Source organism: Cherax quadricarinatus, chromosome 24 (assembly GCF_038502225.1).
Source record: "Cherax quadricarinatus isolate ZL_2023a chromosome 24, ASM3850222v1, whole genome shotgun sequence".
Taxonomy (NCBI): Eukaryota; Metazoa; Arthropoda; class Malacostraca; order Decapoda; family Parastacidae; genus Cherax; species Cherax quadricarinatus.
This window is the reverse complement of record NC_091315.1, coordinates 10,417,295-10,705,652: the sequence shown is the minus strand read 5'-3', so window position 1 is coordinate 10,705,652 and position 288,358 is coordinate 10,417,295. Positions and strand designations below refer to the sequence as shown.

At 40.4% G+C, this 288,358-nt stretch overlaps 2 protein-coding genes across 5 annotated transcripts in view; both read left to right on the top strand.

Annotated features, from left to right (window-relative positions):
* LOC128690826 (ubiquitin thioesterase otubain-like) overlaps positions 1-64,978 on the top strand; it is a 78,522-nt gene extending 13,544 nt beyond the window's left edge. The window contains exons 2-8 of one of the 4 annotated variants that reach the window (XM_053779560.2): positions 16,671-16,723; positions 18,961-19,050; positions 28,064-28,117; positions 28,277-28,401; positions 36,564-36,648; positions 60,838-61,032; positions 61,867-64,978. In XM_053779560.2, coding sequence (XP_053635535.1) covers positions 16,671-16,723; positions 18,961-19,050; positions 28,064-28,117; positions 28,277-28,401; positions 36,564-36,648; positions 60,838-61,032; positions 61,867-62,067 — 803 coding nt within the window. In that variant the 3' untranslated portion in view covers positions 62,068-64,978. The remainder of the gene's footprint in view (positions 1-16,670; positions 16,724-18,960; positions 19,051-28,063; positions 28,118-28,276; positions 28,402-36,563; positions 36,649-60,837; positions 61,033-61,866) is intronic. The other 3 variants (XM_053779562.2, XM_053779561.2, XM_053779563.2) reach the window with 3 other exon arrangements.
* A 74,250-nt stretch (positions 64,979-139,228) lies between these two features.
* LOC128690825 (inhibitor of Bruton tyrosine kinase) lies at positions 139,229-267,790 on the top strand. Its single transcript, XM_070088170.1, has 17 exons — positions 139,229-139,419; positions 156,247-157,283; positions 166,583-166,666; positions 174,333-174,455; positions 178,470-178,619; positions 179,715-179,990; positions 193,472-195,003; positions 212,105-212,273; positions 212,980-213,296; positions 219,793-219,995; positions 237,774-238,073; positions 238,233-238,407; positions 241,740-241,829; positions 244,330-244,472; positions 256,882-257,044; positions 265,620-265,893; positions 266,098-267,790. The coding sequence occupies exons 2-17, from the start codon at positions 157,167-157,169 to the stop codon at positions 266,215-266,217; spliced, it is 4,236 nt and encodes a 1,411-aa protein (XP_069944271.1). The 5' UTR covers positions 139,229-139,419; positions 156,247-157,166; the 3' UTR covers positions 266,218-267,790.
* Positions 267,791-288,358: the final 20,568 nt, after the last annotated feature.

Below are 288,358 nucleotides of genomic sequence, written 5' to 3'. Positions count from 1 at the left end.
ATTTGAATGGTTGATTTACTGCAATTCTACTAGCAACCTCTTGAATATTCTATTAATAACCTCCTTAAATGAAGCTCTAGCTATTTGTATTTCTGTTTCTAACTGTTTTTGTATATTGGACAGCTTACCGTCACGTTCCTGATTTATATTAATGTTTGTGTTTATAAGGGCGCCTACAACCCCATCCGTTTACAGTCTGCTTTATTGTCCAATGAAACCGTTTGAAACCAGTCAAGGGTTCGGACCAGTCAAGGGACCCAAAAACTGAAAAAAACCAAGAATATTGCCCTAACTAAACCTAATGAAACACCACTGCATCCCACTGACACAGCTAACAAGATAAACGACTTCTTCTCAACCATAGGTTCTAATCTCGCCAATAAAATCCCACGCACCAATGCCCATGCCGAGGACTACCTAGATGGGAATTTCCCAAATTCCTTCTATCTTGCTCCAACTGAGCCCATGGGAGTCACCGAGATTATAAAGTCACTAAAAATAACTCGGGGAATCTGTCTCATGTCCCACCATTATTGTACAAGAGAGCGGCCCATGTCCTCTCGCATGCTATCTCATTACTTTTTAACAAGTCACTAGAAACTAGCACCTTCCCGAAACTACTCAAGACGGCAAGGGTTACACCAATACATGAAGGTGGTGACCCTACAGATTTAAACAACTATAGGCCAATATCAAACTTACCATTGCTATCCAAAATCTTTGAGAAACTCGTGCACAGGAGACTATATTCATTTATAACGGCACAAGACATACTCAACCCCTGCCAATTTGGATTCAGGAAAAATAAAAGCACTAACGATGCAATCATAAAAATGCTAGATCTGCTTTACACAGCATTGGAAAATAAGGAATATCCACTAGGAATTTTTATTGACCTAAGAAAAGCTTTTGACACAGTAGACCACGGCATCCTACTCCACAAACTTGACCATTATGGTATAAGAGGCCATGCGCTTGCATATATCAAATCTTACCTTACTAATAGGTATCAGTATGTCACCATTAAAGACACAGCATCAACAACACAGCCACTTGATACTGGAGTTCCGCAGGGAAGTGTCCTTGGTCCCCTGCTCTTCCTCATATACATCAATGATCTTCCAAACGTATCTCAACACCTGAACCCCATTCTCTTTGCTGACGACACGACTTATGTCATCTCTCACCCTAATCTTGCCACCCTCAACACCATTGTTAACGAGGAGCTGATCAAAATATCGACTTGGATGACAGCCAATAAACTTACGCTTAACACTGACAAAACCTACTACATTATGTTTGGTAGCAGAGCAAGAGATGCGCAAATTAACATTAAGATCGACAACACTCTAATTGCCAGGCATAATGAGGGTAAATTCCTAGGCCTATACCTTGACAACAACCTGAACTTCAGCACCCATATCCAACACATAACCAAAAAAGTATCCAAAACGGTTGGGATCCTCTCCAAGATACGATACTACGTGCCGCAAACTGCCCTTCTCACACTATACCATTCACTTATATATCCATACCTCACCTATGCTATATGTGCTTGGGGTTCAACTGCAGCAACACACCTAAAGCCAATAATAACCCAACAAAAAGCCGCAGTAAGAATAATCACTAAATCCCATCCCTGGCAACACACCTCCCACTCTTCATAGATCTAAACTTACTCCCTGTTCAGTACATCCACACTTACTACTGTGCAATCTACATCTACAGGACCTTAAATTCCAATATTAACCTTGACCTAAAACGCTTTCTTGATAGTTGCGACAGAACCCACAGGCACAATACCAGACACAAACATCTCTGACATTCCCCGTGTTCGACTAAACCTTTACAAAAATTCAATGTATGTCAAAGGCCCTAAAATCTGGAACACCCTACCTGAAAATTCTAAAACTGCAGACACATTCATCACCTTCAAAACTACCATTAGAAAACATCTTATCTCCCTGATACACCCTGTCAACTAATTACACGAATACCACCTGGTGGTTAACACTTACACTCACTCACCCATTTGACCATAAACAGAAATATGAATCTCAATCTCAAAATTATGAACCTTAACTAGTCATAAGTTGGCCTGTGATACTCCAATACTGAAACTATGTATAGTGCCAAAACAAAAGCATTCACATTGCTAAACTCACAAACTAGTATTTAGTCACTTAGCCATAATACCAACTTACCTCATAATTTTGTAATATTTTAAACATAAGATTTAATTTAAGTCTGCCCGAAATGCCTAGCCGTGCTAGGTGTTCTAGTGGTACACTCTGTAATTATTATTTTACTACATGTAAACAATACAATAACCAAATTCTGTAAACTCAGCATTGTAATCCTTATAGAGAATAAACTTTGAATTTGAATAAATGTATCTCAGCAACTTAGACCTATTCTTTTTGCCGATGACACAACTTTTGTCACCCACTCAAATCTAGCATCACTCGACAACATTGTTAATGAAGATCTCCTAAAAATATCAACCTGGATGACTACCAATAAACTCTCACTCAACTTTGATAAAACCTTCTATATTATGTTTGGGAGCAGAGCAAGTAATGTCCAAATAAACGTTATGATTAACAATATTCTTATTCCTAAACATAATGAGGGAAAACTTCTGGGTTTGCACCTTGACAGCAGAAGTTTGCCCGAAATGCTCTGCATACTAATGGGCTTTCTGCATGCACACCTAAATGTTGCCCATCTCTGTATGAACATTGTACCATGCTTAAATAAAGAATCTTAGATTGGAATGTTTGGGTAATTTTATTTTACTGTAATTTCAAATACAAGTTTTTGCAGAAGTATAATATCTTATTATGGAAATAAATTTTTCTTAGTGCTTTCCTTTAAAGCAAACTGCTTCTGATTAAATTATTTGATGATAGTCCCATGGTGGCCATGTAAAAAGCAGATAGCACTTGTTACACTACAGATGAAATTACATTGCTTGAACCTAAAGTGTTTTTATGAATGGGTGCTCATAGCTTGATTGAGAGCATCCTCAGCTCACTCACTAAGGGGTCCGGGGATCGACCTCTGCACAGGTAAAATGTTGGGCATGTTTCTTTACACCTACTGCCCCTGTTCACCTAGCAGTAAGTAGGTACCAGGGTGTTAGATGACTGTTGTGGGTCACATCTTGGGATAAGACCCACAACAGGATTAACCTAAATTGTCCGAAATGTTCTGCTTAACCCTTTCATTGTTGAGACCCCTGCTCTCAGTGTCGAGGAATTTAAGAAAAAAAAATGTATATTTTTTATTATGAAATGATAAAGAGAATCTTTTTCCGATGGTAATGACACCAAAAGTATGAAATTTGATGGAAAACTTATGGAATTATGCTCTTGCGAAGTTAACGGTCTGGGCGATATTTACACATCACCAATTTTGTCTACTTTGAGCCCTATTTTCTGCCAATTCCATTATTCCAGTTGACCAAATGCATAGTTGTTTCACTAGAACTCCTTTTGTTCTATCAAATGAGTACAAGAAACTGCCCATTCACCAATTTCAACTACCCAATAAAGTGACCAGAAATTGGTAATTTGGCCAATTTCATACACAATTCAAGGAAGGCCAATTTCAAAATAGGGTCCAGAATTAACAATCCAAACATTCCTAGTGCTAAAATATCATTTTCTCTGTTCATTAGCCATGTCTCCAGGCCCCCTCTTATATTATGCTTACTTTCCATTTTGAATTTTTGTTCACATGATCAAGCAGGCACTGGACAAGCACCTAAAGTCGGTGCCTGACCAGCTGGGCTGTGGTTCGTACGTTGGATTGTGTACAGCCAGCAGTAACAGCCTGGTTGATCAGGCCATGATCCACCATGAGGCCTGGTCACAGACTGGGTCACGGGGGGCATTGACCCCCAGAACTCTCTCCAGGTAAACACGACAAGTAGAAGATTTACTGTTATGCAGACCATTTCATTATTGTAAAAATGGTATTAATAATATCAGCGCATTTGTGAAAGCATATTAGACCTACCAGTTGACGTGTATTTGATGCGTGATGTGATTTATTTACTCTGGAACATTGGCAAAAATCAAACATTTCCACTAATTTGAGCTCAATTTCAAGGTACTTTTCGTCCATAAACCATTCAAAATCATCTCTAGTTCTATAATATGTCTTCCATTCTCTCAAACGAGACAACAAAACTTGGATACAACCATAAATACCATACAAAAATACACTGCAATGTTGCTGTTTTCAACGAAAAACACGGTTGGAGTGTTTTTTCTGCGTGCTGCAAGATTTTTTTTTTTATACTGCACACATTGACCACTCAGACCCACTCTCTCATATGTAGGCATACCAGCTTTCTCCTGCAAGATTGGAAGTCGCTAGAATTTTGGCATACTCTTATGGTACCAACACTGTCTTGCAAGCCGTAATATTATGGGACTGACAGTGAAAGAGTTAATCAGGAGCTTATCTATATAATATGCAAGTCATGTCAGTTAGGTCTGTAATATCATGTACCTGTAGGAAAAAATAATTATTATTATTATTATTTATTATTATTATTATAGCACAAAATTGCCTACTAGTAAGTGCATCTATAGCTTCTGCCCCAATTGAATTCAGTGTTATGATGCCAGTGCATGTGTATTGAGATCATAAATCTCCTACCATTGCTTCCATAGTACTGTAATATGTTACTCCACATTAAATCTTAGTATATTTTGTATTCTGTTAAATATTATTCCTGTGAACCTCTTCAATGGGGGCTCCTTGGTGCGGTGAAGATGCTCTTTGTCCGAGGAATTAGACCTTTTGGTTTCCTTCCTTAGACCGAACCTAATTACCCCCCAATCCCCCCTTCCCTATCCCATCCTCCCTATCCCCCCCTTTTCCCTTTTCTCCACCTCCTACCCATCCCTCCCCTATTCCTATTCCCTTTCTATTTTCAGCCTTTGGGATTCTTCACACAGGCACTCGAGTTCCTAGGTAGGGGGAAGGGTACCGGGGTCCATCCCATTCCACTGAGGTCCTTGGCGGTGGTGTAGTTTGTCGTGGAATCTGGATCACCTGGAGGTGTCCTGATCCCTCTCCAGTCTCCCGGGGTGTCTTTCGGGTGACGGGTGTATCTCTGGAGGCTGCCTGTCAGATTCTGGGGGGTGGTGGTTGAAGGAGGAATGCTTTGTGGCGGGTGTCTGGCCACCCTTTCTTTTGTCCACTGAGCTGGCTTGGCAGATGTGAGGTTACTATATTAGATTGCTGGTTTACTGGCATGAAGGGCAGGGTATGGCACGGGTTCCATGCCGCATCTGCACTACTTGCGGTGCTGGGGTCCTCTTGGGCACGGAGGGGGATTTGTAGCCCTTTTTTGCCTCCTAGGAGCTATTCCTCCACGTTCCCTCCTTTTTCATTTTTTCTTTTTTTTTCTACAAAACAAAAAGAAAAGTGACATAACCATGGAATCCCAAATCCATGAACCTGCTCCCCATAGGCCTCTTACTGATACCGCACCCTGTTCCGACCCTGCCTCGTTATTTGACTGCTCGCTGGACATTTCTAATGCCCCTGTACCTCTTACTGGTGCCATTTCATCACCCGCTTCAGGTACCGGGGTTCTGACTGACTCCTTTGATGCGTCTGACCTCTGCTCCTTTTTTACTATGCTTCCGGCTTCTCCCTCTATGGTGCGGCAATTTACAGATCGCCTGTCCGTCCCATATCGGACCAACTCAGGTCCCACACCTAAATGCCCAAGACCATTACCTGATGATGATTCTTCGCTTCCTTCTCATTCTACTCGGAAAAGACCGGCACGTCACACACTCCCTTTACATGCTATGTTTCAAAAAACATAGTGGATTAAATTTTTTACTCTACGACCGACTTCTTCTACTGCCTATCTTTCCAACCATAGTATACGCCCTGTTGGTAGAGATATATCCTTTCATGCTCTCAAGAGCGGTAAACGCATCATCTCTGTCTAGAATGCTAACCAAGCTCACGATCTTTCTCTCCATACAACTATTGATACTATTCCTGTAACTATTGGAAAAACATTCTCTCAATTCATGTAGTGGTACTGTCATTCTACCCCATACCATTGTCCAACAGAATTTCCAGACATGTGGTGATGGCATTCTGGAACAGCTTGAACTCCAAGACCTCCCAGTCCTCAAAGTACACACTTATGTCCTCCCTACCTGCAGGCGGAGACGATACCCTTGCAATGTAACTCGCTTAACTTTTGACTGCAGTGAGCTTTCGTCCTCTGTACATATATTGTGGGACACCATTTAGAAGTTCGAAAGGTGATCCCTACACTGCAACAGTGTAGAAATTGCTGGTGTTTTGCCGTTGTCAGGTTTACTTAAATGAGCGTGAAATATGTTGTCTCAAAGAGGCAGAAGGCCTCCCATATGATATGGCAGTCTCTCATCTATGCCTCCAAGGGAGACTTCCCTGTATTTCTTGTTCTCATGTTACTAAATGTCCCCCTTCCTCTGGGGTCCCAACTTCTACAGCCTCCTCTGTTGTCACCACTTCCACAGTCACCCCTATCTCTAATTCTTTTGCTGTACCTACCTCAGCACCTCATTCTGTTCTCATCTCTTCCTCTTCTTACTTGTAAGTTTCTGTCTACAAGACCTCATACAACACCTACTCCCCATCACCCCTCTCCTTCTCCGAAGTCCAAAACATCCCCATTGTTAAAATCTCCTTTAACCCCCCCCCCCATACTGCAATCTGCAGTCTCTGTACCCAGTTCTTCACCTCTAACTGGCTCTGTTACGAGTGTGGAGGTTCATCCTTCTCCTCATACAGTACCTTCTTTCCCTGTCCCCTCCCAAGTTTCTTCCTCTTCTGCCCCATCTTGGGTCATTTCCTCTCCTGTCCCCTCCCATGCTTCTTCTTTACATAGTTCCCTCTACCCTTTCGTCCCCCTCTACTTTTGTACAGTCCATCGTTAACCTGGTCTTTACCCACCCTCCTTCTTCCATCTCCACTACTGTACCGCATACAATGTCCTTGTCCTTCTGAAACACTTGAAGCTGTCTCAGAATATATTGAGGAGACTAGACCAATGCTGGACACCAATCCACCTCCTGTTCCTCCTCTTCACTTTGCTCTGTCTGCACAACTCCTTTCTTAACAGCGTCCCAATCCTTCACTGCTTAAAAGTTTTCCACTGCCTCCACATGTGGACTTTTCTAACCCTACTAGTCTGTAGATGCCTCTACCTTCAGATTTCTTGCATCTTTCTCTTCGCAAATAATAGCTTATTTACAGTGGAATATCTGAGGCCTCAGATGTAACCGGGGTGAGCTTCAGGTGTTGCTCTCCCAGTTTTCCTGTTTGTGTTTGTTTGTTTACAAGAACCCAAATTACGCTCCGCTGTTATCTGTCCCATCTCAGGCTATGATTTATTATATTTATTGGATCCTTTTTCAGATGGAACCTTTAATGAAAATGCACTTCTTATATGCACTGGTATTCCATACCATCAGCTCTTCGTTCATACTTCACTGCATTACACTGCAGCCCTTATCCACTTGAGTAAGTGGTATACAATCTGTTCTTTGTATTTCTCTCCTTCTCTGCCATTAACTATCCCAGATGTTGCACTTCTGGTTTCTTCCTTACTGCCACCACTTCTGTTACTTGGCGATTTTAATGCCCACAATTCCCTCGGGGACGGGGGGGGGGGCTATCACTGTTGACTCCCACATCATTCAGTTGGAGGCTTTCCTCACTTCTCTCCCCCTCCATGTTTTAAGTACAGGGACTTTCACCCATTTTGATCCTCATACTCTCTCTCTCTTGCATCGATCTCTCGGTTTGTTCTTCCTCAACTGTACTAGACTTCACCTGGTCTGTCCTCCTGGACTTGCATGACAGTGATCATTTTCCAATCATTCTTACTTCTCCTTCGTATTTACCACCTTCTTGTAACCCACGCTGGCAATTTAACCAATTGGGACCTTTACTCGCATCCAACTGCTTTTAGTGACATTCCTTCTTTGTCCTCCATTGATGAACTTTTACACCTCTTCTCGACCTCGGTTTTAACTACAGCTTCACATTCTATACCCCAAGCCTCGGGCAGGCAGTCTCAGTAGTGCATGCCTTGGTGGTCTCCTGCTTGTGCTCGGGCAGTACGTTTGAAATGCTCTGCGTGGGGCAGGTACCGATACAGTAGAACCAGAGAGACACATCTTGATTTTAAGCAGAAGAGAGTGGTCGCTCACCATGTCATCCGTGGCGCTAAATGCATTTGCTGGTGGGATTGTTTGTACTGTCACTTCTGCTTCCTCTATGAGTGCAGTCTGGAAAAAAGTACAGAAACTGAGTGGCAAATACTCTTCCGACCTGGCTCCTCTTCTTCGGGTTGCCAGTGTTGAAATCGCAAACCCTCTTGACCCATTCAGGGTCGAGAGGCCCTCTCCTAAACTTGTTCTCAGGGTTGAAAATTTTTCGGGAAAAAAAAAAATATTTTTTCTTATGAAAAGATAGAGAATCTTTTCCCACTCATAATGACACCAAAAGTATGAAATTTGATGGAAAACTCGCGGAATTATGCTCTCGTGAAGTTAGCAGTCTTGACGTACTAGTACATACGTCGGAAACCCTGAAAAGGTTAATGCTGCCACCAAAATTGGTAATCATCTTGTCTGCATCTCTCAGGGGCTTCATCTATGCCCCTTGTTTTGTTCCTCAAAGTCTGCCAGAGAAGAATCTTATAATGTGCCTTTTACACTTCTGGAACTGGAGGCAACACACTCAGTTTGCTGATCATCGGCAGCTGGGCCTGATGGCATTCATATTTGTATGCTACAGCTTTTACATCAGTCAGTCCTTGCAGTCCTCTTACGACTCTTTAATCTTATTTGGACAGTCCTCTTACGACTCTTTAATCTTATTTGGTCACAAGGAGTTCTTCCCCAGCTGTGGAAATCTGCCATTGTTCTCCCGCAAACCGGGTACTATGGGACATAATGCCTCCCACTATTGTCCCATTCCTCTTACCAGTGCAGTTTGCAAGGTGATGTAACATCTGGTAAATAGACATTTGATGTGGTATTTAGACTGTTTTGTCTCCACAAGTCAATATGGCTTTCGTAAGGGCCGTTCTACCATTGACCCCTTTTATGCTTAGATATGTATGTTCATAATGCCTTTGCCAATAACTACTCAGTTATTGCTATCTTTTTTGACCTTGAGAAGGCACATGACAAACTTGGAGGTATAATATCTTGGCCACCTAGGCCCGCTCCTTAGGCCTCCGAGGCAGTTTACCATTTTTCCTTAAGAACTTCTTAACTGAAAGACATTTTCGTATTCAGGTTAATAATATCCTTTCCCTGGACTTTGTGCAAGCTAAAGGTGTCCCCCAGGGATGTGTTCTGAGCACAACACTTTTTCTCCTTGCTATAAATGATCTGGCCTCTGTTCTTCCATCCAATTTTTGGTAATCGCTCTATGTTAATGACTTCGCTATAGCTTGTGCAGGCGCTGACTGTCACCTCTTTGCAGTTTCTCTCCAGCATGTGGTCAGCCGTGTTTCCAATTGGGCCACCACTCGTGGGTTTAAATTTTCTAGTACAGGAGGGCCCCGCTTTACGGCGTTCCGCTTTACGGCGTTCCGCTAATACGGACATTTCAAATTATGACCAAAACTCACTATACGGCTCCCCCCACCTGACTTTCTAATACGGTCACCGTGCCCCACCCTGTTTGTTTACATTCTCCATGAGCTCAGTAAGCACTAAGTCTCTCCATTTTGTCTGGAAACTCCAAAATTTCAAATGTTTTTAAAAGTTATTTCATATTTTATATATACTCTGATAATTATACTTATGTATACCTGTACCTAAATAAACTTACATACATCGAGTCATTTAAATGTCGTATATTACGTTAATATACACATTTTCATTAATCCATCCATGATATTTTTTTCAAAATTATATAATAAACACGATGCATAACATATAAATAAGATAAATACACCCCACAGTAGAATAAATAAACAAATGTGAGATGTGAGCAGACGACTTGCACAAGTGGTGATAATAACAATACTGAGTCTCATTAAATGTCGTATATTATGGTAATATACACATTTTCATTAATCCATCCATGATATTTTTTTCAAAATTATATAATAAACACGATGCATAACATATAAATAAGATAAATACACCCCACAGTAGAATAAATAAACAAATGTGAGATGTAGTAGCAGACGACTTGCACAAGTGGTGATAATAACAATACTGAGTCTCATTAAATGTCGTATATTACGGTAATATACACATTTTCATTAATCCATCCATGATATTTTTTTCAAAATTATATAATAAACACGATGCATAACACATAAATAAGATAAATACACCCCACAGTAGAATAAATAAACAAATGTGAGATGTCGTAGCAGACGACTTGCACAAGTGGTGATAATAACAATACCGAGTCTCATTAAATGTCGTATATTACGGTAATATACACATTTTCATTAATCCATCCATGATATTTTTTTCAAAATTATATAATAAACACGATACATAACATAAAAAGATGATAAATACACCCCACAATAGAATAAATAAACATAAATATAAGATGTGGGAGCCACATAACTTGTACAAGTGACGGCAAGAATAACATTTTCTCTAATCTAACATAAGAGTAAATGTGTTACTGGGGGTAACTGTAGAAAATTATTCCTTTCGTATGTATGTAAGTAAGTTTATTCAGGTATACACAAATACAGTTACATAGATTATCATACATAACAACATACGTGTAGAGAACCTAGGATAACCCAAAAAAGTCAGTGTGACTTATTTCCATTGCCTTCACTCAGAGCTTCATTTCTTCTCAAAATGATGTTACATGAGAATGGGAGTGTTCTTCTTTATGTACTATAACTCTCCAAATTACGTACTTTCACTAGATGTTCTGTCATCAATTATCATCCATTGTACCTACATGGCTCGCATATCCCAGAACGTGATAGGGTCAGGTTTCTCAGCCTTCTGTTTGATGGTAGGTTATCGTGGAAACCTCGCTTTACCTCTCTGTAGGCAACTTGTCATAGCCGGCTGAACCTCTTTAAAACCCTCGCTCATCTTTCCTGGGGGGCTGATCATAGAAATCTCCTTTGACTACATTCAGCCCTAATTTTATCAAAACTCTATTATGGCAACCAGATATACAGTGGACCCCCGGTATTCGATGGCATCGGTATTCGGTAAATCCGGTATTCGATACATTATATCGCAAAAAATTTTCCTCGGTATTCGATTGAAAACCCGTTATTCGATATGATTCGTACGAGACGTGTCCACGTGTGGCCTGAACTGCCCCTTGTGTGCCAATGTTTACAAGCCAGCCAGTGTGCGCGCATCTAAGGATACATTCGGTACATTCCATATTATCCATATTATCACTGTGTTTGGTGCTTGTTTCTGCAAAATAAGTCGCCATGGGCCCCAAGAAAGCTTCTAGTGCCAACCCTTCAAGAAAAAAGTCGCTAATGACTTAAGAAATGAAGAAAGAGATAATTGCAAAGTACGAAAGTGGAGTGCGTGTGTCGGAGCTGGTTAGGTTGTATAATAAACCCCAATCAACCATCTCTACTATAGTGACCAGGAAAACGGCAATCAAGGAAGCTGTTCTTGCAAAAGGTGCAACTGTGATTACGAAACAGCGACTAATTGCAAAGTACGAAAGTGGAGTGCGTGTGTCAGAGCTGGTTAGGTTGTATAATAAACCCCAATCAACCATCTCTACTATAGTGACCAGGAAAACGGCAATCAAGGAAGCTGTTCTTGCAAAAGGTGTAACTGTGATTACGAAACAGCGACCGCAAGTGTTAGAAAATGCTGAAAGATTGTTATTGGTGTGGATAAATGAAAAACAGATATCAGGAGATAGCATCTCTCAAGCGATCATTTGTGAAAAGGCTAGGCAGTTGCATGATGTTTTGGTAAAGAAATTGCCTGCAAATAGTGGTGATGTGAGTGAATTTAAGGCCAGCAAAGGTTGGTTTGAAAGATTTAAGAATCGTAGTGGCATACATAGTGTGATTAGGCATGGTGAGGCTGCTAGTTCGGACAAAAAAGCAGCTGAAAAATATTTGAAGGAATTCAAGGATTACATAGACAGTGAAGGACTGAAACCTGAACAAGTGTTTAATTGCGACGAAACAGGCCTGTTTTGGAAGAAAATGCCAAGCAGGACCTACATTACTCAGGAGGAAAAGGCACTCCCAGGACATAAGCCTATGAAAGACAGGCTTACTCTGTTGATGTGTGCCAGTGCTAGTGGTGATTGCAAAGTGAAGCCTTTATTGGTGTATCACTCTGAAACTCCCAGAGTGTTCAGGAAAAACAATGTCCTCAAGGCTAATTTGTGTGTGCTGTGGAGGGCAAACAGTAAGGCATGGGTCACTAGGGACTTTTTCTATGACTGGTTACACCATGCATTTGCCCCCACTGTGAAAAATTACCTAACTGAAAAGAAATTAGACCTTAAGTGCCTCCTGGTATTAGACAATGCCCCTGGTCATCCTACAGACTTGTCAGAGCGACTTTCTGGGGACATGAGCTGCATTAAGGTCAAGTTTTTGCCTCCTAATACCACTCCTCTCCTGCAGCCCATGGACCAGCAGGTCATTTCCAACTTCAAGAAACTGTACACATAAGCTATGTTTCAAAAGTGCTTTATAGTGACCACAGAAACTCAACTGACTCTAAAGAGTTTTGGAAGGATCACTTTAATATCCTCAATTGTATAAACCTGATAGATTTGAGGCTAACCCTGAGAATCCTATGCCAGTTGAGGAATCCATTGTGGCATTGGGGAAGTCCTTGGGGTTGGAGGTTAGTGGGGAGGATGTGGAAGAGTTGGTGGAGGAGGACAGTGAAGAACTAACCACTGATGAGCTGATAGATCATCTTGAACAGCAAGAGGGCAGACTTGAGGAAACTGCTTCGGAGGAGGGGATAGAGAAATTGAAGAAGTTGCCTACTTCAAAGATTAAGGAAATGTGTGCAATGTGGCTTAAAGTGCAAACCTTTTTTGATGACAATCACCTTAACACAGCTATTGCAAGCCGTGCCGGTGACTATTACACTAACAATGTTGTGAAACACTTTAGGGATGTCATAAAGGAACGGGAGGTACAGGCCACTATGGACAGATATGTTGTGCGACAGAAATCCAGTGACTCTGAAGCTGGTCCTAGTGGCATTATAAGAAGAAGGGAAGTAACCCCGGAAAAGGACTTGCTACCTCAAGTCCTAATGGAAGGGGATTCCCCTTCTAAACACTAACACCTCTCCCCTCCTCGCATCCCATCAATCATCACCAGATCTTCATTAAAGGTAAGTGTCAATTATTTTATTGTTATTATTCTATTGCATTAAACTTAATATTCCATGTAGTAAATTTTTTTTTTTTCATACTTTTGGGTGTCTTGCACGTATTAATTTGATTTCCATTATTTCTTATGAGGAAAATTGATTCGGTTTTCGATATTATCGGTATTCGATGAGCTCTCAGGAACGGATTAATATCGAATACCGGGGGTCCACTGTATTCAGCGGCCTCTCCTGCAACTCTCTCTAGTCTTAATCCCATCCATCACCAGGGATTACGTTTATGCCTCGGTGCTTTTTGCTCTTCACCGGTTGAGAGCCTCTATGCAGAGGCAAATATTCCATCCTTGTCCGATCGCTGTGATCCTCATTGTCTTTGCTATTATGTTCATTTTCCTAACCTCTGCAATCCTTCCATATATAGGATAGTCACTGATGTTAGTAGACGTGCTTTACTTGTTCATCGCCCCTGTTTATTCTGCCCCTCGTCTCTTCGCTTACATTAACTCTTGTCTTCTCTCCAGTTACCACCTTTCTATGTTCATGTAGCATCTCACTTTTCCGTACCCCTTTGGGAAGTTCTAATAGTTCATGTCCATTCTTTCCCACTGCCATGCACAAAAGCCCAACTGCCTACAGTGGCTTCTCGTTTTTTTTTTTTAGCCACTTTCCATCTATTTCTCATGCCATCGCAATGTACATTGATGGTTCCAAGTCTTCTGATGGCATCGGATTCGCAGCAGTGTTTCTGGACAGCTTCGTGTGAGGGTATTTATTATTCCTGGCTAGCATTTTTATGGCTGAATTGTATGCCATTCTCGTAGCACTTATCCTTATTGCATCTTTGCCTGTGTCACCATTTGTAGTCATTTCAGACTCCCTTAGTGGTTTACAGGCTATACAAAAATTTGATACACCTCATCCCCTGATTTTCCGTATCCAACTTTGGTTACGCCATATCTCTAACAAGCACAAAGATATTTTATGTTGGGTCCCCGGTCATGTTGATGTACAGGGCAATGAACAGGCAGACACTGCTGTGCGGTCAGCAGTACATGACCTCCCAGTTTCATATAGAGGTTCCTTTCACATACTATTTTGCTGTAATTGCTACCTACCTTCACACCCATTGGCAATAAAGTTGGTCGGATCTGCTCTATAATAAACTGCATTCTATTAAACTGAGTACAGCCTCTCCTCGCTTAATGATGGAGTTCTGTTCCTCAGACCACGTTGTTAAACAAATTTGTTGCTAAGTGAGAAGCATACTATAATGGTAGTGAGTTTGTGTCAGCCATCTTTGATATTGTTTTAATGTCACCTTTGCAAAATTTGTAACATTTCTGGTATATTTTTAAATGTTTATACAACAGTGTACTATATATTGAAATAAACAGAATAGAGGAAACCAGCTCTAATATACATTATTTAGGTATGAATACTGGTCAGAGAGCCCGTCGTAAGTCCGAGGCATCGGTAAACGAGCATGTTGCTAAGTGAGGAGAGGCTATATAGGTTTCTGGCCGTCTTATCATCAGTGTCAAGGTTGGGAGATTACTCTCTCCTGTCTTCGCATCGGCCACTCTTGTCTTACTCACGGGTATCTCATGGAGAGGCGCCCTGTTCCACTCTGTGAAAATTGTCAGGTTCCAGTTTCTGTTAGCCACATTCAGTTGGAATGCCCACTCTATCAACGAGCACGCAGAATTTACCTCCAACATTGTCACCACTCTACTGTAATTACTCTACCTTCCCTTCTTGCTGATGGACCCTCCTTTAACCCACTCTCTCTCATTGACTTTTTGACAGCAACTGATTTACTGCACAAACTCTGATAATGATGCCTCTAGTACTCCTCATGACCCTTTCTACCTCAGTCTCTTGCTATCCTCTACCCCTGCACTATCCACTGCACTGCTGCACTCCATGACCTAATAATCATCCCTCTCCCTTTTGCTACCCATTACCCCTGCATCCTTCCCTGCCCAGCAGCACTGTATGACTCTTGTAGGTTTAGAGCTTCTTTTTGATTATAATATTCCTGTGAAATGGATGCAGTATAATGTATTAACCCTTAACTGTTTCGGTCGTATATATACATCCTACGAGCCACCATGTTTGACGCATATATACTCATAAATTCTAGCAGCTTCAAATCAAGCAGGAGAAAGCTGGTAGGCCTACATGTGAGAGAATGGGTGTGTGGTCATTGTGCACCATATAAAAAAAATCCTGCAGTACGCAGTGCATAATGAGAAAAAAAAACTCCGACCGTTTTTTTGGATTAAAATGCCCAATTTGTGGTGTATTTTTGCATAGTATTTATGGTTGTATTCTCGTTTTCTTGGTCTTGTTTGATAGAATCGAAAATATATTATAGAAATAGAGGTGATTTTGATTGGTTTTACTATGAAAAGAACCTTGAAATGGAGCTCAAATACGGGAAATGTTTGAATTTTGCCGATGTTCAAAAGTAAACAAATGGTATTTTTTTCCAATAAATGTCCAAGTAGCCATTCTAATATGCAGTCATGAATGGGTTGACATTATTTATACAATTATTACAATATTGCAGTAGTCTGCATAACAGTAAATCTTCTATTTTTTGTTTGAATAAAAATTTAAAATAGAAAGCAAGAGTAATATCAGAGGGGCCTGGAGACGTGACTGATGAACAAAGAAAATGTTATTTTGGAGCCAGGAATGTCTGCATTGTTCATTCTAGACCCTATTTTGAAGTAGTCATATTTTTTAATTTTCATGAAATTGGCCAAATTGCAAATTTCTGATCACATTATTGGGTAGTTGAAATCGGTAAATGGGCAGTTTCTTGTACTCAATCGATAGAAAAAATGGCATTCTAAAGAAATAGCTATGAGTTTGGTCGACTGTAATAATGGAATTAGCCAAAAATATTGCGCAAAGTGGGCGAAATCACCAATTCGTAAATGTTGCCGAGGTCGTTAACTTCATGAGAGTGTAATTCCATAAGCTTTCCATCAAATTTTGTTCTTTTGGTGTCATTACCATAGGGAAAAAATTCTCTATCATTTCATGAGATTTTTTTTTTCAAAAATTTTTTGACACCAGGAGACACCTCAGGATTTGGGGTTTTGACAGTCAAGGGGTAAAGAACATTAATTGAGGGCTATTTTCTCTGTATAAATTTTTTGACTCTTGGTTATTTGTTCACCAAATTCATGTAAACTTTTGAGGGAAAAAAGATAATTGTGTATACTGTAACTGTATGTTTTTGTATGAGTGAGTGCATAATTACTTTTGCAGATGTCAATCAAGATGAGCTCATCATGGCACAGGAAAAACAAATTGCTGAAGAGGTAAAATATTTTAATGTTTACATAACATGGTTAGTTGGTCACTCAGTCAAGAAGTGAACTTAAATCATGCTGATAAAATTGCTCACAAGAAGTGCCCAGAATATCTTGCAACAAAGTTTGTCAAGATTAGGAACCAAAACCAGTATGGTACTAGGGCAAGTGAACACAGTTTTGTAGTACCTATAGTAAGTTGTCAGGCCTCAAACACCTCTTATTATACAGTAGTAAAGGAGTGGAACAGATTGCTTGAATATGTCAAAACCTGTCCCAGCATGAGCCAGTTCAAGAAGAGAGCTAAAAGGTACCTAATGAGTAAAGCTACAGAGTGATTTCTTGTATGGTTAATATTCGTGTACCCATTATTGTAAACTGATCCTCACTGTTAATGTTCCTGTAAATAACTCTGGCATCAGAGTTGAGTTACTTGGCTGTTTTATTTTTTAAGGTTATAATCATGACTGATTTCTACTGTATCTTACAGCTAGACTTTAAATAATATATTCCAAGGACCCCAGTGGAAATAAGTCACTTCATCTGACTTTTTTCGGGGTTATCCTAGGTAATTTACACATATGTTACTGTGTATGATAACTGTATTCATCTAAATTTAAATAAACTTAATAAAGAGCTGGAATTCAATCCCCAGTTGATAGAGTAAAACTGCACAGTAATTTAGCCAGAATCATCATTTTTGGATTTAGGGGGATGGGAGAAGAAGAAAGTTGTAAGATTTACAAAGTGCTTTGACCATAAAGTCATTAAGGATGACAACTCGAGCATAATGATCATAACAACAAAATGATGGCAGTGATGATAAGTGTATCATATTGAAGAGAATATGAAGTATGTACTGTGTGATATATAGTATGAAGACACGTTAGTGAGAGACAGGGGTGGGGGGCGGAGATAGTACTTCTCATCAAGGAATTAAAAAGATTTGAAAAATTAAAAGCATCATATTGTCTTATATTTACAAACTATTTTAAACTATCTCAAAGTAAGACAAAGACATCATGGTGGTTCAGACAACAAGAGATCAAGACAGGATTTGACAGTGAGGCTATAAAGGTAGCAGATCAGATCTGGTCACTGATATGAGGGTGTAAAGCTAATAATGGGATTCCTTGCACAGATACACAAAAAATCACCTGTGTGTTTATTCTAGTCAAAAAAAAAAAAAAAAATGCAGGAAGATAGTTACTGGTTTAACAGCCATTATGAGGATACACAAACCAAGTTTATGAAGGCATTGAAATGCAGTACAAGGAGAGCTAAGAAGGCAGACCAGAATGAGTACACAAGCTACGACTTCTTTTCAAAATTCATTGGTTGACCTTTAAACGAGACTGACCTATTCTCTGCAATATGTGATATAAAAAATCAAGGAGGCAATGTGTACAAAAATTGAGGATGGGAGAAAGAAGCTGAAGAGGGAAGCAACTGAGAGGGTCAGAGAAGGAGGAAAGACCCAGGGGTGGACATAATATCCAACCTGTTTATGGAGGCTTTAATAAACAAGATAATGCCAGCTGCATATCCAGCTACAGTAAATATAACGGCAGCTTTCAAGACTCAAAACTTAACTTGTTCAGGATCATATAAACCTCATGTAGTATGCAAGACCAGGACTGTATTGGAGTAGTGTGTAGTGACAGCAGGGAACCCACAGCTCCTCCAGCACACTAGAAAACTTGAGATTCCAAGATTGGTATCCGGGTTATACATATGTAGATAGATAATGGTCTTTGGGTAAGAGGATAGACTGAAATAAATTTCACAGCACAAGCTGAAGAAGGCTTGGGAGATGGTCACAATACAATACTTGAGTGAATTAACCAAGATGAACCCAAACAGTGTAAATAGAGCTTCTGATATTAAGCAGTTAGAATGAATTGAATAGTAGAAGAGGTAGTGAAGGCAAATATGATACTGTATACTAATTCACAAGTAAATATCGTACAGTGAAACTCATGGGGTTGGGGACACATTAAGCTCATCATATAATTAAGAGGCATGGTCCAGGAACTGGAGCTTAGTCTCCACAAACTCTGGTAAGTGTATGTACAATATATGTGTATGTCACTGATACTGTTCCAATGAGATACATTTGATATACTTATGTAGTGGAATATACAAAAAATGATTAAATGCAGTGTGCCTTTAGCCTTATTTCCTCTATAATAATACAGTTCTGTAGTTGTGTATATAGTATATTGTATTTTGTATAATATCTACAGATCAAAGCCAACACTTCAATGATAGGGTCACTTCAAGGCCTCGGTTCCTTGGCAAAAGAATATTCAAATGACCCAGTATATTCTAGCAAGGTAAGTTTTTTCTTCTTATTGATTATACTATGCTACATCAGATGTTATGTTTCAAGCATAACACTTTTGTGCATAATGTTTCAAAAGCTTTAATGTAGGTAAGGTTTTTTAAACATAATACATGTAGTTACCCATAAGAATTTAGTGTTCTGTATTTATATCTCCATTCAGTTGCACAGTTTCATGCTTAATTAATGAGCTATCTTGTACAGAAGTTTTTAACAAATACCATGCCTTTTTCTTGCTTTGTAATCTCCATCAGGTACATTACTCTACTATTTATTATGTCTTTTATCTAATTACTAAATATAAAATAATTAAAAAACATGTAATAATGCAAATAGCTGTAGCAGTATCTGATTGTTCCTTGTCTACCAGGAAAACAAATTTAGAGGGCAAGTAAAGATTTTATTTTTTTCCTGGTGGTAACATTTGCAGTAGTAGGTTGTAGGTAGTAGGTTGGTAGACAGCAACCACCCAGGGAAGTACTACCGTCCTGCCAGATGACTGTGAAACAGAAACCTGTAACTGTTTTGCATGATGGTAGGATTGCTGGTTTCTTTTTCTGTCTCATAAACACGCTAGATAACAGGGATATCTTGCTACTCCTACTTACACTTTGGTCACACTTCACAGACACGCACATGCATATATATATACATACATCTAGGTTTTTCTCCTTTTTCTAAATAGCTCTTGTTCCTCTTTATTTCTTCTATTGTCCATGGGGAAGTGGAAAAGAATCTTTCCTCCGTAAGCCATGCGTGTCATATGAGGCGACTAAAATGCCGGGAGCAATGGGCTAGTAACCCCTTCTCCTGTAGACATTTACTAAAAAAGAGAAGAAGAAAAACTTTATAAAACTGGGATGCTTAAATGTGCGTGGATGTAGTGCGGATGACAAGAAACAGATGATTGCTGATGTTATGAATGAAAAGAAGTTGGATGTCCTGGCCCTAAGCGAAACAAAGCTGAAGGGGGTAGGGGAGTTTCGGTGGGGGGAAATAAATGGGATTAAATCTGGAGTATCTGAGAGAGTTAGAGCAAAGGAAGGGGTAGCAGTAATGTTGAATGATCAGTTATGGAAGGAGAAAAGAGAATATGACTGTGTAAATTCAAGAATTATGTGGATTAAAGTAAAGGTTGGATGCGAGAAGTGGGTCATAATAAGCGTGTATGCACCTGGAGAAGAGAGGAATGCAGAGGAGAGAGAGATTTTGGGAGATGTTAAGTGAATGTATAGGAGCCTTTGAACCAAGTGAGAGAGTAATTGTGGTAGGGGACCTGAATGCTAAAGTAGGAGAAACTTTTAGAGAGGGTGTGGTAGGTAAGTTTGGGGTGCCAGGTGTAAATGATTGAACTTTGTATAGAAAGGGGTTTAGTTATAGGTAATACATATTTTAAGAAAAAGAGGATAAATAAGTATACAAGATATGATGTAGGGCGAAATGACAGTAGTTTGTTGGATTATGTATTGGTAGATAAAAGACTGTTGAGTAGACTTCAGGATGTACATGTTTATAGAGGGGCCACAGATATATCAGATCACTTTCTAGTTGTAGCTACACTGAGAGTAAAAGGTAGATGGGATACAAGGAGAATAGAAGCATCAGGGAAGAGAGAGGTGAAGGTTTATAAACTAAAAGAGGAGGCAGTTAGGGTAAGATATAAACAGCTATTGGAGGATAGATGGGCTAATGAGAGCATAGGCAATGGGGTCGAAGAGGTATGGGGTAGGTTTAAAAATGTAGTGTTAGAGTGTTCAGCAGAAGTTTGTGGTTACAGGAAAGTGGGTGCGGGAGGGAAGAGGAACGATTGGTGGAATGATGATGTGAAGAGAGTAGTAAGGGAGAAAAAGTTAGCATATGAGAAGTTTTTACAAAGTAGAAGTGATGCAAGGAGGGAAGAGTATATGGAGAAAAAGAGAGAGGTTAAGAGAGTGGTGAAGCAATGTAAAAAGAGAGCAAATGAGAGAGTGGGTGAGATGTTATCAACAAATTTTGTTGAAAATAAGAAAAAGTTTTGGAGTGAGATTAACAAGTTAAGAAAGCCTAGAGAACAAATGGATTTGTCAGTTAAAAATAGGAGAGGAGAGTTATTAAATGGAGAGTTAGAGGTATTGGGAAGATGGAGGGAATATTTTGAGGAATTGTTAAATGTTGATGAAGATAGGGAAGCTGTGATTTCGTGTATAGGGCAAGGAGGAACAACATCTTGTAGGAGTGAGGAAGAGCCAGTTGTGAGTGTGGGGGAAGTTCGTGAGGCAGTAGGTAAAATGAAAGGGGGTAAGGCAGCCGGGATTGATGGGATAAAGATAGAAATGTTAAAAGCAGGTGGGGATATAGTTTTGGAGTGGTTGGTGCAATTATTTAATAAATGTATGGAAGAGGGTAAGGTACCTAGGGATTGGCAGAGAGCATGCATAGTTCCTTTGTATAAAGGCAAAGGGGATAAAAGAGAGTGCAAAAATTATAGGGGGATAAGTCTGTTGAGTATACCTGGCAAAGTGTATGGTAGAGTTATTATTGAAAGAATTAAGAGTAAGACGGAGAATAGGATAGCAGATGAACAAGGAGGCTTTAGGAAAGGTAGGGGGTGTGTGGACCAGGTGTTTACAGTGAAACATATAAGTGAACAGTATTTAGATAAGGCTAAAGAGGTCTTTGTGGCATTTATGGATTTGGAAAAGGCGTATGACAGGGTGGATAGGGGGGCAATGTTGCAGGTGTATGGTGTAGGAGGTAGGTTACTGAAAGCAGTGAAGAGTTTTTACGAGGATAGTGAGGCTCAAGTTAGAGTATGTAGGAAAGAGGGAAATTATTTCCCAGTAAAAGTAGGCCTTAGACAAGGATGTGTGATGTCACCGTGGTTGTTTAATATATTTATAGATGGGGTTGTAAGAGAAGTAAATGCGAGGGTCTTGGCAAGAGGCGTGGAGTTAAAAGATAAAGAATCACACATAAAGTGGGAGTTGTCACAGTTGCTCTTTGCTGATGACACTGTGCTCTTGGGAGATTCTGAAGAGAAGTTGCAGAGATTGGTGGATGAATTTGGTAGGGTGTGCAAAAGAAGAAAATTGAAAGTGAATACAGGAAAGAGTAAGGTTATGAGGATAACAAAAAGATTAGGTGATGAAAGATTGGATATCAGATTGGAGGGAGAGAGTATGGAGGAGGTGAATGTATTCAGATATTTGGGAGTGGACGTGTCAGCGGATGGGTCTATGAAAGATGAGGTGAATCATAGAATTGATGAGGGGAAAAGGGTGAGTGGTGCACTTAGGAGTCTGTGGAGACAAAGAACTTTGTCCTTGGAGGCAAAGAGGGGAATGTATGAAAGTATAGTTTTACCAACGCTCTTATATGGGTGTGAAGCATGGGTGATGAATGTTGCAGCGAGGAGAAGGCTGGAGGCAGTGGAGATGTCATGTCTGAGAGCAATGTGTGGTGTGAATATAATGCAGAGAATTCGTAGTTTGGAAGTTAGGAGGAGGTGCGGGATTACCAAAACTGTTGTCCAGAGGGCTGAGGAAGGGTTGTTGAGGTGGTTTGGACATGTGGAGAGAATGGAGCGAAACAGAATAACTTCAAGAGTGTATCAGTCTGTAGTGGAAGGAAGGCGGGGTAGGGGTTGGCCTAGGAAAGGTTGAAGGGAGGGGGTAAAGGAGGTTTTGTGTGCGAGGGGCTTGGACTTCCAGCAGGCATGCGTGAGCGTGTTTGATAGGAGTGAATGGAGACAAATGGTTTTTAATACTTGACGTGCTGTTGGAGTGTGAGCAAAGTAACATTTATGAAGGGGTTCAGGGAAACCGGCAGGCCGGACTTGAGTCCTGGAGATGGGAAGTACAGTGCCTGCACTCTGAAGGAGGGGTGTTAATGTTGCAGTTTAAAAACTGTAGTGTAAAGCACCCTTCTGGCAAGACAGTGATGGAGTGAATGATGGTGAAAGTTTTTCTTTTTCGGGCCACCCTGCCTTGGTGGGAATCGGCCAGTGTGATAATAAAAAAAAAAAAAAAACATTTGCAGTGTGTATAATGTTTTTCCACACATTTTTCAATATTTATTTAATTTTTAGTTAATGTTTCTTTCCCGTTTACCCGTTTTTTTGTTGCCTTTGTCTTTTCTGGATTTTTTATGTACATATATGCATACTAGGGCAGTCCTCAGTTACTGTATATGTTATAATCTTTTTCAATGCATAAAAATGGTAACTTTCATTTACATTACAGTGGAACCCCGGATTTTGTGTGCACTGAATATCGTACATTTCGTATTTAGAACACTTTTGGGGACAAAATTTTGCTCTGGATTTTGTACCTCCACCCGGATATCGTACATATCGGACGCGTCCGTTCGTATGTTTGTGACTCGGTCTCCCTTTGTTACTTGTTGAGTAAACTTTACTCTGTGCATTCATCCGAAACATTTCATAATACACTGTAATCCATTGTTTTTTGTGCTTGCAACTGCTAAATAACCCACCATGGGGCCAGAGAAAGTTCACAGTGCCAGCCCTTTGATAAAGAAGGCAAGAAACACGATAGAATTCTTCAGTGATTCTGCGATATGTACGGTACCAAAGCAGCAGTAGTTGATAAAGGCTATAGTGCTAGCCAGCAATAAAGTGTAGCATTAAGAGTGTAGCAAGTAAGTTAAGCGAATGAGTGATAGAAAAAGGACTGCATGAAACTAATTCCTCCAATGTTGTTGGAAGTTTATAGGGCTACTGACAACATATGCCGCCCTGCACTATCTTCCACCACCCTAAACCTCTGCCAGCATCTCCTCCAAGGTAAGTGTATACTATAGTATACATACAATAACCACTTTATTTCTTTACACACTCTGTTATGTTTTTATACAATATTTCTTATTTATAAATTATGTACATTGTTTCAATGTTTTCCTTATGAACTGTGATGTAGTGCAGTTAGCCTCACAAACACTCCATTTTCTCTTGTGTAATGGGAAGATATGTAGTCACAGCAGGAGGGAGAATGGCAGCTGCTGCAGCCACCACTAATCACATGTGTAATGACATATTTTATTCATTCTAGAGTATATACGTATCATGTTTATATATTAATATTGTTTATTATGTCATATTAGATGAATTGTGATAGATTAATAAGCCATAGAGTTGATATTAGCATCATCTAGAAATATAAATAATAGAAGTCCTCAGGTTGTTCTTCAACTCTATATATCCTTGGTTAGGCCTCATTTAGACTATGCTGCTCAGTTCTGGTCACCGTATTACAGAATGGATATAAATGCTCTGGAAAACGTACAGAGGAGGATGACAAAGATGATCCCATGTATCAGAAATCTTCCCTATGAGGATAGACTGAGGGGCCTGAATCTGCACTCTCTCGAAAGGCGTAGAATTAAGGGGGATATGATCGAGGTGTATAAATGGAAAACAGGAATAAATAAAGGGGATGTAAATAGCGTGCTGAAAATTTCCAGCCAAGACAGGACTCGCAACAATGGTTTCAAGTTGGAAAAATTCAGATTCAGGAAGGATATAGGAAAGCACTGGTTTGGTAATAGAGTTGTGGATGAGTGGAACAAATTCATGAGTACAGTTATTCAGGCTAAAACCTTGTGTAGTTTTAAAAATAGGTTAGATAAATACATGAGTGGGTGTGGGTGGGTGTGAGTTAGACCTGCCTAGCTTGTGCTGCTGGGTCTGGTGCTGTGCTCCTTCCTTGAGTGGAGGTGACCAGACTGGGTGGGTCATTGGGCTAATCTGGGGGGGTGGGTCATTGGGTTAATGTGGGGGGGGGGGGACATGGACCTGCTCTGCATGGGTCAGTGGGCCTGTTGCAGTGGTCCCTCTTTCTTGTGTTCTTATGTTCTTGTATTCAAGTATTTTGTCCTGTCTCCAAACAATAAACTCCTCTCTCCCCTCCTGTCTTTCATACGCCAACAAGACTCTTCAATAAACTTGAAAGTGATTTAAATGTTCATTTATCCATTTCATTACTGCTTTATATTTATTTCTCATTGTTTTCTTTATGTAAAACTACATATATAGTTATTCTCTAAAAAGTTTGTATTGTTAATACTTTTGGGTGTCAGAAACAGATTAATTAGATTTACATTATTTCTTATGGGAAATATTACTTCGGTTTTTGTACGTTTCAGATTTAGACCAACCTTTTGGAACGGATTAAGTACGAAATTTGGGGTTCCACTGTATTTCTGTACCAGCATAAGGAGTTCTTTGTCAAATATTATAAGGTTTTCATAAACAATCTAACACAATGATTGAAATGTGTATAAGGGAGCTTCTTCTTAAGGTCACCTTCAAGGAAAGAAAGTGGCCAGAGATAACAAATAATGTAGCTGATGCATAAAACAATTGGGCAATGAATTCATGATAAAATTTCTGCAGCTGGAGCTCTGGGGGAGCTGTCTCATTTACACCAATACTCATTTTTGACCTCAGCAGAGTTCCTCTAGAGTCTTAGTCTCAGTATAGATCCCTCTTTCCTAAGTTAGTTCGTGTTATGTCTAAAATTATTTGGGAGCCCTTCAAGTTCCAAACTCCAGTCATCATTCGTTCATGCTAGTGTCAAGAATTCGTCTTAATGTTTTTGCCATAGATGAATTCCTGCAAGTTCGTGGTCTTCCAGCACCAAGACAACTTTGAATATATTGTCAAGATCTGCTAACAGTCCACCTGCCCCTTTGATTCTTGAGGACAGTACCTGCACCATTTGTGGGGTTCATCAGTTGTGTGACTGTCCACCCAATGACTGGCTTTCCGGAGGGGTGGTTCCTTCATGCCTCTTCATGGGTTTTTTTGGAGATATCATCTAGCACTGCACTATCACTCATGGTCTTTCTCTACCTTTTTCCTGGATGATGCATTAGACATTTTTACATTCATTAAGGACCCTTTAGCTCTTCAGGGTTAACTGGTTCCTGCTCTTCCCAGGCCACTGTTCTCCTGGGACCCATGCCTGGCCACCCTTCATTTGACCCCAAATTGGAAGTTTGGAAGACAGACTGTTGCCTCTACCATACCAGCCTCCTCAGTGCTTTTCAGGTTTTGCTGTTTGCATCCACTTTCTTGGAATATTCATTTTATGTGGAGGATGAGGACTACCTCTTGGCTCCTTGCACTTCTCCACTTTGGGTCCTTTGTGTTTCATGCCTAGTGCTCCCTTCTTTCAGAATTTGTCTTTCCTTGTGCTAGCCACAGGCTCTCTCCTTTTCAGAGCCAATGAAGCATTTATGCTGCTGGGAATGCCTCAAAGTACTTGGAATGTATCAGAAATGTTTCTAGAACAAATATAGAAGTTTAAAGAAAAATCTGGACTATGACCTCCACAAGTGCTTTGCCAGTCAGGCTGTGATGACTATTCAAGTCAGTGGGCTACCAGTAGCAACATCCTAGTTGAACAGGCAATCAACAAGGTAGCCTGACCTCAGACCAGGCTGTGAGGGGTAGAAAAACCCTTCAAACTGGTTACTGGTATCACTGGTACCTGTGACTTGGTCACATAGACCTTTTCTTGTGTTCATATTTATCATTCCTACTAGCACCATCATCTTCATACGATTTAATTTTAGATAGTCTAAAATCAGTGTGAAAATGGAATCCAGGGTCATGAGTCTAGGCAGCACAGGTATAACAAACTGGGTCAACATAGACCTACCTGGGCATGACTGTTACTAGGCAACAGGCACGGGCTGATGGCTGGACTGAGTTATAAGCCATAGGTGGAATATCAGACCACTTCAAAACTGGAAGGCCCTATCATTTTCCAAGTTTCAAGAAATGTGGCAAAGCACTGACAGTTTGGTAATTAAGACACTGATTGTGTAACGGTAAAATACAAATTGCTTTTATCCTCTGCCATTGGTGTTTCATCATTTTTTAAGTGCCAAACCAATTCTCCTGAGCCTGTGAAGTAAGAAATTTTGAATATGTGGGACTCTGCTGAAAATCTGTATCTTAATTACAGTACAGGAGGCCCTCCACATTCGCGAGGGTTATGGGATCAAGAACCATGCAAATCTTGAAAATTCGCGAATGTTTGGTGCTGTAGCATTCGTGAATGTTTTGATGCACAAATATATTGTAGGGAAATAGAATAATAGCATTTGCTTAGTCTAACAATACTGCTTCCTTAACCTATTGAACCACAAACAATCACAAAACACATGAAAACATCGTAAAATATTGTATATACGTACGTACATGTTATGGTTTAATAACAAATAATGAACAAACAAAGCACTCGCCACTCTTTAGATTAGGCAGACGAACTCTGATGACTTGTGATGATGATGACAAATGCAATGAGGCTGGTGATGATAGCCATGCAGTTACTGATGACAGTTGAATATGATTGAATATGTTTGGGTGGCTGGGCATTCGTGAATGTTCGAAGCTCGCGAAAGTGGAACTAGCAAAAGTGGAGGGTTAGCTGTATTGCATATATGCTGAGGCTTGACTTGAAGAAAGTGTTTAGTTGAAAGAATAAATTTTCCTGGTAAAGTATTGCCATTGGTTAGCCATGCTCAGTGGGATGTATTACATTATTAGGATTGCTGATGTCTTTTCTTTGTCACATAAACATGCAAGATAACAAGTACATTTTACTACATTTACTTACACTTAGGTCATGCTATACAGGCATGTACATATGTGTGTATACACCCATGTTTGTACATGTCTATTTTCTATGAGTTGTTCTTATTTTTTCCTTTCATCTTCATGGGGAAGTGGAGGAGAATCCTTTCTCTGTATGCCGTGTGTGTTGTAAGAGGTGACTAAAATGCTGCGGGCAAGGGGCTAGTGACCCTTTCTCTTGTATAAATTACTAAGCGTAAAAGAAGAAAAACTTTGTGATAGCTTTCCTTCTTTTTCGGGTTACCCTGCTTCAGTGGGAGACAGCCGGTGCGTTAAAAAAAAAAATGTTAAAATTAAGAATATGAAATATTAAATTAATCCAAATTTACACCCAGTGCTTAGTTTTCATTTCTTTCTTATGTAGACACTGGTGACATACAATAAGTGTGCTGGAAGCACACCATTTAGTGATTCTGAGGTGAGTGGAAAAACGATTCACGATTATACTTCTATTTTTTTTATTAATACTTGCCCATAAATTCTATCTTTTGGGCTAGTAAGCTGCAGTACGTAAAGACAACATAATTAGAAAAGAGAAATAGAGCTACTCAGATTGTTTCTTTGCCTCTCCCAACAGGTTAGAACTCTTCTACCCAAATTCTCAAATGTCCGCCGCACCAGACCAGATGGCAATTGCTTCCTCAGAGGTTTTATATTTGCTTACCTAGAATACTGTATTCATCATAGAGATGAGCTAACTAGGTGAGTATCTTGTGTCATCGCATCATTACTTAATTTCTTTGTGCACTGTGTAGGTTGGTTCTATGCCTTACTTAACCCTTAGCCATAATTTCTAAATATGAAGTAATCATCCTGAAAATATGCAGAAACAACTGCTTAATACTAGTTATGAAATAGCACTGGATGTAGTAGTAGTAGTAAAAATAATAATAAAATTGTAGTCCTTTGTGACCCAGGGGTCAAGAACCCCCACTGTATTATGGCATTATTTGTAAGCTTACCTCTCTGATTAAGACTTGTACACTGTTGCATCTTGTTTACCTTTTTTATTAGGTTTCCAGTTTCACTACAGTACTGTTCATCTGATTGCAAATGACAAAAAATGCCACTGTATTTCTAGCATAAGGGTCATGGGGTGTGGAAGAAATCTCTCATTTTCCCATTGACAGCTCCATATCAGCATGTTCACCTTGCACAACCTTCTTACACCAAGAATCCCTTACAGATGCTGATGCTGATAGATTACAATATGATATCTGAACTGGATTTGCAAGGATTGAATGGCACTGCAGTATTTAAGTGTCACTCTTGAATTGCTTTCAGTTTCATTTTCATACGAAAATAAATCAGAAACAACAGTTTTTGGTGTGAGAAAATGGAGTGGGACCATTTTTGAAAAATTCCCATTAGTGGTTTCGAAAAAAAAAATTGGTTTCCAAATATGGTTATACAGTAGGGCCCGCTTTTCGGCATTTCGCTTTACGGCGTTCCATTAATACGGTGATCTCAAATTATGACCAAAACTTTCTATACAACAAGCGATCTTTAAAATACGGCGCGGGGCCACCTGGTTTGTTTACATTCTCCATGAGCACATATCTCTGTTATGTAATAATAATCACTTTTGGGCACATTAAATGTCTAATTTTACATCAATATAGACATTTTCATTAATCCATCTATGATATTTTCTTCAAAATTTTATAAGAAACACGTTACATAGCATATAAACATGTTGGTTTATGTGCTATGGAGGTGTGGTTGCCGGGTGAAGGGAAAACATTACGTAATACTAATAATAATCACTCTTGGGGACATTAAATGTCTTATTTTATGTTAATACAGTGGACCCCCACATACCGTTGGCATCACATAACGTTAAATCCGCATACTGATACATTTTATCGCTAAGATTTTGCCTCGCATACCGCTAAAAAACCCGCTCAACACTATTCGTCCGAGACGCGTCTAATGTGCGGCCTGAGCCAGCCTCACATGTTCTGCCGGTGGCATTGTTTACAAGCCAGCCTCCGCGGTAACATCCAAGCATACAATCGTAACATTTCGTATTATTACAGTGTTTTTGGTGATTTTATCTGCAAAATAAGTGACCATGGGCCCCAAGAAAGCTTCTAGTGCCAACCCTGTGGTAAAAAGGGTGAGAAATATTATCGAAATACTGTGGTACCATGGTCAACTGCTGATGCTGCTGCTGCTTTAGCACTGTCAGCTGCTGCTGCTGCTGCTTTAGCACTGTCAGCTGCTGCTGCTGCTGCTGTAGCACTGTCAGCTGCTGCTGCTGCTGCTGTACCACCATCAGCTGCTGCTGCTGCACTGTCAGCTGCTGCTGCTGCTGCTGTAGCACTGTCAGCTGCTGCTGCTGCTGTAGCACTGTCAGCTGCTGCTGTACCACCGTCAGCTGCTGCTGCTGCTGTAGTACCGTCTGCTGCTGCTGTAGTACCGTCTGCTGCTGCTGTAGCATCATCTGCTGCTGCTGTAGCATCGTCTGCTGCTGCTGTAGCACTGTCAGCTGCTGCTGCTGTAGCACTGTCAGCTGCTGCTGCTGTAGCACTGTCAGCTGCTGCTGCTGCTGCTGTAGCACCATCAGCTGCTGCTGCTGCTGTAGCACCATCAGCTACTGCTGCTGCTGTACCACCACCATCAGCTGCTGCTGCTGCTGCTGCTGTTGTTGTAGTACCGTCTGCTGCTGCTGTAGCATTGTCTGCTGCTGCTGTAGCACTGTCTGCTGCTGCTGCTGCAGCACTGTCAGCTGCTGCTGCAGCACTGTCAGCTGCTGCTGCTGCACTGTCAGCTGCTGCTGCTGCACTGTCAGCTGCTGCTGCTGCACTGTCAGCTGCTGCTGCTGCTGTAGCACTGTCAGCTGCTGCTGCTGCTGCTGCTGCTGTAGCACCGTTGTTGGTGTGGCTTATTGAGAATACCAAGAAACAATTAACCCCAGAGGGTTAGCCACCCAGGATAACCCAAAAAAGTCAGTGTCATCGAAGACTGTCTAACTTATTTCCATTGGGGTCCTTAATCTTGTCTCCCAGGATGCAACCCACACCAGTTGACTAACACCCAGGTGAACAGGGAAAAATGCCTGGAACTAGTGCTCATATTGGTGAATTTAAAGCCAGCAAAGGTTGGTTTGAGAGATTTAAGAATCGTAGTGGCATACACAGTGTGATAAGGCCTGTTCTGGAAGAAAATGCCAAACAGGACCTACAGTACTCAGGAGGAAAAGGCACTCCCAGGACACAGTGTCTCATCAGTCATTGCTGCATCTTCAATAAAGGTAAGTGTCATTTATTCTTCATTTAGTAGAGTAGTACATGCACAATATATACTGTGCATGTACTACTCTGCTATTGTGCATGTATCCTTATCTTTGTGTGTAGGAAAATGTATATTTCATGTGGTAAAAATTTTGTTTTTCATACTTTTGGGTGTCTTGCACGGATTAATTTGATTTCCATTATTTCTTATGGGGAAAATTCATTTGCATAACGATAATTTTGCATAACAATGAGCTCTCATGAACGGATTAATATCGTTATGTGGGGGTCCACTGTGTAGACATTTTCATTAATCCATCTATTATATTTTCTTCAAAATTATATAAGAAACACGTTACATATAAACATTTTGTTTATATACTATGGAGGTGTGGTAGCCAGGTGGAGGGAAAACATTACATCACTCCCCTTAATACATAATGCTTTTGTTTACAATTCTCGGCTTGAATTATTCATTACTTCTCCCTTGGTTTATGATGGCATCTAAAGGTAGTTGTTAGAAACAATTAAACTCAGTGAACCTGGTATGTTGATGGTAATAATATGGTTCTGGGCCACATTAAATAGTGTGTAGCTATGTAGGTAGGTGTAGGTATGTAGCCCAGGCAGACTACATACCTACATTATTATTATAACTGATAATTATACGTATGTGTACCTGTACTTAAGTAAACTTACACACTGTGCTGGCATGCAGGTACATATTAAAATCACTAAGAGTGTCTTATTAGTCTTGAAGATGCCATATTAATAATGACAATAACAATGGGATAGTAACCCCTTTTCCTGTAAAGATTACTAAAAAGAATAAGAAGAAGAAAATTGTCAAAGTGGGAAGTCTGAATGTGCATGGATGTTGTGCAAATGATAAGAAAGAGATGATTGTGGATGTTATGAATGAGAAGAAGCTGGATGTCCTGGCTTTAAGTGAAACGAAGCTGAAGGGGGTGGGAGAGTTTCAATGGAGAGGAATAAATGGGATTAGGTCAGGGGTTTCAAATCGAGTTAGAGCTAAAGAAGGAGTAGCAATAATGATGAAGGATAAGCTATGGCAGGAAAAGAGGGACTATAAATGTATTAATTCAAGGATTATGTGGAGTAAAATAAAGATTGGATGTGAAAAGTGGGTTATAGTAAGCGTGTATGCACCTGGAGAAGAAAGAAGTGTAGAGGAGAGAGAGAGATTTTGGGAAGTGTTGAGTGAATGCGTGGGGAGCTTTGAATCAAGTGTGAGAGTAATGGTGGTTGGGGATTTCAATGCTAAAGTGGGTAAAAATGTTATGGAGGGAGTAGTAGGTAAATTTGGAGTGCCAGGGGTAAATGTAAATGGGGAGCCTTTAATTGAGCTATGTGTAGAAAGAGATTTGGTAATAAGTAATACGTATTTTATGAAAAAGAGGATAAATAAATATACAAGGTATGATGTAGCATGTAATGAAAGTAGTTTGTTAGATTATGTATTGGTGGATAAAAGGTTGATGGATAGGCTCCAGGATGTACATGTTTATAGAGGGGCAACTGATATATCGGATCATTATTTAGTTGTAGCTACAGTTAGAGTAAGAGGTAGATGGGAAAAGAGGAAGGTGGCAACAACAAGTAAGAGGGAGGTGAAAGTGTATAAACTAAGGGAGGAGGAAGTTCAGGGGAGATATAAGCGACTGTTGGCAGAACGGTGGGCTAGTGCAAACATGAGTAGTGGGGGAGTTGAAGAGGGTTGGAATAGTTTTAAAAATGCAGTATTAGAATGTGGGGCAGAAGTTTGTGGTTATAGGAGGGTGGGGGCAGGTGGAAAGAGGAGTGATTGGTGGAATGATGAAGTAAAGGGTGTGATAAAAGAGAAAAAGTTAGCTTATGAGAGGTTTTTACAAAGCAGAAGTGTTATAAGAAAAGCAGAGTATATGGAGAGTAAAAGAAAGGTGAAGAGAGTGGTGAGAGAGTGCAAAAGGAGAGCAGATGATAGAGTGGGAGAGGCACTGTCAAGAAATTTTAATGAAAATAAGAAAAAAATTTGGAGTGAGTTAAACAAGTTAAGAAAGCCTAGGGAAAGTATGGATTTGTCAGTTAAAAACAGAGTAGGGGAGTTAGTAGATGGGGAGAGGGAGGTATTAGGTAGATGGCGAGAATATTTTGAGGAACTTTTAAATGTTGAGGAAGAAAGGGAGGCGGTAATTTCATGCACTGGTCAGGGAGGTATACCATCTTTTAGGAGTGAAGAAGAGCAGAATGTAAGTGTGGGGGAGGTACACGAGGCATTACGTAGAATGAAAGGGGGTAAAGCAGCTGGAACTGATGGGATCATGACAGAAATGTTAAAAGCAGGGGGGGGATATAGTGTTGGAGTGGTTGGTACTTTTGTTTAATAAATGTATGAAAGAGGGAAAGGTACGTACGGATTGGCGGAGAGCATGTATAGTCCTTTTATATAAAGGGAAAGGGGACAAAAGAGATTGTAAAAATTATAGAGGAATAAGTTTATTGAGTATACCAGGAAAAGTGTACGGTAGGGTTATAATTGAAAGAATTAGAGGTAAGACAGAATGTAGGATTGTGGATGAGCAAGGAGGTTTCAGAGTGGGTAGGGGATGTGTAGATCAAGTGTTTACATTGAAGCATATATGTGAACAGTATTTAGATAAAGGTAGGGAAGTTTTTATTGCATTTCTGGATTTAGAAAAGGCATATGATAGAGTGGATAGGGGAGCAATGTGGCAGATGTTGCAAGTATATGGAATAGGTAAGTTACTAAATGCTGTAAAGAGTTTTTATGAGGATAGTGAGGCTCAGGTTAGGGTGTGAGAGGGAGACTACTTCCCGGTAAAAGTAGGTCTTAGACAGGGATGTGTAATGTCACCATGGTTGTTTAATATATTTATAGATGGGGTTGTAAAAGAAGTAAATGCTAGGGTGTTCGGGAGAGGGGTGGGACTAAATTATGGGGAATCAAATTTAAAATGGGAATTAACACAGTTACTTTTTGCTGATGATACTGTGCTTATGGGAGATTCTAAAGAAAAATTGCAAAGGTTAGTGGATGAGTTTGGGAATGTGTGTAAAGGTAGAAAGTTGAAAGTGAACATAGAAAAGAGTAAGGTGATGAGGGTATCAAATTATTTAGATAAAGAAAAATTGGATATCAAATTGGGGAGGAGGAGTATGGAAGAAGTGAATGTTTTCAGATACTTGGGAGTTGATGTGTCGGCGGATGGATTTATGAAGGATGAGGTTAATCATAGAATTGATGAGGGAAAAAAGGTGAGTGGTGCATTGAGGTATATGTGGAGTCAAAAAACGTTATCTATGGAGGCAAAGAAGGGAATGTATGAAAGTATAGTAGTACCAACACTCTTATATGGGTGTGAAGCTTGGGTGGTAAATGCAGCAGCGAGGAGACGGTTGGAGGCAGTGGAGATGTCCTCTCTAAGGGCAATGTGTGGTGTAAATATTATGCAGAAAATTCGGAGTGTGGAAATTAGGAAAAGGTGTGGAGTTAATAAAAGTATTAGTCAGAGGGCAGAAGAGGGGTTGTTGAGGTGGTTTGGTCATTTAGAGAATGGATCAAAGTAGAATGACATGGAAAGCATATAAATCCATAGGGGAAGGAAGGCGAGGTAGGGGTCATCCTCGAAAGGGTTGGAGAGAGGGGGTAAAGGAGGTTTTGTGGGCAAGGGGCTTGGACTTCCAGCAAGCATGCATGAGCGTGTTAGATAGGAGTGAATGGAGATGAATGGTACTTGGGACCTGACAATCTGTTGGAGTGTGAGCAGGGTAATGTTTAGTGAAGGGATTCAGGGAAACCGGTTATTTTCATATAGTCGGACTTGAGTCCTGGAAATGGGAAGTACAATGCCTACACTTTAAAGGAGGAGTTTGGGATATTGGCAGTTTGGAGGGATATGTTGTGTATCTTTATACTTATATGCTTCTAAACTGTTGTATTCTGAGCACCTCTGCAAAAACAGTGATTATGTGTGAGTGTGGTGAAAGTGTTGAATGATGATGAAAGCATTTTCTTTTTGGGGATTTTCTTTCTTTTTTGGGTCACCCTGCCTCGGTGGGAGACAGCCGACTTGTTAAAAAAAAAAACAATAATCTCTAATAAAAAAAATATTAAATATTGTATAAAATGTTAATATATACATTTTGCTTAATCCATCTAAATACACCCCACAGTAGAATAAATTAACATAAATATGAGATGTGGTAGCCAGGCAACTTGTAGGACTTGTGGTAGCCAGGCAACTTGTAGTCTAACATCAGAGAAAATGTGTACACTATAATATTACTGGGGGTAACTAGAAAATTATTCCTTTCGTATGCCTTCACTCAGGGTGTCATTTCTTCTAAAAATGGTATTACATGAGAATGGGAGTGTTTCTTTATTTATTCTATTGTATCAACGTGGAGACAGACAACTTGTACACTATGTAAAGTGACGAAAACCAGATGCGTTTGTCTTGTTTGATTACATTATGTGTGGGTGGGGTGGGGAGGGGAGGGGAGGGCTGCCCTTCCTGGCTACCCATACTTCCCAGCCTGACTTCATATAAATAAAAGTCACCCCCCACCCTACATTAAGACTAAAAATATTTTAAGGTAAGTAATGCATGTACTGTATATGCATTTTATTGCTCTAGGGAGCTTTAAGCATCGTAGTATAGTATGTGTGGGTGGGGTGGCCAGGAGGGCTACCACACCTGACTTCTTAGAGTAAATACTACTCACCTTTTGCCCTACATTAAGACTACAAATATTTTGAGGTAAATAATGAGTGTACTGTGTGTGTATTTTAGTTTTTAATGCCGAGTTCTATTGCTAACTTAATATATGTTAGTGTAAACTTGTTTTCTGGCATTTATATGCATTTATATATGGAAAAAAATGGAGTTCTGCTTTCTGGCAAAGTCTGCTTTCCAGCCGTAGCCTGGAACCTAACCTGCTGAATAAGTGGGGCCCTGCTGTACTTAGTTGTGTGCCGGATAATCTGATTTGAGGAAACTTATGTAAATCTGTCTTGTGATTTACTAACCAGATGTCTTTTGCGATGTCCTTATTAATGGACTATGAAGTCATGAATCTCTATGCAGATTTGCATGTGATTAAAGATATTGCATTAAACTATGCCAAAAGGGTAGTCTTTCAGTATAAAAGTTCCAGTCTGACCTCTGTATAAATAATTCTAATTGACTTCACATTGTTCTCTTGACAAAGAATGAATTCACACACTTTCAGTATTTTGTTGCTTTGATACTATATTTCAATTCTAGTATCACATCCCCATTGCAACTTTTCAGTGATAATTTTTGTAAATACTGTACTTAATAGATTCATTTTAGATAAAAGTTTTCAGTAGTTATGTTATCCCATTTTTGTTAAATGAGTGCAAGATCAGTTATAACATATTGTCCTTCAGGCTGTGAATGGAATTGGTGACATGTTGCAAAACGCATTTTTTTATATGCACTTTTCCAGAAATGCATCAGATGCAAGTTATGGGTCTACTGTATGAACTAGTCTTTGAAATTTGAAATGGTACATCAGAATTTCAGTATTTTGCACATCTTGTATATTACCTTGTATATTTTAGGGTTTAAATATTTATTTCAGATTCAAGAAATACCTTGAAGGAAGCAAAGAAGAACTTTTTGAAATGGGATTTCCAAAATTTACTACAGAAGATTTTCATGACATGGTAAGTTTTGCAGTAAATGTAAGGAATCATTTTTAATATCTAATTGAAGCAGTATTTAAAGGACACTGCCATCTATTCTTTTCTTGAAGATGAATGGTATGCCACCCCCAGCACCTTAAAAAAAAGTTTATGAAATCATATGTGAGTGAGTAATGCATCATTGCATTACTCCATGAGAATATTTTACCAATTTTCATTGTTTTGTGTTTTCCTTTCAGATGGCAAATCCCTCCCCTCATCCATGATAATAGTTTCTTATGCCTTCTCAGTTTTTCAGTTTCCCATTTCAAGGAGCTCTTTTGAAAGCCTTTTTAAAATATAAATACAGTGGACCCCCGCCGTTCGGCAGCCGCAACTTTCGTGAAATTCAACTTTCTGCAAGTTTTTTCGGCAAAATTTAGCTTCATGGTTTGTGATTGGACTCGTGATTAGACAACCTTCTGGTACGTGTCTGCCCATCAGCGTGCACACAAAACGAGTCTCCTGCACTATTCACACTCGGTGTGCCATTGTTTACCAGCATGTGACCATCACCCCACGGGTTCATACAACACATTTCATAACAATTCATTGTTTTTTGTGTTTGCAACTGCTAAATAAGCCACCATGGGCCCAAAGAAAGTTCCTAGTGCCAGCCCTTTGGTAAAGAAGGTGAGAAACATGATAGAATTCAAGAAAAAACTCATAGCAAAGTACTAAAGTAGGGAGGAAGAGAGAGGGGAGAATGTGCCTTCTGCAGTGATTCAGTGATTCTACAATATGTATGATACTAAAGCAGCAGGTATCGATAAAGGCTATAGCTCCAACCAGCGATAAAGTGTAGAATTAACAGTGTAGCAAGTAAGTTAAGCAAGTAATCGATAGAAAAACAACATGAGAGTAACTCTCCAATGTTGTTGGATGTGTATAGGACTGCTGAACATACACCGTCCTGCTATCTTCCACCACCCTAAACCTCTGCCAACATCTCCTTCATAAAACTAACTAATTAAACTAACTTCTCCTCCAAGGTAAGTGTAAAAATAAAAGTGTAAGTATAAAAGTAAATATGTGTAAATATAAAAGGACACAAATGGAAATACGTCACTCTTGAATTTTTTGGGTTATCCTGGGTACTTTACACATATGCTGCTATGTATGATAATCTATGTATGTAACTGTATTTGTGTATACCTGAATAAACTTACTTATAAATTAAAATGTAAATATTTCTTATTTATAAATTACATACATTGTTTAAGTGTGATGGTGGTGGTGGCCAAAGCCTCCACCGCCACCAACACGGCTTGTCTCAGTGGCGGCCCTTAACCCTTTGAGGGTTTTGGTTGTACTAGTACGTCTTACGCGTAGGGGTTTTTGACGTACTAGTACGCATAAATTCTAGCGACCTCAAATCTAGTGGGAGAAAGCTGGTAGGCCTTCATATGAAAGAATGGGTCTATGTGGTCAGTGTGCACAGTCTAAAAAAAATCCTGCAGCACACGGTGCATAATGAGAAAAAAAAAACTTTTTCCATTTTTTTTTAATAAATCAGCGACTTTGCAGTGTATTTTCGTATAGTATTTATTGTTGTATTCTAGTTTTCTTGGTCTCATTTTATAGAATGGAAGACATATTACTGAAATTGAGATGATTTTGACTGGTTTTACAATGAAAGGTGCCTTGAAATTGAGCTCAAAGTAGCAGAAATGTTCGATTTTTACCAAACTTCAAAAGTAAACAAATTAAACCCAACAACAACATTTACACCATTTACTCCTCTCATACATTATGACATTTTATTCATTCTAGAGTATATATCATGTTTCTATGTTATTAATATTGTTTATAATGTCATATTAGATGAATTGTGATAGATAAATAAGCCGTAGAGATGATTTATTTTTTATTATCACACCGGCCGATTCCCACCAAGGCAGGGTGGCCCGAAAAAGAAAAACTTTCACCATCATTCACTCCATCACTGTCTTGCCAGAAGGGTGCTTTACACTACAGTTTTTAAACTGCAACATTAACACCCCTCCTTCAGAGTGCAGGCACTGTACTTCCCATCTCCAGGACTCAAGTCCGGCCTGCCGGTTTCCCTGAATCCCTTCATAAATGTTACTTTGCTCACACTCCAACAGCACGTCAAGTATTAAAAACCATTTGTCTCCATTCACTCCTATCAAACACGCTCACGCATGCCTGCTGGAAGTCCAAGCCCCTCGCACACAAAACCTCCTTTACCCCCTCCCTCCAACCCTTCCTAGGCCGACCCCTACCCCGCCTTCCTTCCACTACAGACTGATACACTCTTGAAGTCATTCTGTTTCGCTCCATTCTCTCTACATGTCCGAACCACCTCAACAACCCTTCCTCAGCCCTCTGGACAACAGTTTTGGTAATCCCGCACCTCCTCCTAACTTCCAAACTACGAATTCTCTGCATTATATTCACACCACACATTGCCCTCAGACATGACATCTCCACTGCCTCCAGCCTTCTCCTCGCTGCAACATTCATCACCCACGCTTCACACCCATATAAGAGCGTTGGTAAAACTATACTCTCATACATTCCCCTCTTTGCCTCCAAGGACAAAGTTCTTTGTCTCCACAGACTCCTAAGTGCACCACTCACTCTTTTTCCCTCATCAATTCTATGATTCACCTCATCTTTCATAGACCCATCCGCTGACACGTCCACTCCCAAATATCTGAATACGTTCACCTCCTCCATACTCTCTCCCTCCAATCTGATATTCAATCTTTCATCACCTAATCTTTTTGTTATCCTCATAACCTTACTCTTTCCTGTATTCACCTTTAATTTTCTTCTTTTGCACACCCTACCAAATTCATCCACCAATCTCTGCAACTTCTCTTCAGAATCTCCCAAGAGCACAGTGTCATCAGCAAAGAGCAGCTGTGACAACTCCCACTTTGTGTGTGATTCTTTATCTTTTAACTCCACGCCTCTTGCCAAGACCCTCGCGTCAAATTGAAGCATAATAAATTCGCTTTCCTCTTGCTTCCTACCTACCTCCTACACTAACAAGAATCAATAAAGGTTAAGTGTGATGTTAAATGTTCATGTATTCATTTTATTAGTGGTTTATATTTATTTGTCATTTTTTTCTGTATGTAAATCTATATTTAATCTTTAAAAAAATTATTTTTTGTTAATACTTTTGGCTGTCTGAAACGGATTAATTGGGTTTCCATTATTTCTTATGGGGAAAATAGATTCGCCAGTCGTGAATTTCGCCAGTTGGCAGACTCTCTGGAACGGATTAATCACGAAACTCGGGAGTCCATAATATACAGGCAGGCCACGCTAATACAGCAGGTTAGGTTCTGGGCTACTTATGTAAAGTGAAATAGCATTTTTTTTTTTACTGTCAACTGCATATAAAAGCCTAATAACATGTTTACACTTATCATTATATTAAGTGACCAATAGAACTAGGCCAAAAAATGCATATACAGTACACGCATTACTTTTTTTTATTATTATTATTATTAACACCAGCCGTTTCCCACAAAGTCAGGGTGGTGGCGTGAAAAAGAAAAACTTCCATCATCATTTACTCCATCCCTGTCTTGCCAGAGGCATGCTTGCACTACAGTTATAAAACTACTACATTAACACCCCTCCTTCAGAGTGCTGGCACTGTATTTCCCACCTCCAGGAATCAAGTCTGGCCTGCCGTTTCCTTGAATCCTTTCATAAATGTTACCTTGCTTACATTCCAACAGCACGTCAAGTCCTAAAAACCATTTGTCTCCACTTGCTCCTATCTAACATGCTCATGCACGCTTGCTGGAAGTCCAAGCCCCTTGCACACAAAACCTTTACCCCCTCCCTCGAACCTTTCCTAGGCTGACCTCTACCCCGCCTTCCCTCCACTACAGATTTACACACTCTCGAAGTCATTCTATTTTGTTCTATCCTCTCTATATGTCCAGACCATCTCAATAACCCCTCCTCAGCCCTCTGGATGATAGTTTTGGTAATCCCATACCTCCTCCTAACCTCAAACCTGCGGATTCTCTGCATTGTATTTACACCACACATTGCACTCAGACATGGCATCTCCACTGCCTCCAGCCTTCTCCTTGTTACAGCATTCACCACACGTTACTTACCTTAACATATTTTCGTCCTTATAGTGAGTTATGAATATATTTATTAACAACTCGCTGAACAAATGAAGAATGGGTATAATTGAAAACAGCTGTAAAGGAAAGCACTGTAAAGCGGGGCCTGCCTGTATGTAATCTGCCCATCCTTATCATTCTTATATGAGTTCGGTAGTTGTCATAATAGCTTAATAATTAAGATGTGAGGAAGTGTGAGGGAGGAAGAGTGAATGAATGAATATAAATTTAGTTAAGAAAGGTAAACTAATCATAATACAATATCTTGTTCATTAATTTTGGCAAAAAATGGTACAGGTCAGCCATCACTAATCCGGCATCATTGGGACCTGTAGGGTGCCGGATTAATGATTTTGCTGGATTACAGAGTGGTTAGGTTAGAATACACGGTGATATTTATGCATTGGCGATTTCACCCAATTTATGGCCTATTTTTGGCCCATCTCATTGTTCCAGTTTACCAAACTCATAGCTATTTCGCTAGTATTCCTTTTGTAGTTCTGTTTAAATTCAGCAGGGTTTATACAAGCGTTGCACTGAACCTTCGCTTCAGTGCAACTCTTGCAAGAACAGATTTTGCAGGGGTTCTTGCAAGATCTGTTTGTGTTTCTGGTTTGTTATACAAAATAGCTAACTGGTTTATTATGCATTAAAACCCATCGACTACACGATAGTCTTTAATAACCCCAGTGGAAATAAGTCACTTTGACTTTTTTTTGGGTTATTCTAGGTTCTCTACACATATAGTAGGGCCCACTTATAATGACAGGTTAGGTTCCAGGCTATCACTGGAAAGCAGACATTGCTGGAAAGCAGAACGCCATTTTTTCCATTTATAAATGCATATAAATGCCAGACAAGTTTACACTAACTTAAGTTAGTAATAGAATTAGATATTAAAAAACACAGTAAAAAGTAAAATACATACACATTCATTATTTACCTTAAAATATTTGTAGTCTTGATGTAGGACGAGAGGTTAGTAGTACTTATTTGTAGGAAGTGAGGTATAGGTATCCCTGGCTCCCTGTCTCATACTTAACATACAATATTTAAAGCAGCCCAGAGAAATAAAATACACATACAGTACACTTATTATTTACCTTAAAATATGTGTAGTCTTAAAGTAGGATGAGAGGCGAGTAGTATGTATTTGTAGGAAGTCAGTGTAGGTAGCCAGTAGGTAACCAGGGCTACATAGCTATATGATATTTAATGTGGCCCAGAGCTGTATTATTACCATTGACATACGTACCTTGTTCACTGAATTTAATTGTTTCTAACAACTACCTTTAGATGCCATCATAAACGAAGGAGAAGTAATGAATAATTCATGCCGAGAATTATAAACAAAAGCGGAGTGGGGGAGTGACTAGGCCAAACGTAGATTCATGCACGTTTTCTTTGGTGGACCAGAGAAAACGTAATGTTTTCCCTCACCCCGACATATAAACATGGCACATTTATGTGCTATATAATGTATTTCTTATATAATTTTGAAGAAAATATCATAGATAAATGAAAATGTCTATATTAACCCCTTCAGGGTCCAAGGCCAAAATCTGAAGTGGTGCTCCAGTGTCCAAGAAATTTTGAAAAAAAAAAAAAAAAAAAAAATTTCTTACAGAATTAGAGTATATTTTTGTGAAGGTAATAAGACAAGAAAAAATTTTTCTGATCAGTACTTACCAAGATACAGTGCCGAGAAGTTGACCCCAAATGACGTGGTGGCGGCAACATCGACGATTTCCACATACACGCATTATTTAACGTTTTTGTAGTTTTTTTCTTTTCCTACTAACATTTGGGGCCTGAGAGACCAATGCTGTATATAATGTATACATATAAACTCATTGTATTGAACACAATAACCGCACTAAAGTTATTATCATAATATTGTTTACCACTGTTGTTTATTACAATAAACATGCACAAATCTTGTATAATACTAATGTTCTTCATATATTTACATATATACAATCACTGGACATAGTTTTAGAACTGCTGGAGCTTGTGGAACTCCTTGAAACAAGGCACCATGCACAGAGGTACCTTACATTCCTCACACATAAACCGAGTGTCTTTGCGTCTTTGTTGCCGTTGTTTTGTTTGTGCACAGACGATGCATCTCTTCTGAGCAAATTTCTTCTGAGTTGAAGGAAGCTATATTATGAAATGATCACCTTCCCTCCTCAAACACTTGGGTATATCCTGAGGAGTTCGAGGACCTTGTTGTATAGCAGGTGTTGTTACCTGGTACTTCATTATGAGTTGTCTGACAACAGACAAGCAAAATTCACCAAACAGTGGTCTGTTGCCAGTCTTCATTTGGTATATATTATATGCATTGAGCATTGAAATGTCCATGAGATGGAAGAAAAGTTTCATGTACCACTTGTAACTTTTACGAACACAATCAACAAAGCCAATCTGCATGTCACATTTGTCAACCAAGCGCATGTTTTGTGTATAATCAATCACTGTCACTGGTTTTCGAATATGTTCATTAGTCACCCGATCAACTTTGCCACTGTCTTGCATTTCATTACGGTGAATGGTTGTCAACAATGTAACATCTCGTTTGTCATGCCACCGTAGTGCCATGATGTCATTGGCAGTAAACACCTGCACCTCATCACCATGAGCACCTGCGTTGAGCCTGGGCATATGTTTACGATTAGAACGCACTGTGCCACACACATCTGTCTTGTTCACTCGCAAGAAATCACTGAGTAATGGGCTTGTGTACCAGTTATCGGTATATAATGTATGCCTCTTACCAAGATAAGGTGCCATCATGCTTTTCATTATGTCACCTGAGATACCCAATAACATCTTGGTATCTTTCAATGTTTTACTTCCCATGTATACAACAATATCCAATACCAGGCCACTGTCACAGTCACAAAGTACAAACAGTTTTATACCAAAGCGTTTCGTCTTGCTCGATATATACTGTTTAAATGACAGTCTACCTTTGAACAAAACCAAAGACTCGTCAATTGCAAGATTCTTGAATGGATAAAAGTACATGCTGAACTTTTGTTTGAGATACATAAAAACATTTCTAATCTTGTATAACCTGTCACTTCTGTCAGGCCTGGTTTTGTCAGAGAAGTGAAACATACGTAACAGTAAGATAAATCTGTTCACTGGGATGATTTCACTGAAGACCGGGGTAGAAATTAGCTGATCTGTGAACCAGTATGCTTTTATACATGTATTATGCTTATAGACATGAGGCCTAAGCATTATTGTTGCAAAAAGCAAATACAGTACATTTCTGCAACAGTCGTCTCTTTCCACCGGTGTAGTCTTGACTGTGGTGATATGATCGTATTTGCCATGGTGTACTCAAAATACTTATTACTTTCCCTGACAATAATTTCCATCAGTGGCTGGTCAAAGAATAGTTCAAAAAATTCCAGTTCATTTGCATTGTTTCCAAGGGGACAAGTTGGTAGAATTCCACTTTGAGAGTCATCAAACTGGTGGGGCTTGGGAACAAAATTGAGATTTTGCTGCCAATCCCAGATATGGTTTGCTGGTGGATACTGGACATCATAGGCTGGTTGTGCAAGTAGTTGTGGTGGGCTGGTGGCTGATGCTCTGCTTTGTAATTGAACTGCGGAGTCAGTAGCGTGGGTCCCAGCCTGGGCTGGTGAGTCACGCATGGCCGTGGCACTACCATCACCACTACCACCATCTACTGATGACTGTGGTTTATCCATGCCAAGAGTAGCCACATCATCCTCACTATCACTGTCTATTCCTGGAGTAGGGCCACGGGATGTACTCCGGAATGTACTCTATCCCCTGGGCTCGGCATAGGGTACACTACCTGAGTGCATGCGGTGGCGTACATACCGACGCTTCACTGGTTAATATGTTTCCTCACTATCACTACTCGAATGATCGTCAAGAGCAATAAAATCACAATCCACGTCACTATCATCATCATTATTGAAGTCAGAGGCCTGACCACGCGGAAATAATAGTTTTCTCCTGCGTTGAGGTACAATTGACTGTGACTGACGAGTGCCCACACCAGAGGTAGAAGGTTGAGGATCGTCAGGGTTTTCTGCACTATTATCGATATCCTGGTCATTCCTTTCGGTCACTAACTGATCAAAGCCAAAGAATTCATCTTCATTTCCACTTCCATCACTGTCAGAACTATCAGATAGGAAGAGGAGAGTCCCAATTTTCCTTGGAGTGAGTGCTGCCTTGCAATGAGGCATGGTGAACAAGAGTAACTGAGCCGGCGTTCCCACAATGCTATGCGGGCGCCTAGATTTTTTGTTTATGGCGCACACCCACCACGCAGACCCGTTCTCTCACATGTAGGCCTATGAGCGTTTTCGTGCTAAATTTGACAGCGCTAGAATTTTGGCGTAGATCTACGGTTTGGACACTCAACATGAAGCCGTAGATCTATGGGACGGACCCTGAAAGGGTTAATGTAAAATAAGACATTTAATGTGTGCAAGAGTGATTATTATTAGTACAATGGACCCTCGGTTTTCGTAGTTAATCTGTTCCAGAGTCATCGGCCAAAACCAAAACCATTTTCCCCATAAGAAATAATGTAAATAGAATTAATTCGTTCCAGACACCCAGAAGTATCAACAAAAACATTTTTTTACCTTAAAGATAGATTTACATGCACAATGAACATTACACATGACACTTACCTTTATTGAAGGCTGTTGTTGCTGGAAGGAAGACAGGAAGGAGAAAAGAAGTGAAGAGAGGTTATTCTTTGGAAGCGGAATCCCCCTCATAAGGACTCTAGGTACCAAGTCCTTATCTGGGGTCACTTCCCTCCTTTGTTTTTTAATGCCACTAGGACCAGCGTGAGTCACTTGACCCCTGTTGCACAAAATATTTGTCCAGAGTGCTCTGTTTCTGGCATCTCTTTAAGATTTGCCTAAAATGGGACATGGCATTGTCATTGTAAAAGTCACCAGTACAGATTGCAACAGCTTTCTCAGGGTGATGTTGCTCCACAAATGAATGCACTTTAGTCCATACTGTACAAATCTCCTTAATCTTTGAAGAAGGCACCTTCTTCCATCTCTCTTCCTCCTCCTCTGAAGCAATTTCCTCAGCTGTGGTCTGTTGCTGTTGCAGATGAAGCTCTTGCAGCTCATCAGTGGTTAGCTCTTCATTGTGGTCCTCCACCAACTTTTCCACATCGTCGCCGCTCACATCCAACCCCTTGGAATTCCCCAATGCCACAATTGATTGCACGACAGGTGTAGGGTCGACAGGGACAGCCTCAAACACTTCAAAATCCTTCTTTTGGACACAATCTGGCCACAATTTTCTCCAAGCAGAGTTCATCGTTCTGGAAGTCACTTCCGGCCAAGCCTTATCTATAAGGCCTATGCAGTGGAAGATATTGAAGTGAGTCTTCCAAAACTCTCTTAGGGTCAATTCAGAGTCCAAGGTTATGTCAAAGCACCTTTGAAATGTGCTTTGGTGTACAGTTTTTTTGAAGTGTGCAATGATCTGCTGGTCCATGGGCTGGATGAGAAGAGTGGTGCTAGGAGGCAAGAACTTCACTGTTACAAAACTGAATTCCTTAGACAGTTGGTCTTCCAAGTCTGGAGGATGAGCAGGAGCATTGTCCATTAACAGGAGGCACTGGAGTGGCAATTTATTATCCAGGAGGTATTTCTTCACTCGGGCCAAACACTTCATTGAACTATTCCAGGAAAATTTCCCTAGTGACCCATGTCTTACTGATAGCTTTCCACATCACACACAATTTACTTTTGACAACACTGTTTTTCTTGAACACCCTGGGATTTTCAGAGTGATACACGAATAAAGGCTTCACTTTGAAATCCTCACTAGCATTACCACACAACAAGAGAGTTAGCCTGTCTTTAATTGTCTTGTGTCCTGGGAGTGCCTTTTTCTCCTGTGTGATGTAGGTTCTCTTTGGCATTTTCTTCTGTTTTGTCACAATTGAACACTTGTTGGGGTTGGAATTTTTCAGCCTCTACATAACATTTGAATTCCCGCACAAATTTTTCAGCCACTTGTTTGTCTGAACTGGCACCCTCACTATGCCTAACAACACTGTGTGTACCACTTCGCTTCTTGAATTTTTCGAACCAGCCTTTGCTGGCCTTAAATTCACCAACATCAGCACTCGTTCCAGGCAGTTTCTTTATGAGATCGTCATGCAACTGCCTTGCTTTTTCACAAATTATCGACTGCACTACACTATCTCCCGCTAACTGTTTCTGTTTGATCCACACCAACAACAATTTCTCCACATCTTCAGTTGTTTGGGATCTCTGTTTCTTTATTGCATTCACCCCTTTCACATCAGCTTCCACGATTTCTTTTCTCTTTGCCAAAATGGAACTGATGGTTGATGGCGCCTTCCTGTACATCCTGCCGAGGTCAGCAATACATATGCCGTATTTTCTTAGGATTTCTTTTTTTCATTTCTACCATGTTCCTAACTTTCTTTACCAAAGCACTGGCACTAGGAGCTTTCTTTGGGGCCATGGTCACTTATTTAGCAGTCACACACATTAAACAAGTGGCAAAAACAATGGATTATTACAAAATGTTTCATATGACCAGGCAGGATATGTTCACTCAAACAATGCTACACTGGCTGAGAATGGCGTGGGAGGCGGCTTTGTCTGTGCTGGGCACTGACAGGTTCCATATGATCGACAAAAACGGAGGTAATCGACGAAAACAGAACCAAAAAATAGACAAAAAAGTCGGCCAAAACCGAAATCAGTGATAATGGAGATCAATGAAAATGGAGGGTCCTCTCCACCTGGCAACCACACCTCCATAGTGTATAAACAGCATATTTATATGCTCTGTAACGTGTTTCTTGTATAATTTTGAAGAAAATATAGATGGATTAATGAAAATGTATATATTGACGTAAAATAAGACATTTAATGTGCCAAGAGTGATTGTTATGTAGTATTACTTTGGTGTTAAGACTAGAGAGACACTCTTAGTGATTTTAATGTGTACCTACACACCAACACAGTGTGTAAGTATATTTAGGTACAGGTACACAAGTATTATTATCAGAACACACACAAAATATGCAATAACTTTAAAACGCTTGAAATTTTGGAAAATTTCCGGAAATAATTGAGAGAGGTGCTCATGGAGAATGTTAACAAATGGGTTGCACGCGCCGTATTTCAAAGACAGCTTGCCGTATAGAAGGTTTTGGTCATAATTTGAAATCGCAGTATTAGCGGAATGCCATAAGGCGAAACGCCATAAAGTGGGGCCCTACTGTATGCTGCTGTGTATGATAATCTGTGTAATTGTATTTGTGTATACCTGAATAAACTTACTTCTACAGTGAACCCTCGGGTAATAACGTCGTCGGATAATGGAAAAAATCAGATAGCAACACGTTTTTGCATCAAAATATTGGCTCGGTTACTGAAAAAGAACTCGGTTAACCCTTCATTGAGCAATTTGAGGCATTAGAATTTCAAACTTAACACCCTAGAGTGGATAGAGTATCTCAGTAGAAGTTGAATGAGGCTATATACGTAAATGGAATTCTGATGGTTAGTTTTCAAGCAATTGCTAATCTCCGAAAGTCGAATATTTTTGCCCGTGCCCGAAATAGGGACTATAAATTTGAATGTTGCAAACTTGCAATTGTTAATAAAACACCCAATAACTATTTTTTTAATTTATTACACAAACAGACAATATCAAAAACATAAATGGAACTTGTATCAAAACATTTTGTAAGTAGCACTAGAAAAATATAAATATGAAATGAATAGCAACAAGGACACATTGCAAAGGGATAAAACTTTCAAGTCCGATATTCTTGAGTTTCCTGAGGAAGAGCAATCATTCTATATTACTAATTGCTAGAATAAAAGTTTATCAAGCTATTTTTATCCTTTATGCATAGATTTACTTTGCATACAGAACAGTAGAATGAGGATGTAACAAACTTTTCTTTCTGCTGCAATACTTGCAACTAAGCAGCTTGCCTAGCACTGGCTAGTAATTTCTGCTTTTTGGCTGGCCTTTCTAACTCCTATCACTTGACACCTCGGCATCCAGTGGCAAGTATTCATCGCCACTATCAAGCAATTCTGGGTCATCTACCTCTGGTTCTGAGTCACTGTCATTCAAAATACAGACATATTTTGACCTGGTGTTGGAGGGCTCCCCATAAAACAATTTCTCATTGATTTGGAAGGACAATAAAAATGTTCTGTATAGATCCAGACCACTACAGAATTCATATATGCAATAGAAATTTTTTTATTAATATTTATTTTACTGAAAGTGAACTATGTCACTAAAAGGGCAGAGACGAAAATTTTCGCCCTTCATTTGTTGTTGCACTTTTTTCAACTGCATGCTACACTCACATTATGCTTCACACGGACTTTATGTATATATCAAAATACAGTATGCCTAAACTATTCATGTACGCACTAAACACAACAACCAGTACTTACCGACATTGTAGAGGGTAAAATCCAGGAGTATATTAGTGACACTGGATGGAAAAAACCCACTCTGGGCGATGCCAAGCCACAAGTGTTTACATTTTGTTCTCTCAGCCAATGGGAAGCCGACAAACGCCATCACCACTTAGCTGAAGCGACTCAGGGAAGGCTTGTGATTGGTTAGAATTAAGGAATGGGAATCCAGATGCGCGGCGCGAGTAGGATGACACGTGTAAAGGTGCACGTGTTTAAGCGCGAAAATTGTCGCTGCTGCGCGACAAAGGGGTTAAGGACATTCGTCTCGAACGTGTCAGCATGGCGTGAGTGGCCTGGAGACTCCATGTACAGCTAGAGTGCCACTGCTGGCGACATCAACAATGTCAGTGTTGTGTCCCATTTTAGGGAAATCTTAAAGACGCCAGAAACGGAGCTCTCTGGACAGATTTTTGGTGCGACTGGGGTCCAATGACTCTCAAGCTGGTCCTAGTGGCATTAAGAAACAAAGAAGGAAGGTAACCCAAGAAAAGGACTTCTTACCTGAAGTCTTTACGGAAGGAGATTCCCCTTCTAAACAATTGTAAACTCCTCCATCCTCTGCCCTCCTCCCATCTCATCACTCATCAATACATCTTTAATAAAGGTAAGTGTCATTTCAGTATTGCTTATTCTGCAGGACACACGATCACAACACAAGACACATCTCTTTTTGATATACCTTGTGTCCATATCACACTGTGTAAAAACTCTATGCACATAAAGGGCCCCAAAATATGGAATTCATTACCAGAAGATAGTAAAGTAACCTAGTCTGTAAATCAATTTAAGACTCTTCTCAAAAGCCACTTAATCACCCTAGACTAAATGCTCAGTACACATTTACTCACCTATGTACTCCCACATCATAACTGAAACAATCACATTGAACCTTTTATCCATTGTTGACAGGAATATAATTGAATCATTGTTTTTCACAAAAGCATTTTAGAATATAAATACATATATCTTTGTATTATACAAATTTTGATTCATTTATAATTAATATTCTACTGTACAACTATGAAATAATTACTGTCCTACTGTGCAACTATGATATACTACTCCTTAGTATTAAGTAGAATGTAAGCCAATAATGTTAAGTTGGCCCATAATGCCAAGGCATAATAGAGGCTCTCTTTGCATTGCAACCCACTATTGTATATACACAATCTCAATGTACTGTTTGCAAAGACATAAAATAAAAAATAAAAATTATGCCTAGGCATTATGGGCCAACTCATTGTGTTTGTGAATTCGGTTACTTGTGGGTCCTGGTCGTGTAGTATGTTTGTTGAAATCTCCTGTTAGTAGTAGGTGGTCTTTATTCATGTGTGCATCAGTAATCATGTTTCCTAGTTTTTCACTAAAGTGAAAAAAATATTTGACTGTGGTACTCTGTAGATGTTTATAACTCTGAGGGTTTTTGCAGGTCTTTTGATCTAAATTTGGCTATGATATATTCTCCATGTTCATCCCTTGTGCAAAATTTATTGATGCATTCGAGTTGATTTGAGTATAGTATACAGCTGTTCCTCCCCCTTGCTGGCCTGTTCTACAGTTGTGTATGGCCATGTAGCCAGGAATGGTACAGAAATCTGTAATATCAGGCTTAAGCCAGGTTTCTGTGAGTGCGATGATTGATATATCATCACACATACGTCAACAAGTCTTCAGTAAAGGTAAAAGTGATGTTAAATGTTCATTTATCCATTTCATTAGTCATTTATATTTATTTCTCATTGGTTTCTGTATGCAAAACTACAGTTATTCTCTATAAAATGTATTTTTTAATATTTTTGGGTGTCTGGAATGCATTAATTGGATTTACATTATTTCTTATGGGAAATATTGCTTCAGTTTTTGTACAATTTGGTTTTTGTCAGACTTTCTGGAACGAATTAATCACGAAAACTGAGGTTCCGCTGTAAATGAATAACTTCCAAGATAATCAACAAAAACGAGTGTATATCATAGTTAGCCCTGTACTACAATACGTTTTCTCTTTTGACTCACGAAATCGTAATGACACGATCGCGGGTTCTATCCCCGCCCGTGGTAAGGTTTGTTTTCTCTTTGAGGGTCCGTCCCATAGATCTACGGCTTTACATTCAGGGTCCAAACCGTAGATCTACGTCATGAGCTCAGCTCACTCTGATAAACTGTGAGTGGTACATTTGGGCTTAGATATGAGAGAATACATCTATGTGGTATGTGTGCACCCCATAAAACAGATCCTGCAGCACGCTGTGTATAATGAGAGAAAAAAACTGAAATCATGATTTTTCTATTAAAACAGCGACTTTGCAGTGTTTTTTCGTATGTTTTTTATAGTTCTATTTGCGATTTCTTGGTCTCATTTGATAGAATGGAAGACATATTACAGAAATAGAGATGATTTTGATTGATTTTAGCACTGGAAATGGCTTGAAACTGAGCTCAAAGTAGCAGAAATGTTAAATTTTTGCCGATATTCAAGAGTAAACAAACGACCTCACACTTCTAATACACACCAGCTGGTGGGTCTAATATGCATTCACAAATATGGTGATGATATATATACAATTATTACAGTATTGCATAACAGTAAATCTTCTATTTTTTGGTGTGAATAAAAATTCATTATGTGAATAAAAAATCAAAACGGAATTTATTTGTAAAGCCTCAAAACATAACTAATGAACAGAGGAAATGTTAGTTTAGTTCCAGGAATACCTACATTGTTTATTCTGGACCCTATTTTGAAATTGGAATATTTTGAACTTTGTGTTAAATTGGCCAAATTAACAATTTCCGATCACTTTAATTTGTAGTTGAAACAGTTGACTTGGCGATTTCTTGTGCTCAATCGATAGAATAGAAGTAATACTAGTGAAATAGCTAAGAATTTTGTTGACTGGAATAATGTAATTGGCCTAAAATGGGAGTCAAAGTCGGCAAAATTGCCGATTCGTAAATATCGCTGACACATCAAAATTCGCGAGAGCATAATTTCGTCAATTTCCCATCAAATTTCGTACTTTTTGTTTTATTACCTTCGCAAAAAGATTCTCTACCATTTCATAAGAAAAAATAAAAAAATTTTTTTTTTAAATTCTTGGACACTGGGGCACCACTTCAGATTTGGGCCTTGGACCCTGAAGGGGTTAATTTAAGCCCCCCAAGACGGGGATGGGAGGATGTTACTTTTATCCTATATCATCTATTATTATTATTCATTCTGGAGTAAATACCTTGATTTTATATTATTTATGTTGTCTATTATGTCATATTAGATCAGTTGTGATAGGTAAATAAGCCATAGCAAAGAGGTGAACTCCTTCCTTGGATTCGACAAACTGGAGCTGCAAATTCCAGAGATGGCTAAATACATCAACGTACAAGAACAACAAGTCACCACATTAATTCAAGAAGTGCAGGAATTAAGAACAGCAAACGGCTTACTCACCCAGGAAGTACAACAACTCAAAGCTGCCAACGACAATTCCTTGACGAATTCACTACCCTAGAAGGTAAAAATAACAGCCACACTGAAACTGAGCACACCATCAATAGCCTTCGAGAGCAAGTCACTAAACCAAACTCCACCCTCATAGAAGAAAGATCACGAGTTGAGCTCCAACTCGCCGATATCATCAACAACTTCCAAGACCATAATGACCAACAACAGCTCTCTGATGCTGTTGTAGTTAATAGCAACCATCTCCCACCTACAGTAACCCAAGAGACATGCACACAGACCACTCTACAACTTATTAAGGACCACCTTCACCTAAACATATGTAGTGATGAAGTAAAAGATGATGGGCTACCAAGCAGGGGAAAAAAAGTGCTATTAAAATTCAACACTAGCTTGTCAAGGAATAACCTGTTAAAAACATCCATATATATGAAATTCGAGGTATATGTCAATGAGAGCCTTGCCAAAACAAGGCAAAACTTTTATCGGTTAAGAAAATCATGCCACAACCAAAAAATCCATCAGTGCTTTGTGAGGGACAGTAAAATTGCAGTTGGGAAAGTACCCACTGGGAAGAGGTACTTCATCTCTATGGCATATGAACTAAAAAAGTTTCTTAATGAGGCTGGTTTAACAGACTCAGAGTAAGGTGCAGTTTATACCTACCGTCCATTAATAGTGTTGTGAAACACTCTGTAACTGTTGTATTCTGCCATAAAATTTGTTGCTTAAATTCTAATACCCTCATACTACTTTTGTTTTGTATTTCACTTTTGTATTCAATTATCACTCTACCTGTCTTAATTGTTTTTAATCTCCGCATAATCTCCAATATTGCCCTTTCTTATCACTTTCACTAGTTTATACATTTGTAATTTACCATATCATTGCCCTTTCACCATTTATAATACTGTTAGTATCTTTTATTACAACTTATTTTTATTTTACTTTTTAAAAATATGTTGTTGCCAAATACTCCAATTTACAGTTTATTAATACCTTTTATTAATATCTGTCATTACCATCTTATTGTTATATCACTGCTAAAACCCATATAGTCTTTAATCTAAAAATGTGCATTTTTTTTTTCTAGTAACTGTTGTAAACAACTTAAGTTAGCTTTAGTGCAATAACAAGTCATAGTCTGGTGCTACATTATCTTACAATTTTTGTGTTAATAGCTTTATACGTAGTAAATACTATAGTTCATTAATAGCTTAATACATTGTCAACACTTAAGTTCATTATGTCTATTATTTTCTACACTCTACACCCAACCAACATCCATTAACTACACACTTGTCCAAACATCCCCTTATTACAGATATCATTATTGGAGCTCAACATACTATAAATAATACAAATAATTACCATTTTACCGTCCTGCCAAGTGAGTGTAAAACGGAAGCCTGTAATTGTTTTACATGATGGTAGGATTGCTGGTGTCCTTTTTTTCTGTCTCATGAACATGCAAGATTTCAGTTATGTCTTGCTACTTCTACTTACACTTGGGTCACACTACACATACATGTACAAGCACATATATACACACCCCTCTGGGTTTTCTTCTATTTTCTTTCATATCTTATTCTTGTTTATTTCCTCTTATCTCCATGGGGAAGTGGAACAGAATTCTTCCTCCGTAAGCCATGCGTGTTGTAAGAGGCGACTAAAATGCCGGGAGCAAGGGGCTAGTAACCCTTTCTCCTGTATATATTACTAAATGTAAAAGGAGAAACTTTAATTTTTCCTCTTGGGCCACCCCACCTCGGTGGGATATGGCCAGTGTATTGAAAGAAAGAAAAAGAATTACCATTTTACCGTCCTGCCAAGTGAGTGTAAAATGAAAGCCTTTAATTGTTTTACATGATGGTAGGATTGCTGGTGTCCATTTTTCTGTCTCATGAACATGCAAGGTTTCAGGTACGTCTTGCTACTTCTACTTACACTTAGGTCACACTACACATACATGTACAAGCATATATATATATACACACCCCTCTGGGTTTTCTTCTATTTTCTTACTACGTAGTTCTTATTCTTGTTTATTTCCTCTTATCTCCATGGGGAAGTGGAACAGAATTCTTCCTCCGTAAGCCATGTGTGTTGTAAGAGGTGACTAAAATGCCGGGAGCAAGGGGCTAGTAACCCTTTCTCCTGTATATATCACTAAATGTAAAAGGAGAAACTTTCGTTTTTCCTTTTGGGCTACCCCGCCTCGGTGGGATACAGCCGGTGTGTTGAAGGAAAGAAGAAGAATTACCATTTAACCTAAATGCTGAATGATCAAATAAACCCAGATTTAAATCTATATAATCTATCTCCCAATCAAAATTTAATGGAAAGTAACTGCCTCTGTTACACAGCATCACAAGCCAGCACTGTTCTAAGTAATGCCAGAAATATTATAGTTCTCAGTTACAATATTAGATCCCTAAGTAAACATTGGGATGACCTCCTTGCACTCCTTGAGTCCCTAAAGGCAACCTTCTCCTGTATTATTCTCACTGAAACCTGGCTTAAGCAGGACACAGTAGATATATACCAACTACCAGGATACACAGCAATCCACCACTGCAGACCATACCAAGTTGGGGGTGGTATTGCCATCTACAACTCCAATTAACTATCATGTTGCACCACCACTTGCTATAGTGATGAATATGGAGAATACATTTTTGCAAATTTTACTATAAAAAACCTTAAGACTCCTATGACAATCGGTGCCATTTACCAGATGCCTCATACAAATATCCCAAATTTTAGCAATAAATTATAGATGCTAATCATAAACAACCAAATGAACAAACACCACCTTCTCCTAGCCGGAGACTTTAACATTAACCTTGGCCTAACAGACGACCAGCTAGTAACAGATTTCATCAACAATATGAATACACTACTCATACCAACTATAACAAAACTAAGCATTCTAACCAAGACAAGTGCAACCATAATTGACCATATATGGACTAATATATTAGCCCCCCCTTAAATAAGGAATAATCACGGACAGCACTACTGGCCACTACCTCACCTTCCTCTTAACAAACATTGGTAAACAACCACTGGAATACAACAAAGTCTCTTTTAACTTCACAGCAGAGCTAGGTACGATTGACTGGCCTACAGAATTCTCCGAAGCTAATGGTATCGATGATTGGATAGACATACATGTACAGTGGACCCCCGGTTTACGATATTATTTCATTCCAGAAGTATGTTCAGGTGCCAGTACTGAACGAATTTGTTCCCATAAGGAATACTGTGAATTAGATAGTCCATTTCAGACCCCCAAACATACACGTACAAATGCACTTACATAAATACACTTACATAATTGGTCGCATTGGGAGGTGATCGTAAAGCGGGGGTCCACTGTATTTCTAAACAAACTACTTAGACTGTATAACAAACATTGTCCCATAAAAATGAAACAGATTATGAATAAACAGCTAGGTTGCCCATGACTAACCAACAGCATGCTAAGATCCATTGATAAAAAAATCTGTATGAAAAACAATATAGACAGGACTTAATAAACAAAATTATTATTAAACAATACACATCAGTTCTAACCAACCTAATGAGAAAAGCCAAGCAATTGTACTACTCCAGTAGATTCACCGAAACAAAAGGAGATGTAAAAAAGACCTGGAAGACACTCGTATTCTAGGCACCCATATATAAAAAAAAACTAGGGATATTGTCCTAGCCAAACTAAATGAAGTCCAACAACATCCTATTAATACAATTAACAAGATAAATGACTTTTTCAACCCTAGGATCAAATCTCGCCAGTAAAATCCCAGGTACTAACGCCCAAGCAAGCGATTACTTAGATGGGAATTTCCCAACCTCCTCCTATCTTAAACCAACCAAGCCCACAGAAGTCACAACAATTATTAAATCACTTAAAAATATATCAGGAAATCTGGCTAAAGTTCCTACATTATTGTACAAACAAGCAGCTCGTGTTCTCTCACCTGCTATTTCATTACTCTTTAACAAATCACTAGAAACCAGTACTTTCCTGGCACTACTCAAGATAGCCAGGGTCACACCAATACACAAAGGCGATAACCCCACAGACATAAACACCTACAGGCCAATTTCAAACTTACCATTGCTATCCAAATCCAAAATCTTTGAGAAGCTTATGCACAAGAGATTATATTCTTTTATAACAGAGCAAAGCATCCTCAACCCCTGCCAATTTGCCTTAAAAAAAAAAAAAAAGCACAAATGACACAATTGTAAAACTGCTAGACCTGCTTTGCACTGCACTTGAAAAAATGAATTTCCATTAGGACTCTCTATCAACCTAAGGAAAGCATTTGATACAGTAGACCATAGCATCCTACTCCACAAACTTGAACATTGGCATAAGCCACACACTTACATATTTCAAATCCTACCTAACTATCAGGCAGCAATATGTCTATTAAGGACACAACCTCATCAACAAGACCACTGGATATCGAAGTTACCAAAGGGAAGTGTCATAAGAACATAAGAAAGGAGGAACACTGCAGGAGGCCTGTTGGCCCATACTAGGCAGGTCCTTTACAATTCATCCCACTAACAAAACATTTGCCCAACCCAGTTTTCAATGCCACCCAAGAAATAAGCTCTGATGTGAAAGTCCCACTCAAATCCAACCCCTCCCACTCATGTACTTATCCAACCTAAATTTGAAACTACCCAAAGTCCCAGCCTCAATAACCCAACTAGGTAGACTGTTCCACTCATCAACTACCCTATTTCCAAACCAATACTTTCCTATGTCCTTTCTAAATCTAAACTTATCTAATTTAAATCCATTACTGCGGGTTCTCTCTTGGAGAGACATCCTCAAGACCTTATTAATATCCCCTTTATTAATACCTATCTTCCTTGAGCCCCTGCTCTTCCTCTTATACATCAATGATCTACCTAATGTTTCACAACACTTTATACTTCATCTCCCACCCTAATTTTGCCCCAACACTATTGTTAACAAAGAACTAGTAAAAATATCGACTTGGATGACTGCTAATAAACTTGCACTTAATACTGACAAAACCTTCTACATTCTGTTTGGGAACAGGCAGGTGCTGCCAAGCTGAACGTAACGATTGACACCACTCCTATTGCTAGACATAATGAAGGAAATTCCTGGGCCTGCACCTTGACAACAACCCGAAATTCGACACCCATATCCAACAAATAACAAAAAAAAAAAAGTATCCAAAACAGTTGGGATCCTCTCTCAGAGACGTTACTTCGTACCACAATCAGCCCTACTCAAACTATACTATTCACTCATCTATCCCTACCTCACCTATGCTATTTGTGTATGGGGATCAGCAGCAGCAACTTGCCTAAAGCCAATAATAACCCAACAGAAGCTGCAGTGAGAATTACCACACACTGCAATGCAACACAGCACACACTCACTGTTCAAAGACCTAAACCTACTCACCATACAGAACATTCACACCTACTGTTGTGCAATCTACATTTACAGAACTATAAACTCTAATTTTATCCCTGAACTAAAACAATTTCTTGATAGTTGCAACAGGACCCATAGACATGACACTAGACACAAAAATCTCTGACATTCTCCATGTCCAACTAAACCTACACAAAAATTTGTTGTACATAAAAGGGCCTAGAATCTGGAACTCCTTGTCTGAAAACTCTAGAACTGCGGACTCGACCACCATTTTCAAAACTACCATTAAAAAACATCTTGTCTCCCTAACACACCCCATCATCAGCTACCCAAATGAAAACCACCCAATTCTCTTTTTTGTATCATGAACACATCCAAAACAATATAGACTCACTCTCGTTATCTGTAATTCCCCCATAATTTACACATACACCCACCCAAATTACTGTAAACATAGAATTCCTAATATAGCTATTGCATATTAAATCTTAAGTTAAGCTTATTAAATCTTAAGTTAATCCTAAGTTTGTCTGAGATACTCTTCCAGTATGGCTTTAATAGAAACAATGTATCATGCCAAGACATTACTAAATCTACCATTTGTAATACAGTGGTACCCTGAGTTTCCAACTTTCTTCATTCCAGAAGGCTGTTCGAGTGCCGTTACCAAATGAATTTATTCCCATAAGGAATATTGTTATAGGTAGTAGGTTGGTAGACAGCAACCGCCCAGGGAGGTACTACCGTCCTGCCAAGTGAGTGTAAAACGAAAGCCTGTAATTGTTTTACATGATGGTAGGATTGCTGGTGTCTTTTTTTCTGGCTCATAAACATGCAAGATTTCAGGTACGCCTTGCTACTTCTTACACTTAGGTCACACTACACATACATGTACAAGCATATATATACACACCCCTCTGGGTTTTTTTCCATTTTCTTTCTAGTTCTTGTTCTTGTTTATTTCCTCTTATCTCCATGGGGAAGTGGAACAGAATTCTTCCTCCGTAAGCCATGCGTGTTGTAAGAGGCGACTAAAATGCCGGGAGCAAGGGGCTAGTAACCCCTTCTCCCATATAAATTACTAAATTTAAAAAGAGAAACTTTTGTTTTTCTTTTTGGGCCACCCTGCCTTGGTGGGATACGGCCGGTTTGTTGGAAAAAAAAAAAAGGAATATTGTAAATTAGATTAGTCCATTTCAGTCCCCCAAAAATACACTTACAAAAGCACTTACAATAATATGCTTACATAACTGGTGGAGTTGGGAGCAGTTCGAAATTCGGGGGTACCACTGTATTGTTATATGATTTGTACTACCTAACTACTTTAAACCTAATTATGTATGTACCTAACTGGGAATGTATCTAATTGCGTATCTAGTATGTTCAAATGTACTGCTCAAATATAACTTTTATCAATATAGCATAAGAATTAGTATTAGTCTGCCCGAAGTGCCAAGGCATGCTAGTGGCCATCTTTGTAATTAAAATCTTATAACATGTAAACCACACATTGTAAGCTTTATAAGGAAATTAATCTTTGAATTTGAATTGAATAGTGTTGATATTAGTGTAATAATAAAGCATATTCCCCCACATCACTAGACTCAGGAGCTCATAGCAACTGACAGTGGCTTCAAAGCCACCTTATCTTTTATGGACAATGTACTGTGTATGTGCTTTACACAAAGAGAAGCATTTCTTTTATTCGTTGGAACCATGGCTTGGGCTAAAAGTGAGCACGTTATAACAATAAATGGAGAAAAAGAAATTGAAATGACTTATGTAGCAAGTAGTGCAACCAGACAGTAGCAGCAGGTTGATGTGGCGACTCCAGAAATTTGAAATTATGCTAGTCGAAATTAGTGCCGGATTTCTGATGGAACCAGATAGCTGATTGCTGGATTAGTGATGGCCGACCTGTATTCTGCTTGGAAGGAATGGCAGAGTGGCCTTTAGTAGCACAAACACGTATCACAAAGTTCTATGCACAGTGCAAAGAATGATGAACCAAAAATTTGTCAGCAGACATTGAACTGCCTGTCAAATGTGCTCTTAGATTTGCTAATAACTTTCAAATATTTAATTTAGTGTTATGGTATGGGAAAGGGAAGCAGTAACGGTGTTCTCTAAGGTTATTGTAAATACAAACGTTGGCTGTGTTGGTGGCATTTACCACCAACACGTGTAATGAAGAGTTATCTAGTTATGAGTTCCTTGTCTGGTGGACAAGAAGGCCTTCAACTGTTGAAGGGTGTCTGCTTGTATCTTCTTTGGTATGTCTGACCTGTTCTCTGCAGGGGCCTTGTGTATGACCTGAAGCCATGGTAGGTAATTCTGTAAAAAATCATGATGTTTAGGCAGTGTAGTGATCAAGTTGCGAACATGTCCTTTGTCTGACCCTACACAGGTGATATAAGAGACTTCTCTATATGTTTACAGTTGAAATCCCTATAGTAAGATGGGATATATGTTTTATTATGGAAGAGATGCTTGTTTTTTTTCTGTAGACATAAAGCTTATTCTATTAAATGTAGATAATTATCATATGCTTATTACTGTTATATAACATAGATTGGCACTTTAATTATATTCATTCATTGTCTTAAATCCTTTAATATTTTATTGCAGTTTATGGAGGTTGTGAATGATTTGGAAGGCAGTGGCAGTGTAGGGCGTGTAGAAGCTGTTTGCAATGATGCTGGAACCTCTGACTACCTAGTAGTGTATCTGCGACTTCTTATCTCGGCACATCTCCAAAAGAATGCCGAATTTTTTAGCTTTTTCATCGAGGGTGGCAGAACAGTTGAGGAGTTCTGTAAACAGGTTAGTTTGAATGAAAGATGTTATAGGGTAGTCCTTTTCAGTCTTAAACTTAAAAATTATTTAGATCTGGCATTTGTAATGGCATGCCTAGTGATTAAAAGAACAGACAGTAGGTTTTATGTGATAGAATGTTTAGTGAATATGAAAACAAACAATAGCCTTTTATACCATTGTCTTTCTAGCTAGGCCAAAGTTATTAAAATGTGATGGAATAAGGAAGCTAACTACTGTACTGCAATATAATTTTCATTAATATTTCATGTGAACAATACTCACACACCTTTTTTTTTTTTCACTGCACTGGCCATATCCTACCGAGGCAGGATGACTTTAAAAGAAAAACGAAAATTTCTCTCTTTAAATTTAGTCATTTATCCAGAAGGGGTTACTAGCTCCTTGCTTCCAGCATTTTAGTCTCCTCTTATGACAGGCATGGCTTACGAAGAAAGAATTGTGTTCCACTCCTCATGGAGTACTCACACATCTCTTAGTTATTAAATTATTCTCTATTGATCGGCCTGTCAAATGTGTTCATAAGATATCTTGTGAAGTACAGTGGACCCCCGCATAACGATCACCTCCGAATGCGACCAATTATGTAAGTGTATTTATGTAAGTGCGTTTGTACGTGTATGTTTGGGGGTCTGAAATGGACTAATCTACTTCACAATATTCCTTATGGGAACAAATTCGGTCAGTACTGGCACCTGAACATACTTCTGGATTGAAAAAATATCGTTAACCGGGGGTCCACTGTACTAAAACATTGTCACATTTGCTTATAAAGACATATAATGATGATCAAAATTAATAATTAAAGAATGTTGCTTTCAGGAAGTAGAGCCAATGTATCGAGAATGTGACCATCTTCACATTGTAGCACTGACAGCTGCTATAGGTGTTGGTGTGAGAGTAATGTATTTAGATCGAGGAGAGGGAGCTGCTGTTGTATCTCATGATTTTCCAGAAGACAAGGAACCAATTATTCATCTGCTCTACCGCCCAGGACACTATGATATACTTTACAAGGCATAATATTAACTTAATTTAGCTCTGTTGAAATACAGTAATAGGATTTCATATACAGTATTGTATATTTTCTTCTCTTGGACAAGGGCAAAATTTTCCTTTGCTGCCTTCTTCAATGACATTTAAGTTATATAAAGTTGTATTCTTTTCAGTAGTATGTATCATTAATATACATAAAAGGTTTTAATTGCAGTCCATTATATATACCATTAAAATACCATTCAGTACTGTATTTCTAACAGTATTTCTGTGGTCAGGTTCCAGGGACCCCTACTGGAATAACCTGTCATTAACTCTCCCAATACACCAGGAGTAGACTAAGTACTGTAAGCACTTTTTGCCTGGTTAGTCATCTGTTTTTTTTCTCGTTAACACTTGTGCTTTCTTATTGTGCAGTCAATAAGCACTAATTCAATTCTTTAACCAGAGGTTTGGTAAGTTGCAGAAGGAAGATGGATGGGTAAGGATGGAATGAGGAGGAGGGGTAGGTAAGGGATGAGGAGAGGAGGAAATAAAGGTAAGTGGCCCAACCAGGGGGGTATAACATCTTTTAGGAGAGAAGAAGAGCAGGATGCGAGTGTGGGGGAGGTGCATGAGGCATTACATAGAATGAAAGGAGGTAAAGCAGCTGGAACTGACAGAATCAAGACCCAGTGGCCTGGTGGCTAAAGCTCCCGCTTCACACACGGAGGGCCCGGGTTCGATTCCCGGCGGGTAGAAACATTTCGACACGTTTCCTTACACCTGTTGTCCTGTTCACCTAGCAGCAAATAGGTACCTGGGTGTTAGTCGACTGGTGTGGGTTGCATCCTGGGGGACAAGATTAAGGACCCCAATGGAAATAAGTTAGACAGTCCTCGATGACGCACTGACTTTCTTGGGTTATCCTGGGTGGCTAACCCCCCGGGGTTAAAAATCTGAACGAAATCTTATCTTATCTTATCTTATCTTAAAGCAGGGGGGGATATAGTTTTGGAGTGGTTGGTATTTATGGTGTTCTGCTAATACGGATATTTCAAATTATGACCAAAACTCGCTGTGCGGCTCCCCCACCAGTTTGTTTACATTATCTGTGAGCTCCGTAAGCACCACATCTATCCATTATGTCTGGAAACTCCAAAATTTAAGTGCTTTTAAAAGTTATTTCATATATTATATATATATATATTTTTTTTATTAACACACTGGCCAATTCCCACCAAGGCAAGGTGGCCCGAAAAAGAAAAACTTTCACCATCATTCACTCCATCACTGTCTTGCCAGAAGGGTGTTTTACACTACAGTTTTTAAACTGCAACATTAATACCCCTCCTTCAGAGTGCAGGCACTGTACTTCCCATCTCCAGGACTCAAGTCCGGCCTGCCGGTTTCCCTGAATCCCTTCATAAATGTTACTTTGCTCACACTCCAACAGCACGTCAAGTATTAAAAACCATTTGTCTCCATTCACTCCTGTCAAACATGCTCACGCATGCCTGCTGGAAGTCCAAGCCCCTCGCTCACAAAACCACCTTTACCCCCTCCCTCCAACCTTTTCTAGGCCAACCCCTACCCCGCCTTCCTTCCACTACAGACTGATACACTCTTGAAGTCATTCTGTTTCGCTCCATTCTCTCTACATGTCCGAACCACCTCAACAACCCTTCCTCAGCCCTCTGGACAACAGTTTTGGTAATCCCGCACCTCCTCCTAACTTCCAAACTACGAATTCTCTGCATTATATTCACACCACACATTGCCCTCAGACATGACATCTCCACTGCCTCCAACCTTCTCCTCGCTGCAACATTCATCACCCATGCTTCACACCTATATAAGAGCGTTGGTAAAACTATACTCTCATACATTCCCCTCTTTGCCTCCAAGGACAAAGTTCTTTGTCTCCACAGACTTCTAAGTGCACCGCTCACCCTTTTCCCCTCATCAATTCTATGATTCACTTCATCTTTCATAGACCCATCCGCTGACATGTCCACTCCCAAATATCTGAATACATTCACCTCCTCCATACTCCCTCCCTCCAATCTGATATCCAATCTTTCATCACCTAATCTTTTTGTTATCCTCATAACCTTACTCTTTCCTGTATTCACTTTTAATTTTCTTCTTTTGCATACCCTACCAAATTCATCCACCAACCTCTGCAACTGCTCTTCAGAATCTCCCAAGAGCACAGTGTCATCAGCAAAGAGCAACTGTGACAACTGCCACTTTGTGTGATTCTTTATCTTTTAACTCCACGCCTCTTGCCAAGACCCTCGCATTCACTTCTCTTACAACCCCATCTATAAATATGTTAAACATCCACTGTGACATCACACATCCTTGTCTAAGGTCTACTTTTACTGGGAAATAATCTCCCTCTTTCCTACATACTCTAGCTTGAGCCTCACTATCCTTGTAAAAACTCTTCACTGCTCTCAGTAACCTACCCCCTACACCATACACCTGCAACATCTGCCACTTTGCCCCCCCTATCCACCCTGTCATATGCCTTTTCCAAATCCATAAATGCCACAAAGACCTCTTTAGCCTTATCTAAATACTGTTCACTTATATGTTTCACTGTAAACACCTGGTCCACACACCCCCTACCTTTCCTAAAGCCTCCTTGTTCATCTGCTGTCCTATTCTCCGTCTTACTCTTAATTCTTTCAATAATAACTCTACCATACACTTTACCAGGTATACTCAACAGACTTATCCCCCTATAATTTTTGCATTCTTTTGTCCCCTTTGCCTTTATACAAAGGAACTATGCATGCTCTCTGCCAATTCCTAGGTACCTTACCCTCTTCCATACATTTATTAAATAATTGCACCAACCACTCCAAAACTCTATCCTCACCTGCTTTTAACATTTCTATCTTTATCCCATCAATCCCATCTGCCTTACCCCCTTTCATTCTACCCACTCCCTCACGAACTCCCCACACTTGCAACTGGATCTTCCTCACTCCTGCAAGATGTTATTCCTCCTTGCCCTATACACGAAATCACAGCTTCCCTATCTTCATCAACATTTAACCCTTAAACGGTCCAAAGAGATTGACGTTCAAATTCATAGTGCTACAAAAGTAGATCTACTTTTTTTTACATATTTTCAAATATAAAAAAAAAATGTAGATAATTTTTTTTTACACGTTTTTAAATGTAAAACAAAAAAGATCTGCATTTTTTTACATACTTTCAGATGTTGAAAAAACGTATATATACGTTTGGACCATTTAAGGGTTAACAGAGTACTATATTATATATAGTACTCTGATAATTATACTACTTGCATATACCTGTACCTAAATATACTTACACACTGTGCTGGCATGCAGGTACACATTAAAATCAGTAAGAGTGTCTTACGTCTCGAGACGCCATATTAGTAATGATAGTAATAATACAGTGGAACCTTGGCTAACGATATTAATCCGTTCCAGAGAGCTCATCGTTAGACAAAATTGTCGTTAGCCGAATTAATTTTCCCCATAAGAAATAATGGAAATCCAATTAATCTGTTCCAGACAGCCAAAAGTATTAAAAAAAATATTTTTTTTTTCACGAAATATACATTTCCCTACAAAGAAAACAATGAGACATGCACAATAACTATATAAATAAATGTTAAAATGACACTTGCCTTTATTGAAGAGTACAGTGGACCCCCGGTTAACGATTTTAATCCGTGCAAGAGGGCTCATCGTTATGCGAAATAATCGTTATGCGAATCAATTTTCCCCATAAGAAATAATGGAAATAAAATTAATCCGTGCAAGACGCCCAAAAGTATGAAAAAAAATTTTTTTTACCACATGAAATGTTAATTTTAATACACACAAACTGAAAAAGGCATGCACAATTAAATGACACTTACTTTTATTGAAGATCTGGTGATGATTGATGGGATGGGAGGAGGGGAGAGAGTGTGTTAGTGTTTAGAAGGGGAATCCCCTTCCATTAGGACTTGAGGTAGTAAGTCCTTTTCTGGGGTTACTTCCCTTCTTCTTTTAATGCCACTAGGGCCAGCTTCAGAGTCACTGGACTTCTTTCGCACAAGATATCTGTCCATAGTGGCCTGTACCTCTCGTTCCTTTATGACTTGCCTAAAGTGTTTCACAACATTGTCAGTGTAATAATCACCAGCACGGCTTGCAATAGCTGTGTGAGGGTGATTTTCATCCATGAAGGTTTGCACTTCAAGCCACTTTGCACAGATTTCCTTAATCTTTGAAGTAGGCAACTTCTTCAATTTCTCTCTCCCCTCCTCCGAAGCAATTTCCTCAGGTGTGGCCTCTTGCTGTTGAAGTTGATCTAGCAGCTCATCAGTGGTTAGTTCTTCATTGTCCTCCTCCACCAACTCTTCCACATCCTCCCCACTAACCTCCAACCCCAAGGACTTTCCCAATGCCACAATGGATTCCTCAACTGGCACAGGATTCTCAGGGTTAGCCTCAAACCCTTCAAAATCCCTTTTGTCTACACATTCTGGCCACAGTTTCTTCCAAGCAGAGTTCAAGGTCCTCTTTGTCACTTCCTCCCAAGCCTTACCTATAAGGTTTACACAATTGAGGATATTAAAGTGATCTCTCCAAAACTCTCTTAGAGTCAGTTGAGTTTCTGAGGTCATTACAAAGCACCTTTCAAACAGAGCTTTTGTGTACAGTTTCTTGAAGTTGGAAATAACCTGCTGGTCCATGGGCTGCAGGAGAGGAGTGGTATTAGGAGGCAAAAACTTCACCTTAATGAAGCTCATGTCCCCATAAAGTCGCTCTGACACGTCTGTAGGATGACCAGGGGCATTGTCTAACACCAGGAGGCACTTAAGTTCTAATTTCTTTTCAGTTAGGTAATTTTTCACATTGGGGGCAAATGCATGGTGTAACCAGTTATAGAAAAATTCCCTAGTGACCCATGCCTTACTGTTTGCCCTCCACAGCACACACAAATTATCCTTGAGGACATTCTTTTGCCTGAACGCTCTGGGAGTTTCAGAGTGATACACTAATAAAGGCTTCACTTTGCAATCACCAGTAGCATTGGCACACATGAGAAGAGTAAGCCTGTCTTTCATAGGCTTATGTCCTGGGAGTGCCTTTTCCTCCTGAGTAATGTAGGTCCTGCTTGGCATTTTCTTCCAGAACAGGCCTGTTTCATCACAATTAAACACTTGTTCAGGTTTCAGTCCTTCAGTTTCTATGTACTCCTTGAATTCCTGCACATATTTTTCAGCCGCTTTGTGGTCCGAACTGGCAGCCTCACCATGCCTTATCACACTATGGATGCCACTACGCTTCTTAAATCTCTCAAACCAACCTTTGCTGGCCTTAAATTCACTCACATCATCACTAGTTGCAGGCATTTTTTTAATTAAATCGTCATGCAACTTCCTAGCCTTTTCACATATGATCGCTTGAGAGACGCTATCTCCTGCTATCTGTTTTTCATTTATCCACACCAATAAGAGTCTCTCAACATCTTCCATCAATTGCGATCTTTGTTTCGAAAACACAGTTGAACCTTTGGCAAGAACAGCTTCCTTGATTGTCTTTCTGGTGCCCACAATAGTAGCGATGGTTGATTGGGGTTTCTTGTACAGCTTGACTAGGTCGGCTATACGCACTCCACTTTCATACTTATCAATTATCTCTTTCTTCATCTCTATAGTAATTCTTACCCTTTGAGGTGTAGGGTTGGCACTAGAAGCTTTCTTGGGGCCCATGGTCACTTATTTTCCAGAAACAGCACCGAAAATACTGTAATAATACGAAATATTCCGAGTGTATGCTTGGATGTTACCGCGGAGGCTGGCTGGTAAACAATGGGACGGAGCGGCACATGTGAGGCTGGCTGAGGGCACATTGGACGCGTCTCGGACGAAAATCGGTATGCGGGTTTTTAATCGGTATGCGGGGCAAAAATTTTGCGATAAAAGTAATCGTTATGCGGAAAAATCGCTATGCGATGCCATCGTTATGCGGGGGTCCACTGTATTGATGTTTTTCTTGAAAACACTGGGATTTTCAGAGTGATATATACATGAGTAAAGGATTCACTTTGCAATCCCCACTAGCATTACAACAAAACAAGAAAGTTAGCCTGTCTTTCATAGGCTTGTGTCCTGGGAGTGCCTTTTCCTCCTGAGTAGTGTAGGTCCTGTTCGGCATTTTCTTCCAGAACAGGCCTGTTTCGTCACAATTGAACACTTGTTGGGGTTGGAATTTTTCAGCTTCGCCATGCCTTATCACACTGTGTATGCCACTACGATTCTTAAATCTCTCAAACCAACCTTTGCTGGCCTTAAATTCACCAATATGAGCACTAGTTCCAGGCATTTTTTCCTGTTCCCCTGGGTGTTAGTCAACTGGTGTGGATCGCATCCTGAAGGACAAGATTAAGGACCTCAATGGAAATAAGTTAGACAGCCCTCAATGACACACTGACTTTCTTGGGTTATCCTGGGTGGCTAACCCTCTGGGGTTAATTGTTTCTCGGTAATTGTTTCTCGTTAAGCCACACCAACAACAGTCTCCACATCTTCAAGTAGTACAGCTGATGGTGGTGCAGCACAGCTGACCATGGTACAATAGTATTTCGATAGTATTTTTCACCCTTTTTATCACAGGGTTGGCACTAGAAACTTTCTTTGGGCCCATGGTGGCTTATTTAGCAGTTACAAGCACTAAAAACAATGGAATAATACAAAATGTATCGAATGTGTGCATGGAACCGGCCACCCTGGCTTGTAAACAATGACAGCAGGGCAGCTGAGGTGCTCAGGCTGGACAGACAGGTTCAGGATGAGTCACATTGGTCGAGTTTTTCATTGTTGGCCGGGCCAAAATTTTACGCTTAAACGCTTCATTGAGCGAATTTATCATTAGACAATGCCTTCGTTGCTTGAGGGTCCACTGTACTCAATAATAATCACTGAGTCTCATTAAATGTCATACGTTATGTTAATATACACATTTTCATTAATCCATCCATGATATTTTTTCAAAATTATATAATAAACACGATACGTAATATATAAAGATGATAAATACACCCCACAGTAGAAAAAATTAACATAAATATGAGATGTGATAGCTAGATGACTTGTACGAGTGATGGCAAGAATAATGTTTTCTCTAGTCTAACATAAGAGAAAATGTGTTACTGTGGGTAACTGTAGAAGATTATTCCTTTTGTATGCCTTCACTCAGAGTGTCATTTCTTCTAAAAATGGTGTTAAACGAGAATGGGAGTGTTCCTCTTCATTTATTCTACCGTATCAACGTACAGACAACTTGTACACAATGTAACTTGTACACAAACCAGATGCATATGCCTGGTTTGTTTACATAACTTCGCGCCTGTCCTCTCTCATGTACTCATGCTCTCTCTCTCATATATTTGTTTTATCTTGTTTACTCACCTCTGACATTAAGACTACAAATATTTTACGGTAAGTAATGAGTGAACTCTATATGCATTTTATCACTCTGGGATGCTTAAATGTTGTAGAATATTATGTGTGAGTGGGGTGGCCTGGTGTGGTAGCCTGGCTGACTACCATACATACCACACTTGATTTCTTACAATTAATGCTACTCATCTCACCCTAGAGTAATGAGTGTACTCTGTGTATTTTACTTTTTTACTGTTTTTTAATGCCAAGTTCTATTGCAAACTTAATATATGTTAGTGTAAACTTGTTATCATCTAGTATTTATATGCATTTATAAATGAAAAAAGGGTGTTCCACTTTACGGTGGCTTCTGCTTTACAGCGGTAGCCTGGAACCTAACCTGCCATATAAGTGGGACCCTACTGTAGTTCCTTTATATAAAGGGAGGGGGGACAAGAGAGATTGTAAAAATTATAGGGGAATAAGTTTACTGAGTATAACAGGTAAAGTGTACAGCAGGGTTATTATTGAAAGAAGTAGAGGTAAGACAAAGAGCAGGATTGCAGATGAGCAAGGAGGCTTTAGATTTTGTAGGAGATGTGTAGATCAAGCGTTTACATTGAAGCATACATGTGAACAGTATTTAGATAAAGGTATGGAAATTTTCATTGCATTTATGGATTTAGAAAAGGCATATGATAGAGTGAATAACGGAGCAATGTGGCAGATGTTGCAAGTATATGGAATAGGTAGTAAGTTACTAAATGCTATAAAGAGTTTTTATTTGGATAGTGAGGCTCAGGTTAGGGTGTGTTGGAGAGAGGGAGATTACTTCCCGGTAAAAGTAGGTCTTAGACAGGGATGTGTAATGTCACCATGGTGGTTTAATATATTTATAGATTTTTATTATTTTTTTTTTTTTTTTTTATCACACTGGCCGATTCCCACCAAGGCAGGGTGGCCCGAAAAAGAAAAACTTTCACCATCATTCACTCCATCACTGTCTTGCCAGAAGGGTGCTTTACACTACAGTTTTTAAACTGCAACATTAACACCCGTCCTTCAGAGTGCAGGCACTGTACTTCCCATCTCCAGGACTCAAGTCCGGCCTGCCGGTTTCCCTGAACCCCTTCATAAATGTTACTTTGCTCACACTCCAACAGCACGTCAAGTATTAAAAACCATTCGTCTCCATTCACTCCTATCAAACACGCTCACGCACGCCTGCTGGAAGTCCAAGCCCCTTGCACACAAATCCTCCTGGTGGTCGTAAAAGAAACAAATGCTTGGCTGTTGGGGAGAGGGGTGGGATTAAATTATGGGGAATCAAATACAAAATGGGAGTTCACATAGTAACTTTTTGCTGATGATGCTGTGCTTTTAGGAGATTCTAAAGAAAAGTTACAAAGGTTAGGGAGGGTGTGTTTGGGAGGGTGTGTAAATGTAGAAAGTTGAAAGTGAATATAGATAAGAGTAAGGTGATCAGGGTTTCAAACGATTTAGATAAAAATTAGACGTCACATTGGAGAGAGGAAGTATGGAAGAAGTGAATGTTTTCAGATATTTGGGAGTTGTCTTGTCAGCGGATGGGTTTATGAAAGATGAGGTTAATCATAGAATTGATGAAGAAAATAAGATGACTGGTGTGTTGAAGCATGTGTAGAGACAAAAAACGCCATCCATGGAGGCAAAGAAATGTACGAAAGTATAGTGGTGCCAACACTCTTATATGGGTGTGAAGCTTGGGTTGTAAATGCTGCAGCAAGGAGGTGGCTGGAGGCAGTGGAGATGTCCTGTCTAAGGGCAATGTGTGGTGTAAATATTATGCAGAGAATTCATAGTGTGGAAATTAGGAGGTGTGGAGTTTCTAAAAGTATTAGTGAGAGGTCTGAAGAGGGGTTGTTGAGGTGGTTTGGTGATTTAGAGAAAATGGAACAAGGTAGAATGACTTGGAGAATGTATAAATCTGTAGGGGAAGGAAGGCGGGGTAGGGGTTGTCCTCGAAAAGGTTGGAGGGAGGGGGTAAAGGAGGTTTTGTGGGCGAGGGGCTGGAATTTCCAGCAAGCATGTGTGAACGTGTTAGATAGGAGTGAATGGAGACGAATGGTTTTTGGGACCTGACGAGCTGTTGGAGTGTGAGCAGGGTAATATTTTGTGAAGGGATTCAGGGAAGCCAGTTAGCCGGACTTGATTCCTGGAAATGGAAAGTACAATACCTGCACTTTAAAGTAAAGGAAGTAAAGGAGGGGTTTGGGATATTGGCAGTTTGGAGTGACTATCTAAACTGTCATATCTGGGTGCCTCTGCAAATACAGTGATTATGTATGAGTGATGGTGAAAGTGTTGACTGGTAATGAAAGTTTTTTCTTTCCTTTGGGTCACCCTGCCTTGTGGGAGACGGCTGACGTGTTAAAAAAAAGAGGTGTGTGTTATGTTAAGAATGATCGTGTATACCACACCGCCCATCAGACACACACTTGTATATATGATGCATAGATGCATGGTGGTGGTTTTTTTTTTTTTTTTTTTTTTTTTTTTTTTTTTTTTTTTTTTTTTTTTTTTTTTTTTTTTTTTTTTTTTTTTTTAGGAACAAGATGTTTGGGCTGGTTGTAGGGCTCTTGCTAGAGCTGGTGGTAGGCTGATCTGATTCTGGGGCAATGTCCTCCCATAGGTAGTTTTCAGATGCTACTTGGTTAGATGTCAGGGTAGTTTTATCTGTTTTGAACATAGATTTGCTCTGGTGGTACCCATTCTTCTATATCTTCAGGGAGATTACTCAGAATCTTTGGTCTTGAGAAGTCCTCCTTATATATGAAACATCAGATTCTTTGTTGGAGGGACTTCCTGTGTCCTATGGAGAGGTGTATTGATGATGTTAGTGGTGTTAGTTGGCTGGGGTGGGTTTCTCTGTCTGATATGTAGAGTTCTTGCACGGCATATAGTTGTCAAGCCTGATATTTATCGCGTTGATCTTTTGGATAGGCAGTGCTTCCATTCTGATTCTGTCCCTCAGTCTAGTGCCTGTGATAAAGCAGAGTGCCTTGTTGTGGACTCTCTACAGCTGTAATGTGTTTTTTCATTGTTAGTGACATGGGCACACAAGGATATTTCAAGCATAGGTCTCATCATCATCTTATATAGGTGCTTCTTGATATGTGAGGAGAGGCCTTATTAAATGTGTATATCTGGCTGAGGCAGACTTGCTAAGTTTACATTTTTGGTGACGTGATGAAAAATGGAGTAATCTGTCTGTCTCATAGCCCAGGATCTTATTCAGATTTTTGATGGTGATAGGTGTACCTCTGATGTAGATTCCGTCATTGTTTTCAATTGTTGACATAACATCAGATAGTGCTGATGAGGACTTTGTCAAGATTGGTCGAGATTGTCATTTCTTTTCCCAGTTGACTGTTCTTCGCAATTCCGTGTTCATTTTATGTCACCCTGTCATGCCTGTTTTTTTTTTTCCGACACAGGGAATGCTTAGTCACACTGAAACATGAGTTCCTCATTCTTAATCAAAGTGCCAGTTACATTTAACAGGATGAGCCCTTTGATGTTTAGGCATTCATTGCTCAAAAACCTGTTACACTCCCAGGGTGCTTTTCTGGAGGAACTACCCATGATAACCGAGTTTGGCTGATTAATTTCATGTCAACTTTGGTAAATCACAGGTTTGGTCAGCAGGTGTATTACCTATGAGTATGACACACATCCCAACCAATAATCCCACATCAGCATGAGAATATCAAAGCTCATTATGTTTTTTACTTATATTGTAACTCGCTATACTGTCTGTAAAAGTTATCAATATTTTGGGTAGGAATCATTTGCTGCTGCTGCTGCTGCTGCTGTATTTCACACATGAGTATAATATGTGTATGCAATTGTATAGAGGAAGAAACCATGTAATATGGCTGCAACAATTCACAGCTAACACATAATTTGGAGAGGACACTTTACATGTTTGTCCTGGTCTAATAAGTTGCAAATGAGAGAAAATTGTGAAAAAAGAAGGCAGGTCAGGTAAAGAGATGAGAAAGTTAGGAGACAGGTCATGTGAAGACAAGACTAGATCAGAAGAGGTAAGGAGAAAGTCAAGGTCAGGTCAAGACATGTGCATTCTGAAGATACAGCATGTAACAATATATGGGACTGGGAAAGGCTAACATCAACAGAAAAAGGTAGGACCAAGATTCATGTTAGAAATGCTATGTATTGTACAAGGGCTGAGACTGCATCTGTGAAGGCTGAGAGGGAGTTAGAGATAGAGTATTAGTGTGTGTTAGAGAGTGAGTGAGATGGAGAGCGGGTGGGAGATGGAGGGCGGGTGAGAGTGAGTGGGTATTTGTTTGTTTTGGCAGAGGATCAACTTATAGAATTGTGTTCTGAGATGAACTCTTCTTCTATTTCATGTTATCATTATTTCCTGTGCATTGGGTCATGATTAGCATTAAGTTAGCTTTGGCTCTTTTAGGCTTGAAATATGTAGTACTTCCTCCTGCAGGTTCCTCCATAGATGAAAATATTAAGGGCATTTGGACATTAAGCTGCTGTTCACTCCAAGGAGAGTCACTTTCAACATTGGACCCAAAGAACCCATTGACTGGAAACCAGGGTTTCACTATGAGTGGCACCTAGTGCAGGAATTTTGCATCCTGCTAAGTCTTAATAGGAAAGTAGGAAGACTAGGACCACATTGCTCCACATTCATGGCTTTTTATGAGCCTTTCACTCATCCTTCCGAATGCAGATACTGTTACTACCAACCTAACCTGAGTCTGGTTCAGTTTCTGTGAATCTCGACTAATATGAGTTCAAATTACTTGTTTAATTAGTTCTATGCTATTCAGGTATGACTATTTTGTACAAGGTATAGTCAACAAACTGCCTACAGACTGGATTCTCTGTTAATCTTGCTTCAGGTCTTGTTGCTAGTTCGTGACTCATTTCAACTATCAGTAGATTTATATTGGGATAAACTCTAAGGCAGGATTCTTTCCAGAATAGAGTCCCATGACACTATAGGTGTATCAGGGTTCCTGCTATTGTCAGCTTGTGTGCCTTTAGAACTCATAATGAAGGGCATGAAGATTAAGAGTATGTCTACCTCACATCTTTACTGTAACCCTGTTCCTCCACTACAGTAAATCACCTTGTGACATCAACGTGCAATACATTAAGGTATGTTACTTTTTGCAGGTAGCTGTGCTAGATCTTCAGGAGAATTGTTCTAAGAGCATTTCCACAGAGGGATTTTCTGTACTTTGGACTCCCCTGAATTTTTGTACATAGATATCAGTGCCCTTACCTAATACAGGGATGAATCCTGCTCTTCCCTTTCTACTTTACGTTAGGGTGACCATCAGTAAGCAGTGATGAAATACTGTTCTTATGGGTATCTGATGCAACATGGCCTGAGCTATAAACAGGTTGAAAGTAATATCCCGTCCTGATATAATATTAAAGTTCTGGGATATTATGGCCTCTGCTGGTATAAATATGAAGCATACTAGAATGACCATTCTGTTAGCCATCACTAAATTAGTGGTGTCTCTAAATCCTGACATTGTTAGATCTCCATTGTAATGATGGGGTTTCAAAAGTTGCTTCATGCAATGATAGGAATTTTCTGGTTAGCAGGAAGGTGAACTGGAGCCAGTCCCCTAACTTAGGATTTAAGACTTTGGCCCAAGATCTGTAATGAGACCCCTTGATGCTGGTGAGGGGCTCTTGATCTAGGGAATTGGATCTGTGCTCCAGTTCCCTGAATTGAGCCTGAATACCTTCCATTCCCCCCCCCCCACATACACTATATAATTCTATGGGTTTAGTACTTCCCCATGATTATAATAATCATAATAATCTGTAATAAGAGATCCTCTACTTTTAACCTCCCTGATAAGATTCTAGCATAGTGTTTTCAAAAATCACTCGGAGCACAAGGTTGAGAGCTTTCTGCTCAGTTCAGTTTTACTTTGAATTTACCAGTTTTTGGTATCCAGCTGGCTGCTTCTTTAAATTGGGTGCTGGTGATAGGTAGGTTCCAGTAGGGGCTCATAGAGCCTGATCTCAGCATACAATGGTTTAAAGTATGATTTATTTTGTTAAAGGTTCCATGAACCACGGTGTTTGCCGCCTCCCAGTGTCAGCTGTTCCTTCTTAGGTTATATTAACTGATGCTTAAAGCTTGTACATCTGGTGCTGCAGACAAGGAAGTGCAGGTGTGCTTCAGAGAGAAAGCTGAAGGCTAAGTTGACAAAAACTTGTATAGTCCATTAATGTTGTAGTAAGAGGTTTACAGACATTGAAATTGCAGTAGTGGTTCATAGAGCCTTCCACAAAGCTTTCATACTTAAAAATATTGTATTATAAGTTGTGATATCTAGGTTAATTTATTTTTTCATGTTTATTACCTTTTTTTAATAATCTCATGATAAACTGATTAATGATTGGTCTTAGTTCAATATGTGGATAAATTATAAAAATATAAATGTATTTAGAATAAATTAATTGGAGTGATTCTTGCTTAAATTATTTAAGTATATGAATATACTAGAAATGTTTTTCTACTAATGTGGAGTACGTATTTTGGCATTACTGTATTATATGACATTTTTTAGATTTTTAACACACTGCTTAAAATGTACAGTATAACCTTTTCTTAGTTTGTAACACAAAAATATGTAATACTTGATTAGTTTGAATTCAAAGGCTCTTTCATATAAGATCAGCTTTGTACAAATGCAATACGATATATAAAAAACTTGACTTTCAATCTCAATAAATGTACACTGTATTCGAATGATGATTGGCATAATATATCTAATGGACCAAAACTTTTATGAATAAATGAAATAATTTAAATTTTTTGTTGTCTTGTTCATCTCTATATTTATATCCTATATGCTTATCTTTTTATTTATACAGTGGACCCCCGCATACTGTCGCCATCATATAACGTACAATCCGCATACCGCTCGCTTTTATCGCAAAAATTTTGCCTCGCATACCGCTCAAAAACCCGCTCACCGCTCTTCGTCCGAGACGCGTCCAATGTGCGCCCTTAGCCAGCCTCACATGTGCCGCCGGTGGCATTGTTTACCAGCCAGCCTCCGCGGTAACATCCAAGCATACAATCGGAACATTTCGTATTATTACAGTGTTTTTGGTGATTTTATCTGCAAAATAAGTGACCATGGGCCCCAAGAAAGCTTCTAGTGCCAACCCTACAGCAATAAGGGTGAGAATTACTATAGAGATGAAGAAAAAGATCATTGATAAGTATGAAAGTGGAGTGCGTGTCTCCGAGCTGGCCAGGTTGTATAATAAACCCCAATCAACCATCGCTACTATTGGTGGTACAGCTGCTGCTGCTGCTGTACCACCGTCAGCTGCTGCTGCTGCACTGTCAGCTGCTGCTGCTGCTGCTGCTGTAGCACCGTCTGCTGCTGCTGTAGCATCGTCTGCTGCTGCTGTAGCATTGTCTGCTGCTGCTGTAGCACTGTCAGCTGCTGCTGTACCACCGTCAGCTGCTGCTGCTGCTGTACCGTCTGCTGCTGCTGTAGTACCGTCTGCTGCTGCTGTAGCATCGTCTGCTGCTGCTGTAGCACTGTCAGCTGCTGCTGCTGCTGTACCACCGTCAGCTGCTGTTGTAGTACCGTCTGCTGCTGCTGTAGCACTGTCAGCTGCTGTAGCACTGTCAGCTGCTGCTGCTGCTGCTGTAGCACCGTTGTTGGTGTGGCTTATTGAGAATACCAAGAAACAATTAACCCCAGAGGATTTGCCACCCAGGATAACCCAAAAAAGTCAGTGTCATCGAAGACTGTCTAACTTATTTCCATTGGGGTCCTTAATCTTGTCTCCCAGGATGCAACCCACACCAGTCGACTAACACCCAGGTGAACAGGGAAAAATGCCTGGAACTAGTGCTCATATTGGTGAATTTAAAGCCAGCAAAGGTTGGTTTGAGAGATTTAAGAATCGTAGTGGCATACACAGTGTGATAAGGCCTGTTCTGGAAGAAAATGCCAAACAGGACCTACAGTACTCAGGAGGAAAAGGCACTCCCAGGACACAGTGTCTCATCAGTCATTGCTGCATCTTCAATAAAGGTAAGTGTCATTTATTCTTCATTTAGTAGAGTAGTACATGCACAATATATATTGTGCATGTACTACTCTACTATTGTGCATGTATCCTTCTCTTTGTGTGTAGGAAAATGTATATTTCATGTGGTAAAATTTTTTTTTTCATACTTTTGGGTGTCTTGCACGGATTAATTTGATTTCCATTATTTCTTATGGGGAAAATTCATTCGCATACCAATCATTTCGCATAACAATGAGCCCTCTTGCACGGATTAAAGTCGCTATGCGGGGGTCCACTGTAATTGAAAGTTATCCATAGAAAATTGACATTGTTTGAGAGTATAAATTCAGTGAATAGATAAGATTGTATCAGTTTAGGAGTTTTTTTTTTTTTTTTCTCTCTCTCTCTCTCTCTCACTCTCTCTCACTCTCTCTCACTCTCTCTCACTCTCACTCTCTCTCTCTCTCTCTCACTCTCTCTCTCACTCTCACTCACTCTCACTCTCTCTCACTCTCACTCACTCACTCCCTCTCTCACTCTCTCTCACTCTCTCTCCCTCTCCCTCTCTCTCACTCTCACTCTCTCACTCTCTCTCACTCTCACTCACTCTCTCTCACTCTCTCTCTCTCTCTCTCTCTCTCTCTCTCTCTCTCTCACTCACTCACTCACTCTCACTCACTCACTCACTCACTCACTCACTCACTCACTCTCACTCACTCTCACTCACTCACTCTCTCTCACTCTCACTCTCACTCACTCTCACTCACTCACTCTCACTCACTCTCACTCACTCTCACTCACTCACTCTCACTCACTCACTCTCACTCACTCTCACTCACTCTCACTCACTTACTCTCTCACTCTCACACTCTCACACTCACTCACTTTCACTCATTCTCTCTCACTCTCTCTCTCTCTCTCTCTCTCTCTCTCTCTCTCTCTCTCTCTCTCTCTCTCCCCCTCTCTCCCCCCCATATCTCCTGCAACTTTATAAAACAAATAAATAGCATTTAATTTTTTTTACTAATATGTATTTATTTCTGAATATCCCATGTGATATGTTCTGAGAAAAAGAACTAGTATGGAACCTCATTGATAAATCATCATTCTTTAAGTATTTTTTTCAGTGATCTTAGCTGCAAGATCACTGAATTAGAGCAAAAACTTAGGATGTCATACCTCACAGAAGAAGTACAAAGGGAGCAAAAGGCCATACAGGATATTGCAAGAAACCCAAAATATTTCTATTCCTATGCAAAAATCCAAGCTAAGAACTACCTGTAGAATTGGACCACTACTGAGAGGAGACTCATATACTGACGATGAACAGGAAATGAGTGAAATCCTTAAAGAACAGTATGAGTTGGTGTTCAGCAACCCACTAAATGACAGCAAGGTAGAAAATGCAGAAATATTTTTCACTCCAGAAGAAGGCCGCACAGACCAACTAACTGACATTAGTACAAATCCCATAGATTTCGAAAAAGAAATGGAAAACATGCCCACTCACTCAGCATCTGGACCAGATTCATGGAATGCTCTATTTATAAAGAAGTGGAAAGTACCACTAGCACGAGCCCTCAGTATTTTTTGGAGAAAGAGCTTAGATCTAGGTGAAATACCGGAGGCCTTAAAGAGTGCAGACATAGCTCCTTTGCACAAGGGAGGCAGTAGAGCAGTAGCTAAAAATTACAGACCAGTAGCCCTAACCTCTCACATCATAAAAATCTTTGAAAGAGTGATGAGACGGCAGGTTACAAATTTCATGGACCAGCACAACCAACATAACCCGAACCAGCATTGTTTTAGAGCAGGACGATCATGTCTGTCACAGCTGCTGAGCCATTATGACAGAATTACGGAGGCACTGGAAGACAACTAAAACGCAGATGTGATTTACACAGATTTTGCGAAGGTGTTTGACAAATGTGATCATGGAGTGATAGCGCACAAAATGAAGGCCATGGGCATTACGGGGAAGGTAGGCAGATGGATTTTCAGTTTCCTAACACACAGAACACAAAAAGTAGTAGTGAACAGGGCAAGATCCAGCATCAGTGAGGTCAAAAGCTCAGTGCCCCAAGGCACTGTCCTGGCACCTCTGCTGATCCTCATCCTCATAGCAGACATAGACAAAAATACCCAGCACACTTTTGTATCATCATTTGCAGATGACACTAAAATAAGTATGAAAGTCAGTACGGTAGAGGACACTGAAAAAGTACAGGAAATCATAAACAGGGTTTTCCAGTGGGCAGTGGAAAACATGACGTTCAATGGTGATAAGTTCCAGCTGCTTAGGTATGGAAAGAATGAAGAACTCAAAAAGAGCACTATATACAAAGCTCAAGAGGGTCACCAAATAGAATGTAAGGAACACGTAAAAGACCTAGGAATAATTATGCCAGCGGACCTTTCTTTTAAAGACCATAAGTCAAAGATCACGACAGCCAGGAAGATGACTGGGTGGGTATTGAGAACTTTCAAGACAAGGGAAACAATGCTGATGGTGACACTCTTCAAATCGCTAGTGCTCCCTCACTTAGAATATTGCTCAGTGCTGACGGCCCCGTTCAGGGCAGGAGAAATATCGGGGCTGGAACAATTACAGAGATAGTTTACGGCTCACATTGAACTAGTAAAGCACCTAAACTACTGGGAACGCCTGCAAGTCTTGAACATGTACTCATTGGAGCGGAGGAGGGAGAGGTACATGATAATATATACCTGGAAGGTGCTCGAGGGCTTGGTCCCAAATCTGCACACTGCCATAACAACATACTGGAGTGAGAGATATGGGAGGAAGTGTAAAATAAACCCAGTGAGGAGCAGGGGTGCGGTGGGGACAATTAGGGAACACTGTATCAACATCCGGGGTCCCAGACTTTTCAACATCTTACCAGAAGATATCAGAAACACTGCTGGAACAAGTGTTGAAGCCTTCAAGAGGAAACTAGACAAGTATCTTCACCAGGTGCCAGATCAACCAGGCTGTGATGGATATGTAGGGCAGCGGGCCTCCAGCAGCAACAGCCTGGTTGACCAGGCGAGCACCAGACGAGCCTGGCCCATGGCCGGGCTCAGAGAGTAGATATACTCTTGAATTTCTTCAAAGGTAAAGGTATAAAGGTCCTCTTATTATGGCATTGTTTCTTCTCTGATGGTCTCATCTTTAATGCAGATTTGCTGTTGGATTTCTTGAATAGCATCAATTTTTTACATTCACTGTCTCCCCAACTTTTCTGCCAGTGTCTTTCCCTCAACATCTCTACCTCTTCCCCACTGCCACTTCTCTCAACCTTACTGTGCAGCATTAAATGATCCTAGGGGGTGGAGGTGCCTTGATGCTGGTAAGAGCTCTTGAGAGAAGGAATCAGGATACCCTGCTTTTTGCTCGCATCAAACCTGATTACCTCCCATTTGCCAGGTGCTGTATGACCCCTATCGGTATGGCGCTTTCCCATTAATATAATAATTCGGCAATACTTTCTTTTCTTAGATATCTAATAAAATCAAATGCTTGAGGATAGGTTCTGTGCCGTGACAAACAACTCCAAGGTTGATAAAGGCTGCTGCCTTCTTTCATAGTCAGTGGGCAGGATACCTTGTGTTAAGCTGATTCAGTATTTGAAACAAGCCTGTTATGAACAATTCTTTCAGGAACTTTCATTAACTGTTAACCCTTTCAGGGTCCGAGGCCCAAATCTGGAGTCACGCACCAGAGTCCAAGAATTTTCAAAAAAAAAATTTGTTATTTTTTCTTATGAAATTGTAGAGAATCTTTTTGTGAAGGTAATAAAACAAAGTACGAAATTTGGTGGAAAATTGACGAAATTATGCTCTCGCGAATTTTGATGTGTCAGCGATATTTACGAATTGGCGATTTTGCCGACTTTGACTCCCATTTTAGGCCAATTACATTATTCCAATCAACCAAATTCTTAGCTATTTCACTAGTATTACTTCTATTCTATCGATTGAGCACAAGAAATCGCCAAGTCAACTCTTTCAACTACAAAATAAAGTGATCGGAAATTGTTAATTTGGCCAATTTAACACAAAGTTCAAAATATTCCAATTTCAAAATAGGGTCCAGAATAAACAATGTAGGCATTCCTGGCACTAAACTAACATTTCCTCTGTTCATTAGTTATGTTTTGAGGCTTTACAAATAAATTCCATTTTGATTTTTTATTCACATAATGAATTTTTATTCACACCAAAAAATAGAAGATTTACTGTTATGCAATACTGTAATAATTGTATAAATATCATCACCATATTTGTGAATGTATATTAGACCCACCAGCTGACGTGTATTAGACGTGTGAGGTCGTTTGTTTACTCTTGAATATCGGCAAAAATTTAACATTTCCGCTACTTTGAGCTCAGTTTCAAGCCATTTCCAGTGCTAAAACCAATCAAAATCATCTCTATTTCTGTAATATGTCTTCCATTCTATCAAATGAGACCAAGAAATCGCAAATACAGCTATAAAAAACATGCGAAAAAACACTGCAAAGTTGCTGTTTTAATCGAAAAATCATGATTTCATTTTTTTCTCTCATTATACACAGTGTGCTGCAGGATCTGTTTTATGTGGTGCACACATACCACATAGATGTATTCTCTCATATCTAGGCCCAAATGTACCACTCACAGTTTATCAGAGCGAGCTGAGCTCATGGCGTAGATCTACGGTTTGGACACTCACCGTAAAGCCGTAGATCTACGGGACGGACCCTGAAAGGGTTAATGACCTAATGAATTTGGCTTCACATACTTAACATTGGCAAGCTTTAGTGAAACATGGCTTGTTGCTCACTTTAAGCTGCGTAAATTTCAATTTACCAGTTTTATGAAAAAATTTTCAAATGTCATAACAAAAATGCCTTTTCTGATGATCTTCAAACCCTAAATACTGGTGTATCTTAATTTGCAATATTTTTGTATTTTGTACTGTGTGGGTGCCAAGTTGCCAACTTGATCAAATTGGAGTGTAAAAAAATTGAATCGAGTATTTTTCTTACAGGATTGTCAAGAATTTTAAATGGAAAGTAAATGAAAAACGAAAATTTCAAAAAAAAAATCTGAGGCCTAATGGTGTCTTTAAATTTAACAAGGGAAGACTTTCCTAGTTTTCAAAATATTCTCAATAACATTTTTGTTTGCTTTCTCAAAAATTTATGAGAATCAGCTTCAAATTTTCAAGGCTTGTGTAATGTATCTTGGGTAAGATTTGCGAATCTGCATGTATGGGTGCCCTCTACACAGTGCTATGTAGGTCATTCCCAAATTTGTTTCTGCATAACAGGTAGAGAGACTAGGATCTGCTTCAAAATTTCAACACTCGTGTATTCTGCTTAATAGAAAGTTTCTACATATATTTAATGGAGTGTTGATACTACTTGGTACTTTTAATCTTGAAATGCTATTGTATTACTTGATGTTATTGCATTATTTTACCTTGATTCTGGTGAGGCTCATGCTCCAAGGTTACCTGGCTTTGTTAATAACATTCTCATCATAACTCTTAGAGGATTCAATGTTTTTGCATTTCAACACAAACTCAACCAATTTGAGCCCTCTATCCAGTTCACACTGGAGGAGGAAGCTGACAGCATTCTACCCTTCCTCAATGCTTTCTGTAAATCTGATTATGAACTACGTTCTGGAATCTGTCGCAAACCTACCAGTCAACATTTATTTTTTTTTTTATTAACACATCGGCCGAGTCCCACCAAGGCAGGGTGGCCCGAAAAAGAAAAACTTTCATCATCATTCACTCCATCACTGTCTTGCCAGAGGGGTGCTTTACACTACAGTTTATAAAACTGCAACATTAACACCCCTCCTTCATAGTGCAGACACTGTACTTCCCATCTCCAGGACTCGAGTCCAGCCTGGCGGTTTCCCTGAATCCCTTCATAAATGTTACTTTGCTTACACTCCAACAGCACGTCAAGTATTAAACACCATTTGTCTCCATTCACTCCTATCAAATACGCTCACGCATGCTTGCTGGTAGTCCATGCCCCTCGCACACAAAACCTCCTTTACCCCCTCCCTCCAGCAATTCCTAGGCCGACTGCTACCCCACCTTTTCTCCACTACAGATTTATACACTCGAAGTCATTCTGTTTCGTTCCATTCTCTCTACATGTCTGAACCCCCTCAACAACCCTTCCTCAGCCCTCTGGACAACAGTTTTGGCAATCCCACACCACCTAACTTCCAAACTATGAATTCTCTGCATTATATTCACACCACACATTGCCCTCAGACATGACATCTCCACTGCCTCCAGCCTTCTCCTTGCTGCAACATTCATCACCCATGCTTCACACCCATATAAGAGCATTGGTAAAACTCGTATATTCCCCTCTTTGCTTCCAAGGACAAAGTTCTTTGTCTCCACAGACTCCTCAGTGCACCACTCGCCCTTTTCCTCCTCATCAATTCTGTGATTCACCTCATCTTTCTTAGACCCATCTGTTGACACATCCACTTCCAAATATCTGAATACATTCACCTCCTCCATACTCTCTCCATCCACTCTGATATCCAATCTTTCATCACCTAATCTTTTTGTTATCCTTATAGCCTTACTCTTTCCTGTATTCAATTTTAATTTTCTTCTTTTACATACCCTACCAAATTCATCCACCAAACTCTGCAACTACTCTTCAGAATCTCCCAAGAGCACAGTGTCATCAGCAAAAAGCAACTGTGACAACTCCCACTTTGTGTTTGATTCTTTATCTTTTAACTCCACACCTCTTGCCAAGACCCTCGCATTCACTTCTCTTACAACCCCATCTATAAATATATTGAACAACCACGGGGGACATCACACATCCTTGTCTAAGGCCTTCTTTTACTAGGAAATAATCTCCCTCCTTCCTACATACTTTAACCTGAGCCTCACTATCCTCGTAAAAACTCTTCACTGCTTTCAGTAACCTACCTCCTATACTATACACCTACAACATCTGCCACATTGCCCCCCTATCCACCCTGTCATATGCCTTTTCCAAATCCATAAATGCCACAAAAACCTCTTAAGCCTTATCTAAATACTGTTCACTTATATGTTTCACTGAAAACACTTGGTCTACACACCCCCTACCTTTCCTAAAGCCTCCTTGTTCATCTGCTATCCTACTCTCCGTCTTAATCTTAATTCTTTTAATAATAACTCTACCATACAATTTACCAGGTATACTCAACAGACCATTCAACATGATCTTCATTAATGCTCACACCATGACACCAGGACTAGACAGTGTCATCATAGGCTTCTTATGTAGATGAGTATGACACATGGACACATGTTCAACTGTCGGGTATCTTTATTGTTGAAATGTTTCGCCTACGTGGTAGGCTTTTTCAGTCACATACAGAGGAGAGTAAATATGGATCAGTCCATAAACCTTGAAGGAGTTCTTGAGGTAGTAAGTCTTTCGTGTAGTGCTCTATCAAAAGCTTTATTAAAATCCAAATAAACAATATCATATTCTTTATCATGATCAACTTCTTCAATTGCTTTACTGAAGAAAGTCGACAAATTATTCAGGCGGGAATGGCCCCTCATGAATCCGTGTTGAGTATCATCAATCAAATTATGCTCATCAAGATGGGTTCTTATAATATCAGCTATAATGAACTAGTAATTTGCTTACAATTGAGGTCAGGCTTATCACAGTGCTTGTCACAGCATTGTCGGGTGAGCACCCCTGCATAATGCCGTGACGAAAATCAAAGGCCTACCATATGGGGGGGGGGTCTTCTTTCGTCAGTGCATTATGCCAGGTAACAGCCATTATCATGACATCACAGCCTGCCGCCACACTCCTCAGTGCTCGCGTGGCTGCTGTGGTGAGAGGAAGTGTTGCACTTTCTCCTATCTACCCCATCTTTTGTACAGTGTTCCCTTTGGTTTTGGGGCTATACTTCTTTGATTATGGGTAAAAGGAAGTCTTTAACACCTGAAACTATTGCTCAGATCACAAAGCTGGGCACCAGACGAAAGAAATAGTGGAGAATGTTGGTGTGTGTGAGCGTTCAGTGAGGAACTGGGTGCAGCGCTTCAAGGCTGGTGGCAGTGTCGAGATACTGTCTGCCAAACCTCAGCCTGGCCCCTCAAAGAAGACATCTGTTCGTACCTTAACTGTATTAAAGAAGCAGTTAGAGAGTGCACCTAAGATAACTGATAGAGAATTGAAAGAAAAGAACTCGCATGTTCTTTCAGAGGTGTCTGTAAGAACTGTTAGCAGACGTATGTCAGAACTGGGCAACAGTAATCACCACCAGGTTAAGAAACGGATCCTCTCTGAGCCACAGAAGAAACGTAGGCTGGATTATGCAAAGTAATATCTTCACTGGAATCCTCAACAGTGGTCTGAAGTACATACTTTGGAGTGATGAAGCAACCTTCACTTTCACCTGTAACCGTGGTGAACATGTGTACTGGCCCAGTGATAGTGACCTGCTAGACCCACGCTACACCTGTGGGACCACCAAACACCTAGACTTGTTCATGGTTTGGGAGTGTTTCAGTTCTCATGTTGGTAAGCTCATTGTGCTTCCCAAAAACCAATATATGAACTAGTATAATTACCTGGAGTAATTGTGTGACAGTTTACCTGAGGTATTTGACAAGTGTGGGGCTGTGTTTATTATGAGGATGGTGCACCGTGTCATACCGCCAAATCTGTAGTTCATTGGCTTAAGAACTATGAAGTGAAGTTCCTTAATGACTGGCCAGGCAATTCCCCAGACCTAAACCCTATTGGGAACCTCTGGTCAATAGTGTTTGCCCAGTGAAACCCTCCTCCCAGACTCCTTTCTGATCCCACACCCTGTTCTGACCTGGCTTCATTATCGGTCCATTCTCTCGACTCTGCCAGTAGCTCTTTGTCACCTGCTTTAGGTGCTGCGGCATCACCCGTTTCTATTCATGGCGCTGCTTCTAGCACATCTTTCATACTTAGTCCAGCTTCCCCGAATACGGTGCAAGTTTTCGGATCGCCCACCTCTCTCAGGTCAGACCGCCCGCTGTACTACCTCTAAACATACAAAACAACCTACTGACGACAGTTCGTTGATAATTGCTCAAAAACGACCTATGCAACATTCACTACCTTTGTGTACCGGGCTAACGAGTATGCAATGGACAAAATTCTTTTCTTTACAGATGACGTCTCAAACCAGTTATCTTTTTGATCACGGAATTGGTAAAACTCTTTTACAGCACATTGGCCAAAATATATCCTTCCATGCTCTTCAAAGCAGTGCGCATGTCATTAGGGTACAGAATTCAAAGCAAGCTCATGCTCTCTCCCACATCACTTCCATAGATAACATACCAGTCACCGTTCATAAGTTTGCACAGAACTGCTTAATGCCTCAAATGACGTAGTGGAAGTTTTAGCAGTAAAGGTCGAGAACCAAAACCTAGTCATTGTGGTAGTCTACAAGCCTCCGGATGCAACATCCCAGCAATTCCAGGAACAGCTGTTAAAAATTGACCACTGTCTGGAAAATCTTCCAGCTCCTGCACCCAACATCTTGCTCCTGGGGGATTTCAACTTAAGGCACCTAAAATGGAGGAATATAGCAAATAATATTGTTGCAGTAATAACACCAGGAGGCAGCTCTGATGAAAACTCACACTCACACGAGCTTTTAAATCTCTGCACAAAATTCAATTTAAACCAGCAAATAATAGAGCCTACTAGACTGGAGAATACACTAGACCTCATATTCACTAACAATGATGACCTGATAAGAAATGTCACCATATCAAAAACAATATACTCAGATCACAACATAATTGAGGTTCAGACATGTATGCGAGGAGCCCCAGACCGACAAAATGAGACTAGTCACGAGGGAGCATTCACCAAATTCAACTTCAATAACAAAAACATAAAGTGGGACCAAGTAAACCAAGTCCTAACCGATATAAGCTGGGAAGATATACTAAGCAACACAGACCCAAACTTATGCCTAGAACAGATTAACTCGGTGGCACTCGATGTATGCACAAGGCTTATTCCTCTAAGAAAAAGGAGGAGTAGATGTAAAATAGAAAGAGACAGGCGCTCCCTTTACAGGCGACGGAAAAGAATAACAGAGCGGCTAAAAGAGGTCAATATATCTGAAATGCGCAGGGAGACACTGGTCAGAGAAATAGCAAGCATCGAACTTAAGCTAAAAGAATCCTTTAGGAGTCAGGAATCGCGGGAAGAACTAAAAGCTATAAATGAAATCGAAAGAAACCCAAAGTATTTCTTCTCCTATGCCAAATCAAAATCGAGAACAACGCCCAGTATTGGGCCCCTACTTAAACAAGATGGGTCCTACACAGATGACAGCAAGGAAATGAGTGAGCTACTCAAGTCCCAATATGACTCAGTTTTTAGCAAGCCGCTAACCAGACTGAGAGTCGAAGATCAAAATGAATTTTTTATGAGAGAGCCACAAAATTTGATTAACACAAGCCTATCCGATGTTATCCTGACGCCAAATGACTTCGAACAGGCGATAAATGACATGCCCATGCACTCTGCCCCAGGGCCAGACTCATGGAACTCTGTGTTCATCAAGAACTGCAAGAAGCCCCTATCACGAGCCTTTTCCATCCTATGGAGAGGGAGCATGGACACGGGGGTCGTCCCTCAGTTACTAAAAACAACAGACATAGCCCCACTCCACAAAGGGGGCAGTAAAGCAACAGCAAAGAACTACAGACCAATAGCACTAACATCCCATATCATAAAAATCTTTGAAAGGGTCCTAAGAAGCAAGATCACCACCCATCTAGAAACCCATCAGTTACACAACCCAGGGCAACATGGGTTTAGAACAGGTCGCTCCTGTCTGTCAACTACTGGATCACTACGACAAGGTCCTAAATGCACTAGAAGACAAAAAGAATGCAGATGTAATATATACAGACTTTGCAAAAGCCTTCGACAAGTGTGACCATGGCGTAATAGCGCACAAAATGCGCGCTAAAGGAATAACAGGAAAAGTCGGTCGATGGATCTATAATTTCCTCACTAACAGAACACAGAGAGTAGTCGTCAACAGAGTAAAGTCCGAGGCAGCTACGGTGAAAAGCTCTGTTCCACAAGGCACAGTACTAGCTCCCATCTTGTTCCTCATCCTCATATCCGACATAGACAAGGATGTCAGCCACAGCACCGTGTCTTCCTTTGCAGATGACACCTGAATCTGCATGACAGTGTCTTCCATTGCAGACACTGCAAGGCTCCAGGCGGACATCAACCAAATCTTTCAGTGGGCTGCAGAAAACAATATGAAGTTCAACGATGAGAAATTTCAATTACTCAGATATGGTAAACATGAGGAAATCAAATCTTCATCAGAGTACAAAACAAATTCTGGCCACAAAATAGAGCGAAACACCAACGTCAAAGACCTGGGAGTGATTATGTCGGAGGATCTCACCTTCAAGGACCATAACATTGTATCAATCGCATCTGCTAGAAAAATGACAGGATGGATAATGAGAACCTTCAAAACTAGGGAGGCCAAGCCCATGATGACACTCTTCAGGTCACTTGTTCTATCTAGGCTGGAATATTGCTGCACTCTAACAGCACCTTTCAAGGCAGGTGAAATTGCCGACCTAGAAAATGTACAGAGAACTTTCACGGCGCGCATAACGGAGATAAAACACCTCAATTACTGGGAGCGCTTGAGGTTTCTAAACCTGTATTCCCTGGAACGCAGGAGGGAGAGATACATGATTATATACACCTGGAAAATCCTAGAGGGACTAGTACCGAACTTGCACACGAAAATCACTCACTACGAAAGCAAAAGACTTGGCAGACGATGCACCATCCCCCCAATGAAAAGCAGGGGTGTCACTAGCACGTTAAGAGACCATACAATAAGTGTCAGGGGCCCGAGACTGTTCAACTGCCTCCCAGCACACATAAGGGGGATTACCAACAGACCCCTGGCAGTCTTCAAGCTGGCACTGGACAAGCACCTAAAGTCAGTTCCTGATCAGCCGGGCTGTGGCTCGTACGTTGGTTTGCATGCAGCCAGCAGCAACAGCCTGGTTGATCAGGCGCTGATCCACCAGGAGGCCTTGTCACAGACCGGGCCGCGGGGGCATTGACCCCCGAAACTCTCTCCAGGTAAACACTATTAATTCTTGCAATGGTACTGTGGTCTTACCACGTACCATTGTACAGGGTGATTTTTTGTCTTGTGGTGAGGATATTATAGAACAATTAGCCCTTCAGAACCTCCCTATTCTTAAGGTAGATACAACCTGCCCACTCATGGGCAGAGGCACTTTCCTAGTAACATCGCTTGTTTAACCTTCGACTGCCGTGAACTTCTGTCCTCTGTCTATATTGCAGGCCATCGCTTCGAGGTCCGTCAAGTAGTGGCAATATAAACACAAATGCAGTATAATGTGATCCTTTATTGACTACGTTTCGCCCACACAGTGGGCTTTTTCAAGTCACAGAAACCTGGGGTGGAAGGAACGCGAGTATTTATAGTCCAGCTGAGGTCAGGTGAAGAATGCTGCATCTGATGATGTACCGAGTGGGGTTATAGAGTCTAAAAACTTGGGTAGCTTGGAAAGGAGATTGGATAAGTTGTGAGCAGACCTTCTACAGTGTTCTTATGTGGGATATTGCGCTGTATAGTCCTTGTGGCTTAGCGCTTCTTTTTGATTATAATTATGTGGGATAGCGATGAAGAAGTTTCTTGGCAAGTGGTTCAGCTATGTTATAGAAGCCACTATTCTGGTTGAAGTTGTCGGATATGGAAATGAGTGATGATTCCAGGATTCTTCTGAGGGGCTCAGAACAAGGGAAGAAACTTCTGCACACCATCCCCAGCAACCCCAGACCTGCCAGAATGTACGGCCTGCCAAAGACTCACAAGCCTGGTATCCCACTGAGGCCCATATCCTCGGGAATAGGCAGTGCTCCCCACCAGCTCTCAGGAATTCTCGCCAAACACCTCTCTAAACTCTTGGGCACTATCAGTCCAGCACATCTCAAACACTCGGGTGATCTTCTCAATCGCATTCGCAACATCAACATCAGGAACAAGAAACTTTCCAGCCTTGACGTGACTTCCCTATTCACCAAAGTACCTACTACACAAGCCATCGATCTCTTGCGCAGAAAAATTGACGATTCACTTGATCTTCCCATTCCAGCCAGCGATTTCATCGACCTTGTTGAACTATGTGTTGGCTTTACGTGTTTCTCTTTCGAAAATCACCTCTTTCAGCAGACTTTTGGACTACCCATGGGTTCGCCACTCAGTGCAGTCCTGGCGAACCTATACATGGAACATCTAGAAGCCGAACGTTTCTCCACCATTATTCCTTCGTCCGTCACTTGGCTCCGTTATGTTGACGACATTCTCCTCATAACTCCTAAACGCTTCAACGTTCAAGCTCTCCAAGACAAGCTCAACCAGGTCGAGCCTTCAATCCAGTTCACACTTGAAGAAGAAGTCGACAACACTCTTCCTTTCCTTGATGTCCTGCTCTGCAAAGCTGACCACGAACTTCGTTTTAAAGTCTATCGAAAACCCACCAACCAAAACGATCTTCTCCACTTCTACTCTCACCACGACACCAAAACCAAACGTGGTGTAATTATAGGCTTCTTCCTGCGTGCACTCAGAATCTGCAGCAACGAGTTCCTTGAGGAAGAATGCACTATAATTGAACAAATATTTTCTAAACTCCACTATCCTCGTCACTTCATCAGAGACTGCAGACGGCGAGCATTAAACATCTTCAACACACCCAGAGAAGACACTGCCGAGAAGAGATACATAGTCCTTCCCACCAACTCCATTGCCAAACATGTTTCCAACATCTTTGCCAAAACATCATTCCAAGTATCTACCTCCACAACCACGACCATCAAGGACATCACCAGTAGTAGGCAGGACAAGCCTCCATCCTCTGCAGGGGTATACATAATCCCTTGTAATGACTGCAACAAGTTATACGTGGGCGAAACATCAAGGGACCTCCAAACACGTATTTCAGAACACCAATACGCAAGCAGGTCTGACGACACAAGGAATGCCTGCGTACAACACCGTAATTCACACAACTACTTGATAAACTACAGAAACTCAAGACTTATCGCCACAGAAGACAACACTCAATACCGAAGAATCCTGGAATCATCACTCATTTCCATATCCGACAACTTCAACCAGAATAGTGGCTTCTATAACATAGCTGAACCACTTGCCAAGAAACTTCTTCATCGCTATCCCACATAAGAACACTGTAGAAGGTCTGCTCACAACTTATCCAATCTCCTTTCCAAGCTACCCAAGTTTTTAGACTCTATAACCCCACTCGGTACATCATCAGATGCAGCATTCTTCACCTGACCTCAGCTGGACTATAAATACTCGCGTTCCTTCCACCCCTGGTAGTTCTGTTTGTGACTTGAAAAAGCCCACTGTGTGGGCGAAACGTAGTCAATAAAGGATCACATTATACTGCATTTGTGTTTATATTGCCATTGTGTCGGTATTTTATACCATTTATTTCCATCCGTCAAGTAGTTCCCACTCTCCAACAGTGTCATAATTGCTGGTGTTTTAGGCACCCTGCTAAACACTGCAGATCTGTGGCGGAATGCCCAGTCTGCGGTGCAGCGGATCATTCCAATATGTCTTGCAGTCTTCCCTCCCCTTTTCATGCCGTTGCCAGGTCTATCATAATGAACGAGAGATCCGTCATCTTAAGGAGTGTCATGGCCTTACACTATGGCTCTCTCTCAGCTCCGCCTTCAAGGAAAGCTTCCTCAAGTCCCATATTCTCAGGTAGCCTGAAGACCTCCAACCTCGACAGTCCTCCCGCCTCCCAATCCATCTTCCCTCGGTGGAAGTTCACCCCCACCTCATGTAGTCCCCTCTTCCCCTGGTCTTCCTCCATAGTTTCCCTCCAACCTCCTTCCTCTCCTGTTACACTGCTGGACTCTTCTACCTTCAACCAATGCATATATCTGGGTTCATACTCCCCCCCCCCTCAGACCTCTTTGGTTGCCTCCATAGTTACTCCGACTTTTACTTGCAATGCCTTGCCTGTCTCTGACATTATGGCATCGTCGGCTTCCTTAACAACCGAGACATTAGACACTATCTCCAGCTATATTGTGGAGACGACATCCCGATGGACACCAATGCACCTCCTTCTACCCCTTCTATTTCACGACCCTCTCACAACAATCTATTTCTCGGCAATATTCTAATTCTTCCTTACCCGCTTACCATTGCCACCACACATTGACTTTACTGATCCTAAAAGTCCATAGGTTTTATCGTTTCTTATTGTTGCCATTTTTTATTTCTGTACATAATGTCTTTTTTACAATGTAGTCCAAAATCACCAACCGGATTCATTCAAAACAAGTGATCCACTGACCGGATTCGTCCAAGTAATAAGTGATCCACTGACCGGATTCGTCCAAGTAATAAGTGAACCAATGACCACATTCAAAAGCTGAAAGAGTTTCTAGGTGCCCTTAACACCCAACCAGATTCATTGAACAACAAGGTATCCTCTGACCTGGTTCATAAGCTGACAGGGTATTTAGGCACTCTTATCAAACACCAAATAGTTACTGCTAGCAGCGGCAAGATTGTTTCAAACGCATATACGTACAAATACAAATAGATACAATTACAAATAATCAGATCTGCACTTTAAGGAGGTTATTAGTAGAATATACAGTACAACAACCAAAAAATCACGTCGTGAAAGCCTCTGTAGTTGATGAATAATAGGGTAGTTGATGAGTGGAACAGTTTCAAATTTAGGTTGGATAAGTACATGAGTGGGAAGGGTTGGATTTGAGTAGGACTTTCACATCATAGCTTATTTCTTGGGTAGCATTGAAAATTGGGTTGGGCAAATGTTTTGTTGGTGGGATGAATTGTAAAGGACTTGCCTAGTATGGGCCAACAGGCCTGCAGTGTTCCTCCTTTCTTATGTTCTTATGTAAATGGGCTACTGCATGGATTACATGCAACTTCTGTGGAAAATGGGCCTCTAATCATGTGCAGATATTCAGAAATTATCTAGAAGAGATATTAAACCAGGGAAGTGTTTTTGGGTATGCTCAAATGAGATTATTGTGTGGAAAAAAAATCACATTGGTATTAAAAGATGAAAACGGCTTTCATAGAAAGCTTGACAGCATTCTATAACAGATGGGATAATAAAAGGACTGGGCCAGATGGGGCTATCGCCCCTGGTGCAGTTGCTGTCCTGGTAGACAGTAACTGTAAGAATAGAGAAATGACTGTTGGTGACCTGGAGGGAGACAGGAGCTCTAGTGGGGAAACAGGTGTAGACAAGAACATGCAAAAACCAGCGTTACAAACTAGCAATACTACGGTAGATAGTAAACAAGGGGTTGCCCCCGAAAAATAGTGAAGATAAAATACCAGAAATAACTGGTGAAGGCACCACTGTTAGTAAAAGTGCTGAAGACAGTAATAAGACAGATAAATACGCATCAATAGGGAATGCAGTCACAAAAAACGAAGGCAAATTGAAACCAGGCCTATGCAGATTCTATGTATTAGGTCCCCTCAGGGAAGGTTCCTTGATGTTGGTGAGGGGCTCTTGATTTAGGGAATTGGATCTGTGCTTCAGTTCCCCGAATTAAGCCTGAATGCCTTCCACATCCCTCCCAGGCGCTGTATAATGCTACGGGTTTAGCGCTTCCCCTTGATTATAATAATAATAATATGCATTAGGTATCTGCAGGCATGGAATATCTGGAAAAACAGATCGGATATGAAACTTTGACCACCCCAGGACAACAGAAGAAGCAACCTTCCTTTCTGTAAGTTTTTCCACCACGAAATGTGTCGCTGTTCAGCTCAGGAAAGACAGTACTGTAACTTGTATTGCCAGGCACACCACCTAAAGGGGACAAGAAGATACAGAACATGCAAACCATGGGAAACCCGGGTAGCCACAACCACTCCAGAGAGATTTTTTTTTTTTAGGGGCCAGGAAGGAAAAAAAGCTGGTAGGAAATGACAGAAATCGTACACCAACTCCGATCATTTCTGGAGTGGAATCAGTCAATGGCCTCCACTCCAAAATAACAGATATTAGTGCCAGGTAAAAAAGACTCCCTTCCCCATCCATACCACCAATCTGAAGACATTTATCTTCGCAAATATACAGGGTCTAAAGCCGGCAACGAACAACAAAATACCTTTCATCCATGGACTGCTTAGAGTCAAACTCAATGTTCCCAGTTTTTACAGAGACCCACATAAAGGATCACTTTGACAATGAAATATGGATCCCGGGTTACAACCTATACAGATGTGACAGAGTGAACAGGCAAAGAGGGAAGGATTGGCTTGTATATCACAGTCACTTATATGTTCAGAACTACTAAATGCCTCAGATAATATAGTTGAAGTTCTGGCAGTATAGATCAAGAACCAAAACCTGGTCACTGTGGTTGTGTACAAGCCTCCGGATGCAACTTCCCAACAATTCCAGGAACAGCTTGTGAAAATTGATCACTGTCTGGAAAATCTTCCAACTCCTACCCCCAACATCTTGCTCTTGGGGGATTTCAACCTAAGGCACCTAAAATGGAGGATCCAAACCTATGTCTAGAACAAATTAACTCTGTGGCACTCGAGGTATGCCCAAGGCATATTCCTTTAAGAAAAAGAAGGAAAAGATGTAAACTAGAAGAAGGCAAAATAATAGGGCGGCTAAAAGAGGCCACTGTATCTGTAATACGTAGGGAGACACTGGTCAGAGAAATAGCAAACATCGAACTTAAGTCAAAGGAATCGTACAGGAGTCAAGAAACTCAGGAAGAACTAAAAGCCATAAATGAAATTGAAATAAATCCAAAATATTACTTTTCCTATGCCAAATCAAAGTCGAGAACAACATTCAATATTGGGCCCCTACTTAAACGAGATGGGTCCTACACAGATGAGAGCAAGGAAATGAATGAGCTGCTCAAGTCCGAATATGACTCGGTTTTAGCAAGCCCCTAACCAGACTGAGAGTCGAAGACCTAAATTATTTTTTATGAGAGAGAGAGAGAATTTGGCAGACTGGAACCTATCTGATATTACCATGAAGCCAAATGACTTTGAAAAGGCGATAAATGACGTCCTTGCATTCTGCCCCAGGCCCAGACTCATGGAACTCCGTGTTCATCAAAAAACTGCGAAAAAACCCTATCATGTGCTTTTAACATCCTATGGAGAGAGAGCATGGACACAGGGGTAGTTCCACAGCTGCTATAAACAACAGACATAGCCTCATTCCACAAAGGTGGCAGTAAAGCAATAGAAAAGACCTACAGACCAATAGCGCTAATGCCCCATATCCTAAAAATCTTTGAAAGGGTTCTGTGAAGCAAGATCGCCACCCATCTACATACCCATCAGTTACACAACCCAGGGCAACACGGGTTTAGAGCAGGTCGCTCCTGTCTGTCCCAACTATTGGACCACTGACAAGGTCCTAGATGCTCTAGAAGACAAACAAATTGTAGATGTAGTATACACAGACTTTGCAAAAGCTTTTGACAAATGTGACAATGGTGTAACAACGCACAAAATGCGTGATAAAGGAATAACAGGAAAAGTTGGTAAATGAATCTATAATTTCCTAACAAATAGAACACAAAGAGTAGTAGTAAACAGAGAAAGTCTGAGGCGGCTTTGATATAAAGCTCTGTTCCACAAGGCACAGTACTCGCTCCCATCCTGTTCCTCATCCTCATATCTGACATAGACAGGGATGTAAGCCACAGCACCGTGTCTTCCTTTGCAGATGACACCCGAATTTGAATGAGTGTCCGCCATTGAAGACACCGCAAGGCTCCAGGTGGACATCAACAAAATCTTTAAATGGGCAGCAGAAAACAATTTATTTATTTATGTCTTTGCAAATAGTACATTGAGATTTTGTATTTACAATAATGAGTTGCAATGCAAAGAGAGCCTCTATTATGCCTAGGCATTATGGGCCAACTTAACATTATCGGCTTACAGACTACTTTTTTTTTTTTTTTTTTTATTATTCACCGGTATTCTCCCGGCCCGGGTCATACTACTTAACACTAAGAATTGTGTCATAGTTGTACAGTATAATATTAATTATATCATAGTTGTACAGTAGATTATTAATTATAAGTGAATCTAACTTATATAAGACAAAAGATTAGATTAGATTAGATTAGATTTTGCCACCGAAGTGGCTAGTTTATTGTGCACCCCATATCCATCCTGTGGACGGTAGCGCGAGAGAATATGGATACACAAAAGGCCTAGGAACTAGGCCCCAAAGGGTTAACAGGAATACATATGGATTTATATCTACATATCTATAGTTCACTTATCTGTTACAAGCAAATTTAGGAAATTTGCTTAGTATATCTGGTATCTTATTTTCATTAATAAGATATCTTGACATGTCACATAGGTTATTATACTGTCTGTCTCTGTATTCCTCAATAAGTGGACAATTAAGCACATAGTGTTCAAGAGAGTGACCATATGCCTGATCACATAATTTACATTTAGTTTGATCATCTGTGTGTCTCCCAAACTGCCAGAAGTACTTGTGACCAAGCCTAAGCCTGGCCACTACAACATCAGTCAGTCTGTTCACATTGCAAGTTGCTCCATAAACATACTTATCTACGTTCATGTTATCATAGTGGGTTATAGATCTACTCAGGCTTCTAACTGCATTCCTATAACAATCATTTTCATTATTCACTTCTCTCCTAATATTATTCCTAATGCTAGACACAGTTATACCAAAGTTATATTCTACATTCTCCTTCTCGATACTCTTCTTGGCTAACATATCAACTTTATCATGAAGGAGTAAAATATATTCATATACTCAAAAATGTTTTTTTTTGTGAAAACAATTATTCAATTATATTCCTGTCAACAATGGATAAAAGGTTCAAAGTAATTGTTGAAATTATGATGTGGGAATACATAGGTGAGTAAGTGTGTACTGAGTATTTAGCATTTAGTCTAGGGTGATTAAGTGGCTTTTGAGAAGTCTTAAATTGATTTTCAGACCGGGTTACTTTAGTATCTTCTGGTAATGAGTTCCATATTTTTGGGTCCTTTATGTGCATAGAGTTTTTACACAGTGTGATACGGACACGAGGTACATAAAAAATAGATCTGTGTCTTGTGTTATGGTCATGTTCCCTGCTAAGGTTGGTGAGGAGAAGTTTGAGTGGGGGGTTTATATTTGCGTGTATTGTTCTGTGTATGTAGTAGGCACATGAATAAGTATGGATGTTCTTAATGGTGACCAGATTTAGACTTTTGAAAATTGGTGGAGTATGCTGCCGGGAGTGGGAATTTGTTATCATTCTTACTGCTGCCTTTTGCTGGGTTATTAGAGGTCTTAGGTGATTGGATGTTGTTGATCCCCATGCACAAATTCCATATGTAAGATAATGGTATATGAGTGAATGGTACAGTGCCAGGAGAGATGATTGTGGAACGTAGTGCCTTATCTTTGATAGTATGCCTACAGTCTTAGAGATTTTCTTGGTGATTTGTTGTATGTCTGTCCGGCTACTGTCAGGGTGGATACCTAGGAATTTTCCCTCTGTAAGTCTTGTGACTAATGATTCGTTTAGCGTTATGCTAATTGGATCATTGCAGCTTTGTTTCCCAACTGAATGACATATGTTTTATCAGTATTCAGGGTAAGTTTATTAGTCATCATCCAGGCAGATATTTTCTGCAATTCGGCATATGACTGGGTTTGGGTGGGAGAAGACGTATGTAGTGTCATCTGCAAATAATATGGGTTTGAGTAGTTGTATCAAAAGCTTTACGTAAATCAATGAAAATGCCCAGTGGGACTTCTTTCTTTTCAAGTGCGGTATATATTAGTTCTAGCATGTGTATGATAGCATCATTTGTGCTTTTACTATTCCTGAATCCAAATTGACAAGGGTTTAATATGTTGTGTGAGACGAGGTAGGAAAAAATCCGTCTATGCATTAATTTTTCAAAGATTTTAGAGAGCAGTGGTAAGTTAGATATTGGTCTATACTTATTCGAGTCAGCTTGGACACCTCCTTTATGGATTGGAGTGACCCTGGCTATTTTGAGGATTGTTGGGAAGGTAGCTGATTCAATGGATTTGTTAAAGAGCGTTGCAATAATTGGTGACAATACTTGAGAAGCTTTTTTGTACATAAAAGCAGGCAAGTTGTTTATGTCTCCTGCCTTGTTTTTAAGGGTATTGATGATGAGCGAGACTTCTAGTGGGTTGGTTGGAGCTAGGAATAGCGTACTTGGGTAGGTACCTATGAGGTAGTCTGATGGACGGGTGTTTGAGCTTGGTATTTTGTTCGCTAGATTTTTACCTATGGTGAAGAAAACACTGAGTCTGTTTGCTGTTTCAGTTGGTGTGAGTTGGGGTTCGTCTGATTTTGTTAGTTTGATTGTTTTGTTTTTGGATGGCTTTTTAGTTCCAAGAATTTCAGATAGAGTTTTCCGGGCTTTTTTTCATATCACCTTTGATGTTTTGTAATCTATTTTCATAATACAATGTTTTCGATCTTCTTATCAGGCTGGTGAAAGTTGACGAGTAACGTTTAGACTGTTCTCTAGTTATTTGGCCCATTCTATACTGTTTTTCACATTTGTGCTTTGTGTTACTGGATTTGAGGATGCTGGGTGTTAGCCAGGGACGATTCAGTCTCTTTGCTGTGAACAATTACTCCGCTATGGAAAACGTAAGGAAATTAAAACTATATCAGAGTATAAAACACATTCCAACCACACAATACCTGGAGTTTACCTGGAGAGAGTTCCGGGGGTCAACGCCCCCTCGGCCCGGTCTGTGACCAGGCCTCCTGGTGGATCAGAGCCTGATCAACCAGGCTGTTACTGCTGGCTGCACGCAAACCAACGTACGAGCCACAGCCCGGCTGGTCAGGAACCGACTTTAGGTGCTTGTCCAGTGCCAGCTTGAAGACTGCCAGGGGTCTGTTGGTAATCCCCCTTATGTATGCTGGGAGGCAGTTGAACAGTCTCGGGCCCCTGACACTTATTGTATGATCTCTTAACGTGCTAGTTCGCTAGAGCGAAAAACTAACGTAAAAGACATGGGAGTGGTCATGTCAGAGGATCTCTCCATCAAAGACCATATCATTGTATCAATCGCATCTGCTAGAGAAATGACAGGATGGATAATGAGAACCTTCAAAACTAGGGATGCCAAGCCCATGATGACACTCTTCAGGTCACTTGTTCTATCTAGGCTGGAATATTGCTGCACAATTAACAGCACCTTTCAAGGCAGGTGAAATTGCTGACCTAGACCTGACCTAGGAATTTTTATTGACCTAAGAAAAGCTTTTGACACAGTAGATCACGACATCCTACTCCACAAACTTGACCATTACGGTATAAGAGGCCATGCGCTTGCTTATTTCAAATCTTACCTTACTAATAGGTATCAGTATGTCACCATTAAAGACACAGCATCAACAACACGGCCACTTGATACTGGAGTTCCGCAGGGAAGTGTCCTTGGTCCCCTGCTCTTCCTCATATACATCAATGATCTTCCAAACGTATCCCAACACCTGAAACCCATTCTCTTTGCTGACGACACGACTTATGTCATCTCTCACCCTAATCTTGCCACCCTCAACACCATTGTTAACGAGGAGCTGATCAAAATATCGACTTGGATGACAGCCAATAAACTTACGCTTAACACTGACAAAACCTACTATATTATGTTTGGTAGCAGAGCAGGAGATGCACAAATTAACATTAAGATCGACAACACTCTAATTACCAGACATAATGAGGACAAATTCCTAGGCCTATACCTTGACAACAACCTGAATTTCAGCACCCATATCCAACACATAACCAAAAAAGTATCCAAAACGGTTGGGATCCTCTCCAAGATACGATACTACGTGCCGCAAAATGCCCTTCTCACACTATACCACTCACTTATTTATCCATACCTCACCTATGCTATTTGTGCTTGGGGATCAACTGCAGCAACACACCTAAAGCCAATAACCCAACAAAAAGCTGCAGTAAGAATAATCACTAAATCCCATCCCTGGCAACACACCCTCCCACTCTTCATAGATCTAAACTTACTACCTGTTCAGTACATCCACACTTACTACTGTGCAATCTACATCTACAGGACCTTAAACTCCAATATCAGCCTTGACCTAAAACGCTTTCTTGATAGTTGTGACAGAACCCACAGGCATAACACCAGACACAAACATCTCTACGACATTCCCTGTGTCCGACTAAACCTTTACAAAAAATCAATGTATGTCAAAGGCCCTAAAATCTGGAACACCCTGCCTGAGAACTCTAGAACTGCAGACACATTCATCACCTTCAAAACTACCATTAGAAAACATCTTATCTCCCTGATACACCCCATCAACTAACTACACGAATACCACCTGGTGGTTCACACTTACACTCACTCACCCATTTGACCATAAACAGAAATATTAATCTCAATCTTAAAATAATGAATCCTATGATACTCCAATACTGAAACTATGTACTGTGCCAAAACAAAAGCACTCACATTGATAATCTCACAAACTAGTATTTAGTCACTTAGCCATAATACCAACTTACCTCATAATTTGTAATATTTTAAAATAAAGAATTAAACTAAGTCTGCCCGAAATGCCTAGCCATGCTAGGCGTTCTAGTGGTACACTCTGTAATCATTATTTAACTACATGTAAACCACACAACAACCAAATTCTGTAAATTCAAAATTGTAATCTTTATAGAGAATAAACTTTGAATTTGAATTTGAATAGAAAATGTACAGAGAACCTTCACGGCGCGCATAACGGAGATAAAACACCTCAATTACTAGGAACGCTTGAAGTTCCTCGACCTGTACTCCCTAGAATGCAGGCGGGAGAGATACATGATTATGCGTATACACTTGGAAAATCCTAAAGGGATTAGTACGAAACTTGCACACGAAAATCACTCGCTATGAAAGCAAAAGACTCGGCAGACGATGCAACATCCCCCCAATGAAAAGCAGAGGTGCCACTAGCATGATAAGGAACAACACAGTAAGTGTGGAGGGCTCAAGACTGTTCAACTGCCTCCCAGCATACATAAGGGGGATTACCAATAGACTCCTGGCTGTCTTCAAGAAGGCACTGGACAGGCACCTAAAGTCAGTACCTGACCAGCCGGGCTGTGGTTTGTATGTCGGATTGCGTGCGGCCAACAGTAACAGCCTGGTTGATCAGTCACTGTTCCACCATGAGGCTTGGTCACAGACCAGGCCGCGGGGGCGCTGACCCCCGGAACCCTCTCCAGGTATACTCCAGGTGTACACTGAATTGCATCTGCCACTTTTCTGACCAGGAATTTTGTCTAAATCCCCCAGAATTTCCATGACACCTACATATGAATCAATTATCCTACCTAACTTTGTGTCATCAACGAATTTGCTCATATCACTAGTAATTCCCTCGTCAAAATCATTTACTATATACGTATATTATAAGCAACAACTGGCCTAAAACTGATTCCTGTAGAGTGCCACTTGTTACAGATCCCCACCCAGATTTAATCCCATTCATGCACACTCTCTGCTTTCTGCTCGTGAGCCATGACTCGATCCAAGTCAGCACTTTTTCCCCAGTACCATGAGCTGCCACTTTCTTTAACATTCTCTGGTGCGGAACTCTATCAAAAGCCTTACTATCGAATTCTTTATCACGATCAACAGCCGCAAAAGCTTTACTGAAGAAATCTAGTAAATTAGTTAGGCAGGAACGGCCCCTCGTGAATCCATAGTAAGTAAGTAAGTAAGTAAGTTTATTCAGGTATACACAAATACAGTTACATAGAATTATCATACATAGCAGCATATGTGTAGAGAACCTAGGATAACCCAAAAAAGTCAGACAGAGTGACTTATTTCCATTGGGGTCCTTTTACCTTATTATTATAATATAAAGGTTATAATATTTTCTTATTATTCTACAATGGAGATAACATCTTATTATCATACTAAAAAGACTATCTACTACACGAGGGTCATTAAGACTATCTACAATACGAGGGTCATTACTAGGAATATGGTAAAATTTACACGTATGTTAGCTAAAAAATAGAAAATCATTCCCCTCCCTTTCTGTAGCTACATTCATCAGACACCTTTTGGCACTCTTCTTGAACTGGTTCATGCTATGACTGGCTTTGACATGTGCGGGCAGTCTGTTCCATTCCTTTATTGCTGTACAATAAAAGGTGTTTGAAGCCTGGCCACTGACTGTGGCTACTACAAAGTTGTGCTCTCTCACCCTAGTACTATGATTGTTTTGGTTCCCAACCTTGACAAAATTGACAGCAAGATATTCTGGACATTGTTTGTGAGCAATTTTATAAACATGATTTAGCTTCAGTTGTTTTACTCTGTCTTCAACATTCAGCATATCCAACTGCTGTAATTCATCCTGGCCTACATGTTCTCTTGGTCCCAGCCCCAGGATGAATCTTACGATTTTGTTCTGGGTGATTTGCAGTCTATCTTTCAGTTTTTTTGTCAAGGCAGAGTACCAAGAAGAGCATGCGTAATCCATATGGCATTGTATAAGGGCTAGACATAGGGTCCTGCGAGCCTCAGTAGGTAGACACTGTGCTTGTCTATACAGGAACTTCAGTCTGGCATTCGCTTTCTTTATTACACTGTTCCCTATCAATTCTCCTGACATGCATGGGTCAAAGGGGATTCCCAAATATTTTACTGATGAAACCAAAGTGATGGGCTCCCCATTACATTGAACATTAAAATTATTTACCCTTCTCAGTTTATGTTTCGTGCCAAAGAGAATGGCTTCAGTTTTCCCTAGGTGTAATGATAGTTTGTTGTCTACTAACCATTTGCTGCAGGACTCCAGTTCCAGTGTTAAAACATTAGCAATATCTTGTGGGTCTTTACCTGACACTAACAGAGCACTGTCATCTGCATACAGTAGGAGTTTGCACTTGACACTGATAGGCATATCATTGACATAACATAAGAATAATAAGGGACCCAGAATACTACCTTGGGGAGCTCCACATGTTATCGGCAGGGGTTCTGATTCTGTTTTGTTGATTTTGACTATTTGTCTCCTGTTGCTAAGGTAGGACTTAAACCAGTCTACAGAATCTATACCGATAGCTTGAAGTTTATTACATAATATATTGTGGTTGACAGTATCGAAGGCCTTTTGCAAGTCTAAGGTTACCATACCTATGAGGTCCCCCTTTGACATTTCAGTTCTCAGGTAATCCATCAGATTAATAAGGGAGGTGTCGGTTGAGTAGGATCTTCTAAAGCCCGATTGATAGCTATGGAAAATGTTGTTGTCAGTGAATGTATGTACACTCCTCGTCAAGAAACTCAGGACTACAAATTCGGTATGCTCTTAGGAAAAACCCGATGATGATGCCTCTTTTGGTCTTGGTATCTTTGGTCTTGGTATCACACACTTCTATTCCAGTCAAGATACCAAGACCAAAAGAGGCATCATCACCGGGTTTTTCCTAAGAGCATACCGAATTTGTAGTCCTGAGTTTCTTGACGAGGAGTGTACATACATTCACTGAGTTACATTTTCCTTCTTTTTTCATCAAAGACTGCAAGAAAAGAGCTCTTCAGATCATAAATTCTCCACGAATCAACACAACTCCCAGCAAAGTTATAATTCTTCCCAACAGCCAGGTTGCACTGAACGTCTCAAAAGTACTTTCACAAGCTAACAACAGAGTCGCCATCGCTTCTAGCACTTCAATAAAGGATATAACCAGGACAAAATCCAAGCACCACGAACCAGTCAATGCAGGAGTTTACACTATACCCTGTGGAGGCTGTGACAAGATTTACGTAGGTGAAACAGCCAGAAACCTCGACACCCGCCTCAATGAACACATTTACGCATGTAGGAACGATAACTTGAACAACGCCTGTGTACAACACCGAAATTCCACCAATCATCTCATGAAATTCAGAGACGCCCAATTAGTGATCAAAGAAACTAATTTCCGCAGACGCAAGTGCCTCGAATCAGCAGTTTAATGTTAGTTTAATATGTTTATTATGCACCCCATACCCATCCTGTGGGCGGTAGTCAAAAGATTACAGAGGTACATAATTGGTCCAGGGACTGGACTCCAAAGTTTTGATAGCTGAGCAAGTTACAGAGGTAATGAACTCACAATTTACAAAGGTAATGAACTCACAATTTACAAAGGTAATGAACTCACAATTTACAAAGGTAATGAACTCCAGGTAAGTCTGGTCACAATCATGACAAGCACTGATCGCTGTTTCGAATACAATTAAACAAAACAACGGCAGCTTCACCATCTCCGAAGTCTTAGCAAGAATCCTCCTGAAAACAGTAAACCCTGCCATCACATAGTCTCTCCTGTTATACTACACAAAGCACAGAGAGTGAACACTGAAACAAGCTGCCTCATTCCACTCTATATTTGTCCAACCTATTTTTATGTTACCCAAGTAATAGCTTTTATATCCTTTTACTCATGTACGAATTAATTGCTCTACCATATTGTATTACTTTTGTCACTACCACTACTACTACTACTACTACTACTACTACTACTACCACTAGTGAACATCGAAATGGTACCTCACTAGTATTACACCTCACTCTGAGCCTTTATATACCCTCTGTGTCCATGTATTGTTTGTAATGGCTTGATAAAGCTCCTGGAGAGCGAAACATTGCCACAATAAATGTCACATTAGTTGCACTTGTGTCCTTTTACTTTACTTAAAATTAGGTAAATCAATGTCATCACTGCTAAAGGGTAACTGTGCCAAAGTGCATTTGTTACACACAAAATGAATTCTGGCACCGTTGCTATAATTGTACATCCATCCATCATGCACCCACCCCTTACACATTTTACATAAGGTGCCTTTTCTGTTTTTCATGCGTACTTTAGTACAGTGTATGCACCTGTTTGGTAGTGTTTGAGATAATAATGGCTGTATTGTCTCACATTGACCTATGTATGCATTACATATGGAGTTAGGGTTATCATTCCTAGCTACTAGACCGTCATTATCGCCGTCATTTATCTGTCTGTTTTGCCTCTGCACAATAGTTTGAGGTCCTGGATTAATTTGGATATCACCACTTAAGAGCGCTACAATAAGAGCTGTGTGCCACTGTTTTTGTTTGGGTATGCGGTGTTGCCATACCTTGCGGCGATAGTGACACTTACTTTTCTGGTAGGATGGCAACTGTTGGGCTTTTACTGTCCAGGGCGCTGTTACTCCATTCACCTTTTCCAGCCCCCATGACTGATTTCTTTCTTCATGGAATTGAAGAAGAAATATAAATATAATTATGGCAGCCTGTACCCCCCTAATGCCTGCCATTTTCACTCTTCGCTCTTTTACTCATATACAATAATATTTATTTCTCTTTTCCAGTCCCTAGTACACTTAGTATCTGCTTTAGCAATCACCACTGAATTACTAGTAAAATTTCCTCTTCAAAACCCTCTTCACTGCTCACTTTTCCCCTAACTTCACAAAACCCTTACAGTTAACCCCTTATTACACACTCCCCTTCCCATCTCACTTCACAGTCTGGCTTCCCCAGTTAACTTCTAACTCCTTTCCATTCTGGTAGATCAGAAAGGTTTAATCCATGGTTTTATCCTTCCAAATCCCCCTCAATTCCATTTATCGGGGATTGTGTGGTGTTGTTGACTGCCTGACCTGTTCTGCTGTCTCAGCCATTTTTAAAACACTGAGGGGAGTAACGCCACCTACAACCTGACTTTCCTTGAGTTTATAGATATATTTGGCGTTTTCTGCTATGATTCTCTCACTGTACACTGGTCAGCTGAATATAGGTCAGCTACTAAAACATTAACCTTGACTGTTTAACTATTCACTTCTTTCTCACGACTGGCACTGAGGGATATCCGACCTATAACCTTGGAGTTTTGTACTGTTGATTTGACGATGTCTCCTGTGTTTCCCTCTCGTTAGCACTGGTACAGGTGATATGATGGTGGTACAGATATGATGCTACTGTTAACAGATGAACGTCAGTAAAGATGAGAATTTCACTTCGCTAGTTGTACGTCTGGCAGTAGCGGCTGTTTGGATGCCAGTCAGCCATGTTTAAATGCTCAATTCTTTCCCTCGTTTAGCACTGAAGAAAAAGTCCTACAGACCTGTCATTTCCTTGGAGATTTAGTTGATCAGGTTTTCTGCCATGTTGTCTTCCCGTTAAACACTGGTGCAGTTGATATGGAGGTCAGTTATTTCATTGTAGTGGAAAACGTCTCATGTCTGGTTCACGTCTGGCAGCAGGTCTGGTACTTGAATGCCGGTCCCTCTTTTGTCATATTTAGTCCATTTCGTTGTCGTCACCGTCAGTTTTTATGTCACTATAGGTTCCTTGCATGCTGTTGCAGCAGTACTTGCAAATTTGGCCATCACTGGAGTTCGGATAGGCCCAGGGGACGGCAAGATATAGGAGCAGCCTTGTTGCTGCTTGCTGCGGCTGCGGCTTATCAAGATGGTTTCTTATAATATCAGCTATAATTGACTCTAGTAATTTGCCTACAATTGAGGTCAGGCTTATTGGGCGGTAATTTGAAGGTAACGACTTGTCTCCTGCTTTAAAAATAGGAATTACATTGGCCATCTTCCACATATCAGACACTACACCTGTTTGAAGAGATATATTAAAAATAATAGCCACTGGTTCACAAAGTTCCATCTTACACTCCTTAAGAACCCTTGAAAAAAGCTTATCAGGGCCAGGGGATTTATTATGCTTCAGTCGGTCTACTTGTTTGACAACCATATCGCTAGTTTACCTGGAGTTTACCTGGAGAGAGTTTCGGGGGTCAACGCCCCCGCGGCCCGGTCTGTGACCAGGCCTCCTGGTGGATCAGCGCCTGATCAACCAGGCTGTTGCTGCTGGCTGCACGCAAACCAACGTACGAGCCACAGCCCGGCTGATCAGGAACTGACTTTAGGTGCTTGTCCAGTGCCAGCTTGAAGACTGCCAGGGGTCTGTTGGTAATCCCCCTTATGTGTGCTGGGAGGCAGTTGAACAGTCTCGGGCCCCTGACACTTATTGTATGGTCTCTTAACGTGCTAGTGACACCCCTGCTTTTCATTGGGGGGATGGTGCATCGTCTGCCAAGTCTTTTGCTTTCGTAGTGAGTGATTTTCGTGTGCAAGTTCGGTACTAGTCCCTCTAGGATTTTCCAGGTGTATATAATCATGTATCTCTCCCTCCTGCGTTCCAGGGAATACAGGTTTAGAAACCTCAAGCGCTCCCAGTAATTGAGGTGTTTTATCTCCGTTATGCGCGCCGTGAAAGATCTCTGTACATTTTCTAGGTCGGCAATTTCACCTGCCTTGAAAGGTGCTGTTAGAGTGCAGCAATATTCCAGCCTAGATAGAACAAGTGACCTGAAGAGTGTCATCATGGGCTTGGCCTCCCTAGTTTTGAAGGTTCTCATTATCCATCCTGTCATTTTTCTAGCAGATGCGATTGATAGAATGTTATGGTCCTTGAAGGTGAGATCCTCCGACATAATCACTGTGATATTACATAATTTATCTTCTTCAGGCCCACTATAAAAATTAACTATTGGGATATTGTTAGTGTCCTCCTGTGTGAAAACTGAGAAAAAATAATTAGTAAAAATCGAGCACATTTCATTCTCCTTGTCAGTAAGATGCCCAGTTATTTTTAAGGGACCTATCTTTTCCCTATTTTTTTTTTTTTCCATTAATCTGGAAAAAACCTTTCGGATTAGTTTTCGAATCCCTAGCCACTTTAATTTCACAGTCCCATTTTGCTTTTCTTACCCCATTTTTACCCTCCCTCTTAATGTGAATATATTGATTTATAAGATGACCCTCACCTCTTTTGATGCGCCTATAAATTCCTTTCTTCTGCCCTAAAAGACATTTGAGCCTATTATTCATCCATTTCGGGTCATTTTTATTCGATCTTATTTCTTTATATGGAACAAACTTTCTTTGGGCAGCATGTATAGTGTTTAGAAAGCAGTCATACTGATAGCTCTCTTTATTACCCCAGTCCACAGATGATAGGTGCTCTCTAAGCCTACTGTAATATAAGCGAAAATCTGGGACTGTTACTGAGTTATCCCTGCTATCATACTTCCATTCTATGTTAAAGGTCCCAGTAATTGAGGTTCTTGACTGTACTTATACGTGCAGTGAAAAAGTTCTCTGTATATTCTCCAGATCTTCAATTTTGCCTGCCTTGAAAGATGTAGTGTACAGCAGTATTCTAGTCTAGAGAGAAATAGTGATTTAAATATAATCACTGGCTTGGCATCCCTTATTTTGAAGGTTCTCATTGTCCACCTTTGCCAATTCTCATTATTGTAACCAGATATAGTTCATTACCTTTGTAATTAGTCATGAGTGTGACCAGATCTATCTGGAGCTCATTACCTTCGTACTTGGTCACGATTGTGACCAGATCTAGTTCATTACATTTGTAACTTGCTCAGCTATCAAAACTTTGGAGTCCAGTCCCTAGACCAATTATGTACCTCTGTAATCTTTTGACTACCGCCCACAGGATGGGTATGGGGGTGCATAATAAACATATTAAACTAATTAAACTAACTGTTAAAGGTAATTGATTTGTGGTCGCTTATGCCAAGTTCTTCTGTAATTTCTAAATTATTAGCAAGGGTTTCTTTGTTTGCCAGAACCAAGTCAAGCAGGTTATTTTCCCTTGTAGATTCTGTCACATGTACAGAGCTGTAAAATAACTTTTGAACTCCTGTTACTTATACTTCTTAAAATAAATCCTAGTAATCTGTTAGCCTTATTGCGCACACTTAGGCACTGTTGTCTTGGCTTTAAGTTTCTGCTCACCACAACTCCAAGTCCTTTTCACACTGTGTGATCAAGCTCTATTCACTTAGTCTATAACTTCGTTGAACGTTAAACTTCAATTGCCACTTTTCAGACCAAGATATTAGTTTGTCCAAATCCTCCTTGAGTTCACTGGTATCCTCCTCAGAATCAATCATTCGGCCTATTTTTGTATCATCAGCAAATTTCTCGTCACTTGTAATTCCTTCATCAAGGTCGTTAATGTAAATTATGAACAACAACGGGCCTAAAACTGATCCTTGTGGAGTGCACTAGTGACCAGTCCCCATTCAGATTTGACCCCATTAATGGAAACTCTGTGCTTTCTGTTGGTAAGCCATGCCTCTATCCATGCTAGAACCTTACCTCCTATACCATGAGCTGCCACTTTTCTTAGTCTTTTGTGAGGTACTGTATCAAAGGCTTTACTGAAATCCAAATAAACAACATCATGTTCTTTATCACTGCCTACTGCCTCAAATGTTTTATTGAAGAACGTCAATAAATTTGGCAGGCAGGAACGACCTTTCGTGAATCCATGCTGAGATTCAGTAATTAAATTATGCAAATTATAGGGTGGTAATTTGATGGAATGGACTTATCCCCTGGTTTAAATATAGGAATAACATTAGCCATCTTCCACATCTCTGGCACTGCACCAGCTTGGATGGACGCATTAAACACGCTCGTTAATGGCTGACTGAGTTCCAACTTGCATTCCTAAAGCACTCTTGAAAATAATTCATTGGGCCTGGGGACTTATTTTCCTTCAGTTTATCTACCTGTTTGATAATAATTTCCCTCGTGACAGTAATATTCCTTAATTGATTTTCTTAAGAAACTGAATAATTGTCAATTTCTGGGATATCATTTATGTCTTTCTGTGCAAAGACTGACAAGAAATAACTCTGGAAATTTATTTGGTCCTAAAGTTCCACAGGGCAGATACGTCGTACAAAGATCCCAACAGGTTGCGGATGGAACGGCTGGGTTGGGTGGTCATTACACCCACCCAAAACACACACACACACACACACACACACCCTGGTTGGCGAAGGTGGTTGGAAGGTACATCTTAATTGATAGATTTACCCTTCAAGGAAGAAGTAGGTAGTTTATACTGTTAGTACACTAATATGATTACTGAGGCAACTGTAGATAATAATAATGTAGATGTAAGACCTTAATGTAGGTAGTAATAGGCCGATAATGTAGGCAAACACTAGGTTATATTAGCCAGGGAGAACTGGCAGCCCAAGTTTGAATGCTGGGTTAGTTTTAGTTTAATATGTTTATTATGCACCCCATACCCATCCTGTGGGCGGTAGTCAAAAGATTACAGAGGTACATAATTGGTCCAGGGACTGGACTCCAAAGTTTTGATAGCTGAGCAAGTTACAAAGGTAATGAACTAGATCTGGTCATAATCATGACCAAGTTACAAAGGTAATGAGCTCCAGGTTGAGCTGGTCACACTCATGAATAATTGCAAAGGTAATGAATCATAAACACATTAATCATGAGAATTTACAAAGGTAATGAGTTACAAAGGTATTTACAGATTACAGAGGTACGTAATGGGTCCAGGGACTGGGCCCCCAAAGTTTTGATAGCTGAACTAGGTACAAAGGTAATGAGCTCACAAGTTACAAAGGTAATGAATTCTGTAGAATGGTTACTTACGTTTATACTTTGGCTACAATCATGAACAAATTATAGAGTAATGAGCAATTCACACTTCCACACCCGGTCACAACTGTAATGAGTTATTGGTGCAAATATTGATTGTTGAGTCACACACACACACACACACACACACACACACACACACACACACACACACACACACACACACACACACACACACACACACACACACACACACTTTAGTTTAATATCTTTATGCACCCATACCCATCCTGTGGGCGGTAGTCAAAAGATTACAAAGGTACATAATGGGTCCAGTGACTGGACCCCAAAGTTATGATAGCTGAACTAGTTACAAAGGTAATGAACTCCAGGTAGATCTGGTCACTAATCATGGCAAGGGGTTTTGAGACCGCAGTGCCTGCTTCTAAGATCAGACACCATCCGAGTAACAAGTGCTGTGAACATCAGGGCGGCGCCCCACGTGTCTTCACATACTAGACCTGGGAAAATCTGGTGGAGGCACCTTGACATACCGTAGATGACCTCTGCCAGGCCCATACCGTAAGACAAGACCTCCCTTTCTTTCTCAGTATTCTGGCCAGTTTCTGGGGGAAATTGTGAGTGAGTTGAGCTGTGGGCCTTTGTGCAGGCAGGCAGCCCATGACCAGTACATACCGGCGTCTCTCTGTCAGGCTTAGAAGCTAGTGTCACTCTCTGCATAGTTATGCTAGGGGATACTCACCCCCTTGGAAACAGAAATTTCTGAGGTGCAGGGAGGTCACTAATATCGACTGAATATTGCAGGATTTAAGGCTCCTGGTTGCACGTGGTTCTGAGGGAAAGTCCAGAGGGGCTAAAGCTTAGGGAGGTTCAAGATCGGGATATATTCTCCAACACCAAGTAAGTTAGTCCTTTATTCGTTCATGCAGGCGAGATTTTCTTGCAACATCAGTCATTTATGGAAATCTGTCCTAAGCCACTTGTGAGGCTGAGGTACCGACCTCAGAGTTCGGTGTCAACAGAGCTTGCTAGGGTAAGCAACTCACATGGAGGCAGTCTAGACAAATTTGGATGGACGCATTAAACACGCTCGTTAATGGCTAACTGAGTTCCAACTTGCATTCCTAAAGCACTTGAAAATAATTCATCGGGCCCGGGGACTTGATTTGATAACCATTTCCCTCGTTTGATAACCATTTTCCCTGGTTTGATAACCATTTCCTTGGTTTGATAACCATTTCCCTCGTGACAGTAATATTCCTTAATTGATTTTCTTAAGAAACTGAGTAATTGTCAATTTCTGGGATATCATTTATGTCTTCCTGTGTAAAGACTGACAAGAAATAACCATTAAATAGAGAACACACTTCCTGTTCATTTTCAGACAGCTGTAAGTATGTAAGTAAGTAAGTTTATTCAGGTTAACACAAACACAGTTACATAGATTGTCATACATAGCAGCATATGTGTTAAGTACCTAGGATAACCCAAAACTGTCAGTGTGGCTTATTTCCATTGGGGTCCTTTTACCTTATTATTATAATATAAAGGAGATAATATATTATTATTATTCTATAAAGGAGATAATATCTTATTATTATACTATAAAGGAGATATACTAGGGATAAGGTAAGATTACATGTTCTTTCTTTCAACACCGGCCGTATCCCACCGAGGCGGGGTGGCCCAAAAGAAAAAACGAAAGTTTCTCCTTTTACATTTAGTAATATATACAGGAGAAGAGGTTACTAGCTCCTTGCTCCCGGCATTTTAGTCGCCTCTTACAACACTTGATTTAACTTTAGATGTTTTACTCTGTCTTCAACATTCTGCATATCGAATTGTTGTAATTCATCCTGGCCTACAACATGCTCATGGGAGAAGCCAGGTATAGATACTCAAAAATTAGGGACAAAGGAATTAATGTACAATTGCTATGGATCCCATCACACATTGGATTACTCCTTCATGATAAAGTTGATATGTTAGCCAAGAAGAGTACCCAGAAGGAGAATGTAGAATATAACTTTGGTATAACTGTGTCTAACATTAGGAATAATATTAGGAGAGAAGTAAATAATGAAAATGATTGTTATAGGAATGCAGCTAGAAGCCTGAGTAGATCTATAACCCACTATGATAACATGAACGTAGATAAGTATGTTTATGAAGCAACTTGCAATGTGAACAGACTGACTGATGTTGTAGTGGCCAGGCTTAGGCTTGGTTACAAGTACTTCTGGCAGTTTGGGAGACACACAGATGATGATCAAACTAAATGTAAATTATGTGATCAGGCATATGGTCACTCTCTTGAACACTATGTGCTTAATTGTCCACTTATTGAGGAATACAGAGACAGACAGTATAATAACCTATGTGAGATGTCAAGATATCTTATTAATGAAAATAAGATACCAGATATACTAAGCAAATTTCCTAAATTTGCTTGTAACAGATAAGTGAACTATAGATATGTAGATATAAATCCATATGTACTCCTGTTAACCCTTTGGGGCCTAGTTCCTAGGCCTTTTGTGTATCCATATGCTCTCGCGCTACCGTCCACAGGATGGATATGGGGTGCACAATAAACTAGCCATTTCTGTGGCAAAATCTAATCTAAATCTAAATCTTGGACCCAGGTCCAGTATGAATCTTACCATTTTGTTCTAGGTGATTTACAGTCTATCTTTCATTTTTTTTTTTTGTCAAGGCAGAGTACCATGAAGAGCAAGCGTAGTCCAGATGACATTGTAACTGGGCTAGACATAGGGTCCTGCGAGCCTCAGTACGTAGACACTGTGCTTGTCTGTACAGGAACTTCAGTCTGGCATTCGCTTTCTTTACTACACTGTTCCCCATGAATTCTCCTGAGATGCATAGGTCAAAGGGGATTCCCAGATATTTTACTGTGGAAACTGAAGTGATGGGTTCCCCACTGCACCAGACATTAAAATTATTTACCCTTCTCGGTTTATGTTTCGTGCCAAGGAGTATGGCTTCAGTTTTCCCGAGGTGTAACGATAGTTTGTTGTCTACTAACTATTTGCTGCAGGACTCCAGCTCCAGCTATATCTTGTGAGTTTTTACCTGACACTAACAGAGCACTGTTATCTGCATACAGTAGGAGTTTGCACTTAACACTGATGGACATGTCATTAACATAACAATGGAATAATAACGGACCCAGAATACTACCTTGGGGAACCCCACATGCTATCGGCACGGGTTCTGATACTGTTTTGTTGATTTTGACAATTTGTTTCCTGTTGCTAAGGTAGGACTTATACCAGTCTACAGAACATATGCCGATAGCTTGAAGTTTCTTACATAATATATTGTGGTTGACAGTATCGAAGGCCTTTTGCAAGTCTATGGTTACCAATCCTATGAGGTTCCCTTGTGACATTTCAGTTCTCATGTAATCTATCAGATTAATTAGGGAGTTTACCTGGAGTTTACCTGGAGAGAGTTCCGGGGGTCAACGCCCCCGCGGCCCGGTCTGCGACCAGGCCTCCTGGTGGATCAGAGCCTGATCAACGAGGCTGTTGCTGCTGGCTGCACGCAAACCAACGTACGAGCCACAGCCCGGCTGGTCAGGAACCAACTTTAGGTGCTTGTCCAGTGCCAGCTTGAAGACTGCCAGGGGTCTGTTGGTAATCCCCCTTATGTATGCTGGGAGGCAGTTGAACAGTCTCGGGCCCCTGACACTTATTGTATGGTCTCTTAACGTGCTAGTGACACCCCTGCTTTTCATTGGGGGGATGTTGCATCGTCTGCCAAGTCTTTTGCTTTCGTAGTGAGTGATTTTCGTGTGCAAGTTCGGTACTAGTCCCTCTAGGATTTTCCAGGTGTATATAATCATGTATCTCTCCCGCCTGCATTCCAGGGAATACAGGTTTAGGAACCTCAAGCGCTCCCAGTAATTGAGGTGTTTTATCTCCGTTATGCACGCCGTGAAGGTTCTCTGTACATTTTCTAGGTCAGCAATTTCACCTGCCTTGAAAGGTGCTGTTAGTGTGCAGCAATATTCCAGCCTAGATAGAACAAGTGACCTGAAGAGTGTCATCATGGGCTTGGCATCCCTAGTTTTGAAGGTTCTCATTATCCATCCTGTCATTTTTCTAGCAGATGCGATTGATACAATGTTATGGTCCTTGAAGGTGAGATCCTCCGACATGATCACTCCCAGGTCTTTGACGTTGGTGTTTCGCTCTATTTTGTGGCCAGAATTTGTTTTGTACTCTGATGAAGATGAAGAGGTGTCGGTTGAGTAAGATATTCTAAAACCTGATTGATAACTAAGAGGATAACTTGAATTATTTTTACTTGGAGCTCCCAACTTGTGCTTATTCTGAACCTACTCTTATTATTGGCGATTACAATGCGAGACACAAAAGCATTGGAAACTCACAGTTTGGTAATCATAATGGCAATCAACTGTTGTCACTCTTAAACAGTCATGATAATGTCCATATTGTAGGTGACCTTGAACCCACACATATCTATGGAGGCGTCCTTGATCTGTGCCTGGGCTTCAACATTACTTCTGCCAACTGTGAGTCTTCCATTGTAACAGATATAGCGTCTGATCATTTCCCTAGGCTAATCTCACTAGATATTGGTAATACTATCCTTCCTGGTGGGATATTCAAACGGAAACGTTTTAATGTTCCCACTGATCTGCATGATGACTTTGTTGCACATGTGACTGACTGGTATAATTCCTATGAGTGTTCCTCTGTAGAGACCTTTAACAATGATCTTGTGAGCAGTATTCAGAACTACTTAGAGCCGCCACTGAAACCTCTTGGTACTCTAAACCCAACAAACTTCCATAATAATCGTACCTCCTTCAAAAACCATACTTATTACAATGATTCTAAACTTCGTACACTGAAACGTACTGCTCGCAGACTAGGCCTAGCCTATAGAAAACATCGTACCCCTGGAATGCTGAGGCTCTTCCAAACTGCCCTTGCTGCTGCCAGAGAGCGTATGACAGAGCTGCGGCAAACAGACTGGGAAAAATTTGTCATCGGTCTTAATGCTCACACCCCACTTAGCCGAGCATGGAGGGACATAAACAGAATTAAGGGTAACAGAACTGGGCAGATCGCGCACCCTCATCCCTTACATAGGGCGAATGAGTTACTCAGTGCTTGGGCTGCTACATCTAGCTATGCTAATCTTCCCAGTACCACACAGGCAAAATTAAATGACAAATATGATGCAAGGGAGAGACTCGTTTGCTTTATGCTCAGCAAGGCAGATGATTGCAACATTCCTTTCACTAATTATGAACTTGATGCAGCACTAACTAAGGGCAACTCCACGTCGCCTGGTGAGGATGGTATTACTTACAACATACTCAGATTGCTGTGTCGAGTACCAGGTAATCCATTACTTGAATTATATAATATGAGCTATGTAACTGGGGAGCTCCCTCAGTCTTGGACCAACAGCCTCATCATTCCAATTCCTACGCCCAATCAACAAAATGCATTTCGCCCAATATCTCTTACTAGCTGCTTGTGTAAAACATTTGAGAGAATGATTCTTAATCGTCTCAAGTACAGAATCAAACAATTTTTGTCTTCCCGGTTACATGGTTTCATGCATGGAAGGAGCGTGCATCATTGCATAGCCACATTTCTCACTCTGCACACTGACAGCTCATACACTACCTTCCTTGACCTTAAATCCGCTTTCGATGTAGCCAACCGACATGTAATCATTAGTGAACTTGCCAGAATGGATGTTGGAGGATGGCTTCTCCGCTGGATTAAAGGCTACCTGTCAAACAGAAAATCGTCTGTGTTGTTCCAGGGACATAGAAGTGTAACTAAAGACTTTGAATTAGGAACACCACAGGGAGGTGTGCTCAGTCCCACACTGTTCAATATTCTAATTAATGCATTACTTAATGCTATGCCTAGTCAGCCCCATCATTATGTGATTAGTTTTGCTGATGATATAATGATTCACACCACAGGATTCTCCAATACACAAAACATTCTTAATCATGTACTAGCCTCGTGTCAGGACCTGGGGTTGATAATCTCTACTGATAAAACAAAGATACTCAATAGGCGTCCTCCTCGACAGAGAGGCACAGTTCGTCAGATCCAGTTGCATGATGGATCTCTTCTAGAATATGTAAGCAGATACAGGTATCTAGGCTTTGAGGTTCCACTACTTGGACCTGTTGTAACAAGACTTTGTCGCCAATACAAAGAAAGACTAAGAGCACTTAGAGTTGTGGCTGGGTTTCACCCCAGGTATGGTGCTAATGTTAAAATTGTGAAAATGATGTATCTTGCTTATATTAGATCATTGGTTGATTATGCTGCGCCACTACTTGCTCTTGTGTCTGACTGGAAGCTTGGAGGGCTGGAAAAACTGCAGAACGAAGCAATGAGGATCATTTTAGGATGCCCTCGTACTGCCAAAATTTTAAATATGCAAAAAGAACTTGATATTCCAAGCATCAGAGATCGTGTTACTGAAAGAAATATCCTCAGGCAATTGATAGGGCCTTATCTCTAATATGCTCAGGCAAGCTCATTCAAACCCCTGCACAGAAGCCCTCCAAACTTTCCTCAGCACTGGTGAACACTCCTCCAGATGGATCGAAAAAACTGGAACCGACCTCCGCATGAATCAGATACATGATCTATGTCAAGTAAGGCAACAGCGGCACTTCTCCGCTCCATGGAATATTACCCCATTCCAAACTACCATTCCTCCATTTCCCCCCAAACTACTTCTTAAATCACAACCAAAACTTCGCCTTGAAGCCAAACATGAGGCCTTAAGCTGTATTGATAACTTAGTCACACAGCACACACTCTCGCAAATTATTTACGCTGATGGTTCTGTTCACCAATCCACTGGTGCAGCTGGTAGTGCTGCTGTTGTCGTACAGAGTGATGGCTCTCTTAAAGAAATTGGAGCATGCATCAATAATTGGGCCTCTACCCTTCAGACAGAACTGTTTGCCATACTCCTTGCACTGAAATGCATCTATGTATCAAAGATTGACAGTTTAATTGTAACTGATTCTCTGTCATCCATAAATGCTCTCAACTCATTAAGCATAATTTGTGGCATGCTTGTGTCAGAAGCCAGACACAGGTATGGTAGGATTGTGGACAGTGGAGTCAGAGTACACATGCTGTGGATTCCATCACACATTGGCCTTCAGATGCATGATAGAACTGATAAATTGGCTAAGCTGTATGCTTTCAAAGAGGGAGTAGATTACAATCTTGGCTTGTCAGGTAGTAGTTTGAGAACAATAATACGAAAATAACTTCAACTGAATTTTATGGACTTAAGGCTCAGGGAGATTGACACCAGTGAGTCCATCTATCATCACTCTATCATGCAGGAGGAGCCACATGTCTAAGGTGCATCCAACAAAATAAGCAGACTCTTGGATGTCACTACTGCCCGGCTCCGGCTGGGTTACAAGTATCTTTGGCAGGTTAAATCACCACCACCAGATGTAGACCAAACGAAATGTAAACTTTGCCAGATGGACTATTGTCACACCCTGCGTCATTATGTACTGGAGTGTGATAAAATTAATGAATTTAGAAACAACTCACTCAGAAATGTTCAAGAAATGGCAAAGTATTTTATCCACAGTGGTATATTGCAGACCATTCTGGAGAAATACCCTGACTTTGCTAGCTGTAAATAAAGCATTACCACATGTATGCATGTGTGCATGTGTGTGTGTGTGTGTGTGTGTGTGTGTGTGTGTGTGTGTGTGTGTGTGTGTGTGTGTGTGTGTGTGCATTCACCTAGTTGAGATTGCAGGGGTCGAGTCCAAGCTCCTGTGTGTTTACCTGGAGTTTACCTGGAGAGAGTTCCGGGGGTCAACGCCCCCGCGGCCCGGTCTGTGACCAGGCCTCCTGGTGGATCAGAGCCTGATCAACCGGGCTGTTGCTGCTGGCTGCACGCAAACCAACGTACGAGCCACAGCCCGGCTGATCAGGAACTGACTTTAGGTGCTTGTCCAGTGCTTGTGTGTGTGTGTGTGTGTGTGTGTGTGTGTTTGTGTGTGTGTTTGTGTGTGCGTGTTAGTTACCATTTTGTCCTAGGCACATGTCGATTAGACACTAGGCCTGTTGTATTTGCGAGTGTGTGTGTGTGTGTGTGTGTGTGTGTGTGTGTGTGTGTGTGTGTGTGTGTGTGTGTGTGTGTGTGTGTGTGTGTGTGTGTATGTGTATGAGTGTGTGTGTGTGTATGAGTGGGTGTGTGTGTGTACTCACCTATTTGTACTCACCTATTTGTGGTTGCAGGGGTCGAGTCTTAGCTCCTGGCCCCGCCTCTTCACCAGTTGCTCTTCACCGGTATGAGTGTGTGTGCGTGTGTGTGTATGAGTTTGTGTATGTGTGTGTGTGTGTGTGTGTGTGTGAATTTGTATATGTGTGTGTGTGTGTGTGACTCAACAATCAATATTTGCACCAATAACTCACTACAAAGGGGGCAGTAAAGCAACAGCAAAGAACTACAGACCAATAGCACTAACATCCCATATCATAAAAATCTTTGAAAGGATCCTAAGAAGCAAAATCACCACGCATCTAGAAACCCATCAGTTACACAACCCAGGGCAACATGGGTTTAGAACAGGTCGCTCCTGTCTGTCTCAACTATTGGACCACTACGACAAGGTCCTAAATGCACTAGAAGACAAAAAGAATGCAGATGTAATATATACAGACTTTGCAAAAGCCTTCGACAAGTGTGACCATGGCGTAATAGCGCACAAAATGCGTGCTAAAGGAATAACAGGAAAAGTCGGTCGATGGATCTATAATTTCCTCACTAACAGAACACAGAGAGTAGTCGTCAACAGAGTAAAGTCCGAGGCAGCTACGGTGAAAAGCTCTGTTCCACAAGGCACAGTACTCGCTCCCATCTTGTTCCTCATCCTTATATCCGACATAGACAAGGATGTCAGCCACAGCACCGTGTCTTCCTTTGCAGATGACACCCGAATCTGCATGACAGTGTCTTCCATTGCAGACACTGCAAAGCTCCAGGCAGACATCAACCAAATCTTTCAGTGGGCTGCAGAAAACAATATGAAGTTCAACGATGAGAAATTTCAATTACTCAGATATGGTAAACATGAGGAAATTAAATCTTCATCAGAGTACAAAACAAATTCTGGCCACAAAATAGAGCGAAACACCAACGTCAAAGACCTGGGAGTGATCATGTCGGAGGATCTCACCTTCAAGGACCATAACATTGTATCAATCGCATCTGCTAGAAAAATGACAGGATGGATAATGAGAACCTTCAAAACTAGGGAGGCCAAGCCCATGATGACACTCTTCAGGTCACTTGTTCTATCTAGGCTGGAATATTGCTGCACACTAACAGCACCTTTCAAGGCAGGTGAAATTGCCGACCTAGAAAATGTACAGAGAACTTTCACGGCGCGCATAACGGAGATAAAACACCTCAATTATTGGGAGCGCTTGAGGTTCCTAAACCTGTATTCCCTGGAACGCAGGAGGGAAAGATACATGATTATATACACCTGGAAAATCCTAGAGGGACTAGTACCGAACTTGCACACGAAAATCACTCACTACGAAAGCAAAAGACTTGGCAGACGATGCACCATCCCCCCAATGAAAAGCAGGGGTGTCACTAGCACGTTAAGAGACCATACAATAAGTGTCAGGGGCCCGAGACTGTTCAACTGCCTCCCAGCACACATAAGGGGGATTACCAACAGACCCCTGGCAGTCTTCAAGCTGGCACTGGACAAGCACCTAAAGTCAGTTCCGGATCAGCCGGGCTGTGGCTCGTACGTTGGTTTGCGTGCAGCCAGCAGCAACAGCCTGGTTGATCAGGCTCTGATCCACCAGGAGGCCTGGTCTCAGACCGGGCCGCGGGGGCGTTGACCCCCGGAACTCTCTCCAGGTAAACTCCAGGTAAACAGTTGTGACCGGGTGTGGAAGTGTGAATTGCTCATTACACTATAATTTGTTCATTATTGTAGCCATGTATAAACGTAAGTAACCATTCTTACAGTATTCATTACCTTTGTAACTTGTGAGCTCATTACCTTTGTACCTAGTTCAGCCATCAAAACTTTGGGGCCCAGTCCCTGGATCCATTACGTACCTCTGTAATCTTTTGACTACCGCCCACAGGATGGGTATGGGGTGCATAATAAACATATTAAACTAAACCTCTCAAGAATTTTGGATATTACACTGAGTGTGGAAAATTGCATTTATCTGAATGTAACTAATTATGTACATAACAGTAAATGAACAATGATAAATATTATTTATCAGTTAGACAAGTAGGAATTTGGGACACTTAGGTCGCAAAAATGTCCCCCTTTGATACCTACCACTGTCATATCCACAAGTTGCTCTGGACCTATTAATTAAATGAAATATACATACACCAGGAATGCTCGTAAATATATAAATTTGTGGACTGTATTTTAAAAAATGATTATATATAAACACAATTACATAACAGAAGGAAAATATATCTTAATATTACTCACCAATTTGACTGGATATTAAGTTGTATCATACTCAGAAAAACTTCACTAACTAAATTTATGAAAACACTGCCCAGAATTATACACAAATCTAGAGAGCTTATCTGAGGTTCCTGGAGCTGTCTTGTCCAGTCGTCTGATATCTCAAGTTATGCAGGAATGCATGTCCAACAATTTCGCCTCCTATTTCAGAGGTGTCAGCCCAATTTCAACCTCTAGAGCACGAAAATTCCTTCCCATCACACCAACGTTGTACACAATTCTAAACCAAGATGGCAAGTCTCGTCTGCGCAGACGCAGGCTTTCCGTTTTCTATGACATAAGTATTATTAAATACAGTATGGCCATCTATTTACATATAAATACTGAATTTCTGGAAAATATATACAGTATTTTCCACACTGCGGCCGGCCGGAGTTCGTTGCTAAACGATTCAAATTACTCCTTCCTTTAGGAGACGATTCCAGACAGTTCTGGCTTGAGTGGCTGTTCTCCTAGTAGGTCTTACTACGATTTCATCTTCCGGCATCACTTGGTCTGCGTTATCTTCCATATCACTCGTGTCACTTTCCCTCAGATTTTCATTTACGTTTGATTGAACACCTAATTCCAAGGGAATCAATTTATTAACTGTGCGTAAACTTTCCTGGCCATGACACAACACTTTGACATTCCTGACAACACCTTGTGCATCTGGGTACAATGTCAATACTTTGCCCAGAGGCCACAATGTTTGATGTTGTTCAGTGTCAATTAACACAATGTCACCTGGTTGAGTGGTCTGTCGATTTACTGCCTCTGTCGCACCATAAAAGTGTTCACGTAGTGTAAGAAGATATTCCTTATGCCACACATTAGACCAATGATCAATTACTTTATTTAACATTTTAAATTTATTACACAACACTGCCGCATCATTGTAATCTTCATCACTTTCTTCCGGATTATCTCTATAGACAGGGGCAGCTTCCAATTTCCTTCCACATATTAGGTGAGAAGATGTTAATGCATCTGCATCAGGTGTATCACCCATGTACGAGAGAGGCCTATTATTTATACGATTTTCTGCCTCCACTAACACTGCACGGAATTCTTCCAAATTACTTCTCTTCCGGTGTAGTACTTTGCGGAGACACCTCTTCACTGTGCCTATCAGTCTTTCGTACAGCCCCCCCTGCCAAGGGGCTCTAGGAGTAATAAATTTCCAGGTACACCCTCGCTGGGTTAACAGAGATTGAACATCGTTACTATTATTTAATTCTATCAAGTGTTGAGCACCTGCAACAAAATCTGTGGCATTATCCGAAATCATCAACCTCGGACAGGATCTCCTAGCTGCAAATTTTCGAAACAGCTGTATAAACTGTTCTGCAGACAAGTGCTGTGCCACTTCTAAATGAACTGCCCTAGTAGCAGTACAGGTGAACAAACAAACATACACTTTCAGTGGAACACCATTTGACATACCTGTTAAAATTATTGGACCACTATAGTCTACACCTGTTGCATCAAATGGTTTCACTAATTGTACACACTCCTTTGGCAATGGTGGAGGACCTGGGTACATATAGGATCTGGCATCCACACGGCGACATATTACACAAAATTTAATCACCCTTTTTACACTTTGCCATCCTTGTGGAATCCAGAAAGTTTCCCTAATACAATTTAAGGTATCTTGTACCCCACCATGCATTACATTTTTATGGGCATTTAGAACAATCAAATTTCTTAGATGATGAGTTTTGGGCAGTAAGATAGGGTGTTTAGCATAATCACCCAATTCAGCATTTTGTAACCTACCTCTGCACCTAATTACATTGTTCTCTAAATACAGCCCCAATTTCTCTATTATAGAACATTTCACAATTTTTCTTTCCGTCATCAATTTAATCTCATTTCCATAGATTTCCTCCTGTACCCTCTTTATCCAATATTCAAGAGGATGTGAAAACTTATATGAAATATTCATCTTGTTTAGAAATTTAAACACCAATTTAGTTACATTGATTAGTTTGGGTAAAGAAGAATACCTATTTATATCAATGGCTAAGGAAGGACAAACTATTGGAGCAGTGGTCACAGTAATTTCAACAGGAGCAATATACGCCTTTTGTACAGGCCAATTAGCTTTATTTACCAACCAGCTCGGCCACTTAAACCATGGTACAGCATTTACAAATTTAGCATAAGGTAAACCTCGAGACAAGAAATCAGCTGGATTCTCCTCACCAGGTATATGATTAAATGTTAACATATGCTGACCCAAACTATTATACTTCTCTTGCATCTGATTAATTTCAGCGACTCTGTTTTGTACGTACACAATTTTACTGTTTCCATTACGAATCCATTGTAAGGATACCTCATTATCAGACCAAATTACAGTGTCGCTAATATTTATCTCCTGCAACTTATTTCTTATATAATTAGCTAATTTGACACCTACATAAATGGCTGTTAATTCCAACTGAGGTAAGGTACGTGATTTAATTGGAGACACTTTAGCCTTAGACATAACAAGAGAAATAACACTATTACATTGAAGGTAAGCAACTGCTCCATATGCCAATTTTGAAGCATCACAAAAAATGTGGAATACATTTTTCCCATTTGGATTGGCCACCTGGCATGGGAACTCCAACATTGGAATTTTTTCATAAACACCAATTAATTCATCCCACCTGTTAATGAATTCCTCAGGTAGAATTTCATCCCAAGCACATTTAAGTTTCCATGCTTCCTGTATTAATAATTTCCCTCTTATAGTAAGGGGTGACACTAAACCTAGTGGATCAAAACATTTGGAAGCTTCAGCAAGCAAAACTCTCTTAGTTAATTTATTGGGCATACTGTAATTATTAGGTTTTAACATTAACAAATCTCTCTCAGTATCCCAATTTAAACCCAATACATTACTACATTTTGGCACTTCATCTCCACGGTAATCTTTACTTATTTTGTCCTTCAATTTGAACGAATTACTATTCCATTCCCTTAGAGGCATATTTGCACTTTGTATTATTTTATTAGCCTCTCCATAAGTCATTAACAGTTCCTCTTCAGTTGACATCACACCCAGGAAATTGTCCACATAAAATTGTTTGCTCATTACCTTACTCAATGGACTTTCCATACGTTTAAGGTGTGCATTTATCGTCGCTTGAAGTAGGAATGGACTGGATGTAGCACTAAATAATACGCTTCTAAAGCGAAAGGTTTTCAGAGGGCTAAGTGGGTCACTAGGATTCTCAGGCCATGAGAGAGGGGAGGATGAGCAAGCAAGACTGAATCTTGTGTTCACCCTGAACAGTTCAGACATTGAGGACATCACTTACGAGAGGCCCCTTGGAGCTAGCGATCACGTGGTTCTGAGTTGTGATTATATAGTAGAGTTACAAGTGGAGAAGGTAACAGGAACTGAAGGGGACAGGCCAAACTATAAAAGGGGGGGCTACACAGGTATGAGAAACTTCCTGCAGGAGGTTCAGTGGGACAGAGAAGTGGTAGGAAAATCAGTAAACGAGATGATGGAATATGTAGCAACAAAGTGCAAAGAGGCAGAGGAAAAGTTTGTTCCCAAGGGAAACAGAAATAATAGGAAGACCAAAACGAGTCCTTGGTTTCCCCGAAGGTGTAGGGAGGCAAAAACTAAGTGCAACAGAGAATGGAAAAGGTACAGGAGGCATAGGACCCAGGACAACAAGGAGATTAGTAGAAGAGCCAGAAACGAGTATGCACAGATAAGGAGGGAGGCCCAGCGACAGTATGAAAACGACATAGCATCGAAAGTCAAATCTGACCCGAAACTGCTGTATTGCCAAATTAGGAGGAAGACAACAGTCAAGGACCAGGTGATAAGGCTGAGGAAAGAAGGTGGAGAACTCACAAGAAACGATCAAGAGGTATGTGAGGAGCTCAACACGAGATTTAAGGAAGTATTTACAGTAGAGACAGGAAGGACTCTGGGGGGACAGACCAGATGGGGACACCAGCAAGGAATACACCAACAAGTGTTGGACGACATACATACAGATGAGGAGGTGAAGAAACTGCTAAGGGACATCGATACCTCAAAGGCAATGGGACCAGACAACATCTCCCCATGGGTCCTTAGAGAGGGAGCAGATATGTTGTGCATGTCACTTACCACAATCTTCAACACATCCCTGGAAACTGGGCAACTACCTGAGGTATGGAAGACGGCAAATGTAGTTCCCATTTTTAAAAAAGGAGACAGATAGAGGCACTAAACTATAGACCTGTGTCATTGATGTGTATAGTATGCAAAGTTATGGAGAAGATTATCAGGAGGAGAGTGGTGGAGCACCTGGAACGGAACAAGAGTATAAATGCCAACCAGCACGGATTCATGGAAGGCAAATCCTGTGTTACAAACCTTCTGGAGTTTTATGATAAAATAACAGAAGTAAGACACGAGAGAGAGGGGTGGGTTGATTGCATCTTCTTGGACTGCAAGAAGGCCTTTGACACAGTTCCTCACAAGAGATTAGTGCAGAAGCTAGAGCATCAGGCGCATATAACAGGAAGGGCACTGCAATGGATCAGAGAATACCTGACAGGGAGGCAACAACGAGTCATGGTACATAATGATGTATCACAGTGGGCACCTGTGATGAGCGGGGTCCCACAGGGGTCAGTCCTAGGACCAGTGCTATTTTTGGTATATGTGAACGACATGGTGGAAGGGTTAGACTCAGAAGTGTCCCTGTTTGCAGATGATGTGAAGTTAATGAGGAGAATTAAATCAGATGAGGACCAGGCAGGACTTCAAAGAGACCTGGACAGACTGGACACCTGGTCCAGCAAATGGCTTCTCGAATTTAATCCTGCCAAATGCAAAGTCATGAAGATAGGGGAAGGGCACAGAAGACCACAGACAGAGTATAGACTAGGTGGCCAAAGACTGCAAACCTCACTCAAGGAAAAAGATCTTGGGGTGAGTATAACACCGAGCATGTCTCCAGAAGCACACATCAATCAGATAACTGCTGCAGCATATGGGCGCCTGGCAAACCTGAGAACAGCATTCTGATACCTTAGTAAGGAATCGTTCAAGACACTGTACACCGTGTATGTCAGGCCCATATTGGAGTATGCAGCACCTGTTTGGAACCCGCACTTGATAAAGCACGTCAAGAAACTAGAGAAAGTACAAAGGTTTGCGACAAGGTTAGTTCCAGAGCTAATGGGAATGTCCTATGAAGAAAGATTAAGGGAAATCGGCCTGACGACACTGGAGGACAGGAGGGTCAGGGGAGACATGACAACGACATATAAAATACTGCGTGGAATAGACAAGGTGGACAAAGACAGGATGTTCCAGGGAGGGGACACAGAAACAAAAGGCCACAGGTGGAAGTTGAAGACACAAATGAGTCAGAGAGATATTAGGAAGTATTTCTTCAGTCACAGAGTTGTCAGACAGTGGAATAGCCTAGAAAATGACGTAGTGGAGGCAGGAACCATACACAGTTTTAAGACGAGGTTTGATAAAGCTCATGGAGCGGGGAGAGAGAGGGCCCAGTAGCAACCGGTGAAGAGGCGGGGCCAGGAGCTAAGACTCGACCCCTGCAACCACAAATAGGTGAGTACAAATAGGTGAGTACACACACACACACACATGCACATACACACACAGTCACACACACACACACAAACCCATACACACACTCACACACACACACACACAAACCCATACACACACACACACACACACACATACACACACACACACACACACACACACACAAACACACACACACACACACACACACACACACACACACACACACACACACACACATGTAACTCACGTGAACAAACACGGACACACACACACACACACACACACACACACACACACACACACACACACACACTGCAAGAAGGCGTTTGACACAGTACCACACAAGAGATTAGTGCAAAAACTGGAGGACCAAGCAGGAATAACAGGGAAGGCACTGCAATGGATCAGGGAATACTTGTCAGGAAGACAGCAGCGAGTAATGGTACGAGGCGAGGTGTCAGAGTGGGCACCTGTGACCAGTGGGGTCCCACAGGGGTCAGTCCTAGGACCAGTGCTGTTTCTGGTATTTGTGAACGACATGACGGAAGGAATAAACTCCGAGGTGTCACTGTTTGCAGATGACGTGAAGTTGATGAGAAGAGTTCATTCGATCGAAGACCAGGCAGAAATACAAAGGGATCTGGACAGGCTGCAGACCTGGTCCAGCAACTGGCTCCTGGAGTTCAATCCCACCAAGTGCAAAGTCATGAGGATTGGGGAAGGGCAAAGAAGACCGCAGATGGAGTACAGTCTAGGGGGTCAGAGACTACAAACATCACTCAAGGAAAAAGATCTTGGGGTGAGTATAACACCAGGCACATCTCCTGAAGCGCACATCAACCAAATAACTGCTGCAGCATATGGGCGCCTGGCAAACATCAGAACAGCATTCCGACATCTTAATAAGGAATCGTTCAGGACCCTATACACCGTGTACGTTAGGCCCATATTGGAGTATGCGGCACCAGTTTGGAACCCACACCTAGCCAAGCATGTAAAGAAACTAGAGAAAGTGCAAAGGTTTGCAACAAGACTAGTCCCAGAGCTAAGAGGTATGTCCTATGAGGAGAGGTTAAGGGAAATCAACCTGACGACACTGGAGGACAGGAGAGATAGGGGGGACATGATAACGACTTACAAAATACTGAGAGGAATTGACAAGGTGGACAAAGACAGGATGTTCCAGAGACTGGACACAGTAACAAGGGGACACAGTTGGAAGTTGAAGACACAGATGAATCAAAGGGATGTTAGGAAGTATTTCTTCAGCCACAGAGTAGTCAGGAAGTGGAATAGTTTGGGAAGCGATGTAGTGGAGTCAGGATCCATACATAGCTTTAAGCAGAGGTACGATAAAGCTCATGGTTCAGGGAGAGTGACCTAGTAGCGACCAGCACCTTTCAAGGCAGGTGAAATTGCCGACCTAGAAAATGTACAGAGAACTTTCACGGCGCGCATAACGGAGATAAAACACCTCAATTATTGGGAGCGCTTGAGGTTCCTAAACCTGTATTCCCTGGAACGCAGGAGGGAGAGATACATGATTATATACACCTGGAAAATCCTAGAGGGACTAGTACCGAACTTGCACACGAAAATCACCCACTACGAAAGCAAAAGACTTGGCAGACGATGCACCATCCCCCCAATGAAAAGCAGGGGTGTCACTAGCACGTTAAGAGACCATACAATAAGTGTCAGGGGCCCGAGACTGTTCAACTGCCTCCCAGCACACATAAGGGGGATTACCAACAGACCCCTGGCAGTCTTCAAGCTGGCACTGGACAAGCACCTAAAGTCAGTTCCGGATCAGCCGGGCTGTGGCTCGTATGTTGGTTTGCGTGCAGCCAGCAGCAACAGCCTGGTTGATCAGGCTCTGATCCACCAGGAGGCCTGGTCTCAGACCGGGCCGCGGGGGCGTTGACCCCCGGAACTCTCTCCAGGTAAACTCTCCAGTGAAGAGGCGGGGCCAGGAGCTTGGACTCGACCCCTGCAACCTCAACTAGGTGAGTAGGTGAGTACACAGTCAGTCAGCAGACGTGGGTCACAAGGCTCCGAGAACTTTAGTGGTTTTTAAGTCGTGCAGTAACTGCTAGCAGTAATCAATGGTAGTGACAACGTCAGTGAACAATCCTACGAGTGATAACCAGAGTTATTAGTTAAAAAAAGTCGAGAGGAAGCCTGAAATCTTTAATATTTCAAAGTGTCAAACCGTTAGTGGCTAGTAGGCTTCTGTTGCTACACAGATTCAAATATACAAAGATTCAAGTGAGTGTGGAAAAGGGTGTTCAAGAATTTCGAGAGATTGGATAACAAGTGAAATGTGGGGCACCATACAGTGAGAGTGAAAAAGTTAATAAGCAAAAGTAGAAAGGAAAAATATAATATATAACAAGGGAAGGTGGCAGTAGGCCTGCTGAAACAGTGACGTCACAACAGTTGTGTGACATTATACAGATAAAGTGTAACACCGAATGTGAAGTGTATTCCAATATAAGTGAAGTGTATTCTATCATAAGTGACATTGAGGGACACGGGATGCATGAGCATATACGGTTATAAAGATCACGGGTGAAGAATTTTCAAAATAGTGATAGAAGGCGTGTGTACGACGACTACGTCATCAGCATCTGGCAACTTGTCATCGCATCACTGCCAGCTTAAGTATCACTCACCTGTTGGGGTTGTTTTGGGGGTTCTGAATCCTGATCTTGCATCACTGTTAGATACTGGTCACTCACTCCTGCAAGTTATTACCAGAATTAGAGCAGAAATAGCATAGATAAGGTGAAGATAGTGTTGACTAGCGAGGAGCAGACTAGCGAGGGGAAGCCTAGTGAGGGTGATGTCAGACACTCCTAGAAGCTGAGACAAGCTAAATTTTACAACCTAATTACTTTCTGTGTTTTATAAGTAGAAGTGATAAGTGCTAGAATCACTGTTGGTAGTTTTAGAAATACGGGTATTACTACTGATATTTATTAGCAGTATGAATACTTAGAAGTGGGGGCACACATACACACGTGCACACACACACACACACACACACACAAACACACACACATGCACACACACATAAACACACACACACACACACACACACACACACACACACACACACACACACACACACACACACACACACACACACACACACATGGGGCCAGGAGCTAAGACTCGACCTCTGCAACCACAAATAGGTGAGTACACAGACACACTCACACCCATATACAGGATTTCACACCTTCCTGTGAAGTGACCCTCTAACCCTTCCTTCCCCCCCTCTGCCTCTCCCTCTCCTCTCCTCTCTCTTCCTCTCTCTCTCTCTCTCTCTCTCTCTCTCTCTCTCTCTCTCTCTCTCTCTCTCTCTCTCTCTCTCTCTCTCTCTCTCCCCTTTCTCTCATCCTCTCTTCCTCTCCCTCTTCCTCTCTCTCTTCCTCTCTCTCTTCCTCTCACTCTTTCTCTCTTCCTCTCTCTTCCTCTCTCTCCCTCTCCCTCCCTCTCCCTCTCTCTCTCTCCCCCTCTCTCTCTTCCTCTCTTTCTCTCTCTCTTCCTCTTCTCTCTCCCTCTCTTCCTTTATCACTCCCCCCTCTCTCTTACCTTTTCCCTCTCTCTCTCACTTTCTCCCCCTTTTCCCCTCCTTCTACCCTTCCCTTCTCTCTCTTTCTCCCTCTCTCTCACTCTCTCCCCCTTTTTCTTTTTCACTTTCTCTTTTACTAAAAAAAAAAAGAAAAAAAAATGGTTGGGACTCACAGGAATCAGGGATCAGATGACAATGGTACTGGTAGGGAGGAATGGATGGAGGAGCAGTGGAAAAGGATAGAGCAAGAATGGGAGAGAAAATTAGGAGAGCTTTCTGAAAAAATGGAGAAAGAGCTCTCTGTGAAATGGGAAAAGAGGTTGGAGAAGGAGACGAAGAATTGGGAGGCATAAGTCGAAACTGCAGTAGCCAGGGTAAAGGTCCTAGAATTTGAGGTAAACAGGCTGAAGCAAGTCTCAGGGGTAGTGACCAGAAAAGACACACCATACGAAGCTGAGAGGCTGAACAGGAAGGAAGGAGATATGAAATATGCTAAGGTCCTATCAGCCTGCAAAGAAGGGCCAGGGAGTGGAAGGGAAGAGCAGATGGGTGCAGATGGAGAGGGAGATAGGTCGAATGCTGAGGCACAACCATGCTACCAAGAGCCACTGGAAAAATCAAGGGAGAAAATGACCACATACAGACAGGAACCAGAGTCACAGAGGGAGAGGCAATGGGAGGAGGAAAGGGCAAAATCAGTGTTTATCCATGGGCTTCGGGAGAGAGAGGAAAGGACACACACTGAAAGACGGCAGGAAGAAAGAAAGGAGATTGAGAAAATCATCACGGAAATAGGGGAAGACATGGACGAGATTGTAAATTTTCAGAGAATAGGGGGGTACTTGAAGGGGAGAAACCGACCGATCAAGCTGATTCTCAGGACAGAAACAGTGCGGAACAGGATCCTCCAAGAAAAACCACGGTTGAGAAGCTCGGAAGAGTACAAGAAGGTGTTCCTAGACAGAGACAGAACACAAAAAGAGAGACAGCAGCTGAGGGAGAGGACAAAAAAGCGAAAGGAGCTAGGAAAGGAGACAAGGATGGAACCAGCAGAGGTCAGTCAGAGCAGAACAGAGCAGCAAGAGCAAGCACACACACAACTATCCTCAGAACCCCACAACCTATCACACCATCCCAACACACAATACAATCCATACCCACAGCTTCCACCCAACCCCCAACCATAGAATCCCACAGTATGCTACCAGGTCTCCCACCCCCACAGGCCCCCCAAACCACAGTGTTGGAAAGGAAACTGAAGGTATGGTACACAAACGCTGATGGAATAACAAACAAGTGGGAGGAGTGGCATGAAAGAGTCAAAGAGGCATCACCAGACATCATAGCAATCACAGAAACCAAGCTTACAGGTATGATAACAGATGCCATCTTCCCAATGGGATACCAGATCCTGAGGAAAGACAGAAGGAACAGGGAGGGGGGAGGAGTGGCATTGCTGATCAAACACCAATGGAATTTTGATGAACTGGAGAGAGGAGACAGCAGAGAAGAAAGTGATTGCATAGCAGGAACGCTTCACTCTGGAGGTCCCAAGGTGATAATTGCAGTGATGTATAACCCACCACAGAACAGCAGGAGGCCAAGGCAAGAGTATGACGAGAGCAATAGAGCGATGGTTGACACACTGACTGCAGTGGCCAGAAGAGCTCATACATGCAGGGCAAAGCTCCTGATCATGGGCGACTTTAACCACAAGGAGATCGAATGGGAGAACTTGGAGCCACATGGGGGCCAAGATACATGGAGGGCTAAGATAATGGAGGTGGTACTGGAAAACTTCATGTACCAACACGTAAGGGACACTACAAGAGAGAGAGGAGAGGATGAACCAGCAAGACTGGACTTAGTATTCACCTTGAGTAGTGCAGATATTGAGGACATCACATATGAAAGACCCCTTGGGGCCAGCGATCATGTGGTTTTGAGCTTCGAATACACAGTAGAGCTACAAGTGGAGGGGGAAGCAGGAAGGCCAGGACGAATGAAACCAAACTACAGGAAAGGGGACTACACAGGAATGAGGAACTTCCTGAATGAGGTTCAGTGGGACAGAGAACTGGCAGGGAAACCAGTTAATGAGATGATGGAATATGTAGTCACAATGTGCAAGGAGGCTGCGGAGAGGTTTGTACCCAAGGGTAACAGGAATAATGAAAAAGCCAGGATGAGCCCATGGTTCACTCAAAGATGCAAGGAGGCAAAAACCAAGTGTGCTAGGGAATGGAAGAAATATAGAAGGCAAAGGACCCAGGAGAATAAGGAGAGCAGTCATAGAGCCAGAAACGAATATGCACAGATAAGAAGGGAGGCCCAACGTCAATATGAAAACGACATAGCAGCAAAAGCCAAATCTGACCCGAAGCTGTTATACAGCCACATCAGGAAGAAAACAACCGTCAAGGACCAGGTAATCAGGCTAAGGAAGGAAGGAGGAGAGACAACAAGAAATGACAGTGAAGTATGTGAGGAACTCAACAAGAGATTCAAAGAAGTGTTCACAGAGGAGACAGAAGGGGCTCCAGAAAGACGGAGAGGTGGGGTACACCACCATGTGCTGGACACAGTACACACAACCGAGGAAGAAGTGAAGAGGCTTCTGAGTGAGCTAGATACCTCAAAGGCAATGGGGCCAGATAACATCTCTCCATGGGTCCTGAGAGAGGGAGCAGAGGAACTATGTGTACCCCTAACAACAATATTCAATACATCTATCGAAACAGGGAGATTGCCTGAGGCATGGAAGACAGCACATGAAGCACTAAACTACAGACCAGTGTCACTGACATGTATAGCATGCAAAATCATGGAAAAGATTGTCAGGAGAAGAATGGTGGAACATCTAGAAAGGAATGATCTCATCACCAGCAGACAACATGGTTTCAGAGACGGGAAATCCTGTGTCACAAACCTACTGGAGTTCTATGACATGGTGACAGCAGTAAGACAAGAGAGAGAGGGGTGGGTGGATTGCATTTTCTTAGACTGCAAGAAGGCGTTTGACACAGTACCACACAAGAGATTAGTGCAAAAACTGGAGGACCAAGCAGGAATAACAGGGAAGGCACTGCAATGGATCAGGGAATACTTGTCAGGAAGACAGCAGCGAGTAATGGTACGAGGCGAGGTGTCAGAGTGGGCACCTGTGACCAGCGGGGTCCCACAGGGGTCAGTCCTAGGACCAGTGCTGTTTCTGGTATTTGTGAACGACATGACGGAAGGAATAAACTCCGAGGTGTCACTGTTTGCAGATGACGTGAAGTTGATGAGAAGAGTTCATTCGATCGAAGACCAGGCAGAAATACAAAGGGATCTGGACAGGCTGCAGACCTGGTCCAGCAACTGGCTCCTGGAGTTCAATCCCACCAAGTGCAAAGTCATGAGGATTGGGGAAGGGCAAAGAAGACTGCAGATGGAGTACAGTCTAGGGGGTCAGAGACTACAAACATCACTCAAGGAAAAAGATCTTGGGGTGAGTATAACACCAGGCACATCTCCTGAAGCACACATCAACCAAATAACTGCTGCAGCATATGGGCGCCTGGCAAACCTCAGAACAGCATTCTGACATCTTAATAAGGAATCGTTCAGGACCCTGTACACCGTGTACGTTAGGCCCATATTGGAGTATGCGGCACCAGTTTGGAACCCACACCTAGCCAAGCATGTAAAGAAACTAGGTTGATCAGGCGCTGATCCACCAGGAGGCCTGGTCACAGACCGGGCCGCGGGGGCGTTGACCCCCGAAACTCTCTCCAGGTAAACTCCAGGTAAAGTGCAAAGGTTTGCAACAAGACTAGTCCCAGAGCTAAGAGGTATGTCCTATGAGGAGAGGTTAAGGGAAATCAACCTGACGACACTGGAGGACAGGAGAGATAGGGGGGACATGATAACGACTTACAAAATACTGAGAGGAATTGACAAGGTGGACAAAGACAGGATGTTCCAGAGACTGGACACAGTAACAAGGGGACACAGTTGGAAGTTGAAGACACAGATGAATCAAAGGGATGTTAGGAAGTATTTCTTCAGCCACAGAGTAGTCAGGAAGTGGAATAGTTTGGGAAGCGATGTAGTGGAGTCAGGATCCATACATAGCTTTAAGCAGAGGTACAATAAAGCTCATGGTTCAGGGAGAGTGACCTAGTAGCGACCAGTGAAGAGGCGGGGCCAGGAGCTTGGACTCGACCCCTGCAACCTCAACTAGGTGAGTACAACTAGGTGAGTACACACACTGGGGAAGGAGACTAGATGAGCTTGCAAGGAAGATGGAGGAGAGGTTAGCAGCAGAATGCAGAAAGTGGGAGCAACATGCCACAGTAGCAGAAGCCAAGATACAGAGATTAGAAGAGGAGCTGAGAAATCTGAACAGCCAAGAGACAAAGATAATACAGAAGTAGCATCAGCAATGTTTACATCAGACACAGACAAAGAGTCTCAAGGGAGCATGGAAGCTAAACTGTATGCAGAGGTCCTGTCAAACCCACATGGGGCCAAAACAAAGACAGGGAGCACACTAGGACAGAATGAGAGGTTGGAAGACATTGAAGGAACTATGACATGTGCAGGGACCTTACTAGACACTTGTGGGGCCCAGGAACAGATGAGCAGGAAGGACAAACCAATGAGCATAGGGCCACAGCTAGGGAAGGGACTGAAGGAAGGAACACTCCACAGGAAGGAACTAAAACACCTCAGAGGATGCAATGGGAGTCACAGTGGGAGGTGGAAAGGCAGAGATCAGTTTTTGTCTATGGGCTAGACGAAGCTGAAGGGGAAACTTATGATGAAAGAAAGCAGGAGGAGAAAAAAGCGATTGAAGGTATCATGAAGGTGATAGGCGAGGGAAACATGACCCAGGTGGCAAATTTTCGGCCACAAAATAGAGCAAAACACCAACGTCAAAGACCTGGGAGTGATCATGTCGGAGGATCTCACCTTCAAGGACCATAACATTGTATCAATCGCATCTGCTAGAAAAATGACAGGATGGATAATGAGAACCTTCAAAACTAGGGAGGCCAAGCCCATGATGACACTCTTCAGGTCACTTGTTCTATCTAGGCTGGAATATTGCTGCACACTAACAGCACCTTTCAAGGCAGGTGAAATTGCTGACCTAGAAAATGTACAGAGAACCTTCACGGCACGCATAACGGAGATAAAACACCTCAATTACTGGGAGCGCTTGAGGTTCCTAAAACTGTATTCCCTGGAACGCAGGCGGGAGAGATACATGATTATATACACCTGGAAAATCCTAGAGGGACTAGTACCGAACTTACACACGAAAATCACTCACTATGAAAGCAAAAGACTTGGCAGACGATGCAACATCCCCCCAATGAAAAGCAGGGGTGTCACTAGCACGTTAAGAGGCCATACAATAAGTGTCAGGGGCCCGAGACTGTTCAACTACCTCCCAGCATACATAAGGGGGATTACCAACAGACCCCTGGCAGTCTTCAAGCTGGCACCGGACAAGCACCTAAAGTCGGTTCCTGACCAGCCGGGCTGTGGCTCATACGTTGGTTTGCGTGCAGCCAGCAACAACAGCCTGGTTGATCAGGCTCTGATCCACCAGGAGACCTGGTCACAGACCGGGCTGTGGGGGCGTTGACCCCCGGAACTCTCTCCAGGTAAACTCCAGAATCGGGTGGTTCTCTAGCTGGCCAGTATAGGGTCTGGGTGTCAGGCCAATGTTGTGGTGTGATTCATCTACAGTAATTAAATCATATACAGTTCACAATTTTAATTTACCAGAGTAGTTGATTATAATATGGTAATTATTAATTTAATGTCAGGTCTAGCTTTTTGTGAAAGTGGTGAAGAAGTGGGCATCGAGGGAGTGACAGTTCGGCAACCTACTGTGACTAAGTCCCACTTATCTCACCCAAATTACTTTCATGTAATAATTCAGGTAATACCCTGTAAACCTCATGCAGGTAATTTACTGACATAATAATAATTCACAAGAGCAATATTCCAGCTTAGAGAAAGAGGGAATCCATAAAAACTTAATTGTAATCCATTTCTTAATAATTTTTGTACATATTTGCCTAACTTCATACACAAACATGCCACTTTCATGTCTTAGGCTATTTAGAACAAATAAAGAGTCAGAAGAAATACCTCCTGGTGTAGTGTGTGTGAAGGTGTGGAAGGAGGTGTTTGTATGTGGGGAGTGTGTAAGGGATGTGGGAAATGTGAGTGGTGTATGTGAGGAAAGTGTGTACTCCCTGAGGAGTACATACTCCACAGACAGAGTGTGTACTCCCCCGGGGATAGTCGAGACACATATCCCCGGGAAATGCATTTGGGGGGGGGGTAAGATTATTTCGGTACATTAGACAGTCTTAGATTATTACAATAATGTTTTACATAGTAACGTTTGTGCAGATTACCTAAGATAACTAAAAAAAAAAAAACTGACTTATTTCCATTGGGTCCTTGTATTACCTGGAGAGAGTTCCGGGGGTCAACGCCCCCGCGGTCCGGTCTGTGACCAGGCCTCCTGGTGGATCAGAGCCTGATCAACCAGGCTGTTACTGTTGGCTGCACGCAAACCAACGTACGAGCCACAGCCCGGCTGGTCAGGAACCGACTTTAGGTGCTTGTCCAGTGCCAGCTTGAAGACTGCCAGGGGTCTGTTGGTAATCCCCCTTATGTATGCTGGGAGGCAGTTGAACAGTCTCGGGCCCCTGACACTTATTGTATGGTCTCTTAACGTGCTAGTGACACCCCTGCTTTTCATTGGGGGGATGTTGCATCGTCTGCCAAGTCTTTTGCTTTCGTAGTGAGTGATTTTCGTGTGCAAGTTCGGTACTAGTCCCTCTAGGATTTTCCAGGTGTATATAATCATGTATCTCTCCTGCCTGCGTTCCAGGGAATACAGGTTCAGGAACCTCAAGCGCTCCCAGTAATTGAGGTGTTTTATCTCCGTTATGCGCGCCGTGAAGGTTCTCTGTACATTTTCTAGGTCAGCAATTTCACCTGCCTTGAAAGGTGCTGTTAGTGTGCAGCAATATTCCAGCCTAGATAGAACAAGTGACCTGAAGAGTGTCATCATGGGCTTGGCATCCCTAGTTTTGAAGGTTCTCATTATCCATCCTGTCATTTTTCTAGCAGATGCGATTGATACAATGTTATGGTCCTTGAAGGTGAGATCCTCCGACATGATCACTCCCAGGTCTTTGACGTTGGTGTTTCGCTCTATTTTGTGGCCAGAATTTGTTTACCTTGTATCACCTAAAGTCGGTACCTGACCAGCCGGGCTGTGGCTCGTACGTTGGATTGCGTGAAGCTAGCAGTAACAGCCTGGTTGATCAGGCTCTGATCCACCAGGAGGCCTGGTCACAGACTGGGCCACGGGGGCGTTGACCCCCGGAACTCTCTCCAGGTAAGCCTAAATATTAGATACAGTAAAAATCAGGGGAATATGTATGCTAAAATTGTATTATATGTGGTAGGACGCCCTCAAGGAAGGTTCCTTGACGCTGGTAAGGGGCTCTTGATCTAGGGAATTGTATCTGTGCTCCAGTTCCCTGAATTGAACTTGAATGCCTTTCATCATCCCCCCCCCACAGGCGCTGTATAATCCCTATGGGTTTAGCTCTCCCCATGATAATAAGTATGTGGTCAGAAGTGTCCTCACCTATTAAGTGGTTGTGTACGAATGGTATATAATACCGACAAGATGAGATTAAGACACATGTGCAACATCTGGGTATCTTTATTGTAGACGTTTCGCCATCCAGTGGCTTTATCAATACAAATTCTAGGACATAACTTGAAGACAGTAGAACTATGTACAGAAGATGAGGTAATCAGTCCCTCAACCTAGGAGTAGGTGCGAAGAGCACCATAGTCGTGGAGATTCCAGAATCTCCACGACTATGGTGCTCTTCGCACCTACTCCTAGGTTGAGGGACTGATTACCTCATCTTCTGTACATAGTTCTACTGTCTTCAAGTTATGTCCTAGAATTTGTATTGATAAAGCCACTGGATGGCGAAACGTCTACAATAAAGATACCCAGATGTTGCACATGTGTCTTAATCTCATCTTATTAAGTGGTTGCAGGGGTGGAAGTGTGTGTGGGGGGAAGTATGTGTGAGGGGAGGAGTGTGTGAGGGCGGAGTGTGTTTGGGGGTAGGGAAGTATATGTTGGGGTTTTGGTGATGGAGGGGTGGGAGGTGATGGAGGGGTGGGAGGTGATGGAGGGGTGGGAGGTGATGGAGGGGTGGGAGGTGAGGGGAGTGTTGTGGTCTGGGACCAAGGTCGCAGTCTCGGCTCGGAACACTTCAGTCCTCCCACCTCCGCCTCAGGCTGCATAGTAGACATTGCTCACCATGGACACATCTTGTGGAGTTTGTCATTGCTGTTGTGCCATGACTGCTGCTTCCCTCGCCTCCTTCACTGCTGTGGAGAGCTGCAAATAATAGACAAGGTGCGTCATAAGGGTGAAATGGTGAGGTGAGCCACAGCTGCTGCTTAAATCCTCAACACAATCTTAGTCTACACGTCATTCAACTGTATTTCTCTGATTGTTATGACTGACTGTTGCATCATCTGTCCTTAACAGTATTTTGGGGTTCTACATCCTTGATCAAATACGTGCCTGTAAGCTTCACTTCAACGCACATAGTAGGTATAGGACGCACTCAAAAAACTATTATGTCTGCCAAGTGAAAATGTATTTGAGTGTTAATTCAGGAATTTCAGAATGCCACTAGTATATAATAAAGTTAGACACTATATATATGTAGACCATTTTAAGGATTTGGATTTGTGTGTATATATATATATTATATATATATATATTATATATATATATTTTATATATATATATATATATATATATATATATATATATATATATATATATATATATATATATATATATATATATATATATATATATATATATATATTATATACACACACACACACATATGTATATATATCCTAGGTTAAGTCGTCATTCTTGTTACTCCTATGGTTTGGTTGGCAATAGGAGTATCCATAGGGTTCAATCCCTGGCCGGGAGGAAACATTGGGCATGTTTCCTTACACCTGCTATCCTTGTTTACCAAGCAATAAGCAGGTACCTGGGTGTTCGTCACCTGGTGTGGACCACATCCTGAGGGACAAAATTAAAGGACCCCAATGGAAATAAGACAAACAGTCCTCAATGATGCAATGACTTTAAGATAAAATACTGGGTTATCCTGGGTGACTAACCCTCCTGGTTAAAAATCTGAATAATTCTTATCTTAAATAAGTGCTATTATTACTCCTATGACATAACTTTTTTTGTGTGACAAGACGTTTATTTAGACCTCATACATAATTTCAGACTTTCACGATACCTGGATGGTTTTATATAGTTAATTATTCAGGCTACATTATGATAACCTAACACAGTCGAGTCTAAATGCCGAGTTTAGGGGCTACATCGAATTTCCTAGAACTCTATGATGAAAAGTGTGTATTAGTGATTGGTTTGTGAAATGGAGATAATTACATTGGTAAAAGTATACATACTACTGCTATAATAATATAATGTCTTTATGTTACTACAAGTACATGTACAAGGTATACAGTCCTAGCTGACATCAATGACATACTACTGTATAGAAAGTCCCTTGTTATGCTGAGCATTTCGGGCAAATTAGGCCAGTTTTGTCCCAGGATGTGACCCACACTAGTCGACTAACACCCAGGTACTCATTTTAAACTGATGGGTGAACAGGGACAAGGACAGCAGGTGTCTTATGGAAACATGTCCCTAATGTTTTCCAGCTGTACTGGAGGAGATTCAAACTCCGGACCTCAGTGTGTGAGCTGAGTGCACTAACGATCGAGCTATGGGATACCCTACTCATTGGATTTCAGTAGTTAATTATGGTTTAAATTGTGCAGTATTAAGTTTGTTTTGCAATTCTGATATTATTATAAGCAAATGGTAAAAAAAAAAAAAATCTAATAAAACCCACCTAACCCAGCCTAAAATAGTCTAATGTAACCTAATGTTATTTGTCATTGGTACTGGTTCGTCTTTGTTTACATTCGGCTGGTGTGTGACAACTCGGCATTAAGCACTGGCTCAGACATACTCCATGACCAAAATTAGTGCATAGTTTACCTGGAGTTTACCTGGAGAGAGTTCCGGGGGTCAACGCCCCCGCGGCCCGGTCTGAGACCAGGCCTCCTGGTGGATCAGAGCCTGATCAACCAGGCTGTTGCTGCTGGCTGCATATATATATATAGTACATTACTATTTTCACTAATATCGTCCAGAATAAAAATGTTCAAGAATTAATTATTCTGTTTTGTACATAAGTTATATATATATATCATAAAATGTAAACTAATGTTGAAGTTCTACCGAGTATTCGTAAACCTTAGCTAGTTATATTTTGTGCAAATTTTAATTTTCTTTTTCCTTGAAGACATTTTTTAAAAGACCCTTATTTAATTATTAAAATGAACCTAACTTAGCCTAACCTCAGCCTACTTTAACCTAAACTTAGCCTAACCTTGCCCAACTCAACCATACTCAATGTACACTTATGAGACATTGCTCAGGTGTTGATTCTCTTTGGAATCATTTATATTATTGAGCATAAAATTTATTTTATTGCTAATATTTCCCTCCTCCTCCCCCCTCCCCCCCAAAAAATGCAAAAGAAATAAATATTTTTGCTTGGTTGCCAATATATTGCTTGCATTATGAAAATGTTGAAAGTCTATAACACCCAGTAGTGCTCCCTTCGATGTCAGCAGCATTCGGTAGCGCTCTCTTCCATGTCATTGTTCCCCTTTGGACGCTGCTGTACACTAGCACTGTGCAAATATGCTTCTTGCGGAAGTCAACCTTGACTCCATGTAAATACAAGTTTAATTCGTTGGAGCCTCTAAATTCAGTATTAGCCAAGTTGAACAATATCTGTGTATACTGTAAAGAAATTTTATTATTATTATTATTATTATTATTATTATTATTATTATTATAGTTATTATTGTGATTGAAATGGATAGAATAATACACTCTGTAAGCTCTAAGGAAAGCCCATTGTATGTGAAGCATTTCAAGAATATTAAAAGTACTGTGTGTGAAGAAAAAGGTATTTGCTGGTGTTCTGGTTAGCACTAATCTGCAGCAAGGCAACATTTTCCAGGTGTCTGCAATAATGGTAATAAGCTGCTTGGCCTCATGTTATGGACTGTACTCTGAAAAGATATAAAACAGGATAACAAAATTAGCATACTGTTACAGGAGTCTTTTTCCAGTAAGCACAGGATAAGAGTACTGAATATTTTGAAAAGGCATAGAATGATGGTGAGAATATGATTGAAGTGTAAAGCACTTTAACTATTTGACCATAGACAGAACTTTCAAAAGTAGAATTAAATTTTACAAAATTCAGAATTAGCAAGAGTGTAGAAAGCACTTATTTGGCATAGTTGTGGATGAGAACATTGGAAGTTAGTGCCAGTCTGTCAGTATTGAAGCCAATATTGTAGTTTGGATGGCTTTGGAAATAAGTTAGAAACAGTGCAAAAAAAAAAAAATCTATTGGACTTAAGTGCATATAAAAAGTTTGACACCAGTCTTGTATTAAACAAAAAGGATACTGATGTTTTGTATTTTCCAAGTTTCATGGTTAAAGCTTGTCAAACTTTTTGTGTATGTATTTTATTAATAATACAGGTCGGCTATCACTAATCTGGCAATCAGTTATCCGGTTCCATCAGTAATCTGGCACTAATTTCGGCTAGCATAATTTCATCATTATACTGACTCAAATCGTTATACTGACTCAAATTTCATCATTATACTGACTCAGAAATTGTGCAAATGGATGTAAATCAACAGAAGCAAGCCAGTGGAAGAAAAAACAGTGATGAAAATGAGGAAGATGAAGCAGAAAGAGTCTCTGTTGATAGGTTAATTAAATTTATTCTAACCTAACCACTGTAATCCGGCAGGCTTACTAATGCGGCACACTACAGGTCCCAATGATGTCGGATTGGTTATGGCCGACCTATAATATAACATCTTTACAGTGGAGCCTCGGTTTTTGTGATTAATCAGTTGTAAGAAGTCTGACGAAAACAGAATCGTACGAAAACTGAAGCAATATTTCCCATGAGAAATAATGTAAATCTAATTAATCCGTTCCAGGCACCCAAATATATAAAAAATACATTTTATAGAGAATAACTATAGTTTTACATACAGAAAACAGTGAGAAATAAATATAAATGACTAATGAAATGGATAAATGAACATTTAACATCACTTTTACCTTTATTGAAGATTCTTGTTGGCGTATGGAAGACTGCGTGAGGGGAGAGTTTATTGTTTGGAAGGGGAATCCCCTTCCATAAGGACTTAAGGTATCAAGGCCCTATCCAAGGTTACTTACCCAGATAGGGGAAGTACATCTCGTCAGGATGTACAGTGGACCCCTGACTTACGATGGCCTCAACCTACGATAAAACCGACTTAAAATGCTTGTCAGCATAAAAATTTGACCCCGACCTACATTGAAAAACTCGACTTGCATCATTCGTCCCGAACACGGCTGTCTGGGTCGTCCGGCTTGAGCGCCTCAGCCGAGCTAGTGTGACATTGCCCAAGAAAGTCAATGTGTCATTGGGGTCCTTAATCTTGTCCCCCAGGATGTGACCCACACAAGTCAACTAACACCCAGGTGAACAGGAAAAAATGCCTGGAACTAGTGCTCATATTGGTGAATTTAAGGCCAGTAAAGGTTGGTTTGAGAGATTTAAGAATTATAGTGGCATACACAGTGTGATGAGGCCTGTTCTGGAAGAAAATGACAAACAGGACCTGCATTACTCAGGAGGAAAAGGCACTCCCAGGACACAGTGTCTCATTACTCATCACTACATCTTCAATAAAGGTAAGTGTCATTTATTCTTCATTTAGTACACTAGTACATGCACAATATATATTGTGCATGTATTCTTCTTTCTGTGTGTAGGAAAACGTATATTTCATGTGGTAAAAAAAATTATTTTCATACTTTTGGGTGTCTTCATTGGAGTTAGTTTAAGTTAGTTTAATATCTTTATTATGCACCCCATACCCATCCTGTGGGCGGTAGTCAAAAGATTACAAAGGTACATAATGGGTCCAGGGACTGGACCCCAAAGTTATGATAGCTGAACTAGTTACAAAGGTAATGAACTCCAGGTAGATCTGGTCACAATCATGGCAAGTTACAAAGGTAATGAATCAGCCTCACTCCTATACATGGTTACAGTCATGAACAAATTACAAAGTAATGAGCCACTGATATGTCCACACCTGGTCACAATTGTAATGAGTTATAAGTACAAATATTAAGTGGGTCATACACCCACACGAGCGTGCGCGCGCACACATACACACACGAGGGCGCACACACAGACACATGCACATGAGCGTACTAATACTATATGCACACACACACACACACACACACACACACACACACACACACACACACACACACACACACACACACACACACACACACACACACACACACACACACAATATTCAATACATCTATCGAAACAGGGAGATTGCCTGAGGCGTGGAAGACAGCAAATGTAGTCTCAATCTTTAAAAAAGGAGACAGACATGAAGCATTAAACTACAGACCAGTGTCACTGACATGTATAGTATGCAAAATCATGGAGAAGATTATCAGGAGAAGAGTGGTGGAACACCTAGAAAGGAATGATCTCATCAACAGCAGCCAACATGGTTTCAGGGACGGGAAATCCTGTGTCACAAACCTACTGGAGTTCTATGACATGGTGACAGCAGTAAGACAAGAGAGAGAGGGGTGGGTGGACTGCATATTCTTGGACTGCAAGAATGCGTTTGACACAGTTCCACACAAGAGATTGGTGCAAAAACTGGAGGACCAAGCAGGGATAACAGGGAAGGCACTACAATGGATCAGGGAATACTTGTCAGGAAGACAGCAGTGAGTCATGATACGTGGCGAGGTGTCAGAGTGGGCACCTGTGACCAGCGGGGTCCCACAGGGGTCAGTCCTAGGACCAGTGCTGTTTCTGGTATTTGTGAACGACATGACGGAAGGAATAGACTCTGAGGTGTCCCTGTTTGCAGATGACGTGAAGTTGATGAGAAGAATTCACTCGATCGAAGACCAGGCAGAACTACAAAGGGATCTGGACAGGCTGCAGACCTGGTCCAGCAATTGGCTCCTGGAGTTCAATCCCACCAAGTGCAAAGTCATGAAGATTGGGGAAGGGCAAAGAAGACCGCAGATGGAGTACAGTCTAGGGGGCCAGAGACTACAAACCTCACTCAAGGAAAAAGATCTTGGGGTGAGTATAACACCAGGCACATCTCCTGAAGCGCACATCAATCAAATAACTGCTGCAGCATATGGGCGCCTAGCAAACCTCAGAATAGCATTCCGACATCTTAATAAGGAATCGTTCAGGACCCTGTACACCGTGTACGTTAGGCCCATATTGGAGTATGCGGCACCAGTTTGGAACCCACACCTAGCCAAGCACGTGAAGAAACTAGAGAAAGTGCAAAGGTTTGCAACAAGACTAGTCCCAGAGCTAAGAGGTATGTCCTACGAGGAGAGGTTAAGGGAAATCAACCTGACGACACTGGAGGACAGGAGAGATAGGGGGGACATGATAACGACATACAAAATACTGAGAGGAATTGACAAGGTGGACAAAGACAGGATGTTCCAGAGATTGGACACAGTAACAAGGGGACACAGTTGGAAGTTGAAGACACAGATGAATCACAGGGATGTTAGGAAGTATTTCTTCAGCCACAGAGTAGTCAGTAAGTGGAATAGTTTGGGAAGCGATGTAGTGGAGGCAGGATCCATACATAGCTTTAAGCAGAGGTATCATAAAGCTCACGGTTCAGAGAGAGTGACCTAGTAGCGATCAGTGAAGAGGCGGGGCCAGGAGCTCGGACTCGACCCCCGCAACCTCAACTAGGTGAGTACAACTAGGTGAGTACACACGTACACACACACACACACACACACACACACACACACACACACACACACACACACACACACACACACACACACACACACACACACACACACACACACACACACACACACACACAGGGGCCAGGAGCCGAGTCTCGACCCCTGCAACCACAATTAGGTGAGTACACACACACGGTAATGCATTATTTACAGCTAGCAAAGTCAGGGTATTTCTCCAGAATGGTCTGTAATATACCACTGTGGATAAAATACTTTGCCATTTCTTGAACATTTCTGAGTGAGTTGTCTCTAAATTCATTAATTTTATCGCACTCCAGTACATAATGACGCAAGGTGTGACAATAGTCCATCTGGCAAAGTTTACATTTCGTTTGGTCTACATCTGGTGGTGGTGATTTAACCTGCCAAAAATACTTGTAACCCAGCCGGAGCCGGGCGGTAGTGACATCCAAGAGTCTGCTTATTTTGTTGGATGCACCATAGACATGTGGCTCCTCCTGCATGATGGAATGATGATAGATGGACTGACTTGTGTCAGTCTCCCTAAGTCTTAAGTCAATAAAGTTCAATTGAAGTTCTTTTCGTATTATTGTTCTCAAACTACTAACTGACAAGCCAAGATTGTAATCTACTCCCTCTTTGAAAGCATACAGCTTAGCCAATTTATCAGTTTTATCATGCATCTGAAGACCAATGTGAAATAGAATCCACAGCATGTGCACTCTGACTCCACTGTCCACAATCTTACCATACCTATGTCTGGCTTCTGACACAAGCATGCCACAATTTATACTTAATGAGTTGAGAGCATTTATGGATGACAGAGAATCAGTTAAAATTAAAGTGTCAACCTTAGATACATGGATGCATTTGAGTACAAGGAGTATGGCAAACAGTTCTGTTTGAAGGGTAGAGGCCCAGTTATTGATGCGTGCTCCAATTTCTTTATGAGAGCCATCACTCTGTATGACAACAGCAGCACTACCAGCTGCAACAGTGGACTGGTGAACAGAGCCATCAACGTAAATAATTTGTGACAGTGTGTTGTGTGTGACTAAGTTATCAATACAGCTTAAGGCATCATGTTTGGCTTCAAGACGAAGCTTTGGTTGTGATTTAAGAAGAATTTTGGGGGGAAATGGAGGAATGGTAGTTTGGAATATGGTAATATCCCATGGAGCAGGGAAGTGTCTCTGTTGCCTAACTTGACTTAGATCATGTAGCTGGTTCATGCGGAGGTCGGTTCCAGTTTTTTCGATCCATCTGGAAGGATGTTCACCAGTGCTGAGGAAAGTTTGGAGGGCTTCTTTGCAGGGGTTTGAATGGGCTAACCTAAGCATATTGACCCCAATAAGGATATTTCTTTCAGTAACACGATCTCTAATGCTTGGAATATTAAGTTCTTTCCGCATATTTAAAATTTTGGCAGTACGAGGGCATCCTAGGATGATCCTCATTGCTTCATTTTGCAGTTTTTCCAGCCCTCCAATCTTCCAGTCAGACACGAGTGCAAATAGTGGCGCCGCATAATCAACCAATGATCTAATATAAGCAAGATACATCATTTTTACAATTTTAACATTAACTCCATACCTGGGATGAAAACCTGCCACAACTCTAAGTGCTCTCAGCCTTTCTTTGTATTGACGACAAAGTCTTGTTACGACAGGTCCAAGTAGTGGAACCTCAAAGCCTTGATACCTGTATCTGCTTACATATTCTAGAAGAGACCCATCATGAAACTGGATCTGACGAACTGTGCCTCTCTGTCGAGGAGGACGCCTGTTGAGTATCTTTGTTTTATCCCCTGAGATTATTAACCCCAGGTCCTGGCATGAGGCATGTACATGATTAAGAATGTTTTGGGTGTTGGAGAATCCGGTGGTGTGAATCATTATATCATCAGCAAAACTAACCATATAATGATGGGGCTGGCTAGGCATAGCATTAAGTAGGGCATTAATCAGAATACATGTATTGAAAAGGGTGGGGCTAAGCACACCTCCCTGTGGGGTTCCTAATTCAAAGTCTTTAGTTACACTTTTATGTCCCTGGAACAACACAGATGACTTTCTGTTGGACAGGTAACCTTTAATTCAGCGGAGAAGCCATCCTCCAACATCCATTCTGGCAAGTTCACTAATGATTACATGTCTGTTGGCTACATCAAAAGCAGATTTAAGGTCAAGGAAGGTAGTGTATGAGCTGTCAGTGTGCAGAGTGAGAAAGGTGGTAATGCAATGATGCACACTCCTTCCATGCATGAAGCCATGCAACCGGGGAGACAAGAATTGCTTAATTCTGTGCATAAGACGATTAAGAATCATCCTTTCGAATGTTTTACACAAGCAGCTTGTAAGGGGTATTGGGCAAAATGAGTTTTGTTGATTGGGCTTCAGAATGGGAATAATGAGGCTGTTGGTCCATGATTTAGGGAGCTCCCCAGTGACATAGCTCATGTTATATAATTCAAGTAATGAATTACCTGGTACTCGGCACAGCAATCTGAGTATGTTGTAAGTAATACCATCCTCACCAGGCGACGTGGAGTTGCCCTTAGTTAGTGCTGCATCAAGTTCATAATTAGTGAAAGGAATGTTAGTCATCTGCCTTGCTGAGCATAAAGCAAATAAGTCTCTCCCTTGCATCATATTTGTCATTTAATTTTGCCTGTGTGGTACTGGGAAGATTGTCATAGCTAGATGTAGCAGCCCAAGCACTGACTAACTCATTCGCCCTATGTAAGGGATGAGGGTGCGCGATCTGCCCAGTTCTATTACCCTTAATTCTATTTATGTCCCTCCATGCCCGGCTAAGTGGGGTGTGAGCATTGAGACCGTTGACAAATTGTTCCCAATCTGTTTGCCGCAGCTCTGTCATACGCTCTCTGGCAGCAGCAAGGGCAGTTTGGAAGAGGCTCAGCATTTCAGCATTACGATGTTTTCTATAGGCTAGGCCTAGTCTGTGAGCAGTGCGTTTCAGTGTTCGAAGTTTAGAATAATTGTAATAGGTATGGTTTTTATAAGACTTATGATTATTATGGAAGTCATTTGGATTTAGAGTAGTAGGAGGTTTCAGAGGCGGCTCTAAGAAGTTCTGAATATTGCTCACAAGGTCATTGTTAAAAGTCTCGAAAGAGGTACACTCGTAGGAATTATACCAGTCAGTCACATATGCAACAAAGTCATCATGTTGATTAGGGGGAACATTAACCCTTTCAGGGTCCGTCCCGTAGATCTACGGCTTTACGTTCAGGGTCCAAACCGTAGATCTACGCCATGAGCTCAGCTCACTCTGATAAACTGTGAGTGGTACATTTGGGCCTAGATATGAGAGAATACATCTATGTGGTATGTGTGCACCACATAAAACAAATCCTGCAGCACACTGTGTATAATGAGAGAAAAAAAATGAAATCATGATTTTTCGATTAAAACAGCAACTTTGCAGTGTTTTTTCGTATGTTTTTTATAGTTGTATTTGCGATTTCTTGGACACATTTGATAGAATGGAAGACATATTACAGAAATAGAGATGATTTTGATTGGTTTTAGCACTGGAAATGGCTTGAAACTGAGCTCAAAGTAGCAGAAATGTTAAATTTTTGCCGATATTCAAGAGTAAACAAACGACCTCACACGTCTAATACACACCAGCTGGTGGGTCTAATATACATTCACAAATATGGTGATGATATTTATACAATTATTACAGTATTGCATAACAGTAAATCTTCTATTTTTTGGTGTGAATAAAAATTCATTATGTGAATAAAAAATCAAAATGGAATTTATTTGTAAAGCCTCGAAACATAACTAATGAACAGAGGAAATGTTAGTTTAGTGCCAGGAATGCCTACATTGTTCATTCTGGACCCTATTTTGAAATTGGAATATTTTGAACTTTGTGTTAAATTGGCCAAATTAACAATTTCCGATCACTTTATTTTGTAGTTGAAACAGTTGACTTGGCGATTTCTTGTGCTCAATCGATAGAATAGAAGTAATACTAGTGAAATAGCTAAGAATTTGGTTGATTGGAATAATGTAATTGGCCTAAAATGGGAGTCAAAGTCGGCAAAATCGCCGATTCGTAAATATCGCTGACACATCAAAATTCGCGAGAGCATAATTTCGTCAATTTTCCACCAAATTTCGTACTTTTTGTTTTATTACCTTCACAAAAAGATTCTCTACGATTTCATAAGAAAAAATAAAAAATTTTTTTTTTTAAAATTCTTGGACACTGGTGCGTGACTCCAGATTTGGGCCTTGGACCCTGAAAGGGTTAAAATGTTTCCGTTTGAATATCCCACCAGGGAGGATAGTATTACCAATATCTAGTGAGGTTAGCCTTGGGAAATGATCAGATGCTATATCTGTTACAATGGAAGACTCACAGCTGGCAGAAGTAATGTTGAAGCCCAGGCACAGATCAAGGATGCCTCCGTAGATATGTGTGGGTTCAAAGTCACCTACAATTTGCACATTATCATGACTGTTTAAGAGTGACAACAATTGATTACCATTACGATTACCAAACTGAGAGTTTCCAATGCTTTTGTGTCTTGCATTATAATCACCAATAATAAGGGTAGGTTCAGACTGAGCACAAGTTGGGAGCTCCAAGTAATTAAACTTATCAGCAGGAGCATACGAGTTAAATATGTTGAGAGCAGAGTTCCCAATATAAATCCTAACACCGTGATATTGTAGCCCCTCTGTTTTCTTATGTGCAAGAAGTTGATGGGGAAGTGATTTTTTAATATATAGAACACAAGAATTAGTAGATTTGAGGTTATATGCAACAAATGATGGCAATTTAGGGGGTTGGGATTTTTCAGGGATTCTGCACTCTTGTAGACACAATATCAATGGATTCAGTGGTTACTTTATGATGAAGGTCAGAAAATCTTTTTCTAAGTGACGCAATATTCCAACTTAAAATGGATAGTTTATACGAGTTTGGTTCCATTATAAAAGTCCAGGGATAGAATTCAATTTCTCAGCAAAATGAAAAAACTTACTAAATAACAAACAGACATAATCAATATCAATATCATCAGTATTATCCTTATCCATGAGTCTTTTAAGTACACTTCCACTATGGAGACCTCTTGGGAGTCTTTGTTTACAGAGGGCACGGCATTCTTTGTCTGTGAATGTATGGAAGTTGACACTATCCCTCGCACTCACCTCTCCACTTTTATTACACTCATCGCTATCATCACATGTACCACTTCCCTCATCATTATGACCAGTGATACATACACCATTATCGACAACCGGGTCCTCTCCACACTCAGTATCTATCAATACATTGCACTCATCATTTTGACTATCATGATGGTCTTCACTGCCCTTATCATCTTCACTGTGATTGTAAACACCACTATCAGATTCATCATTTTTGTAATTATTAACACCACTGCAATCATCAGTTTGTTCATCATCACCACACTCATTTTCATAATGGCTGACAGTCTGTGGGGTGATGTACTCACTTGCAACCTCTGTAAGTTTTTCCTTGTGGTGCTCAAGTTGTTGTTTCAAACACCATTGTTGCTTCTCCAGTACTGTTATGCACAGCTGCATGTTGTGTACCACCCCAGCAAGACTAGCTTCATCTGGAGGTATGAAGTCCCGGTCAGCTGAGCCAGGTGGCTGACTGACAGCTGATTCAGCCAAACAGGTGGTGTCAACACCAGCAGCATTACTAGTGTTGATAGCAGACGTGATGGTGCTCTGTTTATGTACTCCCAGAATGACTCGCTCAACCACATTGTCTGAAATCAGGCATGGGTCAATATTCAGACATGAAGTATCTGGTAGGCCTACTGCCTCATCATGGGGGGTGATGAGTGAGGCTGGTGGCTGGCGATGTGGGCAGCTTTCACTCTGCAGTCAGCATGAGCAGCTGTGGCTCCTGGAGTCTTACAATTGATACATTGTAATGCAATGGACTGGTGTTTCTTGATCATATCATAGCACTGGTGAGAAGGATGGGCCTTGGCACACGCTGCACACCAGTGTGACTTAGCTGGGCATTTCCAAGCAATGTGACCCCAGCGCTGACACTTGTAGCATCTGCGGTGAGGTGGTTTGTACAAAGCTATTTTGTAACTCCTGTTAAGCACAGCACGAGAGTAGATATATGATGGTGGAGTTCCTTGGCCAATCCACTCAGCCAATATCAGATCATTTGGAAGTCGACGAGGGTTTGCAACTTGATCTGACAACAGGAATTTAGGATCCAAGTACTTATTGACATTGTGGATAACAATAAGCACTTTGGGTGATCTTGGTGGGGCATCTTGGAGTTGGATGTTAACATATTTATGAGTAAGAAGTTTTTCTATGAATGCTGGGTCGTTAGTAACAAAAACGTAATTATCCTCGTCATGACGAAAGCGAATCCGAAGGTTTTCCTCTGGGTTGTCTAGTGTAGCTTCGTAAAACCGTCTAAACTTGACCTCAAACTCAGTGTTAGCGGGGAAATCAAGCCTAACCGTTCTGCGATGGTTGTTGTTGCTCTCGTTTCTTGCAGCAAGCCTCCTTTGAAATCCTCTTTCTTTTTTCAAAGCTCCCTTACTTCTAAAACGTTCGAATTTGCCTTCACCATCATTTACTTCGTTCACATCCATAGGTCACTTCTAGTTCAGCTGCTTGAGGTGGAAGAGTTAGTCTGTTACTCTTGGGTCAGCGAAACCACCTTTATTCCATAAGAGAGAAGGGACAAGGAAGGGATATTCACCTCGCTAGACACAGACAATATGGGTGTAGTGGCCTGCGGGTCGCAGTGCCATTTTCAAGGTCATTCACTGGGCCCACAGTCATCTCGTGAGTTACCAACACTGTACTACTCGTTAATTACTCCAGACCTGCAGCACTTAACACATTTAGCACGCATGTCTTGGAATGACAGACAAATTTTCACTCTGTGGACAAACAAATCAGCACAAACTTACTATGTTTATAGATGAACCTCTGGCATGTTACAGTTAAAAAGCTGTCTCGGAAAGGAGTTACCAGGTACTACAATGCTCGTTAAATTGTTCTTAACCACTCTTGTGTTCCAACTATGCAGCATTCCTCCCAGAAACACTCAGTGCATAGAAGAATAAAAGGTCATCTTCCTCAGTTAGAGATATAACACATTTTGTACAAGTGGCACAGTCAGGTCTGGATCACCAACTCATGCAGGATGGGAGATTCGTCCGTATTTCTCAGGTAGGCAGAGGTGACTAGCTGTGCAGAACTCAGATATTCGAGTATCAGCGGAGCAGCAAAATACACCTCTACACTGCACGTTGATAGAGGCGAACGGCTGAGTTTAAAGGCGGAGAGTTGGGGGATACAGGAGAACAGCAGGGGTAACTGAGCACACACATTCGCCTCTCTTCACATAGTCAGTATGGGTGAAAGTCTCGGGCAAGTGATGCAGTGCCTCGCTCAAAGTCAACAGATTAATTTGATTTCCATTATTTCTTATGGGGAAAATTAATTTGACTTACGATAATTTCGTCTTACAATGTGCTCTCTGGAACGGATTAATATTGCAAGTTGGGGGTCCACTGTACTTCCCGTATATCCTGTTGAGATTGGCCACATGTACACCACTTTCGTACTTTGCTACGAGTTCTTTCTTGAACTCTATCGTCTTTCTTGCCTTCTTTATCAAAGGGCTAGCACACGGAACTTTCTTTGGCCCCATGGTGGCTCATTTAGCAGACGCATTCAATAAACAAGCACAAAGAAAAAAGGATTATTATGAAATATTTCAGATGAACGCCCAGGGCGATGCTCACTCACTGAGAAACAAAGGCAGACTGAGTCACAAATGCATGGGATGCCTTGTGTGGGCGCTTGAATGGCTGAGTCACAAGGACGTGTTTGGTGCAGACCATTTTCAACTATACGAAAACCAAGCGGATGTACGAAAATTGGGACGAAATTTTGATGAGAAATGTCGAAAACTGAATCCTATAAAAACTGGGGCATACAAAAACCGAGGTTCCACTGTATTTCTACAAGTACATGTACAAGGTATACAGGCCTAGCTGACATCAATGACATTTCGGACATATTAGGTCAATTTTGTCTTGGGATGTGACCCACACCAATCAACTAAAACCCAGGTACCTATTTTACTGATGGGGAACATAGACAACCGGTGTAAGGAGACCCGCCCAATGTTTCTACCCTCGCCAGGAATCGAACCCGGACCCTCACTGTGTGAAGTGAGAGGTTTTGCCACCAGGCCTTGGGGCACCTTATTCATTCTTTTCCAAAGGTTTTTGGTCAAACATTTTTCTTGCAGAGACTATACATTGCATAAAAGGGTACATGTACAGCTAACAAAGTATTCACTGTGGCTACATTTTTCTCACCAGGAGCTTTGTCAAGCCCATACAAACAAAATGATGCGTGAACATAAAGGGCATATATCAGAGAAATGACTGTGTGTAGTAGGGACTGATTAGGTTCTGTCAAGTATTGACCATGAGGCCTGCTTTGGTACTTTTTTTTTTCATGATGTAATGCCAGCTTATTTTGGTCTTTATTGAAATAACACTGAAGGCAGAGAAAAATATCCTGTTATCGTGTGTTGCAAATATTATGCAGATATTCTTCAAGGGAGATGCCTTGATACTGGTGAGGGGCTCTTGATCCAAGGAATTGGACCTATTCTGCCCTTCCTAGGATTGAGCCTGAAGAAGTCATGGGGATATTTTAGTTTGAGGATACTCTGATTGTGATGTCAGCACACTTCTGGAAAGATGGAGATTGAATGAATGATGGTGAATGTTGTTTTCATTTTTTGGATAACCCTGTTGAGTTAAAAAAAAATATGCAGAGGGGCATAGGTATTCACCATAAATACAGTATATGAGCATGTTAGATTTGAGGGAGTGAAGGAAAATAGTTGATAGGATTTTACATGTTTGAAGTATGTCTGTGGCCTGGAAAACTAGCTAGCCAGATGTTGAGTTTTGGAAGCTGGAATGTACAATCCTCACTCTTTAAAATTTTAGTAGGAAGTCTTAATTTGGTGAGTCAGTATTGCATAATTAGTGGCTTTCTTCATAGCCTTATATTGTATCAAATTATGTCAGTTCTATTACAAGATCAAACTTAAAATGTAATCACTTTGAATATATAACCACTGTATTTGTATGGCTCTTAAGAAATGTATAATTTTAATTTTAATTTAATTTTACTGGATAGGTATAGGCAAATGGAAAGCAAGTTATTATAATTGTATTCTTTGGTTCACCCTCTTTTGGGTGTTAAATAGGCAGGATAGAATTTTTTTAACACTGGCTGTTTCCCAATGAAGTAAGTTGACCACAAAAAAGGAAAATGCATTCTCCAGCTTTCATTTAATCGCTGTCTTGCCAGAAACAGGCTGACATCACAATTTAGATGACATTGCTAACTGCAGCACCTTCACCTCTTCTTTAGAGCACATGCACTGTACAGTACTTGCCACCTCCAGAACTCAAGTCTGGCTAACCGATTTCCCAGAATCCCCTTATAATTGTTAACTTGCTCCCCCTCCAACTGTACATGAAGCCACAAAAAACTCTTGTCTCATTCACTCCAGCCTAATACATTCACACAAGCCTGTTGGATGCTCAAGCTCCTAGCACTCGAAACTTCCATTACTTCCTCTCTCCGGTCCTTTCTCAAACAACCCCGACCCCTTCTTCCACCCCAGATTTACATACCCCTTTAGTTATTCTATTCAGCTTCATATTCTAAATATTCAAACTACCTCGGCAACCCCTTCTCAACCCTCTGAATTATACTTTAACTCCAACTCATTTTCTAATATTCATGCTCCAAATTCTCTGCATAATACTCTCACAATACATTGCTCTCAGACATGACATCTCCATAGTCTCCAGCCTCCTCGCTGTAACATTTGAGGCATATACCTGACATACACACAAAGGAGTTAGTACTGCTATACAGTAGTCTGGTACATTTTCCTTTTTTGGTCTCCATTCAAAGTAAGTTTAAAAATATAATGCTATTATAGGGGTGTGCCAAAGTATTGGTATTGGTGGGTATTGACTAATTTTGATGGGATCAACACCGGCTTAAAATTGAGTATCAGTATCTGCAAATAATTTGGTATTCTCCCATCCTAAGTCATTATAGCAATAATAGGTATGCCTTGTTTTTTAAACTGTATTCTAATTGTTTTATTCTTTCTTTTCATAGGCCTCTTCAACAATTATGGCTGCTTAAGAGCGGGGGAGCAAAAGAAGGGGCCCCTCCTTGTGGGGTCCACAGCTGAGTAATGGCTCCCCCTGTGCTCTTCCCATTACCAACATATCTGTCTTAGTACAATGGCTGAACTTTTCTGCAAGAGAAGTTGTGTGTATAGCTAGTATTGTATTGTTATCATATAGTACAGTACTGTACTTGCATGCACCATCAGAAAAGGATTGGGCCTTTAAAATGCCACATTTACTTTAAACAAGTGCAATGTCCATTAAAGTGCAAAAAATATTGTTTTAATGAATACTTACTTCAGTTGTATTTGATAGTGATAGACAAATGAAAACTGTGCAATGCAAAACTGTGCAATTTAAACAAGTACAGTGTATTGGATAACATGTATCCCTTGAGTGATTATATTTTTATCAAGTAAAACATTTAGATTTAGACTGGTGTGAGTTTACTCAAATGTGAATGTATTAGAGGATATAGTTTTCACTTGATGAAATGAGTAAGATTTTTGTCTTTCATAACCATGGCTGTGAATTGTCCTTGTATTATACTTTAGGCATTTTTCATGAATTACTCAAAAGTACTTTACTGTAACGTAGACAAGTGTCTATGACTTATCTATGACTTTAAGTTAGGAAAAAAGATATTAAGCATACATTCAGTCCACTGGCTTTAAGCTTGAAAATACTGTAGTTGTAGATTTAAAAACTGAGTGTCATGCTGATTGAGTATGTCTTGCAACTTGCTGAAAGTTATGTACGCTTCCAATAATACTCGTGTGGCATTAGCCAGACCTGAACCAGATATGTAGATGAACTGAAAGTTTGAAGATTGCCCTACTCCAACTGGATAGCTGCTGTATGGTGATTAGCTCTACAATATATTTATAATCCAGGCACTAGGGCAAAATGAGTCATGTACTGGAATGTGAGTGCACCTTAGGGTGTCGTTCCCGTGAACATGGGTCCAGGATCACTTCAGCAATCGTCAGAGGCTCTGAGGCACAAGCCATTGCATATATGAACGTAAGTAAGAATGTATCGTAATCTAGATGAGAATATTTAATTTCAAAATATTTTTTATCAATAACATGATCCAATTTTGATTAAATCAGATGTTTTATCTAGACATGTATACCAGTCAATTGTAGTTTCTATTTTTTGCTTACTTTAAAATGTAAGTATGATACATCTGGGTCATATTTATTGGCTTCATATCTTAAATAATAGTTTATCTAGCTTAAAGAAAGGTTTAAGATTAATTTTGGACTGTCTGTGTGCCAATTTTTTAATTTTTTGATGAAAGTGGGGAAAGTTTAAATTCCAATTTTCATGCAGTAGTAGTTGTGAATGCCTCATCTGTTGGCTTCAAACCTTTAATGCAGATAACTTGATAATGCATTTCTGAACTTAGTGTTGTTGCACTTTACTTTTGAATGTATGTAAAGTTAAATTGGCTTGACAGTGGACATAATTTGTGTGGGTTACGTTCCTGAAAACTGCACTAGCAATGATTTCTGTGAATAATGGACTGATAAACATATAGGAAAATAAGGTTGTGTTCCTCAAATCTCCCCCACCCAAATTTTTTTTACTGTCATAATTCTTCAAAAAAATTTACTTTTTTCCACTTAATTTTGCCAGTGAGAAGGCTCTGGAAAATACCTGAACTCTAGTGAGGTTCACACAGTTAAAGGAAAGAATACATGTAGCTAAAAAAGATGGTTACATAAATATTTTACATTATTTGTTACTCGGAAAATCCTAGAGGGACTAGTCCCATCTGCACATGAAAATCATTCCCTATGGAAACAGACTCATCAGGAGATGCAACATCCCCTAATAAAAAGCAGGGGTGCTATGAGTATGCTAAGAGACAACACAGTAAGTGTCAGGGGCCCAAGATTGTACAACTGCCTCCCAGCATACATGAGGGGGGATTACCAATAGACTCATGGCTGTCTTCAAGAAGGAGCTTGACAGGCCCCAAAAGTCAGTACCTAACTAACCAGGCTGTAGCTCATACGTCAATTTGTGTGTGGCCAGCAGTAACAGCCTGGTTGATCAGGCCCTGATCCACTAAGAGGCCTGGTCACAGACTGGGCCACAGATGTGTTGACCCCCGAAACCCCCTCCAGGTATATGTATCTTTAGGTCAAGTTTAGGACGCTTAACATGTTGGAGGGGAGAGAGTGGCTGTGAACCTACTGGGCTGAGGCTGAAGGTTAGAGATCTTATGATGATGCAGGCTTGGGGATCTTGTGATGTTCAATGCTGGAGATCTTGTGATGTTGGAGGTTGGGTTCTTGTGATATTGGAGGTTGGGTTCTTGGGATGTTGAAGGTTGGGTTCTTGTGATATTGGAGGTTGGGTTCTTGTGATGTTGGAGGTTGGGTTCTTGGGATGTTGAAGGTTGGAGCTCTTGTGATGTTGAATACTTATTTATTTATTTATTTATTTATTTTATGTCTTTGCAAACAGTACATTGAGATTTTATATTTACAATAGTGGGTTGCAATGCAAAGAGAACCTCTATTATGCCTAGGTATTATGGGCCAACTTAACATATTGGCTTACAGACTACTTAACACTAAGGATTATATCATAGTTGTACAGTAGGATAGTAATTATTTCATAGTTGAACAGTAGATTATTAATTATAAGTTAATTAAATTTGTATAAGACAAAGGATATATTCATATAGTCTAAAATGCTTTTTGTGAAAACAATGGTTCAATTATATTCCTGTCAACAATAGATAAAAGGTTCAAAGTGATTGTTGACGTTATGATGTGGGAGTACATAGGTGAGTAAGTGTGTACTGAGTATTTAGCATTTAGTCTAGGGTGATTAAGTGGCTTTTAAGAAGAGTCTTAAACTGATTTTCAGACTGGGTTACTTTAATATCTTCTGGTAATGAATTCTATATTTTAGGCCCCTTTATGTGCATAGAGTTTTTACACAGTGTGATATGGACACGAGGTACTGTATATCAAAAAGAGATCTGTGTCTTGTGTTGTGGTCATGTGTCCTGTTTAAGTTGGTGAGGAGAAGTTTGAGTGGAAGGTTTATATTTGCGTGTATTGTTCTGTGTATGTAGTAGGCACATGAATAAGTATGGATGTTCTTAACCCTTTCAGGGTCCGTTCCGTAGATCTACGGCTTTACATTCAGGGTCCAAACCGTAGATCTACGTCATGAGCTCAGCTCAGCTCTGATAAACTGTGAGTGGTACATTTGGGCCTAGATATGAGAGAATACATCTATGTGGTATGTGTGCACCACATAAAACAGATCCTGCAGCACACTGTGTATAATGAGAGAAAAAAAATGAAATCATGATTTTTCGATTAAAACAGCGACTTTGCAGTGTTTTTTCGTATGTTTTTTATAGTTGTATTTGCGATTTCTTGGTCTCTTTTGATAGAATGGAAGACATATTACAGAAGTAGAGATGATTTTGATTGGTTTTAGCACTGGAAATGGCTTGAAACTGAGCTCAAAGTAGCAGAAATGTTAAATTTTTGCCGATATTCAAGAGTAAACAAACGACCTCACACGTCTAATACACGCCAGCTGGTGGGTCTAATATGCATTCACAAATATGGTGATGATATTTATACAATTATTACAGTATTGCATAACAGTAAATCTTCTATTTTTGGTGTGAATAAAAATTCATTATGTGAATAAAAAATCAAAATGGAATTTATTTGTAAAGCCTCAAAACGTAACTAATGAACAGAGGAAATGTTAGTTTAGTTCCAGGAATACCTACATTGTTTATTCTGGACCCTATTTTGAAATTGGAATATTTTGAACTTTGTGTTAAATTGGCCAAATTAACAATTTCCGATCACTTTAATTTGCAGTTGAAACAGTTGACTTGGCGATTTCTTGTGCTCAATCGATAGAATAGAAGTAAAACTAGTGAAATAGCTAAGAATTTGGTTGACTGGAATAATGTAATTGGCCTAAAATGGGAGTCAAAGTCGGCAAAATCGCCGATTCATAAATATCGCTGACACATCAAAATTCGCGAGAGCATAATTTCGTCAATTTTCCATCAAATTTCGTACTTTGTGTTTTATTACCTTCACAAAAAGATTCTCTACGATTTCATAAGAAAAAATAAAAATTTTTTTTGTTTTGAAAATTCTTGGACACTGGGGCACCACTTCAGATTTGGGTCTGGGACCCTGAAGAGGTTAATGGTGAGCAGAGTCAGACTTTTGAAAATTGGTGGAGTATGCTGGCGGGAGTGGGAATTCGTTATCATTCTTACTGCTGCCTTTGCTGGGTTATGAGGGGTTTTAGGTGATTGGATGTTGTTGATCCCCATGCACGAATTCCATATGTAAGATAAGGGTATATGAGTGTATGGTACATTGCCAGGAGAGCTGATTGTGGAACGTAGTACCTTATCTTTGATAGTATGCCTACAGTCTTGGAGGTTTTCTTGGTGATTTGTTGTATGTGTGTCCGGAACTTAAGGCTACTGTCGAGGTGGATACCTAGGAATTTTCCCTCTGTGAGTCTTGTGACTGATGATCCATTTAGTGTTATGTTAATCGGATCATTTGCAGCTTTGTTTCCAAACTGAATGAAATAGGTTTTATCAGTATTCAGGGTAAGTTTATTAGTCATCATCCAGGCAGATATTTTCTGCAATTCGGCATTGACTGTGTTTGCTAGTATGACTATGTTTGGGTGGGAAAAGACATATGTAATGTCATCTGCAAATAATATGGGTTTGAGTAGCTGTGATGCATTCGGTAGATCATTGATGTAGATGAGAAAGAGGAGTGGTCCATGGATGCTTCCTTGTGGAACTCCTACTATGATTGGTTGGGTGGAAGAGTTTGCATCATTTGCATACACATATTGAGTTCTTTTACTAAGGTATGATTTTAGGTAGTTGAGGGAGTGGCCTCTGATACCATAGTGCGTTAATTTGGAGTACAGCAGTTCATGGTCGATCAAAAGATTTACGTAAATCAATGAAAATGCCCAGCTGGACTTCTTTCATTTCGAGTGCGGTATATATTAGTTCTAGCATGTGTATGATAGCATCATTCGTGCTTTTATTATTCCTGAATCCAAACCGACAAGGGTTTAATATGTTGTGTGAGACGAGGTAGGAATAGATCCGTCTATGAATTAATTTTTCGAAGATTTTAGAGAGCAATGGTAAGTTAGATGTTGGTCTATAGTTATTCAAGTCAGCTTGGTCACCTCCTTTATGGACCGGAGTGACCCTCTCTATTTTGAGGATTGTTGGGAAGGTAGCTGATTCTATGGATTTGTTGAAGAGTGTTGCAATAATTGGTGACAATTGGTGACAATACTTGTAGTAGGTTGGTAGACAGCAACCACCCAGGGAGGTACTACTGTCTTGCCAAGTGAGTGTAAAACGAAAGCCTGTAATTGTTTTACATGATGGTAGGATTGCTGGTGTCTTTTGTCTGTCTCATAAATATGCAAGATTACAGGTATGTCTTGCTACTTCTACTTACTTAGGTCACACTACACATACATGTACATGTTTATTTATACACACTCATCTGCATTTTCTTTGATTTTATCTTAATAGCTCTTGGTCTTATTACTTTTCCTTTTATATCCATGGGGAAGTGGAATAAGAATCTTTCCTCCGTAAGCCATGCGTGTTGTAAAAGTCAACTAAAATGCCGGGAACAATGGGCTAGTAACCCCTTTTCCTGTAAAGATTACTAAAAAGAATAATAAGAAGAAAATTGTCAAAGTGGGAAATCTGAATGTGCGTGGATGTTGTTCAAATGATAAGAAAGAGATGATTTTGGATGTTATGAATGAGAAGAAGCTGGATGTCCTGGCTTTAAGTGAAACAAAGCTGAAGGGGGTGGGAGAGTTTCAGTGGAGAGGAATAAATGGGATTAGATCAGGGGCTTCAAATAGAGTTAGAGCTAAAGAAGGAGTAGCAATAATGTTGAAGGATAAGATATGGCAGGAAAAGAGGGACTATAGATGTATTAATTCAAGGATTATGTGGAGTAAAATAAAGGTTGGATGTGAAAGGTGGGTTATAATAAGTGTATATGCACCTGGAGTACTTGTGGTTGGGGATTTCAATGCTAAAGTGGGTAAAAATGTGTGGAGGGAGTAGTAGGTAAATTTGGGGTACCAGGGGTAAATGTAAATGGGGAGCCTTGAATTGAGCTACGTGTAGAAAGAGATTTGGTAATAAGTAATACATATTTTATGAAAGAGGATAAATAAATATACAAGGTATGATGTAGCACGTAATGAAAGTAGTTTGATAGATTATGTATTGGTGGATAAAAGGTTGATGGGTAGGCTCCAGGATGTACATGTTTATAGAGGGGCAACTGATATATTGGATCAATATTTAGTTGTAGATATAGTTAGAGTAAGAGGTAGATGGGACAAGAGGAAGGTGGCAACAACAAGTAGGAGGGAAGTGAAAGTGTATAAACTAAGGGAGGAGGAAGTTCGGGCGAGATATAAGCGACTATTGGCAGAAAGGTGGGCTAGTGCAAAGATGAGTAGTGGGGGGAGGGAGGGAGGTTGAAGAGGGTTGGATAAGTTTTAAAAATGCAGTATTAGAATGTGGGGCAGAAGTTTGTGGTTATTGGAGGGTGGGGGCAGGAGGAAAGAGGAGTAATTGGTGGAATGATGAAGTAAAGGGTGTGACAAAAGAGAAAAAGTTAGCTTATGAGAGTTTTTTTACAAAGCAGAAGTGTTATAAGAAGAGCAGAGTATATGGAGATTAAAAGAAAGGTGCAGAGAGTGGTGAGAGAGTGCAAAAGGAGAGCAGATGATAGAATGGGAGAGGCACTGTCAAGAAATTTTAATGAAAATAAGAAAAAATTTTGGAGTGAGTTAAACAAGTTAAGAAAGCCTAGGGAAAGTATGGATTTGTCAGTTAAAAACAGAGAAGGGGAATTAGTAGATGGGGAGAGGGAGGTATTAGGTAGATGGCGAGAATATTTTGAGGAACTTTTAAATGTTGAGGAAGAAAGGGAGGCGGTAATTTCATGCACTGGCCAGGGAGGTATACCATCTTTTAGGAGTGAAGAAGAGCAGAATGTAAGTGTGGGGGAGGTACGTGAGGCATTACGTTGAATGAAAGGGGGTAAAGCAGCTGGAACTGATGGGATCATGACAGAAATGTTAAAAGCAGGGGGGGATATAGTGTTGGAGTGGTTGGTACTTTTGTTTAATAAATGTATAAAAGAGGGGAGGGTACCTAGGGATTGGCAGAGAGCATGTATAGTCCTTTTATATAAAGGGAAGGGGGACAAAAGAGCACACTCCACCAATATTCAAAACACTCAACCTACTCACCATACAAAACATCCATACTTATTATTGCACCTATTACATACATAGAACACTTAACTCTGATATTAACCCTCCCCTCAAACATCTCCTTGCCAACCTCAACAGAACACGTGACCATAACACAAGGCACAGATCACTCTTTGATGTTCCTCGTGTCCATCTCACACTATGCAAAAACTCAATGCACATAACGGAGATAAAACACCTCAATTATTGGGAGCGCTTGAGGTTCCTAAACCTGTATTCCCTGGAACGCAGGAGGGAGAGATACATGATTATATACACCTGGAAAATCCTAGAGGGACTAGTACCGAACTTGCACACGAAAATCACCCACTACGAAAGCAAAAGACTTGGCAGACGATGCACCATCCCCCCAATGAAAAGCAGGGGTGTCACTAGCACGTTAAGAGACCATACAATAAGTGTCAGGGGCCCGAGACTGTTCAACTGCCTCCCAGCACACATAAGGGGGATTACCAACAGACCCCTGGCAGTCTTCAAGCTGGCACTGGACAAGCACCTAAAGTCAGTTCCGGATCAGCCGGGCTGTGGCTCGTATGTTGGTTTGCGTGCAGCCAGCAGCAACAGCCTGGTTGATCAGGCTCTGATCCACCAGGAGGCCTGGTCTCAGACCGGGCCGCGGGGGCGTTGACCCCCGGAACTCTCTCCAGGTAAACTCCAGGTAAACATAAAAGGCCCTAAAATCTGGAATTCATTACCTGTAAATATAAAAGAAACACTACCTGTTTATAAATTCAAGTCTCTTCTCAAAGATCACTTACTCACCCAAAACCAAATAAATACTGAATAACTGAACCTTATAAATTGTATATCCTAAATGTTTCTCACAATTATATCACATAAATGTTAAACCTAGGACCCAATCTAACTTTGTTATTTTTTAAATACACTACCTAACAGAATACTCCATTCTACTGAATGTACAGCAATGCATGCAACCATATGACCTGACTTTGTAATACTCATTTGTGTTTTATAGTTATCTGTTTACAATAATGTCTTATCACTGATTTCATCATTGCTTAGTTAATCTTAAGTTAATTTTAAGCCTGCCCGTAATGCTATGCATATAAGTGGCTTTGGCATGCTGCTCTTACCTGTGTTATTTTGTACCTCTGTATGTATGCTCAAATTACTAAATAAATAAATAAATAAATAGAGGAATAAGTTTACTGAGTATACCAGGAAAAGTGTACTGTAGGGTTATAACTGAAAGAATTAGAGGTAAGACAGAATGTAGGATTGCAGATGAGCAAGGAGGTTTCAGAGTGGGTAGGGGATGTGTAGATCAAGTGTTTACATTGAAACATATATGTGAACAGTATTTAGATAAAGGTAGGGAAGTTTTTATTGCATTTATGGATTTAGAAAAGGCATATGATAGAGTGGATAGGGGAGCAATGTGGCAGATGTTGCAAGTATATGGAATAGGTGGTACGTTAATAAATGCTGTAAAGAGTTTTTATGAGGATAGTGAGGCTCAGGTTAGGGTGTGTAAAAGAGAGGGAGACTACTTCCCGGTAAAAGTAGGTCTTAGACAGGGATGTGTAATGTCACCATGGTTGTTTAATATATTTATAGATGGGTTGTAAAAGAAGTAAATGCTAGGGTGTTTGGGAGAGGGGTGGGATTAAATTATGGGGAATCAAATACAAAATGGGAATTGACAGTTACTTTTTGCTGATGATACTGTGCTTAGGGGAGATTCTAAAGAAAAATTGCAAAGGTTAGTGGATGAGTTTGGGAGTGTGTGTAAAGGTAGAAAGTTGAAAGTGAACATAGAAAAGAGTAAGGTGATGAGGGTGTCAAATGATTTAGATAAAGAAAAATTGGATATCAAATTGGGGAGGAGTATGGAACAAGTGAATGTTTTCAAATACTTGGGAGTTGACGTGTCGGCGGATGGATTTATGAAGGATGAGGTTAATCATAGAATTGATGAGGAAAAAAAGGTGAGTGGTGCGTTGAGGTATATGTGGAGTCAAAAAAACGTTATCTATGGAGGCAAAGAAGGGAATGTATGAAAGTATAGTAGTACCAACACTGTTATATGGGTGTGAAGCTTGGGTTGTGAATGCAGCAGCGAGGAGGCGGTTGGAGGGAGTGGAGATGTCCTGTCTAAGGGCAATGTGTGGTGTAAATATTATGCAGAAAATTAGGGGTGTGGAAATTAGGAGAAGGTGTGGAGTTAATAAAAGTATTAGTCAGAGGGCTGAAGAGGGTTGTTGAGGTGGTTTGGTCATTTAGAGAGAATGGATCAAAGTAGAATGACATGGAGAGCATTTAAATCTGTAGGAGAAGGAAGGCGGGGTAGGGGTTGTCCTCGAAAAGGTTGGAAGGAAGGGGTAAGGGAGGTTTTGTGGGTGAAGGGCTTGGACTTCCAGCAGGCGTGCATGAGCGTGCTCGATAGGAGTGAATGGAGACGAATGGTATTTGGGACCTGACAATCTGTTGGAGTGTGAGCAGGGTAATATTTAGTGAAGGGATTCAGGGAAACCGGCTATTTTTATATAGCCGGACTCGAGTCCTGGAAATGGGAAGTACAATGCCTGCGCTCTAAAGGAGGGGTTTCGGGATATTAGCAGTTTGGAGGGATATGTTGTGTATCTTTTTACGTATATACTTCTAAACTGTTGTGTTCTGAGCACCTCTGCAAAAACAGTGATTATGTGTGAGTGAGGTGTAAGTGTTGAATGATGATGGAAGTATTTTCTTTTTGGGGGATTTTCTTTCTTTATGGGTCACCCTGCCTCGGTGGGAGATGGCCGACTTGTTGAAAAAAAAAAATACTTGTGATGCTGAAGGTTGGGTTCTTGTGATGTATTAGTTAATTTTGAAGGTATTGGCCTAAGATTGAGGATAGATATTGGTACAAATATTTGGTATCATCCCATTCCTACATACAATATAACTCTCCCAAAGTTAATAATATTCAGATTGTATTATAATTTTTCCAGAGCCTGTGTCATCGCTACTGTTTTGTGATAGACGAAGTAGGAAAAACAGCACTTCACACGGCAGCTTCCTGTGGTAAAAGAAAGGTCAGAGTTTGTGATGAAATTTCATTCTCTATCACAACATTTTACCCTGTAAATTACTTTTTCTATTTTGCACTCCATTTCAAAGTATGTGCAAGACAACTTTCATTTTGTATGTGTAGATTTAATATTTCTCTTTGTCCACAGAAAGTTTGTATAGGTTGTGCAGTATTTTTCAAATTACTGACTATTGTGCATTTATTAATGTTAGACATAGATTTCTTTTAAAGCTCTTCTATATAGTGCAATTTTTCCTAAGGATGAATGAAAAAACTCATTGAAAATTGAATAGCATATGATCATTATGAAGGTGAAAATTTAATAGCACATGTTAATTATGAAAGCCTTTCCATGTGCTATTACAATTTTGAATGTACTTTTTCAGTGGCATTAAGAAAAATTTCACTATCTGGAAGAATTAAATAAAAGCATTGACTGTACTGTAATATAGAGGTGTAACTAGGAAAAATTTGATACACAGTGGAACCTCTACTTGCAAGTTTAATCCGTTCCATGACCTTGCTCGCAACTGGATTTGCTCATTTGCAGAGTCAATTTTCCTCATTTAAATTAATTGGAATGCAATTATAATCCGTTCCAGTGGAATTCTGTACTTCAATAATTTCGCTAATATCACTCTACGGCTTATTTATCTATCAAAGTTCATCTAATAACACATAACAAACTATATAAATAACATAGAAACCTGATATATACTCTAGAATGAATAAAATGTCATTATATGTGTGGCAGCAGTGGCGGCTGACGAGAGTTTGTCTGGAGACAAGACAAAATACTCCTTGAATACAGTGGACCCCCGCATAACGATCACCTCCGAATGCGACCAATTATGTAAGTGTATTTATGTAAGTGCGTTTGTATGTGTATGTTTGGGGCTCTGAAATGGACTAATCTACTTCACAATATTCCTTATGGGAACAAATTCGGTCAGTACTGGCACCTGAACATACTTCTGGAGTGAAAAAATATCGTTAACCGGGGGTCCACTGTATTTCGCTATCATCAACTCTACGGCTTATTTATCTATCACAGTTCATCTAATATGAAATAATAAACAATATAAATAACATAGAAACCTGATATATACTTCAGAATGCATAAAATATGTCATGTAACAGGTGGAAGTGGCCACAACCGCTCTCTCTTTGTTGTGGTAAACACTGCCATCTAGTGATGGCCTCTTGAAGTCGTCTGTTATTATAATAATTATTATTATGTAGTACATTATTATTATATATGTATTATTATTATAGTATTATATTATTATTATTTCCTTCTTTCAACACACCGGCCGTATCCCACCGAGGCGGGGTGGCCCAAAAGGAAAAATGAAAGTTTCTCCTTTTACATTTAGTAATATATTATTATTATACGTATTATTATTATTATTGTTGTATTATATTATTATACTATTATTATGATACATACTATTATTATTATTATTATTATTATTATTATTATTATTATTATTATTATTATTATTATTATTATTATTACGTTAAGAAGCATCTTTCCATCATACATTGCCCAAGTTTCAATAAGATAGCTCAACAAACAAATGAGATACAATTCCCTAGATAAGAGCAAGAGCCCCTCACCAGCATCAAGGCACCTGCCTTGAGGTCTGCTCGTTTATGGAAATTTTGCTTGCGTATGGAAGCAAAAAATTGACCCATTGACTGCTCGTATTTGGAAAAACTCGCACGTGGATGCACCCGCAAGTAGAGATTCCACTGTAATTCATCTTTAAGTAGATTTTAATTTTCTTAATTAGCAAAGTGCAAGAAACCTAGATTATGTTTAGATACCTGGAGTATACATGGAGAGGATTTTTGCAAGATACTATATCTTCTTTAGAGTCCAGTGTGTCCTCCTGGAATATGCCAAATTTTATTCGTACTAATACACGTATTTTCCTCTAGGCTCCGACAAGTTCAATACGTGTACTTGCTGCTCAGTAATGGCTCCGGCAAGGTCAGGACATGCATTTTCTGCTTAGTAATGATGACTTAGCTTCCAGATGCCAGTTACTGTTTGCTTGTTATGATTGATGCCCAAAGTGACAGTTACCAGTTCACTGGAATTCAGCTGTCATCCTCTCTTCAAGCCATCAGCTGTGCACTCTTCATAATTGCTTCATTTTTCAGGGACCATGGAGGAGCTGCGACTTTTTTTAGTGCTTTGGGCAATCCCTGCAGCTCTTCAAAATATTCCTTAAAGCAGTGGTTCCAACCTTTTCACCAGCAAGAACCCCTTTTACTTAAATTAATTTTCTCATGGACCCCCAGGTTTTTGAAAGGTCTGTCTATGCAACAAGTCAGTTTTATTAACTAACAAACTCATTTTTCATTGAGTATCAAATTAAACAAATGACAGTTGTAAAAAAAACTTATTCATTTAACCCTTTCAGGGTCCGTCCCGTAGATCAACGGCTTTACGTTCAGGGTCCAAACCGTAGATCTACGTCATGAGCTCAGCTCACTCTTATAAACTGTGAGTGGTAAATTTGGGCCTAGATATGAGAGAATACATCTATGTGGTATGTGTGCACCACATAAAACAAATCCTGCAGCACACTGTGTATAATGAGAAAAAAAACTGAGACCATGATTTTCGATTAAAACAGCGACTTTGCAGTGTTTTTTCGTATGTTTTTATAGTTGTATTTGTGATTTCTTGGTCTCATTTGATAGAATGGAAGACATATTACAGAAATAGAGATAATTTTGATTGGTGTTAGCACTGGAAATGGCTTGAAATTGAGCTCAAAGTGGCGGAAATGTTAAATTTTTGCCGATGTTCAAGAGTAAACAAACGACCTCACACGTCTAATACACGCCAGCTGGTGGGTCTAATATACATTCACAAATGTGGTGATGATATTTATACAATTATTACAATATTGCATAACAGTAAATCTTCTATTTTTTGGTGTGAATAAAAATTCATTATGTGAATAAAAAATCAAAATGGAATTTATTTGTAAAGCCTCAAAACATAACTAATGAACAGAGGAAATGTTAGTTTAGTGCCAGGAATACCTACATTGTTTATTCTGGACCCTATTTTGAAATTGGAATATTTTGAACTTTGTGTTAAATTGGCCAAATTACCAACTTCCGGTCACTTTATTTTGTAGTTGAAACAGTTGACTTGGCGATTTCTTGTGCTCAATCGATAGAATAGAAGTAATACTAGTGAAATAGCTGAGAATTTGGTCGACTGGAATAATGTAATTGGCCTAAAATGGGAGTCAAAGTCGGCAAAATCGCCGATTCGTAAATATCGCTGACACATCAAAATTCACGAGAGCATAATTTCGTCAATTTTCCATCAAATTTCGTACTTTTTGTTTTATTACATTCACAAAAAGATTCTCTACCATTTCATAAGAAAAAATAAAATTTTTTTTTTTTTAAATTCTTGGACACTGGGGCACCACTTCAGATTTTGGCCTTGGACCCTGAAAGGGTTAATGAGATGGTTAATGCTGCTTTGTTGACACTGTTCTGAATTTCAGGTTCACTGGCAGACAAATAAGTGTAGATCAGGTTCCACATTCATCCTGTTTCTGTATTTTGATTTTATGTGAAAAAGCTGGGAGAGAGCCTGCTCACATAAATATATAGTGGGGAATGGCATTAAATATCTCAGTGCTTTGGATTCTGGTTCTGGGCACTCACTTTTTACATGCAGCCAAAGTCTTATAAGTTGTAATGCAGGAAACTTGACCAGTGTTTGATGGAGGTTTGGCATGTTTGATTTGGCATCCCATAAAATGTGACCAACAGTGATAAAAAGCATCTAAAAAAATTAGTTTATTCCTGCCATTTTAAACTTTTGAAATCTTATCTTTATCAGCCTTTTTGTGAGTAATTATATATTTTACAATGCAGCCTCTTGAAATTTTGATCTCGGCTCACAGACCCCCCAGTACTACCTTTACGGACTCCTGGGGGTTCGTGGTCCACAGTTTGGGAACTTCTGCCCTAAAAAATTAATTTTCATGACTACTATTGAAAATGTATGGTAGTTTGAGCAAGTACTTTGTTTGATGTTGCACAGCACTTACATTGCTTAGAGGCCTTCTGTTGGCCCCAATATTTTAGAGGGCTCTATTCCTGTACCTGACAAGGATCCTTATAAGTACATACTTCACATGGTATAGGCTCTTATGCTTCAGCATATTGACCAAAATTTCTGCTGGCAACTCTGCCATCAACTGGATGGTTACTTAACACACACAGTACACAAATAACCCGCACATAAAAGAGAGAAGCTTACGACGACGTTTCGGTCCGACTTGGACCATTGACAAAGTCACACTAACAGAGGTGGAGCAGGACGGCTATATATAGGCAGGAAGAGGTGGAGGTAGTAGTAGTAGTAGTAGTAGTAGTAGTAGTAGTAGTAGTAGTAGCACAAGAATTGTATATAATACCGACAAGATGAAATTAAGACGCATGCACAACACCCGGGCATCCCCATCGTAGACGTTTCGCCATCCAGCCAGCCACTGGATGGCGAAATGTCCACAACAAAGACAACCAGACGCCGCACATGTGTCTTAATTTCATCAGTAGTTGTAGTAGTAGTAGTAGAAGTGGGAAATAAGGATGACGAGCCAGTCAAAAACAAAAACAAAGGAAGGGGAGCACTGCAAGAGAGCTAGATGCCCACAGAGGGAGAGCAAGCGCACAGAGGTGCGTGAAAGGGGAAGTTGTGAAATAAAATAAATGAAGAAGGAACAGAAACACGAGACAGGAGAGAGAAAGACAACCCAGAGGAGAAAAGGAAAGAGGAAAGGGGAAGAGGAAGAAGAAAAAGAAAGAAAAAATGAGGATTCAGGTTAAGTCACGGGTGTTCTGAAGTTTGGAGTTTTACAATGTAGTGGGAGAGGAAAGCATCTACAGAGACGAAGCCAGGGCTAAGGTTCATACAAGGAAAGTTGTGTATTAGAGAGGATTCAACTAGACGGCGACTGTTCGAGTTGGAAGTAGGGAAGACAGTTTTAGCAGAAGACCAGTCAATAGGATGGCTATGATCTCTGACGTGACAGAAAAGAGCATTGTTAGTGTCGGCAAGCCTAACACTATTTTTGTGCTCCCTAAGTCTGTCAGAAAGAGATCAACCAGTTTCTCCGAAGTATTGAAGAGGACAGGAGGAGCAAGAAATAGAGTAGACACCAGGAACATCTGTAGAGGGAGGAGAGGTATGAACGAGATTAGTGCAAAGAGGGTTAGTCTGGATGGTTACTTAGCTGGGTTTATGTTCAAAGATTCTCACCACTACTCTTGCTCTTCACAGTACAGTGTCTGGCATTTCCTGACATCCCAGTTTATGGTTTACATTTACCTTGCAGGAAGGGGGAATGTTGGTGCCCTGGATTTGTGTGCATGTCTGGCAACCATAGGTTGCAGACATGAAACTGTGTACTTCCCAAGATCCTGGAGTTCCTGTTGTGATAGACAGATATAGATGGGACATGGGTTTATAACAAGGAATTATGCTTCATGGCTCAGGACTTCGCATTCTAGCTTTTGTATTGTCTCCATTGGTGTGAGTAATACTTTGCTCCTTCCCTCCTTGGGTGCTTTGGGCACCTCTTCCCAGTTGATTGTATAGTTCATGGCTAACTTTCATGATCTTTACCATTCTTTTTTGTAGATGGCCTTGTGTTATCTATGGTCTGCTTGTCCTCTTGCCTTCCCAGCTTAGCTATTACGACATTGGCTCACCTCACCTCTCTTGGTTGTGGCTTTGATGTTTGTTTCAGGGCTGATTGCCTACTCCAGTGTCTTGGGTGAATTTGGTCTCTTACTCTGGATTGTTAAATTGATGGTTATAGAGTCCAGCATCTATATTCTGCCCAGGTGTTATTCATATTACTACTGTTCAGCCTTCATCAACAGACATGAACCTATACTTAAACACCTACACACTCACAGTATTTTGTTCAGAGTGAAAAAAAAATGGTAAAAATAAAATGTTTTGACATGTGAATTGTTCTTAAAGTAAGCGTCATAAATATGCACACCAGTAAGTATGGCTTTGGAACACTGCCCGAAAGACTTAAATGCCAGGGCAATTTTTGTATGGAAGGCTGTTGCCCTTGCCATACTGCCAAAGACAAAGAATTGACTAAATTATTGTGATTTTCCTTAGGTTAAATTTATCAGTGTCTAGGAGACTTGAGTGCACCAAGAGGAAGGGCAATTCTACAAAATACCATATTAGTTTGGGTGAGGAACACTAGAAGACAAAAAGAATGCAGATGTAATATATACAGACTTTGCAAAAGCCTTTGACAAGTGTGACCATGGCGTAATAGCACACAAAATGCATGCTAAAGGAATAACAAGAAAAGTTGGTAGATGGATCTATAATTTCCTGACAAATAGAACACAAAGAGTAGTAGTCAACAGAGTAAAATCTGAGGCAGCTACGGTGAAAAACTCTGTTCCGCAAGACACAGTACTTGATCCCATCTTGTTCCTCATCCTCATATCTGACATAGACAGGGATGTAAGCCACAGCACTGTGTCTTCCTTTGCAGATGACACCCGAATCTGCATGACAGTGTCTTCCATTACGGACACTGCAAGGCTCCAGGCGGACATCAACCAAATCTTTCAGTGGGCTGCAGAAAACAATATGAAGTTCAATGATGAGAAATTTCAATTACTCTGATATGGTAAATGTGAGGAAATTAAAATTTCATCAGAGTATAAAACAAATTTCAACCACACAATAGAGCGAAAAACTAACGTCAAAGACCTGGGAGTGATCATGTTGGAGGATCTCACCTTCAAGGACCATAACATTGTATCAATCGCATCTGCTAGAAAAATGACAGGATGGATAATGAGAACCTTCAAAACTAGGGATGCCAAGCCCATGATGACACTCTTCAGGTCGCTTGTTCTATCTAGGCTGGAATATTGCTGCACACTAACAGCACCTTTCAAGGCAGGTGAAATTGCTGACCTAGAAAATGTACAGAGAACCTTCACGGCACGCATAACGGAGATAAAACACCTCAATTACTGGGAGCGCTTGAGGTTCCTGAACCTGTATTCCCTGGAATGCAGGTGGGAGAGATGCATGATTATATACACCTGGAAAATCCTAGAGGGACTAGTACCAGACTTGCACACGAAAATCACTCCCTACGAAAGCAAAAGACTCGGTAGATGATCCACATCCCCCCAATGAAAAGCAGGGGTGTCACTAGCACGTTAAGAGACAACACAATAAGTGTCAGGGGCCCAAGACTGTTCAGCTGCCTCCCAGCATACATAAGGGGGATTACCAGTAGACCCCTGGCAGTCTTCAAGCAGGCACTGGACAAGCACCTAAAGTCGGTACCCGACCAGCCGGGCTGTGGTTCGTACTTTGGATTGCGTGCAGCCAGCAGTAACAGCCAGGTTGATCAGGCCCTGATCCACCATGAGGCCTGGTCACAGACCGGGCCACTGGAGCGTTGACCCCCTGAACTCTCTCCAGGTAAACTCCAGGTTTTTTCGGTATTATGTATTTAAAATAATAGGTTATGGTGAGCAGTCTCATTTTCTGTGTTCTGTTTGTGTGTGCATATCTGTGACATCAACTGTATGTACATGATTGAAGTGTTACTGATAAATTTCAGGTTGTGAAATGGCTCCTTTCAAAAGGTGCATCATTGAATCAGCGTGACTGGGAAAGCGGCTACACTCCTTTACATCGTGCACTCTTCTATGGGCAACTTCATGTTGCTTGTGCTTTAATTCAGGTAGGCTATTTATATTACTATATATACTTAAAGTAGTAGTCACTTATGTAGGGCACTCATTCTAACCTAACACAATACGTATAGTATAATGCTAGTGATTTTGAAGATTCAGTAAAATATTGTTTTTGGAATGATTTGACATCTCTGACTAATAATAATAATAAATTAGATGTACAGTAAAGGTCTGATAAAATGGACTGATACGGAAAATGGGGGTGTCCAATTTACCAAAAATTCCTTTTTATTGAACAATATAATTAAGCAGATGTATTCTGCTTAATCGATTAACTGCCAGACATGGACAAACACCCAATAGAACATATTTAGTCCACTGTATTGATTGATTACTGGACATATGAAGAATAAGCTACAGTTCAAAACAGTTTTACCTGTAAATAAACCTGAAAAGAAAATGGGTTAAGACTACAATACAGTACAGTAGAGTACAGTACGTATAGTGATTTTTCTTACCCTCTGGTTTTCTGGTTTTGCTACACATACACCTCACACTCCCAGACCATGGAAATGCTAGCCTCCAGCTTTCTTATTAATTCAAGTTTCTCCTTAACAGTTAAGTTTACATTTTTCCTGGCACCATCACTAGCTTGAGAGACCATTCTTAATAACACTATATGGTACTTTAATAAAATTAAAAACTAAGTAAATCCAAGGGAAGTTTGGAGATGAAATGGTGTGAGCTCGCATAATCACAAAGACGCACTGACGGAGGCAGTCACTGGGTGACCATGCTGCCCAGGAACCATGAAAGTGGTTATGTTCAGGACAAACTTTGGACTGTACAAGTGATTAAGTGGAGTTGCTCCATTTTATTGAATGCACAGCTGAACCAGATAGTCATTCGATATTGTGGATTTAGTGCACTTCGTGGCTATTTTAACTGGACACACTATTAAATGTGAATATTTAGCCTTTGTATGGCCAGATTTTTTTTGTTTTAACTGACATCTGCTTTATGGGGGCCAGTTTTATAGGACCTTTACTGTATTTTAGTTGTACAACCCGAGAAACATATCCCCATATTCCACGAGTCCAGCCTCCTCTACCTCAGTGCATGCAAAATAAATAGTGGAAGTTTCAGCAGGGAGAAACAAATAGGATTAGGTCAGGTGTATCTGAGAGAGTTAGAGCTAAGGAGTAGTGGTAATGAGGAAAGTTAGGTTATAGAAGCAAAAAAGAGGGAACATGAATACGTATATGAATTCAAGAATTATGTGAAATAAAATAAGGGTTGGATGCAAAAAGTGGGAGAAGAGAAAAGTGTACAGAAAGGAGAGAGAGAGAGAGAGAGAGATTTTGGGAGATATTAAGCAAATGTTGAGGGCATTTTAAACCAAGTGAGAATAATTGTGGTAGGGGATCCGAATGCTAAAGTGGAAGAAACTGTTGTAGAGGGTGTAGTAGGTTTTCGGTGCCAGGGGTAAATAATAATGCGAGTCTTTATTTGACTTTTGTATAGAAAGAGGGTTGGTAATAAGTAGTACGTATTTTAAGGAAAAAGAGGATAAATAAGGAACAAGAAAGGCACAATACCGTGACTGAACAATACACAGATAACCCATAAATAGGAGAGTGGAGCTTATGACGACATCTCAGTCCAACTTGGACCATTTACAAAGTCACGGTGTGACTGTAATGGTCCAAGTCAGACCGAAACGTCATCATAAGCTCCTCTCTCCTATGTGCAGGCTATTGGTGAAGAGGATAAATAAGCTCGCGAGATATGATAAAGGGCGTAATGACAACAGTTTGTTGGACTAAGTATTGGTGGATAAACAGATGTATCAGATCATTAAGTTGTAGCTACAGTGAGAGTGAGAGATAGATGGGGTACAAGTTGAATGGCATCAGCAAGTAAGAAAGGAGTTAGTTTATAAGCTTGAGGTAGCTAGGATAAGATATAAACAACTGTTGGGAGAAAGATGGGGCAATGGGTGTATAGGTACTGAAGAGGTATGGAGTAGATTTAAGAATGCAGTGTTAGTGTGCAACAGAAGTTTGTGGATATAGGAGAGTGGGTGCAGAAGGAAAGAGGACTGATTGGTGGAATGAAGAGGTAAAGGGGTGGTAGGGAAAAAAAGTTAGCATATATGAGGTTTTTATAAAGGAGAAATTATATAAGGGTAGAGTGTATGGAGAGTAATAGAGGTTGAGAGTGGTGAGTGAGTGTAAAAAGAGGGCAAATGAGAGAGTGGGTGAAGTTCAATCAACAAATTTTACCAAGAATTAGAAAGTTTTAGAGATTAAAAAGTTGAGAAAACCTAGGGAACAAATGGATTTGCCAGTTAAATTAAAAGAAGCATTATTAGATGGGGAGTTGGAGGTATTGGGAAGATAGCGGGAATATTTTGAGGAGCTGTTAAATATTGTTGAAGAAAGGGGGGCAGTAATTTCATGCATTGGCCAAGGAGGTACAACATCCTTTAGGAGTGAGGAAGAGCCAGATGTGAGTATGGGGGACATACATGAGGGGGTGAAGTAGCTGGAATTGATGGGATCAAGACAGAAAAGTTAAAAGCAGGTGGGGACATAGTTTTGGAGTGGTTGGTACTTTTCTTCAATAAATGTATGAAATAGGGGAAAGGACCTAGGGATTGGCAGAGAGCATGCATAGTTCCTTTGTTTAAAGGGAAAGGGGACAAAAGAGAGTGTAAAAATTAGAGGGGAATAAGCCTGTTGAGTATACTAGGTAAAGTGTATTGTAGTTATTATTTAAAGAATTAGGGGTAAGATGGAGAACAAGATCGCATTGTGAACAAAGTGGCTTTAGGCAGTTTAGGGGATGTATAAACCTAATGTTTACAATGAAGCATATAATTGAACAATATTTAGGTAAAGTTAAGGAAGTTTTTGTCGCATTCATGGATTTAGAAAGGCATATGATAAGATGGATAGGGGAGCAATGTGGCAGATGTTGCAAGTGTATGGAATAGGTTGTAGGTTACTGTAAACAGTTAAGAGTTTTTATTATTGAAGCTCAGGTTAGGACATGTACGAGAGAAGGAAATTATTTTCCAATAAAAGTAGGCCTTAAACAATGATGCTTAATGTAACCATGGTTGTTTAAGATGTTTATAGATGAGGTTGTAAAATAAGTGAATACTAGGGTGTTGGGAAAGAGGTATGGGATTATAATATGCAGAAACTAATACAAGAGGGGAGTTGTCACAGTTACCTTTTGTCAATGACGATGCATTTCAGTGTGTGAAGAGAAGTTGCCAAGGTTGGTGGACGAATTTGGGAGGGTACATAAAAGAAGGAAATTAAAAGTGAACATAGGAAAGAGCAAGGTAATGAAGGTAATAAACAATTTAGGTAATGAAAGATTGAATATCTGGTTGGAAGGAGGGAGTATGGAGGAAGTGAATATGTGCATTTTCTATTATGCAGTTGTACATATTACAATGAAAATTCTAATCAACTATACAATGCATTTATATACAGTCATGCATCGCTTAACAATGAGGATATATTCAGAGAACTGCTTTGTTACGTGATTTCGTCCTGCAAACATTAGAGTGTACTTACACAAACCTAGATGGTATAGCCATACCTAGGCTATATGGAATAGCCTGTTGCTCCTAGGCTAAAAAATCTTGCAGCCATGATGATCAAAACAACATGAGATTGAATCAAGCACATGGGAAAATGATGCTATCAAGAGATGCAGTAAACATGAGATGTATGAAGCTGCTGCCTGCATAACACGATATGCTGTCGTACAGTAAACTTTTTTTAAGCAAATAGAGTACACTCTACAATAACGATAAAAAGTACAATATAGTAAATACATAAACCAGTATCATAGTTGTTTATTATCATTATCAAGTATTATGTACTGTACATAATTGTATGTGCTATACTTTTATATGACTGGCAGCGCATTAGGGACCACCATTATATATGTGGTCCATCATTGACCGTAACATCGTTATGCGACGCATGACTGTACAGTACAGTGTTAATATTTATATGGTATTAATATTAATTTTCTAGTGTGGTGGAAACATTTCTGCTTTAGACCATGATGCTCTTACTCCATTGGACCATGTGAATTTTGATCGACCATCGATTGTCTCCTTTACCTGTTCATTACCTACACAAGTCTATGTTTGGGGTAACAACACAAATTACAACTTGGGGCAGGTAAGTTAATATATCAACTGAAACTTTGCACAGTAATAGTGATGAATTTGAAAGCCAGACTAAAAATTACCCAAATAAAAAAACTTGGGAAATGCATTATAAATTTTGACCTTTGATAAAAGGTTGCTGTACGTATGAAGGATAGAAAAATTTGGCACCACTTGCACATGAGTGTCACTTTATTGCACTTCATCAAGGCAACATCACACTACAGTATACATAAAATTCTCAGATGTTGCCTTTGTAATTTTTATATTACTGGCATATGTATCAGCAGTTATTTTTTATTTGCTTTTTTTCATTCCTTTGATTTTTTTAATCTACTGTATCGCATTGCTTTTGACAACAGTTCTTTACATCAGCACTGATATGATGTAAAGGAAGAGTAGGGACTATGGTATAGGTGCATTAATGTAAATGGATGCTTTGAGCCACTTGTTTTAATAGCATTCATATTATTTCACCTCTTAAACATCCTTTCTCTCCCCAAAAGTTGATTAGCAGAAAAAGATCGCATTGTTGCATTCTTGTTCGTGTGTGTGTGTGTGTGTGTGCGTGTGTGTGTGCGTGCGTGTGTGCGTGCGTGTGTGCGCGCGTGTGCGCGCGTGTGCGCGCGTGTGTGCGCGCGTGTGTGTGCGCGCATGTGTGCGTGCGTGTGCGCGCGTGTGTGCGCACGTGTGTGCGAGTGTGTGCGCGCGTGTGCGCGCGTGTGTGCGAGTGTGTGCACGCGTGTGTGCACGTGTGTGTGCGCGTGTGTGCACGTGTGTGTGCACGTGTGTGTGCGCACGTGCGTGCGCACGTACGTACGTACATGAGCACGCAAAATGCCCTCTGCTCATGTATATTCTGCCTCTAAGATATATTTTCTTTTTTTTATGTTTGCTCCACATAATTAAAGCATCTCTATTGTCCAGGACTTCATTACACCTCTGTGATAATAGTTTCTTTACTGTTCACTAGCTTGCTGTAAAATAGCTTAATTGTCTTGTCCATGATCAGTGATCTGCCCCATAACCATATAAAAGTTGTTAAATAAAAGTGCAAATGATGAGGTTGCATTACTATATTCATTTGTTAAGTATAGAATTTTTTCAGACTAGTCAGCATGCAAGAGGAACTCCAGAGTGTTTAGATTCTTTTCACCATGAAGGTCAGGTGATAATAGATGTTGCTCTGAGCAAGTTTCATACGCTGTTTCTTGCTAGTAGTGGTCGTGTTTATACCTGTGGTCATGGCCACGGGGGAAGGCTAGGACTGGAAACAAATTCTCCAGTTATTACTCCACGTCCTGTGAAGGCCTTCATGCATTCAAATGTAATCATGGTGGCTGCAGGACCTGATCATTCTCTCTTTTTGACTGATTCTGGACAAGTAAGTATGAGGGCAATGTTTATTTGTTTATAAATTTATAACTAAATTCATACTGTACATACAATAAACATACTCTTATTGTTAGACAAACACATCCACATATACTCATCATGCATATGCACACACATGCACTGATGAGTGCCAGGTGATGAGTATGGTTATGCTTTATATGAGTGACTTGTTAGCTAGTTGTATGGCAAATGTACTCAGATCTTGAATGAAAGCATATGCATCAACTAAACAGTAGTAGTCATTGGAAAAAGCAGATAGTGTTTACCATGGTTTTCAACAGATGGCAGGTCGGCAGTGACTAGGGGTTCTCAGGTGCCTCCCAGAAGTATGTTGGGTTAAGTTACCAGATGTATTATATATACAGCGGGTAAGGGCATACTAAGTACCGTATTTTCTGTTTTGTAAGATGCACTCTAATTTTAGATTTTTATTTTAAACTGTGTGGTTCCCAATTATGAGTTGCTTTTTGAAGGTAGTTTGTAACTTGAGTGTTCAGAACTCAGAACCTATTTTGCTCTAGAAGCCCCTAGTACATGTATAAAGAATGGTATGTTCAATGCAAGAAAACATATTTTCCTAATAAATTACCTTTTAATAATGTGTGTTTTCATTGGCAAACAATGAGAGCCATCACCCCAGAGTTCTGTGCTCAGTCACGTTATACCACTAAATTTTTAAGTTACTGTCATTTGTAATGTAAAGTACTTTATGTACAAAAACTTTTGCTAAATTGTTACTCAACTCATAAAACTACATGTTATAATCCTTACCTATATACAGTACAAGTTCTATTTTAGTCTGCTCAAAAATGCTTCTCTTAATAAGGGCCTTCTTAAAATTTACAAAAGAATATAATCCCAGAGTGGGCTAACACCATGTAATCAATGGAAATAAAAATATATTTTGATTCAATATGAGTTGCAGCATCACACTGAATGTGTATGACATTACAGGTTGGCCATCACTAATCTGGCATCATCAGGACCTGTAGGGTGCTGGATTACTGATTTTGCCAGATTACAGAGCAGTTAGGTTAGAATTCACTTAACCCAACGGCGATATTTATGCATTGGCAATTTCACTCACTTTACGCCCTATTTTTGGCCTGCTCCATTGTTCCAGTCTATTAAACTTGTAGTTATTTTGCAAGTATTCTCTCTATTCTATCGATTGAGTACAAGAAACCGCCCATTTACCTCTTTCAACTACCCAATAAAGTGGTCAGAAATCAGTAATTTGGCCAATTTCACACAAATTTCAAAAGATGCCAATTTCAAAATAGGGTCCAGAATAAACAGTGCAGACATTCCTGGCACTAAAATAACATTTTCTCTGTTAATTAGTCATGTCTCCAGGCCCCTCTTATATTACACTTGCTTTCCATTTTGAATTTTTATTCACACACAAAAAAATAGAAGATTTACTGTTATGCAGACTACTGCATTATTGTAACAGTTGTATAAATAATGTCAACCCATTCATGACTACATATTAGACCAGCCAGTTGGACATGTATTGGACGGTGACGTCATTTGTTTATTCTTGAACATCGGCGAAAAGCGAACATTTCCGCTACTTTGAGCTCAATTTCAAGATTACTTTCCATCTTGAAACATATCAAAATCATATGTATTTCTGTAATGTATCTTCCATTCTATTAAATGAGACCAAGAAAACAAGAATACAACCATAAACACCATACGAAAATACATTGCAAATTAGCTATTTTACATCAAAAACAAAGTCGCAGCTTTTTCTCATTATGTACTGTTTGCTGTAGGATTTATTTTTATATAGTGCACACAGACCTATTCTCTCATATATAGGCCCAAATTTATCAGTCACAGCTTATATGAGTGAGCTGAGCTCATGGCGACACAGTGGCTTCAAAGCCACCTTATCTTTTATAGACAGTGTACAGTGTATGTGCTTTATGCATTGAGAAGCATTTCTTTTATTCTTTGGAACCATGGCTAAGGCTAAAAGTGAGGAGGTTATAACAGTAAATGGAGAAAAAGAAATTGCAATGACTTATGCAGCAAGTAGCGCCACCAAACAGTAGCAGCAGGTTGGTGTGGTGACCCCAGAAATTTGAAATAATGCTAGCTGAAATTAGTGCTGGATTACATGGTGTTGATTCTGTTCTGGGATTACTTCATTTTGCACAGTCTAAGGAAAGCCCTTTATTTTGCCGAATATTTTGGGCAGACCAAAACTAAGTATAGTATTTACAAACTACTTAACACATGTACAGGAATTAAGAGTTTGCGTACTTTGAGTTGCATCATGTGTCTGCCTCTACTACTTCGTCATCCAACTTGTTCCACATATTAAACACCTAAGTTTAACCCTTCAACTGTCCAAACGTAGATCTACATTCACTTGTGCAGCACTCCGAATATTTTGATTTTTTTTTTTTAACTAAAGAGGGCAATTTTCTGTGTGTTATAAGACCAAAAAAGAATTTTAGGACCAGTACTTTCTGAGATATAAGACCCCGAAGTTGGTTCTGGATGCTCACCTGACGGCAACATCGGGTCCTGCTGCTTGCAGAAGTGTTGCCGATATATATAATTTATAATTTATATAATTTTTGTTCTGATAATTAAAATTTTTAATAGTTCTTGTGATTTCATAGCCAATCTTTATTCTGACACTAATATTAGGTACTCAAATAATTAAAATTTTTAATAGTTCTTGTGATTTCATAGCCAATCTTTATTCTGACACTAGTATTAGGTACTCAAATAGTACTCTAATAGTCACAATCAAACTGACAGGTGAACATTTTCACCTGTCTTGTTTATTTACTATTGTCTAGAAATATATACAAAGTATTTATAGGTCTTAGCAATGTTTTAGACATTCTGGAGTATATATGAAACTTCTTGAAGCCTGGTGTTTATGACGAGTGTCAATAAACTGCTGACAGGGTAAGCAGTGGAATGACATGATGATGGTGCACTGCTGCAGGGAACCCTGGCTTTATTGGTTTTCACTGTTACACACAAACATGTACGTCTATCTGTCTAGCTCTGCTTATCTGTCTTTCTGTCTACCTGTGTGTCTGACTTTCCGTCTGCTTGTCTCTCAGTCTCAGAGAGCGGCTCGTAAATCAACAGGTATTAAACATGATGCAGAAGTGACACTGCATAGTACTTGCCAGTCATGCTTACTATGTCTTACATCTACAAGCACTGTATAGCACTTGGCCTGGAATTTTTGGGTTATCCTAGGTAATTTACACTATGTATACTTGTACTTATATGTACATATAAGAGACAAAAAGATTAGGTGATGAAAGATTGAATATCAGATTGGAGGGAGAGAGTATGGAGGAGGTGAACGTATTCAGATATTTGGGAGTGGACGTGTCAGCAGATGGGTCTATGAAAGATGAGGTGAATCATAGATTTGATGAGGGAAAAAGAGTGAGTGGTGCACTTAGGAGTCTGTGGAGACAAAGAACTTTGTCCTTGGAGGCAAAGAGGGGAATGTATGAGAGTATAGTTTTACCAACGCTCTTATATGGGTGTGAAGCATGGGTGATGAATGTTGCAGCGAGGAGAAGGCTGGAGGCAGTGGAGATGTCATGTCTGAGGGCAATGTGTGGTGTGAATATAATGCAGAGAATTCGTAGTTTGGAAGTTAAGTGGTGTGGGATTGCCAAAACTGTTGTCCAGAGGGCTGAGGAAGGGTTGTTGAGGGGGTTTGGACATGTAGAGAGAATGGAGCGAAACAGAATGACTTCAAGAGTGTATCAGTCTGTAGTGGAAGGAAGGTGGGGTAGGGGTCGGCCTAGGAAAGGTTGGAGGGAGGGGGTAAAGGAGGTTTTGTGTGCGAGGGGCTTGGACTTCCAGCAGGCATGCGTGAGCGTGTTTGATAGGAGTGAATGGAGACAAATGGTTTTTAATACTTGACGTGCTGTTGGAGTGTGAGCAAAGTAACATTTATGAAGGGATTCAGGGAAACCGGCAGGCCGGACTTGAGTCCTGGAGATGGGAAGTACAGTGCCTGCACTCTGAAGGAGGGGTGTTAATGTTGCAGTTTAAAAACTGTAGTGTAAAGCACCCTTCTGGCAAGACAGTGATGGAGTGAATGATGGTGAAAGTTTTTCTTTTTCGGGCCACCCTGCCTTGGTTGGAATCGGCCAGTGTGATAATAAAAAAAAATAAGAGACAGATATGAAGAGAGACAGAGATATAGACAGATATATAGACAGACAGAGTAGTAGGTTGGTAGACAGCAACCACCCAGGGAGGTACTACCGTCCTGCCAAGTGAGTGTAAAACGAAAGCCTGTAATTGTTTTACATGATGGTAGGATTGCTGATGTCTTTTGTCTGTCTCATAAATATGCAAGACTACAAGTATGTCTTGCTACTTCTACTTACACTTAGGTCACACTACACATACATGTACACATTTATTTATACACACTCATCTGAGTTTTCTTTGATTTTATCTTAATAGTTCTTGGTCTTATTACTTTTCCTTTTATATCCATGGGGAAGTGGAATAAGAATCTTTCCTCCGTAAGCCATGCGTGTTGTAAAAGTCAACTAAAATGCCGGGAACAATGGGCTAGTAACCCCTTTTCCTGTAAAGATTACTAAAAAGAATAAGAAGAAAATTGTCAAAGTGGGAAGTCTGAATGTGCGTGGATGTTGTGCAAATGATAAGAAAGAGATGATTGTGGATGTTATGAATGAGAAGAAGATGGATGTCCTGGCTTTAAGTGAAACAAAGCTGAAGGGGGTGGGAGAGTTTCAATGGAGAGGAATAAATGGGATTAGGTCAGGGGTTTCAAATAGAGTTAGAGCTAAAGAAGGAGTAGCAATAATGTTGAAGGATAAGCTATGGCAGGAAAAGAGGGACTATAAATGTATTAATTCAAGGATTATGTGGAGTAAAATAAAGATTGGATGTGAAAAGTGGGTTATAATAAGCATGTATGCACCTGGAGAAGAGAGAAGTGTAGAGGAGAGAGAGAGATTTTGGGAAATGTTGAGTGAATGCGTGGGGAGTTTTGAATCAAGTGTGAGAGTAATGGTGGTTGGGGATTTCAATGCTAAAGTGGGTAAAAATGTTATGGAGGGAGTAGTAGGTAAATTTGGGATGCCAGGGGTAAATGTAAATGGGGAGCCTTTAATTGAGCTATGTGTAGAAAGAGATTTGATAATAAGTAATACATATTTTATGAAAAAGAGGATAAATAAATATACAAGGTATGATGTAGCATGTAATGAAAGTAGTTTATTAGATTATGTATTGGTGGATAAAAGGTTGATGGGTAGGCTCCAGGATGTACATGTTTATAGAGGGGCAACTGATATATCGGATCATTATTTAGTTGTAGCTACAGTTAGAGTCAGAGGTAGATGGGAAAAGAGGAAGGTGGCAACAACAAGTAAGAGGGAGGTGAAATTGTATAAACTAAGGGAGGAGGAAGTTCGGGTGAGATATAAGCGACTATTGGCAGAAAGGTGGGCTAGTGCAAAGATGAGTAGTGAGGGGGTTGAAGAGGGTTGGAATAGTTTTAAAAATGCGGTATTAGAATGTGGGGCAGAAGTTTGTGGTTATAGGAGGGTGGGGGCAGGAGGAAAGAGGAGTGATTGGTGGAATGATGAAGTAAAGGGTGTGATAAAAGAGAAAAAGGTAGCTTATGAGAGGTTTTTACAAAGCAGAAGTGTTAAGAAGAGCAGAGTATATGGAGAGTAAAAGAAAGGTGAAGAGAGTGGTGTGAGAGTGCAAAAGGAGAGCAGATGATAGAGTGGGAGAGGCACTGTCAAGAAATTTTAATGAAAATAAGAAAAAATTTTGGAGCGAGTTAAACAAGTTAAGAAAGCCTAGGGAAAGTATGGATTTGTCAGTTAAAAACAAAGTAGGGGAGTTAGTAGATGGGGAGATGAAGGTATTAGGTAGATGGCGAGAATATTTTGAGGAACTTTTAAATGTTAAGGAAGAAAGAGAGGCAGTAATTTCATGCACTGGTCAGGGAGGTATACCATCTTTTAGGAGTGAAGAAGAGCAGAATGTAAGTGTGGGGGAGGTACGTGAGGCATTACGTAGAATGAAAGGGGGTAAAGCAGCTGGAACTGATGGGATCATGACAGAAATGTTAAAAGAAGGGGGGATATAGTATTGGAGTGGTTGGTACTTTTGTTTAATAAATGTATGAAAGAGGGGAGGGTACCTAGGGATTGGCAGAGAGCATGTATAGTCCCTTTATATAAAGGGAAAGGGGACAAAAGAGACTGTAAAAATTATAGAGGAATAAGTTTACTGAGTATACCAGGAAAAGTGTACGGTAGGGTTATAATTGAAAGAATTAGAGGCAAAGACAGAATGTAGGATTGCGGATGAGCAAGGAGGTTTCAGAGTGGGTAGGAGATGTGTAGATCAAGTGTTTACATTGAAGCATATATGTGAACAGTATATAGATAAAGGTAGGGAAGTTTTTATTGCATTTCTGGATTTAGAAAAGGCATATGATAGAGTGGATAGAGGAGCAATGTGGCAGATGTTGCAAGTACAGTGGACCCCTGCATAACGATTACCTCCGAATGCGACCAATTATGTAAGTGTATTTATGTAAGTGCGTTTGTACGTGTATGTTTGGGGGTCTGAAATGGACTAATCTACTTCACAATATTTCTTATGGGAACAAATTCGGTCAGTACTGGCACCTGAACATACTTCTGGAGTGAAAAAATATTGTTAACCGGGGGTCCACTGTATATGGAATAGGTGGTAAGTTATTAAATGCTGTGAAGAGTTTTTATGAGGATAGTGAGGCTCAGGTTAGGGTGTGTAGAAGAGAGGGAGACTACTTCCCGGTATAAGTAGGTCTTAGACAGGGATGTGTAATGTCACCATGGTTGTTTAATATATTTATAGATGGGGTTGTAAAGGAAGTAAATGCTAGGGTGTTCGGGAGAGGGGTGGGATTAAATTATGAGGAATCAAATTCAAAATGGGAATTGACACAGTTACTTTTTGCTGATGATACTGTGCTTATGGGAGATTCTAAAGAAAAATTGCAAAGGTTAGCGGACGAACTTGGGATTGTGTGTAAAGGTAGAAAGTTGAAAGTGAACATAGAGAAGAGTAAGGTGATGAGAGTATCAAATGATTTAGATAAAGAAAAATTGGATATCAAATTGGGGAGGAGGAGTATGGAAGAAGCGAATGGTTTCAGATATTTGGGAGTTGACGTGTCGGCGGATGGATTTATGAAGGACGAGGTTAATCATAGAATTGATGAGGGAAAAAAGGTGAGTGGTGCGTTGAGGTATATGTGTAGGCAAAAAATGTTATCTGTGGAGGTAAAGAAGGGAATGTATGAAAGTATAGTAGTAGCAACACTCTTATATGGGTGTGAAGCTTGGGTTGTAAATGCAGCAGCAAGAAGGTGGTTGGAGGCAGTGGAGATGTCCTGTCTAAGAGCAATGTGTGGTGTAAATATTATGCAGAAAATTCGTAGTGTGGAAATTAGGAGAAGGTGTGGAGTTAATAAAAGTATTAGTCAGAGGGCTGAAGAGGGTTTGTTGAGGTGGTTTGGTCATTTAGAGAGAATGGATCAAAGTAGAATGACATGGAGAGCGTATAAATCGGTATGGGAAGGAAGGCGGGGTAGGGGTTGTCCTCAAAAAGGTTGGAGGGAGGGGGTAAAGGAGGTGTTGTGGGCGAGGGGTTTGGACTTCCAGCAAGCGTGCATGAGCGTGTTAGATAGGAGTGAATGGAGACAAATGGTATTTGGGACCTGACGATCTGTTGGAGTGTGAGCAGGGTAATATTTAGTGAAGGGATTCAGGGAAACCGGTTATTTTATATAACCGGACTTGAGTCCTGGAAATGGGAAGTACAATGCCTGCGCTCTTAAGGAGGGGTTTGGGATGTTGGCAGTTTGGAGAGATATATTGTGTATTTTTATACATATATACTTCTAAACTGTTGTATTCTGGGCATCTCTGCAAAAACGGTGATTATGTGTGAGTGAGGTGAAAGTGTTGAATGATGATGAAAGTATTTTCTTTTTGGGGATTTTCTTTCTCTTTGGGTCACCCTGCCTCGGTGGGAGACGGCCGACTTGTTGAAAAAAAGAAAAAATGAAGTACCGAATTGGACTCACAAATATAAGGTCACTAGTTCAGTCCTGGTACCCCTGACCCTAATATGTTACTTTCATAATGTAGCCACTTGAGTAAATTGTCACATGCTTTAATTATCAGAGCACACGTGACTTGATAAAGATTCATGTCTAGTCAGCTAATTTTTAATTTGTATACAGTGATGGAGTGAATGATGGTGAAAGTTTTTCTTTTTCGGGCCACCCTGCCTTGGTGGGAATCGGCCAGTGTGATAATAAAAAAAAAAAAATACTTATTGTGAAGTAAGGTTATTATTACCAACAGGTATATTTACATAAATACTTCATTCATGTTGGTATACTTACATAATTATATACAGGTGTGAGCATACTGTAAAATAAATAAGCTTTCTAATACAATGTACCCCCGCCTTACGATATTAATCCATTCCTGAGAGCTCATCGTAAGCCGAAATTATCGTAAGGCGAATTAACCCTTTCAGGGTCCAAGAAATTTTGAAAAAAAAAAAAGTGATTTTTTCTTACAAAATTAAAGAGTATATTTTTGTGAAGGTAATAAAACAAAAAAAAAATTTCTGATCAGTACTTGCCGAGATACAGTGCCGAGAAGTTGACCCAAAATGACCAGGTGGCAGCAACATCGACGATTTCCACATATGCGCATTACTTTATTTTACGTTTTTTATAGTTTTTTTCTTTTCTAATTTTTTCCTTTTCTACTAACATTTGGGGCCTGAGAGACCAATACTGTATATAATGTATATATATACATTCACTGTATTGAACACAATAATTGCACTAAAGTTATTATCATAATATTGTTTACCACTTTTGTTTATTACAATAAACATGCACAAATCTTGTATAATACTAATGTTCTATCATATATTTACATATTTACAATCACTGGACATGCTTTTAGAACTGCTGCAGCTTGTGGAACTCCTTGAAACAAGGCACCATGCACAGAGGTACCTTACATTCCTCGCACATAAACCGAGTGTCTTTGCGTCTTTGTTGCCGTCGTTTTGTTTGTGCACAGACAACACATCTCTTCTGAGCAAATTTTTTCTTAGTTGCAGGAAGCTGTATTATGAAGTGATCATCTTCCCTCCCGCTTGGGTATTTGCTGAGGAGTTCGAGGACGGTTTTGTATAGCAGGTGTTGTTACCTGGTATTTCATTATGAGTTGTCTGACAACAGACAAACAAAATTCACCATTCAGTGGTCTGTTGCCAGTCTTCATTTGGTATATATTATATGCATTGAGCATTGAAATGTTCATGAGATGGAAGAAAAGTTTCATATACCACTTGTAACTCTTACGAACACAATGAACAAATCCAATCTGCATATCACATTTGTCAACCAAGCGCATGTTTTGTGTATGATCAATCACTGTCACTGGTTTTCGAATATGTTCATTAGTCATTCTATCAACTTTGCCACTGTCTTGCATTTCGTTATGGTGAATGGCTGTCAACAATGTGACATCTCGTTTGTCATGCCACCATTATGCCATGATGTCATTGGCAGTAAACACCTACACCTCATCACCAAGAGTGCCTGCGTTGAACCTGGGCATATGTTTACGATTAGAACACACTGTGCCACACACATCTGTCTTGTTCACTTGCAAGAAGTCACTGAGTAAAAGACTTGTGTACCAGTTATTGGTATATAATGTATGCCCCTTACCAAGATAAGGTGCCATCATGCTTCTCACTACGTCACCTGAGATATCCAATAACATCCTGGTATCTTTCAATGTTTTACTTCCCGTTTATACAACAATATCCAATACCAGGCCACTGTCACAGTCACAGAGTACAAACGTTTTATACCAAAGCGTTTCTTCTTGCTCGGTATATACTGTTTGAATGACAGTCTACCTTTGAACAAAATCAAAGATTCGTCAAGTACAAGATTCTTGAATGGATAAAAGTACATGTTGAACTTTTGTTTCAGATACATAAAAACATTTCTGATCTTGTATAACCTGTCACTTCTGTCAGGCCTGGTTTTGTCAGAGAAGTGCAACATACGTAACAGTAAGATAAACCTGTTCACTGGGATGATTTCACTGAAGACCGGGGTAGAAATTAGCCGATCTGTGGACCAGTATGCTTTTATATTATGCTTATAGACATGAGGCATAAGCATTATTGTTGCAAAAAGCAAATACATTTCTGCAACAGTTGTCTCTTTCCACCGGTGTAGTTTTGACTGGTGATATCATTGTATTTGCCATGGTGTACTCAAAATACTTGTTACTTTCCCTGACAATAGTTTCCATCAAGGGCTGGTCAAAGAATAGTTCAAAAAATTCCAGTTCATTGGCAGTGGTTCCAAGGGGACAAGCTGGTAGAATTCCACCTTGAGAGTCATCAAACTGGTGGGGCTTGGGAACAAAATTGGGATTTTGCTGCCAATCCCAGATACAGTTTTCTGGTGGATACTGGACATCATAGGCTGGTTGTGCTGGTAGTTGTGGTTGTGGTGGGCTGGTGGCTGACGCTCTGCTTTGTCCTTGAACTGAGGAGTCAGCAACATGGGTCCCTGCCTGGGCTGGTGAGTCATGCATGGCCGTGTCACTACCATCACCACTACCACCACCTACTGATGACTGTGGTCTATCCATGCCAAGTGTAGCCACATCATCCTCACTTTCACTGTCTATTCCTGGTGTAGGGCCACTGGATGTACTCTGGGATGTACTACGTCCCCTGGGCACTGCATAGGGAACACTACCTGAGCACATGCGGCGGCATATATACCGATGCTTCACTGGTGAATATGTTTCATCACTATCACTGCTCGAATGATCGTCAAGAGCAATAAAATCACAATCCACATCACTATCATCATCATTACTGAAGTCAGAGGCCTGGCCAGACGAAAATAATAGTTTTCTCTTGCGATGAGGTACAGCTGACCACGACTGAGGAGTGCCCACACCAGAGAGAGAAGGTTGAGGATCGTCAGGGTTTTCTGCACTATTATCGATATCCTGGTCATTTTTTTCGGTCATTAACTGACCAAAGCCAAAGAATTTGTCTTCATTTCCACTTCCATCAGAGTCAGAACTATCAGATAGGAAGAGGAGAGTCCCAATTTTCCTTGGAGTGAGAGCTGCCTTGTGACTAGGCATGGTGAACAAAGGTAACTGAACCGGCGTTTCCACGGGCGCCTAGAATTTTTGTTTACGGCGCACACACACCACGCAGACCCATTCTCTCACATGTAGTCCACCAGCCTTTTTGTGCTAAATTTGACGCCGCTAGAATTTTGACGTAGATCTACGGTTTGGACCCTGAACGTAAAGACGTAGATCTACGGCTTGGACCCTGAAAGGGTTAATTTTCCCCATAAGAAATAATGGAAATCAAATTAATCCGTGCAAGACATCCTAAAGTATGAAAAACAAAATTTTCTTACCACATGAAATATTAATTTTAATACACACAAACTGAAGAAGACATGCACAATTACTACTCTACTAAGAAGAGAATACATGACACTTACCTTTATTGAAGATCTGGTGATGATTGATGAGATTTGCCTAAAATGGGCCACAACATTGTCATTGTAATAGTCACCTGCACAGCTTGCAATAGCTGTGTTAGGGTGATTTTCATCCATAAAGGTTTGCACTTCAACCCACTTTGCACACATTTCCTTAATCTTTGAAGTAGGCACAGTGGATTCCACAACTGGCATAGGCTTCTCAGGGTTAGCCCCAAACCCTTCAAAATCTTTCTTAATTTCAATACTAATTCTCGCCCTTTTTACCACAGGGTTGGCACTAGAAGCTTTCTTGGGGCACAAAAAACACTGGGATAAGGTGAAATGTAGCGAATGTATGCATGGATGCAACCGCACTGACTGGCTTGTGAACACTGGTGCTGAGGCCACATGTCAGACGCGTCCCGGACGAATCACGTAAGGCTAGTTTTTTTATCGTGAGACGAGGCAAAATTTTTGCGTTCAGATGCTTCGTATGGCGGATTTAACGTAACGCGATGCGTTCGTAAGGCGGGGTCCACTGTATGTTGTAATGGTTTCAGGTAGCTTTTTTAGTTCTGTTATATGTGTAATGTATTATTATTATATTATATTATGTATTATTATTATGTATAATGTTACCTTAGTTGTTTAACATATTTATAGATGGGGTTGTAAAAAGTAAATGCTAGGGTGTTGGGGAGAGGGGTGTGATTAAATTATGGGGAATCAAATACAAAATGGGAGTTGACACAGTTACTTTTTGCTGATGATACTGTGCTTTTGGGGGATTCTAAAGAAAAGTTGCAAATGTTAGTGGACAAGTTTGGGAGAGTGTGTGAAGGTAGAAAGTTGAAAGTGAACATAGATAAGAGTAAGGTGCTGAGGGTATCAAACGATTTAAATAAAGAAAAATTGAATATCACATTGGATGGAGTATGGAAGAAGTGAATGTTTTCAGGTATTTGGGAGTTGACTTGTCAGTGGATAGGCTTATGAAGGATGAAGTTAACCATAGAATTGATGAAGGAAAAAAGGTGAGTGGTGCGTTGAGGGATCTGAGGAGGCAAAAAACGTTATCCATGGAAGCAAAGAAGGGAATGTACGAGAGTATAGTGGTACCAACACTATTATGTGGGTGTGAGGCATGGGTTGTAAATGCTGCAGCGAGACGGTGGCTGGAGGCAGTGGAGATGTCATGGCTAAGGGCAATGTGTGGTGTAAATATTACACAGAATTTGTAGTGTGGAAAGTAGGTGTGGAATTACTAAAAGTATTATTCAGAGGGCTGAAGAGGGGTTGTTGAGGTGGTTTGGTCATTTAGAGAGAATGGAACAAAGTAGAAAGACTTAGAGAGCATGTAAATCTATAGGGAAAGGAAGGTGGGGTGGGGGTCGTCCTTGAAAAGGTTGAAGGGAAGGGGGTAATGAAGGTTTTGTGGGTGAGGGGCTTGGATTTCCAGCAAGCATGCATGAGCGTGTTAGATGGGAGTGAATGGAAACGAATGGTTTTTGGGACCTGATGAGCTGTTGGAGTGTGAGCAGGGTAATATTTTGTGAAGGGATTCAGGGAAACCGGTTAGCCAGACTTGAGTCCTGGAAATGGGAAGTACTGCACTTTAAAGGAGGGGTTTAGGATATTGGCAGTTTGGATGGACATCTAAATTATCATATCTGAGCACCTCTGCAAAGACAATGATTGTCTGAGTGATGGTGAAAGTGTTGAATGATGAAATTTTTTTTTATTTCTTTCTTTTTGGGGTCACCCTGCCTCAGTGGGAAATGGCCTGTGTTAAAAAAAAACAAATATTCTTTTAAAGAGTTCACTATTAAGTATTTGTTTTCTTATTTCAGGTGTGGAGTTGTGGTAGTAACTTGTATCACCAGCTGGGGTTGAACCCTCCTCCAGAGAAAGTTTATTCACCAAGAATGCTTACTTGGCATAAGTCTAATAAAGAAATAATTGCTGGTATTGGTGCAGCAAAATATCACTCTGTGATATGGACATCTCGAGTGCTTTATACATTTGGTCTTAATGCTGGACAGCTTGGACACTTCAAGAATGCTAATGAATTCACTATTGTTACCCCAAGAAATGTTTCATCAATGGTCATAAAGGACGATGGCAGTCTTGTCAGTGTTGGAGTCAGCGATGGAGCTACAGTGCTAGCAACTTCATGTGGAGATATATATGTTCTTCATCAGTATCAGATTCGCAAGGTAGCTTCGAAGATGCATGAAGTGGTGAAGGTGGCTTGTCTTGGAGGCCACTTAGATTCTAAAGTTGGAGCTGAGGGCCTTATAGAGCATGGAGGAGATGACCTAAGGATTGCTGCCCTCACTGGACGTAGAACCGGCCATCTGTACCTGTGGACAGAACAGTCGTCACATCTTTCTCGTTGCCTCTTTTCTATTAAGCGCAAAATAACTTTAGTTGACTTTTGTCTTAATCGTCATTGTCTGGGAGTAGTAACAGATGATGGAGAAGCTTTCTCTGCTATTGTTTTGCCTGCTCGTGAACGTAAGACATCTGAAAAGCCTTCTGTTCGTAAATCTTGGGGATCATCAGGCCAACTCACTGAATTCCTTGATCACAGTACTTGCGTCACTTTACGTTTAACTCGTATTCCTATTTTGCATCGCACCATTTCTGTTATGTGTGATCCAAAAGGTCTGAATTTTGCTGCACTTCAGAATGAGCCTAGTAGTTTTTTGCTTGATTTACCTCAGTTAAGCTGTAGCACTATGAAGGAAGATTTTGAAACTCTACTCAAAGAGGTAAATGAATTGGATACAATACATGATGTTGTGATTGTATGTGGAGCTCAAAAGTTTTTTGCCCATTCATTTATTTTGGCTTGTCACAGTGAATATTTTTGCCGCCACCTTCTTAGTGAACAAGAGAATTTGAAGAATGATTACGTAGATTTCCAGGAGGAGTGGGGCAATCTTCACAACTCTGAAAAGAAATATATTACTCTAAAAGATGTTCCACCAGATGCCTTTCAGGAGGTTCTCACATATATGTACACTGGCTCTTGCAAATTCATTGTTCCAGATTATACTCTTTGTGTGCCTTCGCATGATCAGCCTCTGGATAATGTCACTGGAGACCATCCAGGAATGTATGAATGGACATCCAACAAAAATTTACACCGAATGCCATCTTACTCAATAAACAATGAAGCAGAACATTTAAAATCTACTAACAAACAAAAAAAGAAAAGAGGAAGCAAGTTGTCAGGGGTTAAGGCAGCAAGTGCCCATCCAGTGCAAATTGGACATTCAGTTGCAAAGAAATTAGAAATTACATCTCTAGAAAGAGCACTAGAGAAGTTAAAAATGATGGATGGATATATTGAAGGGGAGACTTGTGCACATCAAAAGTAAGTTTTTCCTTCTAGTAATGCTCTTTTTTTTTTTTTTCCACCATAATTACAGTGGTACCTTGACTTACAAGTGCCCCACCTTAAGAGTTTTTTGAGTTACGAGCCGTGACTTGGTTGATTTTTTGCTTCGAGTTGTGAGCCAAAATCTGAGTACAAGCGAGCTAGTTGGCAGCATATCTGAAGTCAAATCCAACTCTGTACCCAGAGGAATGTCAGGTACTGTACCCAGAGGAATGTCAGGTACTTCATCCCATCCCACATGCTCTTCCAATGGCATGGCCGAGAAGTGAGCTCCGTTATTTATGGTCTGATTTCTTTCATTTTTGGTGTACGTTAAGAAGCATCTTTCCGTCATACATTGCCCAAGTTTCAATAAGATAGCCCAACAAACAACTGAGAGAAAAATAATAATAATAATATCTTTATTTACTACACATACATGTACATAGTATACAGGCCTAGCTGACATCAATGACATACTACTATACAGAAAGCCTCTTGTTATGCTAAGCATTTCAGGCAAATTACGTCAGTGTCCCAGGATAGCACCCACACCAGTTCACTAACATCCAGGTACCCATTTACTAATGGGTGAACATAGACAACAGGTTAAAGAAACACTCCCAATGTTTCTTCCCTGGCTGAGAATCGAATATTACCAAAAATCATATATGGCTAGCCCAAGCTAGGTACTAGAAATAAGCCTCTTTGACTTTTTTGGGTTATCCTAGGTTCTCTACACATATGCTGCTGTGTGTGATGATATATGTAGAGAAAATAGCTTTTTTGTTTCAGTATTATGGTGCAGTATGAGTGTATATCATAGTTAGCCCTGTGCTATACTCCATTTTCTTTAATATAAGCCCCAAGACAGGGATAGGAGAATGGTACTTGTATCACATGTCCTCTTCATACCTCCATTGAACTGCTCGGTATTATGCCAAATATTATTTATTCTGGAGTATTTAACATGTTTTTATGTTATTTAAATTGATTATTATGTCAAAACTACCATTAGAAAACATCTTATCTCCCTGATGCACCCTGTCAACTAATTACACGAATACCACCTGGTGGTTCACACTTACACTCACTCACCCATTTGACCATAAACAGAAATATCAATCTCAATCTTAAAATAATGAATCCTAACTAGTCATAAGTTGGCCTGTGATACTCCAATACTGAAACTATGTATTGTGCCAAAACAAAAGCATTCACATTGCTAAACTCACAAACTAGTATTTAGTCACTTAGCCATAATACCAACTTACCTCATAATTTGTAATATTTTAAAATTATGAATTAATCTAAGTTTGCCCGAAATGCCTAGCCATGCTAGGTGTTCTAGTGGCCCCCTCTGTAATTAGTATTTTACTACATGTAAACCACACAATAACCAAATTCTGTAAACTCAGCATTGTAATCCTTATAGAGAATAAACTTTGAATTTGAATATTAGATCAATTCTGATAGGCATATATGCCATAGTATTAATATTAGTGTAATAATAAAGCATATTCCTCTGCATTACGAGACTGAGCTCATAGCAACCAACAGTGGCTTCAAAGCCTTATCTTTAACCCTTTCAGGGTCCAAGGCCCAAATCTGGAGTCACGCACCAGTGTCCAAGAATTTTCAAAAAAAAAATTTGTTATTTTTTCTTATGAAATCGTAGAGAATCTTTTTGTGAAGGTAATAAAACAAAAAGTATGAAATTTGGTGGAAAATTGACGAAATTATGCTCTCGCGAATTTTGATGTGTCAGCGATATTTACGAATCGGCGATTTTGCCGACTTTGACTCCCATTTTAGGCCAATTACATTATTCCAATCAACCAAATTCTTAGCTATTTCACTAGTATTACTTCTATTCTATCGATTGAGCACAAGAAATCGCCAAGTCAACTGTTTCAACTACAAAATAAAGTGATCGGAAATTGTTAATTTGGCCAATTTAACACAAAGTTCAAAATATTCCAATTTCAAAATAGGGTCCAGAATAAACAATGTAGGCATTCCTGGCACTAAACTAACATTTCCTCTGTTCATTAGTCATGTTTTGAGGCTTTACAAATAAATTCCATTTTGATTTTTTATTCACATAATGAATTTTTATTCACACCAAAAAATAGAAGATTTACTGCTATGCAATACTGTAATAATTGTATAAATATCATCACCATATTTGTGAATGTATATTAGACCCACCAGCTGACGTGTATTAGACGTGTGAGGTCGTTTGTTTACTCTTGAATATCGGCAAAAATTTAACATTTCCGCTACTTTGAGCTCAGTTTCAAGCCATTTCCAGTGCTAAAACCAATCAAAATCATCTCTATTTCTGTAATATGTCTTCCATTCTATCAAATGAGACCAAGAAATCGCAAATACAACTATAAAAAACATACGAAAAAACACTGCAAAGTTGCTGTTTTAATCGAAAAATCATGATTTCATTTTTTTTCTCTCATTATACACAATGTGCTGCAGGATCTGTTTTATGTGGTGCACACATACCACATAGATGTATTCTCTCATATCTAGGCCCAAATGTACCACTCACAGTTTATCAGAGTGAGCTGAGCTCATGGCGTAGATCTACGGTTTGGACACTCACCATAAAGCCGTAGATCTACGGGACGGACCCTGAAAGGGTTAATCCTTAAACTGTCCAAACGTAGATCTACATTCATACACATAGCACTCCGAATGTAGATCTACGTTCAATATTGCATTCTTGTGCAAAAAGAAAAGTAGATCTACGTTCGGAGTGCTACGTGTATAAACATAGATCTACGTTTAGACAGTTTAAGGGTTAATAGACAATGCACTGTGTAGGTGCTTTACACAACGAGAAGAATTTCTTTTAGTCGTTGGAACTATGGCTAGGGCTAAAAGTAAGCAGGTTATAACAGTACATGGAGAAAAAGAAATTGGAATGACTTATGCAGCAAGTAGCGTCACCAAACAGTACCAGCAGGTTGGTGTTGCGGCCCTGGAAATTTGAAATTATGCTAGCCGAAATTAGTGCCGAATAACTGATGGAACCAGATGTCCGATTGGCGGATTTGTGATGGCGGACCTGTACGAGCAAATTCAGTTAAGAGCTCGGTCATGGAACGAATTAAATTCGTAAGTCAAGGTACCACTGTATATTATAGCCCTTTGGATTGACTGACTTTTATTTTATTGTTCAATCACTATTGTTGCCTCTTTAACCCTTTGACTATCGCAAGCCCATTTCCAAAACTGTCATTCCACATCTCAGAATTTTTTGGAAAAAGAAAAAAAAAATTCTTATGAAATGATAATCTTTTCCCTATGGTAATGACACCAAAAGCACGAAATTTGATTGAAAACTTACGGAATTACACTCGCGCGAAGTTAGCAATCTCAGCGTCGGTGATTTCGCTGACTTTGAGCCCTATTTTTGGCCAATTCCATTGTTCCAGTTGACCAAACTCATAGCTATTTCTTTGGAACTCCATTTTATGTATCAATTGAGTACAAGAAACTGCCCATTTACCGATTTCAACTACCCAATAAAGTGGTCAGAAATTGGCAATTTGGCCAATTTCACGCAAATTAAAAAAAGATGCCAATTTCAAATTAGGGTCCAGAATAAACAATGCAGACATTCTTGACACTAAAATAACATATCTTCTGTTCATTAGTCATGTCTCTAGGCCCCTCTTATATTACTCTTGCTTTCTATTTTGATTTTTTATTCAAACAAAAAATAGATGATTTGTTGTTATGCAGACTACTGCATTATTGTAAAAATGATATAAATAATATCAGTGCACAAGTGAAAGAATATTACTCCCCAGTTGACATGTACTGGACATGTGGTGTGATTTGCTTACTCTTGAACATTTGTAAAAATCGAACATTTCTGCTGCTTTGAGCTCAATTTCAAGGTTGTTTTCATCGTGAAGCTAATCAAAATCATCTCTATTTCTGTAATATTATTTTCCATTCTATCAAATGAGACCAAGAAAACAAGAATGCAGCCATAAATACTATACGAAAATATGCCTCAAAGTCGGTGTTTTAATCCAAAAACATGGTCAAGTTTTTTTTTCTCATTATGCACCGAGTGCTGCAGGATTTTTTGTACAGTGCACACGGACCCATTCTCTCACATGTGGGCCTACCAGCTTTCTCCTGCTTGATTTGAAGCCGCTAGAATTGAGTATATACATGTCTGAAACACTGGCTCGTAAGACGTATATATATGGCCGAAACAGCCAAAGGGTTAAGTAATTTTCCTGCCTATTTTTCTAATTGTTTTCATTCTTAATTGTGTATGCATCCTTTCCTCAGAATATGTAAGCACACACCTGGTATTGTTTACTGTTTATGGCTTATGTTGCTTAGTTTTACTTTAGTTTAACACTTGAGAGAGCTCAAAAATACTCTACTCTTCCATACCTTTATTGAGTAGGTTTAAATGTAAATGCTATTATGGTATGAAGGTGCATGTTTTATTTAGGAAATCACACACACACATACTGTTCACTATAAATTAAAGAGATTTGAGAACAGGCACTTGGAAAGATTTATAAAAGTTTTCACTGAACAGGAAGAATCTAGAAGTGCAGAAATGATGAATTGTGATTCAATTTTTATTAACCACTTTGCCGTCTGTGCTATAATAGTATGGATTTGAAGTCTCTGTCTGTGCTGTAGAATTATGTAATGAGCTCAGCTTATATTAGATAAGCAATGAGCAGTAAATTTGGGCCTAGATATGAGAGAATGGGTTAATGCTGTAAGTGTGCACCATATAAAAAAATCCTGCTCCACTCGGTGCATAATGGGGGAAAAAAAAACTGCAACCTTGTTTTTTATTTAAAGTAGCATCTGCGGTGTACAGTAGACTGTCGTTTAACACAGTTTTGTCTGGCACGTTTTGGTTATAGCACGATTGAAGAATTGCGGCATATTTTTGTGTAACACTTCGTAAAATTAACTTAACACAATCTGCAAGAGGGGAAAAAATTTTCAACACGTTGCCTGTGGGATACGTACCAATCTCTGCTAGGAGTTTATATCTTTTTCTTGCCATATCTTAAATCTGCCAAGCAATCATGGCACCCAGTAGGCATACGAATGTTACTGAAAGTGGCAAGAAAAGGTTTAAGCGTTCAAGCCTTAGAATTAACAAAGAAAATAGAGATATTAGACAAGAGATAGCCTGTGGTCGTAATGAAGTGTCACTTTGTGCACATAAAAAGAATGAGGTAAATATGAGTTTGTGTGATGACTGACACACTTACTGACTTGACTAACATACTGACTCTATTACTGACTGTATTACTGATTGACTTACTGACTTGACTGATTTACTGACTTGACTGATTTACTGACTTGACTGATTTACTGACTTGACTGACTTACTGACTTGACTGATTTACTGACGACTGATTTACTGACTTGACTGATTTACTGACTTGGCTGATTTACTGACTTGACTGATTTACTGACTTGACTGATTTACTGACTTGACTGATTTACTGACTTGACTGATTTACTGACTGACTTAAAGTTAGACTTTTTCACTGAAGAGGACCCGGAAAAGGTGTCTAGAGCAGCTGATGCCTTACCGTCAGTTGTATAATATACTGCGGGGTAAAATAGAGCAGAAATCTATTACAGAATTTATGCACACTCCAGTACAACCATCGACTTCAGTACCAGTACCTCTACCATCCACCTCAGCCCAATAGGGCCACAGCATAACTCTCCACTCCCCACAATCGTCCACAAACACCAGCACCCACAATTTAAGTAAGAAATACTATTATTTCTGTTGCATTTGTAATCTTAAGCAGTAAAAACATAATACATCGCAACACTGAACTACAATTACATATTCACTTTTATTTTTGTAAGATATGGAGGTCTAAAAAAAAGTTGTTTGGCTTTTTTGGGGTCCCCAGGAATGTAACCCTATTTTTCCCATAAATTCTTCAATTTGTCTAACACAATTTTAACTAAAATGGCATTTTTCAGGAATGTAACTACCGTGTTAAACGATGGGCTACTGTATTTTTGTGTTGCTTTTATTGTTGTATTCTCGGTTTCTTGGCATCATTTGATAAAATGGAAGATATATTACAGAAATGGAGATGATTTTGATTGGTTTCAGGACTGGCAATAGCTTGAAATTGAGCTCTAAGTAGCAGAAATACAGGTCTCCCTCAACATTCGCGAGGGTTAGGGGATCAAGAGCCTCGCGAATGTTGAAAAATCGCAAATGTTTGGTGCTCCAATATATTGTAGGGAAATGTAATAAAATACTGCTTCCTTAAACTATTGAACCATGAATAATCATAAAACACATGAAAACATCGTAAAATACATACAATCTCCTCCCACTCGTATATTTGTCCAATCTCTTTTTAAAGCGACCCAAAGTCCTATCAGAACTGAAAGCTTGGGTAGTTTCAAATTTAGGTTGGATAAATACGTGAGTGAGAGGGGGGTTGGATTTGAGTGGGACTTGGACGTGAGTAAATAGAATTATAAACCATACCCCCGGCCGGGATTGAACCCGCGGTCATAGAGTCTCAAAACTCCAGCCCGTCGCGTTAGCCACTAGACCAGCTAGCCACAATAAGATTCATCCAACTAGGTATATTTCTACACCATAGGAAAGTTAGCACAGGCACCTCTGTGACCACAAATGCAAGTTTTTACAGATGAATCTCCAGCTAGCGTGGCCGTGACGAACTCTAGTTCAAGTCCCTTCACTGCCGTCAACATGACTTAAGAAATCGTAATGACACGATTGCAAATAAACCATACCCCCGGCCGGGATTGAACCCGCGGTCATAGAGTCTCAAAACTCCAGCCCGTCGCGTTAGCCACTAGACCAGCTAGCCACAATAAGATTCATCCAACTAGGTATATTTCTACACCATAGGAAAGTTAGCACAGGCACCTCTGTGACCACAAATGCAAGTTTTTACAGACGAATCTCCAGCTAGCGTGGCCGTGACGAACTCTAGTTCAAGTCCCTTCACTGCCGTCAACATGACTTAAGAAATCGTAATGACATGATTGCAAATAAACCATACCCCCGGCCGGGATTGAACCCGCGGTCATAGAGTCTCAAAACTCCAGCCCGTCGCGTAGAAATATACCTAGTTGGATGAATCTTATTGTGGCTAGCTGGTCTAGTGGCTAACGCGACGGGCTGGAGTTTTGAGACTCTATGACCGCGGGTTCAATCCCGGCCGGGGGTATGGTTTATTTGCAATCGTGTCATTACGATTTCTTAAGTCATGTTGACGGCAGTGAAGGGACTTGAACTAGAGTTCGTCATGGCCACGCTAGCTGGAGATTCGTCTGTAAAAACTTGCATTTGTGGTCACAGAGGTGCCTGTGCTAACTTTCCTATGGTGTAGAAATATACCTAGTTGGATGAATCTTATTGTGGCTAGCTGGTCTAGTGGCTAACGCGACGGGCTGGAGTTTTGAGACTCTATGACCGCGGGTTCAATCCCGGCCGGGGGTATGGTTTATTTGCAATCGTGTCATTACGATTTCTTAAGTCAAATAGAATTATCAAAGCGTATTGCTTGGGTAGCGGTTATTTTGTTAGTGGGTTGGATTTATGAAGGACCTACCTAGTATAGGCCAAAAGGCCTACTGCAGTGTTCCTCCTTTCTCATGTTCTTATGAACAATCATAAAATACGTACATGAAAACATCGTAAAATATTGTACTCCCTCTACCTCGTATTTTTGTACAATTTCTTTTTTCAATTCTATCGTGTTTCTCAATTTTTTTACCAAAGGGCTAGCACTAGCAAGTTTCTTTGAATATGATATTGTTTATTTGGATTTTAGTAAAGCCTTCGACAGAGTACCTCACAAGAGACTCTTAAGAAAAGTGGCAGCTCATGGTATAGGAGGTAAAGTTCTAGCATGGATTGAGGCATGGCTTACCAATAGAAAGCAGAGAGTTACCATTAATGGAGTGAAATCTGAATGGGGATTAGTCACTAGTGGCGTTCCACAAGGATCAGTTTTAGGCCCTCTCCTGTTCATAATTTACATTAATGACCTTGATGAAGGGATTACTAGTGACATGAGTAAGTTTGCTGATGATACAAAGATAGGCCGTATAATTCACTCTGAGGAGGATATCAATGAACTCCAGGACGATTTGAACAAATTAATGTCTTGGTCTGAAAAATGGCAAATGAAGTTTAACGTGGATAAGTGTAAGGTACTTGCCCTTGGTAATGAAAATAACCCTCGAAGCTATAATCTAGGTGAAGTAGAGCTTGGTCATACAGAATGTGAAAAAGACTTGGGAGTCATGGTAAGCAGAAATCTAAAGCCAAGACAGCAGTGCCTTAGTGTGCGCAACAAGGCCAACAGATTACTTGGATTTATCTCAAGAAGTATAAGTAACAGAAGTCCAAAAGTTATTTTACAGCTCTATACATCACTAGTGAGGCCTCATTTAGATTATGCTGCTCAGTTTTGGTCCCCTTACTACAGGATGGACATAGACTCATTAGAGAACATACAGAGAAGAATGACTAAAATGATTTACTGTGTAAGGAACCTCCCGTATGAAGATAGACTTAAAGCCTTAAATCTCCACTCTCTGGAGAGGCGTAGAATGAGGGGAGATATCATTGAAGTGTATAAGTGGATGACGGGCATAAACAAGGGAGACATTAATAAAGTACTGAGGGTGTCGAACCAGGTAAGAACCAGGAATAATGGATTTAAGTTGGATAAATTTAGATTTAGAAAGGACATAGGTAAGTACTGGTTTTCTAACAGAGTTGTAGATGCGTGGAACAGTCTTCCCAGTGGGGTGATAGAGGCTAGGACCTTGGGTAGCTTTAAGAAGAGAGTGGACAAATATATGAGTGGGAGGGGCTGGGTTTGATTGGTGTCATGGGGTACGGGAGTTATTTCTTGGGTAGCTTTAGGTAGATGTCGTTTTGATAAGGACCTGCCTCGTATGGGCCAGTAGGCCTTCTGCAGTGTTCCTACATTCTTATGTTCTTATGTTAATTATGTGGCAGTTGCACTCAATCAACAAGCACTCAATTAACAAATCACTCCAGCATAAACAAAGCCACACTGACTCACGATGCCTCAACCACTTCCTCCACCACTGCTTGAACCCTCTTATTTTTGTCTAATTTCCTTCTTCAATTTTATCATATTGTTATTATTATTATTATTTACTTTTTTAACAAGTTGGCCATCTCCCATCGAGGCAGGGTAACCCAAAAAGAAAGAAAATCCCCAAAAAGAAAATACTTTCATCATCATTAAACACTTTCACCTCACTCATACATAATTACTGTTTTTGCAGAGGTGCCCAGAACACAACAGTTTAGAAGCATATATGTATAAAGATACACAACATATCCCTCCAAACTGCCAATATCCCAAACCCCTCCTTTAAAGTGCAGACATTGTACTTCCCATTTCCAGTACTCAAGTCCAGCTATATAAAAATAACTGGTTTCCCTGAATTTTTTTTTTTTTTTTTTTTCAACAAGTCGGCCGTCTCCCACCGAGGCAGGGTGACCCAAAAAAAAAGAAAGAAAATCCCCAAAAAGAAAATACTTTCATCATCATTCAACACTTTCACCACACTCGCACATTATCACTGTTTTTGCAGAGGTGCTCAGAATACAACAGTCTAGAAGCATACACATATAAAGATACACAACATATCCCTCCAAACTGCCAATATCCCAAACCCCTCCTTTAAAGTGCAGGCATTGTACTTCCCATTTCCAGGACTCAAGTCCGACTATATGAAAATAACCGGTTTCCCTGAATCCCTTCACTAAATATTACCCTTCTCACACTCCAACAGATCGTCAGGTCCCAAGTACCATTCGTCTCCATTCACTCCTATCTAACACGCTCACGCACGCTTGCTGGAAGTCCAAGCCCCTTGCCCACAAAACCTCCTTTACCCCCTCTCTCCAACCCTTTCGAGGATGACCCCTACCCCGCCTTCCTTCCCCTATAGATTTATATGCTTTCCATGTCATTCTACTTTGATCCATTCTCTCTAAATGACCAAACCACCTCAACAACCCCTCTTCTGCCCTCTGACTAATACTTTTATTAACTCCACACCTTCTCCTAATTTCCACACTCCGAATTTTCTGCATAATATTTACACCACACATTGCCCTTAAACAGGACATCTCCACTGCCTCCAACCGTCTCCTCGCTGCTGCATTTACCACCCAAGCTTCACACCCATATAAGAGTGTTTTTACTACTATACTTTCATACATTCCCTTCTTTGCCTCCATAGATAACGTTTTTTGACTCCACATATACCTCAACGCACCACTCACCTTTTTTCCCTCATCAATTCTATGATTAACCTCATCCTTCATAAATCCATCCGCCGACACGTCAACTCCCAAGTATCTGAAAACATTCACTTCTTCCATACTCCTCCTCCCCAATTTGATATCCAATTTTTCTTTATCTAAATCATTTGACACCCTCATCACCTTACTCTTTTCTATGTTCACTTTCAACTTTCTACCTTTACACACATTCCCAAACTCATCCACTAACCTTTGCAATTTTTCTTTAGAATCTCCCATAAGCACTAAATATTACCCTGCTCACATTATTATTATAATATTATTATTATTAGCAGTAGCAGAAATGTTAAATTCTTTGCCATGTTCAAAAGTAAACAAATAATGTCACCGTCCATTATCCAATTATTATTATTATTATTATTATTATTATTATTAGCAGTAGTAGATTGGTAGACAGCAACCACCCAGGGAGGTACTACCGTCCCGCCAAGTGAGTGTAAAACGAAAGCCTGTAATTGTTTTACATGATGGTAGGATTGCTGGTGTCTTTTGTCTGTCTCATAAATATGCAAGATTACAGGTATGTCTTGCTACTTCTACTTACACTTAGGTCACACTACACGTACGTGTACAAGCATATACTATATATACACACCCCTCTGGGTTTTCTGCTATTTTCTTTCTAGTTCTTGTTCTTGTTTATTTCCTCTTATCTCCATGGGGAAGTGGAACAGAATTCTTCCTCCGTAAGCCATGCGTGTTGTAAGAGGCGACTAAAATGCCGGGAGCAAGGGGCTAGTAACCCTTTCTCCTGTATATATTACTAAATGTACAAGGAGAAACTTTCGTTTCTTCTTTTGGGCCACCCCGCCTCAGTGGGATACGGCTGGTGTGTTGAAAGAAAGATTAGCAGTAGCAGAAATGTTCGATTCTTTGCTGTGTTCAAGAGTAAACAAATGACGTCACCGTCCAATACCTGTTCCAATGGCCATTTCAATATGCAGTCATGAATATATGGAGTGTAACTGCATGGCATGATGAGTCTAGTGTGTGGATTCTAAGTCTTCACTGCCAGTATCACTGGCTGGAGAATGACTGAGTGGCAAGAGGGCTGGCTGCCTGTTGCGGGGGTCGGAGGGAGGGTAGTAGGGACGCGCAGGTGGCGGGAAACTTAAATATGATTTTGCGGCTGGGAATTCAGCAGCTGGGAATTTGGCGGCTGGGAATTTGCAAATATGTGAAGCTCGCGGAAGTTGAAAATACGAATGTTGAGGGAGACCTATATGTATTTGATTTTTGCCAATATTCGAGGGTAAACAAATCACGTCACTCGTCCAATATGCGTCCACCTTGTTGGTCTAATGTGTGTTCACAAATGCACTGTCATTATTTATATAGTTATTACAATAATGCAATAAGATCACAGTAAACAGGTGATATCAGAATATGCAAAACAGCCACTGTGAAAGAATAGTGAAATTCCAAGCGCTTTCATGAGAAGTCATGAAAGCTTTTGGAATTTCACTATTCTTTCACAGTGGTTGTTTTGCTTATTACAGTAATGCATAAGAATGACTCTTATATTTTTTTTGTGTGAATAAAAATTCGAATTGGAATTCATGTGCATAACCTGGGAATGTAACTAATGAACAGAGGAAACATTATTTTAGTGCCAGGAATGCCTGCTTTGTTTATTCTGGGCCCTATTCTGAATTTTTTTGTGAAATTAGCCGAATTGCCAATTTCTGATCACTTTATTGGGTTGAAATAATTGATTGAGCAGTTTCTTGTGCCCAGTCAATAAAATGGAAGCCATACTAACAAAATAATTAAGAATTTAGTTGACTGAAACAATGTAATTGGCCTAATATAGGACTCGGTGGGCAAAATCCCCACTTCAGAAATATCACTGACGTAGCAATATTTATGCATTTTGTAAGTTTTCCTTCAAATTTTGTACTATTTGTTTTATTACCTTCAGAAAAAGATTCTCTGCCATTTCATATAATTACTTTTTTTAATTCTTGGACACTGTGGACACTTCATATCAGGGGTCTGGACACTTAAAGGGTTAATAAGATAATTGAAGAGAGTGGAAAGACCTGAATTGGTGTTAAGGTAAAAGGACACAGGTGCTATTCTCAGGTGCAAAAGTGTAATAAGTTCACTATTTTGCCATTATATTGTATCATAGTGACTATCTGTCCATTGACTTTGTTTACCATTACTTAATTTAGTCCCTTATATATTTTCTCCTTTATTTTAGCTTTATATAACTACCTCAGTTCATATATTCACAATTGTTAAAATAATCAAAGTGCTATTCTCAGGGGCTAAAGTGTAATAAGTTCACTATTTTGCCATTAAAACACTCCAGGTGCTATTGACTACCTCAGGTGCTATTGATTTTGCTTTTAATACATTCTTTTATTATTATATTCATTAGCTCCTTTATTTTAGCTGTAAATATCTACTGTAGTTCATAAACTCACTTGTTAAAATCATTAAGGTGCTATTAGATGCTTAAGTGTATAACTGAATTATCTATTCTGTAATAATCCCTTTTCCTTTAAAATTTTTACAAGTTTTAGATTAATCTCGGAGTCTTAGTCATAAGTCTAGTTGTAGATTCAACATAAATCTTATATCATTTTACTCAGAAAATCTAGTTTGTAAAATTACTCTCATCCTATGATTACAGACATAGATCCTGAATTACACAAATCAACCAGTAACTGTAATTACTACACAGCAGACCAAGCAAAGACACTACTCAGTGCAAACAATAACATAACCATCTTTAACTACAATGTCAGATCCTTGAGCAAACATTATGATGACCTCACAGCATTACTCAATTCCCTTCATTCCAATATATCAATCATCATACTCACAGAAACCTGGCTTAAGCCTGATATTACAGATTTCTATACCATTCCTGGCTACATGACCATACACAACTGTAGAACACACCAGCAAGGGGGAGGAACAGCTATATACTATTCAAATCAACTCGAATGTATCAATAAATCTTGCACAAGGGACGAACATGGAGAATGTATCATAACCAAATTTAAATCAAAAGACATGCAAAAACCCCTCACAGTTATAAACATCTACAGAGTACCACAGTCAAACATTTATCACTTTAGTGAAAAACTAGGAAACATGATTACTGATGCACTCATGAATGAAGACCACCTACTACAAACAGGAGATTTCAACATAAACATACTACACGACCAGGACCCACAAGTAACCGAATTCACAAACACAATGAGCAACTGCCTGTTGCTACCAGCAATATCTAAACCTACAAGAATCTCTGAGACAAGCATCTCCTTAATTGGCCACATCTGGACAAACACCATATCCCCTTTAAAATCAGGCATAATCACAGACAACACTACAGACCACTACCCAACCTTTCTCATAACTAATCTGGACACACTACCACAAGACATTACTAAAGTAACCTTCAGACTACATAACGAGACAGCAGTTAACAACTTTATAGCAGCTATGAATAGCATCGATTGGCAAAATGAGCTTGAAACATATACATATATGAATGAATGTATAAATAATTTTCTAAAAAAAGGCCAATGCCTCTATAACAGACATTGCCGCAGAAAAGCTAAACAGATCACAGCAAAGAGACTGAATAATCCCTGGCTAACACCAAGCATCCTCAAATCCATTAACACAAAGCACAAATATGAAAAACAGTATAGAATGGGTCAAATAACTAGAGAACAGTCGAAAAGTTACTCGTCAGCACTTACCAGCCTGATAAGAAGGCCAAAAGAATTGTATTATGAAAATAGATTACATAACATCAAAGGTGATATGAAAAAAGCCTGGAAAACTATCTGAAATTCTTGGAACTAAAAAGTTGTCCAAAAACAAAGCAATCAAACTAACAAAATCAGATGAACCCCTACTCACTCCAACCTAAAAGACTTAATGTTTTCTTCTCCACCATAGGAAAAAATCTAGCAAACAAAATACCAAGCACAAACACCCATCCATCAGACTACCTCATAGGTACCTACCCAAATACGCTATTCCTAGCTCCAACCAACCCCATTGAAGTTACGCTCATCATAAACACCCTTAACCCTTAAACTGTCCAAGCAGATCGACGTTCAAATCCGTAGTGCTCCAAACGTAGATCTACGTTTTTTTTACATATTTTCGAACATAACAAAAAAACAAATGTAGATAAAAGTTTTTTACACATTTTCAAATAAATAAAAAAAAAGATGATCTACATTTTTTACATACTTTCAAATGCTGAAAAAATGTATATATACGTTTGGACCATTTAAGGGTTAAAAACAAGGCAGGAGACATAAACAACTTGTCTGCTTTTATGTACAAAAAAGCTTCTCAAGTATTGTCACTAATTATTGCAATGCTCTTTAACAAATCCATTGAATTGTCTACCTTCCCAACAATCCTCAAAATAGCGAGGGTCACTCCGATCCATAAAGAAGGTGACCAAGCTGACTTGGTCACCTGGTGTCATTATGATTGGGAAAAGATTCTCTATCTTTTCATAAGAATTTTTTTTTTTTTTTTTTTTTTTTTTTTTTTTTTTTTTTTTTTTTTTTTTTTTTTTTTTTTTTTTTTTTTGAAATTTGACCAACCCTGAGAACAAGTCTCTGAGAGGACCTGTCGACCCCCAAAGGGTTAATGCCACTAGGACCAGCTTGAGAGTCACTGGACCCCTGTTTCACAAAATAAATGTCCAGAGTTCTCTGTTTCTGGTGTCTCTTTAAGATTTACCTGAAGTGGGACAGGGTTTTGTCACTAAACATGTTGCAGATATGGCTTGTTTCAGCTTTGTCAGGGTGGTACTTCTCGAGAAAACTTTGCATATCATTCCACTTTCCACATATGTCCTTAATCAATGAAGAAGGCACCTCCTTCACTCCCTCTTCCTCCTCCTCTGAAGCAAGTTCCTCAGCTGCAATCTGTTGCTGTTTGAGTTGAAGGTCTTGCAACTCTTCAGTGGTTAGCTCTTCCCTGTGGTCCTCTACCAACTCTTCCACATCCTCGCCACTCGCCTCCAACTCCAGGAACTTCCCCAGTGCCACAATAGAGTCCACAGGGTCAGCAGGGTCAGGGTCAGCCTTAAACCCTTCAAAATCCCTCTCTTGGACACAATCTGGCCACAGTTTTCTCCAAGCAGAGTTCAAAGGAGGCAAGAACTTCACTGTGATGAAACTGAAGTTTCTAAACACTTGGTCTTGCAAGTCTGGAGGATGTGCAGGAGCATTGTCCAGTAACAGGAGGCACTTGAGTGATAATTTCTTTTCCAGGAGGTATTTTTTCACACTTGGGCCAAACACATCATTAACCCACTCTTTGAAAATTTGCCTTGTGACCCATGCCTTATGATTAGCTTTCCACATCACACACAATCTATTCTTCATGGCATTGTTTTTGTTGAACACACTGGGATTTTCTGAGTGATACACGAGTAAAGGCTTCACTTTGAAATCCCCACTAGCATTACCACACAACAAAAGAGTAAGCCTGTCTTTCATTGGCTTGTATCCTGGCAGTGCCTTTTCCTCCTGGGTAGTGTAGGTCCTGTTTGGCATTTTCTTCCAAAACAGGCCTGCTTTGTCACAAGTGAACACTTGTTGGGGTTCAAATCCTTCAGCCTTTACATAGTCCTAGAATTTGTGAACATACTTTTCAGCCACACATTTGTCAGAACTTGCAGCCTCACCATGCCTTATAACACTGTGTATGCCACTACACTTCTTAAATCTATCAAACCTTCCTTTGCTGGCCCTAAATTCACAAACTGCAGCACTTGTTCCAGGCATTTTCTTTGCAAGATCCTCATGCAACTGCCTTGCCTTCTCACAAATAATCGACTTCACAACACTGTCTCCCACTAATTCTTTTTTCTTAATCCACAATAATAATAACTTTTCCATCTCTTTCATTATGGGTTGGGGGGTCTTTGTTTAGTTAGAAAATTTACTCCTTTCACAACATTAGTGTCCTTGATTTGTTCTTTCTTTATCAGGATGGATGTAATTGATTTATTCTTGCTGTACATCCTGACAAGTTCCAACACCCTCATACCACTCTCATATTTTTCAGCCACTTCACACTTAAATTCCATGGTGTTTCTCACTTTCTTTACCACAGGAACTTTCTTTGGAGCCATGGTTACTTATTTCACATTTGCACTGCAAAAATAACACAAGCTACAATGGGAAATAAGTGAAATGTTTGGATGTATGAGCAGAAGCTTCCTCAGCCACTGAGAGAGACAGCCAAACTGATGCGCAAGCGGCCCCAGCTGGCGGACGGATGCGTCCGAAACAGCCAATCACTGAATTAACGGCCGATAACCGGGCGCCGAAAAAACGGCCGATCACCGAGTTGGCCGATAACAGAAGCGGCCAGTAACTGGGGTTCCACTGTAATTAATAGCCCTGTATATCCCTGACTGTTATATTGGATTCTTTTTCAAACATTTTTAAGGTTTCTGGATGTCAATGTATAAGATACTTCAGTTTTTGCTAGCCTTATTTTTAATCCCCTTCGTTTTATTAACAGTCACTTTATAGACAATAATAATACATATATGCACTGTACTAAAATTTTCATTATAAAATGAAATCTAAATATTTTATGAAAGTTGTTAAATGTTGGTTATGTTAGCAAATTAGTTTGGTGTTTATTGTTATCAGTAATGTAATTTAAATACAATTTTATTTACAGGGATGTGGGAGTTAATAAGGAAGGATACAACTATAGTCGTGATAGGCATCAGGAACTGTGGGATGTGATGATCCGCAGCAAAACTGGGGACATTCTTGGAGCCCACAAGTGCATCCTTGCTGCACGATCAGAATATTTCCGTTGCATGTTTGGGTCTAGTTGGATTGAGGTAAAAATCCATTATTGCTGAAGGGACGAGGGGACCTTTGAGTGGTATCCTTAATATTTTCTTCCTCTAACTCTTCATTTTTATTACTCATAATACAGGAAGGCCTTATCTGATCAGCCTCAAATTTTCGGTTCTGGTGTATGGCAGCTTGAATTACAGCAGTGATCACTTTGAGATTACACACTTGAGGCAGTTAAAAAAAAAATTATAACTGACCAAAATGTCATTATGACAAGTCTCCTCTAAGTGCCACACCCACCTGTCCTTCCTGGTCTTCCGGACCTGCAGCCTTCCTTGCTCACCCCACTGCCACATGGCTACCATTACCTTCCTAATTACCATCCTTTCACTGAAATTGCTCAAAATCGAAGGATTACAGTTTAAACAGTGGTTATAAGATTTATTGTATGTCATGCTAAGTCGTAGTGTTATTTTTTATAGAAGTGGTGTCACCAACAAAGTATTTGTTTGTTAGAAAATATGTGGGTAAAATCATTGTACAGTATGGCTTAATGTATCGTAAGAGGTTTTAGGAATTTATAAAATAAGCTTAAGAATGCACTAAAAATTTAAAATCAGTCTTAATAAAGATTTACAGCATATTTCATGCATACTACTACAGTATACAATATAGATTTTATAAATTATATTTTTGTCTTAGTTTTCATAGCCCATATCAAGTGCTGAACATGTAATTCTTTTACAGGCTACTGCATCAAAATCTCTCAATATGCCATTGTCAACAAACCTCCTTTCAATCATTCTTGACTACCTGTATGAAGATGAATCACCAAAATTACGCCAATGTCGAGATCCAGAATTTGTCTGCAATGTGTTAGCTGTTGCAGATCAGTTTTTTATCATTAGATTGCGTGAAATATGTGAAGATGTTATCAGTGGCTTACTGACACTGAAGAATGCAGCAGAACTGTTGGAATTTGCAGTAAGCTATAATGCTGCTCAGCTGAAAGTCACTGCAATGCAATTTATTAGTCTAAACCTCACTGCAGTATTAGAAAATGGGTAAGTTTTTTAACCCTTAAACTGTCCAAACATAGATCTACGTTTTTCGCATGTAGTGCTCCGATCTTGATTTTCTCCCAAAGAAAGAATGTAAAAAAAAATGTAGATCTACATTTGGAGCGAATATAGATCTACGTTTGGACAGTTAGAGGGTTTAAACAGTATTTCATTCATACAAAGAGCTAGTAACCTTATACAGTGGACCCCCGGTTAACGATATTTGTTCACTCCAGAAGTATGTTCAGGTGCCAGTACTGACCGAATTTGTTCCCATAAGAAATATTGTGAAGTAGATTAGTCCATTTCAGACCCCCAAACATACATGTACAAACGCACTTACATAAATACACTTACATAATTGGTCGCATTCGGAGGTAATCGTTATGCGGGGGTCCACTGTATATCTGAAAGAAGCCTTCTACGTTGGTTTTCGATTCACTTGTGACTTTAATTTCATAATCTCTCTTGGCTTTTCTTATTCCTTTCTTGATTTCTTTCCCTGATTACGGTAGGGCCCCACTTATACAGAAGGTTAGGTTCCAGGCTACTGCCGTAAAGCGGAAATCGCCGTAAAGTGGAACACTTTTTCTTCCACTTATAAATGCATATAAATACTAGATAACAAGTTTACACTAACATATATTAAGTTAGCAATAGAACTAGGCATTAAAAACAATAAAAAAGTAAAATACACACATAGTACATGCATTACTTACCTTAAAATATTTGTAATCTTAATATAGGGTGAGATGAGTAGTATTTATTGTAAGAAATCAAGTGTGGTAGCCAGCCAGGCTACCATACCAAGCCAACCCACCTACACATAATAGTCTATTACATTTAAGCATTCCAGAGCGATAAAATGCATATACTGTAAAGTTCACTCATTACTTACCTTAAAATATTTGTAGTCTTAATGTAGTGTCAGAGGCGAGTAAACGAGATAAAATGAATATATGAGAGAGAGAGAGAGAGAATGAGCATGTGAGAGAGGGCACTCGCGGAGTTATGTAAACAAACCAGGTGGACGTGAGTTTTGTAAACAAACCAGGTGGACGTGAGTTTTGTAAACAAACCAGGTGGACACGTCTGGTTTGTGTACAAGTTACATTGTGTGCAAGTTGTCTCTACATTGATATGGTAGAATAAATAAAGAGGAACACTCCCATTCTCATGTAACATCATTTTTAGAAGAAATGACGCTCTGAGTGAAGGCATACGAAAAGAATAATTTTCTAGAGTTACCCCCAGTAAAACATTTTCTCTTATGTTGGACTAGAGAAAACGATATTCTTGCCATCACTCGTACAAGTTGTCTGGCTATCACATCTCATATTTATGTTTAATTATTCTACTGTGAGGTGTATTTATCATTATGTTATGTATTGTGTTTATTATACAATTTTGAAAAAATATCATAGATGGATTAATGAAACTGTGTATATTAACCCTTTGATGGTCGCCAGGCCCTCTCAGAGACTTGTTCTCAGGGTCACCAAAATTTAAAAAAAAAAAATTATTTTTTCTTATTAAAAGATAGAGAATCATTTCCCGATCATAATGACACCAAAAGTATGAAATTTGATGGAAAACTTATGGAATTATGCTCTCGCGAAGTTAGTGGTCTCGACGATGTTTACGCATTGGCGATTTTGCCCACTTTGAGCCCTATTTTTGGCCAATTCCAGTGTACTAGTCGACAAAAATCATAACTATTTCACTAGAACTCCGCTTTTTTTCTATCGAACGAGTACAAGAAACCACCCATTTACCAATTTCAACTATCCAATAAAGTGGTCAGAATTTAGCAATTTTGCCAATTTCACACAAATTTCAAAATATGCCAATTTCCAAATAGGGTCCAGAATAAACAAGAAAGACATTCCTGGCACTAAAATAACATTTCCTCTGTTCATTAGTCATGTCCCCAGGCCCCTCTTACATTTCTTTTGCTTTCCACTTTGATTTTTTATTCTCACAAAAAAAATAAGATTTACTGTTATGCAGACTACTGCATTAGTGTAGAAATGGTATAAATAATATCGGCGCACTTGTGAAAGAATATTAGACTCGCCAGTTGACGTGTATTGGACGCTTAGGATGATTTGTTTACTTTTGAACTTTGGTAAAAATCGAACATTTCTGCTACTTTGAGCTCAATTTCAAGGTACTTTTCATTGTAAAACCAATCAAAATCATCTCAATTTCTGTAATGTGTCTTCCATTCTATACAATGAGACCAGGAAAACTAGAATACAACAATAAATACCATACTAGTGAAATACCAAATTCTTAGGTATTTCACTAGTATTACTTCTGCCGATTGAGCACAAGAACACAAGAAATCGCCAACTCAACTATTTCAACTACAAAATAAAGTGATTGGAAATTGGTAATTTGGCCAATTTAGTGCAAAGTTCAAAATATTCCTATTTCAAAACAGGGTCCAGAATAAACAATGCAGGCATTCCTGGCACTAAACTAACATTTCCTCTGTTCATTAGTAATGTTTTCAGGCTTTTCAAATGAATTCCATTTTGATTTTTTATTCACACAATGATTTTTTATTCATACCAAAAAATTGAAGATCTACTGTCACACAGTATTGTAATAATTGTATAAATAATAACAGCACATTTGCGAACGTATATTAGACCCACCAGCTGGTGTGTATTAGATGTGTGAGGTCATTTGTTTACTCTTGAACATCGGCAAAAAATTTAACATTTATGCTACTCTGAGCTCAGTTTCAAGCCTTTTTCAGTACTAAAACCAATCAAAATCATCTCTATTTCTGTAATATATCTTCCATTCTATCAAATGAGACCAGGAAATCTCAAATACAACTATAAAAAACATACGAAAAAACACTGCAAAGTCACTGTTTTAATCGAAAATTACAGTCTTAGATTTTTTCACTCATGCACTATGTGCTGCAGGATTTGTTTTATGTGGTGCACACATACCACATAGATGTATTCTCTCATATCTAGGCCCAAATTTACCGCTCACAGCTTATCAGTGAGAGCTGAGCTCATGGCGTAGCTCTACGGTTTGGACCCTCAACATAAAGCCGTAGATCTACGGCACGGACCCCTGAGAGGGTTAAATGCCACTTACCTTTATTGTGGAGTTGTTAATGAGTGATGTAGCAGTAGCAGGGCAGATTCAGGATTGTCTATTACTTGGAAGGAAAATCCCCTTCCATAAAGACTTCAGGTAACCCCACCTTTGGTGGGGTTACCTCCCTTCTTTGTTTTTTAATGCCACTAGGACCAGCTTGAGAGCCACTGGACCCCTGTCACACAAAATACCTGTCCAGAGAGCTCTGTTTCTCACGTGCCCTTAGGATTTCCCTAAAATGGGACACAAGAGTGTCATTGTATGTGTTGCCAATGCTGCTTGCAACTTCTGTGACAGGATAAAATTCATTGATAAATGCTTGCACCTTTGTAAACATTGAACACATTTCCCTAATCCTTGACGAAGTCATCTTGCTCTGAAGAACATTCCTCTGATGTGATCTGTTGCTGTTGCACCTGAAGCTCTTGCAGGTCTGCAGTGGTTAGTTCTTCCTCGCCGTTCTGCACCAACTCTTCCACATCCTTGTCACAAGCCTCCAACTCCAAGGACTTCTCCAATGACACAATAGCTTCCACTACTGGCATAGCCTCCTGAGGGTTATCCCCAAACCCTTCAAAATCCCTCTGTTCTACACATTCTGGCTACAGTTTCCTCCAAGCAGAGTTCAAGGTCCTCATAGTCACTCCCTTCCAAGCCTTACCTATAAGGTTTACACAACTAAGGATATTGAAGTGATCTTTCCAAAGCTCTCTTAGGGTCAGTTGAGTGTCTGAGGTCACTTCAAAGCACTTTTGAAACACTGCTTTTGTGTAGAGTTTTTTGAAGTTTGAAATGACCTGCTGGTCCATGGGCTGGAGGAGAGGAGTTGTATTAGGAGGCAAAAACTTCACCTTAATGAAACCAAACTCCCCTGCAATTTCCTCTTGCAAGTTGTGAGGATAAGCAAGAGCATTGTCCATTTCCAGGAGACACTCGAGTGACAATTTCTTTTCCTGGAGGTAATTTTTCACAGTGGAGCCAAACACACCATGAAACCGGTCCAAGAAAAATTCCCTAGTGACCTATGCCTTACTGTTTGATCTCCACAGCACACAAATTACTCTTGACGATATTGTTTTTCTTGAACACTCTGGGAGTATCAGAGTGATACACCAATAAAGGCTTCACTTTGCAATCACCACTAGCATTATTACACAACATTAATGTCAGCCTGTCTTTCATAGGCTTATGTCCTGGGAGTGCCTTTTCCTCCTGAGTAATGTAGGTCCTGTTTGGCATTTTCTTCCAAAACAGGCCTGTTTTGTCACAATTAAACACTTGTTCAGGTTTTAAGTTTTCAGTCTCTATGTATTCCTTAAAGTCCTTCACATATTTTTCAGCTGCATTTTTGTCTGAACTGGCTGCTTCACCATGCCTTACCACACTGTGTATGCCACTACGAATCTTAAATCTCTCAAACCAGCCTTTGCTGGCCTTAAATTCATCATCAGCAGCTGCACTATTTTGAGGCATATTATTAATGAGATCATCATGCAACTTCCTTGCCTTTTCACAAATTATAGACTGAGAAACACTGTCTCCTGATAATTGTTTTTTGTTTATCCATACCAATAATAGTCTCTCTCTACCTCTTCAATTACATCTACCATCCGACTTACGACCGAGTTCGATTCCGAGAAACTGGTCGTAAGTCGAAATGGTCATAAGTCGAACTTTACTACTGAATATCAACAAAAAATTTTTGTAATGACTTTATTTTATTGTTTTATTTTGGTATTTCATGTTTTACTTTACTTTTTATGTTGTTAGTACTGTATTTTATACTGTAAGGTTTAGGATAAACACTGTGTACAACACAAATAGTTGTTTATTTCCCAGAAATTTTGCATGAAAAACGCGGTCGTAAGTCGAGTGGTCGTAAGTCAAGCAGGTCGTAAGTCGGATGGTAGCTGTATTTGCGGTCTCCATTTTGATAACATACTTGAACCTTTCGCAACAACAGCTTCCTTGATTGCCTGTCTGTTCGCCAAGATAGTACTGATAGTTGAAGGTGATTTGTTGTATTGCCTTTCCAACTCAGCCATACGGACTCCACTCTCGTAATTTTCAATGATCTCTTTCTTCATTTCCATCGTAATTCTCACCCTTTTTAACACAGGCTTGGCACTAGAAGCTTTCTTGGGGCCCATGGTGGCTTATTTAGCAGTTACAAGCACTAAAAACACTGGAATAATCCAAAATATATGGCAGGCACACATGGAAACCGACCACAACAGCTTGTAAACAATGGCGCACTGAGTCTTGGAGTGGCTGGGCCCGCTCAGGCCACGCTCCCGGCACATGGACATGTTCTGGACGAACGTCGTTGGTAAAGCTTTTCGCTGTTGGTAGAGACATTTTTTTTATGCCAAAAAGTGCCGTTAGATGAAATTGCTGTTAGTTAATGCCGCCGTTAGTTGAGGGTCCACTGTATTACTATTATCATTAATAATATGGCTCTTGAGACATAAGACTCTTACTGATTTTAATGTGTACCTGCACACCAGCACAGTGTGTAAGTTTATTTAGGTACAGGTATATGTAAGTATAATTATCAGAGTATATATAAAATATGAAATAACTTAAAAACACTTGAAATTTTGGAGTTTCCAGACATAATGGAGAGACATAGTGCTTATGGAGCTCACAGAGAATGTAAACAAACCTGGTGGGGTGCGGTGACCGTATTAGAAAGTCAGGTGGGGGGAGCCATATAGAGAATTTTGGTCATAATTTGAAATGACCATATTAGTGGAACGCCATAAAGCGGGGCCCTACTGTGAATTGATTCCTTAAGTGTTCCTCTCCTCTTTTGAGTCACCTGTAAATGTCTCTTTTTTTGATGTATGAGATGTTTTAGTCTGGTGTTTATCCATTTAGGGTAATTTTTGTTTGATCTAATTTCTCTGTTTAGAGTATGTTACCTGGGCAGCTTGAACTATATTTTTAAAAATGCCATATTGGCAACCATCTCCATCTACCTGCCCCACAGGATAATCACTTGCCAAGTCACACTAGTTGACTCCATCTAGATAGTCCCGCATCCCCACAGAATTAGCTACACAAAAATCAGGAACCTTGACTTGATTTTAATTATTCAGGTAATTCCATGAGAAATTGAAATTGATTTGTAATTACTTTCCCCAAGCTGATCATTAACCTCAAGATAATTAATTAGTGATTCCTTGTTAGCAAGAACCAAGCCAATTAGGTTATTTCCTCTAGTTGGCTTTGTCACAGATTGATTTAAAAAAACAATCTTGGATGGTATCAAGAAAGTTACTAGACTCAAAATTTCCTGTCATTACTCCAGTTTATTTGACTAAAGTTAAAATCTCCCATTAACACAACATTTGTATTTTGTTTTCCCCAGATCTCTGCTCTCTATAAGAAATAGTGAAGTACTTGTACAACTGAGAGACTATTACAGAGGATTCATCCCACGCATGTCCTGTCGTATGATGACTCCTCACGATCACCCTCCATATGCAGATGAATTAGAGCAAGTGCTTGAGGAGAGGCCATTAGTTTTACCAGACTCTGATGAAGAATGGGATGAAGACTCATCTTTAAAATGTACATGAGTAAACTTTTCTGAATATTGCAGTGTTTCATGGGATTGAGTGTGTTCCTTCATAATGGATGTCATGAGTGAATAATACAGTAATTTTCATAGTTTGGGTTTACTGGCATGATGGGTAGGGTATGGCACAGGTTCCATGCTGCATCTGCGCTACTTGCGGTGCTGAGGTCCTCTTGGGCGTGGAGGGAGATTTCTGGCCCTTTCATTCCTCCTAGGAACTATCCCTTCCCGGTCCCCCCTTTTTTTATTCTTTTTTTTATTTTTATTTTCTTTTCTTCTTTCTTTTTTTTTTTCTTAAAAACAAAAAGAAAGAAGTAACCTAACCATGGCAGCCCTAGTCCATGAACCTGCTACCCCCGGGCCCCTTCTTGATACAGCACCCTGTTCTGACCCCGCCTTGTCTTTGGACCACTCTTCGGACACTCCTCATGCCTCTGTACCTCTTGCCGGTGCTGTTTCCTCACCCGCTTCAGATACTGAGGTCTCGACTGACTCCTTCAATTTATCTGACCTCCGCTCTCCTTTGACTACGCTTCCGGCCTCTCCCTCTACGGTGCGGCAGTTTTCGAATCGCCGGCCCGTTCCACGTCGGACCAACTCTGGTCCCACGCCTAAACGCCAATGACAATTACCTGCTGATGATACTTCTCCACCTTCTCGTTCTTCTCAGAAAAGATCGACACGTCCTGCACTCCCTCTCCAGGCTCAGTTTCAGAATGCACAGTGGACTAAATTCTTCACTTTACGACCGACTTCCTCTACTGCCTATCTTTCCGACCACAGTACAGTGGACCCCCGCATAACGATATTAATCCATTCCTGAGAGCTCATTGTTATGCGAAATTATCGTTATGCGAATGAATTTTCCCCATAAGAAATAATGGAAATCAAATTAATCCGTGCAAGACACCCCAAAGTATGAAAAAAAAAATTTTTACCACATGAAATATTAATTTTAATACACACAAACTGAAAAAGGCATGCACAATTACATGACACTTACCTTTATTGAAGATCTGGTGATGATTGATGGGATGGGAGGAGGAGAGAGTCTTAGTGTTTAGAAGGGGAATCCCCTGCCATTAAGACTTGAGGTGTCAGGTCCTTTTCTGGGGTTACTTCCCTTCTTCTTTTAATGCCACTAGGACCAGCTTCAGAGTCACTGGACTTCTGTCGCACAACATATCTGTCCATAGTGGCCTGTACCTCTCATTCCTTTATGACTTCCCTAAAGTGTTTCACAACATTGGCAGTGTAATAGTCACCAGCATGGCTTGCAATAGCTGTGTGAGGGTGATTTTCATCCATAAAGGTTTGCACTTGCAGCCACATTGCACAGATTTCCTTAATCTTTGTAGTAGGCAACTTCTTCAATTTCTCTCTCCCCTCCTCCGAACCAGTTTCCTCAGGTCTGGCCTCTTGCTGTTGAAGTTGATCTAGCAGCTCATCAGTGGTTAGTTCTTCATTGTCCTCCTCCACTAACTCTTCCACATCATCCCCACTAACCTCCAACCCCAAGGACTTTCCCAATGCCACAATGGATTCCTCAACTGGCATACTCCTCTCAGGGTTAGCCTGAAACCCTTCAAAATCCCTTTGGTCTACACATTCTGGCCACAGTTTCTTCCAAGCAGAGTTCAAGGTCCTCTTAGTCACTCCCTCCCAAGCCTTAGCTATAAGGTTTACACAACTGAGGATATTAAAGTGCTCTCTCCAAAACTCTCTTAGTTGAGTTTCTGAGGTCACTACAAAGCACCTTTCAAATAGAGCTTTTGTGTACAGTTTTTTTGAAGTTTGCAATAACCTGCTGGTCCATGGACTACAGGAGAGGAGTGGTATTAGGAGGCAAAAACTTCACCTTAATGAAGCTCGTCCCCATAAAGTCACTCTGCCACGTCTGTAGGATGACCAGGGGCATTGTCTAACACCAGGAGGCACTTAAGGTCTAATTTCTTTTCAGTTAGGTAATCTTTCACATTGGGGGCAAATGCATGGTGTAACCAGTCATAGAAAAAGTCCCTAGTGACCCATGCCTTACTGTTTGCCCTCCACAGCACACACAAATTAGCCTTGAGGATATTCTTTTGCCTGAACGCTCTGGGAGTTTCAGAGTGATACACTAATAAAGGCTTCACTTTGCAATCACCACTAGCATTGGAACACATCAACAGAGTGAGCCTGTCTTTCATAGGCTTATATCCTGGGAGTGCCTTTTCCTCCTGAGTAATGCAGGTCCTGCTTGGCATTTTCTTCCAAAACAGGCCTGTTTCATCACAATTAAACACTTGTTCAGGTTTCAGCCCTTCACTGTCTATGTACTCCTTGAATTCCTGCACATTTTTCAGCTGCTTTGTGGTCCGAACTGGCAGCCTCACCATGCCTTATCACACTATGTATGCCACTACGCTTCTTAAATCTCTCAAACCAACCTTTGCTGGCCTTAAATTCACTCACATCATCACTAGTTGCAGGCATTTTTTTAATTAAATCCTCATGCAACTTCCTAGTCTTTTCACTTATGATCACTTGAGAGATGCTATCTCCTGCTATCTGTTTTTCATTTATCCATACCAATAAGAGTCTCTCAACATCTTCCATCACTTGCGATCTCTGTTTTGAAAACACAGTTGAACCTTTGGCAAGAACAGCTTCCTTGATTGCCGTTTTGTTGCCCACAATAGTAGCGATGGTTGATTGGGGTTTATTATACAACCTGGCCAGCTCGGAGACACGCACTCCACTTTCATACTTATCAATGATCTCTTTCTTCATCTCTATAGTAATTCTCACCCTTATTGCTGTAGGGTTGGCACTAGAAGCTTTCTTGGGGCCCATGGTCACTTATTTTGCAGATAAAATCACCAAAAACACTGTAATAATACGAAATGTTCCGATTGTATGCTTGGATGTTACCGCGGAGGCTGGCTGGTAAACAATGCCACCGGCGGAACATGTGAGGCTGGCTCAGGCCGCACATTAGACGCGTCTCGGACGAACAGCGTTGAGCGGGTTTTTTAGCGGTATGCGAGGCAAAATCTTAGCGATAAAATGTATCGGTATGCGGATTTAACGTTATGTAAGGCCAACGGTATGCAGGGGTCCACTGTATTGGCAAGGCACTCCTACGCCATGGTGGTAAAGATATTTCTTTTCATGCTCTTAAGAGCGGTACGCGCATCATCACTGTACAGAATGCTACCGAAGCTCATGATCTTTCTCTTCTTTTCCATATCGATACTGTTCCTGTCACTATTGAAAAACATCATTCCCTCAATTCTTGTAGTGGTACCGTCATTCTGCCCCATACCATAGTTCAACAAAATTTCCAGACATGTGGCAATGACATTCTTGAACAGCTGGAACTCCAAGATCTCCCAATCCTCAAGGTAGACACTTATGTTCTTCCTGCCCGCGGACGGAGACGATACCCTAGCAATGTGGCTCGTTTAACTTTTGACAGCCGTGAACTCCCATCCTCTGTTTATGTAGCAGGACATAGGTTACAAGTTCGAAAGGTGATCCCTACACCGCAACAGTGTAGAAATTGCTGGCGATTTGGCCATCCAGCGAAATATTGCAGATCTATAGCCGAGTGCCCAGTCTGTGGTGCCGATGACCATTCTAATACGTCTTGTAATCGACCTCCCTCTTGCCTTAATTGTCATGAGGCTCACCCTTCGTACTCTCGCCATTGCCAAGTCTACTTAATGAGCGGGAAATTCGTTACCTCAAAGAGGCAGAAGGTCTCCCTTATGCCATGGCAGTTTCTCATCTCTGCCTCCAAGGGAGACTACCTCGTGTTTCTTATTCCCGTGTTTCAAAACGTCCCCCTACTTCTGGGGTCCCATCTTCTGCAGCCTCCTCTGTGGTTACCTCTCCCATAGTCACTCCTGTATCTAATTCTTTTGCTGTCCTAGGCTCAGATGTCCCTACTTCAATGCCTCAGTCTGTTTTCGGTTCTTCGTGTTCTCTCTCACAAGCCTCAGTATCGACGAGATCTCGTACGACACCTCCTCCCAATTGTCCCTCTACTTCTCCGAAGTCAAAATAAGATCCTTTAACCCCTCCTTCCCTTCTTCCACCTCCTCATTTTACCTTCCCTGTCTCTGTACCTGGTTCTTCCCCTCTCACTGGCTCTGTTACAAGTGTAGAGGTTCACCCTCCTCCTCGTACTGTACCTTCCTCCCCTGTTCCCTCCCAAGTTTCTTCCTCTTCTGCCACCTCCCAGGTTTCTGCCTCTTCTGTTCCCTTCCATGCTTCTTCTCCAGTTCCCTCCACCCTTTCACCCCCCCTACCTTGGTACAATCCATTACAGTTCCAATCTTTACTCATCCTCCCCCTACCATCTCCAATATTGTCACCCATACGACGTCTCTGAATTCCGAAACACTTGAAGCAATCTCTGAATACATTGCAGAGACCAAAACATCAATGGACACTGATCCACCCTCTGTTCCTTCTCTCTCCTCTCCTCCAACTGCGCAACTCCTTTCTTTACAGCGCACCGTTCCTTCGCTGCTTGAACGTTTTCCGCTGCCTCCGCATGTGGACTTTTCTAACCCCTCTAGTCCCTTACCTGCGGATTTCAGGTATCTTTATTACTGCCAATCGTGGCCTATTTACAGTGGAATATACGCTTCCTCAGGGGTAATCGGGGTGAGCTTCAGATGTTACTCTCCCAGTTTTTCCCTGTTGGTGTTTGCTTACAGGAACCAAAATTACACTCTGCTGTTATCGCTCCCATCTCAGGCTATAATTTATTGTATTCTTCAGATCCTTTTCCTGATGGGACCTTTAATGAAAGTGCCCTTCTTCTATGCACTGATATTCCGTACCATCAGCTATTTGTTCGTACTTTGCTGCATTACACAGCAGCCTGTATGCACTTGCATGGGTGGTATACGCTCTGTTCTTTATATCTCTCTCCTTCTCGGGCATTATCTGTTCCGGATATTGTCTTTCTTGTTTCGTCATTACCGCCACTGCTACTGTTACTTGGCGATTTTAATGCCCATCATTTCCTCTGGGGGTCTCACTGTGATTCCTGTGGCATTCAGTTAGAGGCTTTTCTTGCCACCCACCCCCTCCATGTTTTAAATACAGGTACTCACACCCATTTTGATCCTCGTACTCATACTCTCTCTTGCATCGATCTCTCAGTCTGCTCTTCCTCCGCCGCATTAGACTTCACCTGGTCTGTTCTCCCGGATTTACATGACAGTGATCATTTCCCAATCATTCTTACTTTCCCTTCATATTCACCACCTCTTTGTATCCCACGCTGGCAATTTGATCAGGCAAATTGGAACCTTTACTCACAACTAACTGTTTTTAGTGAGGTTCCTTCTTCGTCCTCCATTGATGAGCTTTTACACCTTTTCTCGTCCTCCGTTTTAACTGCAGCTTCTCATTCTATACCCCAAACTTCGGGCAGGCATGCTCAGAAATGCGTGCCTTGGTGGTCTCCTGCTTGTGCTCGTGCAGTACGTTTGAAACGCGCTGCATGGGGCAGGTACCGGTACAGTAGAACCATGGAGAGACTTCTTGATTTTAAGCAGAAGCGTGCAATCGCTCGCCGTGTCATCCGTGGCGCTAAATGCACTTGCTGGCGAGATTATGTCTCCACCATCACCTTTGCTTCCTCTATGAGTGCAATCTGGAAAAAAGTACGAAAACTGAGTGGTAAATATTCTCCTGACCCGGCTCCTGTTCTGCGGGTTGCCGGTGTTAATATAGTAAACCCACTAGATGTTGCCAATGAAATTGGCAATCATCTGGTCCGTATTTCTCAGGGGCTCCATCTATGCCCCTCATTTCTTTCCTCAAAGTCTGCCATAGAGTTAGCACCCTTGGACTTTTCTTCTCTCAGAGAAGAACAGTATAATGTGCCTTTTACACTTCAAGAACTGGAGGCAACACTCTCAGCTTGCCGATCATCGGCAGCTGGGCCCGACGACATTCATATTCGTATGCTACAACATTTACATCAGTCAGCCCTTGCAGTCCTATTATGCCTTTTCAATCTTATTTGGTCACAAGGAGTTCTTCCACAGCTGTGGAAATCTGCCATTGTTCTCCCTTTCCGCAAACCAGGCACTACGGGACATAAAGCCTCCCACTATCGTCCCATTGCTCTTACCAGTGCAGTTTGCAAAGTGATGGAACGCCTGGTAAATAGACGTTTAGTGTGGTATTTAGAGACACCCAACAGTCTCTCCACTCGTCATTATGGCTTCCGTAAGGAACGTTCTACCATAGACCCCTTACTACGCTTGGATACCTATGTTCATAATGCCTTTGCGAATAACCACTCAGTTATTGCCATATTTTTTGACCTTGAGAAGGCATATGACACAACTTGGAGGTATAATATTTTGGCCCAAGCCCACTCCTTAGGCCTCCGAGGCAATCTACCATCCTTCCTTAAGAACTTTTAAACTGACAGGCATTTCCGTGTTCGGGTTAATAATGTGCTCTCCCCGGACTTTATCCAAGCTGAAGGTGTCCCCCAGGGATGTGTTCTGAGCACAACACTTTTTCTCCTTGCTATAAATGATTTGGCCTCTAGTCTTCCATCAAATATTTGGTCATCACTCTATGTTGATGACTTTGCTATTGCCTGTGCAGGCTCTGACTGTCACCTCATTACAGTTTCTCTCCAGCATGCGGTCGACCGTGTTTCCAATTGGGCCACCACACACGGGTTTAAATTTTCCAGCACCAAAACTCACCAAATTACTTTCACTAGATGCTCTGTCATCTCCGATCATCCTTTGTACCTCTATGGCTCCTGTATCCCTGAACATGATACAGTCAGGTTTCTGGGCCTCCTCTTTGACTGTAGGTTATCCTGGAAACCTCACATTACCTCTCTGAAGGCAACTTGTCACAGCCGGCTGAACCTTCTTAAAACCCTTGCTCATCTTTCATGGGGAGCTGATCGTCGAACTCTCCTTCGCCTACATTCCACCCTCATTTTATCGAACCTTGATTATGGTGACCAGATCTATTCAGCGGCCTCTCCTGCTACTCTCTCTAGCCTTAACCCCATTCATCACCACGGATTACGTTTATGCCTTGGTGCTTTTCGCTCTTCCCCTGTTGAGAGCCTCTATGCAGAAGCGAACGTTCCATCCTTATCTGATCGCCGTGATGCCCATTGCCTTTGCTACTATGTACGCTCTCATGATCTCCGCAATCCTTCCATTTATAGAATGGTCACTGATATTAGTAGACATTCTTTATTTGTTCGCCGCCCCTGTTTACTCCGTCCCTTCTCTCTTCGCCTACATTCGCTCTTGTCTTCTCTTCAATTACCACCTTTCTATGTTCATGTAGCATCTCACTTTTCCCTACATCCCTGGGAAGTTCCAACTGTTCGAGTCTGTTCTTTCTCTCTCCCTTGCTCGAAAGCCCAACTGCCTACGGTCACTTCCCGCTCTCTTTTTCTTGACCACTTCCACTCTCATTCTCATGCCATTGCAGTGTACACAGATGGCTCTGAGTCTTCTGACAGCATAGGATTTGCAGCAGTGTTTCTGGACAGCGTCGTACGAGGGTATTTACTATCTTCGGCTAGTATTTGTACTGTTGAATTGTATGCCATTCTTGCAGCACTTATCCGTATTGCATCTATGCCTGTGTCATCATTTGTGGTTATCTCAGACTCCTTTAGTGCTTTACAGGCTATACAGAAATTTGATACACCTCACCCCTTAGTCCTCCGTATCCAACTTTGGCTACGCCGCATCTTTACCAAGCATAAAGATGTTGTTTTTTGTTGGGTCCCTGGTCATGTTGACGTACAGGGCAATGAACAGGCAGACACTGCTGCGCGGTCAGCAGTACATGACCTACCAGTTTCATATAGAGGTATTCCATTTACGGACTATTTTGCTGCAATAGCTACCCACCTTCACACCCGTTGGCAACAACATTGGTCTTCTATGCTCGGTAACAAACTTTAATCTATTAAACCGAGTGTAGGTTACTGGCCGTCTTCTTGTCACCAGTGTCGAGGTTGGGAGACTACTCTCTCCCGTCTTCGCATTGGCCATACTCGTCTTACTCATGGTTCTCTCATGGAGAGGCGCCCTGCTCCTCTCTGTGAGAATTGTCAGGCTCCATTATCAGTCAGCCACATTCTGTTGGACTGCCCACTTTATCAACGAGCACGCAGAATTTACCTCCATCATCGTCTTCGCTCCGCTGCTCTCTCTTTACCTTCCCTTCTCGCTGATGGACCCACCTTTCATCCGGACTCTCTCATTGACTTTTTGACAACTGACTTACTTCACAAACTCTGATGCCTTCAGCCCTTTCTAGCTCAATCTCTTGCTACCCTCTACCCCCGCACTATCCCCTGCCCCGCTGTTTTCTGTAACCTACTGATCATCCTTCCCCCCTTCTGCCGCCCAATACCCTCGCTTCCTTCCCTACCCTGCAGCACTGTATAGCCCTTGTGGCTTAGCGCTTCTTTTTTATTATAATAATAATAAATTCATAGTTTGGGATTTTCCTTGGATAAATAAGAGATTGCCTTAGATGAGGGTAGTAAACCAAATCTTCGCTTGTAAGAAAGTAACGCTTCCTAATCTATCCTTTTTTTATGCCACTGTGTAACTGTTGGCAAAACTTTGCCAAACACTTGAATATTCCTTTTTACTTCTTCCTTATAGCTACATAAACCTTTGGCATTATAATGGCACCACAGCACTAGTTGTACATTGTAGGTGTAGAATGTGAAGTTTATACAAAATAGAAAACAGCAATTTATTTTCTCAGAACCAGAGAGATCTGCTGTAATTATTTGGCTGAATGTGTTTTCCCAAGCATCATAATATCTAATGCTAGAACACCTCTATCATGGATAAATTTTTAACAGTGGCTTGAACAATTCATAAGTAACCTGGAGTCCATTCCAAAGGTCACTGCCCCTGCAGGCCGGTCCCAGACCAGGCCTCCTGGTTGCTGGTCTGATCGATAAAGCTGTTAGTTCCCCCAACCCACAGTCCAACGTATACATCACAACCCTGGTGACCAGAAACTGATTTTGAGGAATCTGTAGAGTTCCTTTTTGAGGACATTTAATGGTTTGTTGGTAATAACCCCTATGTATGAGTGTTTGCTTACGTGTCGTTCTAAACCAACTTGTCGGTATTTATTACCAAGGTTTATACCATATTTTATAAGTAAAACAATGTGCTAGTAACCCCTTTTCCCATATAGCCTACTAAAAAGAAAAAGTAGAAAACTGTCAAAGTGGGATGTTTGAATGTTTGTGGATGTTGTGCAAATGATAAGAAAGAGGTGATTGTGGATGTTTTGAATGAGAAGAAGCTGGATGTCCTGGCTTTAAGTGAAACAAAGCTGAAGTGCAACAAAGTTTCAGTGGTGAGAAATAAATGGGATTACGTCAAGAGGTTTCAAATAGAGTTAGAGCTAAAGAAGGAGTAGCAATAATGTTGAAGGATAAGTTATGGCAAGAAAAGAGGGAATATAAATGTATAAATTCAAGGATTATGTGGAGTAAAATAAGGGTTGGATGTGAAAAGTAGGTTATAGTAAGCATTTATGCACCTGGAGAAGAGAGAAGTGTAGAGGAGAGAGAGAGAGAGATTTTGGGAAATGTCGAGTGAGTACGTGGGGAGCTTTGAACCAAGTAAGTAGGTACTTGTGGTTGGGGATCTCAATGCTAAAGTGGGTAAAAATGTTGTGGAGGGAGTAGTAGGTAAATGTGGGGTGCCAGGGGTAAATGAAAATTGGGAGCCTTTAATTGAGCTATGTGTAGAAAGAGGTTTGGTAATAAGTAATACATATTTTATGAAAAAGAGGATTAAGTATACAAGGTATGATACAGCATATAATGAAAGTAGTTTGTTAGATTATGTATTGCTGGATAAAAGGTTGATGGGTAGGCTTCAGGATGTATAGAGGGGCAACTGGTATATTGGATCATTATTTAGTTGTAGCTACAGTTAGAGTAAGAGGTAGATGGGACAAAAGGAAAATGGCAACAGCAAGTAAGAGAGAGGTGGAAGTGTATAAACTAAGGGAGGAGGAAGTTAGGGTGAGATATAAGCAGCTATTGGCAGAAAGGTGGGCTAGTGCATGTATGAGTAGTGGGGGGGTTGAAGAGAGTTGGAATAGTTTTAAAAATGCTTTATTAGAATGTGAAGCAGAAGTTTGTGACTATAGGAGGGTGAGTGCAGGAGAAAAGAGAAGTGATTGGTGGAATGATGAAGTAAAAGGTGTGATAAAAGAGATAAAGATAGCTTATGAGAAGTTTTTACAAAGCAGAAGTGTTATAAGAAGAGCAAAGTATATGGAGAGTAAAAGAAAGGTGAAGAGAGTGGTGAGAGAGTGCAAAAGGAGAGCAGATGAGAGCAGGAGAGGTACTGTCAAGAAATTTTGATGAAAATAAAAAGTTTTGGCATGAGATAAACAAGTTAAGAAAGCCTAGGGGATGAGTGGATTTGTCAGTTAAAAACAGAGTAGGAGAATTAATAGATGGGGAGCTGGAGGTATTGGGTAGATAAGAATATAAGAAAGGAGGAACACTGCAGCAGGCCCATTGGCCCATACTAGGCAGGTCCTTTACAATTTATCCCACTAATAAAACAACCCAAATTTTCAATGCTACCCAAGAAATAAGCTCTGATGTGCAAGTCCCACTCAAATCCAACCCCTCCCACTCATGTACTTATCCAACCTAAATTTGAAACTACCCAAAGTCTTAGCCTCAATAACCCAACTAGGTAGACTGTTCCACTCATCAACTACTCTATTTCCAAACCAATACTTTCCTATGTCCTTTCTAAATCTAAACTTATCTAATTTAAATCCATTACTGCAGGTTCTCTCTTGGAGAGATATCCTCAAGACCTTATTAATATCCCCTTTATTAATACCTATCTTCCACTTCTACACTTCGATCAGGTCTCCCCTCATTCTTCGTCTAACAAGTGAATGTAACTTAAGTGTCTTCAATCTTTCTTCATAAGGAAGATTTCTAATGCTATGTATTAATTTAGTCATCCTACGCTGTATGTTTTCTAACGAATCGATGTCCATTCTGTAATATGGAGACCAGAATTGAGCTGCATAATCTAGGTGAGGCCTTACTAATGATGTATAAAGCTGCAGTATGACCTCTGGACTTCTGTTGCTTACACTTCTTGATATAAATCCCAGTAATCTCTTTGCCTTATTACGTACGCTTAGGCATTGCTGTCTTGGTTTAAGGTTGCTGCTCACCATGACCCCCAAGTCCTTTTCGCAATCTGTATGGCTAAGTTCTACATCATTTAACTTATAAGTGCTAGGGTTATGGACACTCCCGAGCTTCAGAACCTTGCATTTATCTACATTGAACTGCATCCGCCACTTTTCTGACCAAGAATAGAGTTTGTCTAAATCCTCCTGAAGTTCCGTAACATCTACGTTTGAATCAATTATCCTACCTATCTTTGTCATCGGCCAATTTGCTCATATCACTAGTAATACCCTCATCAAGGTCATTGATATATATTATAAACAACAACGGACCTAAGACTGATCCCTGTGGTATGCCACTTGTTACAGATCCCCACTCGGATTTAACCCCATTTATGGACACACACTGCTTCCTGTCTGTGAGGCACGACTCGATCCATGCGAGCACTTTTCCCTCAATGCCATGAGCTGCCACTTTCTTTAACAGTCTTTAGTGTGGAACTCTATCAAAAGCCTTACTAAAATCTAAGTAAATAATATCAAATTCTTTATCGTGATCAACAGCCTCAAAAGCTTTACTGAAGAAAGTTAATAAATTAGTTAGACAAGAACGGCCTCTCGTGAATCCATGCTGAGTATCATTAATCAAGCTATGCTTATTGAGATGGCTTCTTATAATCTCAGCTATAATTGACTCTAGTAATTTTCCTACAATTGAGGTCAGGCTTATTGGGCGGTAATTTGACGGTAACGACTTGTCCCCTGTTTTAAAAATAGGAATTACATTAGCCATCTTCCACATATCAGACACTACACCTGTTTGAAGAGATAAATTAAAAATATTAATGGTTCACAGAGTTCCATTTTGCATTCCTTAAGAACCCTTGAAAAAAACCTCATCAGGACCTGGCGACTTATTTTGCTTCAGTCTGTCTGTCTGCTTCACAACCATTTCACTAGTGACTGTGATGTTACATAATTTATCTTCTTCTAGCCCACTATAAAAATTAATTACTGGAATATTGTTAGTGTCTTCCTGTGTAAAAACCAAGAGAAAATAATGATTTAAAATCGAGCACATTTCATTCTCTTTGTCAGTAAGATGCCCATAGTTATTTTTAAGGGGACCTATCTCATCTCTAACTTTTGTTCTATAGACCTGGAAAAAACTTTTTGGGTTAGTTTTAGAATCCCTAGCAACTTTAATTTCATAGTCCCTTTTAGCTTTTCTTATCCCCTTTTTAATGTCCCTCTTAATGTCAATATACTGATTCATAAGATGACCCTCACCTCTTTTGATGCGCCTATAAATTCCTTTCTTATGCCCTAGTAGGTATTTCAGCCTATTATTCATCCATTTTGGGTCATTTCTATTTGATCTAATTTCTTTATACGGGATAAACGTTCTTTGAGCAGCATATATAGTGTTCAGAAAACTGACATATTGATACCTCTCTTCATTACCCCAGTCAACAGATGATAAGTGTTCTCTAAGCCCATCGTAATCTGCTAAGCGAAAATCCGGGACTGTTACTGAGTTATCGCTACTATCGTACTTCCATTCAATGCTAAATGTAATTGATTTGTGGTCGCTAGCACCCAGTTCCTCTGAAATTTCTAAATTATTAACAAGGGATTCATTGTTTGCCAGAACTAAGTCAAGCAGGTTATTTCCCCTTGTAGGTTCTGTCACAAACTGCTTCAAAAAACAATCCTGAACTACTTCTAAGAAGTCGTATGATTCTAAATTCCCAGTCAAGAAATTCCAATCAATATGACTAAAGTTAAAGTCTCCTAGAATTACTACATTATCGTGCCTTGTGGCCTTAACAATTTCCTCCCATAGTAGTCTCCCTTGGTCCCTATCTAAGTTTGGGGGACGGTATATCACACCTAAAATCAGTTTTTCATGCCCCTCTGAAAATTCTATCCAAACAGACTCTGTATGTGTTACTGCAGACTTAATACCCGTTTTTATGCAACAGCTCAAGCGATCTCGGACACACAATGCCACCCCACCCCCCTTCCCGATACTTCTGTCTACTTGGAACAATTTAAAACCCTGAATGTGACATTCCGCAGGCATGTCTCGACTTTTTAAATTAAACCATGTCTCAGTTAAGGCAAATACATCAATGTTACCTGCACTAGCAACTAATCTCAACTCGTCCATCTTATTCCTAGCACTACGGTTATTAGCATAATAAACATTGAAAGACTCTCCTTTCTCTTTACCCTTCCTGCTCATTTCTGTTTTTCTACTAAACCTATTACTGTCCTTATCACCCAGTGTCACTGGCTTTTCAATATCTACCTCGTTCTGCTTATTACTAGTTCCTCTAGAACCCATAATATTACTACACTGGGACTTCACTGTTTTCCTGCCAAGACCCATACCACTAACTATTCCTAGTTTAAAGTCCTAACAGCTCCCTCCACTGCAGTTGCCAGTGCCCCCACCCCAGACCTAGATAAGTGAACCCCATCCCTGGCATACATGTCATTTCTGCCATAGAAGAGGTCCCAGTTGTCAATGAATGTTACCGCATTTTCCTTACAGTATTTGTCCAGCCAGCAATTGACACCAATTGCCCTGGACAACCATTCATTTCCAACTCCTCTCCTTGGCAAAATACCACATATGACAGGGTTTCCACCCTTCCTCCTAATTATTTCTATTGCTAACCTATACCTGCTAATCAGGTCTTCACTCCTATGTCTGCCAACATCGTTGCCTCCAGCACTGAGACAGATAATAGGATTTCTCCCATTACCTCTCATGATGTCATCCAGACGGCTAACAGTATCCTCCATCCCAGCCCCAGGAAAGCAAACTCTCTGTCTCCTACTCCTGTCCTTCAAGCAGAACGCCCTATCCATATACCTAACTTGGCTATCCCCAACAACAACAATATTCTTACCTTCCTTGGTGTCGTTCGTCATGACGTTCCCAGTAGTGGACTCACTTTCGTCGGGTAGCACTGAGAATGTATTAGATGTTTCCACAACAGTTTCCACGGCAGTCTCTTTCTTCTTCATCATTTCTACCTTTCCATTCGTCTTCTTGATCGTCAACTTCGTTCCCTGCTGTCCAGCCACTGACCAGTTTCCCTTCTTGACCTGAGGACTCAAAACAGGAGGACTACTACGAATCTTCTTGTTTTCCTTGGCGGGAATATTTTGAGGAACTTTTAAATGTCGATGAAGAAAGGGAGGCGGTAATTTCATGCACTGGCCAGGGAGGTGTAACATCTTTTAGGAGTAAGAGCAGAATGTGAGTGTAGGGAAGATGTGTGAGGCATTACATAGAATGAAAGAAGGTAAAGCAGCTGGAACTGATGGGATCATGACAGAAATGTTAAAAGCAGGGGGGGATATAGTGTTGGAGTGGTTGGTATTTTTGTTTAATAAATGTATGAAAGAGGGGAAGGTACTTAGGGATTGGCAGAGAGAATGTTTAGTTCCTTTATATAAAGGGAAGGGGGACAAGAGAGATTGTAAAAATTATAGGGCAATAAGTTTACTGAGTATACCAGGAAAAGTGTATAGTAGGGTTATTATTGAAAGAATTAGAGGAAAGACAGGGAGTAGGATTTTGGATGAGCAAGGAGGCTTTAGAGTGGGTTGAGAATGTGTAGATCAAGTATTTACATTGAAGCATATATGTGATCATTATTTAGATAAAGGTAGAGAAGTTTTCATGCATTTATGGATTTAGAAAAGGCATATGATAGAGTGGATAGGGGAGTAATGTGGCAGATGTTGCAAGTATATGGAATAGGTAGTAAGTTACTAAATGCTCTAAAGAGTTCTTATGAGGATTAAGAGGCTCAGGTCAGGGTGTGTAGAAGAGAGGGAGATTACTTCCCGGTAAAAGAAGGTCTTAGACAGGGATGTGTAATGTCACCATTGTTGTTTAATATATTTATAGATGGGGTTGTAAAAGAAGTAAATGCTAGGGGGGTGGGGTGAAGGGTGGGATTAAATTATGGGGAATCAAATACAAAATGGGAAGTGACACAGTTACTTTTTGCTGATGATACTGTGCTTATGGGAGATTCTAAAGAAAAGTTGCAAAGGTTAGTGGACAAGTTTGGGGGGGCATGTAAAGGTAGAAAGTTGAAAGTGATCATAGATAAGAGTAAGGTGATGAGGGTATCAAATGGTTTAGATAAAGAAAAAAATGGATATCACATTGGAGAGAGGGAGTATGGAAGAAGTGAATGTTTTCAGATACTATTTGGGAGTTGACTTGTCAGTGGATGGGTTTATGAAGGATGAGGTTAACCATAGAATTGATAAAGGAAAAAAGGTGAGTGGTACGTTGAAGTATCTGTGGAGACAAAAAACTTTATCCATGCAGGGAGTGTATGAAAGTATAGTGGTACAAACACTCTTATATGGGTGTGAAGCTTGGGTTACAAATGCTGCAGCGAGGAGTTGGGTGGAGGCAGTGGAGATGTCGTGTCTAAGGGCAATGTGTGGTGTAAATATTATGCAGAGAATTCGGAGTGTGTAAATTAGGATGAGGTGTGGAGTTACTAAAAGTGTTAGTCAGAGGGCTGAAGAGGGGTTGTTGAGGTGGTTTGGTCATTTAGAGAGAATGGATCAAAGTAGAATGACTTGGAGAGCATATAAATCTGTAGGGAAAGGAAGGCGGGGTAGGGGTCGTCCTCGGAAAGGTTGGAGGGAGGGAGTAAAGGAGGTTGTGTGTACGAGGAGCTTCTAGCAAGCATGTGTGAGCGTGTTAGATAGGATTGAATGGAGATGAATGGTTTTTGGGACCTGATGAGCTGTTGGAGTGTGAGCAGGGTAATATTTAGTGAAGGGATTCAGGGAAACCAATTATTTTTATATAGCTGGACTTGAGTTCTGGAAATGTGAAGTACAGTGCTTGCACTTTAAAGGAGGGGTTTGGTATATTGGTAGTTTGGAGGTGTATGTTATATATCTTTATACACATATATGATTCTAAACTTTTGTATCTGGGCACCTCTACAAAGACAGTAATTATGTGTGAGTGAGGTGAAAGTTTTGAATGATAATGAAAGTACAGTGGACCCCCGGTTAACGATTTTAATCCGTGCAAGAGGGCTCATCGTTATGCGAAATAATCGTTATGCGAATGAATTTTCCCCATAAGAAATAATGGAAATCAAATTAATCCGTGCAAGACGCCCAAAAGTATGAAAAAAAATTTTTTTTACCACATGAAATGTTAATTTTAATACACACAAACTGAAAAAGGCATGCACAATTAAATGACACTTACTTTTATTGAAGATCTGGTGATGATTGATGGGATGGGAGGAGGGGAGAGCATTATCTTCTTACTGTTTAGAAGGGGAATCCCCTTCCATTACGACTTGAGGTAGCAAGTCCTTTTCCGGGGTTACTTCCCTTCTTCTTTTAATGCCACTAGGACCAGCTTGAGAGTCACTGGACCTCTGTCGCACAACAAATCTGTCCATAGAGCTCTGTACCTCCCGTTCCTTTACGATTTGTCTAAAATGGGCCACAACATTGTCATTGAAATAGTCACCAGCACGGCTTGCAACAGCTGTGTCAGGGTGATTTTCATCTATAAAGGTTTGCAGTTCAACCCACTGTGCACACATTTCCTTAATCTTTGAAGTAGGCACAATGGATTCCACAACTGGCATAGGCTTCTCAGGGTTAGCCCCAAACCCTTCAAAATCTTTCTTAATTTCCATACTAATTCTCACCCTTTTTACCACAGGGTTGGCACTAGAAGCTTTCTTGGGGCCCATGGTCACTTATTTTCCAGAAACAGCACCGAAAACACTGTAATAATACGAAATATTCCGAGTGTATGCTTGGATGTTACCGCGGAGGCTGGCTGGTAAACAATGGGACGGCCGGCACATGTGAGGCTGGCTGAGGGCACATTGGACGCGTCTCGGACGAAAATCGGTAAGCGGGTTTTTAATCGGTATGCGCGGCAAAAATTTTGCGATAAAAGTAATCGGTATGCGGAAAAATCGCTATGTGATGCCATCGTTATGCGGGGGTCCACTGTATTTTCTTTTTGGTGATTTTCCTTCTTTTTGGGTCACCCTGCCTCAGTGGGAGACGGCCGACGTGTTGGAAAAAAAAAAGTAAAACAATATTTGACTTAGACACACTAACTTTCCGTGATGCTGGGGCATCATCGTGCAATGATAGGGTTTGAGTAGGTTGTGCCTAAGGGTAGGGGCCTTTTATCTTCACTCTTCCCACAGGGAAGAAGTTTGTACTAAGAACTCAGCATTATTTTTTTTTTTTTTTTTTTTTTCCAACAGTGATTGAATGATAGTCAATGTTTCCTTCTCTGGGGTCATCCTTCCTTAGCAGGAGGTGAAGTTGAGGAAAAATAAATTATATAAGGCTTTTAGTAGTATGAATTGTACATGAATAAGTTATTTTGTATCTGCTAGAGATTACTCCTTGCCATAATTATCTTAGTTTTCATGACTGTTTCAAGTACCACAGTCACATAATTTAATGCAAACCCAGGTAACAATAGTGCCTGTAATAAATATTACTTGAATTCATAGGTGAAAAACTATTAAATGGTGGAGGCTCAAGTTCAACACGTAAAAAGAAACGCCAGCACCGTAACAGTCAAGGAGATGCACGTTGTCGGAAAATTTCGGCATCTTCTGTTAGTTCTTCTGACTGTGATACTACTAGAGATATAGAGGAAGATTTTGGAACTTTAGATTTCAGTGATCTAGAAGAGCGAGTTCCCTCACAATCTTCCACTGGCATACCTGAGATCAAAAGTAGTACTTCTAAACTGGCTGTACCAGTACACCACACTGAAGATGGTGAGGCTGTTATTCAGGTTCCCAAAGGTAAGTGTGATACAGTAGCTAAGTTTAAGTTTGTGTGTGTGTTTTATTAGTTTCCCACTACTGTATATTGAGTTATAAGTAGGATACAATACATATAAACCAATTTAATATAACTTATGGTATTTGGATATGCTTCACAATTGTATTTTTTGTTTCCAGATAGTAGTTCATGGCAGAGAGTTTGTAGGAAGAAAAATACAGTTGGTCAGTCTGTCATCACTCCGGTAAAATCACCAACAGAGTCACCGGTTCAGGAAAATATTGATTTTGACTATACTCAGTCTCCTCTGATTTCCTCCCCAGCTGAACTTGATGATGCTAACACATACAGCAGGTATATAAGCACTCATGGTTACTTTTTATGAGGCTCTACCTACAGTGTTCTATCAAGACACATATTTTTCTCTTTTAGCAATTAACCAGCTGTTAAGGTTGAATACCAGAATGGCCAGATACGTGGACAAGCCTGATAACCCACTCATGAGAAGGAAAGTGTTTAAAGATGCCTAAAATGGATATATGATGATTGACCCCACACACCTTAACTGAGATCAGTTATTAGAGTGCCTAAGAGTTACGTCTTAAGGTCTTGCTAATCTTAACATTTATTTCTTTACCTAACCGATCCCTCCCACATGGTGGCAGCTGAGACACACCACTCAAAATCACAGGTTTTTTTTTTTTTTCTAACACACCAACCATCTTCTACCAAGATGGGTGACCTGTAAAAGAAAAAAACACTCACCATCACTCACCCTGTCACTGCCTTGCCAGAGGCATGCCAACATTACATCTCAGACAACTTTCCAAACTGCAATATTCCCACTCGTTTTTGAGAATGCAAGCACTGTGCTCCCACCTTCAAGACTCTCCTCCAGTTAACCAGTTTCTCTGAGTCCCTTCCAACATGTTACCTTGCTTACAATTCAAGAGCACATCAAATCATAAAAACCACTTGCTCACTCTCATAGAAATATTTATAAAAAACTAATATAGGGTAAAACATATTATACCTCAACAAATATTTATTAATCATAAATCAGTTTTTTCCACAAAAATATTGGTCCATATTTTTACAAATGCCATAGTTTGTTATGGCCGTATGGAGGGGTGTGGCACAGTATCAGTATCGGTTGGTATTGGCTAACAAAAAAAGGCACAATACCATGACTGGAACGATACTCAAATAACCCTGTCTATGTGTTCCTTCTTTATTTATTTATTTATTTCCCCCCATCCTCAGTGTTCTTGCTCTAACCCTTTGTGAGCACCTAGCTCCCTTGCAGTGCTTCTCTCTCTTAGTATTTGACTGGCTCCTCCTCCTTTTACTACCTCCCCACTACTACTACCTTCCACCTTCACTACTACTACTACTACTACTACCACCTCCTGCCTATATATACCCATCCTGCTCTCCTTTTTGTTAGTGTGGCTTTGTAAATGGTTCAAGTCGGACTGAAACGTTGTCGTAGGCTCCTCTCTTCTATGTGCGGGTTATTTGTGTATGGTATGTATTGGCTAATTTTGATGGTATCAATATCAGCTAATTTTAATGGTATCAGTATCAGCTAATTTTGATGCTATCATTAGTATTAGCTAATTTTCGTGGTACTGGAATCAGTGGGGGTCAGCTAATTTTAGTGGTACAGTGGACCCCCGGTATTCGATGGCATCGGTATTCGATAAATCCGGTATTCGATGCATTTTAACGCAAAAATTTTGCCTCGGTATCCGATTGAAAACCCGGTATTCAATACGATTCGTACGAGACGTGTCCACGTGTGGCCTGAACTACCCCTTGTGTGCCAGTGTTTACAAGCCAGCCAGTGTGTGCGCATCTAAGGATACTTTCGGTACATTCCATATTATCCATATTATCACTGTTTTTGGTGCTTGTTTCTACAAAATAAGTCACCATGGGCCCCAAGAAAGCTTCTAGTGCCAACCCTGTGGTAAAAAGGGTGAGAATTAGTATGGAAATTAAGAAAGATTTTGAAGGGTTTGGGGCTAACCCTGAGAAGTCTATACCAGTTGTGGAATCCATTGTGCCTACTTCAAAAATTAAGGAAATGTGTGCACAGTGGGTTGAAGTGCAAACCTTTATGGATGAAAATCACCCTAACACAGCTATTGCAAGCCATGCTGGTGACTATTACAATGACAATGTTGTGGCCCATTTTAGACAAATCGTAAAGGAACGGGAGGTACAGAGCTCTATGGACAGATTTGTTGTGCGACAGAGGTCCAGTGACTCTCAAGCTGGTCCTAGTGGCATTCAAAGAAGAAGGGAAGTAACCCCAGAAAAGGACTTGCTACCTCAAGTCCTAATGGAAGGGGATTCCCCTTCTAAACACTAACACCATCCACACACACTCCTCCTCCCATCCCATCAATCATCACCAGATCTTCAATAAAGGTAAGTGTCATGTAACTGTGCATGTCTTCTTCAGTTTGTGTGTATTAAAATTAATATTTCATGTGGTAAAAATTTTTTTTTTTTCATACTTTTGGGTGTCTTGCACGGATTAATTTGATTTCCATTATTTCTTATGGGGAAAATTGATTCGCTTTTCGGTATTCGATGAGCTCTCAGGAACGGATTAATATCGAATACCGGGGGTCCACTGTATTATTCAGTTCAATTCAATTCAAAGTTTATTCTCTATAAGGATTACAATGCTGAGTTTACAGAATTTGGTTATTGTGTGGTTTACATGTAGTAAAATAATAATTACAGAGTGTACCACTAGAACACCTAGCATGGCTAGGCATTTCGGGCAGACTTATATTAAATCTTAAGTTTAAAATATTACAAAATTATGAGGTAAGTTGGTATTATGGCTAAGTGACTAAATACTAGTTGTGAGTTTAGCAATGTGAATGCTTTTGTTTTGGCACTATACATAGTTTCAGTATTGGAGTATCACAGGCCAACTTATGACTAGTTAAGATTCATTATTTTGAGATTGAGATTGATATTTCTGTTTATGGTCAAATGGGTGAGTGAGTGTAAGTGTGAACCACCAGGTGGTTGACTTTGATGGTATCAGTTGGCATTTGGTGGTAATTTTGATGGTATCAATATCAGTGGATATCAGCTAATTTTGGTGGTATCAGTATTGGCCTAAAATTGAGTGTGTCAGTATTGACTAATCTTGATAGTATGTATTAGTATCAGTTTAGATGTCACTCCAGACAGCCAATATCCCAAACCCCTCGTTTACTATTAATAATATTGGAGGGAGGGGTAAAGAAGGTTTTATGGGTGAGGGGCTTGGACTTCCAGCAAGCGTGCTTGAGTGTGTTAAATTGGAGTGAATGGAGATGAAGGTTTTTGGGACCTGACAAGCTGTTGGAGTGTCAGCAGGGTAATATTTTGTGAAGAGATTCAGTGAAACAGGTTAGTTGGACTCGAGTCCTGGAAATGGGAAGTACAATGCCTGCACTTTAAAGGAGGGGTTTGGGATATTGGCAGTTTGGAGGGATGTCTAAGCTATCTTATCTGAGCGCCTCTGCAAAGACACTGATTATGTATGAGTGATGGTGAAAGTGTTGAATGATGATGAAAGGTTTTTCTTTGTTTTTGGGTCACCCTGCCGTGGTGGGAAATGGCCGATGTGTTAAAGAAATGTTTATAGTTTATTGATAACTTGTTTACATTTCCAGAGTACACGGAAAAGTTTCAATAACTGAATTTCCAAGCTTGCGAGACTCCATAATAGCAGCTCAGAAGACTGGTCATTTGGCAAAAAACAGGTGAGGTGCAAGTTAGAAATAGCCCACACTTAAACTAATATTATTGTATTCTGTAAGATATAACTAAATTAAATTGTAAATATGAGAGCAGTTTGAAGAAGGGCTGCTGTGCTGAATATAAAGTAAATGAAACTTGAAAGTTAGTTGATAATACGTTGGAATGGGAAAAGTTAATATCTTTAGTGTCAGGGTTTTCCAATAGGCAGTGGAGAACATGTCATTCATTGGTGATAAGTTCCAGCTGCTTAGGTATGGAAAGAATAAAGAATTCAAAAGTGACACTGTATGGAAAACCCAACAGGATCATCAGATAACATGTAAGAACACAGGAAAGATTAGGGAGTAATTATGTTGGCTGACCTTTCTTTCAAAGAGCACAGTGATTCAGATGTTACAACAGCTAAGAAAATGATAGGGTGGATAATGAGAATTTTCAAAATAAGGAAAATAGGGCCAGTGATGATGCTATTCAAACCACTTGTGCTCTTACATTAAGAATATTGTTCAGTTTTGAGAGCTCTATTCAGGGCAGGAGACATCATTTACTGCCCAAATAGAGCCAATGAAGATTTAAATTATGAGGAACACCTCAGAGTCCTAAATATAGTCTTGCTGGAGTGCAGGAGAGAGGTATGTATGATGTATACATGAAAAGTATTTGAGAGCTTAGTCCCAAATTTGCACACTGCCATAGCATATTTGAGTGGGAGATAAGGAAAGAAATGTAAAATAAACAGTGAAAAGAATGGGCACAGTGGGCAGAATAAGATGAAATTGTATCAACATCCTTGGTCCCAGGCTATTCAACATCTTACCAGAAGATATCAGAAATTGCTGGGACAAATTTAGAGGTCTTCAAGAGGAAATTGGACAAGAATCTCCACCAAGTGCCAAATCAACCAGGCTATGATGGTCAGTGGGCTACCAGTACCAACAGCCTTGTTGACTAGAAAGCTGTATTTGGGTTTGATGTTAGCACCAGGGTGCCAGGGCATGAAGAGTTTCAAAGTGTTGGCACCCACATGAAGCACATGATTAGCTATCCCCCCCCCCATCAGCTCTTTCCCAGAACTTTATTATTTTGAGTCTTCTCAAACCATTTCCTGATTAACTGGTTATGAGGTCTACATAGGGTTCAGTACTGCTATCACAATCTGTAGGCCTGGTCTATTAATGGGTTGCAGGGGCAGTGACCCCAGAATCAATAACAGGTAAGATACCTAGGTAGTTGAGGTAAGGTTTTCTGCTGCGAGGCTTCTTTTCAGGATTTTGAGAATGCCTCTGCATTGATTTGCAACTTGAAACATTGACATATCTTCTGAAAATGAAGGTGATGGCCCCTGGTGGCTAGCTTTACAACCAAATCCTTGGGAGTTGTCTTAGATGTTTTTTTCCCTTAATATATCTCAGTAGTACCTAGGTAGTAGGTTGGTAAGACAGCAACCACCAAAGGAGGTACTACCATCTTGCCAAGTGAGTGTGAAACAGATGGCAGGATTACTGGTGTTTTTTCTGTCTCATAAACACTCAGGATAACAGGTATATCTTGCTACTTCTACTTCTTTCTTTCTTTCAACACACCGGCCGTATCCCACCGAGGCGGGGTGGCCCAAAAGAAAAAACCAAAGTTTCTCCTTTCAAATTTAGTAATATATACAGGAGAAGGGGTTACTAGCCCCTTGCTCCCGGCATTTTAGTCGCCTCTTACAACACGCATGGCCTACGGAGGAAGAATTCTTTTCCACTTCCCCATGGAGATAAGAGGAAATAAACAAGAACTAGAAAGAAAATAGAAGAAAACCCAGAGGGGTATGTATATATACGCTTGTACATGTATGTGTAGTGTGACCTGAGTGTAAGTAGAAGTAGCAAGACGTACCTGAAATTTTGCATGTTCATGAGACAGAAAAAAGGACACCCGCAATCCTACCATCATGTAAAACAATTACAGGCTTTCGTTTTACACTCACTTGGCTGGACGGTAGTACCTCCCTGGGCGGTTGCTGTCTACCAACCTACTACCTAGGGCTACTTCTACTTACCCTTGCATATATATTTACACACCCATCTGGGTTTTCTTCTATTTTCTTAATAGTTTTTGTTCTTTATTTCTTATCTCCATGGGGAACTAGAAAAGGATTCCTCCGTAAGTCATGTATGTCATGAGAGGCGACTAAAATGTTGGGAGTAAGGGGCTAGTAACCCCTTCTGTATAAATTACTAAATTTAAAAAGAAAAACAAAAGTTTTTCTTTTTAGGTCACCCTGCCTTGGTGGGATACAGCCAGTTTGTTGAAAAAAAAAATATCAGTAAGAGCTTAAATTAATCACCTTTGAGTTGGCATATGTATTAATGCCTTAAGATGTTTAGCAGGTACAGGAACTGTGTGAAAATATATTTGTAGGCACTGAAAAGTACCATATAATAAAATATTTACACTTGTGGTATATCAGATTTCAGTTATTTTAAGTACAACACTAATTAACTTAATTTTCTGTAGCAAAACTGGCAAGTTATCCCAGAAGCAGCGTAAGAAGTTAGCAGCAGAGGCAGCAGCAGCTGCAGCAGCAGAACAGACTTCACCTGTGTTGTCAAAGAAGCAGTTGCAAAACTCTTCAAGGAACATTTCTGCACCTGCTTGGGGTCAGTGATCATCATAATAGTTGCTATTTATTTTAGTAGTGTTCCATAATTTGAAAGAAGAGCATACCATAAGTATAGGCTTTCAGGTTGAATTTTGAAATTCTATTTTTAATACAAAACTAGGGGTTGACTTGTAAAATAGGTATAAAAGGGATAAATGCTGAACCACCTCTTCAAAATCACTCAGTTCTGTGATGATTCTCTGGTTTTCTGATACTCAGATACTACCATGGTACCTACCTGCCTTCACTTTTTATTCAAGCATATCTTGAACAGAGATGATGATAATCATAATTAATTGAGAGAATCATGTAAACATATAAATAGAGGAGCACTGCAGTAGGCCTACTGATTCATACTAGATGCATCTTTCTCACACCCAACCAGAATCACTTGCTTAACTCTTTGAGGGTCAAGAGGCCCCCTTCCAAACTTGTTCTCGGGGTTGAAAAATATAAAAAAAAATTATTTTTCTTATGAAATGATAGTTTTTTTTTTTTCTAAGTGTTATAGGCTAAAAAAAATTTTTGCTATCAATACTTACTGAGATATGGAGCCATGAAGTTGACAGAAATTGAACCGCATACGGCAACATCGCCGACTACCGCTCACCCGGAAATAATTTATTTTGGATTTGTTAAAGAGCGTTGCAATAATTGGTGACAATATACTTGAGAAGCTTTTTTGTACATAAAAGCAGGCAAGTTGTTTGTCTCCTGCCTTGTTTTTAAGGGTGTTTATGATGAGCGTAATTCTATGGAGTTGCTTTAATAGCCCCTCTCTGCTTCAGAATAGTTGAGATCGTAGACTTTGGCTTCTTGAACTCCGCAGCAAGATCGGTAACACACACACCAATTTCATACTTTTCAATAATTTCCTTCTTCGCTTCTTTTTCAGTTTTCTTCAAACCCTTCTTTTTACCCACATTACCACTCTTCCCTTGCCTAGAGGCCATGGTTAATTGCAAAATAAATTCACAAACTCACGAAATACAACACAAGGAGTTCACAGTGAATGAACACACATCTGACCGAGACCGGCTACAAGGCGAGGTGTACACAAACAACAGAAAGTAGGGAAAATTAACGTGCAAAAAATAGGCGTGGCTGTGTTTGTTCGGTACCCGATTATGTGTTCGTGACCAGATGCAAAAATTTGGCAAATTTTTTGGTCATGTTTGGAAGCGTTTGTGGCCAAGGGTTCCACCATACGTATATCCTTCTCAAACCAAATCCTTCTTACTCGTCTATTTGTCCAACCAATTTTTAAAAATACTCAAGCTGTTAGCTGTGATGACTGAGCTGTTTGTCTTGCTTATCTACAACTATTACTACACCAGTACTTTCTTGAATTCTTTTTGAATCAAAATTTGTCCAACTTAAAACCATTATTTCAAAATAACAAAAAAGGCACAATACCGTGACTGGAACGATACACAAATAACCCGCACATAAAAGAGAGAAGCTTACGACGACGTTTCGGTCCGACTTGGACCATTGACAAAGTCAATGGTCCAAGTCAGACCGAAATGTCGTCGTAAGTTTCTCTCTTTTATGTACCATTATTTCAAGTTTCCTTAGCTTATTATCCTCAGTACCTTCTATTTATCTCATTAGTTATGCCTGTCTTCCCCTTGAATGACTTCAAACACAGTACCATCAAATATGGTACTGTAAGTATACACCTGCTGCTGGTTTGATTGAATGTGTCACTTTAGATTAAGATTGTTTCAGCAGGATATGATGTTTGTATAGAGGTGAATGGCACTTAAGTGTTCATGAAGAAAGCACCTTAATATGCAAAGCATCTTAGGCAAACTTAAGATTGTTTTAAAATTAATAGGGCAATGACTAATTGAGTGCTTATATATACAGTAGAACCTCGACTTTCAAACTTAATCCATTCCATGAGCTAGTTCTAAAGTCGAAAAGTTTGAAAGGCAAAGCAATATTTCCCATAAGAAATAATGGAAATACAATTAATCCATTCCAGAAATCCAAAAATATTCACAAAAAATACATTTTATAGATAGTATTACATTATAGCTTTACATACACACAACAGATACAGTGTACAGTTATTAACCTTTTCAGGGTCGAGAGGCCCTCTCCTAAACTTGTTCTCAGGGTCGAAAATTTTTTGGAAAAAAAACAATTATTTTATGAAATGATAGAGAATCTTTTCCCGATCATAATGACACCAAAAGTATGAAATTTGATATAAAACTTACAGAATTATGCTCTCACAAAGTTAGCGGTCTCGCCGATGTTTACGCATCGGCGATTCCGCCCACTTTGAGCCTATTTTTGGCCAATTCCTGTGTACTAGTCAACAAAAATCATAACTATTTCGCTAGAACTCCATTTTTTTCTATCGAATGAGTAAAAGAAACCACCCATTTACCAATTTCAACTATCTAATAAAGTGGTTAGAAATTGGCAATTTTGCCAATTTCACACAAATTTCAGAAGATGCCAATTTCCAAATAGGGTCCAGAATAAACAAGAAAGACATTCCTGGCACTAAAATAACAAGTTCTCTGTTCATTAGTCACGTCCCCAGGCCCCTCTTACATTTCTTTTGCTTTCCACTTTGAATTTTTATTCTTACAAAAATAGAAGATTTACTGTTATGCAGACTACTGCATTAGTGTAGAAGTGGTATAAATAATATCAGCGCACTTGTGAAAGAATATTAGACTCGCCAGTTGACGTGAATTGGATGCTTGGCATGATTTGTTTACCTTTGAACTTTGGTAAAAATCGAACATTTCTGCTAGAATTTAGGCGTACTAGTACTTCAATGACCCTGGTGCATAAGCTGTACTAGTACATTGAAAACCCTGAAAGGATTAATAAATTTAAATAAACATATAAAATAACATTTTTATTTACCTTTATTGAAGATTGGTAATGGCATCTGGAAGATAGGGAGGAGGAGGAGAGGGAGTTGGGGGTTATTGTTTGGAAGGGAAATCCCCCTCCATAAGGACTTCAGCCCTCTCTGGGGTTACTTCCCTTCTCTGTCTTTTAATGCCACTAGGACCAGCTTGAGAGTCACTGGACCCCTGTCTCACAAAATAACTGTCCACAGTCCTCTGTTTCTGGCACCTCTAAGATTTCCCTAAAATGAGACATGGTTCTGTCACTGAACTTGTTGCAAAGATGGCTTCTTTCAGCTTGCTCAGGGTGGTACTTCTCCACAAACATTTGGACATCATTCCTCTTGGCACGAATCTCCTTAATCTTTGAAGAAGGCACCTCATCCGCTCCCTCTTCCTCCTCCTCTGACGCAAGTTCCTTAGCTGTGGTCTGATAATGTTCCAGATGAAGCTCTTCAGTGGTTAGCTCTTCCCTGTGGTCCTCCTCCAACTCTTCCACATCTTCGCCACTCACCTCCAGCCCCAGGGTGTTCCCCAATGCCACAGTAGATTCCACAACAGGCAGAGGGTCAGCCTCAAACCCTTCAAAATCCCTCTTTTGGACACAATCTGGCCACAATTGTCTCCAAGCAGAGTTCAAAGTCCTGGAAGTCACTCTCTCCCAGGCCTTACCTATAAGGCTTATGGAGTTGTAGATGTTGAAGTGATTCCTCCAGAACTCTCTTAGGGTCAACTTAGTGTCTGTGGTCACTTCAAAGCACTTTTCAAACACTGCTTTTGTGTAGAGTTTTTTGAAGTTAGAAATGACCTGCTGGTCCATGGGCTGGAGGAGAGGAGTGGTGTTAGGAGGCAAGAACTTCACTGTGATGAAACTGTAGTCCCTAGACAGTAGGTCTACCAGGTTTGGAGGATGTGCAGGAGCATTGTCCATTAACCCTTTGAGGGTTTTGGTCGTACTAGTACGTCTTACGCGTAGGGGTTTTTGACGTACTAGTACGCATAAATTCTAGTGGCCTCAAATCTAGTGGGAGAAAGCTGGTAGGCCTTCATATGAAAGAATGGGTCTATGTGGTCAGTGTGCACAGTCTAAAAAAAATCCTGCAGCACACAGTGCATAATGAGAAAAAAAAAACTTTGACCATTTTTTTGGAATAAATCAGCGACTTTGCAGTGTATTTTCGTATGGTATTTATTGTTGTATTCTAGTTTTCTTGATCTCATTTTATAGAATAGAAGACATATTACAGAAATTGAGATGATTTTGACTGGTTTTACAATGAAAAGTGCCTTGAAATTGAGCTCAAAGTAGTAGAAATGTTCGATTTTTACCAAACTTCAAAAGTAAACAAATCGTGCCAAGCGTGCAATACACGTCAACTGGTGAGTCTAATATTCTTTCACAAGTGCACCAATAATATTTATACCATTTTTTACACTAATGCAGTAGTCTGCATAACAGTAAATCTTATATTTTTTGTGAGAATAAAAATTCAAAGTGGAAAGCAAAAGAATATAAGAGGGGCCTTGAGACGTGACTAATGACTAGAGAAAATGTCATTTTAGTGCCAGGAATGTCTTTCTTGTTTATTCTGGATAGTTGAGTTTCATAAATGGGTGGTTTCTTGCACCCATTCGATAGAAAAAATGGAGTTCTAGCGAAATATTCATGTTTTTTGTCGACTAGTACAGTGAAATTGGCCGAAAATGGGGCTCAAAGTGGGCAAAATCGCCGATGCGTAAACATCGCCGAGACCGCTAACTTTGCGAGAGCATAATTCCGTAAGTTTTCTATCAAATTTCAAACTTTTGGTGTCTTTATGATCGGGAAAAGATTATCTATCTTTTCATAAGAGAAAATAATTTTTTTTTTTTTAAATTTGGCCGACCCTGAGAACGAGTTTCGAAGAGGACCTGTCGACCCTCAAAGGGTTAACAGGAGGCACTTGAGTGGCAAATTATTTTCTAGGAGGTATTTTCTCACACTGGGACCAAACACTTCATGGACCCACTCGTTGAAAATTTGCCTTGTCATCCATGCCTTGTTATTTGCTTTCCACAAAACACATAACTTGTTCTTAATGACATTGTTTTTCTTGAACACACTGGGATTTTCTGAATGATACACAAGTAAAGGCTTCACTTTAAAATCACCACTAGCATTAGCACAGAACAAAAAAGTTAGCCTGTCTTTCATAGGCTTGTGTCCTGGGAGTGCCTTTTCCTCCTGAGTAATGTAGGTCCTCTTTGGCATTTTCTTCCAAAATAGGCCTGTTTTGTCACAATTGAACACTTGTTGGGGTTTCAATTTTTCAGTGTCTATGTACCCCTTAACCCTTTCAGGGTTTCGGCCATACTAGTACGGCTTACGCACCAGGATTTTTGACGTACTAGTACGCCTAAATTCTAGAGCCCTCAAATCTTGTGAGAGAAAGCTGGTAGGCCTACATATGAAAGAATGAGTCTATGTGGTCAGTGTGTGCGGTATAAAAAAAATCCTGCAGCACACAGTGCGTAATGAGAAAAAAAAAACTGTGTTTTTGGATTAAAACAGCGAATTTGCACTGTATTTTCGTATGGTATTTATTGTTGTATTCTAGTTTTCCTGGTCTCATTTTATAGAATGGAAGACATATTACAGAAATTGAGATGATTTTGACTGGTTTTACAAAGAAAACTACCTTGAAATTACGCTCAATGTAGCAGAAATGTTCGATTTTTACCAAAGTTCAAAAGTAAACAAATCATGCTATGCGTCCAATACACGTCAACTGGTGAGTCTAATATTCTTTCACAAGTGTGCTGATAATATTTATACCATTTCTACACCAATGCAGTAGTCTGCATAACAGTAAATCTTCTATTTTTTTGTAAGAATAAAAATTCAAAGTGGAAAGCAAAAGAATGTAAAAGGGGCATGGGGACGTGACTAATGAACAGAGAAAATGTTATTTTAGTGACAGGAATGTCTTTCTTGTTTATTCTGGACCCTATTTGGAAATTGGCATCTTTTGAAATTTGTGTGAAATTGGCAAAATTGCTAAATTCTGACCACTGTATTGGATAGTTGAAATCGGTAAATGGGTGGTTTCTTGTACTCATTCGATAGAAAAAATGGAGTTCTAGTGAAATAGTTATGATTTTTGTCAACAAGTACACTGGAATTGGCCGAAAATACGGCTCAAAGTGGGCAAAATCGCCAATGCGTAAACATCGTCGAGACCGCTAACTTCACGAGAGCATAATTCCATAAGTTTTCCACCAAATTTCATACTTTTGGTGTCATTATGATCGGGAAAAGATTCTCTATCTTTTCATAAGAAAAAATAATTTTTTTTTTTAAATTTGGCCGACCCTGAGAACAAGTCTCTGAGAGGGCCTGTTGACCCTGAAAGGGTTAAACTCCTGTACAAACTTCTCAGCCACCCGTTTGTCTGAACTGGCTGCCTCACCATGCCTTACAACATTGTGTATGCGACTATGCTTCTTAAATCTGTCAATCCAGCCTCTGCTGGCCTTAAATTCACTATTAGCACTGGTTCCAGGATTTTTCTGTACCAGATCGGCATGCAACTTCCTTGTCTTTTCACAAATAATCGTCTCTGGAAACACTATCACCTGCCATCTCTTTATCCTTGAGCCACACCAGCAACAACTTCTCAAGCTGATTGACCTCTTCAACTCTTTGTGGTCTTTTTTTGTTTAGCATATTAACACCTTTCGCAACATCAGCTTCCTTGATTTATTCTTTCTTTGCCAGGATAGAAGTGATGGTTGACTTGTTTTTCCCGTACATCCTGGCAAGCTCAAAAAGTCTCACACCACTCTCATATTTTTGTATTATTTCCTTCTTCACATCTTTGGTGTTTCTCACTTTCTTTACCACAGGGGTGCCACTAGCAAGTTTCTTTGGGCCCATGGTAGCTTATTTCACAGTCGCACAAGCACTAAACACAATGAATTAATAGTGAAATGTTTGAATTAGAGCGCAGGTTAGTGTTCACTCAAGCATCATAAAGGCAGACTGGCTCACGGCGCCTGTGTGGGGTCGCGGACAGAGCGGGCTGGCGGACAGGTCCGGTACCCAGCAGTTCGAAAGAAGGGGCAAGTTTGATAATCAGGACAAAGTTGGTTCAAAAAAAGCAGTCGAAACTCGAAGAGTTCAATAAGCGACGTGTGCGAAACTTGGGGTTCCTCTGTATAGTTTCTTAGGTGGTTTTAAAATAAAATTAGGAGTTACAATGAATACAAGAGATCCGAATACTCTTAGTTCATGCTATATGGCTTTTATCAAGTTTGTTTTAAGAATTACAGGTTTGATTATGATGATAAGTAATGAGGATTCTAGCATATTAACAAAATGTGAACACATTCTGTATTTTAATGATTGTGAGGATTACAGATATTGAGAATAAGAATACATTGTTTTCCATATGTTTGTGACAATGAGAATATGGATATATAGTTTTCTCATATTTAGCGGATGTTGGGATATGTTAGTGAGGTACAGTACTATACAGTGCTACCTCGGGATATGAACTTAATTCGTTCCAGAAGGCTGTTCGAGTGCTGATACCGAACAAATTTGTTCCCATAAGGAATAATGTAAATTAGATTTATCCGTTTCAGACCCTTAAAAAAGCACTTACATAACTGTTTGAGTTTTGAGCTGTTCGTATCCCGAGGTACCACTGTATTTTCATAACATACATCAACATATTGTATCCAAAAACAGGAAAATAAAATACAAAATTCAGAAAAATTCCAAACACAGTGCAGTATTGTAATATCAGAATCTACATTTCTTAACCAAACTGTACCATCTGATTAGAAACCAACCACATCTACACCAAATGACCATGTAACAAGACCTCAACCTGCTACCCGCAGATACCAGAAATATTGCTGGAACAAAGAAATTTTCAAGAGGTAACTAGAACATTCTTTCTTTCTTTCAACACACTGGCCGTATCCCACCGAGGCAGGGTGGCCCAAAAGGAAAAACGAAAGTTTCTCCTTTATATTTAGTAATATATACAGGAGAAGAGGTTACTAGCCTCTTGCTCCCGGCATTTTAGTTGCCTCTTACAACACACATGGCTTACAGAGGAAGAAGTCTGTTCCACTTCCCCATGGAGATAAGAGGAAATAAACAAGAATAAAAACTAGAAAGAAAATAGAAGAAAACCCAGAGGGGTTTGTATATATATGCTTGTACATGTATGTGTAGTGTGACCTAAGTGTAAGTAGAAGTAGCAAGACATACCTGAAATCTTGCATGTTCATGAGACAGAAAAAAGGACACCAGCAATCCTACCATCATGTAAAACAATTACAGGCTTTCGTTTTACACTTACTTGGCAGGACGGTAGTACCTCCCTGGGCGGTTGCTGTCTACCAACCTACTACCTAGGAACTAGAACATTACCTTCTGAAAATGCAAGATTAGCCAGGCTGTGATAGCTACATTTGCCAGTGGGTTGCAAACAGTAACAGCTTGGTTGACCTGGCAAACAACAAGGAAGCTGAGCTGTGAGGGTAGAAAACCCTTAAAAACTGTCACTAGTATGTCACAGGTATACCAAAGATAAATGTATTTAATAAAGTAACTAAGAAAAAAAACTGTATGGAGCATAACCTCCAGTACACCACGTGAGGACCAGTAGTCTCCAGTACGCCACGTGAGGACCAGTAACCTCCAGTACACTAAGTACATTACCACACACCAAGATGCCTCAGTTGAATAAAGCAGTTAACTCTTAATTATTTGATTATATCCGAACTAAGGTATTTTATTGACCTTGGTGGCATTTTTATTAAATAACAGTTTTTGTAGGTTAAGTATGACCCTTACGGGTTTAGCAGCTCATCAGCGTCAAGTCATTTAGGTTAAGTTTCCAGATGATCTTTTTACTGACAGCACTTTTAAATTTCTACAACTGTTTAACTGATCACAATATTTTTATATTTATTCAGTAAGTTAGGCCTCAATGGAAATAAGTCTTGACTTTTTTTGGGGGGTTATCCTGGGTAATTTACACATGTATAGTACAGTGGACTCCCGGTTAACAATATTTTTTCACTCCAGAAGTATGTTCAGGTGCCAGTACTGACCGAATTTGTTCCCATAAGGAATATTGTGAAGTAGATTAGTCCATTTCAGACCCCCAAACATACACGTACAAACGCACTTACATAAATACACTTACATAATTGGTCGCATTTGGAGGTGATCGTTATGCGGGGGTCCACTGTAATTGTATGTATGTGTACCAGTGCCTGAATAAAGTTACTTAGGCCAGCAGCCAGTTATCCAAGAATATACTAAAACTTTATGCCAGCGTTTGGTGGTGTGGAGATGTCTTGCCCTTGCCTGAGCATTTGTGACACATTTTCCTCATTCTGCCCATATTCTGACTTATTTCCATTAGGATCCTGGCAAGGTTAATGTTTTGTTTACAAGGACCAAAATGGAAATAAGTCACTTTGACTTTTTTTTATTATCCTAGGTAATTAACATGTTACTACGTATGATAATTGTACTTGAAAATGAAAATGTTTATTTCCTTGTAAAGTTTACAATGTGTGCTTTACATGTTATAAAATATTAATTACAAAGAAGGCAATGAGCATGCCTAGGCATTTCGGGCAGACTAATACTAATTCTTACTCAATGTTGATATAGGTTATGGAGCAGTACATTTTAACACACATTATTAGATACATACATAATTAGATTTATAATAGTGAGTAGTATAAAACACATAACAGTATTACAAATGATAAATTTAGTAATGGGATTGGATTTGTCTTGGCATGATACACTGTTTCTATTAAAGCTCATAGGTTCTGGTGACCTGGTGGCTAACGCTCTCGCTTCACACATCGAGGGCCTGGGTTTGATTCCCAGCCAGAGTAGAAACATTGAGCGTGTTTCTTTCCACTTGTTGTCTATGTTCCCCATCAGTAAAATGGGTACCTGGGTGTTAGTCGACTGGTGTGGGTCGGATCCTGGGACACTGACCTAATTTGCCCAACATGCGGAGCATAACAAGGGGCTTTCTATATACAGTGGACCCCCGGTTTACAATCAGCTCCCAATGCGACCAATTATGTAAGTGTATTTATGTAAGTGCGTTTGTATGTGTATGTTTGGAAGTCTGAAATGGACGAATCTACTTCACAATATTCCTTATAGGAACAAATTCAGTCAGTACTGGCACCTGAACATACTTCTGGAATGAAATAATATCGTAAACCGGGGGTCCACTGTAGTAGCATGTCATTGTTGTCAGCTAGGCCTGTGTACCATGTACATGTACTTGTAGTAAATAAAGATATTATTACACCTACCATCCGACTTATGACCTGCTCGACTTACGACCACTCGACTTACGATCGTGTTTTCTATGCCAAATTTCTGGGAAATAAACAACTATTTGTGTTGTACACAGTGTTTATCCTAAATCTTACAGTATAAAATACAATACTAACAGCATAAAAAGTAAAGTAAAACATGAAATACCAAAATAAAACAATAAAATAAAGTCATTACGAAACTGTGATGTTGATATTCAGTAGTAAAGTTCGACTTACGTCCGGTTTGTCGGAACCGAACTCGGTCGTAAGTCGGATGGTAGGTGTATTATTATTATATTGAAAAGTATCTTAGGCAAACTTAGGACTAACTTAAGATTTAATAGGCAATAGCTATATTATGAATTTTATGTTTATAGTCATTTGTCTAGTGTAAGTGTAAATTAGGGGGAATTACAGATAATGAGAGAAAGACTATGTTATTTTGGATGTGTTCATGATACAAAAAAAGAGAATTAGGTGATTTTCATTTGGTTAGCTGATGATGGGGTGTGTTAGGGAGATAAGATGTTTTTTTAATGGTAGTTTTGAAAATAGTGGTAGAGTCTGCAATTCTAGAGCTGTCAGGCAGGGAGCTCCAGATTTTAGGCCTTTTTATGTACATGGAATTTTTGTAGAGGTTTAGCTGGACACGAGGATCTATGGATCCTGTTGCAACTATCAAGAAAGTTCTGTAAATGTAGGTTGTACAGTAATAGGTGTGAATGTTCTGTACAGTGAGTAGGTTTAGGTCTTTGAAGAGTGGGGGAGGCATGTTGTAAAGCATTGGATTGTGTGATAATTCCTACTGCGGCTTTCTGTTGGGTTATTATTGGCTTTAGGCGAGTTGCTGCTGTTGATCCCCAGGCACAAATAGCATAGGTGAGGTAGGGATAGATGAGTGAATAGTATAGTGTGAGTAGGGCTGATTGTGGTACGTAATGTATCTTGGAGAGGATCCCAACTGTTTTGGATACTTTTTTTGTTATTTGTTGGATAGGGGTGTTAAATTTCAGGTTGCTGTCAAGGTGCAGGCCCAGGAATTAGCCCTCATTACGTTTAGCAATAAGTGTTGTCAATCGTTATGTTCAGCTGGGCAATACCTGTTCTGTTCTCAAACAGAATGTAGAAATTTTTGTCAGTATTAGTGTAAGTTTATTAGCAGTCATCCAGGTCCATGTTTTTACAAGCTTTTCATTAACAGTAGTGCTGAATGAAGCAAGATTAGGCTGAGAGATGACATAAGGCATGTCATCAGCAAAGAGAATAGGTTTAAGGTGTTGTGATGTGTTAGGAAGATGATTGATGTATAAGAAGAAGTGCAAGGGACCAAGGACACTTCCCTGTGGTACTCCAGTATCTAGTGGTCTTGTTGATGAGGTTTCAAGTTGGAAAAACTCAGATTCAGGAAGGATATAGGAAAGCTTTGGTTTAGTAATAGAGTTGTGAATGAGTACAACAATCTCCCCAGTACAGTTATAGAGGCTAAAACATTGTGTAGTTTTAAAAACAAGTTTGATAAATACATGAGTAGGTGCAGGTGGGTGTGAATTGGACCTGACTAGCTTGTGCTACTAGGTCAGATGCTGTGCTCCTCCCTTAAGTGAATGTGACCTAACCTAACTAGGTTAGGGCATTGGCTTAATCTGATAGATTTGGACCTGCCTTGCATGGGCCAGTAGGCCTGTTGCAGTGTTCCTTCTTTCTTATGTTCATTATGGGCATGTATACGTATATATATAACACAACTGAAGGCAGTGTGACTGAGAGTCTTCTTGCTACATAAGCCATTGCTGGTCCCTCATGCATAAATCAAAACGTATATAAGTTAGGAGGATAGGAGAACATTCTCAACAGAGCATAAGTTCTTTGAAATAGTAATTACATTGAACAGAAGAACAAATTAGAAAGTGGAAGGAGCATCCAGAACTAAGTGATAATAAATAATGAAACATTGAATACATAAATGACAAAGAAAATACATGATGGGTAAGTAACATTGTGGAAAAAATAAAGAAAAAGGATGTTATAAAGGGTTCATATGTAAGAAGGGTATTAATATGGGTGAGCATAAGGAGTTATGCAAAGAAAAACAGCTTAAGAAGTCTTACTACCCAGTTAGATAATTTGAAGTAGCATATTGGCTATACTCAGCTACACAATTTTATTTTCCAGGAACCAGACAGGATTCCATTGTTACATCGACTGCAGCAACTTTTTCCCAAACATTGGCAGACATTATGAAGGCTGAAGAAGTAAAAGAAAGGCAAACTAGTGTTCCAGTATCCATCCAAAGCAACAAGAAGATACATGGTGCAGATACTCCAATCAGGAGAGGGTGAGTATAGAATCTGTGCTAGGTAGCTAAATAAGGCATTCATGTTAAAGTATACTTTAAGGCTATCTAAACAATATTTTAAGACTGTCTTAAGGAATACCTTCTAACTTGAAAAGCTTGTTGCATTGTGAGTAGTCCTTCCTTAAGAGAATTGCATTCCAAGACAAACTTTTGTAAAATTAATCTTTTTAATATGAATTACATTTTTCCAGGCTTCTATTATAAAACCTAAGGTATACAGTGGAACCTCAGTTTTTGTGATTAATTCATTCCAAAAAGTGTGATGAAAACCGAATTGTACGAAAACTGAAGCAATATTTACTGGCAAGATCGGCCACGCTTACACCACTTTCGTACTTTGCTACAAGTTCTTTCTTGAATTCTATTGTGTTTCTCGCCTTCTTTATTAAAGGACTGGCACTTGGAACTTTCTTTGGCCCCATGGTGGCTTATTTAGCAGTCGCACTTGGTAAACGAGCACAAAAAACAATGGATTATTAAGAAATGTTTCAGATGAATCTGCGGAGTAATGCTCACTTAACAAGAAACCAAGCCAAACTGAGTCAGAACGCGTAGGGTGCATTGTGTGGGCATGGGCAGTGGACACATTTGGTATGGCGGACCATTATCAACACTACGAAAACCATGCGGATGTACGAAAGCTGGGACAAAATTTCAACGAAAAAGTCGTAGATAACTGAATCCTATGAAAACTAGGGCACACGAAAACCGAGGTTCCACTATGTTCCACATATTACAAGCTCTTCTTTTGTTTTATAGTATTTTCATGACTTTGGCAAGTTTTACCAAAAAATCGCTATTCTAATACAGTGGACCCCCGCTTAACGATCACCTCCCAATGTGACCAATTATGTAAGTGTATTTATGTAAGTGCGTTTGTACGTGTATGTTTGGGGGTCTGAAATGGACTAATCTACTTCACAATATTCCTTATGGGAACAAATTCGGTCAGTACTGGCACCTGAACATATTTCTGGAATGAAAAAATATCGTTAACCGGGGGTCCACTGTATTTGACTCTTCCTCAGTGAAATTTAAACCTGCTTATTGTAAGCTAGAAAAATGAGGGTCTCTTAACCCTTTCAGGGTTGGTGCCATACTAGTACGGCTTGCACGCCAGGGTTGTTGCCGTACTAGTACTCATAAATTCTAGCTCCTTCAAATCTAGTGAGAGAAAGCTGGTAGGCCTACATATGAAAGAATGGGTCTGTGGTCAGTGTGCGCAGTATAAAAAAAATCCTGCAGCACACAGTGCATAATGAGAAAAAAAAACTCCGACCGTGTTTTTGGTTTAAAACAGTGACTTTGCAGTGTATTTTCGTATGATATTTATGGTTGTATTCTAGTTTTCCTGGTCTCATTTTATAGAATGGAAGACATATTACAGAAATTGAGATGATTTTGATTGGTTTCACAATGAAAAGTACCTTGAAATTGAGCTCAAAGTAGCAGAAATGTTCGATTTTTCACAAAGTTCAAAGGTTAAACAAATCATGCCATGCGTCCAATACACGTCAACTGGTGAGTCTAATATTCTTTCAGAAGTGCGCTGATATTATTTATACCATTTCTAAACCATTTATACACTAATGCAGCAGTCTGCATAACAGTAAATCTTCTACAGTGGACCCCCGCCTTACAAACGCATCGCATTACGTTAAATCTGCCATACGAAGCATTTGAACGCAAAAATTTTGCCTCGCCTCAAGATAAAAAACTTGCCTTACGTGATTTGTCCGGGACGCGTCCCACGTGTGGCCTCAGCGCCAGTGTTTACAAGCCAGCCAGTGCAGTCGCATCCATGCATACATTCTGTACATTTCACCTTATCCCAGTGTTTTTTTGCTTGTAACTGCAAAATAAGTCACCTTGGGCCCCAAGAAAGCTTCTAGTGCCAACCCTGTGGTAAAAAGGGTGAGAATTAGTATGGAAATTAAGAAAGATATTGAAGGGTTTGAGGCTAACCCTCAGAAGCCTATGCCAGTTGTGGAATCCATTGTGCCTACTTCAAAGATTAAGGAAATATGTGCAAAGTGGGTTGAAGTGCAAACCTTTATGGATGAAAATCACCCTAACACAGCCTATGCAAGCCGTGCTGGTGACTGTTACAATGACAATGTTGTGGCCCATTTTAGGCAAATCTTAAAGGAACGGGAGGTACAGAGCTCTATGGACAGATTTGTTGTGAGACAGAGGTCCAGTGACTCTCAAGCTGGTCCTAGTGGCATTAAAAGAAGAAGGGAAGTAACCCCGGAAAAGGACTTGCTACTTCAAGTCCTAATTGAAGGGGATTCCCCTTCTAAACAATAACTTCCACACACTCCCCTCCTATCCCATCAAATCATCACCACATCTTCAATAAAGGTAAGTGTCATGTATTCTGTTCTTAGTAGAGTAGTAATTGTGCATGTCTTCTTCAGTTTGTGTGTATTAAAATTAATATTTCATGTGGTAAAAATTTTTTTTTTTTTCATATTTTGGGGTGACTTGCACGGATTAATTTGATTTTCATTATTTCTAATGGGGAAAATTAATTCGCCTTACGATAATTTTGGCTTACGATGAGCTCTCAGGAATGGATTAATATCATAAGGCGGGGGTCCACTGTATTTTTTGTGAGAATAAAAATTCAAAGTGGAAAGCAAATGTAATGTAACAGAGGCCTGGGGACATGACTAATGAACAGAGGAAATGTTATTTTAGTGCCAGGAATGTCTGTCTTGTTTATTGTGGACCCTATTTGAAAATTGGCATCTTTTGAAATTTGTGTGAAATTGGCAAAATTGCCAATTTTTGAAAACTTTATTGGATAGTTGATTTTTTTTTTTTTCCAACCCTGAGAACAAGTTTAGGAGAGGGCCTGCCGACCCTGAATGGGTTAAACTAAGTATGATATACACCAACACCAAACTTAAACAATAATGTGAAAGTTTTGTTTATAATGGTAATTGAGATTTATCCTCCACTTACAAAATACAGGTGTCCCTCACTTTATGCTGTAGATGTGTTCCTGGCTGATAGAGCATTAAGCGAAATCACATGTAGTGAACCCATTATAACATGTAATGGATAGAGATTCATTCTCAGACTTTGCCAAGTCCACATATTATTTTTCTCAATTAGTTTTTACCAAATGCATTCATACTTATGTTCATTTCATGCATGTATGAAGGTTTCAATATATTTATATTTATATTTAATATATTTATAGATGGGGTTGTAAAGGAAGTAAATGCTAGGGTGTTCGGGAGAGGGGTGGGATTAAATTTTGGGGAATCAAATTCAAAATGGGAATTGACACAGTTACCTTTTGCTGATGATACTGTGCTTATGGGAGATTCTAAAGAAAAATTGCAAAGGTTAGTGGATGAGTTTGGGAGTGTGTGTAAAGGTAGAAAGTTGAAAGTGAACATAGAAAAGAGTAAGGTGATGAGGGTATCAAATGATTTAGATAAAGAAAAATTGGATATCAAATTGGGGAGGAGGAGTATGGAAGAAGTGAATGTTTTCAGATACTTGGGAGTTGACGTGTCGGCGGATGGATTTATGAAGGATGAGGTCAATCATAGAATTGATGAGGGAAAAAAGGTGAGTGGTGCGTTGAGGTATATGTGGAGTCAAAAAATGTTATCTATGGAGGCAAAGAAGGGAATGTATGAAAGTACAGTAGTACCAACACTCTTATATGGGTGTGAAGCTTGGGTGGTAAATGCAGCAGCGAGGAGACGGTTGGAGGCAGTGGAGATGTCCTGTTTAAGGGCAATGTGTGGTGTAAATATTATGCAGAAAATTCGGAGTGTGGAAATTAGGAAAAGGTGTGGAGTTAATAAGAGTATTAGTCAGAGGGCAGAAGAGGGGTTGTTGAGGTGGTTTGGTCATTTAGAGAGAATGGATCAAAGTAGAATGACATGGAAAGCATATATGTAAATCTATAGGGGAAGGAAGGCGGGGTAGGGGTCGTCCTCGAAAGGGTTGGAGAGAGGGGGTAAAGGAGGTTTTGTGGGCAAGGGGCTTGGACTTCCAGCAAGCGTGCGTGAGCGTGTTAGATAGGAGTGAATGGAGACGAATGGTACTTGGGACCTGACGATCTGTTGGAGTGTGAGCAGGGTAATATTTAGTGAAGGGATTCAGGGAAACCGGTTATTTTCATATAGCCGGACTTGAGTCCTGGAAATGGGAAGTACAATGCCTGCACTTTAAAGGAGGGGTTTGGGATATTGGCAGTTTGGAGGGATATGTTGTGTATCTTTATATGTGTATGCTTCTAAACTGTTGTATTCTGAGCACCTATGCAAAAACAGTGATAATGTGTGAGTGTGGTGAAAGTGTTGAATGATGATGAAAGTATTTCCTTTTTGGGGATTTTCTTTCTTTTTTGGGTCACCCTGCCTCGGTGGGAGACGACCGACTTGTTGAAAAAAAAAAATGAAGGTCTCACTTTTTTTTTGTGTTTTTTTTTTTTTTTGTGTTTTTTTTTTTTTTTTTTTTTTTTTTTTGGTAAGATAGATTTATTATTAGGTAGTAGGTTGGTAGACAGCAACCGCCCAGGGAAATACTACCATTCTGCCAAGTGAGTGTAAAATGAAAGCCTGTAATTGTTTTACATGATTGTAGGATTGCTGGTGTCCTTTTTTCTGTCTCTTAAACATGCAAGATTTCAGGTACATCTTGCTACTTCTACTTACACTTAACTCGCACTACACATACATGTACAAGCATCCTCCTTCACAAATCCGGCATCATTGGGACCTGTAGTGTGCCGGATTACTGAGTTTGCCGAATTACAGAGTGGTTAGGTTAGAATACACATAATAAAACTAACCAACTTACACAGTTCATTGAACATCGGCAAAAATTGAACATTTCCGCTACTTTGAGCTCAATTTCAAGGTACTTTTCGTCATGAAAGCACTCAAAATCATGTCTATTTCTGTAATATATCTTCCATTCTATCAAATGAGTTCAAAAAAATGAGAATACAACCATAAAAACCATACGAAAATATACTGCAAAGAGGCAGCTAATGGCTGAGAAGTTAACTCCCTTATTTATCGTCCGTCTTTTTTGTTTTTGTTGTACGTTAAGAAGCATCTTTCCATCATACATTGCCCAAGTTTCAATGAGATAGCCCAACAAACAACCGAGAAAAAAAATATTTACCAAAAATCATATATGGCAGGCCCATATATACTAGTTATGAGTGAGAAAGGTTGGATTCAAGAGGGACCTGCTTTCTTACTTCTACTAGTGAATCCTGTCCCTTGCAACATCTTGAAGATCTTCCACCTCACCTTCAACAGTATTTAAGATTCCATTGTCTTGCTTCTGCTTCATATCATTCCAGACCATGGAGATGAACTTTTCTCCAGGCTGAGGGATTGACCACCTCATATCTCTAGGATTGATTAACTGATTACATCATTTCACTACTACACCTGCTGCCTCTATATTTGACTGAAGTAGCCTACTGTGTAGGCAAAACATTTCAGCAATAAAGATACCCAGTTGTTGCACATGTGTCTTAATCATCAGGTTATCAGTATTTTATACCATTTTCAACACACTCTTAGATGTTGTTAAATGTTGATGAAGATAGGGAAGCTGTGATTTCGTGTATAGGGCAAGGAGGAACAACATCTTGTAGGAGTGAGGAAGAGCCAGTTGTGAGTGTGGGGGAAGTTCGTGAGGCAGTAGGTAAAATGAAAGGGGGTAAGGCAGCCGGGATTGATGGGATAAAGATAGAAATGTTAAAAGCAGGTGGGGATATATAGTTTTGGAGTGGTTGGTGCAATTATTTAATAAATGTATGGAAGAGGGTAAGGTACCTAGGGATTGGCAGAGAGCATGCATAGTTCCTTTGTATAAAGGCAAAGGGGATAAAAGAGAGTGCAAAAATTATAGGGGGATAAGTCTGTTGAGTATACCTGGCAAAGTGTATGGTAGAGTTATTATTGAAAGAATTAAGAATAAGACGGAGAATAGGATAGCAGATGAACAAGGAGGCTTTAGGAAAGGTAGGGGGTGTGTGGACCAGGTGTTTACAGTGAAACATATAACTGAACAGTATTTAGATAAGGCTAAAGATGTCTTTGTTGCATTTATGGATTTGGAAAAGGCGTATGACAGGGTGGATAGGGGGGCAATGTGGCAGATGTTGCAGGTGTATGGTGTAGGAGGTAGGTTACTGAAAGCAGTGAAGAGTTTTTACGATGATAGTGAGGCTCAAGTTAGAGTATGTAGGAAAGAGGGAAATTATTTCCCAGTAAAAGTAGGCCTCAGACAAGGATGTGTGATGTCACCGTGGTTGTTTAATATATTTATAGATGGGGTTGTAAGAGAAGTAAATGCGAGGGTCTTGGCAAGAGGCGTGGAGTTAAAAGATAAAGAATCACACATAAAGTGGGAGTTGTCACAGTTGCTCTTTGCTGATGACACGGTGCTCTTGGGAGATTCTGAAGAGAAGTTGCAGAGATTGGTGGATGAATTTGGTAGGGTGTGCAAAAGAAGAAAATTGAAAGTGAATACAGGAAAGAGTAAGGTTATGAGGATAACAAAAAGATTAGGTGATGAAAGATTGGATATCAGATTGGAGGGAGAGAGTATGGAGGAGGTGAATGTATTCAGATATTTGGGAGTGGATGTGTCAGCGGATGGGTCTATGAAAGATGAAGTGAATCATAGAATTGATAAGGGGAAAAGGGTGAGTGGTGCACTTAGGAGTCTGTGGAGACAAAGAACTTTGTCCTTGGAGGCAAAGAGGGGAATGTATGAGAGTATAGTTTTACCAACACTCTTATTTGGGTGTGAAGCATGGGTGATGAATGTTGCAGCGAGGAGAAGGCTGGAGGCAGTGGAGATGTCATGTCTGAGAGCAATGTGTGGTGTGAATATATTGCAGAGAATTCGTAGTTTGGAAGTTAGGAGGAGGTGCGGGATTACCAAAACTGTTGTCCAGAGGGCTGAGGAAGGGTTGTTGAGGTGGTTCGGACATGTGGAGAGAATGGAGCGAAACAGAATAACTTCAAGAGTGTATCAGTCTGTAGTGGAAGGAAGGCGGGGTAGGGGTCGGCCTAGGAAAGGTTGGAGGGAGGGGGTAAAGGAGGTTTTGTGTGCGACGGGCTTGGACTTCCAGCAGGCATGCGTGAGCGTGTTTGATAGGAGTGAATGGAGACAAATGGTTTTTAATACTTGACGTGCTGTTGGAGTGTGAGCAAAGTAACATTTATGAAGGGGTTCAGGGAAACCGGCAGGCCGGACTTGAGTCCTGGAGATGGGAAGTACAGTGCCTGCACTCTGAAGGAGGGGTGTTAATGTTGCAGTTTAAAAACTGTAGTGTAAAGCACCCTTCTGGCAAGACAGTGATGGAGTGAATGATGGTGAAAGTTTTTCTTTTTCGGGCCACCCTGCCTTGGTGGGAATCGGCCAGTGTGATAATAAAAAAAAAAATCTTAGATGATGATGATGACAAAAAAGTCCAGAGGAAATGCTGGCAGAGCTCAGTGCAAAGATACAAGGGAGGCAGATAACAGGAAGATAAGGAAGAACCTGAAGAAAAAATTAACATTGTAACAGTTACATGAGCAGTTGTCAGCTACATTCTGTTAGACTGCCCACTTTATCAACGAACACTCAGAATTTACCTCCGTCGTCGTCTTCGCTCCGCTGCTCTCTCTTTACCTTCCCTTCTTGCTGATGGACCCACCTTTCATCCGGACTCTCTCATTGACTTTTTGACAACAACTGACTGACTTCACAAACTGATACCTTCAGCCCTTTCTACCTCAATCTCTTGCTACCCTCTACCCCCGCACTATCCCCTGCCCCGCTGTTTTCTGTAACCTACTGATCATCCCTTTCCCCTTCTGCCGCCCAATACCCTCGCTTCCTTCCCTACCCTGCAGCGCTGTATAGCCCTTGTGGCTTAGCGCTTCTTTTTGATTATAATAATAATAATACATGAGCAGTTCCATGTTGCTGCTAAAATAGTAGACTTATCACTGAAGAGGACCTGACAAATCTAGCAGCACAGCTATGAAACAAAGGTCTGAAGCAGCTGATGATGCCTTACTGTCAGTTGTATAAAGTTCAGCAGGGTAAAAAAGACAAGACACATTACAAAATTTCTCACTACCCCAGTAAAATCATTGTTTAGTGCCAGAGACACAACCATCCACCTCAGCAAATAATCCACAACCATCCACCTCTGCTCAGTAAGGGCACAGCATCCCTTTTCACTCTGTTCACAATCATAGACATACACCAGCAATCTCATTAAACATCACGTAATTGTAGTTGGGTGTTGAGATATATTATCATTTCTATTTGTTTACAATTTAGAGACCTTAAAAAAAAGTTGCTTGCCATTTTGGAGGATCTAAGGAATGTAACCCTATTTTTCCCATAGGCACTTCAATTTGTTTAAGACAATTTTATCAACACTATTTTCAAGAACTTGACTTCCGTCATAATCGACAGTCAACTGTGTATATCTTTTGCTTCCTTTCTAATCCATCACTTGCTTCAAATGATAGCATTATATGATCTTTTACATTAGTTTCAGTTGGGGCCAAGATGATGATCTGCCAGTTAGTCAGTTAAACATAGAAAGAGAAGGTAGTGGAATGTGGTCTGTGGTGGCATCCTCACCAACAGTTTCTCCTGGAGGTTGCAAATATCCCTCTCCTGATCACAGCCACATGGAAAAAAATATTGCACAATCCCCCACTCAGCTTCCTACAGTTCCGCATTTTTCCGACATCCTTCTTGAGGAAGAAACCCACTCCGACAATTTGATTAAAGAACGTTTTAAACCCTTGGCAGTGATACAGGTATGGCATTGTCAGATAGCTATTAATAATTTTATCAGTGGAAGAGTTGCTTAAGCATAATATTGTTATATGATTGATTACATACATGGTGTATTATTTGCATGCAAATTATTGTTAAGCATAATTACTTTTGAAATGATAAGCAATCTCTTGTGATTATTATTTGTGCTATAGATCCACTTATACCTTGACTTTGCTTTGCAGTTGGAAGACCGAGCCATTGAAGAACTGTTGTCTTTTTATGGCGCATCAGAATGTTTTGAAGAGAAAATAACTGTTACGCGTGTGAGAAAGACTGTTGCCAATCCAATCTGGAGCAAATGATTAAAATTTTATGAACTGTGTCAAATAGAATTAGGGGTCAGTATTGTGAGAATTTAACATGATTTCTAATTGTCTCATTTTGGTGTATGTACTAGTACTGTACATGCTGGTAATTATTTATTGACATTAGATAATTTACTGTGTGTTTTAGACTGGTCCTGGACAAGAGTTCATAAAAAATAGCAAGTCAGGCTAGCCATAACAATGATGTGATGGTCTGCACAAAGACATAACGTGAATGTCGATGAAAACTTCCTTCCGTGACCAGTACCACTCCATTTTTTCCTGTATACACTTTGTGCCTATATGTAGCTTCATTTTCTATATGCCTTACTGTTATGGCAAAATATTTCTATTAATAGTTGGGCTTGGTGACATCCTAATTAGTGATTTAAATGAACAGTAATAAATGGAAGCCAGATTTACAGATATAATGGTAGATAACAAATGGTTTCATAGTCACCCCAGAGTATGGTGCTGTAATTGGCATGTCTGTTGCCAATGAAGCTAAATACTGCTTGACCTGGCCAGTAATTGGATGGACAACATAGACATTGCCTCAAATTTGACTAATGGGGTCTTGATGAGCTAATAGTAATGGTACCCATTGGTTGAAGGTTACTGAAATGTCTATGGAAGATTCCGTATGAGACTGACGAAAAGTCCTCAGAGAACACAAAATTTCAGATATGTATCACATGAAAGTTTCACATGGAGTTTCAAATGCTTATAATATGCTGTCTGGTTTAATATTTGCTTTTGTTTTGTCACAAACATTATATAGGAATGAGCAGAATTAATCCTGAGTGTGTAGATGCAAGTTTGTGTTACTTTTCCTTAAAACTTAGTTTTGTATTTGGTATGTTATCTAATTATATTAAATTAAAAATATTGATAACTACAAAAGTTCTTAGGTGAATTCCTGAAAAATTATAGCCAGTCATCTGTTGGTGTTGGTAAAATAACCACATATACAATGAAGTTTAAAAATGTACGTTCGATAAGCTATTATGAGGAAAAATGACGCATTATAGGATTAAAGACATAACAAGAATAAACATGTTTTACTGTACTCATTAGTCTGTACTAAATACAACAATATATGTGCTATTGCCAAATTACTGAGTACAGTGGACCCCCGGATTAAGTTGTCATCGGAATAAGTAACGTTTTTTCGTCAAAATATTGGCTCGGTGAACGTCACTGAACTCAATATGTCATTTGTCCGGAACGTGTCTGTGCGGCCTAAGCAGCCCCGACATTCCATGTACAGCCAGTGTGCCATTGTTTACCAGCCAGTGAGGACAATCCCATGCGTTCATATGATACATTTTGTATTATTCCATTCTTTTTAGTGCTTGTAACTGCTAAATAAGCCACCATGGGCCCAAAGAAAGCTTCTAGTGCCAGCCAGCCCTTTGGTAAAGGGCTGAGAGAGAGGGGAGAATGTGCCCTTTTCAGTGATTCTGCAATATGTACGATACTAAAGCAGTAGGAGTTGATAAAGGCTATAGCGCCAGCCAGCGATAAATAGCATTAACAGTGTAGCAATTATTATTATTATTATTATTATTATTATATAAAAAAGAAGCACTAAGCCACAAGGGCTATACAACAACAGTGTAGCAAGTAAGTTAAGAGATTAATCGATAGAAAAAGGACAGCACGAAACTAACTCCTCCATTGTTGTTGGAGGTATATAGGGCTATATTATGTCATTAGATGAATTTTGCTAGATAAATAAGCCATAGAGCTGATATTAGTGTCATATTGAATGACTATCTTGTCCTGTCTCCCATCACAATTCCTAACATATGCCAGACACAGACCTCTCTGGAAAACTTTTTTGAGTGACAGGGGTCCAGTGACTCAAGCTGGTCCTAGTGGCATTAAAAAACAAAGAAGGGAAGTAACCCAGGATAAGGACTTTGTACCTGAAGTCTTTATGGAAGGGGATTCCCCTTCCAAACATTTGTAAACTCCTCCATCCTCTCCCCTCCCCCCATCTTCCATACATCACCATGTCTTCAATAAAGGTAAGTGTGATGTTATTATTGTTTTATTCTTCATGTATCATTGTCTTCTGTGTAGGTAAATGTATATTTCATGTAGAAAGCATTTTTTTAATAGTTTTGGGTGTCTGAAACGGATTAATTAGATTTCCATTATTTCTTATGGGGAAAATTAATTTAAAATAAGTCAGATTCAGGGTAAGTCACTCTCTCTGGAACAGATTAATTTCATAATCTGGGAGTCCACTGTAGTTGAGATTACTTGAATTATACATATAACTTCAGTTTAGTTATTTTTCTGTGTAGTGTCATGAAAACAAAATTTAAGTGTATAAAGAAAATAAAATAAAAACCTTAATATATGTTAAGGAGTTATTTTGAAAATGAGGTTTTTCACCAATTTATTGTGGTTCTTTGCATTAAATGTTGCAACATTAACCTCTGAATGACCTTTGTAATTCTGAACCATCAAAATACTCGTATTTTAACCCTTTCAGGGTCCGTCGAGTAGATCTACGGCTTTACGGTGAGTGTCCAAACCGTAGATCTACGCCATGAGCTCAGCTCACTCTGATAAACTGTGAGTGGTACATTTGGGCCTAGATATGAGAGAATACATCTATGTGGTATGTGTGCACCACATAAAACAGATCCTTCAGTACACTGTGTATAATGAGAGAAAAAAACTGAAATCATTATTTTTCGATTAAAACAGCAACTTTGCAGTGTTTTTTCGTATGTTTTTTATAGTTGTATTTGCGATTTCTTGGTCTCATTTGATAGAATGGAAGACATATTAAAGAAATAGAGATGATTTTGATTGGTTTTAGCACTGGAAATGGCTTGAAACTGAGGTCAAAGTAGCGGAAATGTTAAATTTTTGCCGATATTCAAGAGTAAACAAACGACCTCTCACGTCTAATACACATCAGCTGGTGGGTCTAATATACATTCACAAATATGGTGATGATATTTATACAATTATTACAGTATTGCATAACAGTAAATCTTCTATTTTTTGGTGTGAATAAAAATTCATTATGTGAATAAAAAATCAAAATGGAATTTATTTGTAAAGCCTCAAAACATAACTAATGAACAGAGGAAATGTTAGTTTAGTGCCAGGAATGCCTACATTGTTTATTCTGGACCCTATTTTGAAATTGGAATATTTGGAACTTTGTGTTAAATTGGCCAAATTAACAATTTCCGATCACTTTATTTTATAGTTGAAACAGTTGACTTGGCGATTTCTTGTGCTCAATCGATAGAATAGAAGTAATACTAGTGAAATAGCTAAGAATTTGGTTGATTGGAATAATGTAATTGGCCTAAAATGGGAGTCAAAGTCGGCAAAATCGCCGATTCGTAAATATCGCTGACACATCAAAATTCGCAAGAGCATAATTTCGTCAATTTTCCACCAAATTTCGTACTTTTTGTTTTATTACCTTCACAAAAAGATTCTCTACAATTTCATAAGAAAAAATAACAAATTTTTTTTTTGAAAATTCTTGGACACTGGTGCGTGACTCCAGATTTGGGCCTTGGACCCTGAAAGGGTTAAATGTTCTGACATAATGGAACTGATTTACTAAATTAACCTATGGTTGTAATTGTACAAAGAATGCAGTAAGAACTCATGTCTACTTATACTACATTGCTATCAAAAAGCCATTGAAATATATAAATTTTAGTGTAAATCTTAATTTATCCCTTGTCCTGAATGTTTTCAGTGCTTTGAACTTGTCTGCTGGTAAAGGGCTCTTGCTCCAGTTCCCTGAATTAAGCCTTAATGAATGGTTCCTCTTCAGAGGGGGGGACTCCTTGGTGTGGTGAAGAGGGTTTTGGTCTGAGGAATTAGACCTTTTGGTCTCCTTCCTCAGGCCGAACCTAATTACCCCTAATCCCCCCTTCCCTATCTCATCCTCCCCATCCTCCCTTTTCCTTTTCATCCTCCTCTCCCCATCCCTCCCCAATCCCCTTCCTGTTTTCAGCCTTTGGTATTCTTCCCACAGGCACTCTGGTTCCTAGGTAGGGGAAAGGGTACCGTGGTTCATCCTGTTCTTTTCAGGTCTGTGGTGATGGTGGTGTAATTTGCCATGGAATCTGGATCACCTGGGGATGTCCTGCTCCCTCTCTGGTCTCCCCGGGGGATGGCTTGGGGTCGTCTTTCGGGTGATGGATGTATCTCTGGAAGCTGCCTTTTGGATTCTGGGGGTTGGTGGCCGAAGGAGGTATGCTTTTTATCCACCGAGGTGGCTTGGTAGATGTGAGGTTGCTATCCCAGATTGCTGATTTACTGGCATGAAGGGTAGGGTATGGCACAGGTTTCATGCCACATCTGCACTACTTGCAGTGCTGGGGTTCTCTTGGGTGCAGATGGGGATTTATGGCCCTTTCATTCCTCCTAGGAGCTATCGTTCAGCCCCCCTTTTTTCTTTTTCCTTTTTTTTTCTAAAAAACAAAAAGAAATAAGTGACATAACCATGGAATCTCAAATCCATGAACCAGCTCCTCCCAAGCCCCTTTCTGCTACCACACGTTCTGATCCTATCTCGTTATTTGACCACTGTTCGGACATTTCTAATACCCCTGTACCTCCTGCTGGTGCTGTTTTGTCACCCACTCCAGGTACCAGGGTTCCACCTGACTTCTTTGATACATCTGACTGCACTTCTTTGACCATGCTTCTGGCTTCTCCCTCTACAGTGCAGTGATTTTCGGATCGCCCGCCTGTCCCATGTCGGACTGACTTCAATCCCACACCTAAATGCCAAGACCATTACCTGATGATAAGAAAGGTTAATAGAGAAGATGTGAAGGTAGGAAATCGATTCTTCGTTCTCCAGAGCAAGTGTACTTCAGTGGTTAGTAAGGTTAAAGGTACCATATATGGACTATGCTTTTTGTAACAGAGGTAGAAAGGTCAGACAGAGGGTGTGCCTCCCAGGAGCTGGTGTTGGTGACGTAGTCAGCAGGTTGGATAATATTGCCAGGCATTGGGAACAAGCCCATTATCTGTCATAGTGTTGGTGGAAATGACATTGGGAAGGGCAGGAGACAGGAGCTGATGGATAAGTACAGGTCAGTCATAGATGTAGTCAGATCTAAGGGAGGGATCCCAATCATATGTAGCATTTTGCCTAGAAGGGGAGTGGGCAGCGAATGGATGTCTAGCCCTTTGTCTGTCGAAACTTCAAATCCTGAGGTGTCTCCTGGTGTCGCAAAATATGTGGGAAAAAAAAAATCTTATGAAATGATAGAGAATCTTTTCCCGATGGTAATGACACCAAAAGTATGAAATTTGATGGAAAACTTAGGGAATTACGCTCTCGCGAAGTTAGCAACCTTGGCGATATTTACGAATCGGTGATTTCGGCCACCTTGAGGTCTATTTTCGGCTAATTCCAATGTTCCAGTCGACCAAACTCATAACTAATTCTTTAGAACTCCATTTGTTCTATCCATTGAGTACAAGAAACTGCCCATTTACTGATTTCAACTACCCAATAAAGTGGTCAAAAATTGGCAATTTGGCCAATTTCACACAAATTTAAAAAATATGCCAATTTCAACATAGGGTCCAGAATGAACAATACAGACATTCCTGGCTCTAAAATAACATTTTCTTCATTCATCAGTCACGTCTCCAGGCCCTCTCTGATACTACTCTTGCTTTCTAATTGGAATTTTTATTCACAAAAAATAGAAGATTTACTGTTATTCAGACTACTGCAATGTTGTAATAATTGTATAAATAACATCAACCCATTCATGACTGCGTATTAAAATGGCTAGTTAGATATTTATTGGACACTGACATCATTTGTTTACTCTTGAACATCTGCAAAAATTAAACATTTCCCCTACTTTGAGCTCCATTTCATTGTCCTTTTCATAGTAAAACCAATCATAATCACCTCTATTTCTATAATTATTATCTATTATCACACTGGCCGATTCCCACCAAGGCAGGGTGGCCCGAAAAAGAAAAACTTTCACCATCATTCACTCCATCACTGTCTTGCCAGAAGGGTGCTTTACACTACAGTTTTTAAACTGCAACATTAACACCCCTCCTTCAGAGTGCAGGCACTGTATTTCCCATCTCCAGGACTCAAGTCCGGCCTTCCGGTTTCCCTGAACCCCTTCATAAATGTTACTTTGCTCACACTCCAACAGCACGTCAAGTATTAAAAACCATTCGTCTCCATTCACTCCTATCAAACACGCTCACACACGCCTGCTGGAAGTCCAAGCCCCTCGCACACAAAACCTCCTTTACCCCCTCCCTCCAACCTTTCCTAGGCCAACCCCTACCCCGCCTTCCTTCCACTACAGACTGATACACTCTTGAAGTCATTCTGTTTCGCTCCATTCTCTCTACATGTCTGAACCACCTCAACAACCCTTCCTCAGCCCTCTGGACAACAGTTTTGGTAATCCCGCACCTCCTCCTAACTTCCAAACTACGAATTCTCTGCATTATATTCACACCACACATTGCCCTCAGACATGACATCTCCACTGCCTCCAGCCTTCTCCTCACTGCAACATTCATCACCCATGCTTCACACCCATATAAGAGTGTTGGTAAAACTATACTCTCATACATTCCCCTCTTTGCCTCCAAGGACAAAGTTCTTTGTCTCCACAGACTCCTAAGTGCACCACTCACCCTTTTCCCCTCACCAATTCTATGATTCACCTCATCCTTCATAGACCCATCCGCTGACACGTCCACTCCCAAATATGTGAATACATTCACCTCCTCCATACTCTCTCCCTCCAATCTGATATCCAATCTTTCATCACCTAATATTTTTGTTATCCTCATAACCATACTCTTTCCTGTATTCACTTTTAATTTTCTTCTTTTGCACACCCTACCAAATTCATCCACCAATCTCTGCAACTTCTCTTCAGAATCTCCCAAGAGCACAGTGTCATCAGCAAAGAGCAACTGTGACAACTCCCACTTTATGTGTGATTCTTTATCTTTTAACTCCACGCCTCTTGTCAAGACCCTCGCATTTACTTCTCTTACAACCCCATCTATAAATATATTAAACAACCACGGTGACATCACACATCCTTGTCTAAGGCCTACTTTTACTGGGAAATAATTTCCCTCTTTCCTATGTACTCTAACTTGAGCCTCACTATCCTCGTAAAAACTCTTCACTGCTTTCAGTAACCTACCTCCTACACCATACACCTGCAACATCTGCCACATTGCCCCCCTATCCACCCTGTCATACGCCTTTTCCAAATCCATAAATGCCACAAAGACCTCTTTAGCCTTATCTAAATACTGTTCACTTATATGTTTCACTGTAAACACCTGGTCCACACACCCCCTACCTTTCCTAAAGCCTCCTTGTTCATCTGCTATCCTATTCTCAGTCTTACTTTTAATTCTTTCAATAATAACTCTACCATACACTTTACCAGGTATACTCAACAGACTTATCCCCCTATAATTTTTGCACTCTCTTTTGTCCCCTTTGCCTTTATACAAAGGAACTATGCATGCTCTCTGCCAATCCCTAGGTACCTTACCCTCTTCCATACATTTATTAAATAATTGCACCAACCACTCCAAAACTATATATCCCCACCTGCTTTTAACATTTCTATCTTTATCCCATCAATCCCGGCTGCCTTACCCCCTTTCATTTTACCTACTGCCTCACGAACTTCCCCCACACTCACAACTGGCTCTTCCTCACTCCTACAAGATGTTATTCCTCCTTGCCCTATACACGAAATCACAGCTTCCCTATCTTCATCAACATTTAACAATTCCTCAAAATATTCCCTCCATCTTCCCAATACCTCTAACTCTCCATTTAATAACTCTCCTCTCCTATTTTTAACTGACAGATCCATTTGTTCTCTAGGCTTCCTTAACTTGTTAATCTCACTCCAAAACTTTTTCTTATTTTCAACAAAATTTGTTGATAACATCTCACCCACTCTCTCATTTGCTCTCTTTTTACATTGCTTCACCACTCTCTTAACCTCTCTCTTTTTCTCCATATACTCTTCCCTCCTTGCATCACTTCTACTTTGTAAAAACTTCTCATATGCTAACTTTTTCTCCCTTACTACTCTCTTTACATCATTCCACCAATCGCTCCTCTTCCCTCCCGCACCCACTTTCCTGTAACCACAAACTTCTGCTGAACACTCTAACACTACATTTTTAAACCTACCCCATACCTCTTCGACCCCATTGCCTATGCTCTCATTAGCCCATCTATCCTCCAATAGCTGTTTATATCTTACCCTAACTGCCTCCTCTTTTAGTTTATAAACCTTCACCTCTCTCTTCCCTGATACTTCTATTCTCCTTGTATCCCATCTACCTTTTACTCTCAGTGTAGCTACAACTAGAAAGTGATCTGATATATCTGTGGCCCCTCTATAAACATGTACATCCTGAAGTCTACTCAACAGTCTTTTATCTATAATGTTTTCCATTCTATCAAATGTGACTACGAAAACGAAAATATAACCATAAAAACTATACGAAAATACACCTCAAAGTGGCATTTTAATCCAAAAACATGGTCGGAGTTTTTTTTTTTTTTCTCATGATGCATGCACAGACTCATTCTCTCACATGTGGGCCTACCAACTTTCTCCTACTTGATTTGAAGCCGCTAGAATTTTTGAGTATACACGTATAAACGTCAAACACAGTGGCTCGTAAGATGTATATGTACGACCGAAACAGTCAAAGGGCTAGGGCGATTGGTATAAATTGCTGGCTAGACAGGTAATACAAGGAACTCGCAGTCCCATTCATTGATAACTGGGATGTTTTCTATGGCAAACGTGATATGTATGCTTGGGATGGGGTTCATTTCTCTGGGGCTCGAGTGGTTGCATTAGTTCGACTGAGGGGGTTATTGGTAACATGTCTAGGACTTTAAACTAATAGACTATAGAGGTATGGGTGTCTGTGGGAAACAATCAGGCTGCAGTACTAGGGTTGAAAACAGCAGATATAACCAGGATACCTCAGGGGTATGTGTAAAAGACAATATTCAAAATAAAGTTGCTAGTAAAGGCAAAGCAATTGATCAAGAGATAGTAGAGGGCAACGAGCGACTAGCTCCCTTAAGGTTTACTATACAAATAGTTGGAGTCTATTTGTAATTTCTCATCGTTGAACTTCATATTGTTTTCTGCAGCCCATTGAAAGATTTGGTTGATGTCCGCCTGGAGCCTTGCAGTGTCTGCAGTGGAAGACACTCGTGCAGATTCGGGTGTCATATGCAAAGGAAGACGCGGTGCTGTGGCTGACATCCTTCTCTGTCAGATATGAGGATGAGAAACAAGATGGGAGCGAGTACTGTGCCTTGCAGAACAGAGCTTTTCACTGTAGCAGCCTCAGACTTTACCCTGTTGACTACTACTATTTGTGTTCTGTTTGTGAGGAAATTATAGATCCATCTACCAACTTTTCCTGTTATTCCTTTAGCACGCATTTTGTGCACTATTACGCCATGGTTACACTTGTCGAAGGCTTTTGCAAAGTCTGTGTATATTACATCTGCATTCTTTTTGTCTTCTAGTGCATCTAGGACCTTGTAGTGATCCAGTAGTTGGGACAGACAGGAGCGACCTGCTCTAAACCCATGTTGTCCTGGGTTGTGTAATTTATGGGTATCTAGATGGGTGGCGATCTTGCTTCTTAGGACCCTTTCAAAGATTTTTATGATATGGGATGTTAGTGCTATCGGTCTGTAGTTCTTTGCTCTTGCTTTACTGCCCCCTTTGTGGAGTGGGGCTATGTCTGTTGTTTTTAGTAACTGTGGGACGACCCCAGTGTCCATGCTCCCTCTCCATAGGTTGTTAAAAGCCTGTGATAGGGGCTTCTTGCAGTTCTTGACAAACATGGAGATCCATGAGTCTGGCCCTGGGGCAGAGTGCATGGGCATGTCATTTATTGCCTGTTGGAAGTCATTTAATGTCAGGATAGGCTTCTGTTTACCAAATTCTGTGGCGCGCTCATAAAAATTCATTTAGATCTTCAACTCTCAGTCTGGTTAGTGGCTCTCTAAAAACTGAGTCATATTGGGACTTGAGTAGCTCACTCATTTCCTTACTGTCATCTGTGTAGGACCCATCTTGTTTAAGTAGGGGCCCAATACTTGGTGTTGTTCTCGACTTTGAGTTGGCATAAGAAAAGAAATACTTTGGGTTTCTTTCAATTTCATTTATGGCTTTTAGTTCTTTCTGCGATTCCTGACTCCTATAAGATTCCTTTAGCTTTAGTTCGATGTTTGCTATTTCTCTGACCAGTGTCTCCCTATGCATTTCAGATATATTGGCCTCTTTTAGCCGCTCTGTTATTCTTTTCCGTCGCCTGTAAAGTGAGTGCCTGTCTCTTTCTATTTTACATCTCCTTTTTCTTAAAGGAATATGCTAATATGTTCTAGGCATAAGTTGGGGTCTGTGTTGCTTAGTCTATCTTCCCAGCTTATATCGTTTAGGACTTGGTTTACTTGGTCCCACTTTATGTTCTTGTTATTGAAGTTGAATTTGGTGAAGGCTTCCTTGTGACTCTCATTTTGTCGGTCTGGGGCTCCGCGCATATGTCTGAACCTCGATTATTTTATTTATTTATTTATTTATTTATAATTTGAGCACACATACAGAGGTACAAAAAAATACAGATAAGAGCAGCATGCCAAAGCCACTTATACTATGCATAGCATTACGGGCTGGCTTAAAATTAACTTAAGATTAACTAAGCAATGATGAAATCAGTGAAAAACATTAATGTAAACAGATTACTATAAAGCACAAATGAGTATTACAAAGACAGGTCATATGGTTGCATGCATTGTTGTAAATTCAGTAGAATGGAGTATTCTGTTAGGTAGTGTATTTAAAAAATAATAAAGTTAGATTGGGTTTTAGGTTTAACATTTATGTGATATAATTGTGAGAAACATTTAAGATATACAATTTATAAGGTTCAGTTATTCAGTATTTATTTGGTTTTGGGTGAGTAAGTGATCTTTGAGAAGAGACTTGAATTTATAAACAGGTAGTGTTTCTTTTATATTTACAGGTAATGAATTCCAGATTTTAGGGCCTTTTATGTGCATTGAGTTTTTGCATAGCGTGAGATGGACACGAGGAATATCAAAGAGTGATCTGTGCCTTGTGTTATGGTCATGTGTTCTGTTGAGGTTGGCAAGGAGATGTTTGAGGGGAGGGTTAATATCAGAGTTGAGTGTTCTATGTATGTAATAGGTGCAGTAATAGGTATGGATGTTTTGTATGGTGAGTAGGTTGAGTGTATTGAATATTGGTGGAGTGTGCTGCCTGTAGTGAGAATTTGTTATCATTCTAACTGCAGCCTTTTGTTGGGTAATTAGTGGTCTGAGATGGTTACTTGTTGTTGAGCCCCATGCACAAATTCCATAGGTGAGATAGGGGTAAATAAGAGAGTGATATAGGGCCAGGAGGGCTGACTGTGGAGCATAGTACCGTATCTTCGATAGTATGCCTACAGACTTGGAAATTTTCTTAGAAATTTGTTGTATATGTGTATGAAATTTGAGTCTATTATCAAGGTGGATTCCTAAGAATTATCAAGGTGGATTCCTAAGAATTTTCCCTCTGTTAGCTTTGTGATAGGTGATCCGTTTATCATTATGTTAAGAGGGACATCTGTAGCTCTGTTACCAAACTGAATGAAGTAGGTTTTGTCAATGTTTAGTGTAAGTTTGTTAGTACTCATCCAGGTAGATATTTTCTGTAATTCGGTATTTACAGTATTGGCTAGCGTGACTGGGCTCGGGTGGGAGAAGACGTATGTTGTGTCATCAGCAAATAGTGTGGGTTTGAGTAATTGCGAAGCATTTGGTAGGTCATTTATGTATAGGAGAAAGAGAAGAGGGCCAAGGACACTTCCCTGTGGGACACCAACTGTAATTGGTTGTGCAGAAGAGTTTGCCCCATTTGCGTACACATATTGGCTTCTGTTGCTGAGGTATGACTTGAGGTAGTTGAGGGAGTGCCCTCTTATACCATAGTGTGACAATTTTACGTGGAGCAAGTCATGGTCAACTGTATCAAAAGCTTTACGTAAGTCAATGAAGATCCCCAGTGGGACTTCTTTTTTCTCTATTGCAGTGTATATATGTTCTAGCATGTGTATAATAGCATCATTAGTATTTTTATTAGGCCTGAATCCAAATTGGCAGGGGTTGAGTATGTTTTGGGAGATAAGGTAGGAGTAGATTCGTTTATGAATTAATTTTTCGAAGATTTTTGAGAGAGGGTGTAAGTTGGATATTGGCCTATAGTTATTCAACTCTGTTTGGTCTCCTCCTTTGTGGATCGGGGTGACCCTTGCTATTTTGAGTACTGTAGGGAAGGTGGAGGATTCAATGGATTTGTTAGAGAGTGTTGCAATGATTGGTGATAGCACTTGTGACACTTTTTTGTATATAAAGGGTGGTAAGGTATTTAAATCTCCTGCCTTGTTTCTTAGTGCGTTGATAATAAGGGATACTTCATATGGGTTAGTCGGAGCTAGGAACAGTGTGTTCGGGTAGTTGCCGGTGAGGTAGTCATTTGGTGGGGTATCTGAGCTTGGGATTTTATTGGCAAGGTTTTGTCCTATAGTGGAGAAGAAATCATTGAGTCTGTTTGCTGTTTCTGTTGGTGGGAGTTGGGGTTCATCTGATTTTGCTAATTTTATTTCGCTATTTCGTGATATCTTTTTTGTTCCCAGAATTTCTGATAGGGTTTTCCAGGTCTTTTTTATATCACCTCGTAAGTTGGATAATCTGTTCTCATAATACAATTTTTTTGCCCTTCTTATCAGGCTGGTTAGGATTGACGAGTAACGTTTTGTTTGGTCTCTGGTTATGTGACCCATTCTGTACTGTTTTTCATATTGGTGTTTTGTATTTATGGATTTGAGAATGCTGGGTGTTAGCCAGGGACTGTTCAGTCTCTTAGCTGTCATCTGCTTAGTTTTTTTAGGGCAGTGCTTGTTATAGAGGTATTGGGTCTTTTTTAGAAAATTATTAATACTACATTCATCAATATCTGTATTGATTTCTAGCTCAGTGTGCCAGTCAATGTTTGCTACTGCTGTTGTGAAGTTATTAATGGCTGCCTCATTGTGAAGTCTGAAGGTGACTTTAGTAGTGTCTTGGGGTAATTTACCAAGAGTTGTTATGAGGAAAGTAGGGTAGTGGTCTGTGGTATTATCTGTAATTATGCCTGATTTTAAAGGGGATATGGTGTTGGTCCAGATGTGGTCAAGTAGGGAAACACTAGTCTCTGTAACTCTTGTAGGTTTTGTTACTGTTGGTAGCAACATACAGTTACTCATTGTGTTTGTGAATTCAGTAACGTGTGGGTCCTGGTCTTGCAGGAGATTTATATTGAAGTCACCTGAGAGTAGTAAGTGATCTTTGTTCATGCGTGCATCAGTTATCATACTTCCTAGGTTGTGATCCGAGTATATTTTTTTGATATGGTCACATTTCGTATCAGATCATCATTTTTAGTGAAGATGAGGTCCAGTATATTCTCCAGTCTAGTAGGCTCTGTTATTTGCTGGTTTAAGTTGAATTTTGTGCAGACATTTAAATGCTCCTGTGTGTATGAGTTCTCGTCTGAGCTGCAACAACATTATTTGCTATATTCCTCCATTTTAGGAGCCTTAGGTTGAAATCCCCCAGGAGCAAGATGTTGGGGGCAGGAGCTGGAAGATTTTCCAGACAGTGGTCAATTTTCAACAGCTGTACCTGGAATTGTTGGGACGTTGCATCTGGAGGCTTGTAGACTACCACAGTGACTAAATATTGGTTCTCGATCTTTACTGCTAAAACTTCCACTACATCATTTGAAGCATTAAGCACTTCTGTGCAAATAAGTGACTGCAATATACAGGCCAACCCCCCCTTCCCCTTTTTTGTCTGTTCACTCTGTCGCATCTGTATAGGTTGTAACTTGGGATCCATATTTCGTTGTCCAAGTTATCCTTAATGTGGGTCTCTGGCATATAAATGCCAGGTAACAAGTTTACATTAACATATATTACATTAGCAATAGAACTAGGCATTAAAAACAATGAAAAGTAAAATATACACACTACACCCATTACTTACCTTAAAATATTTGTAGTCTTAATGTAGAGTGAGAGGCGAGTTGAATTTGTAGGAAGTCAGGTCTTGGAAGTATGGTAGCCAGCCAGGTCATCCCACCCCACCCTCTCATAATATAATACAGTGGAACCTTAAATTTTGAACTTATCACTTATCGAAAATTTAAAAAATAGAACGTTTTTTTCGAACCAACTTGGTCACTACTATCGAATGCGCCCCTATTTTCGGACTGCCGGGTACCAGACCTGTCTGCCAGCCCGCTCTGTCTGCGACCCTGCACAGGCACCGTGAGTCAGTCTGGCTTTGTGAACACTAACCTGTGCTCTCATTCAAACATTTTACGATTATTTCATTGTGTTTAGTGCTTGTTGGACTGTGAAATAAGTTACCATGGGCCCAAAGAAACTTGCTAGTGGTACCCCTGTGGTAAAGAGAGAAATACCATAGATGTGAAGAAGGAAATAATACAGAAGTATGAGAGTGGTGTGAGACTTGCTGAACTTGCCAGGATGTATGGGAAAAACAAGTCAACCATCGGTTCTGTCCTGGGAAAGAAAGAACAAATCATGGAAGCTGATGGTGAGAAAGGTGTTAATATGCTAACCAAAAAAAGACCACAAATAGTTGAAGAGGTTGAGAAGTTGTTGCTGGTGTGGAAGGATAAAGAGATGGCAGGTGATAGTGTTTCAGAGATGATTATTTGCGAAAAGACAAGAAAGTTGTATATGCCGATCTGGTACAGAAAACTCCTGGAACCAGTTCAGTGACAGAACCATGTCCCATTTTAGGGAAATGTTAAAGAGGCGCCAGAAACAGAGGACTGTGGACAGTTATTTTGTGAGACAGGGGTCCAGTGACTCTCAAGTTGGTCCTAGTGGCATTAAAAGACAGAGAAGGGAAGTAACCCCAGAGAGGGCTTTACCTGAAGTCCTCATGGAGGGGGATTCTCCCCAACTCTCTCTCTCCTCCCTATCTTCCAGATGCCATCACCAATCTTCAATAAAGGTAAGTAAAAATGTTATTTTATATTTATATACATAATTGAACACTATAGTATTTGTTGTGTGTATGTAAAACTGTAATTAATCTCTATAAAATGTATTTATTTTGTGTGTGATATTTTTGGGTTTCTGGAACAGATTAATTGTTTATTATTATTATTTATTATCATACTGGCCAATTCCCACCAAGGCAGGGTGGCCCAAAAAAGAAAAACTTTCACCATCATTCACTCCATCACTGTCTTGCCAGAAGGGTGCTTTACAAGACAGTGATGGAGTGAATGATGGTGAAAGTTTTTCTTTTTCGGGCCACTCTGCCTTGGTGGGAATCGGCCAGTGTGACAATAAATAGTAATAATAAACAATTAATTCGTTCCAGAAACCCAAAAATATTCACACACATTATTTCTTATGGGAAATATTGCTTCGATTTTCAGACTTTTCTAATTTAGAACTAACTCCTGGAATGGATTAAGTTAGATATTTGAGGTTCCACTGTACTACATTTAATTAAAGCTCCCCAAAGCTATAAAATACATACACAGTATATTCATTAAAATATTTGTAGTCTTAATGTAGGGTGAGAGGTGAGTTTTATTTGCAGGAAGTCAGGTCTGGGAAGTATGGGTACTCTGCAGGGGCTGCCTTCCCCACCCCACCCACACAGTGTAAACAAATCAGAGGAACACGTCTGGTTTTCATCACTTTACATTGTGCACAAGTTATCTCCATGTTGATATAGTAGAATAAATAAAGAGAAACACTCCCATTCTCATGTAACACCATTTTTAGAAGAAATGATGCCCTGGGTGAAGGCATACAAAAGGAATAATTTTCTAGTTACCCCCAGTAATATTACAGTGTACACATTTTCTCTGTTGGACTACAAGTAGCCTGGCTACCACAAGTCCTACAAGTCGCCTCCTCTTCAAGGGGGGCTCCTTGGCATGGTGAAGAGGCTCTTGGTCTGAGGAATTAGACCTGTCGGTCTCCTTCCTCATACCGAACCTAATTACCCCCCAATCCCCCCTTCTCTATCCCATCCTCCCCTTTTTCCTTTCCTCCTCCTCCCCACCCCTCCCTTTTGCCCTTCCTCTTTTTGGCCTTTGGGATTTTTGCCACAGGCACGCTAGTTCCTAGGTAGTGGAAAGGGTACCAGGGACCATTGAGGTTCTTGGCGGTGGCGTAGTTTGCCGTGGAATCTGGATTGCCTGGGGATGTCCCGATCCCTCTCCGGTATCCTGGAGGGTGGCTTTGGGTGTCTTTCGGGCGAAGGGTGTATCTCTGGAAGCCACTTTTTGGATTCCGGGGGTGGTGGCCGAAGGAGGTATGCTTTGTGGCGGATATCCGGCCACCCTCTCTTTTGTCCACCGAGGTAGCTCGGCAGATGTGAGGTTGCTATCCCCGATTGCTGGTTTACTGGCATGAAGGAAAGGGTATGGCACGGGTTCCATGCTCCATCTGCCCTACTTGCGGTGCTGAGGTCCTCTTGGGTGCGGAGGGAGATTTCTGGCCCTTTCATTCCTCCAAGGAACTATCCCTCCCTGGTCCCCCCTTTTTTATTCTTTTTTTTTTCTTTTCTTTCTTTTTTTTTCTTAAAAACAAAAGGAAAGAAGTAACCTAACCATGGAGTCCCCTATCCATGACCCCGCTACCCCCGGGCCCCTTATTGCTACCACACACTGTTCTGACCTCGCCTTGGCCACTCTTCGGACACTCCTAAGGCTCCTGTACCTCTTGCTGGTGCTGTTTCCTCACCTGCTTCAGGTGCTGGGGTTTCAACTGACTCCTTCAATTTGACTATGTTACCGGCCTCTCCCTCTACAGTGCAGCAATTTTCGAATCGCCAGCCCGTCCCACGTCGGACCAACTCTGGTCCCACTTCTAAACACCAACAACAATCTCCTGATGATGTTACTTCATTACCTTCCCATTCTACTCAGAAAAGACCAACACGTCATGCACTCCCTCTCCACACTAAGTTTCAGACCACACAATGGACTAAATTCTTTAAGACCGACTAATACTGCCTATCTTTCCGACCATAGTATTGGCAAAGCGCTCCTATGCCATGTTGGTAGATATTTCCTTTCATGCTCTTCAGAGTGGTATGTGCATCATCACAGTACAGAATGCTACCCAAGCTCATGATCTTTCTCTTCTTTCACATATCGATACTATTCCTATCACTATCGAAAAACATCATTCCCTCAATTCTTGTAGTGGTACTGTCATTCTGCCCCATACCATAGTCCAACAGAATTTCCAGACATGTGGCAATGACATTCTCAAACAGCTGGAACTCCAAGATCTTATGTTCTTCCTGCCCTTGGGCAGAGACGATACCCTTGCAATGTGGCTCATTTAACTTTTGACAGCCATGAACTCCCATCCTCTGTTTATGTAGCAGGACATCAGTTACAAGTTTGAAAGGTGATCCCTACACCACAACAGTGTAGAAATTGCTGGCGATTTGGCCACCCAGCAAAATATTGTAGATCTATAGCCGAATGCCCAGTCTGTGGTGCCGATGACCATTCTAATACAGTGGTCCCTCAATAATCGTCCAGCCTGAAAGTCGTCCATTTCGGAAATAGTCCCATTATTTCGTCTAAACATTGGCTTGCAAATGGTCCATTAACTCGCTAATCGTCCTGCGTCTGGGATGCGTACTCACACTCTGAGCTGCATGGGTTTGTCTTCCCAGCCAGTGTGCTATTCTTTACCAGTGAGTAATGGTCCCCTCACTTGCTCCTACGAAATATTTCATAATACAGTGGACCCTCGCATACCGTTGGCATCACATAACGTTAAATCCGCATACCGATACATTTTATAACTAAAATTTTGCCTCGCATACCGCTAAAAAACTCGCTCAACGCTATTCGTCCGAGACGCTTCTAATGTGCGGCCTGAGCCAGCTTCACATGTTCCGCCGGTGGCATTGTTTACAAGCCAGCCCCCGCGGTAACATCCAAGCATACAATCGGAACATTTCATATTACAGCGTTTTTGGTGATTTCATCTGCAAAGTAAGTGACCATGGGCCCCAAGAAAGCCTCTAGTGCTAACCCAGTGGTAAAAAGGGTGAGAAATACTATCATACCACAGTCAGCTGCTGTTGCACCTCAATCAGCTGTTGCTGGACCAGTCAGCTGTTGCTGGATCAGTCAGCTGCTTCTGCACCACGATCAGCTGTTGTTGGACCAGTCAGCTGTTGCTGAATCAGTCAGCTGCTGCTGCACCACGATCAGCTGTTGATGGACCAGTCAGCTGTTGCTGGATCAGTTAGCTGCTGCTGCACCATGATCAGCTGTTGCTGGATCAGTCAGCTGTTGCTGGATCAGTTAGCTGTTGCTGGATCAGTCAGCTGTTGCTGGATCAGTCAGCTGTTGCTGGATCAGTCAGCTGTTGCTGGATCAGTCAGCTGTTGCTGGATCAGTCAGCTGTTGCTGGATCAGTCAGCTGTTGCTGGACCAGTCAGCTGTTGCTGGATCAGTCAGCTGTTGCTGGATCAGTCAGCTGTTGCTGGACCAGTCAGCTGTTGCTGGATCAGTCAGCTGTTGCTGGATCAGTCAGCTGTTGCTGGATCAGTCAGCTGTTGCTGGATCAGTCAGCTGTTGCTGGATCAGTCAGCTGTTGCTGGATCAGTCAGCTGTTGCTGGACCAGTTAGCTGTTGCTGGATCAGTCAGCTGCTGTTGCACCATCAGCTGTTTCTGAACATGACTCGTCCCGAACCTGTCCGTCCAGCCTGAGCGCCTGCCTTGCCGTCATTGTTTACAAGCCAGGGTGGCCGGTTGCATGCATACATTCGATACATTTTGTATTATTCCATTATTTATAGTGCTTGTAACTGCTAAATAAGCCACCATGGGCCCAAAGAAAGCTTCTAGTGCCAACCCTGTGGTAAAAAGGGTGATAAATACTATCGTACCACAGTCAGCTGCTGCTGCACCACGGTCAGCTGATAAATTGGACCAGTCAGCTGTTGCTGCACCACAGCTGCTGCTGCACCATGGTCAGCTGCACCACAGCTGTTGTTGTTGGTGCACCACCATCAGCTGTATTACTCGAAGATGTGGAGAGAGAGTTGTTGGTGTGGCTTAACGTGAAACAATTACCGAGAAACGATTAACCCCGGAGGGTTAGCCACCCAGGATAACCCAAGAAAGTCAGTGCATCATCGAGGACTCTCTAACTTATTTCCACTGGGGTCCTTATTCTTGTCTCCCAGGATGCAACCCACACCAGTCGACTAACACCCAGGTGAACAGGGAAAAACGCCTGGAACTAGTGCTCATATTGGTGAATTTAAAGCCAGCAAAGGTTGGTTTGAGAGATTTAAGAATCATAGTGGCATACACAGTGTGATAAGGCCTGTTCTGGAAGAAAATGCCAAACAGGACCTACAGTACTCAGGAGGAAAAGGCACTCCCAGGACACACTGTCTCATCAGTCATTGCTGCATCTTCAATAAAGGTAAGTGTCATTTATTCTTCATTTAGTAGAGTAGTACGTACATGCACAATGTATACTGTGCATGTACTACTCTACTATTGTGCATGTATCCTTCTCTTTGTGTGTAGGAAAATGTATATTTCATGTGGTAAAATTTTTTTTTTCATACTTTTGGGTGTCTTACACGGATTAATTTGATTTCCATTATTTCTTATGAGGAAAATTCATTCGCATAACGATAATTTCGCATAACAATGAGCTCTCATGAACGGATTAATATCGTTATGCAGGGGTCCACTGTATTCCATTGATTTTAGTGCTTGCAAGTGCTAAATAAGCTGTCTTGGCTCCAAAGAAAGCTTCTAGTGCTAGCCCTTTGGTAAAGAATGTGAAAAACACATATAATTTATGAAAAAGTTTGTAGAAAAATACAAAGGTGGTGGTGATAGAGTGGAAGCAGTTGTGATAGTGGTAGAAGGTAGTAATGATGGTGGTAACAGTTGTAGTAGCGGTAGAAGGTTCTAGTGATGGTGGTAGAGGGTTCCTTCTTTAGTGATTCAGCAATTCTACTAACTCCTCTAATGTTGCTGAAGTTATATAGGGCTACAGAAAACACCGCCACCTCAGCTGCTGCTTCATCACCATTATGGACGGCTTGCTCTCAGTGGCCCTTATATACCCAACAACACAACACAACACCTCTTGTGACATACATAATGACTTATTTTATTCATTCTAGAGTATATTCCATGTTTCTATGTTATTAACCCTTTCTGGGTCCATCTCGTTGATCAACGGCTTTACGTTGAGTGTCAAAACCGTAGATCAACGCCAAAATTCTAGCGCCGTCAAATTTAGCGCGAAAACGCTCATAGGCCTACATGTGAGAGAACGGGTCTGCGTGGTGGGTGTGTGCCATAAACAAAAAATCTAGGCGCCCGCATAGCATTGTGGGAACGCCAGCTCAGTTACCCTTGTTCACCATGCCTCGTCGCAAGTCAGCTCACTCCCCAGAAAATTGGCACTCTCCTCTTCCTATCTGATAGTTTTGACAATGATGGAAGTGGAAATGAAGACGAATTCTACGGCTTTGATCAGTTAGTGACCGAAAAGAATGACCAGGATATCGATAATAGTGCAGAAAACCCTGACGATCCTCAACCTTCTACCTCTGGTGTGGGCACTCGTGACTCACGGTCGGTTGTTCCTCATCGCAAGAGAAAACTAATATTTTCGCGTGGCCAGGCCTCTGACTTCAGTAATGATGATGATAGTGACGTGGACTGTGATTTTATTGCGCTCGACGATCAATCGAGTAGTGATAGTGAGGAATCATATTCACCAGTGAAGCGTCGGTATGTTCGCCGCCGCATGCGCTCGGGTAGTGTACCCTATGCTGTGCCCAGGGGACGGAGTACATCCCGGAGTACATCCCGTGGCCCAACACCAGTCTTAGGTAGTGATAGTGAAGATGATGTGGCTACACTTGGCGTGGATAGACCACAGGCATCAGTGGATGGTGTTAGTGGTTATGGTAGCGGCACCGCCATGCGTGACTCACGAGGCCACGCTGGGACCCAAGCTGCTGACTCGTCAGTTCAAGGACAAAGCGGAGCGCCAGCCCACCACAACCACAACCACCCGCACAACCAGCCTATGATGTCCAGTATCCACCAGCAAACCGTATGTGGGATTGGCAGCAAAATCCCAATTTTGTTCCCAAGCCTCACCACTTTGATGATTCTCAAAGTGGAATTCTACCTACTTGTCCCCTTGGAACCACGGCCAATGAACTGGAATTCTTTGAATTATTCTTTGACCAGCCATTGATGGAAATTATTGTCAGGGAAAGTAATAAGTATTTTGAGTACACCATGGCAAATACGATCTTATCACCACAGTCAAGACTACACATATCATGTGAGGAGTTCGATACGTGGATTAGGTAAGAAATACTCACGTAGGCTGTTATTACGTATAATTGCAGATATGTGGAGAGAGCCCTTACAGCCGTGGCCTATCTCACTCGCTCCTCTCGTAACACTGACTAGCCGCCCACAGTACCCTATGTGAGGGGGCCTTTGATACTGCTGAGGTCAGCACAATATGAATTCAGATAGTGACTCAGGCAGAGACGGTTGGTCGTTGAGTCAACGGTACACTGGTTACTACTACTGAGACACAGGTGGAAAGAGACAACTGTTGCAGAAATGTATTTGCTTTTTGCAACAATAATGCTTATGCCTCACGTCTATAAGCATAATATAAAAGCATACTGGTCCACAGATCGGCTAATTTCTACCCTGGTCTTCAGTGAAATCATACCAGTGAACAGGTTTATCTTACTCTTACGTATGTTGCACTTCTCTGACAAAACCAGGCCTGACAGAAGTGACAGGTTATACAAGATTAGAAATGTTTTCATGTATCTCAAACAAAAGTTCAGCATATACTTTTATCCATTCAAGAATCTTGTAATTGACAAGTCTTTGATTTTGTTCAAAGGTAGACTGT

Bases quoted from the DNA above. Each gene is read 5' to 3' on its own strand.
- LOC128690825 (XM_070088170.1), top strand. From the start codon at position 157,167: ATGAGTCATGTACTGGAATGTGAGTGCACCTTAGGGTGTCGTTCCCGT. The intron at 174,456-178,469 runs GTAGGCTATTTA...TTAATTTTCTAG, and splicing joins TTGCTTGTGCTTTAATTCAG to TGTGGTGGAAACATTTCTGC. The intron at 238,074-238,232 runs GTAAGTGTGATA...TTTTGTTTCCAG, and splicing joins TGTTATTCAGGTTCCCAAAG to ATAGTAGTTCATGGCAGAGA.